The sequence below is a fragment of the Schistocerca serialis genome, chromosome 11 (genome assembly GCF_023864345.2).
Source record: "Schistocerca serialis cubense isolate TAMUIC-IGC-003099 chromosome 11, iqSchSeri2.2, whole genome shotgun sequence".
In the NCBI taxonomy this organism is placed as follows: Eukaryota; Metazoa; Arthropoda; class Insecta; order Orthoptera; family Acrididae; genus Schistocerca; species Schistocerca serialis.
The window spans coordinates 55,278,861-55,567,218 of NC_064648.1; the positions used below are offsets into that span (position 1 = coordinate 55,278,861).

General features: G+C 40.4%; 1 protein-coding gene and 1 long non-coding RNA gene across 9 annotated transcripts; one reads left to right on the forward strand and one right to left on the reverse strand.

The window, feature by feature from the left end:
• Positions 1 to 29,013: 29,013 nt before the first annotated feature.
• LOC126427088 (zinc finger protein 43-like) lies at positions 29,014 to 135,684 on the reverse strand. 6 transcript variants are annotated; one of them, XM_050089276.1, is made up of 8 exons: positions 135,554 to 135,684; positions 133,830 to 133,918; positions 118,070 to 118,132; positions 111,134 to 111,226; positions 110,130 to 110,210; positions 72,907 to 72,944; positions 31,101 to 31,741; positions 29,014 to 31,016 (listed from the first exon to the last, which is right to left on the reverse strand). In XM_050089276.1, exons 2-8 carry the CDS (start codon positions 133,899 to 133,901, stop codon positions 30,088 to 30,090), a joined length of 1,917 nt encoding a protein of 638 aa, XP_049945233.1. In that variant the 5' UTR covers positions 133,902 to 133,918; positions 135,554 to 135,684; the 3' UTR covers positions 29,014 to 30,087. The 6 variants fall into 6 exon arrangements, with proteins under 6 accessions (XP_049945233.1, XP_049945232.1, XP_049945234.1 ...); XM_050089275.1 differs by having other exon boundaries at positions 29,014 to 30,764; positions 30,849 to 31,741; XM_050089274.1 differs by having other exon boundaries at positions 29,015 to 30,512; positions 30,597 to 31,741.
• Positions 135,623 to 214,647, forward strand: LOC126427090 (uncharacterized). 3 transcript variants are annotated; one of them, XR_007576529.1, is made up of 6 exons: positions 135,623 to 135,719; positions 175,578 to 175,655; positions 178,486 to 178,550; positions 194,300 to 194,476; positions 213,462 to 213,541; positions 213,688 to 214,647. It is a non-coding gene; the product is annotated as an uncharacterized LOC126427090 (long non-coding RNA). The 3 variants fall into 3 exon arrangements; XR_007576527.1 differs by lacking the exon at positions 194,300 to 194,476; XR_007576528.1 differs by lacking the exons at positions 178,486 to 178,550; positions 194,300 to 194,476.
• The last annotated feature ends 73,711 nt before the right edge of the window (positions 214,648 to 288,358 follow it).

A 288,358-nucleotide genomic window follows, 5' to 3' on the forward strand; every position in this document is an offset into this window, starting at 1 on the left:
TTTGCTTACTAGTTGTTGGGCTCTCTTAATGAAGTTCTTAGCAACTGTCGTTTGATTCAGTTGGTCATCCGTAGTATGTTGTTCAGACGATGTACACATTTAATAGGTGATTCACCTGTACAGGGTTTACCTATTACTTCTAATGGTGTTAGTCCAGTTGATAGATACGTCAGCTGAACAAATTAATATACTTACCTGTCAGAAGTTAGTGTTACAGGCAAAGTGTGAAGAATTGGTGCAAAGGGATTAAACTGAGCACAAAGCTTGTCAGATAGCTGCAAGTTTTTCAGGAACCCCTCCAGCTAGTTCTGCAGCATCTGTAGCAATCATTCCAAACAGGTCCTCTGCCGTCTCTTTTATACCTACATTTTTGGGAAAGCCGAATGGAGGTGTTACCACTTTCTTACAGAATGTTCGCGATCTGGGGCATTTTTGGACTTGGCCAAATGGAATATTACTGAATATAGTGAGGTCAAAGTTGCCAGATGACAGACGTAAGTACGTTTAATATGTTGATGCATTATAAAACGCAATAAAATCTGAAGCAGTTCAGTTCAATTCAATTTAGTTTTTTACTACGAATCTTAGATCTGTTTTCTGGAAACTCCAAACAGGTCGTACATATTGGTTAATAATGGTGACACTTCCAGGCTCATAAATGTCTTTTATCACTAATATGCATTCTTGTGATCTCATACACATGATCATATGGCTCACACCCTAACCAAAACTGCGCTGCCCTGTAACATACCACGATATTCATCAGACATAGCTTGACTATCACCAATTAACCCTCTACAGGTGTAGTGCGAAAGTCACAGTGACCTGCAGAAGTATGCTCCACAGAGTTCGTCGCAGTATTGTTTTGTTGCTGACCAGTCTAGGATGATGTGTCAAGATGCTGGCAGTGAAGTCCATAATGGTATCGAAGTTAGCTTCGTGATATGACCACACCACATGAAATGGTAATTTATAGTCAGCACAGGCAATATTATGCATAATTTCGGCCAATTTATGATTAACAGATTTTTAGTGTTCTAGACAGTTTCTTTTCTCGCCTAGAATAAAGCCTAAATATATACTAGCAGAGCTGGATTTTGCAGGTATTCTGTCAAGCCTCAGGGAAGGCTTCAAAAGTATGTATGTGGTTTTATGAACAGATGTAGTCAGTTTGTTGCTCTTGCACCAACGCTGCAACTGAGCAAGCCCACCGCTCGCCTTTGCCTTAAGTCTCGCCCTGGAGTCTGCAGACACACCTACTAGGATGTCATCTGCGTATGCGACAACACTTTCAATAACATCTGCCCCAGATGTAACAGGGTCAATACTAAGATCCCAAACCAGTGGACCACTTACATAACTTTGACAACAGTCCTTGGCAATCTTATTAATTACTTTTCTCTGAAGCCCTGGCATACGATTTAGCAGAGCAATATTCCGACAAATTAGAAGTCAGCTACTACAGAGACCATTTATCCACGTTAAGGCACAAGGTGAATGAAGATTTTGTTGATCAAATACGAGCTGTGTCAGGCGGCACATATGTGTTAGGGTGGGATGCCACATGCAATGACATGTTAATTGAGCTAGCTAGAGCCTGAACAATTGACGTCTTCATACGTGGAATAGATCTGCAGATATGTAGTGAAGTAAAGGTGGCCTCACATACTTCACTGCATGAGGCAGTAAGACTGACACATTTTTGCAAGAAGGCTGCAAGGTTCGTCTCTACTCTGTCACAAAGCAATAAGCTGCGCCACGTTTTTGTAAACGACACGAATTCCAAACGCTGATATACACGTAGGGGGATCGGGCCCCACCACCCATCCTCAACGTAACGTGGGTAATGTATCCAGACCAAGACAGAAGTGTAAATGAGGTGACTTACATAATTTTAAAGGACAATATGAGAGGAAGAGTTGCCAAAGTGTCAGTAGATACAGGGGCTCAAATTAGAGCAGTATTTGTTTCTCTTAATGATAAGAGTGCACTTAAATCGTTTCGCTGTAACATTAGTGGATTAAGAGAAGAAGTAATACTGCCCACAGGAAAATGTTTTTTAAACCTGCAGATGGATGGTAAGAATTATGGTTTTGATAGGTAAGTTGGGAGAAGACGCAGAAGGGATTTCAGTGTCATTCTACAGAAAGATATCCTACATCAGTTGGTAGATTATGGAGCGCATATTGTTAGATTCAGTGAGGCAACTATTTCGGCGAAATTCGCGACCCTCAATCACTAGGAACTTGTGGAATGAGGCCTCTTCCACAACCTCCAACAGAATCACACACATGGGCATTTGAAACTTACACAACTGGTAACAATCAGCGGTGGCACAGGACCGACTTCACAATCCAAATGTTGCCTAGATTAGACTTTCTCGTTGATACACTCGGTCTAAACAACGTTCTCTACAGGTTGTTGATTCCTGTGAGAAGAAGTGCAAATAAAATAGAGACACTGGTACAGAAGTTTTGTGCTCCAGTATTTATTGATGATTTTCGGTAAGAAGATATAGAGATTACACCTGGAACAATACTTGATAGTGCTCAGGAAGTTGAAGAATTTCAGTGTGAAAATAAGTTAAAGTGCAAGAGCAAGAAGCAGCTGATAGAAGGAGAATTTGCACAGTAGCGACCTTACTTAAAAATCAGGCCTATGAGAAGTTAGCACAATTGCCAGTGTAAGTGAAATCTTTTGTACTCGGTAGTAAATGAATATGCTTGGTTGTGCGAGCAACAGCAGTATATGTCAGTCACTGACGTTGTACAACACGAAATTCAAACTTAAGACATTAGGCCAATTGCTTAGAAACTGGACAGGATCGGAACTGGGCAGATTCCTATTTTATCTACAATTCATTGTTCAGGATGTTACACAACAACAGCTGGCTGCAGGGATAGATCATTCCTCTGCGAACCCCTGCTTGGTCCCTATCGTTGTGGGACCAGAAAAAGGCAATCAGTAGAGAGAACGCCTATCGCCTATGCATTAACGTACAAGCAGTAAACAAGATAACTGCCACTGATACCTACCCTCTACCCCATATCGACGAAACATTGGAGAGATTGGGAAACTGTAGGTATTTTACTACATTTTACATCTATTCTAATTACCACCAAATTCTGATTGCACGAGAATACCTAAAATACCGCATTTGTGGTTCCATGAGGGTTGTATGAGTTTTACACATGCCTTTCAGCCTTAGAAATGCGCCTGTCACTTTCCAAAGACTCGATGACTTGTTAATAAGATGATTTAAGCCTACAACATCTTTTGTGTATTTGGATGACATGATGTTTTCAAGGAGTACTGAGGAACATTTGGTGAGATTGAGGTACGTTTTATCAAGATTACAGCATACACATTTGAATTTAGAAGTTTTTTTTCTGCACAATCAAAGGTTAAGTACCTGAGACATATTATCAGTTAAGATGAAGTTCAGACAGATCCACAGCTGACCAAAGCAGTTGAGACTCTTCCGGTCCCACTAACGATAAGGAAATGCAACTTTTCTTGCCTCCATTAATTATTATCGTCTTTGGTAAAGGATTTTGCTATGACAGCCAAACAATTAACTAAGTTGTTAAAGTAACGTGCAGTGCTTGAGCGGACAGAAGGATATGAATGGGCTATGAGGAAACTTAAATATGATTTGACAGGTTCGCATTATTAATATACTGATTCTGAAAATCTTTTTATCCTTTGAACAGACACCTCGAATATGCTATAAGTACCGTTCTTTGTCAGGAATAATTGCTAGCACTTAAATTCGGAGTCAACTATTGCAGACGTTATTTCTACAGAAGAAAATTCGCTGTGGTCTCCGATTATACTGCTCTTTTGTAGAGGCGCAGTTTAAAGGACCCCAGTAGTCATTTGACTCGTTGGGCATTAAAACTATCAAAATAGGATTATGACACATGCCACAAACCAGGCTGTTCATACCTGAATGTTGATGCACTGGGCCATAAGGTCAAAATGATTCATACTGACAATGTTTTAATAGAAGAATTGAGAGATGTACAATGTAACTGGTACAATTCTCTTCAACATTTTGTCACAGTTGATTATATCGTATACCACATAAATTCCCCTGAGCAACAGAGTCATAATTGCAGAAAGAGTTGCAGGAATGTATAATAGCTCAGTATCATGACAGTTTGCAGGCATGTCATAATGGACAAAAAGCCATGAATGCCAGAATAGACACACAGTATTGATGAGAAGGTAGACAGACTGATGTTCATAAGTATATACAAAACTACTTGCCTTCTGGTCAGAGTTCAGTCCCACAATGGACTTAAATTGCCTTGCAAAGACTTATAGACGCTACAAACCCATTTCAGAATGTTGCCTTAGACAGTGTCAGACCGTTCCCACAGACCCCACAGAATTATTAATATATCCTATCTACCACTGATCTAGATATCTAAGTCTAGTACAAGTTCCAGGTATGACTATAGGAATAGTAAGGAGTGCCTTTGTAAATACTTAATTTTTATCATTCGGAGGCCATGATGATATTTTGACTGAACAAAGGACTAATTTAATGTACACCCTGTTTCTACAAGTGTACAAATTACTATGAACCCAAAAATAGAGAAACACTCCTTATCATCCAAAAGCTAATAGCCACCTCCAATGTGTTCATCAAACAGCAGTTCGGATTTGGTCTTACTACATAAACCACTCAATGACTGGGACAGGTAGGTTGCCTATGTAACTTCTGCATGAAATAGTCATATACATGAATCAACTAGGTATACATCCTATGAGGAAGTATATAGATGGCCTATGAGCTCCCCATTTGAACATGATAAACACCCATCTGCCGTGGATCTGGCAGAAGTTGTCACCTAAAGGCTATCTGGAAGCAGATAAAGCAAAATAAATATAAGCTACCCAGAAACAAGATGAACGAAGTAACAAAGGGACTGTGCTTTCTCAGTGTAAACTTGGGGACCTACTGTTGATTTGTAACCCCATGATTAAGAAAGGGAAGACTAAGAAATTCATGTCTCAATACGAAATGCCTTATGCCATCACACGAGTGACTTCTGTTTATGCAGATATTCATTTTCTGACCATACAGTGGTAGTATATTCTGACTGGTTACAGCTGTACCATGGTCAAGCTCTGCCACCCTCTGCAGTATCACTTGCTTCAGTTCAAAATTATTTATGACAAGTCACAGGTACTATCATGCAGAAATGCAGGAAGAAAAGGACAAGTTGCTGTCAGCTCATCCTCTGTATGCCTTGAGAAATAAGCACCCTTATGCCTTGAGGTCATGGGATTGAGGTATCGTTTGTTCGAACGAGTTTTATGTGGTATTTTATTCTGTGTAGGAGTGATTTCACTATAGGAAGAAATTTATTTTATTGATGCTGTTTTGAGTAATAATTCTGCCATTCAGTCAGTCATTTTGACTGGCTAGTGCAAACGAATTGTGCTAGACTATAGAACCAGTCTCCAGTTGAGGCTAGTTGGCCATCTTTCTTTTGCAGTTTTTTATGCAAGATGCTGCCAAAATTGCTTTCTAAAGTAAGAGTGTGCCTTGCTGTGTTATAAGTTACTGTATATTAACAGCAAAGTAACGAGAGAAGTGATAATGTAAATGATTAAAGTGTGACCAGAAGTAATTGCTTATACAGTGGACACGAGTTTAGAGAGATCAGTTTTTTTTATAATAATCAAGTACCAGTAAAAGAGAATGTGAGGGGCTACAATTCAACATCATCAGGAGATTACTATGTTACTCAGTAAAGCTGTAAAACTTCCTATATGTGAGAACCGTACTGTGGTGATACATGAAATAACTGTTAGTTTTACATTATGTGCACTAGAGACTTTACATCATGTGAAATGGACTTTTTACGAACGCATTTATACTATTGAAAACGAGGTTTACTCAGTACTACATTGTTGTAAGATGAGAATTACAGTTTGGAGGTAGAACGATGTTTTACTTAACCAACTCATAAGCAGCATTGAAGTGAAATAGATAATTGGAGACGTTAAGTAACGAAGTCTCTTTCCAGTAGCTGATATTGATCGAATGGTTTCTTTACAGCAATACATATTTTTCTTTTGCCGAGTTTCTTACGAAAAACACATACAACAAATTTTCACTTATTATCAGATATCATGCTATTTCCACTTTACTATCAAAATTTACTTTAGAATTCACAGTTATATTGTGCACAATAGGCAAGTAAACTCCTTAATTTAATACATGAAGAGACAAGAGATAAGTGCATTCATTTATATAACAGTTAAGAACCAAATCTGCAACAGCCTGGCGACCTCTATATCAAGTGCTTTGAGTTAATACTAAAGACTCATGCATGCAATGAGTACGCTACAGAGATCATGTACTTACACTCGCCTAAAATCTGCAAACCACAGCTATGAAATTACCCAAGACTCTCAAAGTATACACTAGTGGGAAGTTATAATGTATAACACGGTATTATCTCAAAGTTGTGTTAGCGTTTTGTAAACAAAGAATAACTCACACTGCAAGATATTACTAGCAGTCAGGCCAACACATGAATATAGAGCAGCATAAGTTACTGTTTGGCAGGACTTTTGCATGTCAGATGATCTATATTCTTTGTATGTGAAGGATAACACAACAAAAATAAGTCCTGGCCTTCGTAATTTGTGGTAGAATGTATAGTACCTTGTTTTAAGCGCAGGAACAAGCCAAGTCTAATTGCAGTACCTTGAGAATAGTACGTAGGAAGAAGTTAAAGTTGTAGCGCTGGACGCCAGGCGTGGCCGAGGGGTCAGCCGAGGTGGCAGTCAAACTGCTGGGCAGTGGCGCTTGATAAGAAAGCAAACAGCCAGCACATACAAACTAAGGTCTGTGTAGGGACTCATGATAAGCCATCAATTAAGAAGTATTGTACAGGATGGCGGGTATGGGCAGGCGGTGGGCGTTATGGAATAATAGAGTAATTTTTAGAGAAAGGCCATTTATTGGCTAAAGCATGATGAAAAGGGGCTACAAAGGCCTAGGGAGGTGAGGGTGAGCCAGAGCTTACAATTTGGCGAACATTGTTCGCGAAGCTACCGAAAGTGGTTGTCTGCCAAAACTAAGTCCACAGTGCCGCAGCACCGGGAGAATCGGGAGATGTTCAATGCTACAGGGCGCGCATCCGACTCGCGGGTGAGCAAGAATACAAGAGAGCGGGCCCGGCGACGGGCAGCCGGGTATATTCGACGCACCACGCGGATTCCTCCATTCTGATTGGTCAGGACCGAGCAAACCGTGCGGGCGGCATGGAACTTTCCAGAGCGTTGCCTGCTAAGCGACGCCTGGGGCGGCGTTACCTCGTCAGCACATGAGAGAGGCGCGTGAACAAGGTGCCCTTCATCGGTGCTGACTTCCTGTTACTAAACCATGGGACGAAAGAATTTACAGGCAGCTAACCCTGCCGGCCGTGGCTTGGCCGCAATGGAAAAATGAAGTTACTGGTTGGAGGCTCATATAATAAAGTAAAATCTCCTACTGTCTGGCTCATCCTTTACATTCCTCCCCCTTCCGTGGGAGCGGAGAACGTACGTGAATTCGCTCAATGTAATTATTATTTGAATGTAAACAAATTTATCTTGCAAAAGAAAGTGAACTTCACTTGATTAAGAATGGCCCTCACGGAAGACGGCAGGGGTCTTAATCTATGGGAGGGTATAGAGACTCTAAAGACCTCCTAAGGCTCGCAGCCCGCATCTCGTGGTCGTGCGGTAGCGTTCTCGCTTCCCACGCCCGGGTTCCCGGGTTCGATTCCCGGCGGGGTCAGGGATTTTCTCTGCCTCGTGATGGCTGGGTGTTGTGTGATGTCCTTAGGTTAGTTAGGTTTAAGTAGTTCTAAGTTCTAGGGGACTGATGACCATAGATGTTAAGTCCCATAGTGCTCAGAGCCATTTGAACTACGGCTCGCAAGGGGACTTACATCAACAATATTGTGTGCATGCAAGAATCATCATAAGACATCAAATCATCATAGAATATCAAAACATCATAAAATATCAAAACAAAATTAGAACAAAACATAGCAGTGTGAATTAGACAAACATGTCAAGTGTTCTTGTTGCTAAGTTGAAGTAAAAATGTCTCTTTTTTTCTTCTTTTGTTGGAATAAGTTGAAAATATAAACATATCACCACTGATGAGTCACGCCGAGGGCGAGTGGCACGAGGCGGCGTGGGGTGTTGTCCTCAGCGGGCAGCGCACAGGCTGCCGGCAGGAAGGGGGCGTGGCCGTGGCCAGGTCCGTGCACTGGAACTCAGCGCAGGGGGAGTATGAGGGGAGATTCACACGTTTCAAAACACAGTTGAAAAGGGAGTTATTACTAAGGGGACACTTCACTACACTACACTAGTTTTTAGTTTTTCCACATTAGTTGACATCTCAGTTTCACTCTTAAAGCTAAGGGAGGGCACATGCCTGATAGGTTCTTGTTTTCTCTTTTTTGTTTGGTTTAATTTGCGACGGTTTGCCATTCATTTAAGTGTGCCAACAGGCGAAGGTAAGAAATTTGTCCTTTTTTCATATTTTAGCAAGTCATCAATTGACGATAGGAGGTGAACATTTGATATGTTAGACAAAGCTGGCAAGTTAGCTGACAAGGGATCACGAATAAGCTTCCAGGTATAAAAAAAACATAATTAAAGAGGTGTGAATACTAAGTACGTCGTAGTGGCATGAAAGATTATTAATGGTGGTCCAACAGGAACCGTTTGCTGAAGATCTGCGCGGAGGCTACGTGAGAGTGGCAGCTGACTGCAAGGCCAATCTCGCGCTACTTCAGAAAGGCGCGCGGCAGATAACTTCAAAAGCCAGCGCGTCGTCAGGGCTGCACGCGGCAGCTGAGGGGTTTACGACTGTCAAATGCCGACTGTCAAATGCAACAAAATAGGAGTGGGATTACGCGTGACATAAAGCTAGATGAGCTGTTACAGTGGGTTCTGTTTAAAATTACATAAACATACATAAATGTAGAAATGAGGCACACAAGTATCATATCAAATTGTTGCAAATGCCATATCAATAACAAACAAAAAAAGTTAAATGCTTCCTTGGGCTAACCATCCAAGTGTAATAACATTCACATTTTGAGAAGAATTTTCACGTAACTCAATATATTTGCTGAACAGCATAAATGGGGACTGACCAAGAAAAATGACACCAGTTTGGTGCAGGTGGGGCGTAGATTGTGTCGTTGGATGTCAAGGCTGTTGCTAACGAGAGGGGAGAAACAAAACTCGACAAGAATTTAGAGATTTCCATAGTGGAAACAGAAAGCGTAAGGAATTGAATTAGAAAAAGACTAAGTTGAGCGTAATTTCTGAAGGACTTTTCCTTCATGAGGGTATAGTGCGCGGCGCATCGTTGACACGACGTTATCGCCTTCTTAACTGTGTAAATGACAATTCTGCAACTCCACGATAGCTACTTCATACTTCTTCTTCTTCTTCAAACTCGACTTCTCTCACCTAAAACAAAACTTTACTGCGCGACAAAATTCACCGTCTTCATCCTCTCAACATCTTGCGACTAACTTTACTTTGCGACCAAATTCGCCGTCTTCATCCTCTCATCATTTTGCGACTAAACTCGCCGTCTCTGTAACTCCGTAGTACTGGCCTCCTCGGGCCCAGCTGGTTGCTTAAAACTCCGTCTATCCTTGCTTGTATCGCAGTGTCCTGGGACACGTCATACAGTTAAATGCTACTACTTCAATAGTCGGTATTCCTTCGGAAAATACAATGGGGAAACAAAGAAGGCTCAAGGTTTTGAACAGAGATTTCCGCTTACTGGCGTTTAGCTGCGGGCTAGACGCGGTTCGCGTCTGACGTTGCCTGATCAGCTGTCGTCAGAGAGCACGGAACACTTTTCTCCTGAACTCTTCTTCGAGATGGAAGATCAAAGTCTGGGCTGAATAGTTTTGTGTCTGTTGAAAGTTGACAGATCAAAGTGGGTGGAACGGACTATGCCGCGAAACGGAAAAGTGAAGGAACGACACAGACAGCTAAGGGACCGCGCGGGTGCCAGCCGCGTCACGTAAGATACGTGCCCTTGCGGGTGGTGCATGACTCTTCATGTGTTGTTCTGTTGATAGTAGAAAGTGGTTAGGATGGACTATGCCACGAAGATGAAAAGTGAAGAAACGGCATAGCCAGCTAGGGTTCCGCGCGATCGCCATTCGCGTCATGTCAGGTACGTGCCCCTGCGGGTGGTGCATGTGGTATGTCCCTCCAGATAAACATTCAAATACAAATCAAAATAAAGCATGGTTACATCCTAAACTACTCTTCTAAAACAGTTTATCACCTAAGACATCATTATTATTAACCAGATAATTGGCAGTACTCGGGAACTTACTCTAGCATGCTTGAAATCCTACAAAATTATTATCCTCATCAGTATAGTAACACAGCGACACATGGAAACACTAGGTTGATACAAATACTAAATTACTGGTGCTGGCAAAACTTCAGCAAAATTCTCTAAATAGTTAGTAATAAAACAGTCAAAATGAACAACAATAAGATAATACATGGACTTAAGTAATTGGACACAAGTAATTAGACATAAGTAATTGGACGTAATCAATTAGACACAAGCAATTTGACATAAGTAATTGGCAACTCGTCATAGTGATATAAGCGGTGGCAAAACCGTAACAAAAGCAAAAGTTTAAAATATTATTTCCTTCAAACAAAACTTCCTTATCCTCCAGTTACATTTCGTAGCAAAATGAATGTAAGCATCCCCTGGTATTCCATTAAGCTCTCGTTTGTATTTTCATTCCAACCGATCTTTGGTACTTCTACCCACAGGAAAACTGTCATTAAGTAATGGCAATGTTGTGTGTAATGCTGTGGAATAGTGTAATGTCACGTTAATACTTCCTTGAAGAAGATTCTGATGAAAAATGATTTTATGTCTCCTTCAATGGACAGACCAATAATTATTAAACGTGTGATAAACCGTTTCCTGTGTTGATTTGTTTTTGCAAATATTTGTGATTATCAGTCACCCAGTCAATCGTTCAGGGATAAGATTGTTGTTCCTTTTGTTAATTCCCTCACTTACCTGCTTCCATATAATCAATATTGGCGGCTCGACGAAGCTGGTTGCATCTCGAAGACGTCGATATGACTTACCTGTCGGTGCTTTGGTTTTTAATAAAATTAGAGTTCATTTGTCATATAAAGAGTGTGTAGGGAGCAAAGTATGTTCCTTACTATTGAAAATGTGCGCAAAGTTATTCAAAGGGTTCGTTATATCATGGTTAAGAATTTCTGTGTTGAGATTCAGTGCAGCTTGAGGTGCTAAGGTGCGACACGCGTCGCGCTCGTGAGATTGTAAGTTGCTGACAGCACAGCTGACACTACGGCTGCGTCCGGTTTCACTGGCTCGGCAGCATAACTGGCGTTCACGCTGGGTCCGTCCTCTTGCTACGCATGGAGTTTATCTCTCGGTACAGTCACAAAATTTCCTTCCAGAGTTATCTTATGTTGTTCACGACAGTTATGCATGGAGGATGTTCTTTTCTAAGGGACTCTAATAACTTCCATCGCTAGAGGTCCAAAACTATCGGGTTCCAATTATTTTACTTAAACACTCTGATCTTCTAAAATTTAGGTAACTGGCAGGTGTTAGGCTTCTAGATAAACTGTATTTTGCGATGGCATTCCAAACCCAACTCCTTAGCAAACGCGTTTCCCACACAGCGGTCGTTTACAGGACAGATATAGCGACAAGTGCCGGCTTTCTTGACGCCATATAGATCCGTTTATTAACCGTGGTGGTGATACAACATAGCCGGAGATCGATCTGAAATTCCAACATTTTCTAATCCTGATGGTTTAGACAATGCGTACCAGGGAAAAGTTCTCTCTCACGATTTTGTTCCTTACTGAGAACTCAAATAGACAATACACATAGATTCCCGTCTTTAGATAAGACTAATAAAATCTGTAGGCCAATATTAAGCTGGTAATTTTATTTCTATAACCATCCCTTTAGGTTTGCTGTTTGAACTGCAACGTACGAATGTACGAATGTGTAGCGAGGCTGAGGCACGTGGCCTGCAGGGCGGATGTTGGGTTGTGAGGAGGGGGAGGGGAGAGGTGCAGATGCTGCACGCACCAAAGGCAGAGGCGGTGTGTGGGGAAGGGGGAACTGCAATGGCCGCTCTCTCTCTGTGCCGGCTGTTGGGGGGGGGGGAGGGAAGGAAAGGGAAGAGAAGGGGACCGCATCGCCAGCTGACAGGGAGGGACGGGGCTCGGCGCATGTGAACAGCTGTAGACAACAGCGGCAGTATTTACGCGACTCCTTCCGTGGAATTTGATATACAGAAATACGTGGTACCAAAAAACTTACTTTGTTGTCTGTTCAAAATCACATCATGAAAACAATAAAATAGCACCTGAGGAAGACTCCTTTTACTTTAGAGTAACCTATTTGTTGTTTAACTTGGACATACTTATTCTTGTTATTATCGTTGTGTGATCATTTAGCAAAACATACATGTAATTGGGCGTATTCATAGGACAGGTAGACGGCAGCATGTAGTCACTGATCTACTGGCAGTTACGATGGCGTGTTACTCTCAAGTTTTTATGATAAAACTTTAATAGCTGTGTTCGTGCACTATTCACTAAATTAACAGGTGAAATGTGAATCCCTCTGATATATTCTAGAATAACTAATTCTTTCTCTAAGTGTTCTGTTGAAAAGGACAACTTTCCCCTTAATTCCATGATTAAAGAATGTTTGTGTTTTTAATTCTCGACTGCTACGATAACATTACTAGAGACGTTAAATGACAAGACAAAATGATTACATAACTTCAATCACTTCCATTAGCATGTGACATCATAAATTCTATTACCAGTTACCAATGGTTGCCAATTCTTATGTCTACTTAGAACTAACATGCACAATTTAATTAAATGTATAGTAACTACGGTGTTTTCCGTCAATTAATTCTCTTGCTGCATGCAGGACTTTTCCAACTGTTTACATACCATTCCAGACCTACTTTCAGGAACGCAAATCATAGGGGTTTGACCTTAGAGCATATCTACATTGCTGTCTAGGCGGTTGTATTACCTTTTTTCTTGCCTTTTTGGGTGGAACTACTGGCGTAATAGGCCCGGCTACTCCGGTCGGAATTTCGTGCTGAACCAAATCCGTAGCCGGTAGAAACTGCCTCTCTTCAAACAACCACGAAAATTCCTCTAATACTGGCTGCAACATCCTTTTCTCCTCACTGTTTAAATGACCTAACTTCTCTGCTAACTGACTCCTTATCGTCGACGCGACATATCGCACTTCTCTAACTGAACATTTCTTTCCTTTCCTTCCTTTCTTATCTTTATCTCGCTGCTTCTCAGCTCCTCTTATTTCCTCAAAAATTTCCTGACCACTGGCAACAATAGTACCCTTCGGTATCACAACATCTTCTACACCAAAATTATCTATACTTACTGGTATCGCAAAACCCTTCTGTCTCCTCTCCGGTCGGCAGATACTTCTCTTTATATGTACTGACTGACGATCTAAAACATCATTCTGGGTGAGCGGGTCAACCAGAATGTCTGTCTTGGGGCGTTCTTGATTTTTGACATCTATCCAGAGAATCTTTCCACTTCCGCCTTTTATCCTCACAGGGTCAGTGGTTTTTATCGCCCACATCTGCGGTTTTATGGGCGACTGTGAACGGCGCCTTTCGCAGCTCCCTCGCGTCTGACGGGGGTGCGCACTGCCAAATCGGTGAATTGCTTCGCCGAACTGCACAGTTCGCGTTCGATAATCCACTATCCCCTGATAACGGTGCAGGAAGTCATTCCCTAGTATGATGTCAAATTCACCCTTCTTTAGCCTTACTACCTCCATCCTCTGACTGTATTTACCACCGTCTATTTGCAGATTCACTACACACGAACCTGCAGGGACAATTACTTCCTCTCCAAGGCCACTGATATTGTACCGGGGTGGCTGTAACACCCTTTGATCATTTTTCTCCACAAACAATACACTAACTTGAGCGCCAGTATCAACTAAAATTCTAACTGCTTTGTTCCCGAGTACGCCAAATAGACTAACGTGTTCCACCTCTTTACATTTTTCGGTTCTAACCGGGTGTATTATTTTTTTGTCGGGGGCGCGGGTGGGTGGCGGAACCTGCCTCCCAAGCGTTTCCCTGATTCGACCCCGCGTTGCGGCGGTGGCCGCGCATCTGATTTGAAAATGGTGACTTTGTGGAGCAAACATTATTAGCATGACCTGCTGTCTGGCAAATAGTGCAATACGGCGAGCGACAGCGCATTGCCGTATGGTTGGGCTTCCCACAACGCTGACAAAATACTTCTTTTGCTGGGACCGGTACTGGGTTCGTTGTGCGCGGGGCGGCAGCGCAAAAACGCAACACCTCTTCGCGTAGCATTGCCAAACGAACAGCTTCAAACAGAGAAGTGGGGGAGGCAGCTTTGACTTCTCCTCCGATGCGGGGGTCAATACCGAGAACAAATGCATCAATTGCACGCGCTTCAGCTTCTGAGCGCAAAATTCTGTTTTCACTGGCATTTTCACCTAGCTTGTAGGTACAACAAGACACTGCTCGTATGCGATCTGCAAAGGCATCAAAATCCTCATTAGGCTTCTGCCTAAGGGTTGATAATTGATCTCTGTAATATGCGGTACCTCTGGTATCGGAATAACGCGTAGTCAATCCTCGGGCCAATACTTCAAATTCGTGCGTGTCACGCAATTCGTCCACCGTTTCTATGAACATTCGGGCTTCCCCTGACAACTTGAGTCTGGCTACATTGACCAATAGATCATCCGGCCAGGCACACGTGCGACCCACATCACGAATATTTTGTAAGAACATAGCTACATTTTCGTGGGACTTCCCAGAAAAGGTGGGAATGAAATCAGCCGCAGGAAAATTGCTTACAGTCGCCATGTTAGCAGAAATTGTGGCGTTTGTATTAGAGACAGAATTAGTGTTAGTTGCCTCTGTTTGAGCATTTGTTACAGGGGTGGAGCTAGCCACAGGTATGGAAGTTCGCGCACTAGCTTCCAGCGTCTGTTTCAAGACGCGGTTTTGCTCAAGTAGCTCCTGATTTTGTGCGAATAACTGGCGCATTTGTGCATTTATGGCCTCGAGTGGGTCTTGCGAGGCGGGTGCCTCTACGGGGGTATCCCGTTCCGTCGCTCGTGTTCCCATCGGCATGTTTACAATTTTATGGGACGCTAGTGACCAGAAAAAAGTAATGATCGTTACAAAAAAAGGACGGCCACAAAGATTCTCAATCCAGCGGCGGAAGATCGTCGAAGCTATAGTTGTAAGCATCGCGGCGACTTACATGGCGATGGAGGCGGTGCGACGCAGTGGTGGCGGCGACGGCGTGGTGCAGTGGCTGCGGCGGCGGCGGTCGGCGGGCGGCAACGGCAGCGACGGCGGCGGCGGCGTCCGGACCCTCGGGCGACGGCAAATGTGTTGGCGGCGGACGGCGCTGGCTCGGCCGGTCGGCGATGGCGGCAGGCCCCTGGCGCGTCGGTGACAGCGGCGGGCGGCGGTGGGCGGCGGCGGATGACGGCGGCCCGGCCGGTCGCGCAGCGCAGCGCAGGCCCCTCGAACTCAGGCAGCGGGCAGCGCGGCGGCGTCCGGCTCACGTGGCTGACTAGCGTGGGCTGCCTCGCTGAAGCGCGCGCCCTGTGCGTGTTCCCTGGCGCAGCCACGGCCCACGTGCAGCAAACGTGGCGGCCGGTTGGCGCATTCCATGCGCGAAGTGTACTGCGTCTTGCCGGGAAAAATTTAGTGTAGCGACAAAGTCACTATGGGAACGTATCCCACTTCTGACACCAGTTGTACAGGATGGCGTGTATGGGCAGGCGGTGGGCGTTATGGAATAATAGAGTAATTTTTAGAGAAAGGCCATTTATTGGCTAAAGCATGATGAAAAGGGGCTACAAAGGCCTAGGGAGGTGAGGGTGAGCCAGAGCTTACAATTTGGCGAACATTGTTCGTGAAGCTACCGAAAGTGGTTGTCTGCCAAAACTAAGTCCACAGTGCCGCAGCACCGGGAGAATCGGGAGATGTTCAATGCTACAGGGCGCGCATCCGACTCGCGGGTGAGCAAGAATACAAGAGAGCGGGCCCGGCGACGGGCAGCCGGGTATATTCGACGCACCACGCGGCTTCCTCCACCCTGATTGGTCAGGACCGAGCAAACCGTGCGGGCGGCATGGAACTTTCCAGAGCGTTGCCTGCTAAGCGACGCCTGGGGCGGCGTTACCTCGTCAGCACATGAGAGAGGCGCGTGAACAAGGTGCCCTTCATCGGTGCTGACTTCCTGTTACTAAACCGTGGGACGAAAGAATTTACAGGCAGCTAACCATGCCGGCCGTGGCTTGGCCGCAATGGAAAAATGAAGTTACTGGTTGGAGGCTCATATAATAAAGTAAAATCTCCTATTGTCTGGCTCAGCATTCCTGGCTAGAGAGAGAGGTCTGGGAGTGGAGAGAGAAAGAAAGAGGGGCCCTTGGTGGGGACAGCGCTACGTCATAAGGAGCCAATGAAGGGCTCAGGACGCAGTGCGTGACCATATAGGGAGAGGCGCCTCTATCCCTCCACTCAGCCTCTGAAGAACAATAGCAACAACAATGTTTTAACGATACCAAATAAGGACAAGTTGCCTTCGACGCTACGTCATGCCAAGCGCTGGCGGGGTCGAAGGGGAAACGCTAACAAAACCCGAGAGCACGCGGCTCTGGGGTCTTGTCGGGTCTTGTCTGGTCGGGTCGAGTAGTTAGAGAGTGATAGCAGCAGCCGACTTGGGCTGAGGAACGGGCTGTAGGCAGACAGCCGGAGATGGTCGCTGGAGAGCGTTAGGGCGTAGCCGCGGGACTCTAACGTAGGGTGCTAGAAATACTGCAGAACTTCTAGTAGGCAGTCGGAACGGTGGAGTCAGTCACCGTCTCTGTGTTAGACTTGGCCTTCCTGTGAATGTAACCACTGCACAGTTAGGCTGAGCTGTATTCATTCAGAATAAACTGCAATTTGTTAAAGTTATCAAGACTTTAATTCTACCCGCTTCCTAGCCTTGTACCTTCACACCAGGAATTTCTACATCTTAGCCAGATCAAAAAGTCTCCCTCTCACAAAGGTCAACCGGCTAAATCCCATCCACGAACCGTGTCGCTCAATCCCTCGCAATACCCACGCTTGGGACGCGACAACCCCATGTGGATTGATCTGGTGAAACAAGCGATTTATGGTTACGAATTTTGCCATATGCCATTATAGGAAATGTATTACGCTTTTAAAAACTATCCTTTCCTCCATTCTCCACCTAATTTACAATAGACTTCAGACGTGAAATCCTGAACATCACAGTTATGTGCATTGTCAGAAGACACTACTACATGTCGAGACCACAGATCCAGCATGACAAAAATATAGGATATCAAGTGTAGGTCAGGAGAACGAAAGCATAGATAAGTTGAATTATATACTACTTCTGTATCACAAATGACTTAACTTCATTACCAAACAATGATACCTGAAAGGCATTAAAGACACAGAAGGTGTCAAATGTAGTTTCACAGCAATGGTTTGTGAAAGGTAATGTGTAATTATGCCCCATTCTATATGAAGTTAAGAGACAAACAATTTTCAAACAACAGTAGCATCATGACTGTCATATGGACAAATAAGAATTACATACGGTTCTGCAAAGAAGGGTAAATGCATTGATTGTTGTAATTACATTGCGATGAACTAACTGCTCTTGTCACTGTGACAGTTACTCCAAAAACAGGCATGCCATTCAAAATGTTTCAAATGGCTCTGAGCACTATGGGAGCATCTGAGGTCATCAGTCCCCTAGAACTGCTGTGGACATCAGTCCCCTAGAACTTAGAACTACTTAAACCTAACTAACCTAAGGACATCACACACAGCCATGCCCGAGGCAAGATTCGAGCCTGCGACCATAGCAGTCGCGCGGTTCCATACTGAAGCGCCTAGAACCGCTCGGTCACATCGGCCAGCTGTTCTACATTACTCGTCACCATTGTGCAAAAGCGGACCTCAGATATTATCTACATCCTCCATTGAATAAAATGTGGCATTCATCAGTACAAAATCACATTTATCAAGCAGTTCCTGGCTGATGCACCTGGCACCACACCAATTTCAGCCTTGCTCACTCCTTCAAGAAAAAATATGAATAATGAAGTCCTTTCCCAATGTGGCTGCCACCAATGTTATCAGTTACAATCATTAATTAAATACTCACTAAGCCACTATTTTGTGCATCTGTCCCTCTAGTGATGTGTTTTACCTGCCAGTTAGGCTGTGTTATTTTGATGACGTGAATGCGAACGCATCTGATGCCTACCATTCCGTTTATGGGAAGATTTAGAATGCTTCATGCAATCTGTTCAAATTCTCTGTGCTTCCCCATCTCTCACTAACCAAGAGAGCAGTGGATATGCATACATTACTGATACAGGTTTCTTTTGCGACCCTTTCATACCCACTGATACGTACCACATTATGCATTCACATGTAGTACACTATAAGTAACTATACAATTGGATACACCACAGCGCCTTACACACCTACAAAGTTAACGTACTACCTGTCAGCACTGCATCCCTGAGAAAAACTTTAAATGCTTCGACTCTTTTAACTCATTCACTTAACTCACGTATCTACAGGCGTTTCTGCTCATTTCACATTCCTTTACCATATTTAGCTTTGACATGCTTTTATAGCAGCAAAATAAAATTCTATGGCTTCATGACACAAATCTTGTTGGAAGCAGCACACTCTTTTCGATTCCTACCACTTGTAAGTTCATTACACCTTGATAGCCTGATGAGATGACGAAAAACGTCTGATTCACCTAGAAACGAGCTCCTGCCATTCCTTTAGCTTCCCTTTATGATTAAGTTGCAATAACTGTAGTGCATGATGTCACCTCTTTTCCTGTTAATGTATTTCTGTTTCCCAGTTCATATTGTCATGTTCTGCGAACTGTTTTTATCACCTAATTTAACCAGTTAGGTCCCTCAACAGTCACAAGACTACAGTCCTAGCCATCATGAGTTTGGACAGTTAATCATGATTCCCTTCCTAGTTCACCTCCCACTCTCATTGCACCAACCATTATATTTTAATGCATTACAATTGTAAATGTAACCAATACTCTCAATTTTAATTTCGTTACAGATAACTGAAGCTGGTTTGGCCATTTTCCTAACAGCTAAGCCCTCTATTCTTTCTCATAGCTCACCAAGGAAGTTATCACTACAGGGTATGTCTACTGGCTCGCATTTTGACATCCTTGTCCTAAATCTAACATTTCCATATTCATGCCAGTTTACATAATGGACGCTTCGAAAATGTGGTTTCATTCTCATTAATTTTCAGAAAAGTGGTGATAGAAACTCACATTTATTTTCTCAACAAAGTATAGAATTAGCACACTACAGTGAATCATTCACATTAGCCAACTGTTGACCTAATTCTGCAACATGCCAGGCTATAACGTCTTCTGTTCTTTCTAAAAGCATGCCAAAAACAACTGGCTGTGAATTCAGTCCCCTCAAAATTCAGCCCTGCTCAACATACTTCATCAGTATTTTTTCAAAAGAATAATGATCTTTTAAACTTTTGCAAAGTTTCAAGACATCTAGCACCTGTGAACACTCTATAAGTACTGCCGCTCAATCATCTTGATTGCGAAGCCGTCGAACCTTGGTACCCTGTTGCTATTGCCTCTACACGAGTGCTATCTCTTGCAGCATGCAAGCAGAAACGACCAGACAATGTGTACTACCAACTCTGTCTTTTCACAGATTTAATTCTCCTTCACTGCATTACAAACACTGTTCATCCTGTGAACAAACAGTTACAGTACCACTCCGCATTGCTACGCAAGTTTGGTTTAATAGAAGTGCAGCTGTGCTGAAAACAAATTTGGTACCCCTGATCAGACTGATGATGATCGCTGTGATAAAGCTCCCCAGCGAGCTTCGTTCTTTGTTACGCAGTATCATGAAATCCTAGTATCCTGGGATGTGCAGCTCAATCACACTGAAGACAACTTTTGGTTACCAACTGACAAATCCATAATATAGCCGCTGTGCTAATACTGAAAAACGAAGAACTTAAAAACGCGATCCAGCGTGACTTAATAACTGCACACAGGGAACTGTGCAAACTGACTGCTACTTTGGAAGGGACCAAAGCCTTACAGATCTTGTTGTATAACACCCACGCAACACTTGCATGTTAACACTGTGCACACTACCATTCAGTCAAGACTGCAACAGAGCCTCAGCCCTAACTTAGTGGCAGCTGAAACCTTCCAGCAAACCATAACTAATAATTCATTTCATGCATCAGTACACATGCAAATGATCTACTCCATCTAGGAATCAACCTTGCTGTATTATTGCACTGCTGCTATTGTACAACTGTCATGATCTACAGATGTTTTAAATGTGCAGATATCCCTGCCCATAACTTGCACCAGTGGCAAATTTGAGTGTTATCACCTTCTCTTTCTCTGTCGCCTGTTTGGCTGCCTATGAACGCACTGTGTTGCAAACGGGCATCCTGATTGTTTCCAAGGGTTGTCCATCACACTGCCATGTAGTTCGAGTTTCAACTGTACATTCACACTAATTATTACAAGCCTCGTACCTTATTACTCTACATTAGTGCATTGTGAAATTGCATTGCTTTTAGGGAAAACTACAGAATTCCCTTGCTCTCACATTGTTGTTGCAGTGCACAAATCTTTATTTATGCCCACTGGGAACAGATTACTGTATTTGGTAGCACAGTAAACTATAGTAGCAGTTCTCTGCTGTGACCATGGATTTACACTCCAGACTTCTCGAGTTTCTCTAACGATAGACTTTTATTCAGTGTTCTTATTATGATGTATCACACCCACCATTAGGTTATTTGCTCATTTAACTTACACACAGAATAGCATTTAAATTTTTCTTCTAATTTTCCTCAAACACCTTTTGTGCTGGCACCCAATCGACAGCCTGCCTACACTATCAAAAAAATCAAAGACTCACCTTCTGCAAACCTTTGGGAAAATTGCAAGTTACCATTGACCACGGCATTGCACACATCACTGAGTGGAGTAAGCTGGAATTCCTACTCAGAGTGGTTGCCCAGGTGTCATGTATCTTCCAGCCACTGTAGTTATCCTCAGAATGGTTATATGGATCATATGTAATCCAGGATACTGTGAACTATTCAGATCACCAAACCAGTGGTGCACAAGCAGCAGCTGTTGGGTAATTTTATACGCAAGTGGATTTTGGATCCTGGCGCAATTCAGTCACGACTCTCGTTTATGACTAAGCATTAGGAGATGGGATGCTAATATGTATTAGATTGTTTCCATTGTATAATTTTGTTATTTTGCGTATTTTGCAACATGGGCGAGCATTAAATTCCACTTAGTTAAGGACCAAACCAATGATATAGGATTTAATAACCAATATCAATTAAGTTAGTTAGTTATGTGTTCCATTGATCAATAGCACGGAGAAACCATTATGATGTGGAACGTGTCAAATGCACAAGAAATGCACACAGGAAACAAGTTGTTTTTTTTTTGTTTACATTATAGTGTTTACATTACCTAAATATTTCTATTATCTACAACATTCCCTTAAATGGCACAAAATGCATATATTATATCTCCACATTTATTTCCTCATATTCATAAATTCATCTATGGTATAGAAGGAGTTATGATTTCAATTTGCTTTTGAAACTATTACTGCTGTCTGTCAGACATTTTATTTCATCTGGTAATTTATCGAAAACTTTTATAGCAGCATATTTTACCCCTTTCTGTGCCAAAAATAGGTTAAGTAAAGGATAGTGTAGGTCTTTCTTTTTTCTGGTATTGTAATCATGAATGTCACTGTTGATTTTAAACTGGTCCATATTGTTGAGAAGAAATTTCGTTACTGAGTAAATGTACTGTGAAGCAGTTGTAAGAATTCCTAACCTTCTAAACAGATGCCTACAAGCTGTGTGACTAGGAACCCCACACATTATTTTAACTACTTTCTTTTGACCAATAAATACCTTTTGCCTAAGTGTTGAGTTGCCCCAGAATATTATTCTGTATGACATAAGAGAGTGGAAGTATGCAAAGTATGTTAGCTTACTAATTTCTACATTCTCAAAATTGGCAACTATTCTGATTGCAAAAGTTGCTGAACCTAGTCGCTTTAGGAGATCCAAAACACGAATTTTCCAATTAAGATTATCATCTATATGTACACCCAAAAACTTAGTATGCTCTACCATGGCTACAGACTTCTTTTGATGTGTTATGTTTATTGAAGGAATTATACTTTTTGCAGCAGAAAATTGGATTATATTTTCATAGTTCAGGGGAAACCCATTCACAGAATACCAATTAATAACTTTTCAAAAGACCTTATTTGTATCATTTTCTATTGGACTTTCCTTTACAGGATTAATAATTATGCTTGTATCACCAGCAAACAGTGTCAGTTCAACATCTTGTTTCACATAAGAAGGGAGGTCATTCACATATATCAAGAACAGGAGGAGACCCATGATCAAACCTTGTGGAACACCTAATGTAATTTCATTCCACTTAGATGAAGTGGCAAACTCCTTCCTATCACCAGAAGCATACAGGGAGACTTTTTGCTTCCTGTTCTGTAGATATGACTCAAACCACTCATATGCTTTTCCATTTATACCATAGAATTGTAATTTCTCTAACATAATGTCATGGTTCACACAATCAAATGCTTTGGATAAGTCACAGAATATTCCTACTGGTGACATTTTACTATTTAAACACTCTATTATGTAGACAGTGAAATTGCATATTGCTGTCTCAGTGGAACAGCATTTCTGAAATCGAAACTGTGATTTACTAAGTATCCCATCACTGTTGACATAGCTAACCACTCTTGAGTACATTACTTTCTCAAACATTTTTGAAAATGCTGTAAGCTAGGATACTGGCCGTAATTATTGGCATCTGTGGTTTCCCCTTTATGTAGGGAGGCCTCACAATGGATATATTTTAACCTGTCTGGAAAAATTCCCTGAGTCAGTGATGCATTACATATGTGACTCAAAATATCAGCTGTAATTGCTCCAAATTGTTTTGATGTCGTCTACTCTTAAAGAACATTTATGTTTCAATGATTTCATAAGTATCCTTATTTCACAAGAGTTTGTTAGATGAAATCTAATCTGACTAAAATTTTTCAAAACTGACTCTTCCATGTGCTGCCTGGATTTTTCTTTTGAACTATTCTCACCAATTTTTTCTCTTACGCTTAAGAAGTGATTGTTAAATACATTGGCCAGCTGTGTAATGTTGGTTAAGATGGTCTCATTCTCTTTATCAGCAATACTACCTACCCCACTGGTTAGTTTTCCTGTCTCCCTTCTAACAACATTCCATATTGATTTGATTTTATTGCTGGAGTTGTTAATTTGTTCTCTAACATATATATTTCTTGATTTCCCTACAACTATTCTCAGTGTGTTACAATAATTGTTATAGCGTAAAACTACTTCTTGCTGTCTCATACAGTTTTCTTTTTCTTTCTGAAGACACATTAATACCTACAATAATCCAAGGTTTCTTTAAAAATATTGTGGTGTTACATTTAGTAATTTTCTTTGGAAAACAATGTTCAAAAAGGGATATAAATTTATTAGGAAATATGCTGCATTTATCATTAGCATTTGGATCATTATATATATCTTCCCAGTTTACATTTCCTAAACTTTCTCTGAAGTGATCTATAGATACCGGGTTGAGCACCCTCACAATTTTACTTAATGATTTCTGAAGTGTACACCCTGTTATGTTTTGTAAGTTAATCAGTTGTGCATCACGGTCAGATAATCCATTAACCACAGGGAAAGCATGTGTTTGTTCTACATCCTCTTGCTGTACAAATAGATTATCTATTAGAGTACTACTGTCTTGAGCTATACGTGTAGGGATACTGATTACTGATTCTAAGTTATATGTTGTTAACAACACTTCTAGTTCACTTTTCCTATCAGAATTGCTTAGAAAAGTTAACACTGAAATCACCCCAGATTAATAACTTCTTTTTGTCTGACAGACAGCATAATGGGGAGTCAAACTTTTTTATGAATAGCTCCCAATCTCCTAGTGGAAACCTGTACACTGTTGCTAATATCAACATTGTCTAGCTGAAGTTAACATGCACAAACCTCAAAGTGCTGATCAACACAAAATTTGCTCACTTCAACAGTTTTGTATTTATACCATTGTTTTATGAAAATGGGAACTCCTTCTTTATCCATACTAGATCTACAAGTGTAAGATGCTAAACGATACCCATTTATACTGACATTTTCCATCCCCACAGTTACATGGTGCTCAGACAGACAAAGTATATCAATCCCATTCTTATTTTCGAGATCATCTAAATACATTATCAGCTCATCTACTTTTTTTTATTCCTCTGATATTTTGGTGAAGTTGATATCATCCTTAGCTTTATCCTTATTTGCTGTGCATGAAGTTTCTTTTCTTCTATTTTCCTTGGTTGTTGTCTGTCTGGAAATTGACTTTAACCTAAAAACCCTGTCTGCCTTGGTCGCAATAACCACAGGGATCACCCCTTGTGTGACTGTGGCCCCCCTTACAGTATCTGCTAATAGAGAAGCTAATTTATCTTCCCCCTTCCTAATAAGGTGCAGGCCATGTGTAGTGTAGCCCCACCTGCCAATAGCATCAACTGGACCAACACTCATGTGAGACATTGCCGGTGTCTGGAGCATCCTGTTCAGTTCTGTGTTAACACGCGATACCCAGGGCTGATCATAGCGCTGAAATACCTCCAAAAACCCAACATTCGTGTGCCCAGTTTCTGTTCCTATTTCATCCAGATCACTCCTAATACTATACCCTGGATTCATAGCCAGGCTGCTTACTGCTCCCCCAACTATAATTACCTGATTTTCCTTCTCAAAGTCCTTGCATAGCTGACATAAGTTTTCTGTCACCTGGCTAAGACTAGCACTTGGTTTCAGAAAACTTGTGACCTGGTACTCAGTCCCTAATTTCTCCTGTAGCTGTTGGCCCACACCCCTCCCATGACTGCTACCTATAAGCATAATTTTTCTTTTCCTATTCTGGTTTGATCCCGACCGGTCTTTTTTCTTTAAGCTAATATTCTGCTTCAACCTACATTCAACTAAATCTGGATGAGGCCCTTCCTCCACTACTTCAGATAGCAAGCCAAACTGATTTCCTAACTGAATTTTATAAGTTTTATCAACTGTTTCCCTTCTTCGCCCTTTGCTTGCTACCTTTTACCAGCGCCCAGAGTCCTTTTCCTCCCTTAGCTTAAATAATTCCAAATTCGCGATTTCTAATTCAGCCTTAAGTGCACAAATCTTTGCCGCCAGTTCCGCAATTTTTCTATCCTTTCTATGTAACCTACACTGCAACGGAAGAGCCTCATTATCTATCCTTGTTTCCTCTCCGCTACACTCTCCCCCATGAAACCACAACCTACAGTCTATACAGAACACTCCCTCTTTCAAATTTCTACGGCGACCACCACACTTGTCACACATGGTTTGATAGTAAAACGTGACACAAAAGCAGAAAATAACTTCAACAGCACAATAGGTTTTAACCTGTTCTAGTATGTAACTAAACACTAATGTAAACAAACTTATAAACTTGGCTCAGAAACTTTTAATCAACCACACAAATTCTGGATGAGAGACACGAATTAATTTAACTTTGAAGAGTTAAGTCTAGTCAAAAACAAATATCTACACTCATACGAAATTTACGCCAAAATATGTAAACAACAACGCAACTGCCGGCCTTTACAAAATATTTCCTTTTCGATGTAATTACGTTTAGAAAAGCAAAACCTTCAATCCATAGATTAGATACGAAGTAAATGCACTAGTCTAAAATGTAATATTAACTAAATTAGCTCTTATTTCAATATTAATCGCTTAACTTAGTGAGAGCTTCATACACGCACATCTGCCTGGCTACAGGGTTGTCAACCTAAGTACATGAAATAAGATTTAATAAAACAATGAAAGTGTTACAGTTGTCTTAATGAGATTATTTTATTATGGATATATAATCAGTTTGTAATGTATCCTTCAATAACTTTGTAATTTCAACTTTTATACTACAAACTGCAGATATTATAGGAAAAGTAATAAATCTTATTAATATTATTGAGCTAGACCTCCTTTTGTATGGAAATAGCCAGCCAACCTTCGATGATGCACCCATCTGATGCAGTGTTACAGCCTTTCATGATCTGCGAGGCTAGACCTTCACAACTGGTAACAACATTTGCTGGCCCCAATGCTGTCATTCTGAACCACAATACTCCATCACTGTCCACTGGCATCACCATTGCACCAGCTTAGCCACTGCCCAGCTGATGTATCTTGGCAGCGCTCATGCTGTCCCTGCTGGCTCAGTACATGGTCAGCACACCTGTTGCCTCAGCACCACCACACCACTGTATCAGTGCATCATTTCAGTTGGCTGCGTATATTTCTACAATAGCCAAAATTATTTCTACAATAGCCAAAATTGGCCAATTCGAACTCTAAATTATTGTACTATTATTTGTCACTTCTTAAATACTTTTAGTTTTCTATTCATGTCCACTTTTTTTACTGCATTTTGGAAATTATTTGTTTCCCCTATTAGAACGTTGCATCCTTTAGCAAGAGCCACCGGTCCAAAGGAGCATTTTCAAACATCAAACTACTACTTTTGTAATTTTGAAATAATTAGCCTGCTGCTATGGAGGGGGAGTGAAGTGTGTGTGGTAGATTGATAGACCGAGTGGGGAACACTTTATAAATGTATCAGTTACCACTGTATATGCCTTGTTCACATTCATACAATTCTGACAGAGGATACTGATGAGGAGACACTTCCGAGAAGCATCCTTAGTGAGGAAAACCTAGAAAACCATCCAGCAACCAATGAGACCGCTGTTAATGGTCACATGGGGCCATAGGCCATAGCCGGGATAAATTTGGCTCACTATTGGCAACCAGCTTTCAGTCTGATCAGAGGTGTGCTTCTATTCCATTCTCCAGCACTATGCCCCTCAGTCTGTTAATGGCCTTAGAAGTAAAGTTCTGATGTAAATACCAGTTAGTTGTTTTAAAGTACTCCTCATTGTTGTTTATTTTAAACAATATGCTTGATTACCCTTACTCCTGGATCCACAACCTATAACTGACTTGTCCTTGACAATTCTCATACAACAGTTTATTCTGTAGTGATTAGCTTAGGTTATTATTTTAATAGGTGCAGTTACGCTCTTTAATTTATGGCTATGTACAGTGTTTATGTAGACTCAGTTCTTTGGATGGTTTTCCACACAACCACTGAATATGTTTATTTTCTGCTTACATCTCATGTACCAGAGAAACACCATATGACCCATCTTTAGCTGACGCCTATAGATATTCAGTCCATATTGTGTACCTTTTTTTAACATGTTACTACAAATTTTACTGTTTCTTAGAGATTCATATTATGTATAGTCGCCACACTTTGCAGTACATTTTCAGATTCATTGGAATATAAGGCTATTGTCCAGAAACCCAGTTTTTCTTTCCTATTATGAATAACCCATACAGCAGTTGTGGATATACTATCATGGGAAAGATGAAATACAATGTAATCATATCACTACAAAGTGTCACAGCTGAAGTGTAGCAACACAGAACAGTGCCAATCACTTAATTATAACTATCTCCCATTGTTACACATATGATGAAACATGCTAAACCACTTTCAACAATAACAAATAGGTAGGAAATCAAAATTAAAAACAATCATTCTGAAATTGAAACTGAAGCATAAGTACAATTTTCCAAAAACCTCATGTATATTTACCACAAATTAAGAAAAATACCCACAATGGAAACATCTTTGAATATAACACAAGAAATATTTAGTGCTCACGTTCTGAGATCTCCCAAGTGTTGTTCTTGTGTATAAAAAAAAACTGGAATCAAATCATAACACTTAATGTTTGTTTACCTATTTCTTTTTTTTTTTTTTGTAGAACTTTCGCAGTATTAGATGCTGAACAAGTAATTAAGAGCTTTGTTGGATAACACTTACCTATATTATCTCTGAATTATGTACACAGCTTGGTGAAACAAAAATATTTCACAAAAAATATAGCTATTGTGCACTAGTGTAAATGGCAACCAAGCACGATGAATTTCTTAGATTACACATTTCCGCATCTGACCCATTTACATGAAGATGCACTGATGGGCAAAAATGTCATGAACACTGTTCATGAGGAGAATGAATGCCACGTTGTATGCACATTATGCAGTAAGCAGATTACATGTATATAAGCAGACTAGAGATTTACACTTTTTGTTCTATCAGAAAGATGAGCTGCAAACATGTACATTTAATGATGTAAATGACTTTAGCAAAGGGCAAGTTAAAGTGGCATTGCAGTTGGGAACTAGAACCTCAAAAGTGGTGAAGTTGGTACAATGGATCTATGCTACTGTTGTGAACATCTGAGGAAAGTGGCTGAAAGGTAATAAGTCCATCACATTATGATAAGATGTAATACATCTATACTTCTTCACAAAGTATGGAGGTCAGAAGCTTGCCTGCTCTGTAAAGCTGGAGATGTGGCAATATGTGGCATATCTAATGACAGAAAACAACGCTGGGGCAGCCATACACGTTTTGGAACCCACAGTTCAATGTACATTGTTGAATGTGTGGCTCTGGAACATACGGTAACTGTATGTTTCCATAGCGATCCACCAAAATGTTCACTTGCAACTGCAGTGTGCAAGGGATCATTGAGGCTGGAGTGAAGGTCAACAATGTTAACTGTCAGGATGGGTGACATTTCCTGCTACACCAGGTCAGTTGCACATCCAGATATGCTATCATCTAAACGAATGGCACCAAATAGAGGGCCCATTATGCTCTGGGGGCAGTCACTTTGGCTCCTGTGGGACACCTGTTAGCAACAGAAGGCATCATGACAGTTGCAGACTATGTGACATTCATTGCAACTGCATGCATTCCTTCATTCCTGGTGTGCTCTCCCATAGTGGAGGCATCATTCAGCAGGATAATTGTCCATATCACATGTGCATGGTCTGAGTAGCATGGTAACTAACACTGATGTCTTGACCATACCATTTAGGTAATCTGAACGTGTGGAATACAACTGGTGCAACATACACCCAGAAGCATGTAAATGATGTGTCAAGTCCATATCACGTAGAATTGTCAAAGTACTGTATTCCAAAGGCGGCCAAACATGCTATTAAGCAGGTTATTATATTTGTTGTTATGTTTACTAATGCAGGATTAGTACCAACAGAACATAAATGTACACACTATTAATGACACACCATGTCTCTTGAGAAAACATATCTGAGTAAAATAATTGTTATAATCATGTTTCTCCAGTATTGAGTTTACTAGCCTCAATGAAGCTAGTGCCATCAATATATTTTTACTGTCACTGTTTCTAAAATACAGTTACAAGTACTACATGATGACTTTGTTTAGAATATCAAGCAGCAAGTCATCACATTTCCTTGGCCTTATACTGAATATTGCAAGATACTTATGATTACTGACAAATGTAAGGATTTATCACAATTCACAATCTTCTTGTCGCAAGATCAATAGGAAAAAGCAGCAGTGCTAATGACAAAAACACATTTGATTCATGTTTCTTGAGTATTTGGTAATACCATTTCTTGACATTTGAAGCTACAGATATGAATTATTTGTCACATCTGTTAGCACTCTATAGTACACATCATTACAAGTTTTTTCACAATTCTACCAGATTTAAAAGTTATTTCGCCGAAAGTACAATTTATTGTCCCCTGGTACATACATTATTTTATAGGCCTTGAGGGCACCAACCATGAAAACCTATTTGCATAAACTAACACATACTTACAATTTCTTTCTGACGTGAAGTAATGCATGTGTCTTGAGAGTATCCAAGTAAGTAAAACTTTTGTCACAGATACCACATTTGTGAGGTCCACTTCCAGTGTGTTGAAATGCATGTGTCTTGAGATCACCTGATGTAGCAAAAGATTCCCCACAGATTTCAAATTTGTGAAGTTTCTTTCCAGTGTGAATTAATGCATGTTTCTTGAGATCACCTAACATAGTAAAAGATTTCCCACAAATCTCACATTTGTGAGGTTTCTTTCCAGTGTGAAGTAATAAATGTTTCTTAAGATTGCCTAATATAGTAAAATATTTCCCACAAATCTCACATTTGTGAGGTTTCTTTCCAGTGTGAATTAATAAGTGTTGCTTGAGAGAGCCTGACGCAGCAAAAGATTTCCCACAAATCTCACATTTGTGAGGTTTCTTTCCAGTGTGAATTAACGAATGTTGCTTGAGATCACCTAACCTAGTAAAAGATTTCCCACAAATCTCACATTTGTGAGGTTTCTTTCCAGTGTGAATTAATGAGTGTTGCTTGAGATCACCTAACCTAGTAAAAGATTTCCCACAAATCTCACATTTGTGAGGTTTCTTTCCAGTGTGAATTAATGAGTGTTGCTTGAGATTATCTAACTTAGTAAAAGATTTCCCACAAATCTCACATTTGTGAGGTTCCTTTCCAGTGTGAATTAAAACATGATTCTTGAGATAGCTTGACGCAGCAAAAGATTTCCCACAAATCTCACATTTGTGAGGTTTATTTCCAGTGTGAATTAATGAATGTTTCTCGAGATCACCTAACATAGTAAAAGATTTCCCACAACTCTTGCACATGTAAGGTTTCTTCACAGTGTGAATTAATGTGTGAGCCTTTAGATAACGTGACTGGGCAAACCATTTGTCACAAATATCACATTTGTGAAGTCTTTTCCCAGTATGAATGGAAACATGTCTGTTGAGAACACCAACCCTAGCAAACAATTTGCCACAAATGCCACATCTGTGAGTTCTGTTTGCCGTAAGTAGATCAGCCTGGGCACTGACATTAACAGCTATAGACAAAGTTCCATAATTACTTGTTTTCTCTCTATCATTTGTCATATGTGTGTTACATATGTCATTAGAGGGCTTGTTTGAATCTTTCCAAGTTTCCTTACATGAAGACTGGTCATTGTGTTCTGTGACAGAAACTTCTGCCTCGCTATCCAACGAGGTAGTGGTTTGATGCTCATCACCATGTCCATATTTTTCATGACTGTCTGCAGTTAAAACTCGACAATTCTCACTCATTCTCATATGCTTTTTCAAGCCAACATTACTGTGAAATACCTCACCACACCACTTACAAACATACGAAGGTGGTTGCGTTCCACCAATGTGCATAAACACATGCATTATGAGTCTGTATTTTGAAGAAAAGCTCTGTTGGCAGAAATTACAGCTATATACATGTAATTCCTTTTCCCTCGTACTACAGTCATATTGGGTGGCAACTGAGCATTCCTTATCAACAGTCATATCTTCTGTATTGGTACTGAACCCATGTGTTGACTTCTCCATGTCTATCACCAATTCATCCTGGACCAGTCTATGGTGACAAGGTTCTTCACATGATATGCTGCACCTCCCACCAGTAGTCTGAGGAAATCTGAAGAGTGAGGAGGATAATGTTAAATATTGAGATATACAACAAAGAAAAAATATTTGAGTGACCATAAATCCAGTACTATAAGCCGCAAGTCATAAAAGTGCATACGAATTGACATATTCAGTAACTGTTACTGATTTAAAATTATAATATTCCACCAGAAGTAAAGAACTGGTGAGGTAAAAGTGGTTTAAAACGAAAATAACCAGAGGTAATTCAATAATGATTATTCTGAGTCACTGCCATTTGATCTGAAATTTTTAGATTAGAACTAAAATACTTCACTTTCACGTGTTACAATCTTTTTAAAATACAGTGCTACAAGTCAATAGTCTACAACAATTTATGAAATGTATCAAAAAATTAATCAGTTACATGTTTTCATTCAAAATTTTTAAGTTCAAGGTATTTCAGATTTATTTAAGAGAAATAATTTCTAAATGTTCCTCTTCGATTATGTTAGCTCTGTAAGTGCATTCTCCTTGTTTCGCCAACACTTTGACCTCTACGAATGGTAAATTTATTTCACCTGGTAAACAATTTTTTTTTGTTTGATTCCAAATAAATCAATTACTAGTGCAAGCATCAATATTTTCATTAGTTATCTTCAATGGTTGTTGATCAGCTGGACAATGACTGTTCATGAACAAGAATCAATGTGACATCAATCAAGGGAATTAATTTGCATACTGATGAATGAATGTGAATGACACACGTGCAGATGGTTTTAATCTAAAACTGTTTTTGGCACTGCAACTTATATGAAGCCTTCCAAAAATGGAAATATTGTCTGAACAGATGGAAATGGTTGCAAATTTTCCAGTACACTTGGAGTGAGCTTTCTTGAAAATTTTTACATCTTCCCAACATCTGGTCTCCTGGCATTGCACAACACCATTGACTGAAGGACACACACATAAATGGTCACATCATCACCCATTAAGTACTGAAGGATAACACTACATACTGAGTGGCAGTGATAACAGCTGATGCATGAGCTGCACCTGTAGTATCTGGGTTTCATTATTATACCTGCAGTTAAACCCTTTCCCACAGAAAAGAACTGTAATGCTTTTCAGGTCCCCAGTACGTACATAGGTGGATATGAAAGATTACAAACTACTGAAGGTGTGCAGGCTCCAGAGTTTTCTCTTGTTCTGACTGTACCTTTTGACTTTTTTCCATTGTGTTGAGTATATAGTTTTGTTAGGCATGGTATCTGGTAAATTTCGAGTGTTTTTGAACAATTAATTGGATCACACGACTTTTTTTAAATGTAACTGGTATCATGGTGTGTCAGATTCTAGAAGTTGACAACTAAATCACTAAATATTGTAACTTTTATAACTCAATAATTTACTACTTGTATTTTCATACACATGAAAGTGAAGTAACTGAACACCAATAATGATAAAACACATCAGAAACATATGCAAATAAGATTTCAAACAAATACCTTTCTGTTTGTCAAAGTACTAGAAACAAAACTTACAATTAAAATTTTACAATATGCCAGTCAACCATAAACCAACCAGAATAAGAAACAGAATTTCTGGAAAGCTTTAGCAATAAATAAATTTTGAGGTTTTTATTTATAAACTGTTTTAGAGACCACCATGTAAGCATTGTGTAGATACTGGGTGCTTCTGTCATATCCCTAACCTTCACTGCACAGCATTTCGTGTGGCACGTACATTGATAAACTATTCATCTACATCTACACGATTACTCTGCTATTCACAATAAAGTGCCTCGCAGATAGTTCAATGAAGCACTTTCAAACTCACTGTCTACCATTCCAATGTCGAACGGCGCACAGGAAAAACGAGCAATTAAATTTTTCTGTGCGAGCCCTGATTTCTCTTATTTTATCGTGATGATCATTTCTCAAAATTTAAGTGGGTGCCAACAGAATGTCTTCCCAATCGGAGGAGAAAACTGGTGATTGAAATTTCATGAGAATATCCTGTCACAACGAAAAACGCTTTTGTTTTCATGATTGCCACTCCAATTCAAATACCATGTCTCTGACACTATGTCCCCTATTTCGCGATAATACAGAACGAGCTGCCATTTGTTTTACTTTTTCAGTGTCATCCGTCAGTCCCACCTGACGCAGATCCCACACCACACAGCAACACTCCAGAAAAGGGTGGACAAGCGTGGTGTAAGCAGTCTCTTTAGTAGACCTGTTGCACCTTCTAAGTGTTTTGGCAATGAATTGCAGTCTTTGGTTTGCTCTGTTGTTGTTGTTATCTTCAGTCCTGAAACTGGTTTGATGCAGCTCTCCATGATACTCTATCCTGTGCAAGCTTCTTCATCTTCCAGTACCTACTGCAACCTACATCCTTCTGAATCAGCTAGTGTATTCATCTCTTGGTCTCCCTCTACGATTTTTACCCTCCACGCAGCACTCCAATGCTAAATTTGTGATCCCTTGATGCATCAAAACATGTCCTACCAACCGGTCCTTCTCCTTGTCAAGTTGTGCCACACCTCTTCTTCTCCCCAATTCTAGTCAATACCTCCTCATTAGTTATGTGATCTACCCATCTAATTTTCAGCATTCTTCTGTAGCACCACATTTCGAAAGCTTCTATTCTCTTTTTGTCCAAACTATTTATCCTCCATATTTCACTTCCATACATGGCTACATTCCATACAAATACTTTCAGAAACGACTTCCTGACAGTTAAATCTATACTCTATGTTCATACATTACTCTTCTTCAGAAACACTTTCCTTGCCATTGCCAGTCTACATTTTGTATCCTATCTACTTTGTCCATTGTTAGTTATTTTCCCCCCAAATAGCAAAACTCACCTACTACTTTAAATGGCTCATTAGCTAATCTAATTCCCTCAGCATCACCCAACTACATTCCATTATCCTAGTTTTGCTTTTGTTGACGTTCATCTTATATCCTCCTTTCAAGACACTGTCCATTCTGTTCAGCTGCTCTTGCCAGTCCTTTGCTGTCTCCGACAGAATTACAATGTCATCGGCGAACCTGAAAGTTTTTATTTCTTCTCCATGGATTTTAATACTTACTCCGAAGTTTTCTTTTGTTTCCTTTACTGCTCGCTCAATATACAAATTAAATAACATCGGGGAGAGGCTACCACAGTCGTGTGAAGTTAGCACCCCTTTTTCGAGAAATATACATTTTTTTCAGAGTTCTTGATAGATATGGCATAGTTCTAGAGTTCTTTGTACAAAATTTAAATAGTTCTGCAGAATTTAGCGAAGAAAACAACAATATTCGAAAAAATTTTCGTATCGAAAACGTTCTTTGGCAATTTCCGCAAAATGTAAATAAGTACAAGAGTTCTGAGCACAATTCTGAACAGAGCTCCAAGAGTTCTTTCGAAAATCCAAGTAACATTTTTTTGTGCAGCTAATAGTTTACGAGATAATTGCATTTTAATGAGAAAATCTTTTCACTTACTGTGAAGTTGGCACCCTTTTTTTTAGAAATATATATTTTTTTCAGAGTTCTTGATAGATATGGCATAGTTCTAGAGTTCTTTGTACAAAATTTCAATAGTTCTGCAGAATTTAGCGACGAAAACAATATTCGAAAAAATTTTCGTATCGAAAACATTCTTCGTCAATTTTCGCAAATTGTAAATACGTACAACAGTTCTGAGCACAGTTCTGAACAGAACTCCAAGAGTTCTATCGAAAACCCAAGTAACATTTTTTTGTGCAGCTAATAGTTTACGAGATAATTGCAATTTAAGGAGAAAATCTTTTCACTTACTGTGAAGTTAGCACCCTTTTTTTCAGAAATGTATATTATTTTCAGAGTTCTTGATAGATATGGCATAGTTCTAGAGTTCTTTGTACAAAATTTCAATAGTTCTGCACAATTTAACGAAGAAAACAACAATACTCGAAAAAAATTTCGTATAGCAAACATTCGTTATTAATTTTCGCAAAAAGTAAATTCGGACAACAGTTCTGAGGGCAGTTCTGAACTTAACCCCAATAGTTTTATAGAATATCATAATTACAGTTTTTTGTGCAGCTAACACATTACGATATAATTGCAATTTAATTAGGGAACCTCTTCACTTACTGTGATTTTGGAATCCTTTTCTTCAGAAATATATATATATTTTCAGAGTTCTTGATAGAAATGTCATAGTTCTAGAGTTATTTGTACAAAATTTGAATAGTCCTGCATAATTTAGCGAAAAAAACAACAATACTCGAAAAATTTTTCGTATCGAATACATTCTTTGTCAATTTTCGCAAAAAGTAAATTCGTACAACAGTTCTGAACAGAACACCAAGAGCTCTATCGAAAATCCTAATAACATCTTTTTGTGGTGATGATAGTTTATACGGTAACTGCTTTGATGTTAGACCCACTTTCTCCACAGAAAAAGTAAATTCGTTCAACAGTTTTGATGAACAGTTCTGGTTAACACGTCAAGACTTCTATCTATAATCATAATAACATTTTTTGTGGTTGTAATAGTTTGTATGGTAATTGATTAATTGTGGGGCACTCTTACTAAAAAAAAAAAAATTATGTCTGTTCGTATGCTCTGATGCCAGCTCTGGATAGCATTGTAAGAGTTCTATCGAAAAAACTAGTAACATATTCTGTGCAGCTAATTGTTTACGTAGTAACTGCCATTATTAAGGAATGCTTATGAGCATTTCCCGTGAAGTTTGAACCCCTTTTACGATAAATATAAATTTTTTTCACAGTTCTTGATATATATGTAATAGTTCTAGATTTCCCTGCTCAAAACACGAATAGTTCTACAGAATTTCGGGAAGAAAACAATAACACGGCAAAATTTTGGTATGGTAAAAAATTATTTGTCAGTTTGGAAAAAATAAATTTGTATAACAGTTCTGTTGGCAGTTCTGGATAGCACCGGAAGAGTTGCATTGAAAATGATAAGAACATTTTTGTGGCGATAATAGTTTATACAATAATTGTTTTAATCTGATACTCACTTTATCTAATATAGCAAAATTCGTAGAATAGTTCTGATGACAGTTCTGAATATCACCCACAGAGTTCTACCAAAAACTATAATAACATTATTTGTGACGATGACATTATATGAGATAATTAATGTGGGACTCACTTTTGTCATGTAAAAGTAATAAATTCGTACAAAAGATCTGACGGCATTTCTTAATACGACCCTAAGAGTTCTACCGACAACTGTAATAACATTTTTTGTGGGGATAACAGTTAATGAGATAATAGCATTTTCGAGAGACCCACTTGGTCTACATTATAATAAATTGGCACAACCCTTTTGCTGCCAGTTCTGGATAGCACCGAAAGAGTTCTTTTAAAAACCCTCATAACATTTTTATGGTGCCAGTAGATTATGAAATAGATTGTGTGTCCACTCTGCAGTGCGTGTGCGCCGATGTGAAACTTACTGGCAGATAGAAACTGTGTGCCGGACCGGGTCTCTAACCCCAGGCTGTGACCAAAGAATATCGTCACAATATCCTTTCGTCCAGGAGTGCTTCTTCTGCAATTTTCGTAGGACAACTTCTACGAAATTGGGAACGCAGGAGATGAAGTACTGCTGGAAGTACAGCTATGAGTACGATCGTAAATTCTCACTTTTATTTTGGAAAACCGAAAATCGAAAACCGGATGTATATTCTACTAAATACAAAAAGTCTAGATGTTCAGCACTATACAAATGCCAGTACACCTTCTTAAGACTGACTGTAGTAACTGTAGGTGGAAGCGTGGGATGTGCACGCTTAAATGATTCAAGGAGAGAAGGCTCGTCAGTGCAAAACAAACAGATGGCTGAGAGAGCAGATACATTCACACGCGCCACTAACCAGATGGTGTCACACCTGTCGAGAATCGCACCAGAGGTACAATGAGCTGTGGTGGAGTGCTGTTGGCGTGGTTACTATGCAACTTACTCGATGGGCATCAATACACCGTTATATTAATGTACAATACTTGAGAAACAATGTCATTCACACACTCCGAGTTCCTTATCACTCAGTACTAGACTAAATTACCGGCCTGGTGATAAGCAGCCAATGTACCTCACCGACTACACATCTTCGTGTTATAAGAAAAAAAAAAAAAGAGAAAAATACCAAGGGACACAAAATATGAATCCGGATAAACCGGAAATCCGGATTATTGAGAACCAAATAAACGAGGTTCTTATTTACAAATTTCGAACTTCTTATTAACTTTAATACTGTATCCCCTCAACATTATAACACCTCTATCAGTCATGTATTGAATTAGGATTTAAACATACTACTTAGTTCGTTTGTACGATATATTCAGTAAATATACTTACATTTCTATACATTGTAAAGACTTTTAACTCTCGCTGTAGTGTAACTCATCAAACTTCCACACTTCCTTTCTAACTAGAACAAATGTTTGCAACAATATTAACGACATCAATTTCAAATTTATTCGTTACACACAGCACATGTTTTTATGTATCCTAGCGGCTGGTGATGTTGCAATATAACTTTCATCCATGAGGGTCCTGGGCATATTTTTAGCTGTTAGTGGGTCCTGGATGTCATGAGAGTTCAAAACAATTACTGTTTTAAGTGATAAAATTCATCTGGTTCTTCCTGATTCTAAAAATATACACTTCATGTGTGCCTTTCATTGTTGTATGCATGATTCAGTATCGACGCTAATGCTCTCTTGATGAGATATGAGCCGATTGCTCGTTTTTATCCACTGTGCCCTTTCGTATTTCATTTCAGCCATTAGTTTATTTGTTTATCAACGTAGTAAGTAGTACAAAGCTAATCCAGAATGTAAACTGCACTTAAATTCTGTTTGAACTGTTTAATAGTCAGTGTCCGCTGTCTGAACGTCAAATATCAGATTAATACACTGCGCCTGGTTGCGTTATTTTATAGGAATTTTATTATTTTAAGTGGGAAGTACTAGATAATGTTGAAGAAATTCGAAGCATATTGTTCGAAGAGCATAATATTATTCGAAATTTACCTGTACCAATAGGTGCAGCCAAAGCAGCATTTGTGATGCTGTAATTACCTCATAGATAATGATATTTGTCTATTGTAGTTTTGTATTCCAATCAGAATTTTGAGAGCATCAAAGCCTCATTTCAGCGTGAGAGAGGGGTAAAATCAATAGATGATTTTGAATTGAAAGCCTTCATCAGTCTCTTGTTTTTAATTGTTGTTAACAAAAGTAACAGATAAAGCCTGGAAGATCTGTGTGGAACTGATGGTGATGGCATTGAAAAATTTCACCTCGCAAACGAACATAAAACGTTTCAAATTTATTCTGGAGAGACTTAGATTTTACAGTCGCGCTATTCGTGATGAAAGGAGACAATTAGACAAGCTAACAGCTATTCGGGAAATATTTACTGTGTTTGTACGCAACTACCACAAATCTTACACCCTTGGAGAAAATGTTAGAGTAGGCAAGAAGCTGGAAGGATTCTGTGGAAGGTACAGTTTTCGCCAATATGTATCAATCAAAACAAACGAGTATGGATTCTTAAGTGTGGATTCTTAAGTATTTTACCTGTACAATTTGGAAATATACGCTGTGTTGCAACCAGAAGGATTTACCAACTGAGCAATAAACAATTTGATGTTGTTCTGTGACTGTGTAAACCTATATATCAGTCAGGTCGAAATGTGAAAGCGGACAACTGGTTTACTAGTACTGGAATGATAATAGAGCTATGAAGGGAGAGTTTTTCTTTTGTTGGCATGATGAAGAAAAACAAGTGTGGAGATTTCTCTAGAGTTTGCTATCAGTAAAAGAAGGGCTGCCCACATTTCCTTTTTTGACTTCCACAAGACTGAACTCTAGTTTCCTCCGTACCTAAAAGGGGAAGTGAGTGATCCAGGCATCACGTTTGCATGAAGATAATTCGATAGATGCTGACATTGTAGATAAACGGAAGCCATCCACCGTAAATTTTAAAATAGCGTTAAGTGTGGTATTTTCACAGCGGATAAGCCGAATGCTTTGTACAACGCTGCAAGAAATGTGCGCCTCTGGTCAATGGTTGTATTTTTGTAATGATCAGTACAGTTGGAATCTATGCACAAGTGATTTATTGTGGCAACAGGAAGAATTGTATCAAAAGGAAAGGGTTCCTGAATCAGCTTTGTTATACAATGTTGTTTTCTTCGCTAAATTCTGCATAACTATTGAAATTTTGTACCGAGAACTCTATAACTATGACTTATCTATCAAGAACTCTGAAAAAAAAATATATTTCTGAAAAAAAGGGTGCCAGCTTTACAGTAGGAGCTCTTATGGGGTTCTTAATTAAGTTGCGATTACCTCTTAAACTATTACCTGCACTAAAAAATTCTACTAGGAATTTCGATAGAACTCTTCACGTGGTGTCCAGAACTGTCATCAGAACTGTTGTACGAATATATTTATATTTTCTGTAGAGAAAGTGTGTCCCACATTAAATCAATTTATCACAAACTACTATCGCCATAGAAAAATGTTATTAGGATTTTCGATAGAGCTCTTGGGGTTCTGTTCAGAACTGTCCTCACAACTGTTGTACCAGTTTAATTTTTGCGAAAATTGACAAAAAATGATTTCGATAGAAAAATTTTTTCGAGTATTGTTGTTTTCTTCCCTAAATTCTGCAGAACTATTGAAATTTTGTACAAAGAACTCTAGAACTATGGCATACCTGTCAAGAACTGTGAAAGAAATATACATTTCTGAAGAAAAGGGTGCCAACTTCACAGTAAATGAAAAGATTTTCTCCTTAAATTGCAATTATTACGTAAACTATTAGCTGCACAAAAAAATGTTAATTGGGTTTTCGATAGAACTCTTGGAGTTCTGTTCAGAACTGTGCTCAGAACTGTTGTACTTATTTACAATTTGCGAAAATTGACGAAGAATGTCTTCGATACGAAATTTTTTTCGAATATTGTTTTCGTCGCTAAATTTTGCAGAACTATTGAAATTTTGTACAAAGAACTCTAGAACTATGCCATATCTATCAAGAAATCTGAAAAAAGTACACATTTGTGAAAAAAAGGGTGCCAACTTCACAGTAAGTGAAAAGATTTTCTCATTAAAATGCAATTATCTCGTAAACTATTAGCCGCACAAAAAAATGTTACTTGGATTTTCGAAAGAACTCTTGGAGCTCTGTTCAGAACTGTGTTCTGAACTCTTGTACTTATTTACATTTTGCGGAAATTGCCAAAGAACGTTTTCGATACGAAAATTTTTTCGAGTATTGTTGTTTTCGTCGCTAAATTCTGCAGAACTATTGAAATTTTGTACAAAGAACTCTAGAACTATGCCATATCTATGAAGAACTCTGAAAAAAATATATATTTCTGAAAAAAAGGGTGCCAACTTCACAGTAAGTGAAAAGATTTTCTCATTAAAATGCAATTATCTCGTAAACTATTAGCTGCACAAAAAAACGTTACTTGGATTTTCGAAAGAACTCTGGGAGCTCTGTTCAGAACTGTGCTCAGAACTCTTGTTCTTATTTACATTTTGCGGAAATTGCCAAAGAACGTTTTCGATACGAAAATTTTTTCGAATATTGTTGTTTTCTTCGCTAAATTCTGCAGAACTATTGAAATTTTGTACAAAGAACTCTAGAACTATGCCATATCTATCAAGAACTCTGAAAAAAATGTATATTTCTCGAAAAAGGGGTGCTAACTTCACACGACTGGCTACCACCCTGTCTCAGTCCCTTCCCAACCACTGCTTACCTTTCATGCCCCTCTACTCTTAATTGCCATCTGATTTCTATACAAAATGTAAATAGCTTTCAACTCCCTGTATTTTACCCCTGCCACCTTTAGAATTTGAAAGAGAGTATTCCAGTCAACATTGTCAAAAGCTTTCTCTAAGTCTACAAATGCTAGAAACATAGGTTTGCCTTTTCTTAATCTTTCTTCTAAGATAAGTCGTACAGTCATTATTCCTCACGTGTTCCAATATTTCTACGGAATCCAAACTGATCTTCTCAGAGGCCGACCTGTACCAGTTTTTCCATTCATCTATAAAGAATTCGCGTTAGTATTTTGCAGCTGTGACTTTTTAAACTGAAAGTTCGGTAATTTTCACATCTGTCAACACCTGCTTTCTTTGGGCTTGGAATTATTATATTCTTCTTGAAGTCTGAAGGTATTTCGCCTGTTTCATACATCTTGCTCACCAGATGGTAGAGTTTTGTCAGGACTGGCTCTTCCAAGGCCATCAGTAGTTCTAATGGAATATTTTCCACTCCCGGGGCCTTGTTTGAACTCAGATCTTTCAGTGCTCTGTCAAACTGTATGCAGTATCGTATCTCCCATTTCATCTTCATCTAAATCCTCTTCCATTTCGATAATATTGTCCTCAAGCACATCACCCTTGTATAGACCCTCTATACAAGGTGTTACAAAAAGGTACGGCCAAACTTTCAGAAACATTTCTCTCACACAAATAAAGGAAAGGTGTTATGTGGACATGTGTCCGAAAACGCTTATTTTCCATGTTAGAGCTCATTTTAGTTTGGTCAGTATGTACTGTACTTCCTCGATTCACCACCAGTCGGCTCAATTGAAGGAAGATAATGTTGAATTTGGTGCTTGTGTTGACATGCGACTCATTGCTCCACAGTACTAGCATCGAGCACATCAGTACGTAGCATCAACAGGTTAGTGTTCATCACGAATGTGGTTTTGCAGTCAGTGCAATGTTCACAAATGTGGAGTTCGCAGATGCCCACTTGATGTATGGATTAGCATGGGGCAATAGCCGTGGCGTGGTACGTTTGTATTGATACAGATTTCCAGAACGAAGGTGTCCCGACAGGAAGACGTTCGAAGCAATGGATCGGCGTCTTAGGGAGCACGGAACATTCCAGCCTATGACTCGCGACTGGGGAAGACCTAGAATGACGAGGAGAATGGATGAGGCAATTCTTTGTGCGGTTGACGATAACTCTAATGTCAGCGTCAGAGACGTTGCTGCTGTACAAGGTAATGTTGACCACGTCACTGAATGGAGAGCGCTATGGTAGAACCAGTTGTTTTGGTACCACGTACAGCGTGTGCAGGCACCATGAGCAGCTGATTGGCCTCCACGGGTACACTTCTGCGAATGGTTCCTCCAACAATGTGTGAATCCTCATTTCAGTGCAAATGTTCTCTTTACGGATGAGGCTTCATTTCGACGTGATCAAATTGTAAATTTTCACAATCAACATGTGTGGGCTGACGAGAATCCGCACGCAATTGTGAAATCACTTCATCAACACAAATTTTCTGTGAACATTTGGGCAGGCATTGTTGGTGATGTCTTTATTAGGCCCCATGTTCTTCCACCTACGCTCAATGGAGCACGTTATCATGATTTCATACAGGATACTCTACCTGTGCTGCTAGAACATGTGCCTTTGCAAGTATGACACAACATGTGGTTCATGTACGATGGAGCTCTTGCACTTTTCAGTCGAAGTGTTTGTACACTTCTCAACAACAGATTTGGTGAGCGATGGATTGGTAGAGGCAGACCAATTCCATGGCTTCCACGCTCTCCTGGCCTCAACCCTCATGACTTTCATTTATGGGGGCATTTGAAAGCTCTTGTCTATGCAACCCTGGTACCAAATGTAGAGACTCTTCATGCTTGTATTGTGGACGGCTGTGTTACAATACGCCATTCTCCAGGGATGCATCTGCGCATCAGGGATTCCATGCGACGGAGGGTGGATGCATGTATCCTCGCTAACTGAGGACATTTTGAACATTTCCTGTAACAAAGTGGTTGAAGTCACGCTGGTATGTTCTGTTGCTGTGTGTTTCCATTCCATGATTAATGTGATTTGAAGAGAAGTAATAAAATGAGCTCTAACATGGCAAGTAAGCGTTTCCGGACATATGTCCACATAACATATTTTCTTTCTTTGTGTGTGAGGAATGTTTCTTGAAAGTTTGGCCGTATCTTTTTGTAACACCCTGTATACTCCTTCCACCTTTCTGCTTTCCCTTCTTTGCTTACGACTGGGTTTCCATCTGAGCTCTTTATATTCATGCAAGTGGCTCTCTTTTCTCCGAAGGTCTCTCTAATTTTCCTGTAGGCAGTATCTACCTTACCCCTCATGAGATGACCCTTTACAGCCTTACATTTGTCCCTGATTAGCTATTTTGCACTTCCTGTCAATCTCATTTTTGAGACGTTTGTATTCCTTTTTGCCTGCTTTATTTACTGCATTTTAATATTTTCCCCTTTCATCAATTACACTCAATATTTCTTCTGTTACCCAAGGATTTCTTCTGTTACCCAAGGATTTCTACTAGCCCTCGTCTTTTTACCTACTTGATCCTCAGCTGCCTTCACTATTTCATTCCTCAAAGCTACCTATTCTTCTTCTACTGTATTTCTTTCCCCCATTCGTGACAATTGTTCCCTTATCCTCTCCCTGAAACTCTGTACGACCTCCGTTTTAGTCTGTTTATCCAGGTCCCATCTCCTTAAATTCCCATTGCAGTTTCTTCAGTTTTAATATACAGTTCATAACCAATAGATTGTGGTCAGAGTCCACATCTGCCCCTGGAAATGTCTTACAATTTAAAACCTGGTTCATAAGTCTCTGTCTTACCATTATATAATCTATCTGATCCCTTCTAGTATCTCCAGGATTCTTCCATGTGAACAACATTCTTTTATGATTCTTTAACTAAGTGTTAGCTATGATTAAGTTATGTTCTGTGCAAAATTCTATCAGACGGCTTCCTCTTTCATTTCTTACCCCCTATCCATATTCACCTACTATGTTTCCTTCTCTCCCTTTTTCTCTACCCACAATATTATCTATGTGATCGTTCGAATTCAGGTTATTTGTAATCCATAAGTAATTAGTTGAATTTACAGCCTTCAGTTTTGTGTGACTATCGTGTAATCGTAATTTAGCACACTTCTTATAGGACTCATGTGAATAACTTCATACTTTCCCTTATTCAGGGTCAGTTGCCACTTTTTGCACCATACAGATATCTTATCTAAATCATTTTGTAAGTCGTTTTTATCATGTGATGACTTTACAAGACGGTAAATGACAATCATCTGCAAACAATTTAAGACGGCTACCCAGATTGTCTCTTATGTTGTTAATATAGATCAGGAACAATATGGTTCAAATGGCTCTGAGCACTATGGGACTCAACTGCTGTGGTCATAAGTCCCCTAGAACTTAGAACTACTTAAACCTAACTAACCTAAGGACATCACACACATCCATGCCCGAGGCAGGATTCGAACCTGCGACCGTAGCGGTCGCACGGTTCCGGACTGCGCGCCTAGAACCGCGAGACCACCGCGGCCGGCTCGAGGAACAACAGCGGGGAACGCCGGATAATACTTGTTTTACTCGATGACTTTCCGTCAATTAGTACGAACTGTGACCTTTATGACATGAAATCACGAATCCAGTCGCACAACTGAGGCGATACTCCGTAGGCACACAGTTTGGTTGGAAGACGCCTGTGAAAAACAGTGTCGAAAGCCTTTTGTAAATCTAAAAATATGGAATCAATTTGACATTCCTTGTCAATAACACTTATTACTTCAGAGTATAAAGAGTCAGTTGTGTCTCACAAGAACGATATTTTTCTGAAATTATGCTGACTGTGTCAATAAATCGTTTTGTTCGAGGTACTTCATAATGTTTGAATACAGTATATGTTCCAAAACCCTACTGCAAATCGACGTTAGTGATATAGGCCTTAAATTTTAGCGAATTACTCCTACTTCCCTTTTTGGGTATTTGTGTGACTTGAGCAATTTTCCAGTCTTTAGGTAAGGATCTTTCGGTGAGCGAGTTGTCCTATATTATTGCTAAATATGGAGCTATTTTATCAGCATACTCTGAGAGGAACCTGACTGGTATACAGTCCGGACCAGAGGCTTTGCCATTATTAAGTGATTTAAGCTGCTTTGTTACTCCGAGGGTATCTACTTCTATGTTTCTCATCTTGGCAGTTGTTCTTGATTGGAATTCAGGAATATTTACTTCGTCTTCTTTGGTGAAGGAGTTTCGGAAAACCGTGTTTAATAAATCTGCTTTAGTGGCACTATCTTCAGTGACTTCACCGTTGTTATCGCACAGTGAAGGTATTGCGTGTTGCCACTGGTGTGCCTTATGTATGACCAGAATCTCTTTTGGTTTTCTGCCAGATTTCGAGACAGAATTTCGTTGTGGAAATTATCGAAAGCATCTCGCATTGAAGTACGCGCCATATTTCGAACTTCTGTAAAACTTTGCCAATCTTGAGGATTTTGCGCTCTTTTAAATTTGGCATGCTTTTTTCGTTGCTTCTGCAACAACGATCTGACCCACCTAGTGTACCATGGCGGATGAGTCCCATCACATATTACTTTATGTGGTATTTATCTCTCAATTGCTGTCGATACTATCTCTTTGAAAACATACCACAACTTTTCTACACTTACATGATCAGATCGGAAGGAGTGAAGACTGTCTCTTAAGAGGGCGTTAAGAGCATTCTTATCAGCTTTTTAAAATAGATATACTTCTTTTTGATGGTTGCAGTGATGATGGAAGTGCACATGTATTTTATCAACACACATACTACAGCCTGGACAGTAACACTGCTGATGGTTTACACCACATTTGTTAAAAATTTTGGGATGATAGCTGTTACCTCTATTTTATTCCTTCCTTTGTTCTCTCAGTTTTCCAACCAAAGGGCTGTCATTATGAACAAAAACAGTTTCTTACATTCGATTTATCTACGCCAGTACTCCTCTATCCAACAAGTAGTTGGGTTGGCAGATCAATGGGACTTCGCAACCTTTACTCAGTCTTTTGGCCGAGGCTGGTTGCAAAGTGCCATTACATATTATACAGGCTAGTATTACGATGGGGTCGCCATTCCCAAAGTCCCTCCCCCTGTTCCGGGACATAATTAGTGAATTAGTGTTCCCCACCTGTTTCCATCCAGTGTAATCCATGGGAAAATGCGAATGTCTGCAAGCTGTGTAACTGAAGTAGAATGTGGGGACCAGCCTGCTATTCACCTAGCAGGGTGAAGAAAACCACCTAAAAACCACATCCAGGATGGCTGGCACACTGGCCCTTCGTCGTTAATCTGTCATGTGGATTCGATCCGGGGTTAGCACGCCTGCTGGAATCCAGGAAGCAGTGTGTTAGTGCTCTCGGCTACCCTGGTGGGTCGTTTCTTACATCACCGTAAAACTATTACATCTGGTTCCACCTACTAAGGAGGGAAGGAGGGAGGTAGGGAAGGAGGGAGGGAGGGAGGGAGGGAGGGAGGGAGGGAGAGAGGGAGAGAGAGAGAGAGAGAGAGAGAGAGAGAGAGAGAGAGAGAGAGAGAGAGAGAGAGAGAGAGAGAGATCCTGTGAGAATGCTAGCGTTTACTGCAGAATTTGAGGCATCTGCTGCATGATTAGCTGTAGCTAAAAGCAACTTCAACAACCACTATGGCAATCTGCTGCACCACCCAATTCACTTATTTCTTCAAATTCCTTGATTGTATTCTTCAACACATTTATTGACATGGGGCCTCTTCACAGCCATTTATTTCAATGATATTCCTGCAATGCAGTGCTGCTGTTCTGATAAAACAGCTGTACCACCTGTGCACGGCATTTCTTCTCAATAGGCACTTCATTTCATACGAAAGAGATACCTTCTTAACTGGGTGTATATACAAACAAGAAAAAATTTCCAGATTTCCCAGCTAGAAACGCGCTTCCTAAGGTGAAAAACTTTTTATTGGGTGGAAGTACATTTTTCCATGTTAAAAGATGGTATCGTTTCGATAGGAGCTATAAACCTTACCAATACATTGAATGGTTATGGATTTATAAGCCTGTATAGAATTTTCTGGCAGTTTAGGAATCTCAACCTACCTGGAGATACGGGCTGGGGAGATACATGGGAGACAGAGAGAGGAAGGGAGGGTGGGAGAGTTAGAGAGAAAACAGGAAAGGAACTAGTGCCTGAGGTGCACAGGATGGAAAGGGGATATGGGAGGGGAGGGGAGAAGGAGAGGGATGAGAGGACCCTTGTGCCTCCTCCCTGTGCTTCTGCTACTTGTAGATATAGCAGCTCCTGTTCGAAGTGCCCTCGGCTCTGCATGCACAGGACCAAGATTTCAGTACAGTTCAAATGCATATTCACTGTTATGAGCATAAGCATCCAGCCATGAACACCTCCACTCCCATGGCAAGTGCTCCATCAACTATCATGCAGCACACTTTGCCCCGTGCACCATACACCTCTGAGCCCATTATGTCGTATGACGTTACTGCAATTAACATGTATGAAGTGTTGCATATGTTCGAATTGTATAAAATGCCTGTCCATACAAGAAACGTTTAAAAACTGGTCTACCTGTAACTTGTAAGGGGTCCTAGGCCCTTACTATAAGTTTGCAATCGGCATAGGTCGATAGGGCGAACAATCGATTGTGTCATGTTGCGAGAGCGAGTGTGGAGTTGAGTCAGTCCCATGTTGTGGGCAGAGGTGTGTGGAGGCCAGTTGTTGTAATGCAAGGCTTTAACGACAAAGGGAGTTGCCATCGCCGCGGTTTAACCCCTTTGTGCTAGAATAATACCGGGAAAGTGAAGAAGTATTATTACGCAAGTGATTAGTGATATTCTAGTGCTGATATTTTGGTTTCGCGTCTACCGCGCCGGCATCTCTTTGGATTGCAGTGTTGGATTGCAGTGTTGGATTGCAGTGATGGATTAATGTGTGACGATAATGAGAAATGAAGAGGCCTGTGCTGAGATTAGCCATATTTAGATATGTATGACGAAGGCAGTGGCTGTCTCCTCCTTTTGTGTTTTTGAGACGAATATAGGTTCGTGATTAGTGAAACTGTGTTGGTGTTTTTCTTGTTACCAGACATTTCATTATTACAGCATTTGAGAAGGGCGAACTGGAAAGTAACAACTTCCGTAGCAGTCAATTCCGATTGCCAGCCCCATTAGGTACATGGTCACATTAATAATAATTACTGGGCTGCTATTCGATCAGATCAGGTCGGGTCGAAATAAATCGGACGTGTTACACCTTGGCGACCGTGACAGGACGTTGTTCAGTTTTCAGACGAATTGTAAAGAACAATAGGCAATTTTATCTTGCTTAACGCGAGAAAATATTTTTTCAATTTCGGATCGAGACAGAGTATAAACTTTAAAATCGCGCCAAGAAACAGTGCATTTTGAACAATACGAAGTAATAGCATCTTACGATTGTGAATAAACTGTTTTTTCGCCATATTAGATAAGAGTAATAGTGTCGATAAACTGTGTTATAATGTGCAAACGCGTAAATTCGCGCGAAAAACTGTGAAAAGTGAACACCAAAGAAAGACATGTGTGAACATTACAACAGCAAAACGAGTCAAGAATTCGTCACGAAAGCTTTAAAGAAGTGTTTAATAGTAATATTATGACTGAAATTGCTTTTTGAATGTGAAAATCGAGTAATTTCATGTGGACCCATAAACTGTTATGCAGGCGACAATATATGTGGCGAAGCAATTGTTGAGTGACGTCACGCAGACCCGTGTAGCAGCTGCGCCAAAGAGCTTCGATCCGCGAGGTGATTTCACACGTCATCCCAACTACCTGTGCAAGGAGTAGGTCAGGTTCAGACGCACTACACTGACAGCGATCAGCGAGACCTCGAGCCCCAACCCGGCATCTAGCGGCTGAACTACAAACTACGCCTGGCTGCAGCGCTACGGAGCGGCCACCTAAGAACTAAGACGACTCGCCACGGGTCTTCAGCGCGACTTCGAAACACCGAGCGCCGACCCGGCATCTAGCGGCCGAACTACAAACTAGGCCCGCCTGCAGCGCCACGGAGCAGCCGACTGAGAACTACGACGACTCGCCACAGATCTTCAGTGCGACTTCACGCGGCTCCGGCGGCAGTACAGCGCCATGCCCTCTTCAAACGTGAAAATATCGCGACTCGTGGTAACGTCAGCTGGTGAGTGAAGACGACTGGTTAGCATAACATTAAATTGCAGTGTACTGTCTTCATGATAAATAAACAGTTTTAAGCTGTGTTTCACCTTAGGAGAAGTGCCCAATTACAGTAATTTCCGAAAAGTTTGCGAAACAATCTCTGAAATATAGCATACTTATTGATGCATGCTGTGCTGTCTAAATGGTGATTATACAGATATGCTCATTGTTTTTGGGGATTTTACAGTTATAGATTTAATGAATGGTGTGATTTATCTTATTTAAAACATTTTACATAAATTGTGTATGTGAAAATTGATATTTGAAATTATTAGGTTTTGAGAGTCGTTATGTTCAGTATTCATACGTATTGCACCAATTTTGGGATTAACTGAAGATACCACAGTTACTGTTTGATTAGTTTCGTGGTAATTAGGAGTGTTTTGGGTTACTAGAGGTTATTTTATATTACTTGCCTGTGCATTAAAAATAAACCAAACATGTCTACCGAAGATAAACAGGTTTGTGAGGCAGCAGTTGAAAGGAAAGGGACAGGACAGGAAGACAAGAGATGATTCAGGAATCAGTGATTGTGGATTGTCATTAGAAAGCCCATTAGCACATTCAACTAGTTATCCCAAGACACCGGGACAAATGACGAGAGGTAAGCCAGTTTCAGAGGATGCAGATATACGGTCGATGTTAGCAGAGTTGTTAAAGGAGGCCAAGGCAACAAGAGAAATGGTAGAAGAATTCAGAGAATCATTAAAGGAAGATTTCCAAGAAACTAGAAAAAGTTTTGAAATATTCCGAAAATCATTTAAGGAAGAGTTACAAGAAACCAAAGAAAACTTAGAAAAGCCAATTAAGGAAACTCTAACACAAGAGCTCAAAACATCGCGAATGAAGATGGAATATAATCTGAAGAAGGAAATGCAGGAGTTACAAGAACAGCTGAAGATGGACATCAACGAGAGAGAGAGAGAGAGCGAGTAAGCTACAGAAGAGCATAGACCAAGTTCAGGGAGATGTGGAGAAGATGGAAGGAAAGTTAACAAAAAAGATAGAAGACGATATTGAAGAAACTAAAGCCGAATTGGGAGAAAGGACCACCGGAGTGGAAACAAATTGCAGTCACCGAATCACCGAGGTGATGCAGAGGCAGAAACAATGCAATCATGCGGTTAAGGGGATAGGAGATAGGCAAAACCAACTGGCTGTCAATCTGAGAAATGCTATAGCCGTGCAATGAGAAGAGGATAACCAGAGGGTTGCAATGGAAAGTGAGGCCTTCACTTGGGGAGTCAGGAAGAAGAAAGGGACTACTAGTTTTGATCAGTTTGAAGCGGAATTCTTGAAGAAATACTGGTCCAAAAGCCATCAGTGTGCAGCAATTGAGGACCTACTACACCGCAAGTCACTTAATACACTCCTGGAAATGGAAAAAAGAACACATTGACACCGGTGTGTCAGACCCACCATACTTGCTCCGGACACTGCGAGAGGGCTGTACAAGCAATGATCACACGCACGGCACAGCGGACACACCAGGAACCGCGGTGTTGGCCGTCGAATGGCGCTAGCTGCGCAGCATTTGTGCAAAGCCGCCGTCAGTGTCAGCCAGTTTGCCGTGGCATACGGAGCTCCATCGCAGTCTTTAACACTGGTAGCATGCCGCGACAGCGTGGACGTGAACCGTATGTGCAGTTGACGGACTTTGAGCGAGGGCGTACAGTGGGCATGCGGGAGGCCGGGTGCACGTACCGCCGAATTGCTCAACACGTGGGGCGTGAGGTCTCCACAGTACATCGATGTTGTCGCCAGTGGTCTGCGGAAGGTGCACGTGCCCGTCGACCTGGAACCGGACCGCAGCGACGCACAGATGCACGCCAAGACCGTAGGATCCTACGCAGTGCCGTAGGGGATCGCACCGCCACTTCCCAGCAAATTAGGGACACTGTTGCTCCTGGGGTATCGGCGAGGACCATTCGCAACCGTCTCCATGAAGCTGGGCTACGGTCTCACACACCGTTAGGCCGTCTTCCGCTCACGCCCCAACATCGTGCAGCCCGCCTCCAGTGGTGTCGCGACAGGCGTGAATGGAGGGACGAATGGAGACGTGTCGTCTTCAGCGATGAGAGTCGCTTCTGCCTTGGTGCCAATGATGGTCGTATGCGTGTTTGGCGCCGTGCAGGTGAGCGCCACAATCAGGACTGCATACGACCGAGGCACACAGGGCCAACACCCGGCATCATGGTGTGGGGAGCGATCTCCTACACTGGCCGTACACCACTGGTGATCGTAGAGGGGACACTGAATAGTGCACGGTACATCCAAACCGTCATCGAACCCATCGTTCTACCATTCCTAGACCGGCAAGGGAACTTGCTGTTCCAACAGGACAATGCACGTCCGCATGTATCCCGTGCCACCCAACGTGCTCTAGAAGGTGTAAGTCAACTACCCTGGCCAGCAAGATCTCCGGATCTGTCCACCATTGAGCATGTTTGGGACTGGATGAAGCGTCGTCTCACGCGGTCTGCACGTCCAGCACGAACGCTGGTCCAACTGAGGCGCCAGGTGGAAATGGCATGGCAAGCCGTTCCACAGGACCACATCCAGCATCTCTACGATAGTCTCCATGGGAGAATAGCAGCCTGCATTGCTGCGAAAGGTGGATATACACTGTACTAGTGCCGACATTGTGCATGCTCTGTTGCCTGTGTCTATGTGCCTGTGGTTCTGTCAGTGTGATCATGTGATGTATCTGACCCCAGGAATGTGTCAATAAAGTTTCCCCTTCCTGGGACAATGAATTCAAGGTGTTCTTATTTCAATTTCCAGGAGTGTATGTTAAATTAAATTTCCATGAACACACAAAGTTTACATCAAACAATGCATAAAAAATGTTATGCAAATTGACAAGGGTAAGTTCAAGCATGTACAGACTGCCTCTACCAGTGATACGAACATACATTAAAGATAGGGAGGCCTTGATGGAGATACTGGAACAGTTGGAATCTGTTCGATTACAGGAACACAATCAAGCTAATGATCAAAACCGAGAGGGAAGTAATGACCAAAGGAATCATTTTAATAATTCGTCTGATTATAGAGGAAGAGGTGGAGGCCACAGGTATAGGAACCATGGTGGTGAACGGCAATGGAGAAATGATTGGAGAAGGAGTGAAGAACCAAGAAATCATGAGAGAGGAAGGGATAGGCGAATGAATGATACAGTGCATATAGAAGAGGCGGAGAGACCGGAAAACTGAATGACACACTAGATGAGGTCTGGTCAAGAGTGAGAGCTAAAAGGACCAGAATAGACCTACTAAGACATGTTTAGAACATTTAGTTGTTAAACGGACATTTGAAAAAGGGGAATGTTTATTTGCATTGTATTTTATGATGTATTATAACTAGAACTTCATATTTCATATCGACGATTACCTGAGAATGGGTGTAAAACCTGTAACAACTAATTTGTAATATAATAATTCATATGTCATTTGTTTATGTAATAATTTTTGATTGTATGTTGTGTGTGGCATTCAATATGGGCTATAGAGGATTATTGCTGCTTGATAAAAAAATTGTGATTTGGACAATGCCATGTTTGTGAGATGTAATAACCTTTTGTAGAATATTATTGTGGAGGCAGCCCACTACCGGAGTAGAGGGATTATTTGGTGAATTGTAATTTCATTAATTATTTACACTGTGTGTTTTGTTCAGATGTAATGATATCTAATTTTCCTTGCCAATTCTTTTACGCCTGAGGCTCCAAAGAAGTTTTCGAGGGCAGGGATGTAAGGGGTCCGTAGGCCCTTACTATAAGTTTGCACTCGGCACCGGTCGATAGGGCGAACAATCGATTGTGTCGTATTGCGAGAGCGAGTGTGGAGTTGAGTCAGTCCCATATTGCGGGCAGAGGTGTGTGGAGGCCAGTTGTTGTAATGCAAGGCTTTAACGAGAAAGGGAGTTGCCATCGCCGCGGTTTAACCCCTTTGTGCTAAAATAATACCGGGAAAGTGAAGAAGTATCATTACTCAAGTGATTAGTGATATTCTAGTGCCGATATTTTGGTTTCGCGTCTACCGCGCCGGCATCTCTTTGGATTGCAATGTTGGATTGCAGTGATCGATTAACATGTGACGATAATGAGAAATGAAGAGGCCTGTGCTGAGATTAGCCGTATTTAGATATGTATGACGAAGGCAGTGGCTGTCTCCTCCTTTTGTGCTTTTGAGACGAATATAGGTTCGTGATTAGTGAAACTGTGTTGGTGTTTTTCTTGTTACCAGACATTTCATTATTACAGCATTTGAGAAGGACGAACTGGAAAGTTACAACTTCCGTAGCAGTCAATTCCGATTGCCAGCCCCATTAGGTACACGGTCACATTAATAATAATTATTGGGCTGCTATTCGATCAGATCAGGTCGGGTCGAAATAAATCGGAGGTGTTACAAACTCTCATTATGTTTTGTTACTATTGTATCAGTAGGAGGTTCTACTTTCTTTTTGAAACATCTATGCACAGCACTCTCTCAGCATTTGCATCTTGACAATGACTGATTAAGACGTCGACTGTACATAATAAAAACAAAAAAGAAATCTCACTGCTAAGCATCCGATTTTCTATATTCAGTTAATTAACTTTTTGTCCATGGTAAACTGTAACGTGAGTGCTGAAGATGAAGATATTGACACAATTTGCTGTTGTTGCTAAGGTATTCCAGAAAATGTAATGAGAACAGTGTCAGTAAATATGTGTAGAGCAAGTGGCTCTGAGACAATTATCAGCCACATCACCTAAATGTCCGAAGCCCACAAGCATATATGTAAGATGACGATGATGCCTCATGATCTATATCTACATGGTAACTCTGCAATTCACGATTAAGAGGCCTGGCGGATGGGCATCGAACCATAATTTTTTATTTACTTCTCTACCATTCCACTCTCATTGCGAGCAGGGTTACACTTTTCCATGTGAGCTCTGATTTCTCGTAATTTACTATGATGATAATTTCTCCCTACATAGATGGGCGCCAACAAAATATTATCAAACTCTGACGACAGAATTCGTGTTTGAAATTTCACGAAAATCTCTGGCTCTAGCGAAAAACGCCTTTGTTCTAATTACCGCCATCCCAGTTCATGTATCGTATCCATAGCACTCTCTCCCTGATTTCGTGATAATACAAAAACAGCTGCTATCCTTTAAATTTCTTTGATGTCCCACACCACACTGCAATACTCCACAAGAGGACAGACAAGCACAGTGTAAGCAGTTTCTTTAGTAGACTTGTTACATTTTCCAAGTTGTCTGCCAAAAAACCAATCTTTGGTTTGCTTCCTCCAGAGCATTATCTATATGAATGTTATGATTTAATTTACTCATAAGTGTAATCCCTATGTATTTCGTTGAGTTCACAGCTTTTAGGTTTGTATGCTTTATCGTGGTAACGAAATTTAGCACATTTATTTCAATACTCATGTGGTTTACTTCATACTTTCCACTATTTACAGTCAAATGTCATTTTTCACATCTTAAAGACATCTTTCTCACTTCACAATTCGTTTTGATCATCTGATGACTTTACAATAAGGTAAATGGCAGCATAATCTGCAAACAATCAAAGAGAGCTTCTCAGATTGTCTCTTAAATCGTGTACATAGATCAGGTACAAGAAAGGGCCTATAACACTTGCTTGGGAAACGTCAGATATTACTTCGATGACTTTCTGTCAGATATTACGAACTGTTACCTTCCTGGTACAAAATCACGAATAAGTGCAAACAACTAGGATGATACTCCAGGGGCACACAACGTAATCGGAAATCACTTGTGAGGAACAGAGTCAAAAGCTTTCTGTAAAACAAAAAATATGGAATCAATGTAACATCATCTGCCCAAATCAGTCATTATTTTGCGAGAATAAAGAGCTTGTTGTGTTTCACAAGAATTATGTTCTCCGAATATGTGTTGGTTATTTGTCCATAAATGATATCTTGAAGGTCATTCACAATGTTCAAACAGATTATATTTTCCAAAATCCTACTGCAAAGTGACGCTAGTGGTATGGGTGGGCATTTCATCGGATTACTCCCATTTCCTTTCTTGGGTTCCGGTCTAATTTGTGCTACTTTCCTGTCTTTGGGTACTGATCTTTCTACAATTGAAGAGTTGCATATGACTGCTAAGTATGGAGCTATTGTATCAGCAATTCTGAAAGGAACCTGGGTGGTGTATAGTCTGCCCCAGGGGCATTGCCTTTCTTAACGTGGGTGGTGTACAGTCTGCCCCAGAGGCATTGCCTTTCTTAACGTGGGTGGTGTACAGTCTGCCCCAGAGGCATTGCCTTTCTTAAGTGTTAAGCTACTCCAACACATTTAGGATACCCACTTCTAAGTTACTCATATAGGCAGTTATTCTTAATTAGAATTCTGGAATACTTTGCTTTTCCTGTGAAGGAATTGATAAAATCCGTCTTCAGTAACTCGCTTTAGTAGCACTGCCGTCAATAACTTTACCATTGTTATCGTGCAGTGAAGGTATTAATGCACCTTGTCAATTGTATACTTTACATACAACCAGAATTTCTTTGGGTTTTCTGCCAGATTTCGACACAGAGTGTCGTTCTGGAAACTATTAAAAGCCTCTCTCATTGAAGTTTGCACTAAATTTCGAGCTTCTGTAAAACTTCGCCAATCCTGTGGATTTTGCATTCTTTTAAATTTGGCATGTGTATTTCATTGCTTCTGAAACACTGGTCTGACCTGTTGTGTGTCAGTACCACTTATTAATTTATTTGATATGTATCTCTCAGTTATTACTTATTTTACTTTAAACCACATCTGGACTATGCTTAGAAAGACTTATCTGAAGGAGTGGAAACTCTCTCTTTGGGATGTGTCAAGTGAATTTTTATCTGCTTTTTCAAGGGCATGTATTATGCGTTTATTTTGGAGAGTTTTGATGTTACAGTATTCACTCTTGTGAACTTTTCATGGCTCAACAACATTGTGGTCACTAATCCCTGTACCTGTTACGCTCCCTGTTTGGCCATGGTTATTAAGATGTCAAAGATGTTTTCTCAACCATTTACACTTTCAGTGCGTTTCTGAACTCACTCTGCAAAATAATTTTCAGACACACCATTCAGTTGGGTTTTCGAGGACGTTTTATGCCTACCACTGACATTGTATTTTCGCCAATATATCGAGGGTAGACGAAAGTCCCCACCAACTCTAATTCTACGAGTGGCATACCTATTTCAAATGACAAGTTTTCGTTGAACTGTTCAGCATGTTTCATCGAAGTCAGAGCATTGGTGAAGGGAACTTATTAATTTATTCCAGTTCGTAGGTGTAAGCTCCACCCGTACTTATCACACTGTATAGGCTTTCACAGTCAGCATCCCCATTAGTTAAAACTTATGGCCTGAGAGGCCATGGTCAATCTGTAAAACTTCTACTTCCTGACGTTTCGTTACCAACTGCGGGTAGCAGTGAGTCAATGACTGGCTGCCAGGCTATGGAGGTCCCAACATTGCCTGTCCATGATTTATTTGGCGCTGAGCACTATGGGACTTAACATCTCAGGTCATCAGTCCGCTAGAACTTAGAACTACGTAAACCTAACTAACCTAAGGACATCATACACATCCATGCCCAAGGCAGGATTCGAACCTGCGACTGTAGCGGTCGCGCGGTTCCAGACTGAAGCACCTTCCAGTATGATAATGAGTTTCACGAACAAACAGACGGCGTGGCCATGGGCAGCCCTCTGAGTCCAGCTGTTGCTAATCTTTTCATGGAATTTTTTGAACAGTAAGCACTGCAGTCAGGCAGAAAAAGTCCTTGAAAGTGGTGTCGGTACGTGGATGGGACTTTTGTGATATGGAATCACAGTGGAGAGGAACTGTACGGTTTCTTGGTGTATCTGAATAGTATTAATCCAAAGATACAATTTACTATGGAGAAACAGAGAAATGGCAACTAAATTTTTTGGACGTATCAGCAATTAAACAGGCAATGGGATTCTAGGACATAAGGTGTATACAAAAGAAACACACATCGACTAATAACTCCATAAGCATTCGAACCATCATCCCAGGAAGAAGAGAGGTGTCATTAAAACATTGGTGGACAGAGCTAGTAAGTTTATTTTCAAGTTGATCTAAATCATTTACGAATGGCTGTTAAGAAAAATGGATACGCCGACAACGACATCGAGCGAGCACTTCATCCTAGAAGAAAAGTATGTGACAACATGCAGCAACAACTGTCAGCTGGAAAAGTTTTTCTTCCATTTATTCACAATATTACGGACTGTATTGAGAAAGTTTTGGCCAACTGAACACAAAAGGAACTGTAGACTGGGATATACCGACAATCAGCTGTACCGAAACATGTTTTTAAGGAAGGTGGTCATGAAATAAAATTTAGTGAGACAAGCGTGTAAGCCAGAACATCGATTATTATGCACGTATGTATAGGAAAGCTATAGAAATTCTGGAACACTACAACGATTTCATCACAAAAGAGGACGTCTTAAAGTTAGACAGGATATTGTGGTCGACTTTGTTCCAATGATGTGACGATCGATTACATTCATTCAAGAATAATGATGTTAGTCAGAGATAGACTTATAGTCTGCCCCACGTGACATATGTTGGTGCCCTCTATGCACACTATATAAATGGGAAATCCATGGCCTGGCAGCCATCGTTTACTCACCTCCGAAGATGTTGGCTGCAGTAGGCAACGAAACGTCAGGAAGAGGTAGTTTTACAGATAGACCATGACATCTGAGATCAGAACTTTTAATTGATCGCTACCGTTACTACCTCACAGGAGCTATCTACTTAAATTTCACTACAAGGTAAACTACTCCGAACAGCAATGAACACTACACCACCAAATGTATTTCATCTATTCTTTGCGAACATGCTTAGGCCTCTTCAAAAATTTCGGCTGAACTTATTTAAATACCTATAACGATTTGAGATTCAGTGCTTTCTGTTAGCACTTTGAGCCCTCGTTCTTTTCTAATGCAACTACGACAATTTACAGCTACGATACTTACTGTGTTGTATCTACCCTCTTTCGGTGTTCTACTTGCAGCCTTTGAAACTGAAGCACTTTCTGCACTTACTAAATACCCTCTAATTTAAAAAAAAAAACCAGTCCCCTCTACACATCCGCATACTCATGGAACTGCTTCCTTTGTGTAGTGGACTCCTGAACCATTTAGTTGAATCTGTAAATCCACCACCTTCTGACGCTAGTTGGGGAATCTGCAACCTACACAGCTGCAGAACTGTCTGGGACTCTGATTCAGACTTCACTCCACTCTGTATAGAAGAACCACCTTCAGTTCTGCCCATGATGCTTCAGATGGTGAGCTATGCCTTCATCTCGCACACAAGACTGGCAGTCTTTACTAGCCAGTCACCTGAAACCTGAGAGAACCTCTTCCAATCCAATGTGGCACATATTGTTAGCACCAACGTGAGCCACCACCTACTGCTGGCTATTCCATGTCTTTCATGGCATCCAGAATCACCCATTTCTTATCTGTAAAGACTCCTCCCAGTATGCACATTGGATTCCTTCCCCTCCTATACAGTCGTTTCTCTAAATGGTGCCATTACACACCTAACACCAGAGCTTCCAATCACCAGTAATACTACCCTCTGTCCTGCCTTGCACACTGAGAGGCTTTCTCTGGAACATGGCAAGCGACTTCATCTGGCTCATGGATTTCATCAGCCATAGACAGAAATCAAATTGTTCATCAGACGAACTGAGCAGGCTCTCCGATCAGCAACATGGAAATTCTTTCACTGCCACCCACACACTGGAATGACTTCCCACTCGACCACAAATGAGAGGTTCAAATGGCTCTGAGCACTATGGGACTTAACATCTATGGTCATCAGTCCCCTAGAACTTAGAACTACTTAAACCTAACTAACCTAAGGACAGCACACAACACCCAGTCATCACGAGGCAGAGAAAATCCCTGACCCCGCTGGGAATCGAACCCGGGAATCAGGGCGCAGGAAGCGAGAACGCTACTGCACGACCACGAGCTGCGGACCAAGTGAGAGGTCAATCTCAGTATAGGCAGTACCCAAGGTGACCGCAGCAGTGGACCAATTGGTGGACAACACTACCTGGAGCTGTGAGCGAAGAATCACCAACTTCATTCACATCTGAACACAGCAATTACTATATCTGTCCATACCAGAGTTGGCATAAATAAACAGACATATACGAAGTATAGGAGTTGAAGGTAAGGAACACAGACAACATTTAAAATAAGTCGCTTCTTATGAAAACATGTCAGCTCCCAGTACTCTGGTGTACTACTGCTGGTACTATGAGAGCTTCCACTGGATTGGGCGATCTAAGCGCTGCAAGTAACACAAAACAAAGGAGTGATGCAATTCAGCCAGTGGTTCTATGGACCACACAGTTTATAAAGCTTATAAATGTGCCTGATAAATACACACATGTGCACAAAATACGGGATTTTAAGCAAAATAACAATAATAACAATAACAATACCATTAAAACTATAATAGTAGTAGATGTCGCGAAAATATACTTACAGCAATTGATAAATAATTCGCTCACTTGTGACAAACATCGAAAGGATAAGGACGTCAAGTCATGCATCAAAAGTCCCCATTGTGAGCCAATTTAAGTATTAATGCTGACGAACAGAGAAAATGAGCAATTAAGCTTCTAACAAACACTATATGCTTTCCTTGAAGCAAAGGTGAAGTCGTTGCAGCAGCAGGCATCTGGTGTCAACATAATGCTGTTCAATCAAATCTACTGTTTGAATACCAGTGGGTGTAAGCATGTTACTGTCAGTGTAATATCGAATAGGGAGTTCTAGTATGTGGAATTTCTTGAAAACCATCGATTTAGTGATGAAAAAGTAATATTGGCTTTGCATCAATGACACTGACAATGCTATGTCTCAAAGCAGATGTCAGCCTTGTTCCACAGAAAAGTTTGTTCTCCCCTGATGTTACCAGGTGATCATACCATCTCTGTAGGGGATAGAGTTGGTACAGTTAAAATATTTAACAACAGAGGGAGCGCAGATCTACAGGAGCTGATTTTTAACATTTTAATGAAATGCGGTACAGCATGAGCTAGAGTGTTGGCAAAGATGGCAGTCACATATACTACAAGTAATTTACTGTCGATAGCTTGCCAAAATCTCCACTCATTGGAAACTACCATAGCTCGACTCCATGATGCATTCCGTGCATTGATGGAAGTGGAAATGTATGAATCATCATTACCAGATGTGGGCACTGAATTACGATCTAATTTAAGTTTGTTTATATACCCAGCTGAAAGCAAGAGTTTATAAAAACCCTCCATTTCAAAGTACATAAACAGTTACCACTATAACCAAGTGGACGAAACAGTCTCACCACAAGGGTTTTTAAATGACTGGTCCTGCAGTGATGAAGGTAGAAACCTGAAGAACGAGACGAATGGACCATTACTTCCTGATGTTAGAGGTGCTTTGGTTATTGGGGTTTCATGCTGCGGAAAATAATTACTTTTTACACTGTTGACATATCCTGTGGGAGTCCACTTAGAGCATGTATATATTTTTCAAAAATTCTGTTTCAATCAAAATATCAGCTACTGCTGGAGATTTTGCATGGAGTTAAGGTACTAACATACTAAACTGCCAACAAAAGCAGTGATATTCCACCACCTGAAAACGTAAAACCAAACAGCATATTCATTTTTGGCAACATCTCTGTGGAAAATCAGGATATCCGCCGACATTTCTCCTTAGCTCGGCACATGGAAGTGAATATAATTTATTTGAGTGAGACATACTTAAGCATACCAAAGCTGTTGGTCTGGGATACACCAACCTTATAACAATCGAACAGGACAATCTGAATTTAAAGCATATTTTCCAAGTACATGTAGGAACTGACATGCCACTCAATGAATTCGTTATATGCGAGGATTGCTGGAGTAACTCTCAGTATAGCTTGCTGGTTACAGATCAAACTACTAAACTGAATGAGAGTCAAAACTTCAAAATGATTCTTCAAAAAGGCAATGCACCAAAACGCACCTGTCAGTATATTGTACAATATGTACAAATTTACACATGTTGCACATTCATTCAGAGGATGCAAAGCACGTGCGTTCGACAAAAAATGGAGGTAATCAACACTAAAGTAATGGAACTGAATGCCTTGTCAAGGAAGGTGCTATGAATGGTGAGGTGTTGATTGCACAAATTCAACAATATGACCTGTGCATCAACGAGAAAATTGAAGGAGTCAATGTAAAACCAACACATATGTGGAACAAGAATGTGATAGCTAAGGCACTTCACGCCCATCACCACCGACTGTCTCAGAATATACGTAAGTTGTAAACTGTCTCAAAAATGGATGAGTATGCAGCAGCATGTTGTCAAAAGAGTGTAATGTTAAAAACTGGGGTGTGGAAGACAATTTGACAGAAGTTACTTTCGTGAAAGTTAGGTCAACTGCAACGAGACCAGTGTCCCTCAGCAACATTTCAGCCAGTAACTGACAGGCTGAAAGAGCTGTCATGGACTATGGATGAAACCAGAAACAGGAGGAGGAGGAGGAGGAGGAGGAGTGCCGAGTTAAGAAAGAACATATGAGGTCATCAGGGCAAAACCGTATTTGTTAGGTAAGCACTCAATATGTTTAAGCAAGAAGGCTATAAGAATTGGGAACAAGGAATCTGAAAGATTGCCTAAGCTGTTACAGTTAATACTTTTGAAAATGTCGACTGTTAAAAATATACCCTGAAACTAGAAAAACACGTGGTCCAATATCACATATGACCAACGCATGTAAAACCCCAAAAGGATGAATGGAAGTCTCATAGAGCGACAAATACAGGATTTTAACTGAACCAGCATTAGAAGCTCCACCTAGTGCAGGTAAAATAGTCGAAGTTCAGCCTGAAACACTAAACAGTCTACATCTAGAATATATAAATTATGGTAACTAAATGGAATCATAGATCGATTACGACTGTTTACAGCTTTAGCTGGTGAAGAGATTGCAGATCACATGAACAAAATATTATCGATCTTACCTGGGCTACGAAAATTATGCATCGTCGAGTAAGTGTGGAGAGAGTTGTTCATGAACTTTACAGACCTGCATGCAGAATATATCTGATAATACGAGGAATGGATTATGCATGGCAGACTGATCTCTTGGATATGCAAAACTACTTACAATCAAATAATGGCGTCAAGTACGTCTCGCAGTCACAGACATATTCCAATTTCGCTTGGGCCTTACCTTTGAGTGTAAAGACAGGGAAGGAGGTTTGAGAGGTTTCTGACAGTTGTTGCAGACAGGACTAAATCGACTGTCCATCAACCTTGAAGACAGATGATGGAAGTGAATTTTGCGATAGACATTTCAAAGCAGAATTCGAATTAAGTGGGATAAACCACTACTCAACATTCTCATATTTGGAAACTAGTATTGCCAAATGGTTGAACTGGACCATCAAAAATGGAATGTGGAAGCAATTTAATCTTCAATGTATGTGCAAATGGCTGAACATACAGCCAAAAATCATCGACGAGTATAATCGCATTATTCACCACAGAAATAAGAGCAAACCTATTGAAGTCACAAAGGAATTACAGGAAAGCTTTGAACCCATTATGTTCCTCATTGAGCAGGTCATATGATGTCAAAGGAACAGGGCATTGATGAAATGGCTTAGTTTCTCATCAAAGCTCAACAGCTGAGTGAACACCCACAATTTGCTATGTAATTCGAAAAGCAAAGCTGAAACCATGTAGTAGTGTGACATGAGTGCTATGAAACGTATCAACAAAGTCGGACGTGGTATTCTCGAGAATCTGCCATCAGAAGTGTATATCTCTGGATACAATTTCTGTGGAGCTGGAACAAAACTAAAATAGCACCTAGCTTATGGTGACAAGGGCTTTAATGCATTGGACAATGTATACAAAGTGCACATCATTGCCTACACTACAGACAAAGATCACCGTATTGCAGAGCAAATATTCATTGATAAGGCTACACAGGTATGTCAAGGAACAGATATTCATGCAGCACAAGCTATTTCTGAATATGTGGTTGATACGGCAATGTTTGCTCGAACTTAAATGGGGTACTGGACTAACCTTCAAGCATTACTGAATTCAGTTCACTGTATAATAAAGAAGAGGAAAAGCCTATGGGATATTTAAAAAATTGGTGAAAGCTGCAAACGGTGCCTTTCGGCAGAAAGAAGGAAGGAAATGATGTGGTAAAACGCCCACATTCCTACAAAAATCAAAGACAGCTTGTGGAATAATTCTGTTTCTGATACCTGCATTTGCTGGGCTGTCAGCTACTGGTTTCATTAGCTAGGAGAGCTGATATAATTCAAGCAGTACAGAACGCCCGAAAAAGCGAAAAGTAATTACAAGCAGCTGAAAGGCATAATATGACCATGGAGGCCATTGCTATAGGTAAAGGCCTATATTTACATGGCTTTGGTTGTACATAAAGGCCCACAGCAATGATACTGGAAAAAAGGATTAATAACACAGATCTGGTTAAACTCGTCAGCAAACTTAAAATCACGAGATTTTACAGCGTGTTTATAAAGGATACATTGCCTAAGACAATGTGGAAACCCAAGAAACATGGAACTGTCAATTTAGATGTTGTTTGGGGTATGGAGCTCTTGGTGATTTAAGGCCACCTGAAGAACTGTGTTGTCACTTGACCAATAGGAACCAGCTGATGTACAATGTTCGACGCTACCATGACTTCAGTTCATACCTCTGAGGATATTTCTGCATGATATTTTTCCTGAAAATTGCATAAAAACAAGCAGTATGCAAGTCTCCACGTCATTTGAATCTGCGATGAAATTATGTTCACTCTAATCCTAATTGGTTTAAATTGAAAGCAAACTACTTTCCTCCAATATATGTGCAGGGGGTAGCGATGTACAGCATTGACTGGCTGGAAACATACGAAAGCATAGCTAACGTCACTGAATTAATAATAAATTGCATCTAGAGAATTGGGAAGTTGTGTCAATGCCTCTTGGCACTTGCAACACTGACAATTCATATGTATACTTGAAACGTTTTGTTAAGGGATTTGAGGTATGAGGTGAAGGCAAACGTTAATATGTTTAAATCAAAGATAGACACAAAACACATTGCGGACTTCAGTCACAAATATTTAATAGGATGGCTACTAGGTTTCTCAGAGGGACAAGTGATGGTGCATAATACTGATAAAATTTTTGAGTTATGAACTGGTGAACCGACTGCCAGTCAGTACAATTCGTGTAGAGTGTAATATTGTAATGAATTTTGTACCTCGACAACAGATTAGTCCATATTATGTATGCGTTTTTTCCTATAGTGAGTCTTGCTTACAAAAGTGAAGAAAATGACGTCCACAATGAATATGGGCTGCTACATGAAGCCAAGGTGGCGAAGGGTTCACAACCATCAGGAATGTGGCAGGTACTGTGAAATTAAGCTGTAAAGCAGAAGCCAAAAGTGAACTCCACGAGGTAACTGGCATGACCCATACTAGAAGATAAGGGAGTCATGGAATAAGAGGGAATAAGATGAGTGGTCAGGCGTCAAAGAGAAACGGCATGCCTATCCACTGAGGAGGACATCATGCCAGTATGACTAGTTGTTCAGGATATTCTGCATAGACTCTCAACCGGGCTCGCGTAAAAGCCACCAGTGGTGAAACATATTCCATGATGATGGAGTGTGTTAAGACAGCAAATGATGAACAGAAGTGCAGAGGAATGAACTAAACACCCACAGTCTAGTTATGAATGGACATGGGATAAAAAAATGGAGGAGGGTGGTCTGATCCGCTCCCCTGGAAGCACCACTTATGAGATGTAGGACACTGAGGAACTGGGTACCATGTACAGCCAGGTAAGAATACATGGGAGGACCAAGTAAGTTTCCTATCAGATATTAGCTACAGGAATTTTCTAGTTTCAATGAATGGAAGAACGAAAGGTGCAAGATGTAAAGATGGTGTAAGAAACTCATTACGCAGACAAATATTCATACAAAAGGTTTTGGCAGTGGAAAAGTGAAAGCCACTGTCCATGCTTCACGAGAAAAGAAGATAGGAACGACGCTGAAGACGCCACACATGGAGACACGTTTGTGTGGAACTGTAACAGAGTGTAAAATCCTTGGCGAAAAGGGAGCTGAGACGCCTGTTGGGTGATTCCATAATATGGTTGCTTGGGATAGCAAAGACAATGATACCCAGGACGAGCATTCAGGCAACCCGTTTTCGTGGATAAATGTGTGTGACAAGTCAAACCATATAACCCTTGAGACAACTTTGTCTTTCAAAACTTCCTCTAGTAAATGGGGCAGACAGCTTCTAAAGCCCCACATGTATGGACTACAGAGGATACCAGCCCTCTAGCAGATGTATCAAGACGATGGTTCAAAATGTGGAGAGCAGATCTCCCCAAGCGAATCATATCGCTGAATGCCTCAGTCCACCAGGGACCAAGACACACTACAGTAAACTTGAAGTGCACGGTGGGGAACATTCTTCGGCGATAAGGATAACATTTGGAAGATACTTTACATGGTCTTCGCAGCTGTATAAAGGTCGTGAGGGAGGGGTATAGCCTCCAGTCGGCCTTAGGATGTCAAAGTTAGCGTAAGGAGGGCTATGCGTGAAGTGTTCAGTGAATTCGAAAGTAAAATTCTATGTACCGATTTGACAGAAAACCCTAGGAAGTTCTGGTCTTACGTTAAATCAGTAAGTGTATCGAAAAAGCATATCCTGACACTCTGGGATGACGATGGCATTGAAACAGAGGATGACACACGTAAAGCTGAAATACTAAACACCTTTTTCCAAAGCTGTTTCACAGACGAAGACCGCACTGCAGTTCCTTCTCTAAATCCTCGCACGAACGAAAGTATAGCTGACATCGAAATAAGTGTCCAAGGAATAGAAAAGCAACTGAAATCATTCAACACAGGAAAGTCCACTGGACCTGACAAGATACCAATTCGATTCTACACAGAGTACATGAAAGAACTTGCCCCCTTTCTAACAGCCCTGTACAGCAAGTCTCTAGAGGAATGGAAGGTTCCAAATGATAGGAAAAGAGCACAAGTAGCCCCAGTTTTCAAGAAGGGTCGTCGAGCAGAAGCGCAAAACTATAGGCCTATATCTATGACATCGATCTCTTGTAGAATTTTAGAATATGTTTTTTGCTCGTGTATCATGTCATTTCTGATAACCCAGAATCTACTCTAAAGGAATCAACATGGATTCCGGAAACAGCGATCGTGTGAGACCCAACTCGCTTTATTTGTTCATGAGACCCAGAAAATATTAGACACAGGCTCCCAGGTAGATGCCATTTTCCTTGACTTCCGGAAGGTGTTCGATACAGTTCCGCATTGTCGCCTGATAAAGTAAGAGCCTACGGAATATCAGACCAGCTGTGTGGCTGGATTGAAGAGTTTTTAGCAAACAGAACACAGCATGTTGTTCTCAATGGAGAGACGTCTACAGACCAAGTAGCCTCTGGCGTGCCACAGGGGAGTGTTATGGGACCATTGCATTTCACAATATGTATAAATGACCTAGTAGTGTCTGAAGTTCCTTGCAGATGATGCTGTAATATACAGAGAAGTTGCAGCATTAGAAAATTGCAGCGAAATGCAGGAAGATCTGCAGCAGATAGGCACATGGTGCAGGGAGTGGCAACTGACTAACATAGACACACATAATGTATTGCGAATACATAGAAAGAAGGATCCTTTATTGTATGATTATATGATGGCGGAACAAACACTGGTAGCAGTTACTTCTGTACAATGTCTGGGAGTATGTGTACGGAACGATTTGAAGTGGAATGATCATATAAAATTAATTGTTGGTAAGGCGGGTGCCAGGTTGAGATTCATTGGGAGAGTCCTTAGAAAATGTAGTCCATCAACAAAGGAGGTGGCTTACAAAACACTCGTTCGACCTATACTCGAGTATTGCTCATCAGTGTGGGATCCGTACCAGGTCAGGTAGACAGAGGAGATAGAGAACATCCAAAGAAGAGCGGCGCGTTTCATCACAGGGTTATTTGGTAAGCATGATAGCGTTATGGAGATGTTTAGCAAAATCAAGTGGCAGACTCTGCAAGAGAGGCGCTCTGCATCACGGTGTAGCTTGCTGTCCAGGTTTTGAGAGGGTGCGTTTCTGGATGAGGTATCGAATAAATTATTGCTTCCCCCTACTTATACCTCCCAAGGAGATCACGAATGTGAATGAGCGCGCACGGAGGCTTTCCGGCAGTCCTTCCTGCGAACCATACGTGACTGGAACAGGAAAGGGAGGTAATGACAGTGGCACGTAAAGTGCCCACCGCCACACACCGTTGGGTGGCTTGCGGAGTATAATGTAGATGTAGAAATTTGCCAATAGGATTTGCACTCAGGTGGGGTAGGAGTCGGCGCATGGATGCACACAGGAAGTGATCACTTGAATATGTGTCAGAGGGAATGGGTCATTCCAGGTTGATACAGCGCGCGCCGCTATCATGTGATCTTGTTTTGAGCGCGCACTATAATCGATTATAGTTCGCTGTTCTAGTGCTGGTGGGGTTCCGGTGGTGATTTGCTATTGTTCGTGGTGGCTGGCGGAAAGTGAGAGGGTAGTCGGTTTCTGGATATTGCACGGAACGTGAAGTTCGCTCTGCCTGACCTGCTGGTGACTAGCGCTAAGGTGGTTGTACCTCGCAATATGAGCAGAGTGGTCTGGGGCGGATCAACTCGCTGCTGTGCTGGCCATGCGGTAGTGATTAATTGGCGTCGGGGTACTTGTTCTGCCTGCCTGTCCGATGTGGAGGTCCGGTGGGGTCCTGTGATACTCTGGCCTGGAGACAACCAGTTGCTAAATTTTGGAGTCGTATGCCAGGTTAGGGTGTGAGCTCGGTTGGCTCGTCAGATTTTCCGCTGGAAGCTCCAGCTGCGGTTTCTGAACTTCATTCTGATGTGGGACGGCGTTATTGGAAGTTTATGCTGTGTGTGTGTGTGTGTGTGTGTGTGTGTGTGTGTGTGGCACATTACGATATTCATTCGTACTAATTTATTTGCTCAACTGGAGTATCTTTTGTTTATACCACTGAGTGGGTCGTTACCCACGCGGTCTGCTCAGCGTAACCTTTGGTGGTGCCTGTATGTTCCTTTTTGAAGGAATTCATGTAGGTGGATCCTGTTACCTGCCCGGAGTTGCGTTCATGTATGGTATATTTGGCATTTGACATGTTAGGTAAAGTCTGCCTAAGGAAGGCGGTTTTGGACAGTATACGCATAGTGAATTACTTCTGCTTAGTATATATGGTCTTCTGGGACCTGAACAACACGATCTCGTCAATTTTGTTTGTGTCACAGCATTTAGTGGTATGTTCCGTATTTTTATCTTACTGTGCTATTATTAACTTGGTGGAATAGTCGCGTTTGGTGTTGTTAAGGCACTTCTAAGACTGTGGTTTGACTATTTATGTGTGCTTGGCTTTTATTGTTTTGTTTATTAAGATTTGTGCGTGTTGGCTTCTGGCACCTGTTAAGAGCGCCTGAGTTAATGGCACTGTGGTTATCATGTGCTGTCGGGATGTTATATTGTTATTCCATTTTTGAAATTTATCTTGTGTTGATATTATCTGTCATGTGTTACAAAACATAACCAACATGCGTAAGTCATGGGCAGTTGTGGGAGGCATGTTGGGGAGCTCTCAGCATTTATTTCGGGGACCGTTTCTAGTGGGAAGGCTCTGAAGTGTGAGAGCTCGGCCATCTGTGATTGTGTTGGGAGTTGCCCTTGCCCTTTGGTTGTATCAAATTATTATTTTGTTATTATATTTATTGGTTGTGTGTTGCGCTTCTTTTATTTTATGGTGCCAAGTGCCATTATCTTTCTCAAAGTTCTTTTATATAAATGATTTTAAATTGTAATGCCAAGTTAACTTATTATTGGATCTTGGTCTGTGGTGTAAAATCTTTTGAAGCACCATTGTAATTTGTTCTTGCAGAATAAATTTCTCTTATTTTATGGTGCCAAGTTGCCATTATTATTAATGTTTTTTAGTTTATTGCTGCTCAGAATGTTTTCCATATTTAAGGTGCCAACTGTCATCATTCTTAAAGGTTTTTGTAAATGATCTTAAGTTGTATTGCCAAGTTAAATTATTATTGGATTTTGTCTCTCGGCTAAACTCTAAAAGCTGTTTGGGGATTATTGGGTGGAAATCCTTGGATAGTTGTCCTATAAGAACACACATTCCAAAGATGACAGGCGAGCTGGACAGTGCAGAACGAGAAGTCCAAATGGTAAGAAATGTGCATGGAATCTGAAAGGAACGTGGGTGCTCTAGTGGTAAGAGATGATTCAGAAGGTCAGCTAAGAGGGAACCTCTTGGACAGGTTCTCTAAGAGCCCCAAAGCAGATGGTGGGCAGTGAAGTTGCCAAGCAGCAAAAAGGAGTGAGGGAGGTGACCAAATGAGCTAGGGTAAGTCCGACTTGGTAACAGCAAATGATGGAGAGGTGCAGATGTTGCAAAGAGAAAAGGTGAAATGAGGAAGGGCAATGCTGACTGCAACAGCTAGCAGTCGCATGTTAAATGAGATGGATGGGCAGCATGGCTCCCACATGAGGTGGAATGCTGTCCTTGGAGGTAAAGGTCACAGAGGACCAGAAAGAAACATGAAACGTCAAATGGGTTGTGAGGATAAGTTTTTTTCTTGGAAGCAGAAAACAAGCGGACACTGCAATTCCAAGAGCAGCTGTAATCCCTCCTGGGATCTAATGCCATGAATTTTCCATTGCAGAAGTCATAATGGGGATTGGGGAAGAGGGAACAAATGAAGATTAGTCACCTTGGTGCCTGCTGAGTGCAAGCCTTCAAAAATCCACTGTTACAGGGGGAAGAGGCTGAAGAATCCTGTTCCACAAGATCTACAAACATGTTGGCACTCTCCCTGGGTCAGTCTGAATTCCACAGCAGAAAATCAGTAGGCAGTGGGCACCAGCAAAATGGAGGTCAGCCAGGTAAGGGTACATATGCCAACACCACTGAAGTGGATCTCCAAGTCAGGGAAGGAGAAGACCATTTGTTTTTGTTAAAGTTCTTAGAACTTTCTAGTTGACGGATGAAGAGTATGTTTTTAGCTGTAGAAAGTCTTTGCAGGAGTATTGCTTTTGTCCTTTCAGCCTGATAGTTGTGTAGCACGTGATTCCGCCACCAAATGTAAAGATCTGATTGCTTGTTGCGTAGCTGTAGTAGGAGACAGGGATGCTATTGTGACCTGTGTGATTTCACTACTGCAACACTGACTTGAAGTTGGAAGTCTTCGTGGGCATATCCTCCGTTATGCACGGCATAGCAAAAATGGTACTGTAAATGCCAGATGGAAAATGCACGGATTTTGACTAGCTAACAATTTCAAGTGACAGGGTGGGGTTTAATGGCCTTCAATCAGATCTCCTGGATGCTTGCTCATTAAGACACTTGGGACATTCACGGGATTACAAGCAGCAGAGGGGAGGCGAACAGCTGCCCTCCTGAGCATCTCTGCCAAAAGTAACACACTTGGCCATGTTTTGACTGGATAAACGTTTTATTATAATGTTGACACTTGTACGAACGCATCTGGTTTGGAATGTATGGTTGGACTGTGATTACTTCACAGCCTCCCTTAATCTTTGAGGCAAAAACTACTCGAGCAAATGGTAGAAAATGAGTGCATGTGGGTCCACGGCTCATGGTCGTGCAGTAGCATTCTCGCTTCCTGCGCCCGGGTTCGATTCCCGGCGGGGTCAGGGATTTTCTCTGCCTTGTGATGACTGGGTGTTGTGTGCTGCCCTTAGGTTAGTTACGTTTAAGTAGTTCTAAGTTCTAGGGGACTGATGACCATAGATGTTAAGTCCCATAGTGCTCAGAGACATTTGAACTATGTTTTTTTTTTTTTTTTAGTGCATGTGGGCATTAAGTTTGCATCCATCTTTATCATAAATGAGAGAAATTTCACAGAGTCTCCAACTGCAACACCTTCCAGAATAAGGCATGCATTAACTGTAGCAAAGAAATGACCCTCTTCAGTATGTGACACCATGAGGAACCAAGGTGCATTTGGGAGGGCCTTCAAATCTATAGCCTCATTTTGTTTATGTTTATGTTTAGTAGACACACGCTAAGATGGTGATTGATACATTGCAAAAGAATCCCCCATGATTGCCAACATTTCCAATGGCATGCTCTTTCCAACTGGGAACCCCCTCAGAGGGGGATTCACCCACCGTAAATAATTGTTTGCACCTCAGGTCACACCCCCCAAACTCCTGACAGAGGGACCAATTGGCATTTGGGAAGGTAACAGCTCAGTCACTCACCCTTCTGGGCCTGATCTGTATCAGAGGGTACGAGAACCCTACCCGTTGACCTGGAGCTGCCAATTATGCATTACCTTGTCACCTGTAATGTGTCTGACGAATGGGACAGCCTTCAGGGACACACCAGGACGAAGGAGAAACAAAGAGAATGCGGATTCACCAGTTAAGTCTCCACAGCCTTACTGAAAGTGGCACCAGCTACTTATGTTTCTTCTTGATGGTGGTCTGTAAACCACTACAAGCTTGTGCATTACCTGAGCACCACTGTGGCACCGAATTGAGAGAGGTGTTCAACACTATATTCATTAATCTGAAAGGCTGGGAATCAGCTCCAATATTTGGATATATAGCCATTCACCCTTTCTTCTAACTTGTTCTACTGCAGTATGATATTAGCTTGTGCCCATCAAGATGAATCTGTTGAATTTAAGTGATTTCATGTGACATTCTGCATTAAACACAATACAGCTGCTGATATGCCACCTGAACTTTTATTTTCCTGTATGGATATCAGACATTTGCTCTATTTATCTAGGAATAGTCACATAACGGTTGTTGCAAAGAATAGTATTAATGAATCATTACAGTAGTGCATTTTATAACTGAAGTACTCTCACAATTAATAAACAAAAATTTATATTTCTGAAAAAGTTCTGCAGTGAATTATGAAAACTTACCTTGCACTATCAGATGCACATCTTATTGAGGTTTCCACCTGAAATATTAGAAGAAATGGCCAGTGATTTACAACTGATGAGACAGTAAATACATAGAATTCTATTAACGCCCACCAACATGTGATTGGTCCACAAAATGCTGTAAGTTAGGCTTGAAAATATCATTTAAGAGGACGTGATAAACTGTTGCAGTTAATGAAACAGAATGTTAGTAAGAATTCATTCTCCATTTTCTCACTGTCTTCAGTACTGTAAATAACTACACAAGCCAGTAATTTGGTTGTAGCCATACTTCCTACTAGATACTTCACAAAGGAAAGTGACCAATAACATCTTTAATCTGTTATGCACTTACACTTTGTGTAAAGTTTTCTTTCACTTTTTTCCTGTTATGAAAACTGCCATGCACTGACAGATGAATCCATCATTGTAAGTGACACATTTGGACCTTTGTGCTCTGGGCAGCCCAGACCAACTTGCAGAGGTGAGGAGTGACTCCTAAACCCAACCTTAAGTTCACACCCAGAACTACATACAGGCTTGGACAATTAAATATACAAACATTAATAAATATTGGCAAACTCAAAATAGTTTCACACATTGTAAATGGACAAGTTAAAATTGGCATTACAAAATATCACATTCACAGATGAAGAAATACCACAATCAGAGAACTGTAGATTCTTCACAAAGAACACAGGGAAGAAATTCGCGAAACTACTACAGAACTAGGCTCTGCATTCATAAATGGCAATTATGTTGCAAACGGTGCCAAATTTTTTGGGAGGACAACGGTTCAATCCCACACCCGACCATCCGGATTTAGGTTTTCCATGATTTCCCTAAATCACTCCAGGCAAATGCTGGGATGGTTCCATTGAAAGGGCATGGCCGACTTCCTTCCCCATCCTTTCCTAATCCGATTAGACCAATGACCTCGCTGTTTGGCCTCTTCCCCCAAACAATCCAAAATCCAAATTTTTCATTACCTCCAGAAGTCTCTCTCCCTGGAATAATTCAATATTTAGGTGAGAGGTACAAAATAATTAATACACATGCACCAATAGATCAGGATAACAATGCAGAAGGTAAAACAGTCCTCAGAACAATGTTGAGAAGCATCTGATGAAGTTCCAGAGGAAAACATACAGATTTTATTTAACTTTTATCCTCAGACTGGCACAGAATGGAGATGAGAACATTATCAGCCCAAACTGCTATTAAATGAATTTATTCACAACTGGAATTTTGACTGTTATGCCATTCTCAAGTGACAGCTTACTATGAACTAAGTCAGTGTTATTAAATGTCATGCCTAGTGCTTGGGGAGTGGATATTAAGATGTGCAGTATGACATGACTTTGATAGAAATTAGTACATGAAGTACTACCAATTTCTAGGCATACAGATTACAAAGACTCCCATCTTGTAAAGAAAATGGAATTTGTAAACATGGTTAACACAAAAGTATTACCTCAAAAGGAATTATAAAGGATTCAGACATCACACTGAGCTACCACTTGAGAATTGTACAACTGCCAAATTAATTTTGAATAAGTACATTCCATATCAGCCCTGGTAGAAAATGTTTTCATTTATGAATGTCTGCCTGACTAGATGTAAGAAAAAAGGAAAACTGCAAAGAAAAAGACATTTAGCATACACCACTAAAAAGATACGAGGACAACAATAATATGATTTGAGAATATCAGACAGCTTGTGTGCCAGTAACAAAGCACAATTCCGAAAAGATGATGAATTCCAGAGTCAGACATAGATATCTGTTGAAATTGACCATTACCACTGAATAATAAAAGTAAGATTCCTGGCCTAGAATAACTGATAACCATGTTCACATAAGATTCAATGAAATTCCATGAAAAGTTCAAAGAGACAACAGCAGAATTCTAAAATACAAGATATATCAGAGATGGCTTAGGACAGGATGGTCCTGTGAAGGCCAAACTGATAGAGGACTAAAGGAGCAAAATACAATTGGAATACATCTGTAACATTTTAGAAGGCCTATGACTATAAAGCAAGACTGCTTTATTTAAAAATTCTTAAAGAATCTGAAATACAGAAGACAACACGGGTCTTCTTAAAAGAACTACAGCCTCATTTGAGATAAGAACAGACTATAGCCAAGGCAATGTACTAACTCCATTCTTCTTTCAGACTATACTACAAAAGTGAATATTGAACAGATGGAGCTGTTCTCAGAATCTACTACCAGAAGTTGAATACTACTTGGTTAGGAAATTGATAATTTCAAAATTGTTTGTTCAACTTTTGTAGATAATTTAGCAATGCTGACAATGTAGAGAAACCACACAACAGAGAGAAAGAAAAACAGTGGGAAAAGCATGACTAGTCGTCTCCTCTGATAAGCAGCAGTGAAGCAGTAATGGGTAACTACAGGACTGCAACATCCCTATCAAATACGAAGTGTGGGAGGGTCAGGGGAAGACAAATTTAAGGATCTATGAGAAGTCATGTAGCCAAATGGTGGGGAAAATGGAACCACAAGAGGAAGACTATAAAAGATGGACTCTGCATTTCAGTTAACAGAAGATGTTTATAGTAAAAATTCATTCTCCAAAATTGCAGAACCTCCAACTTGCAAAGTAGTCATTTGGCCAAAATACACATCTGTATCACACAGAATACACGTCTGTATCACAAATACTAATTTTAGAATCAACAAAAGATAGTGAAAATTACGAAAAAGATATTAGGAAACAGAATACCACCACAAACATTTAAATTCAGAAACAATACAGAAGTATAGATAAATATGTAGGAAAATAACTGGAGACAAAATTTGGCATACAAGGTTAATGAGTCTTAGCATACTGAAAAGAAAACTCTGTAGCAGTACTAAAACCATTAAAAAATCTCAATGCCTTACAAGAGTGCACAAAGACCTACAAGAAACTTGTATAAATTAGCAAGATATTTAAAACCAAACCAAATACAGAAACAGGATTGAGTTGGTAAATTCTCCACAGCATAACAGTTCCAAAAAGACAAGATAGAAACTGAACGTCAGGTGCGTGGAAAGAAAAATGTGTACAGAAGGAGGAGTAGCATAAATAAATGTAAAACCTTAGCTGGCCTGTAATTGATCAGGAAAAAAAATTGTTCCATATTTGTAGTACCTTCTCAGTAAAGCATAGCAATCGTATATGTACTGCAAACAAGTTGCAGCAAGCAGCTCAAAGAGTCTCTGCAAATATGCAGATAACAGTATTTGGAGTGTTTTGTTAGGCTACAGCAGTGATCAGAAATATTTTGCAGTGGTGTTGTTATGCTGTCAGTACTGCTTGCATGCAGTCAAAAAAGAGCAATGCATTCAAGTGTCACTCCATCAAGAGCTGCACACTGCTGTGGTTACATATCTAGTGAACAAATACGATCATACAACAACAATGTACGTATGTATTCCTTTAGCTCGAAAGTTTGTAACTTGCCTTGATGGTATGGTATCCAGTAACTACTATGACTGAGGTATTCACTTTTACTTGCAGAGAACTAAAAGTATAGCAAAACAGAACACTCGCTTGATGTGAGACAAGCTGTTTTGCATGTCTTCAAGATTGGGAGTACTTCTAGGGACTATGGCATATCACAACCACAAACAAGTGTGCACAGTCAATAGCAAAAACATGAAACAACAGTAACCAATAAGCCAAGGTCAGGTCATCCCTGAAGAGAGAGGAGGAAGGACAGAATGATTTGTACGCAATCAGCTGGTGTTCCAAGAGAAACATCTCAACAAAACTTGTGAATCCCTGTAACATGTTCATTGCACTGGTGCATGTCTTCTGCCAATTGAATCCAATGTTACTAGATAGAAATAGATTTCCTGCAGCACTGAATATATGGCCATTTTTAAGGCAACCGGGAATTTTGACTGGAACACTGGACTTGTTATATTAAATTTGAGTGTAACACACCTCAATTTTGGAGGCAGTTTTTTGAAGAAACAAATCAATTTTATAAACTGCAATATATGGTATCAAGTCTTTGTAAGCACCACTGGAAATTACTTTGAACAAATAATGAAGGTAACTGAAAATCTGTCATGCATTCAAACTTTCAAATATTATACGTGAGATAGTGATGTGAATCTACCATCAAATGCACAGGATTGATTGACACTGAACATTTCCCATTTAACACTGAAACATGAAAATCTATACATTTAATATTTTGCTCTGGTGAACTACGTTCCTTCTAAGTCAAGAGAAATGCCCTTAACCTACTATCCATTGGGGTTAATTTCCTGTGAGAAAAGGCCGACAACTGTGAGGCAGTATTTAAATTCACATTCATGTAACTTTTGCACTTGAATCTTTAAGCAATTTTAGGATTTTCCCAAGGTCAGTGCTATGATGGCAAGTAGAATTTTTGTCACACATTTAAACATAATCATAAACTCATTGACAAACAAAAGATGAATGCAGCCAAAATTAGTGAGGGACAGCAATAAACAAAGGATGCAACAAATCAAATATTCTAACTCTGCTGACTGATCTCTCAAAAAATCAGATGCATAGCCAACTGCTAATTTGTCACTTTCCTGCTATAAAATATTATTCACAAATATTATATAGAAAAACACTAAAATTGAATTCAACAGTACTATTTCAAACTGTGCAACCCAACTTCAGGAGTTAAATAGAGCCCTGTATAGTTTCTCATTAATTAATTTTATAAACACTGATTACAATAATGCTAAATAGTACTACATGTAAGCCAAAACTGCCACAAGCATAAACAATACATCAAACTGTACAGTGAATACATAGTTTGACTGGAACTCAACTGGATCCAGGGTATCTACAATTTGATTAGAACTACTCAATTAATTTGACCAGAGCTAAATGTACTCCACAATTCCATACACCAAAAGAGAGCATATTTTACACTACACCCTTATCCTTATCAAATGTGTATTAGATATGTTTTTGACAAATTAACTATTATGCAGTGTGATCAAGATGTGTCAAGTTCAATTGGTTGTAATTCAAACTTGGTAAGTGCTACGTAGTAACCTAAAGCACCATGTAAATGAGCAGGAAATTACAATCTTACCTGATATGACACGTTTGTTTGTATAGAAATATTTCCTTGTATTTAATTACTGTAACAGTTGCATATGATGGCAATTTATCATGATTTCACTGATAATTAATGTAATATTTATCTCAGAATGTTTCTTAAGGTTCTAAAGTGACCAGCATGGGAAGGTGCTTATCTCAAGCGAGGCTTCACAAAATCCTCACCAGAGTACCAACTAATCCAGGAGGTTAATTGAGGAAGAACGATGGGGAAAATACAGAGACAGCACATGAGACACTGGAACTGCTCCTCAAAACTCATTTTCCTCAATATGCTCTGGCAGATAACATAGAGCAGAATGCGACCCCTGGAAGACAATGGTTCTCAGGCACTCAAAGAGAGGACTGGGAATCAGCCAAGGAGTGTGTCAATTTCAGTAAAATCCAATGGGCGGTGGCAACATTCTAATTGGTCAAGTCACCTGGTCCAGATGGAATCTTTCCAGCTCTCTTAAAACAAATAGGAGACAATCTTATGAGAGTCCTCTGCTCGTTATTCCGGGTTAGCCTAGCAGTGGGAGTCATTCCCAATGCCTGGAGGGCAGTGAAGGTTGTCTTTATTCCAAAGCCAGGGAGAATTGATCATACGAAGGCCAAGGATATGAGACCAATCAGTCGAGTTAATGTACATGCTGGGGAGAGGAGGCTAACTAGGGCTCCTCTACATTCAAACTAACACACATAACCAGGTAAATCAAGTGAGACAGCTCTCCAACTATTTGTTGGGAGGGTGGAGAAAGCACTTTCCTTTCAAGAAACAGCCCTCTGCATCTTCCTGGGCGTCAGGGGGCTTTTAGTAACACATACTTTGATTCCATGGTTAGGTCAACAGAGGTGCATGACCTAGTGACCACTATATGTAGATGGACTAGGGCCATGCTTAGTGGAAGGAGGGTAGAGGCCACATGATGAATGAAAAAATAGTAATTAACACCACTAGAGGTTGTCCAGGAGTTTTGTCCACTTTATTGTGGAATCTACTGGAGAACGAACTTATTGAGGAACTAAATTACAGACAATGCTTTTGCCACGGATACGCAGATGACCTTGTCATAGTAATACCTGGCAAATTTGCTGACAAGGTTAGGAATATGGCACAAGGTGCACTGGACATTGTGCAAGACTGGTACATTACATAGGACCTAAACGTTAATCCTAACAAGACTGTTGTGGTACCAATCACGAAGAAGGACATCTAAAGCTTTTTGGTGAAACTCTATCTGTGAAGGGGATAGTGAAATATCTAGAGATAATCTTAGATGAGAAACTAACATGGACCCTTCACATTAAGAGCATCTGCTCCACGGCGAATTGTACTCTAGTGAGTACCAGAAGGCCTTGTGGCAAAAACTGGGGCCTAAGATCCTGATGTATGCACTGGACACACACAACAATGGTTAGACTTAGGATCTCCTATGGGGCCATAGTGTCGTGGAAGAATGTACAACAGCAGGCTGCAGCTAAGGAGCTTGCTAAGGTGCACAAACTGGCCTGCTTTGCCACAACAGGCAGAATTAGTAGCACACCAACCACTGGGATGTAAGTCATGCTGGACATGCCTCCACTACATCTTTGGGTTAAGATGAAGGCAGCAGCTGGTGCATACACACTCAAAACTGGTAAAAACTGGATCACATTGGATATCCAGACACACACACTAAAATATAGGAATGGCTTGAGAAATGCCGCCTGACTATGTAACAACTCCCAACTGCTTCAACAAGCCTTACAATACAATAATTGGAAGCAGGGAGCAGTGGGAAAACAGTTTGACACCATGCAGAGGACACTGTCTGGTTCACTGATGGGTCAAAATCAGACCAAGGCACTGGGGGCGGGGTGTACAGGGTTCAGCCAAAACTGGAGGGCATCATCTCTCTAGGAAAACTGGCCTTGGTATTCCAAGCTGAAATTACTGCAATCAAGGCGTGTGTGGAGGAGAATATATATAGGTGCTACAAGGATCATAGCATCTACATCTATTCAGATAGCAAGGTAGCCCTGAAATTATTGGGAGCTCCTGCAGCACAATATATTACTATTGCAGAATGTCACAGGGCTTTGGTGGAGTTAGCGGATTCAATAGAAAAAACTTAATATGGGTCCTTGGTCACTCAGGGATCAGTGGCAATAAAGAAGCTGACAGGTTGGCCAGGATGGGGGCAAAGACTCCATTCAGTGGACCGGTACCTGTTCTGATAATCACCAATGCTATGATCAAACGAACTATGGAACTGGCTTAGAAGAAGCACATAGAATACTAGACCAAGGTCTATAAGCAAAAGCATGGTAAGGTAACGATGCCCAAGTTGTGCTTTAAAAGATGCTCTGTAACCCTGGGCTCGAAGAGGAAAGAGATTGAACTCATGTTTGGACTGATGACCAGTCATGAGAATTTTAAACAAAAAAAAAACACCTACATACAATGGGTATAATGGAAGAAGACCATAAATGTAGCATCTGTGATGAGAGTGAAGAAACTGCATCACACCTAATGTTCCAATGCATGACATTGGAGAGCAAAGAGACAGAATTTTCAGAGCAACTAGAAGTGAAGAAATTGTGTCTAACAAATAATGGGCAGAGAGACTCCTTGCACTATCTAAGGGCACTAGTTGGCTTTACTAGATATACAGCGAGCAATACTGCACAATAAATTGTTTCAGTGCCAGGTTAGACCAAAGCTGTCTTAGCTTCTCTGCCAAAATCAAATTAAATCCATCATCCTTAGTGGATTTGTGTTCAGGTATTTTTGACAAATTAACTATTAAGCAGTGTGATCAAGATGGGTCCAGTTCAACTGGTTGTACTTCGAATTTGGTATGTGCTACATAGTACATTAAAGCACTATGTAAATGAGCAGGAAATCATGATCTCATCTGATATGACAAACTCGTTTCTATAGTAATATTTCCTTGTATTGACTTATTTTAACAGTTGCATATGATGGCTGTTTATCATGTTTTCACTGATATTTAATGTTAATATTTATCTTAGAATGTTTGGTAAGCTTCCAAAGTGACCAGTATGGGAAGGTGTTTATTTCAAGTTGATTAGTTTCAATAAGAACAATGTAATTTCAATCACTTATTTTAATTAAGTTTTGTAAGATGTTTTGAAAATGAGTAGCATGGTATGATTTCTTGAGGTTTTAAATAAACAGTGCTGCTGTGCCTCATAGTCTTTGGTAATGTATGTGTGTTTCTCACATAGTCTGGGCTGTTACTGTTAAGTCTGCATAGGTTTTGACAGTAGTTGAACCGAAGTCTCTGGGCAGCCAACCAGTTGTGTCATTTCAGCTCTCTAAAATTGTATGGATGATAAGATTTTGAGCAATACATGAGGATTTTGGCATTTTCTCATTACATTAAATTGTTGTATGTTTTTGTGACTCACAAACTATCACTTTGCGCAACTGATAGATCTGTTTTCTGAACTTTGATTGACACTGACACAGCATCACTGATGATTACACCCAGCTGGACTTAGTTCCGATTTCACATTAGCTTATGTAACTGGGGAATTTGTCAAATATTCACAATTATTCACATAATTGAACTGCATTATCTTCAATCTGAAGTGTTCACCCTTGCTATGTGATCCTATATAATTCAATTTAATGATTTTAAGGATGGCCATTTCTATTTTTGTGTCTTACATTGACAGTACACCATCCAACTTAACTTTGTCACTGTGTTTACATTTCCTTATTTAGTTGTCACTGCATTTAAATTCGTTTAAACAACTTGTTTAAGTATACATTAACTATTACAATATATGCCTAACTTCATACTTTTAGATGTTGCTTGACTGACAGGCAGCTGGTGGTTTTAACAGGGTAGATACTCAGTGGTAGATGGCCTTGACCCATGCAAGGGACTGTAGAGAGACATTCTGAAATCAGCTCTGTTCACTACCCTGAAACTCAGTACATCATAGGACCAATTTCAAAGCATTAACATTACACATCTTGATTGAATTTTCACAGTAAGCAATCAGCACACAGTGTCAGTAGCTGGACTGAAATCACTATCAGTTGCCCTATTGGCATACAAACTGAAGATAACAGACACAAGGCCAAATATTCAATTTTCTCTTTCCAATCTATTTCATTGTGGAATATCATAATGGAGTTCCTCCTTTCAGTACCGGCATAAACATCATAATGACAGATTCTGAGATGATCAATTTTTATTGATTTTATACTGTGTACTCACTTAATAGAGAAAAGGCACCCAGGCAATATGAGATGGCAGTACAATACCACTCATATTACACTAAACTTGTTCCTTCTCTAACAGCAGCATATCAAACATCTCTGAGCCCATGGAAGTTTCCTAGTGGTTGGAAGAAGGTACCAATCAATCATATTCTCAATTAGTGTCACCTGATAGATGCACATAATCACAGCAAAATGAAGCATGTGCATGAATAACGCTGTATGGTATATTTCCAATTTTTTAGGAAATCGACAAAAACTGTTAATAAAAATGTAATAGCAGATATTTATTGTTTGCAGATGCAGACTGTTGAAAATCGTTGGTTGTGCTTTTTAAAATTGCACTAAGGATAGGTTTTAGAAAATACATAACTATTAAAATGGAAAAACAGTGTATAGCAACTGATATACAGCATTGCTGTATATCACACTCTACTAGAACTATAAGGTTGCCTAGAGTCTCAAAGTTTTAAATAAAAAAATTATATCACGATACAAACTAATATTTATAGTAAACTGATTGCTTTGGTCTTAAATAAGTAATAGAACATGAATTTGTTATGAAGTTGAGCCCAAAGCTGGCACATTACACTCAGTTGGCACACTGAATGTTTTCATAAAATACCTGGATTTTGATTTTCCGTATTTCGTCACATCCAATAGATTGCCTTTCTTCTCCTTACAAGTTTCAGTACCCATTGTAGAGCAACCAAAAACCAAAATGCAACAGAATTTCTTTTACTTCGTGTTCAAAAACATGTTTCACAATACAATGTCTTTCACATGGATGAAACTGCTTATGCCTTGAGGATCATCACTGCATCGCTTCAACCAGAGCACAGCAGTAATTTTCAAAGTAGGTGGCATTTTGAGAACCAGATCAACAGATCCAATGCCCTTGTCTTCCATCATCTCCTGTATGGTCAACTTCGACGGTTCTACAGTGGCCTAAGCAATGGCATGCTTCCATTCTAAAGGAGCCATAACTTTTGACACTTTCTTTCCTCAATCACTGCAAAGTTTCTGTCACAAGGCAGGAAACTATCACTCTAACATAAAAACTTTTTATGTATTTCTACACAGTACTTGCAGTTGACCAGATAGAAATAAAGTGCTAAAATTCTCCAGTTATCGTTCTGCCCAACATGGTGGTCAGACCATATAATTAGTTTGTGTCCCATACCTTTTTCAAGCATCACAAATTTAATCAGACAGGAAACTATTTTGGCTGAATCACACCTTGCACCAGATCCATCCCCTAAATTTACCGTGTTAGTTAAGTACCAAAGTCATGAACCATGAAATTATATGACGGCAACTGTCTCTGGCAGAATACCATGGAATGTGCCAATTTATGACAAAGTACCACGTGTTGTACGTCCACGCATGTAACATATATATTGTTCCTTTGTAGCCATTTCTGTGTTATTTTTTAGCAGTTTGTATGCTCAGTCTGCTTTTGCATAACAACTGACTAAGTTCTATGTTGTGCATTTGTATCTCATCTGAAGCTCTGATCATAAAGAATCATTAATTTCTGCACAGATTGAGATTGTGGTACAGACATTCTTTCGAAGATTTATTCTTACTTCGAGAAACTCAAACTGAGTTCTTGAATCAGGGACCTGTCATCATAATAATCCCCTCGACATGTTGAGGATTTTATGGGGAGTGACAGAAACAGGATTATCACCCAGATGGTCACAAGTGAGTAATGCCCGGGATTGGGCTGGAGATGCTGTCTGAATCGAGACTGCACTGCTTCTCATCTTGGACAGTGCTGCCACTTCCTCAAACTTATCCTCAAGATATTAAAAATCTGAGGCTTCATGGCTAGAAAGAGTCCCTGTCCATTCTGCTACAGACTAAATACCGAGGCGAATATGGCTATCTTCTTTCTGTAGCCCTATGTTTCTCCCATGGTGTAGCAAGGGAGGGAAAAGATTTAGGATCATATCTGTCAGCTTTGTACTCGATCTTGCCTTCTTGGAGACAGCTGGTGTCTTAGTCACCAGCAAGGGATGACTTCATTCATTGTGGGTCATCTGCCCTGATGCCACCCATTCCGATCATGGGCTCTCCCCATGGGTGCCACCCAGCGACAGCAAAGGCCACATGACATGCTGGCCATTGCCAGGAGTGCTGATGCCCCAGGAAGACAGGCATCTACTCCTTGGCATACATGGGTAGTTTAAAGCTCAGGCATCAGCAGTGCGATCCCTGTGTTGTCAGGGGACTACCACCAAATGGGTACATGATTGCCCCACCACAACATACTGGCTACCGTGCTGGATATTGGGCGCAGAGAAATCCAAACTGCCATGAGGGTGAAAGAGTACAGGAGAAAATGGAAGAAGATGACATACCCCGCAAAGTGTGCTCATCCAAATAGTTGAATTGCAGGTGGAGATGCAAAGCCAAGACAATAGGCTCAGGACATCCAATCTAGGGGAACTATGGATAACTCATGCACCACATAAGGCATCCTTCCCCATATGGCCCGCACTTCTGTAGAATTTGGAAAGTGGCAGGTCAAACCATAAAATGGGACCTGAAGTTATAGGGTCGAAGAGTGAGAGACTCCTTTTAGTTATGTCTTATGACAGGCAGGTATACCTTAAGCCTATTCTAACACCCAGACCTGCAGTGGGAAGCAAAGTTGACATTTTCCATATTGCAGAGATGCTAAGTTGCAGATAGGAAAGAATCATTAATTTCTGCACAGATTCAGATTGTGGTACAGACATTCTTTCGAAGATTTATTCTTACTTCGAGAAACTCAAACTGAGTTCTTGAATCAGGGACCTGTCATCATTTGATATGACATGTGGCCTACACAAATATTTTCCTCAACCATCTTCAGGAGTGGTCACTCCACTTTCCAGTTTATGTTGAAGAGAGAGTTTTCATTGCTGGGTGATGCAAAATATGTCAAGCAATGTTTGTTGACACACTTCTTTTGACTGGACTTCATATTTGAAAGCAGCTTGTTTCAATGAAGTACTGTCTGTCTTACCTTCCTTTCGTCTGCCTGGCACACCTATTTATGTAGAGTTTATCGAGTAAATTGCCTTTTCATTGTGCATCAAGGCATGGTATTCTCTGTACAGCCTTAACTTAATTTACATATTTATGTCCTAGAATCCTTCTTTTGAACACACTACTGTGTTGCACACACGGTCCTGAATCATGCTGTCAATACTACTACCCAATATTCAACTGAATTATCATACTCCACATTCTCTTTCAATAATATAGCAGTGTGTTTTCTACCTTTTCATCACTGATAAAGACAGAACTGCAGTTAGTTTTATTCATGGTCTTAGAATTGTGGGACAAATTTCAATGTTGGATCAACAACAATGGAAAATCCGGGAAGGAATGTAACAATATTATAAAGAGCAAACTTGATTGGTTGGTTGGTTTTGAGTATAAAGGGACCAAAATACAGGGTCATCAGACTCTTTTTTCCTGACGGAAGCAAGGCTCAAGGTACAAAAACACTCAGCAGCACACCTAAAAAGAAAATGAATGGAATGAACAAAAAATGGGGAAAACATACGCCACAAAGAAAAGCAGAAGAAGGTATTAAAACCATAGAGCATATAGTCTGGGCTGGCTGATCACAATAATAAATGAGGATGAGCCAGCCACTCTGCAACACATTAAAACGCCCACCCCAAAAAGACAAGGCGAGAAGAGCACATGTAGGGAAAAGATGACAACGAAGACAAACAAATGCAAAGAAAGTGTGACAGAGTTACAATGGAGGGAGGGTGGCGACCTCAGAGAGAAGGCTAAATGCCCACCCTTGGATTGTATGACGAAACCCCCTCACAAATAAAACCTAAAATTAAATCTGCGGTTTGAAACATTGTTACTCAACACCGAAGGTGGGATTCTAGGAAGGTTAAAAGTCTGCCGTAGAGTGGTTAAAAGTCAGCAGTCCAGCAAGATGTGGATGACAGTGATATGTGAGCCACAGTGACACTGACGTGGGTCCTCACGACAGAGGAAGTAGCTATGTGTTAGCCATGTATGGCCGGCATTTGTTTGGTTTGGTTTGTTTTGGAGGAGGAGACCAGACAGCAAGGTCATCAGTCTCATAGGATTAGGGAAGGAAGTCGGCCGTGCCCTTTCAAAGGAACCATCCCGGCATTTGCCTGGAGCGATTTAGGGCATGTATGGCCAATGCGGAGCCAGCAGAGAACCACAGAGTCCCTGCGACAGGCTTGCATGGAGTCTTTTACACATTTGTAGTCTCCTTAAGGGCGCAGAGTTTGTTGTGCATACTGAGATTATGCCATTCGGTCTCCCAAACCTGAAAAACCTTGTGGTGTAATAATGATCACAGGTCAGTTACAGGGATGCCGACCTCCATAAGTGGTTTCCGTTTACCCCATTTGGCCAGCCTGTCAGAAAGTTCACTTCCTGGGGTTCCAATGTGGCCTGGGGTCCACACAAACAACACGGAATGACCGGACCATTCAAGGGCATAGATGGATTCTTGGATGGTCGCTACCAAACGATGGTGCAGGTAGCACTGGTCGATAGCTTGTAGGCGCTCAAGGAGTCAGCACAGAGACGAAACGACTTGCTATGGCACATTGGATGTGCTCAAGAGCACGAGAAATGGCTGCTAGCCTTGCAGTCCAAACACTGCAGCCATTTGACAAGGAGTGCTGTTCAGTATGCTCTCCATGAACATATGCAAAGACAATGTGACCATCACCCATGGAGCAGTCCGAGTAAACCACTTCACGGTCCGGTACTTGTCAAGAATCGAGAGGAAGTGACAGCCGAGAGCTGCAGAGTTAACTCATCCATTAGCAACCTGTGAATGGTCCAGGCAAAGCTTCAGCTTCGGTGTACACCATGGAGGTGTACATGAATGGACCTTGAGCATAGGTGGTAAAAGCAAGGACTCCAGACAGACAAGATCAGTTGCGAACTGCAGTCATAAGCCCTGACCTGGGCCTCCAATGCAGGAGATGAAATACCGTGCATGGGATAAGGAGATGGTAATGTGGATGCTCTGGAGAACTATGAATGTGTGCAACATACCTGGCGAGCAGTTGTGCATGTCTAACCTTCAATGGAGGGACTCCGACCTGGTCACTGGACTTGTCCTGAAACCTCCTGTTACCAGTCAACCGGGTAGAGTAAACATATCGCTGTGGGTGCCACCAAACAATAAACCAGTTTCCCATAGTCAAGACGAGATTGAACAAGGGCTCTATAGAGCTGCAGCAGCTTAGTGCGATCTGCACTCCAGTTGGTGTTGCTCAGGCACCAGAGGGCATTGAAGTGCTGCCAGCAGTTCCACTTCAGCTGACCAAGGTGAGAAAGCCACGTCAATCACGTGTTGAAATCCAGTCTAAGAATCGATATGTCTCCATTACAGTGAGTGGATCATCCTTAAGGTAAAGTTCTGGCTCCGGATGAATGGTACGACACCGACAGAAGGGCATGACACACAACTTCGCAGCTGAAAACCAGAACCTGTGGGCTAGACCACATGACTGCACCTTGCAAATGGTTCCCTGTAGGCACTGCTCAGCAACACCAGTACTGGAGGAGCTGCATGAAATGCGTAAGTCATCTGCGTACAGAGAAGGCGAGACTGATGGCCTGACAGTTGCTGCAAGGCAGTTAATGGCCACTAAAAATAGATATACACTCAATACAGAGTCCTGCAGGACCCCATTCTCCTGAATGTGGGGCAAACTACGGGAGGCAGCAACTTGGACACGGACAGTACAGATCGATAGGAGATTTTGCATAAAAATCTGGCATGGGCTCTGGAGACCCCACTCATATAATGTGGCAATGATATGATTTCGCCAGGTCGTGTCTTAAGCTTTTCGTAAATCAAAAAAGACAGCAACCAGATGTTAGCGTCTGGAAAAGGCTGTTCAGATGGCAGACTCAAGGGAAACTAGATTATCAATGGTAGTGACCCTGGCGGAAACTACCCTGGCATGGAGCCAGTAGGCCACATGACTCCAGGACCCAACACAACTGTCGACTTACCATACATTCTAACAGCTTAAAAAGAACGTTGGTGAGGCTGATGGGCCAATAGCTATCCACATCAAGTGGGTTTTTACCGGTTTGAGCACTGGAATAATGGTGCTCTCCCACCATTGCGATGGAAAGATGCCATCGCACCAGATCCAGTTGAAGATGATAACGAGATGGCACTTTTAGTCAAACAATAGATGTTTCATCATCTGACTGTGGATCTGATCTGGCCCAGGAGCTGTGTCAGGGCAATGTGCAAGGGCGCTGAGAAACTCCCACTCTGTAAATCGAGCATTATAGGGTTCAATGTGACATTCAGTGAACTAGAGTGCTTTCCTTTCCATCTGCCATTTGAGGGTGCAGAGGCTCAACCATAGTGCTCGGCAATTGCCTTTGTGTCGGTAGATAACAAACAACTGATGTTAGTGCCAGTAACACTTGTCGTGGTCTGGTACGCACATACATGTCCGATCTTCTTCCAGAGTTAGGAAGGTGACATATGGCACCAATGGTCGAGACGTACCTCTCCCAACATGCCTGTTTCCGTCTTTTTATAAGTTGGAGAATGCGAGCATGAGCCCTTCCAAAGCTATTAACTGTGCTAGAGAAGAGTGTCACTTACGTCACTGTAGAGCTTGTCGATGCTCTTTAATGGCCTTAACGATTTCTGGCGACCACCAAGGTTTTCGCTGGAGCACTATAAAGAACAAGGGATCGTTAATTCTGTCAAAGAAACGACCGTTCTAGTGACCTGCTCAACTACCACATTGATGGTACCATGTGATGGAGTTTCAATGGTGACAGCAGAGGTGAAAGCTTCCAGTCTGCATTGTTTAAAGACCATCTTGGTAGACATCTGGGGGGGAATGGTGCTGGGGGAGTGACAGGAAGATGGGGAAGTGGTCACTACCACACAAGGCATCACGGGCTCTCCAGTGGACAGATGGGAGAAGTCCTGGGATGCAGAGGGATAAAGCAATGGCCGAGTAAGTGCCATGAGCCACACTGAAACGTGTAGGGGCCCCTAGTATTTAAGAGGCAGAGGTCGAGTTTCGACATCTCTAACTTGACCAGTAAGCATAGTGCCACCCCACAACGGGTTATGGACGATAAAATCTCCCATAAGTAGGAAAGGTTTAGGGAGTTGATGAATCAGTGCAGCCAATGCTTTCAGGGGTACTGCACCATCTGGATGATGATATATGTTGCAGGCAGTTATTTCCTGCTTTGTCCTTATCCTGACAGCCACAGTTTCAAGAGTGGTTTGAAGGGGCACAGGTTAACTGCATACTGAGTTCAGGCCATAGACAAGAACTCCACCTGACGCACTATTATAGTTGCTACAGTTCTTGTAATACCCCCTATAGCCATGAAGGGCAGGGGTCCGCATTGCCAGGAACCAGATTTCCTGGAGGGCAATGCAGAAAGCAGGTGCAAACCTAAACATTTGCTGTAGATCAGTCGGGTGGTGGAAAAAGCCGCTGCTGTTCCACTGGAGGATGAGGTTATTGTGAGGCTGGGAAGGCATGAAGCATGCAAGGAGGCAGGTTACACATCAGCATCATCTGCTACCACCGATTGAGTATTTGTATCCATTCCTATTGTGGATGATGTTGACAGGCAACAAAAATATGCAGAAGTTAATGGTAGCATCACTGACGTAGTGTCAGAAATTTATAAGGAAATTTTATATTTAATATTTCACTGCTTCATAGAAAACTCACAATCTGCTGAATTGGGGATATGTGCAAAATGGATTTCTCAAATCTGGAAATCTACAGACTGACTTTGTAGATAGTGTGTCTATGATTAACGAAGACCAAAGTCAAAATGCTCATTCATAACATGAATAAGTACAGGCTTTGCAGGTTGTGCCTGGATGCTGCAGGAACATTTTATCATGCCATCATCACTAATGAGATCTAACACATGAAACAGTTTCTGTTGCTGTGTTCTCATATAAATAATACCTGATGTAAATAAGAAGATTTCACATGTAACAAAATTTGACAATTCGTTGAGATGGCTGTACTTCTTCTATATTTGAAAAAAAAAAGTACACATTATCCAGTTTGTGTTCAAAAGTATTTAAAGTGGAAATGGACTGTTATTCTTTGCTGCGTGACATGGTAAAGTCGTCATGGATGCTATTTGTGGTACAATGAGGAGAGGAGTGTGGAACCAGATGAAACACAGAAAATGGTATGCTGGCTGAGCTACAGATTTTTATAAATGGCACAAACTCAGATTCAAGTAAAAACCATATTTTATGGTACTGGAAGATGGTTTCTGGACAACTGAGTGAGTGTAACTCGCATTCAGGTCAAATGTTTTTGCTCATATTCAAAACTATTATTATTTTTTACCTTAAGGTATCACAATATTGTTGTCACAACAACCATGAAGCTTGAAAAAACCAAACATCTTCTTGTAACTAAGGATGCAACCCATCAAAGATGTGCTTGGTATTCAGAGATGGAAAATGATTCTTGCGGGGATCAAATGCTGCAGACGAAGACACTATAGCAACAGATGCTGTCAAGAATGTGCATATTGATCTGATAAATCCTGGACTATTTGTCATTGTAGAAATTTTAAATGAGAGAGGTATAAAACAATTTCTATGGCATCTCTGAAAATGCAGAACCTATGGTAATGTTTTTGAAACCCATTCCAAAGGCTACAATTTTTTCACAAAATGCAAAAGTGACAGCACTTTTTTTGAACTGAACAAATTTGAACATTAATAAATTAACCAATGATCATTTAAAAAGCATCAGATATTACTTATGTCTTTATAATTGGGACCTATGACTGTGTTGCAAGATGAATTTTTTTTATCTTTTTTTTTTCTAAGAAGAAAATGTAATGTAATGAAAAACCGAAAGACTCGTGTATTTAAATCGTATGATTTATGTATAGTTTTAGTTTTTTTGAATATCAAAAATTGCATTATGACTAATGCTATTTGTGTGAGCTATGTATAGAATCTATGGTGTCCCAAATGCAATTAGTTTTTGACTTTTATCTTCAAGATTTCAAGTTTTAGATTCAATTATTGCATGCCTAATTTAACATATTCCTTATGTATTTGAATTTTAAAGGAAGGGTGCAATTCAAATAATTTCTGATTTAAACATAATTTTAAGAAATTCTTTTAGAAGCTATCTTCAATTCCACACAGCCAATTGTGTGAACCCATTATCAATCATTTAGAAAAGGAACTGTTACTATGACAATGAATGAAACTCACTTTTCAAACATGTGATTGCCCAAGAGAAAGCTTGGAATCGCTCTTTCCTCAGCTGAATTGTACTTTTGATTCAACTACCATTTAATGAGTAACTATACTGTTGTATTCCATTAAGAAATAATTGCATCTCTATCCACTGCAACTACCAGGCCTACTGAACATACAACAAAATCAAATTATTTCCAACATCAATTGGTGGATATTTAGTAGTTCAGTCATTTCTACAATGAAGTAAACACATTTAGTTGATAACCTACAAAATACACTCCTGGAAATGGAAAAAAGAACACATTGACACCGGTGTGTCAGACCCACCATACTTGTTCCGGACACTGCGAGAGGGCTGTACAAGCAATGATCACACGCACGGCACAGCGGACACACCAGGAACCGCGGTGTTGGCCGTCGAATGGCGCTAGCTGCGCAGCATTTGTGCACCGCCGCCGTCAGTGTCAGCCAGTTTGCTGTGGCATACGGAGCTCCATCGCAGTCTTTAACACTGGTAGCATGCCGTGACAGCTTGGACGTGAACCGTATGTGCAGTTGACGGACTTTGAGCGAGGGCGTATAGTGGGCATGCGGGAGGCCGGGTGGACGTACCGCTGAATTGCTCAACACGTGGGGCGTGAGGTCTCCACAGTACATCGATGTTGTCGCCAGTGGTCTGCGGAAGGTGCACGTGCCCGTCGACCTGGAACCGGACCGCAGCGACGCACGGATGCACGCCAAGATCGTAGGATCCTACGCAGTGCCGTAGGGGACCGCACCGCCACTTCCCAGCAAATTAGGGACACTGTTGCTCCTGGGGTATCGGCGAGGACCATTCGCAACCGTCTCCATGAAGCTGGGCTACGGTCCCACACACCATTAGGCCGTCTTCCGCTCACGCCCCAACATCGTGCAGCCCGCCTCCAGTGGTGTCGCGACAGGCGTGAATGGAGGGACGAATGGAGACGTGTCGTCTTCAGCGATGAGAGTCGCTTCTGCCTTGGTGCCAATGATGGTCGTATGCGTGTTTGGCGCCGTGCAGGTGAGCGCCACAATCAGGACTGCATACGACCGAGGCACACAGGGCCAACACCCGGCATCATGGTGTGGGGAGCGATCTCCTACACTGGCCGTACACCACTGGTGATCGTCGAGGGGACACTGAATAGTGCACGGTACATCCAAACCGTCATCGAACCCATCGTTCTACCATTCCTAGACCGGCAAGGGAACTTGCTGTTCCAACAGGACAATGCACGTCCGCATGTATCCCGTGCCACCCAACGTGCTCTAGAAGGTGTAAGTCAACTACCCTGGCCAGCAAGATCTCCGGATCTGTCCCCCATTGAGCATGTTTGGGACTGGATGAAGCGTCGTCTCACGCGGTCTGCACGTCCAGCACGAGCGCTGGTCCAACTGAGGCGCCAGGTGGAAATGGCATGGCAAGCCATTCCACAGGACTACATCCAGCATCTCTACGATCGTCTCCATGGGAGAATAGCAGCCTGCATTGCTGCGAAAGGTGGATATACACTGTACTAGTGCCGACATTGTGCATGCTCTGTTGCCTGTGTCTATGTGCCTGTGGTTCTGTCAGTGTGATCATGTGATGTATCTGACCCCAGGAATGTGTCAATAAAGTTTCCCCTTCCTGGGACAATGAATTCACGGTGTTCTTATTTCAATTTCCAGGAGTGTATTTCAATGCACCCTATGGGTTGTTCATTAAAATTATTTTAACCGATACTTCACAACAAGAGTAATTAGCTTTTATGTTGGTGAACTGTAACAACACAGCTGACCCAAACACTACTCCTCAAATATTATGATAATCAATAGTGGAGAGATTACATTAACCTCTCAACAGAGCCACATCATTTTATGGCAAGAAATTAAGAATGTTCTGCCATTTACTCAGCCATAACCTTACTTGTAGATCAGAATCATTATGAGAAAACATTCAATTCTTTATAAACTTGAAAACTAAAGACAATATGATTCATCATTGAAGACTTAGCATAAATCCATTGAGTTAACTGTGTTGCAAAAGATATGTACAATACCAATCCGTGTTTGCAACATCTGTATTCAGACACTGGGCTTAACAGACCACGTATTGTTTTGAACATTATACATACTGGTTAGACAGTGATGAAAGGAAACACAGTTTACCAATAAAATGAAAAAAGGTAAGGCATATGTACCCATTTCCAGCAATTATTTGGTTGGTATATGGTTCATGGCATATTTACCTAATTGTAATATATAACAGATACAAATAAGAGACTTGAATAATCAACAAAATATTCTTCTTCACTATTTACAGCAGTCCCCCAATGCTGGGATGACTTTTTCATTCTGTAACTGTACAAGGCACATAGAAGTGGAGAAAACTTATTGGCATAACATTAAAGCCTTAATCTTCCTTTACTCAGGGAAACTACAAGTGTTGTCATGTTAAATGAATTACACTTACAAGAACTGAATCTTAGCTTAGCAACAATAAACTGGGTCATAGTGATAAATGATACCTTGGGAGGAAAACTGAATACAGAATCGGGAAACAATACATATGATGTCCCACAGGGCTGATCTACATAAATGTTGTGCTAAAGCCATTGGAGATGCCTTCAAAATCTGCAATGCTTGCCGATAATTAGTACACTGATAATGGCCAAACACATTCATACTAGAAACAGCCAGGAGAATAATGGAACATGCTTGCAACTGGTTTACAGGCAACAGCACAAAAGTTCAACCTTTATACTTACAAAAACATACATCATGCAATTCCAAACAAATTCAAATGACTTACAGATACAAGGAGATATCAATGACAGACACTGGATGAGGTTCCAAGAGTTAAGTTCTTAGGCATTCAGATCGATAATAAATTAAGGAGGCACCAGCATGAGAATGAGATAACCAAAAAGCTCATCTCTCTCTGCCCTGCAATTAATGAATGTTCCTCCAGAGTGTCTACATGCAGAAATGCTTCCCAGCACGCTTTCTCTCAGTCCTAGCCTATAGGATAATCTTATAGGACATGGCAGCAATGAACAAATTAGTATTTATCCTATACAAGCTTGTAGTAGGAATGTGATGTGAACACTTTGCATCTACATGTCACTATGGAACTCCCTATTGCCTTTCACAAATAACATTAATATTTTATTTATTTCTATTTGGCTTTCCCAGAACATAATTCCAAAAACAAGTGAAAACTCCAAAAGATGCCATTGAAATTGCCTGTAAGTGAGTAATGCTGAGGGGATCAATTTGACAATTTTACCAATTTGTGGACCCCATTTCAATTGAAACCCAAGCAGACACCAAGGAATTGGATGCCGTATGTTTCATTTAGTGTGTGACCAGTAGTGTCTACTTCTAGTAGCAGGCCATTTCTGATTGGCTTTCCATCTTATAAAACGAGTCTTCAAGGGATGACTTCAACTGGTAGCTGCAACATTAATAAGGGTAAAGTGCTGTGCAATATGGGGCAGGAAGTTTGTTGTTGGTAGTGATCAGGTGTTATTACTAAATGTAAGTAATTTGATGAACAGTTTGATGAGATTATCACTGAACTGAATCTGAAGAGGAGCAAATTGAAGAAAGTTGACAATGTTAGAAAACACATAGATGGTCAAAAAACCGAAGAGATGGGAAATTATCAGACATATAATTTTTCATACGGATGGTATACCACTGCATTGGAACCAGCATTGATGAGCTAAAGGGTCTGCAGACCTGACCATGAAATTTGCTTCATCTCACAGTATGGAATCTTTTTTATTGGTGGGTGTTTGTGGCAGGCTCCACCTATGTGTACCAATAACACTGGATGAACTATGATGCTACATGGGAACAGCATGAGTTTCCTAAACTGACATGCTTGCAAATGCATGGATCAAGTCTATTGTCTGGATGCTTAAATGTGTAGAAAAGGATTTTGATATTTGTGATCAGTAGATGACGAATCTGGTCCTAAACATAGCTGTGAAAAGTACCTTAATGTTTTATGTGCACACACACACAAAATGTGAGCAACATTAAAATCATATGGTTCCTTTGGAAAGAAAGGCTTTGCAGACATGTATAGAAATAAAAATTTGACCCCAATTCTGTACCTTTGTAATAAATAAAGTTATAGTCTTGTGAAATCTGATGATTTTAAACATCCTTGAGGAATTGCCTATACAGGTATAACTTCTTTCAGTGAAATATGTAGATCTTAATTTGTGTTGATGGGTTGCAACTATTATTGAATGTTTCACAATGTTTTTCAGAAAATTAAATTTGCTTTCAACACTGTAATCTCTGCCCTGGCTACAGATATGGTGTGAATGTTATTCATTTATTCATTCTTTAATTTACATATTGCATTCCATAAATGAAGACGTGCATGGATGTGGGATGAGCCACACTGCAAATCTTAAGGCAGAAGCTCTCACAGGGATTTATCTCTGTGAAGTGTAGTGACAACCAGCTGTTTGTGACTAGTGCTAATCTACTCGCACGGCTAATTAAGGGAACTAGTAATAGATTATTTTGTATGTATGTATATGTACATTTACTACTATGAAAAATATCATTGTTGCTCCTACTACATTGGTCAGCTACTTATTTTACCTAGAATTTCCACATACATCTATACTCCGCTATCCACTTAATGGCACATTGCAAAGGATACCCCATAACCCTGCTGGTGATTTCTGTTCCCATTCCACTCACAAATATGAGTGAAAAAGACTGTATATGTGCCTCTCAATCAGCCCTAACTTCTCAAATTTCACCTTCATAGTCTTTATGTGCTGTGTATGTTGGAAACAACAAAATCGTTCACCAGTCAGCTTCAAATGGCAGTTCTCTAAATTTTCTCAATAGTGTTTCTAGAAAGAACATCATCTTCCCTCTGGGAATTCTCATTTGAGTTCCTGAAGGATCTCTGTTACACTTGTGTGTTGTTTGAATCTTACCAGTAACAGATGTAGCAGCCTCGCACTGAACTGCTTCTCCAACAAAGTATTAATTTGCTATCTTGCTAGCTTGCTCTAGCTTCTCATGCAATTACCTAATAAAACTCCCAATTCCACAATTACTACAGAATCTTGCTGGCCATGTGCCAGTATCAAAATGGTCAGCCCTATTTTTCTGCATCATTATTAAGCTCTTGCATTTTATGCTCCCGAGACCACAAAGGTTGCATGTCCACTCTAGCTGACAGAGCTAAGATATTTACTGCACAACTGCATGTACTACTCAGCATCACTGTTATGGTCACACATCTTCTTCATAGATTTCTCAGGTGTCTACCACTGTTTAATCTAAGTTACGTATTTTCAAAGTTGGTTGGTTGGTTTGTGGGATTAAAGGGACAAGACTGCTACGGTCATCGGTCCCTTTTTCCAAATACTAAAAACACCCACAGAGAATAAAAACGATTAACAGAATAGATCACAGACGACACAGAACAAGAGAAACTTAGACAAAGACCAGACAAAAAGAAATAAAATCACATAGAGTGTGGCGGTGGATGGCCAACCATAGAAATAAAAAAGGAAAAGCCAACCACTTAGAAACACATTAAAAAATCAGTTTAAAATCATAGGCCAAAGGCAAGAATCAACACAAAACAATAAAATAAAACAAACACTTAGGTTAAATGGTAAAAAACCCCAGCCCGAATAAAACGTAAAACTAAGTCAGCCATAGCAGAGTCATCTGTTAAAAAGGCAGGGAGCGTGTCAGGCAGTGCGAACGACTGCCTGAGCACAGCTAAAAGTGGACAGTCCAATAAAATGTGGACCACTGTCAAAACGGAGCCGCAGCGACATAAAGGTGGGTCCTCACGTCGCAATAAGTGGCCGTGCGTCATCCATGTGTGCCCAATGCGCAGCCGGCAGAGGACAACAGACTCCTTGCGAGAGACCCGCAAGGAGGAGCTCCACACACCGGTAGCCTCCTTGATGGCCCGAAGTTTGTTTCGTGAAGGCAGGGCGCGCCATTCAGTGTCCAAAAGGTCCAGAATTTTGCTGCGTAGGAACGCTCGCAAATCTGTCTCCGGGAGGCCAATGTCCAGAGATGGTGTACTGGTGGCCTCTTTCGCCAGGCGGTCAACATTTTCATTTCCGGGTATCCCAACATGGCCCAGGGTCCAAACAAAGACCACAGAGCGGCCGCAATGCACAAGAGTATGCAGGGACTCCTGGATAGCCATCACCAGATGAGAATGAGGAAAACACTGGTCGAGAGCTCGTAAACTGCTCAGGGAATCGCTACAGATCACGAAGGACTCACCTGAGCAGGAGCAGATATACTCTAGGGTACGAAAGATGGCGACCAGCTCAGCAGTGTAAACGCTGCAGCCAGCCAGCAATGAACATTGTTTGGAATGGTCGCCTAGAGTAAGCGCATAACCGACACGACCAGCAACCATCGAGCCGTCAGTGTACACAATGCCAGAGCCCTGATACATTGCAAGGAGGGAAAGAAAGCAGCAGCGGAAGGCCTCCGAAGGGACTGAGTCCTTCGGGCCCTGGGCCAAGTCGAGCCGAAGGCAAGGGCGAGGAACACACTATGGGGGTGTATGCAAAGTGGTCCGAAAAGGAGGTGGAACAGTGAAAACCCTAAGCCTGGAGAGAAGCTCTTTGATGCGGACCGCGATCGTACAACCTGACCGGGGCCGACATTCTGGCAGATGGACAACCGATTGCGGGAACAGGAGACGGTAGTGCGGATGCCCGGGCATGCTAAAAACACGGGCAGCATAAGCGGCCAGCAAACGTTGGCGCCGTAACCACAGTGGAGGGACACCTGTCTCCACTATTATGCTGTCCACAGGGCTGGTACGGAAGGCACCAGTGGCAAGGCGTATAACGCTGTGTAGTATTGGGTCCAGCACCCCCAGCACAGATGGGGATGCTGAGCCATAAGCCAGGCTCCCATAATCCAGACGAGACTGGATTAACACTTGGTAGAGCCGTAACAGGGTAGATCAGTCGGCGCCCCAGCTGGTGTGGCTCAAGCATCTCAGAGCATTTAGATGCATCCAACACGCCTGTTTAAGCTGCCGAATATGAGACAGCCAAGTCAACCGAGCATCAAAAACTACCCCCAAAAACCTGTAGGTCTCCACCACAGCAAGGAGTTCGTCGGCAAGAGAAAGCCATGGCTCAGGATGGACTGTTCGGCGCCGGCAGAAATGCATAACATGGGTCTTGGCAGCCGAAAACTGAAAGCCATGTGCTACAGCCCAAGACTGCGCCTTGCGGATAGCGCCCTGTAGCTGACGTTCAACAGCTGCAATGCCAGTAGAGCTGTAGTAAAGGCAGAAGTCGTCAGCACATAGGGAAGTGGAGACAGAATTTCCCACCGCTGCAGCAAGCCCATTTATTGCGATTAAAAACAGGCAGACACTGAGGACAGATCCCTGTGGTACCTCATTCTCCTGGAATCGGAAGGAACTACGAGAGGCCGCGACTTGCACGCGGAAGGTACGATACGACAGAAAATTGCGGATAAAGATCGGCAGAGGGCCCCGAAGACCCCATACATGAAGAGTAGATAGGATGTGACGGCGCCATGTCGTATCGTACGCCTTCCGCATGTCGAAAAAGACAGCGACCAGGTGCTGACGGCGGGCAAAGGCAGTACGGATGGCCAACTCCAGGCTCACCAGCTTGTCGGCGGCGGAGCGGCCTTTACGGAACCCATCCTGAGATGGAGCCAGAAGGCCCCGTAACTCCAGTACCCAGTTCAACTGCCGGCTCACCATCCGTTCAAGCAACTTGCAAAGAACATTGGTGAGGCTAATGGGATGGTAGCTGTCCACTTCCAAAGGGTTCTTCGCAGGTTTCAGAATGGGGATAACAATACTTTCCCGCCATTGCGACGGAAACTCATCCTCGACCCAAATGCGGTTGTAAAGGTCGAGGAGGCATTGCGTGCAGTCCACTGAAAGGTGTCTCAGCTTCTGACAGTGGATGCGATCTGGCCCAGGAGCAGTATCAGGGCAAGCGGCAAGGGCACTGCGAAATTCCCACTCACTGAATAAAGCACTGTAGGATTCAGAATGGTGGATACGAAAAGAAAGGCTCCGACGTTCCATCCACTCTTTAATGGAGCGGAAGGCCAGTGGGTAATTGGAAGAAGCGGAACTAAGAGCAAAATGTTCTGCCAAGCTGTTGGCAATTTCGTCAAAGTCTGTACAAACTGTTCCATTCAGTGAGAGCGCAGGGATTCTGACAGGGGTCCGATAGCCGTAGAGGCGGCGGATCTTGGCCCAGACCCGCGATGGAGAGACATGGAGGCCAATGGTGGACACATACCGCTCCCAGCACTCCTGCTTGCTCTGGCGGATAAGGCGGCGGGCCCACGCATGCAGCTGTTTGAAGGTGATGCGTTGTTCAATGCAGGAATGTAGGGATGTCGCTTGTGACACTGTAGCACCCGACGGCTAATCGCCTCAGCGATCTCAGGCGACCACCAAGGCACAGTCTGCCGCCGAGGGGTCCCAGAAGAATTGGGAATGGCTGATTCGGCGGCAGTAACGATGCTGTTGGTGACTGAGTGAACCACCGCATCAATGTCGTCACTAGAGAAAGGCTCAATAGCGGCAGTGGAGGAGAACAAGTCCCAGTCAACCTTATTCATAGCCCACCTGCAAGGGCGCAGAGAACACTGACGCTGTGGCAGTGAGAGAAAGATTGGAAAGTGGTCACTACCACACAGGTCGTCATGCACTCTCCATTGGACAGACGGTAAGAGGCTAGGGCTGCAGATCGAAAGGTCGATGGCGGAGTATGTGCCATTCGCCACGCTAAAGTGTGTGGAGGAACCATAATTTAAAAGAGAAAGATCGAGCTGTGCTAATAAATGCTCAATGGTGGCGCCTCGACCTGTCGCCACTGACCACCCCACAGAGGGTTATGGGCGTTGAAGTCGCCCAGTAACAAGAAAGGTGGCGGCAATTGGGCTATCAGAGCAGCCAGGACATGCTGCGCGACAGCACCATCCGGTGGAAGGTAAAGACTGCAGACGGTAACAGCCTGTGGCATCCACGCCCGAACAGCGACAGCCTCTAAAGCTGTTTGTATAGGTACAAACTCGCTGTGAAGACAGTTAAGGACATATATGCAGACGCCACCAGACACCCTTTCATAAGCTGCCCGGTTCTTATAATAACCCCAATAGCCATGGAGGGTGGGGGTTTGCATTGCTGGAAACCAAGTTTCCTGAATAGCAATGCAGAAGAAAGGGTGAAGGCTGATAAGTTGTCTGAGCTCAGCTAGATGGTGGAAGAAACCGCTGCAGTTCCACTGGAGAATGATATTGTCCATAGCTGAGAAAGGCGTGAAGGGACTGGGGAGGCAGATTACGCATCCTGGGCCCCTGCTGCTACTGAGTCACCACCTGTACAACAGCCGTCCATTGCGTCCGAGTGACTGGCGAGATCCAGGTCCTCAGCGGACGCCAGAATCTCCACCTCATCTTCGCACACACAGTTAGAAGGTGGCGGTGGGACAGGTGCCACCGCAATGTCAGGATGCTTGGGAGCCTTTTTCTTGGACTGCTTTGCGCGATGTGCCTTCGGTGGTTCTGGCTGGGAGGGCCTCACTGAGTCAGTCTCAGGGACTGAAGACGACCATGACGCCCTACGACCAGCGACCGTTGGTTGTTTGAGATACTTGCTGGTGTCTGCTTTGGCACTGGGCAAAGCCTGGGATGGGAGGGCCCCAAGGGACCCCTTCCGGGCAAGAGGCGCCGAAAAAGGCTCACGCTTCTCTAGCTGGGATGGGGAAACAGATGTCCCCGATGGTTGGGGTGGTGTTGCTCCTGAAGTAGATGGATCAGGAGCAACAGGGAGTGAAGTGCCCCCCACAACCAAGGGGGCCGATGAATTCTGACAGAGCTGAGGTCGAACTGTAGGTGACGACACGGTAGAGGTTCGAACTGGTGTTGCAGCAGCGGCATAGGTGGATGTCATGGTCACAGGATGGTTTTTTTTTTTTTGGTGGGGTTTAAGGGCGCTCAACTACGGAGGTCATTAGCGCCCAGTCACAAGTGTTAGAGCACATGGAATCTAGTAAAACTCAAGGGGAGGGGGGACACCAGGAAGTCCGTACAAAGATGCAGATAAAATAAGTAAAAAAGTTAGATGTCTTTGGACAAGCCAGTCAAAGGTATAAAACGCAGAACACGAGCAGCTGCTCGAGCGTCATCAGCTAAAATATCCGGTAAAGTAGATGGCAGGGACAGGACAACACGAGATTGACTAAAGCGGGGACATGACAATAAAACATGGCGCACTGTTAATGCTTGACCACAAGGGCACTGCAGGGCTGGGTCACCGGAGAGCAGGTAGCGATGGCTAAACCGGCAATGCTCAATCCGCAACCTGGTCAGAAGGACCTCTTCTCGCCCAGACGGTCGGGAGGAGGTCGTCCAAGCAGTTGGGAGTGGTTTTACTGCCCGGAGCTTGTTTCCTTGGAGGGATGACCAAGCATCCCACCACAACGACAGAAGCCTCTTACAAACAACCCCACGAACGTCAGATGACGGGACACAATGGGAGGCTGGCTGAGGCAGGAGGACTGCAGCCTTGGCTGCAGCATCAGCAGCCTCATTCCCAGGCACTCCTACATGTCCGGGAACCCACAGAAAGCTGACAAGAGAACCATTATCAGCGAAAGAATGGAGGGACTGCTGGATCCGTTGTACCAAGGGATGGACCGGATAGGGAGCTCCAAGGCTCTGAAGAGCACTGAGTGAATCAGAGCAGAGTACATACGATGAATGGCGGTGGCGGCGGGCATACTGAACGGTCTGATGGAGAGCAAAAAGCTCGGCCGTAAAGCTGGAACATTGGTCGAGGAGCCGGTATTTAAAGGTGACGGCCCCGACGACAAAGGCACAGCCGACACCATCGTCAGTTTTGGAGCCATTGGTGTAAATAAAGGTGTGACCGGCAAGTTGAGCACGAAGTTCGACAAACCGTGAGCAATACACTGCAGCCGGAGTACCCTCCTTCGGGAGTGAGCTGAGGTCGAGATAAATATGAACCGGAGCCTCGAGCCCAGGTGGTGTCGGGCTCTCACCCTCTCTGAAAGTGGTAGGGAGGGCAAAATCCAATTGTCGAAGCAGGCGACAGAAGCGGACTCCAGGGGCAGCAGGGCAGACACATACAACCCGTACTGACGGTCGAGAGAATCGGCGAAGAAGGACTGATAAGAGGGGTGGTCGGGCATTGACAACAGCCAGCAGGCATACCGACACAGCAGTACGTCGCGTCGGTAGGTCAATGGTAATTCAGCAGCTTCAGCATAAAGACTCTCGACGGGACTAGTGTAGAAGGCTCCGGTCGCAAGACGTAACCCCGATGGTGGATGGAGTTGAGATGGCGTAAGAGGGATGGCCGAGCAGACGAGTAGACGAAGCTCCCATAATCCAGCTTCGATCGGACTATGGACCGATACAAGCGAAGCAGGACAGTGCGATCCGCTCCCCAAGATGAACCACTAAGAACTCGGAGGACATTAAGGGAACGTGTACAACGGGCCGCCAAATAAGAGACGTGCGGAGACCAACAAAGTTTCCTGTCCAATGTGAGCCCTAGAAACCTAGTTGTTTCCACGAATGGGAGAACAACAGGACTGAGATGTAAGGATGGCGGAAGGAACGCTTTATATCGCCAAAAGTTGATACAAACTGTCTTCTCTTCAGAGAACCGGAAGCCATTTGCCACGCTCCATGAGTATAGGCTGTCTAGACAACGCTGAAGGCAGCGCTCCAGGAGGCATGTTCTCCAGGCACAGCAGTAGGCGACCGCGTAGGCCCCACCTGTGCATAGTGCGGAGGATACCTAGTCTTCAACAGGTATCATAAGCCTTCTCCAAATCGAAGAACACGGATACCGTTTGGCGCCTTTGCAAAACGTTGTTCATGATGAATGTCGACAAGGCCACAAGGGGGTCAACAGCGGAGCGGCGGCGACGAAAGCCGCATTGAACATTGGTAAGTAGCCGTCGAGATTCAAGAATCCAAACTAACCGAGCGTTAACCGTACGCTCCATCACCTTACATACACAGCTTGTAAGAGAAATGGGGCGGTAACTAGAAGGAAGGTGTCTATCCTTCCCGGGTTTGGGCATAGGAACAACGACGGCGTCACGCCAACGCATGGGGACCTGACCTTCGATCCAGACGTGATTGTAGGTACGAAGAAGGAAGCTTTTGCCCGCCGGAGAAAGGTGTGCCAGCATCTGAACGTGAATTGAATCTGGCCCAAGAGCAGAGGACTCGGACAGTGCAAGCGCACGTTCGAGTTCCCGCATAGTAAAGGGGGCATTATAAGTTTCCAGATTCAGCGAGTGGAAGGAAGGTCGCCGAGCCTCTTCTGCCTCTTCTGCCTCTTTCCTGGGAAGGAAGGCTGGGTGGTAATGGGTGGAGCTTGAAACCTCCGCGAAAAAGCGGCCGAAGGCGTTGGAGACAGCCACAGGATCAACAAGGACCTCATTACCTGAGGTAGGATGGCGGCGAATGGTGCGTAAAGAACGTCATCGAGAACGGATAGCGTCTCTACAAGCCTCATTCCACCAGGGGACGGAAACGCGACATGAAGAAGAGGTAGTATGAGGAATGGAAAGTTCGGCAGCATTGATGATAACAGCCGTGAGGTATTCGACCTGATTGTCACAACTGAGAAAATCATGGTCCGGAAAGGTCGCCAGGGAGGAGTAAAGTCCCCAGTCAGCTTTCAGTATGTTCCAGCTCGAAGGATGTGGGGATGGGGTGTGGTGCAGGAGACGAACGACACAGGGGAAGTGGTCGCTCGAATAGGTGTCAGAAAGGACATACCACTCAAACCGACGGGCAAGAGTGGTACAACAGATCGAAAGGTCCAAGTGGGAGTAGGTATGAGTAGAGTCCGAGGGGAAAGTCAGGGCGCCAGTATTGAGGCAGACGAGACTGAGATGGTTGAAGACATCCGCCAAGAGGAAGCCTCGTTGACAGGATGCAGGAGAGCCCCAAAGGGGATGATGGGCATTGAAGTCGCCAAACAATAAAAACGGCGGAGGAAGCTGAACAATCAGGTGCATCATGTCAGCCAGACTAACTGCGGATGACGATGGAGTGTAGATGGTACAAACTGAAGAAGTAAAAGCAGAAAGAGTTAATACGGACAGCTATTGCTTGGAGTGGGGTGGTCAATGGGATGGGATGGTGATAGACATCATCCCGAACGAGCAACATGACCCCACCATGAGCTGGGATACCGTCCACAGGGGTGAGGTCATACCGCTCCGAGGTATAGTGGGTAAAGGCAATACGGTCAGTTGGGCGCAACTTGGTTTCCTGGAGACCAAGGACAAGCGGACAGTGCAGGCAGAGGAGCAGTTGTAATTCCACCCGATTAGATCGAATACCTCTTATGTTCCAATGTAACAAGGCCATCGCTAGTAAAAGAAAAAAAAAAAAAAAAAAAAAGGGGAACGAGACGGGGGAAGAGCTGGTCACCTCGACGGCCGCGGAGGGCCAGGTTTCGAGGGAACAACGCTACAACCGGTGGGAGGCGGATCCTGTTCCATCGAGTCGTCGCCAGCTGCGGCCGCTGTCCCGGGTTGCGAAGGAGGGGCAGCATCAGTTGCCGACGAGAGGCCAGGTGAGCGCCTGGTAGCAGAGCGTCCCGGCGAAACCGAGGACAGCTGGGAGCAGCGACTCACGGATGGAGCATCTGACGAAACGCGCCGGGGTGGAGAGGGGGATAGAGACTTCTTCTTGGAGGCCTTCTTGGAAGTCCGAGGAGGCACAGGGATGGTGGGCTGGACCCGAAGAAGGTTCTCACGCGCGGGGTCCGTTTTGGAACGGCGGACCTCGGAAGCCGGGGTCCGGAACGTTTCGCCGATGGACGCCTGAGAAGAGGATCCCTTCTCAGGTGGTGGGGGGGGGGGAGGAGGAGGTAGGGTGGCCCTGGGGCAGAGGGGGCGGGGGCCGCGGGGGAGGAGGATTTGGAAGGGAGGGATTTGGGAGGCGGAGGCATAGACCCTGGATTGGGGGAGGAGGTGGAGGGGGACAGGATAGGGGTGAGGATACTGTAGAAGGAGTGGACACGACTGAGGCAAACGAAGTGGTCAACGTCACGGGATGGAGGCGGTCATACTTCTTCCTGGCCTCAGAATAAGAGAGACGATCCAAAGTTTTGAGTTCTTGAATCTTCTTCTCCTTCTGATACGCGGGGCAGTCTAAGGATCTAGGCGAGTGCATGCCAGGACAATTAACGCACCGAGGTGGTGGGGTGCATGTATGTTCCTCATGAAGAGGATGTCCACAATCGCCACAAAGGGGCTCAGCCTCACACCGTGACGACATGTGCCCAAAGCGCAAACACCGAAAACAGTGCATAGGAGGCGGGACGTAAGGTCACACGTCGCACCAGTAGCACATCACTTTTACCTTCTCTGGGAGAACGTCCCCCTTGAAGGCAAGGATAAAGGCCCCGGTGTCGATGCGATGGTCTTTGGGGCCGCGCTGGACCCAGCGGACGAAATGCACGCCTCGGCGGTCCAGGTTGGCCCTGAGCTCCTCATCAGATTGCAGCAGGAGGTCCCGATGAAAAATAACACCCTGTGTCCTATTCAGTGCCAGATGTGGGACAATGGACACTGGGATGTCCCCTAGTCGGTCGCACGTCTGGAGCGCCGCCGACTGTGTGGCGGAGGTGATCTTTATAAGAACGGACCCCGAACGCATTTTGCTGAGAGCCTCGATTTCCCCGAAGATGTCCTCGATGTGCTGAAAAACGAACATGGGCTTGGAGGTGGCGAACGTCCCCCCATTGGTCCGAAAACAGACCAAATAGCGGGGGAAGTACTTCGCTCCAAGCCGGCGGGCCTGTCCTTCCTCCCAGGGAGTGGCCAAGGGGGAAAGGGCAGGAGAACCAGAACCAGAGACAGTACTTTTCTTTTTGAAAGACTCGGCCGCAGAGCGACCTGATACATGTTGACGTTTCATCTGCGCCGCCCCGATACCACCCACTCCGACCAGGGGCTCTCCCCACGGGCACCACCCAGCCTCAGCAAGGGCCACCTGGCAGGATGACCGTTGCTGGGAGTCCTGATGCCCCAAGGAGACGGGCATCTACTCCTTGGCCGACGTGGGGAGGGTGCAGCTCAGGTATTGGCAGTATGATCCCTGTGTTGTCAGGGGGCTACAACCTAGAGGGTACATGACGACCCCACCACAATGGGCTGGCTACCGTGCTGGATTTCGGGTGCCATGGAAAGTCCATCATGATAGTAGGTGCAGATGGGGACGCACTATGGGCGTAACTTTTACAACCCATCAGGCGTTTAGGCCCAATTTGTTGAATTGTGGGTATGGTTACAACGCCGTTACAATGCTGAGTGCCAAGGTCTTAGTGCACGGAGGACCAGTGATACACCACGTAAGGTGTCCCCCAAAAGGCTCGTACTTCTGTAGCATTTGGAAAAATGGAGGTCAAACCCCGAGGGGGACCATTACATGGAAGGCCTTAACGGTTGAAACTCCTTTTAGTCGCCTCTTACGACAGGCAGGAATACCTCGGGCCTATTCTTACCCCGGACCCACAGGGAGAGGGCACAGGATGTAGCCGCTCATATTTCCGCCTTGCCTCGGTGTAGGTCAGGCGGTCCAGGGTCTTATATTCCATTATCTTCCTTTCCTTCTGGAAGATTCTACAGTCCGGTGAGCAGGGGGAATGGGGTTCTGCGCAGTTAACACAGATGGGAGGCGGAGCACATGGAGTATTGGGATGCGAAGGACGTCCACAATCTTGACATGTGATGCCGGAAGTACAGCGAGATGACATGTGCCCGAACTTCCAGCATTTAAAACACCGCACCGGAGGGGGGATATATGCTAACACATCACAACGGTAAACCATCACCTTGACCTTTTCGGGTAAAACATCACCTTCGAAGGCCAAGATGAAGGCACCGGTGGCTACCTGATTATCCCTCGGACCCCGATGCATGCGCCAGACAAAGTGAACACCTTGTCGTTTCAGGTTGGCACGTAGTTCATCATCGGACTGCAGAAGAAGATCCCTGTGGAATATAATACCCTGGACCATGTTGAGACTCTTATGCGGCGTGATGCTAACAGAAACATCCCCCAACTTGTCACGATTGAGCAACCTCCGTGACTGGGCAGAGGATGCTGTTTTGATGAGTACTGAACCATTGCGCATTTTGGACAAGCCCTCCACCTCCCCGAACTAGTCCTCTAAATGCTCCACAAAAAACTGGGACTTGGTTGACATAAACGATTCCCCATCAACTCGCATACACACGAGGTACCGGGCTGAATATTCTCCACTGCCTTCTTTAGCCATACGTTCCTCCTATGGAGTGGCCAGGGAGGGAAATGATCTTGGTTCGTATTCCTTGCCGTTGAGGTTAGACCTCGATCGCTTAGAGACTGCTGGTGGAGGCCCACCAGCGAGAGATGATGTACCACGCTTCATTGTGGGTCATCCGACCTGATGCCACTCACTCCAAAAAGGGGCTCTCCCCACGGGCACCACCCAGCCACAGCAAAGACCACCTGGCAGGATGGCCTTTGCCGGGAGTCCCGATGCCCCAGAGGGATAGGCATCTACTCCTCGGCATACGTGGGGAAATAGCAGCTCAGGCATCAGCAGTGCGATCCCTGTGTAGTCAGGGGGCTACCACCAAGAGGGTACATGACGACCCCACCACAACGGACTGGCTACCGTGCTCGATGTCGGGTGTCGAAATATACATGCACATCACGAGGGCAAAGATGGAAGTGCACAATGGAGGGAATGTATGCTATCCGGAACACACTCCAGCGGATGTGGCCGGAAGCTCAATTGAAATCCAACTCCATCACAACATCGGGTGTGCCAGATCTTAGGGCAAGATGGATTGAAGATGCATCACGTAAGGTGTCCTTCCCCAAATGGTACGCACTAACGGAAAAATTTGGAAAGGAAGTGGTCAAACCCCTTTGGGGACCATCATATTAAAGGCCGAAACAGATGAGACTCCTTTTAGTCGCCTCTCACGACAGGCAGGAATACCGCGGGCCTATTCTAACCCCCGAACCCGCAGGGGGAATTTTCAAAGTAACAAGTGGGGTACAACATCAGTGATTTCAGTGCCAACCACATGACATGGTATTCCAGACCACACAATCAGCAACACACTGTTCTTCACACTTGCTATGGGAGCAGCACTCCATGCAGTGGACACTATTCCTGAACCTCTGGCCCTGGTGCCATGGAGACATCTTGTTTGACCTGTGATCTCTTGGGCTGCATATGAAGGCCAGTATGGCCTTTTGTATTTTCATGGTAAGTGGTCACCAACTACAATCCAGCCACTTTGACAACTACAGCTATGCCCTAGGACACCCTACAGATCACTGTTTTAACCAAACTCCTCATATGCAGATCCCTGACTACTATGTGCAGCATTCTCATTTCTGTAAAACCCTTCTTGTGGAACAACACTACTACTGTTTCACTTACTGTCCTTTCTACTTGTGATGCCAATGCATCCCTTTCATTTGTTTAAAATGGCATAACATGAGTCCCTGTGACATTTAAGTCTTGGCCTGTTAGCTGTGAATGAGCTACACTCCTTTATATACTCTCTGAGCTGTCCCTAGCATGATAGTTTGGATCCTAGACCTGTATGCTTGTATAATCACCACACATTACAGTGTCTGAAGAAGCTAACATTTCAGTGCCTGAAAAATCCTTTTAAACTTCAGGAAGTTTGTTTATGAACAATCAGATCAAGAGTGAGCCAGTACCTAACCTTCGCAAATGTGTGTTGAATGTTCCCCAATATTTGTCTAATTTCATTCTTGTGACGTGTTTATCAATGTGAGCTTCTCCTTCCCGTAGCAAGGTCATAAAGCATATTTAAAAAAATAATCTTTCTTCTTCAGATCTGCCAGGACTCGCATGGTGAGCCCATACATGGCTTCAGCTATGTACAATCATTCACTAAAAGCTATATGAGTTTTTCTATTAATGAAAATTTTATAAGTAATAGAACAGGTACCACAGAAGCTGCCACAATATGTACAGGTTGTGGCCAACATATCGGGGCTGATCTAGAACCCACAAATTTCATCTCTGTTTTTCAAATCCCAAAAAAATTTAGGGCAAACTCAAGAATAACTATGATTCACACAAAAGATAAGAACAGCCAGTGTTATTTTGAATTCTATTATCAGAAGTTGTTGAAAGTAGGAATATTTCTCAAATTATCTACACTATTAGAACTTACACTTCATCTAAATGTGAATTTCGCGACCATCACAGACAACCATTATACAATGTAGTTGATAACAACAAGGGCTACTGAGAACAGGATTATACCAGCCACTAGTCCCCTTCCACTACTATTTAAAACAGTCAGAATGTAAGAGGTGATATGAAAGTCAAGTGCAGGAGTACAAGAATACTCTACAATTACGAACATCAACAAATTCCAGAGAACTGACAATCTGTGACAATTCCACTGCAATGCATCTTTTACTCTACACACTTAACAAAAGACTTGAATACATGCAATACATCAGAGATGTAAATACTTACAGTATTCTCAGTTATATTTAATTCAGGATCCTCCTTGATAAAATCAGTGGACAAAGATATTCCCAATGGATCTTCAACAGACTGAAAGAAGAACACAATCTGTGAATTATAACTGCTTGCTATCTTCTGTGTGTATATGACAGCTCTCAATATTCTTTTCTCATTAGTATCATCCAACTTTGAAGAGATTCTTATCAATTGGGAAGAGAGTGTGTCAGAATGCATTCATATCAGTTCTATTGCCCCTGATTTTGCTATCAGCCATTGTGCAGTACTTATTTGGCATACTTTCACTTTCTATTCCTGTCACATAATCCACTCTGATTTCAGAGGCACTATGGCCTACTCTATCGGATGGTTGTACTCCCATATACAAATTTGATATATGTGTGTGGCAACATTTCAAAATTAAACTCAGATAATATAAAGATGCAAATAATCTTCCAACAGTAAACCCATAAACAAGAGGAATTTTTGGTCATTAATCAAATGAATGTGGCATTCCACACATTATCATCAAAATTACCCAAATTTAATGTTATTTACACAGCTTCTTGCCATATCACCATGTATTTTCAGTGCCTGCTCTTTAGGGAACAATGCAAATTTATGTCATGTGTACCGGAGGAAAATCATAAGGAATTCCACAGCACAATTTCAGTAATGATGTAAATACTACAGTGAATAGTGACTGGGAACTCTAGAATATACACCCATCACATGTCATAGTTCCACATATGTTACAGCACTGACACAGAGGTGTAACAAGATTAACAATTACTTCCAAGAGGAAGTCTTCCTTGCTCCGTTTACACCAAATATGTACTTAAGGCATTCATTACATAGAATCACAATAAAAAATTAATGCAACAGTAATGGTTCATAAAGATATGCTTGTTACAAGTGCTGTTAAAATACTATTGGTAATACCCTACAAATAACACATCTAACTAGAGTTTCTTACTACACTTCCTGCACAATACAGTGCTTGTGTGAAAACTTACATTATGCTCAGATCCAGAAGCATGGCGTTTCAGTTCAGGGTCTTGCTTTACGCAAACACTAGGGTCGCCAGCCTTTAATGGGTCTTCAAGAAACTGAAAAACAAAGAAAGTGACGTATCAGGGCATCTGTCTCTTGTTCCTACATGGCACTGTCATACAGGGGGAGAGAGGAGGACGAGACCGGGCGGTGGTGGTGGGGAGGGCGGAACAGGAGACAGGGCCTGGGGGCGGGGAGTGGGGGTGGGAAACAGGGTGTGGAGGGGGTGGGAGACAGGGTGTGGGGGTGGGGGAGGGGTAGTGGGGAGGGTAGTGGGAGATAGGGCGTGAGGGGGGGTAGTGGGAGATGGGGCGTGGGACGGGGGGGGCTTATGTGAGACGGGGTGGGGGGCGGGGGGGTAGTGGTAGACGGGACGGGGAGACGGGGCGTGTAGGGGAGGGCGAGGCGGGGCGTGGTGGCGGGGGCGGGGAGGCGGGGCGTGGTGGCGGGGTCGGGGAGGCGGGGCGTGGTGGCGGGGAGGCGGGTCATGGGGGCGGGAGGCGTGGCGGGGGGGCAGGGAGGGGGGCAGTGGGGCAGGGCTGGGGGTGCAGCGAGACAGGGCAGGATCAAAATGCTGTCTGTCCCCTTGGACATGTCCAAAAGAACAGACAACACATGCATATTTGACATTCTGAGATTAGATATGAATAAAAATTTATTTTGCAGCGATAGTGATTCCTTCCATTTATGTTTAACCAAAAATATGTAACTTTACCTCGGGCTAACTTTCATGACCTTCTTTAGTCAACAATCCCTGCTCCTTGAATGTAGCATTATTGAGCAGCCAAATTCTGCCTGAAATAACACCCATAGCCCTCAAAATCAATTAGCATGTATGCATTAGGCTACCGTTACTTGAAACAAAGGTGAAGCCCGTACATTATTTGACTGCTAACAATACCCTGATTTAATCAGGGTTGTTTCAGAATCAAGTTACATATGAAGGGCTTATTTCAATAGTGGTACAAGTCCATTTTTGTTCATCTTGAGATACAGAGTCCTAAAGTTAAATGAGTGCTGCAAAATCTGCAGTTGAGATATCACTAATCAAGCATATGGGTTCTTGCTACACACGAACCTTTCTTTCTCTTTGTTTGGATCATTAATTTCAGAAGCATTATAAGCAGATAAGTGGAGGTAATGGACTTGTACCACTATTGAAATAAGCCCTTCATATGTAGCTCTCTCTCTCTCTCTCTCTCTCTCTCTCTCTCTCTCTCTCTCTCTCTCTCTCGTTTTATGATTACATTCCTTCCATGCTTTTGTAGTAAAGAGGTGCAATCCCATATTTTAGTAACTTTAAAGTGTATTCATGGTCTGTTGCACAGATCTTAATTCTTTTGAATGAAAAGCTACACAGTGCAATAATGCATTAGCCTCCACTGGTGAAACATCAGAACAATAGCAAGCTACATATATAGCTTTCTCTGTGTGTTTTACTGTTAATTCTTGAATAGTAGTACTGGAATGGATATAATGTGTGCACACTATGTGCAGATGGAGGAGCTGGCCTCAGTTCACCAACAGCTGAAGATGCGTTTTGCCATATTCAGCAGCATTCAGGCTGCTGCCTATTGTAGTAGTGGGGGCCGAGAATCTGGCTCATCACATAGGATGCCTAAGGTGTCACCTATTTTGCCCACTGGCTCTGTTGTCAAGACACCTTGTGGTGTACCCAATGTGGCTGAGTTGTGCTCCCCAAATGGTGAGGGATGGGTCGTAACAGTTTGCACTGTTTGAGGCAGAGAGTGATGTGGAGGCTGCCTCACCCATTGACCCTGTGAGTGGACTGGCAGGTGTTCATTCATCAGGGTCCAGACAGGCCCAAGAGGAGAGAAGTTTTCTAGTTTATCAGGACCTCCAACGTCAAACGCATTATGGAGCTCCTTAGGGAAATGGCATCCAGACTGGAAATGAATCCTATGTGTACTGAATATGTCTGCCATGGAGCCTCATCTGAGATGTGGAAAATGTCCTGCCTGTGGCTACGAAACACACAGGGTGTGGCTGTCTACAAGTTGTGGCTGATGTTGGTGCCAATGATACCCATCGTTTGGGTTCTGAGGCCACCTTCAGTTTATATTGAGAGGTAGCAGAAATGGCGAAGAGCCCTTGTGTCACACATGAGTGCATGCAGCGCACACAGTTTGTATCAGCATTCCCAGAATTGATTCAAGTCCTTTGGTTTGGCGTGAGTGGAGGGTCTCAACCAAAGGCTTCATCGATTCTCTGACTGCCCAAACTGCAGACTGCTGTAAATGCGTTATGAGGTGGAGAATTGTAGAAATACTTGATGGGTCAGTGGTGCACTACACAAAGCAAGCGTTTTTTGGGCTAGGCAGTTGTTTGAGGTCCTCTGATGAATGCACGCTAGTCAGACTGCATACAAAGTAAAGACCATACTACCATCAACATGTTAACAGTAAATTCTTGATGTATTTGTAGTTCCAGAATGTAATGCCCTCCAAGAAAGCTGTTATGTTCAAAATACGTTTGGACCAAAGCTGGCTGAAACATTGAGCAGAAACCCTTGAAATATTTAGCAAGCCATGGAATGTACACTGAAGAGACAGATGACACACCTGTGGGATGGTAGCATCAGAAGAGCGGAGGGGAGACGAAGGGCAAGAATGAATATGGGTGAAATTTGTACAATTAATGAAAGCGCATGCTATTGGTGGTAACCCCCAAACAGTAGTGAAAGTAGGATTCTCAGACTAAATAATATTCTTATATTGCCAACATATATAACTATTCTTAAAATACTTTTTGCCACAAATAAGTAGGCAGTTATGCAAACATTCATTTTCATTCCATATGTTTTGTGGATTAGCTATGACTGTTGCACACCATCACAAGAGAAGGTACTTGTATGTTTAAAATGTGGTAATGGCAGGTACATCACACCTATCCATTTGTACCATTCAGTTCTAATGTATCTTACTGTTTTCACGTAATTTAAGGCATAAAGTAATGACTAACTGCATAGCAGAAGTACTAAGTCATTGAAAGGCACATCAACTTTGCTAGCTTTCCCACAGATACTGCTTCAGAACTATGGTCTCACTTTACAGGCTGACTACATTGTGGCAGCACTGTGGAGAAGCAGACTAAACAGTTTCACATGACCAGAAATAATGGGATCCATTTCCATTCTTGCAGATGAATTGATTTTTTTTTCAAGAGCCGTCATACAGGATCACAAAATCATTCAAGAAGATTTTTGCACCAACTAGGTATGTCTGTAGTTTTGCACGTATTTCCTGTGACTTTTCTTAAAAGCTGGAATGACCTTTGCCTGTTTGTATACATGTGCAAACCACTGTTCCATAAATGAACAATTCGAATGGCAGAAAGGTGTCAGTTCAGCACCGTTTTTTGTGTAACTGAATCTGCTAACTACACTTTATGGTCATGTGACCTCTGGTGTGTTCATCATCTACTTTTGGAGTGCATTCCATATGGAGTTATAAGGATTATAGCTCTGGACTTTACTGCAAAGTGCTTCTGCCTTTTTCTAGTACTTGGTGGCTCAATGGGTAATTGTGACACTGCAAATCCAAAGGTCCTTGATCATTGAACAGCAGGTACTTTGTAACTAGTTAGGTAAATCAGTTCAGATGTGGAAAGAGGGTAACAGCACATGGTAGTCAGTAGGACTGTGTGTAGTAGAGAACTCCGGTGTTTAAAACCTCCAGGCTGATGACAGCTTTACCTCTAGTTTATATTTATGTTTAGCTTTCAGTCATGTATTCTCTTCATGACACAAGCAGATGACTGATCCTTGGCCCTGTCACATACGCCAGTTAACAACTTATTAGCCTTACAAACGGGCTTACCAAACTTATAAAGCTTGAGAATGCATTTCACATGGAATCTGCAGCTTGATTATCTTCTTTCTGGCTGCTGTCCATGTACATTTGCATTAAAACTGTGCAAGCCACCAAGCGGTGCATCGTGGATGGCATCTATTACCACAGCAACAACAATTACTACTACTACGCACTTCTATGGTGTTCTATACGTAGTGTCCCTTACAAATGAACCACAGTTTTCAAAATACAAAAAAAGTTGATTATTCCCCATCCTACTACCATCCTTACGTGCTTGTTCCACTTTATATCACTTCGCAATGTTATGGTTGAAATGGCTCTGAGCACTATGGGACTTAACTTCTGAGGTCATCAGTCCCCTAGAACTTAGAACTACTTAAACCTAACTAACCCAAGGACATCACACACATCCATGCCCACGGCAGTATTCGAACCTGCAACTGTAGCAGTCACACGGCTCCAGACTGTAGCGCCTAGAACTGCTCGGCCATTCCGGCCGGCCCCTGCAATGTTATACCTAAACATTTTATTGACCAGACTGTCAAGCTGTAGAGTACTGATGTTGTATACAACATTATGGGATTGTTTTTCTTACTCATCTGCAGTTACTTGAATATTTCTGCATCTGCCATTCATCACACCACATAAAAAGTTTGTCCAAGTCATTTTGTATCCTTGTAGTCGCTTAGTGATGATCCTTCCCCACACACAATGCCATTAGCAAACAGGCACAGAATGCTGCTCATCGGATCATTTCATATACAGATATGGCACCATTCTCTGTGGCACTATTGATGATACTCTTGTCTCAGAAAAAAACAGTTGCTGTTGAGATCAAAGTACTGACCTCTGTTACTTGAGAGGTCTTTGCACCATTCATATATCGGGGAACCTATTCCATATGCTCATACCTCTATTTACAGTATGCAGTGGTGCACTGTTCAAATGCTTTCTGGAAATATAGGAATGTGGAATCTTGCCTGTTGCCCATCATCCATGGTTCACAGTATGTAATTTGATAGAAGACCAAGATGAGTATTGCACAAAATCAATGCTGATTTGTGGATAAAAACTTTTCTGTCTTCAAGAAATTAATTATATTTGAACTGAGGATATGTTCAGGAACTCTGGAGCAAATAATCATTATGATATTGCTCTGTAATTTTGCAGGTACATTCTTTTACCATTCTTATATACAGAAGCCACCTGAACTTTTTCCCAGCTGCCCGAGTCTTTGCACTAGGCGAGAGATTTCAAATAAATGCAAGCTAAGTATGAGGAAAATGCTGTAGAGTACTCTCTGGACAAATTATTTGTGATTCGGTTGGGACATGGCAACTATTATGTTTTCAACTCTTCCAGTTGCTTCTCTACTCCAGGGATCCTATTACTATGTTCCTAATACAGGAGTCTGTGTGACAGTGAAACAACAATATGTTGGTATGATCCTCCTGCACAAACTTGATAACTAAATACAGAGAGGGGTTAGTGACCACCTTCTGCTTTCCTCCAAAGCCACACCAGACTGGTCAATGACTGCCTGGATAGAAGTCTTTGACCAGAAATGTCTCGTGTTCTCTGTAAAATCTGTTGCGCATGTATGATGGTGGTAGTTGTATGCTTCACGCATAGATCTTTTTACGGACAGAAGAATTTCCATTAGCACTTGGCTGTCACCACTGTGCATACTTTTTTGAACTGAGAGTACAACAGTCTGCTTCTTCAGTGTTTTCCCATAGTGGGTCTTTCCTGTCTGTAATCCAGTTACTCACCACATACTTATTCAGCGTGTGATTTACAGTCCATTTAGTGTTTGTCCATCTTCTTCTATGTAGATCATATTGGAAGTAAATGACATTCTCATTGTTTAAATGGGATGTTAACAACTACTTACCTGCTCTTTCTAGCAAATCTATTCACCTAGCCCTCTTAAAGGATTCATTAACTTCATTTACCATCCAGAAAGAGATTTTCACTCTGCAGCGGAGTGTGCGCTGATATAAAACTTCCTGGCAGATTAAAACTGTGTGCCGGACCGAGACTCGAACTCAGGACCTTTGCCTTTCGCGGGCAAGTGCTCTGCCATCTGAACTACCCAAGCACCACTCACGCCCCGTCCTCACAGCTTTACTTCTGCCAGTACTTCGTCTCCTACCTTCCAAGCTTTACAGAAGCTCTCCTCCGAACCTTGCAGAAGTAAAGCTGTGAGGATGGGGCGTGAGTCGTGCTTGGGTAGCTCAGATGGTAGAGTACTTGCCCGTGAAAGGCAAAGGTCCCGAGTTCAAGTCTCAGTCCGGCACACAGTTTTAATCTGCCAGGAAGTTTCATTTACCACTGTCGCTGTGCTGGCATCATGATCACTAGCCCCTTTCTGTACTAATACTATCTGTAAGGACAAGCCTGTTTATAGTTGCAGTATTTCAACTATTTCAATTTTGTGTGGGCTGTTAAACCAGCAGCTTAAGATAGCTTTCAGAAAACGGTTCTAAAGTACTTCACAAGACTGCCTGTCCATACCACTTGCAATGTATGCTCAGACATCAGACAGTAGGTTAGGATCACCTACTTTTTCTGCACTACTTTGTGTAGATATTCCTTCAATGATTCTGTAACTGTCACAGCAGTATCACATGGCGAATAAAAACATCCAATGCTGGAGTTCACATACATGGAACCATTAAGGGAACTACTCATTAAAACAGGAAATCATAGCTTGAGTCTTGGGACTTGGTACCAATTTTCATATAACTTCATCAATGCTATCTCATTTAATTTTTATTTGCACTTATATTGTAAAGAAGCAATTCTACAAACTCACAAACTACTTCACCTGCTCAAAGATAATGTTTAAATCCATATGGGTAAAGTGTAACAAAATATTCTATTTTACCGGTTTCCTCGTTTCCAACCTGGAGCATACTGTAATACTGTAACCCTTGTTATCTTTACCCTAAAGTAAAAACAGGACTGCTAAAGTGAATACACACATAATTGATTACCATCTCATTATTTTCACCACAACTAAACAAGATTACTTCCACGTAGTCATATAAATTCTAAAATTACCTCTTTATTCACACCCTCCTCCAACTCTTCTTTTACATTCAAGCTGCATGGATAATCTTGGCCCTGTGGCAAAAATAACAAACTGTAATAAGTACTTTTAAGCAGTCACAGTCCTCCCATATTATATAAAATATATCACACAGATAAACCCCAACCATCACACTACTTTATAACTAAATAGTAGTTATTGTTAAGTGTTCTCTTTTGAGTTCAAAATTCTGAGTGGCGATTTCACTATGGTATACTTCAATGGGAGGCAGCAAAAAATTGTAAGACTGATTAATGACAATGCCTTTGAAAATTCATTATGATCTTTCATTTCAGCCTTCTCCCTATGCTATTGTTTTCAATCATATTTTCTAGCTTCATTATCTACATATGCATATAATGGTAGTGTAATGAAGTAAAATAACACAGCTACTACCTGAAACAATGACTTCAATGTTGTTCATAAAATCAATGTTGTTCATATCAAATTACAATACAGTTTAAACCAACTGTGTGGGGGAGCAGAAACTGGACTGTCAAGTGCCACATCACTCATACTACTTTTATGATCAGAATAATAAAATGTCTAGAACAGTTACATCAAAACCTTGTTGCACTGAATGCTTATTTATGATAAAATTATTAAACACACACACCCTACGTTGGCACACTACTTAATACTATTCTAACTTCATGAATTCCTTTTGGTGGGACAAGCACGTTTCTAAGAGAACAAAAAGAGAGAGTAGGCTACAGGCTACACCAGTCCTATTCTGTGGATCTGAACTATGGGTTTTACTTGCTAATCTCAAAAGAAGACAAAGTTCTGGAAAGATTATTTATGGAACAGCACCAGCATATCATGACTGAAATGAGAACAAATGAAACAGTGATAGCATAGGAAGAAAATCATTAAACTGATATTGGGATCTGTTGAGGATGTTAGATAATTAGCAGCCAAAGAATAATTTTTTATTGGAAATCGTCTTACTGATAGAAACAAAGTATACCACTTAACTTTCAGAAAGAGTATATCGACAAAATAATGAAGCAAAATGGTGTACGCAAAGAAGATGCCTTGAAGAGAGATGCTGGGCAAAAGATAGAAAGACATCTTATTAATTGATTTTTGTATTAATTAACTGCCTACAATAATACTAATATACTAGTACAAATAATGATCATTATGATTTTATTATTATTACTATCTGAGGCATGGCGGGGTACCTCTTTGAATTCCCATCCTGCACCTGGTGATGTCACTTCTTTGGATTGGAGCTCGGGGCGCCACGGGGCACGATAAGAGCCACGTAGGGTACGTCAACAGTATTTGCCATTCAGCCACAATTGACAGAATGGATGACTAATAGCCCTTCAAAAGTTCTGTCAAGTTAATAATTGCAGGCACATGTGTTAATGAAAGACAGTACATTGGTGTGGTCTTGGCTATCTGTATTTGCTATTTGTTCTTCTCTGTGGAAGTCACAATATGCAACAAGCGTTCTCATCTGAAAAACTGCGCGATTTCAGTTGTGTTGCATGACTTAATACCTTGTGGCATTGCCTTGGAAGGGGTTAGGGCAGTGTCTAGCAACTAGACAAGCTTGTTATTGCTATTCAATTCCCCATGTTTAGCAGTAGATTCGATGATTTGGTAATCCTGAATACTGTTTTAAGCGTGACCATGTTTAGCCTTAGACCAAGTTTATGATGAGAATCATCTGACGAGTCCATTGATCTACCCAACTATCCTGGCCGTGCAGTTGTATTAAGTGAGAATGACAGTGGAATTTAGATGCTCCTTAGTCTGCTCCAGTTTTCTACTGTTGTGGCACACTTTGATTGTTTTGGACTTGGACTCAGGGCATGCTTATCATGCTGTGGCTGTTAACATTGCCTCCGTATATCGGCCTCAGGGAATTCACCACTGCCAGCTACCGATAGGCTGCCTTCACTCAAGTTGCGTAAATCACTATTCGAAATTTGTACTAAAATTTTGTACATTTTGATTTTTGGGGGTTTGTTGGGTCGAGTGCCTTTGCTGTACATACTGTCGAGCACTGTTAGAATGGTCACATGGAGATCATCTCTATGTCAATCACACGTCACTTCAGATGTCATCCAGACTTGTGAAAATATAGCCTGTTGGTAAGTAACAGGCACATTTGACGCTCAGAGACTGGAAAAAGCAAAAGTGTGTAAAACCATCAAGTGTTACTGAGCTCTGAATGTTTTTCGTGTTCGTTCACTGGCCATTTGTGAGGTGGAGAGTGAAAGAAATTTATTCCATCTCTGGGTGAGTTACTGCTTACCAGATTTAATTGTTCAAGTGTTTGTTATTTTAAAGTTGTCATGAAGTGAGCTTTTCTCACCTGTTATTTATTTACTGTTACAAGTAGGTTCTGACTACTAATTACTAGTTCTCCTTTTTAAAGGGTGTTCTTGAGCTGCTATGCATGCACATTCACATACTGAATCACTTAGGGATTTTCTACAGTATGTCTTAATAGAATTTTCACTGTGTCTGAAGCCAGTTATATCGATCGGTGCACGCTCATTCTCTTTTTAATTACTTAACTGCTCACTGGTGCAAGATTTAGAAACTTGCTCTGTCTGTCTGCCTGAAGGTAGCTCTAGAAATCAGTGCACCTGTTTACTTTATTAAATTATCTAGATCCAATTGGAGGTGTATTTTAAGAATTTCCTTTTTCTAGGGGTCCCGAGGCAGCTATAAACTGCTCTGTCTTCCAGTATAGCTATTCAGTTTTAACCTTTGAGATGAGTTATGCTTCTGTGTTGTCTTAAAGAGCCATCTGTTTCCATATAATTATTTGTTGAAGCATTTTCTCATTTGCGGTTTGTGAAGATGGAAATTTTGAATCTAAAATCTAAGAACTGGTGTCAGACACAGCTTTAGTCGTTAACTATTGCTTTATTTAAATTGTCACTAAACTAAGGTGTGTAATGTCTTAAATTTGAAAGTTCGGAGTGGTGTTTGTAATCCTGCTAATGTATCTGACTTTAGTTATTATTCTTAAATAAAAACATTTTAATAAACAATGGAGACTCATGTGAACCCCAATCCATCTAGTCGTTCCACTTAATTTCCCCTTTTCCTGCTGGATGTTTGGTTGGTAACAGGCAATGGTTATTTTCCTGGAAGTAAAGGGGGAAGGTGTCATACTGTCATTCACCATGAGGTGTGTGTTTGCAGGTATCCACTGCGGAACATGGGGTCCCACAACTGTCCCAGTTTGTCCTCATTGAAAAATCAACAGTTTATCTACGAATTAAAAGTTTGTCAGCTTCCATGTAAGGGCGGTGTGCCCAACTTGTGGACGACCCCTTGGTGATTAGTACCAACTGCACCATGGAGGTACATGTTGCACTAGCTGCTTGAGCTCTGGCCATGACAATCTTGTGTCAGAATGTAGTGTGTTTAGAAAGTAGTCAGCCCCATCATAAGCAAATACATATAATTCAGGCACAATTGATCCATTGGGATAATCACTTGTGCGGTATTGCACAATGTAATCTCTATTCTGAGCATATTACATTAGCTCTGCAGTTACAGGGACAGCTGCCTTTATTTAGACAAATTAGGAGCAATAGGTGGTGAACAAGATTCTCCCACCGACATAACTGCTGGAAGTAGTAGGAATGCTACGGACACCTATAAGGACCTCAGGAGAATTAATTTGGGAAATTACCATACCAAATAATGTTACTGCTGCAAGCTATAATGGAACTTTCAATGTAGAATTTAAAGACAGGTAAAATCCATCATATGGATCATGGTCAAATTTATGTTTCATGCTGACACTTTGGCCATCACTGACAATGTTGTTGTTCAGATGCTGTACCCCCTGTGTTAAGCCATGTTTTCAATCGAATTTTACATGAAAGTGCAACATCAAGGGAGTTGTAAAAATCAATTATTGGCCTGAAATTGTCACCTCATATTAAGAGGCTACTCAGGCATAAACATTTTTGGCTATTGCAGTTTCCTCATGAACCTTTTCCTAGGTTCATAGATGAATGCATATGACCATTCCATACCTGGAATTGCAAGTCACAGAGATACAAATACTCAATAACATATTACAGAAAATGTGGCCACAGGACTGTTCATGGATTACCTTCGCTAATAAATGCACATCTTTTACTGAATTAGAGGCTTTGGTGTCTGCTATTGAAGTCTGAGTTTTGCAGACCAGCAGTGATGGGGGTTTAAGTGCCATTATCAGGATGGGGATTGAGATTCCAAGTAATTTAAAAGGGGACCACCCATAAGGAAAAAGTGTAGGATGTGTTCCCAGTGTAACAAAGATTGGCATTTTGTATGGCGATGTCTGGTGACATGGAAGGAGAATCAAACAGCCGACATCACACAGAATGGAAGAGGCACGGTAGTGTTCTACTGCCTAAGGGCTGGATCTGTGCCAAGTCCGAGGTACGGGAACCCCTGCCTTATTTTTGGGTACAACTTAACCAGGAACGAATGTGCACCCCCCTCAACTCTGGTAGTTCAGTTTCTCGTTTAGATTATCTGTGGCATTTGAAGTTCCGCCATACCTGTCAATTGCCTTGTTTGCATCCGTCCTCCCAATGTTGAGCTCTCACTGGGCACACGTTGCCTCTGGTTGGCAAAACTGAGTATTGGAAAATTTTCTTGGCCTGTAAAGTGGATAGTAAGTAAAAATCTTTCAGTGAACTTAATTTTGCAGTGTGTTTTTGTAAGTGGTAGTGGGTTTGTGCTAGTTTGTCAAGGCAGGGTTGTTTATTTTAAATTTAACCCAGCTGAAACATTCACATTGTGCTCCTGTCAGGTTGCCACAGGAATTCATAGTGTGTTACTGCAATGTTTGCCATTTCAGCTCAGTCACCTTCATCCAGTAGAGGTGATGCTGGTACTGGAAGTTTTTGATCGGTTACCACAGATGTTAACTAACAGATTGGACATCACTGATAAAATCCAGTACAAGATTTGCCTTACAAATGACATTCCAGAGAGGTTTTCTCCATCCCTCAACTTCAGCCTATGCTTCTACCATATTCTCAGTATCTATGGGCAGCAGTGGGGTGTTTCATCCTGTTGTGGGTTATTGTGCAGTTAATGAGAACGCAGTTTTGGAATCTGTGCCACTTCCCAATCTGCATAATCGTTTACTTGGTGCAGTCAGGCTCAGTATTTTGCTGTCCTGGATCTCAATCTCGCATATTATCAGATCATGTTAACAGAGGATTTCAAGTATATTACTGCCTGCTGTACAGATTGGAACCTCCACAATTTTAACAGGGTGCCCTTTGGTTTTCCAATGGGAGTTACCATTATGTCTTGCCTTCTAGATTGTGTTTTTGGTGATTTCACATTCAAGTGTGTCTCTAATTGCCTAGATGGCATGGTTGTTTACTGTTCTAGTCTGTCTGAAAACCTGCAACATCTTGAGGCAGTTCTGGTTTACCAGAGGGAGGTGGGACTTACTGTAAAGCCATCTAAAATGACACTGGCACATAGGTTTCATCCTTGGGACATCTTAGTTTCACTGATTGGATTGAAATTGACCAGGAGTGTACTAGGATTTGCGAAAATTTCCAGCTCCTAGAAATAAGAAAGCTGTGGCACGGTTCATAGGCATGACAAATTTTTTCGAAAGTCTGTGCCGAATTTTATTAAATTAGTGGGGTGCCTTAGCGATTTAAGAAATTTCACATGGGATGAAAGTCATCCAGAATCTTCTGAAGCCATTAAGGTGGTGCTTAGTAACCCACTAGTATTAGACATATCAAATTTTGAGGTCATGTTCTTCTTGCAGACAGACACCTAATTCTTCTGGAGTAGAAAGTGGTAGCTGTCCTCCTACAGGAACAGAATGGCAGGGGAGGTGTTGCATGTTGATGCCCTATAGCAATGCACCTTGGGAACTTTCACCTGCGGAGATGAAATATTCCATGTATGAATGGGAAGCCTTGGTGGTTATGTTTGCCCTTAAGAAATTCAGATTTTATTTTGAAGACCAGGAATTTTGTTTAGAGACTGACAATCAAGCTCTTAGTTAGGTTTTGGCTTATTATTTCCATAATAACCTCTTAGGCATTTATAAAACTGTTGTCAAGATCAGACGACACATCACCTGGTCCTCCCTGTATAAGCAAGCCTGGAGGTTGGTGGGGTCAAGATCACTCAACATGTCACCTGGTCCTCCCTGAATAACGCTGTCCAGAGGTTGGTGGAAGAGTGTGAGAGCCGTAAGGGAGCTGAGCTGAACTTGAATTCCCTCAAGTGGCTCTTAGAGCCTACCTGTTAGGAATGCCTGATGGATTAACTTTGTATGGATTATATAGGTCCACTTCATCAAGTGTGTGTGTGTGTATTAGGCACCTACTAGTTATCATGGCTGACTTTTCTCGTTTTTTTGACACATTCCGAGCAGAGAAATGACATTCCTGGCAGCTGGCCAGCATTTGTTATGAATTTTTTCTGTTTCCAGGCCACCGAGGATGCTTGATAGCTTCTGTTTCCCAGCTATTTGTGAGGTTCTGCTTTGACAATGGAATTAAAGATGTGACCACAAATCCTTTTACCAGCATACTTTGCTGACCAGGTGAACTGCAAGTTGAAGGCTGTGCTTATCTTTCACAACAAGGCTCAGACAACGTGGCTCAATTTTATCTTTAACACTGCACAACCCAAGTCCCTGGAGGCTGCTCCAGTATCCCTTATGTTAGCACATCCAGTCAATTTTCCTCTTGTCAACCTGTAGTCAATCAATGATTTGCTTCAAGAACAAGTCACCCTAGCAGTAACACAGCACAACTGGAGCCAGGCTAGACATAATACCAAAATTGCCTGTCACAGGTTATCCATCTGTTAGTAAGGGGCTAAACGGTTCATTGGAAACGCTGGGGACACAGTGTTAGTCCGAAACCCTAATATTGCTGAAAAGGGGGAGTTAGGGTTCGATAGCAAGCTAGCTCCTCAGTTGTTGGGACCCTGTTAGATTGTCAGGGTGGTGAGTTCGGAAAACCTCCTGGTTCTGAATTTATGGACGAGTAAAGCCTCACACATGCACATTACTCATATCAAGGAGAGGCATATGTAAAGGGCTCCTTAATGGTGGGGACGGGGGATTTCGGTTTGGTGGAGGAGGCTGAACCACGGTGGGCTCCCTCTTCGAATTCTCACAGCTCAGAGCTCGTGGCACCAGTGGGCATTGTGGAGCAACAATGGGTGTAGAGGAACAGCAGTGGATCTCACGGGCAGTCGGTGTCTTAAAGTTGGACTGGAGGGTGAGTCATGCAGGGCTCGTGGGCAGCATGTACTGTTTAGCCGAACTTTATGTGGCAGTATCATTATACCATCACAATCATTACAATAATACAACCTTCTTTCAATAATGGTAACTGCCATAGGCTGATCAGCCCAAGATTATCATCACTCATCTAAAAGCTGGTATGTACACCTCTGGCACAGACAACAGTAGGGAGACATAGTGGCACAGAAGCAATGAGGCCTTCATAGATCACTGGAGGAAGTTGGAACCATATTTATACAATCAGGCCACTTCATTCCCATAAATTCTGGAAGGGGGGATGATCTCTGACGTTATGTTAAATCACATCCCAGATCTGTTCAACCAGGTTCAGGGCTGGCGAGTTGGGTGGCCAACACATCAATTGGAACTCACCACTGTGTTCCTGAAACCACTCAATCACACTCCTGGCCTTGTGAAATGGTGCATTGTTTTCATGAAAAATGCCACACTCAATGCAAATACTTTCAGAAAAGACTTCCTGACACTTAAACGTTTACTCAATGGGAAACATGATCGTCACAAAGGAGTGGACCTAACATGAACCATGGACCGTGGCACTGGTAGCGAGGCTTGTGTGCCTCAGCAATACAGATAGTCGTTCCGTAGGTGCAACCCCAACGGAGGGGTATCTGTTGTGGGGCCAGACAAACATGTGGTCCCTTAAGAGGGGCAGCAGTCTTTTCAGTAGTTGCAGGGGCGACAGTCAGGATGAATGACTGATCTGGTCTTGTAACATTAACCAAAACAGCCTTGCTGTGCTGGTACTGTAAACGGATGAAAGCAAGGGGAAACTATAGCCGTAATTTTTCACGAGGGGATGCAACTTTACTGTCCATTAAATGATGATGGTGTCCTCTTTGGGTAAAATATTCCGGAAGTCAAATAGTCCCCCATTCAGATCTCCAGGATGACATCGTTATCAGGGGACAGAAAACTTATGTTCTACAAATTGGAACATGGAATGTCAGACCCTTTAATCAGGCAGGCAGGTTAGAAAATTTAAAAAGGGAAATGGATAGGGTAAAGATAAATACGGTGGGAATTGGTTAAGTTTGATGGCATGAGGAATAAGACTTCTGGTCAGATGAATACAGGATTATAAATACAAAATCATATAGGGGTAATGGAGGAGTAGGTTTAAAAATGAATAAAAAACAGGAGTGTGGGTAAGCTACTATGAACAGCATAGTGAATGCAGTATTGTAGCCAAGATAGACACAAAGCCCACACTTACCACAGTAGTACAAGTTCATATGCCAACTAGGTCCCCAGATGATGAAGAGATTAAAGAAATGTATGATGAGATAAAAGAAATTATTCAGATAACGAAGGGAGACGAAAATTTAATAGACATAGGGGATTGGAATTCAATAGTAGGAAAAGGAAGAGAAGGAAAAGGAGGAGGTGAATATGGAATGTGGGTAAGGAATGAAAGAGGAAGCCGTCTGGTAGAATTTTGCATAGAGCACAACTTCATCATACACTATGTGCTGAAAAGCTTCGGGCCACTCCCAAAAACTTACTTTTTCATATTTGGTGCATTGTGCTGCCACCTACTCCATATCAGAGACCTCAGTAGTCATTATACATCGTGAGAGAGCAAAATGGGGCACTCCGCGGAGCTCATTGACTTTGAATGTGGTCAGATGATAGGGTGTCATTGGTGTCACATGTCTGTATGCGAGCTTTCCACACTCCTGAACATTCCTACGTCCACTGTTTCTGATGAGATAGTGAAGTGGAAGCATGAAGGGACACATGCAGCATAAAAGCATACAGGCCAATCTTGTCTGCTGACTGAAAGATACCGCCGACATTTGGAGAAGGTTGCAATGTGTAATAAGCAGATATCTATCCAGACCTGAAAGAACTGCAAAAAGGTAGGAATTGTAAGAGATGGGATCTGGATAAAGTGAAAGGATCAGAGATCGTAGAGTGTTTCAGAAAGCACTAGGGAACCATTGACAAGGACATGGGTAAGAGATACAGCAGAAGAAGAAGGGTAGCTTTGAGAGATATCTAGTGAAAGTAGCAGAGGATCAAGTAGGTAAAAAGATGAGGCTAGTAGAAATCCTTGGGTAACAGAGGAGATACTGAATTTAATAGATGAATGGTGAAAATATAAAAATGCAGTAAATGAAGCAGGCTGAAAGGAATAGAAACGTCTCAAAAATGAGATCGACAGGAAGTGCAGAATGGCTCAGCAGGGATGGTAACAGGACAAATTTTAGGATGTAGAGGCATATATGACTAGGGGCAAGACAAACACTGCCTACTGGAATACTGAAGAGACCTATAGAGGGTCTATACAAGGGCGATGCACTTGCGGGCAATATTTTGAAAATGGAAGAGAACGTAGATGAGGATGAAATGGGAGATACGATGCTGCATGAAGAATTTGACAGTACTGAAAGACATAAGTTGAAACAAGGCCCTGGGAGGAGACAACATCCATTAAAACTACTGATAGCCTTGGGACAGCCAGCCTTGAAAAAAACTCTGCCATCTGGTCAGAAAAATGTATGAGACAGGCAAAATACCCCCAAACTACAAGAAGAATATAATAATTGCAATTCCAAAGAAAGCAAATGTTGACAGGCATGAAAATTACCGATGTATCAGTTTAATAAGTCATAGCTGTAGAATACTAACATGAATTTTGTACAGTCGAATGGAAAAACTGGTAGGTGCTGACCTCAGGGAAGATTAGTTTCGATTCCGTAGAAACGTTGGAACATGTGAGGCAATACCGACCCTATGATTTATCTTAGATGATAGATGAAGGAAAGGCAAACCTACATTTCTAGTATTTGTAAACTTAAAGAAGCTTTCGACAATGTTGACTGGCATACTCTCTTTCAATTCTGAAGGTGGCAGTCGTCAAATGCAGGGAGTGAAAGGCTGTTTACAATTTGTACAGAAACCAGATGGCAGTTATAAAAGGGGAGGAGCGAAAGGGAAGCAGTGGTTGGGAAGGGAGTGAGACAGGGTTTTAGCCTATCCCTGGTGTCGCTTAGTCTGCATATTGAGCAAGCAATAAAGGGAACAAATGAAAAATTTTGAGTAGGAATTAAAATCCAGGGAGGAGAAATAAAAACTTTGAGGTTAGTCAATGACATTGTAATTCTGTCAGAGACAGTAAAGGGCCTGGAAGATCAGTTGAACAGAATGGACAGCACATTCAAAGAGGGATATAAGACGAACATCAACAAAAGCAAAACAAGAATAATGGAATGTAGTCAAATTAAATTGGGTGATGATGACAGAATTACATTATGAAATAAGACAATTAAGGTAATAGATAAGTTTTGCTATTTGGGGAGCAAAGTAACTGACGAAGGTTGAAGTGGAGAGAATATAAAATGTAGTCTGGCAGTGCCAAGGACAGCATTTCTGAAGAAGAGAAATTTGTTCACATTGAGTATACATTTAAGTGTCAGGAAGTCTTTTCAGAAAGTATTTGTTTTGAGTGTATACATGTATGGAAGTGAAACATGGACGATAAATAGTTTAGACAAGAAGAGAACAGAAGCTTTCAAAATGTGATGCTACAGAAGAATGCTGAAGATTAGATGGGTAGATTATGTGACTAATGAGGAGATACTGAATAGAATTGGGGAGAAGAGGAATTTGTGGCACAACTTAACTATAGGGTGGCGTACAAAATGTGTTACCAATTGTTTCTTTTACAATTTACACCACACATTAGATACTCCGCTGGGATCTCTACAGCAGTACCAGCAGAGCTTGGATAAACAAATGAGTTACGAAATGACATGTAATTCACGATACTGCCACTAGGAGACTAGTAACCAGCAATGGCTGACAATGGAAGACTGACAACACAGCAACGATCGGCAATTGTGTTACTTTTTCATGAAACGAAAAGCCTTGTTGTGACTCACAGGCGTTTTCGACAACAGTTTAACACACGATGGGTCCCTTGAAAGAAGACCATTCACGGGTTGTACGATAAATTTGTACAGGACGGAACAGTATTGGAATCGAAGCGACCTCGGCCTAAGCCTGTTTGTTCGCCAGAGAATATTTAAGCAGTACGAGTTGCTGTACAGAGAAGTCCCAGGAAATTGTGTAGAAAGGCAGCAGTGCAACTGGGAATACCCAGTCGCTCCATTCAATGCATTCTTAAAAGTGGCCTCCACATGTACCCATACAAGATGACCAGTGCACAGAAGCTCACTGAAGAACACAAGCAGCAGAGACTACTGTTTGCTCAGTGGGTGGAGGATAGGGAAGAAACTCTCAACAACGTTTGGTTTTCAGATGAGGCGCATTTTCATTTAGATGGTGTGGTTAACAAACAAAATGTACATTTTTGGGCCACTGAAAACCCACAAGTGCTTCATGAATGACATTATGCTCCGAGGATTACAGCGTGGGCAGCAATTTCCAGTCACGGACTTACTGGACCCTTTTTCTTTGAAGAAACTGAACAGCGAACGTTATTTGAGCATGCTTCGCAATAGATTCATTCCACAGCTTCTTGCTACTGCCTTGCCCTTCAACACACAGTGATTCATGCAAGATGGAGCAAGGCCACATACTGCAAACACTGTGTTGGAGTTTTTACACAAGCATTTCGACATGTGGATCATTTCACTCAGGTTTCCAGGTTGCTTCAATGATGGACAAAATTGGCCCCCCAATAGTCCAGACCTCAATCCATGTGACTCTTTTCTTTGGGGGTACCTAAAGGGAAAAAAATTCCTGAACTGTCCACGTGATTTAATGGAGCTCACAAGACTTATTCTTTAAATTTTCAGTGAAATTAGGGAAGACATGTGCTGTAGGGTACTCACTAACTTCAGCGTTCCTTTGAAGAAAGTTGGGAAACAAAATGGTGGGCATATTGAGCATGTACTGAGTTAGAACAAATCTCCATGGATGACTCTTCATTGTAGCATATGTTCCTTTCGGATTGTATTGACAATAAAGTTTATATTAAAAAACAAAATGGTAACACATTTCGTGCGACACCCTATAGAAGAAGGGACTGGTTGGTAGGACAGGTTCTGAGCCATCAAGGGATCATCGATTTAGTATTGGAGGGAAGGGTGGAGGGTGAAAATCAGAGGGAGACCAAGACATGAATACACTAAACAGATTCAGGAGGATGTGGGTTGCAGTGGTTACTCGGGGATGAAGAAGCTTGCACAGGATAGAGTGGCATGGAGAGCTGCATCAATCCAGTCTTGCCACTGAAGAGCACAACAACAACACAAGGGGTGGATGTGCTTTGCAACCAGTTTACAATACTTCTTTTGTGACACAGTGCCACACACAAGCTCCACTGGACCCATGGGTGCCCACATAGTTGTTTCCCAGAGTATAATGGAGGCCCCTACAGTACAGGAGTCAAGAGGCTCTTCCCCTTGTGGGTGACGGAAATGCACCCTCCCAAAGGCACGATGAAGGTATCAGGATTCATCAGACCACGCAGTGCTCGGCCATTGTGCTAACATCCAGCGCCAATAGTTACATACCTATTTCAGTTGTTGTCGATGTCATGGCGTGGGTCATCAGCGGCACAGACTCATCATTAGGAGTGTTTGGAGCATTGTGCATTCAGACACAATTGTACTCTGCCCAGCATTAATGTCTGATGTTAGTTACACCACAGTTTGTTGCCTGTCTTGTTTTACCAGTCTGCCTAGCCTATGATGTCTACCATCTGTGATGAGGATTACTTGCCCAACCCCATAACGTCTGGCCATGGTCTCACCTTTGTTTTGCCATGTGTTGAAGACAACTGCCATAGTACTACTTCAACACCCGGCAAGCTGTGCAGCTTCCATAACGTTCATACCAAGCCTTCAGGCCATCAAAATCTGCTCTTGGTCAAACTCAGATTGTGCGCATTTCCTATTTTACAACAAGACAAGATGCTCACTGATACTCCATGCAACGTGTGTGTGTCTGACTAGAAGACAAGGTGAGATGCTATTGCCTGGATGAGTTTATACTGACAGTAGATCAGTGATCATAATGTTTTGGCTGCTGTGTATATGGATTTAGTATTATGACTTCCAAGTGGATGCTGGGCAATGCCAAGGGAACCATTCTGCAACATTTGAGGCAACTGTAAAATGCATCAATTTATTACAAGGGTGTGCCAGAAAATAATGCCTCCAAAATTTTGATTCTGTTCTTAATATCAGTTGTCATGCATATGACACTGTTGATGTTACCACTTTGCTGACAGAGTATGCAGCACCCTCCTGATGAACAGGTGTGTGTGTGTGTGTGTGTGTGTGTGTGTGTGTGTGTGTGTGTGTGTGTGTGTTATTTAACTGTGTCAGGATGTGAGAAAACCCTCAGACAACAGAGCACCAATTCAAATAGTTCATACACATGTGGAGCACCCTCTCCTTCAGCATGACAATGCCAGACCATACACAACTTTTTTTTTTTTTGCACCTGCAACAGACTGACGCCTTTGATTCATTATTATTGATCATCCTCCATACTGACCCGGTTTGAGCCAATGAATTTTCAACTGTTTGCAAAACTTAGAGAACACCTTCAGGGACTTAACTTTGATAGTGATGAATTAGTGTAAGCGTAGGTGAGGCTGTGGGTCTGCCAACGAAGTCAAGCATTCTACAGTGACGACACCAACAACCTGGTGTCTCACTGGGAGAAAGGTGTTCAGTGCCAAGGTGACTATGTTTGAAATAAATATACAAGCACGAAGAATAAATATGTTAAATATTAAGTTTGTTTTAATTAAAATGCTTCAATAATTTCCGAATAGAAATTTTGTGTCGTTACTTTCCAGCATGAGCTCATGCCCAAAATATACACCAATTAAAAATTAACATTTAATTAATTTGGCAAATAAGGTGGCTTTCAACTGATACAATGTTAAGGTCATAGGGAAGTTCAGTTCATCGACTAACACAGCACACAGAGTATGAGAAGACTTCTTGTAGGTAAAAAGTTACGTTATGGGCACCATTTGGATGTTTTGGTTAACATTAGGCTGTGCTACTGATCAATTTGTTACCATATCCTTTACTTGGCTTTCACATTTCTAGACTTTGTCAGCTCACAGCCACACTGCCACTTTTGAACATAGGCTAAGCTTTGAGATGCACTATGAATCAGACTCCCACTACAACCAATGTTACAAGGGGGGAGTGGGTCTAGAACCACATTTTAACCTTGTAGCCTTTGAATAGTTCTCCAGTTTAGGTCCAAAGTCAATGGATCTTCAAACTGCTTTTCATTTACATGATGTGTGTTGTGCATACATATCATCCTGAATGCCAAACCATCTTTACATCAGGGTTCAAAGCCAAAGCCTGAACTGTGTTGGGTCTGACCACTCTTTTACTGTATTTAATAAAATTTAGTATATTTATTTTCCTATCATTTCCTCACAGTGATTGTTTAGGATTACTGTTGTGATAATGCTTGTCAAATGAATTGCAAACTGTTCACATAGTTTGTATAATATATATTAAAGTACTCACATATATTCAAATGCAAATGCTGCATTAATGCTATCCCAGGACTTCTGCAGTTGCACTCAAGATGTATGTTGAAACAGATTTTTTCAGCACAGATAGTTCACAAGTAGTTTGCGTGATTGTGTCACTGCGCTCAATTCTCATTTGCAGGATAAAAATACTAGTGGCACCAAGTGAATTTGTTTGCTGCTGATAGGTGAATACCCTACAACTGGTTGCACTACATCAGATTTCAAGTGACATGTATATGTAAGATTATTTACACCAGTAACTGTATCATTGTGACAGTTTCACAAACAATATGAGTAACAATGTGCAGCAAATGCAGAAAGTGGTTATGGACAAACCTGTCAATATTTAATGTGTAGCCCCATGGATTCATAAAAACTTTGCTGTCAACATACAAATTCATTCTGCCGTGTAACAATTTATGCTTCCATGTGATATTTGTCTGAAACATAACTTTACTGCTGAGAGTTCTACTTACATATGGTTCACATACTCAAAGTAAACAATTCTCATTCCATACCACGATACACTGCAATAATGCATTAACTGCAGCCATACTATTTATAAATTTAATGGCACAGCTAAGGTTCACTACAGTCATAATCATTCTTAAGTTGCACATTAAGGTTGTCATTCAAAAGAAGTGTATCAGAGCAGAATATACCCACTTTATGGCAACCAGTTTATCAGTATAATTGGGTTGTGCATTAAAAAAGTTTTGCATGTTTACTAAACATTAAATTGAAACTCTTGCTCAATTCTATGTGAGGTTTAATACAAGGCTTATTTCAATGCACTGTGCAAAATGTCATATTTAAGACAGTAAGTTCATCAGTTTAGTAAACCGAATTATTCATGTTTCCAGCTGTATGGCATCAATTGTATGTATTCACGCATCACACTGCACACAGAAATTAATGAAACCCTGTTAAGAAATACAAGTAAGCCACTTACTATGAAGTGTAACTCAGTTTGTACTTCATCAGTTTCATCTTTTTTTATCCACTTAGTTGGCTCCTGGTCCATCGCTTCAGTTCTACATTCTGAAAAGAAAAAGCAATCAGATAAGAAAAGTTTTTGGCCCACTCAGTTTCTGTTTTTACCATGAGGTATAGCTCAAAGGCAGTATTGTCACTCATATTTTGCGTGCAGTAAATGGGTGATTACACAGGAAACAGATGCAAAGTGGCTGAGGAAAAGTGTGTTCATTGATATAAACTCATTCACATTTTGCAGGTCATGAAGAGTGAGAACAATCATAAAATAACATGTAATGGAAACTGAGCATTTAAAGTTGCTACTACTTCTTTGTAACACTGGCTCATGGATACCATCTTGTTGTGACAATTATGGAAGATGTGTAATTTTGTGTGCATGCATTAACTTCAGCATTACAAACAATCACAGCAGTAAATAGATTGCAGCGATATTACTTAACAACATCAAATATTTCATTCTATACTTGGTTCATTGTGTTAATTTCAGTGTGATAGGGACATGAAGAAAATCCGGATATACGGATTGTTTATCAGTGAATATGCATTTTCAACGTAGGCATTACCTTGAAACTTACTTCATCTGTATTCATTCACGGATGTATGCTCAATTTACAGGAAGCGTCATCATTTTAGAATCTTTACCTGCTATTAAAGGAAACCAATACCTGCTGTAGACTGCACATTGCAATGCGGAAGTTCTCATTCTTGATTACCATCAAGATTAAACATTGGTTAGCATTTTCTAACAAAACTGATTTACTGAAACGACTTCATACTAACTGTAAATATGATGAATGATCTATTGAGTTCTGATGACATGTAATGCTTTACGTTAGGCAGATTATAGTTAATCTGTACCTTGCATCTCGCCAGTTCGTAAATGATGTTGCAGTACTCTTATACAGAACTCCATTAAAACCCACACACTACAACAAACTGGTATTTACATATGATTACACGAATACTAACGACACGAATAATCAAAGCACAGTGAAAACTAACAAAATGCAACAGAATTGCAGCATTTCCTTTCATGCGAACATACTCAAACCATGAAATGATGTAGTAACTGTGGGCACTTTAAAAAATGCTTACGTTAGCCCTAAGATCTGGAGCCGCTTTATGTCTACATCACATCACAGAAAATTATCATCACAATCATTATTACTGCTAAGTACGTCAAAATAAGAGCACTAACATGGGCAACCTTTGAATTTCACTGTCAGCCTTTTCTCGTTAGCCACGAAGTATATGAGGAGATTACTTCGTAGACAAACTGCTCCTGACAGCACGTCACACACTCAGCCGTTTCTTTTACGAAGATACACGTAGCGATTTTAACGGTCAGGCCAAAAACAAGCACTAACAACTCAGGTATTTAGTGGTTACGAACATAACCTTAAAAATTACAACATTCACACACCGTCACCAAGCACACTATAGGTGATGTGATCACAATTAAATACAGAATAAAATCTCATCCTTATGCACCCATTAAAAATTAAAACATAAAAAAGACGGCAGCCTCAAACAGCAGAGTCATCACAAGATATTCGCGAACTAGTACACTCATCAAACTCAACTGTTACTGTGATAGAAATTAAGTACCATGTTAATTTACTTCCGAAACACATTTCTTCACTTATTCTTGTTTGCAGTTTATAAACGCTTATAAATTACCTGGAGAATATCACACACACATTTCCACAACACCACGAGGTTGCTGCTGACTACACAGTACTGAGTACACGAAGGGTGACAGTATCGCAGAACCAGCAGATGCATTCAAAACCAGTGTGAATCTTGTCGCTCGTGTGGCCAACAGCAGAATTTTACGTCTTTTTCAGTGAGTGTTACGAGATATGTAATTAACAGTTTTTTCTGTATTTTCTATAGTATTTGCGTGTATTAGTGTGAATTAGACTTGATACATTGAAGGTTTCAGTTTTTATTTGCGTTTGAATAGGAAAAGCGAAGGACAGCTTCGCCTGTACGCAAACGTTTGTTTACATTCTTAAATTACATTGTTAAATGCGCGGGAACATCAATTAAGTAGTGCACAATACTCAGTATTTACGTTTATTAGTGTCATTTAGACTCGATACATTGAACATACCAGTTTTTATACATTTTATTAGGTCATTTTTCGCGTGTACTTGAACGTTTGTTTACATTATAAATACGAGGGTTAATCAGTTTAAGTTAGTGTTGGATGCTTAGTATTCACGCTTATTAATGTCATTTAGGCTCGTTACATTGAAGGTAGCAGTTTTTATAAGTTTTATTAGGAAAAGTGATACTGACGGTGAACTCTTAACGCCACTTGCATACGTTTGACTAGCGCAACCTGTGAGCGTTAACAGTTAAAGTAGACGTAAAATACGTGGTAAATTAGTGTTACACTAAAATGTCTGAGTAAATCAATGTTACAATAAAACTTCTGAGCCATTCTTACATACGGTTTAGTTAGCAGAAATCTAATACTCTCCTCGCGTCTGCTTATTTTCCTTAGCTTGTTGTGGGCATTAGTGATCGTGTACTGTGAGCCTATGGGTTCCTATAAAGTAGAACTCGTATTTGTGCTTTTCATTCTGAACTCTTATTGTTAGCTAAAGGTTTTGTTTTGTACCTGCATCTGTCAGTGTACAATACTCAGTATTTACGTTTATTTGTGTCATTTCGACTCGATACATTGAATGTAGCCGTTTTTATAGTTTTATTAGGCCATTTTCGCTTGTACGTAAACGTTTGTTTACACTGTAAATGCGAGGGATTACCAGTAGGTGTAGTTTACCGCTGGTTACTGTTTAACATTTATAAATAACATTCACTATATAGCCCCTAGCAGTATACTGTAGGTCACTGTTTTTTCCTGTAGTATCCATTTGATAGCCCTAGCAGCAAAATAAGCACCAGATCTAGCTTCTACCATAAATTTTTATTGTTTTTCATTGTTGAGTGTCCTTTCTGCCACCTAGAGTGTAGTTGTTAACCTAGTGTGGCAGTAGGTTTCCTTAAGTTTCTTATAGTAAATCACATATTAGGTAGATGGATAGGGACTGTGTCTGTTGTGTGCGGATGCAGGAGGAGTTAGCCACAGTCCAAATGCAGCTGGAAGCTTTGTTGGCCACAGTCAACTGGCTCCAGAGTGCCACCTTGAGGTGTGGTGAGGATGGGGTACCTGGGGCAGCCTTTTCTGTACTAGATGTGCGGGCAGGGGGGCGGGGGAGAGATGTCACAGCTCTCTGTCACTGAGCCGACCTACACTAGTAACATAAAACTGTTTATTTGCTGCCATTAATCACTGAGGAAAGAAGTCAACAAACCTAACTCAAAAACTTCATAAAAAGACTGAAAGCATTACAAAAACACACACATCGAAAAATATCCTAAATGTAAAACTAAAATGAACTCCCAACACTGCCAACACTGAAAAGATAGTCAACAAAAATGTAATAAAGGAGAAAATCTGAAACTAAATATAATATGTCATTTCTTATTAATGTGCTCTATTTGTATGTATACAGTCAATTGAATAAAGTTGAAAAAAGGTTCAAGTCATGGCTGTGATACAAATTTTAATTAATTTCTTCAGCTTCTACAATTGTTAAAGATAAAGCTGAGACTCGTACACCTCAAGGAAACTTTAAAACCATCAGTTCATGAAATGAAAGAAAATGATCTGTTTTATGCCGAATTGTGCAATAAAATCTTCAAAGAAATGTAAATCCAAGTGTATGAAATATCTTTATTGATTTATGAATATTTCAATACATAAACAGAGGATCATTTATAATTTTTGTCTGTCTGATGCAGTGTATGCGGTACTTTCACTCCTGTGCACTTCACACATGTGAAAGAGACATCAAGGGACTCCAAACCTCCTGTTTGTGTATTAGTCAGTACAGTATCTTCTCTGAAAAATAACATGAAGAATGACAGAGAGCTTGGATCATTTCCTGGCTGATTGCTGTGTCCTAAGGACAAGTCTTCAAATGCGTGATTAAGTGGACTAAAATTATTTTTTTTCTAGTCAAATTTGTCACCACCCTTTCTTCCTCGGACAGACTATCAATTACATCTTGTTGACACAAGACTACATGTTACACTTGTTGAGGTACATGACTTCAAGACTGTCATGGTCAGAATCTGTGGAGGAGTTACCACTTGTATCAACTTCGAATAATTCATCCCCACTGTCATGCTTCATATCTTCATAATTTCTTCCTCAATAAGAAGGGAACAACAACAACAACATATTCAATAGAAGGGCTGAAGATAAAAACATTTGGATCAACAGAGGCGTCCAATCCCACCCATCGGCTTTGATCCGTGATGTAAGCATGTTGTGGTGTGTGACGTCATGACGGTGCGGAGTTTAGTTTATGAGTGTGTTGTGTTTGTAGCTGTCGTCTTGTTGCAGTTGGAGGTGTCCTCAAGTGGTGTGTGTATGGTCCGTGTATTATGTGGTGTATTGGGTTCATTTGGTTATCACTGCTTGAAGTGTGCATTTATCGGTCATGACTGTTATAGAAGAACAGAAACTGGTTTCACTGAGTTAAGAATCAAGTTTGTGTTGTGTTTATGTTATTGTGGTGTCATTGGCTGTTTGTTGAGTGGTAAGTCATTTAATTTAATTTGTGGCTTCTTTTGTTTGGTATGGATATGTCTTCTAACTTTAATTGGGTTAAGGTTGAGGGGGGGGGGGGCTGGTTTGTTTTAGATGTGTTTTTGTTTGTTTGTTTGGCAGAGGTGGGGGGATTTGGGTTGCTGACCTAGTATGTAGTGCTGGAACTTTTTTGTGGTAAGTAGCCATTTTTTTGGATCTATTGTTTGCATGTTATGATGATTGGTGGGGTATTTGTGTGTTGTTGGGTCAGTGTTATTTACTGCATGTGTTGATGGTTGGTGTTTTGTTATCAGCACTTGTGGTTGATTTATGTATCTTAGGGGAAGAACTTTATTTCAATTTTTTTGGTATTGTCAGTTGTATTTGTGTTATATAGGTCAAGGGAAGTGTCCAATTCCAATGACTCATTGTAGCTACGTGTTTTGGTATTGTGAGCTGCCGTTGACCTATATAGGTCAAGTGAAGTGTCCGATTCCCATTTTTGATGGTATGTGTAGTCGCAGTGTTGCAATTTTTCTAGATATCAATTTTCATTTTGTGGTATCGGTAATTGTGGTTGAGCTATGTAGATGAAGGGAAGTGACAGATTCCTGTGAATATTGTGAATGTAGTGGAATTGGGGAAATTTTGATTGGTTTTATGTTGTCATGTGTGTGTGTGTGTGTGTGTGTGTGTGTGTGTGTGTGTGTGTGTGTGTGTGTGTGTGTGTTTAGTTTGTCCCCACCCAAAAACCCCCAATTTCCCGCACTGGTCCCGTGAGTTTGATTATATTTATGGATTTTGTAATCGTGTTTACATAACGACCTCACAGGCGCCATATTGGAGACATTGTGAATGGTCGTGTCCGCCATATTGGTGACGTCATTGGTCAAAGCATACGGGTGGAATCGGACATTTCTGTAATCCCAAACATTGATGAACAGTAAGATCAAGTAAAATTGAATGCAGTGAAATAATATCGTAGTAGACACAGTACTACTACTACTACTACTACCAACTTAGTTGCCAGAACTGTGAGAAACTACTAAAAAATAGGTTCAAAGCTCTATTGTGCACTTAAATTCATGAACAGTACACAGCTGCCTGTGAAGTTGCGCATTTATACTTGTCATTAGTGGTCAGGGGGCAGCAGGATGGCTTAAGTTAACTCATCAATAGCGCTCAAGGAAAACCCACAAGCTGTGCTTAAACTCGTCAAAAGTACCTGGTGACTGGAAGAACATGAAGACAGTACTCAACAACAATAGTTAAAGGACTAAGGACAGATGAGACAGTGGTTGGCCAAGAAATTTATTTGGAGGGTAGGCCCTGAAATTGTCATTTTGTATATAGCTCAGTTGGTCAGTTTCATACTGCATCATGCCCAAAAACAAGTGTGTCCATTCATAGTAGTGAATCATATTAAAAAAAAAAAACTGTGTTATTAAAAACCAAGTTAAGGAAAAACGGTAGTGTCCTACGATTTCGAACCGAGCATCACAAGAAGTGAACCAAGTATGGCATATCCCTGGACAATAAGAATAACAATAAAGATGATGATGATGTAGTATTCCATATTAATATTAAAGGAAATAATTTTCAACAGACAAAACATCATGCTGCGTTAACTGAAGCCTGTGTCATTCAAAGGAATTAATTAATGCATTGTATATGTGCTATGCCAATCAACGATATCAATTCATTTTGAAATGTGAATTGACCACCTAATATCTGTTAATGAGCAACTTAGGTGGCAACCACTGATCAATGCAACTAGCTGATAGTAATAATTTGAATCTAAGCTTGCTTGCTAAAGAGACTTGACTTTGTAACCCCAAATACAGACTCACATAAGTGCCAAGAGCAGACATTATCAACAAATATTGACTGCAATATCAGACAGTTCTGTGTCGCCTCGCTTTCACGCTAATGGAGGACATTTTGAACATTTCCTGTAACACAGTGTTTGAAGTCACGCTGGTACATTCTGTTGCTGTGTGTTTCCATTCCATGATTAATGTGATTTGAAGAGAAGTAATAAAATGAGCTCTAACATGGAAATTAAGCGTTTCCGGACACATGTCCACATAACATATTTTCTTCCTTTGTGTGTGAGGAATATTTCCTGAAAGTTTGGCCGTACCTTTTTGTAACACCCTGTATAATAACCATTTTGATTTTTCTAGCATAATTATTCATAGTTTTCTTATCAGGTTGCCTACTAGACTGAAAAACCATCATGACAATGTATCTAATTGACTGCCATTTCATATGAGATGCTATTTCTCAATAATGACATGCCTCACTACTTATTTTCATCACTGGCACCACAGCACGCACACAATGCATTAGGGGCAGCATTAATGTGCCTGGTACATATGTCACTCCATATTTTGATCTACATAATATTGATATCGCCAAAAAACAGTATCAATCAATAGCTCACAGAGTAAATTTTATACATGAGATATTTCATCTACCTTTTTTCAATTACTGTAGAAGTAACATGGGGTCAAATTTCTGACACAACTCTGTTTGTTTTAATGTAACTCAAACCATGTACACAAAATATGAATCATTCTGTATAGAAAGTGAACATTTCAGAAGTAATTTTCTGTTAATCAGTAATGTAACAAAACAAATCTGTAAGCATGCAAGACTCTGAAACCCTTAACATGGGATTATAAAAGAAAGAAGTTATTTTGAAATAACAAATGAATGGAGAGGTGAAACAATTAGTAATAGGGTAAAAGGAACTACTACTATCAATAAGTAAGATATTGTAACAGACTACTGCACACAATGAAGTAGAGGAGTATATATGTAAAATAAGTTACAAATGTAAGACAGGACACAAGATAAGATAAAAAATACAACATTATAACAAGGTTTATGGTACATTAATAAATAATCTAGAGAAAATTTATAACTGGTAGAAAATAAACTTTTTCTCGCTTGCATTGAAATTTCAACACAAAACTTTCCAAGAAGAGACTTAACTCTGTCAAAATTTTAGGTCTGGTACTAATTTTATATTAACCACAACAGAGCAGAAAGTAAAAAAGAAGTCCATAAATGGAAAAAAAGTCGTTAAGATTTGAGCGTGATGCTATGTCACCGCTAAAAGCATGCACAGTATAAGTGCTATCTTACGTCAATTTCGCCTCAACTTTCCAAAGTATCTAAAGAATCAAGAGTTGTACTCTTATACAGAATGGGTAATGCTGAATATATAAAATTGTACTTAGGAAACTTGGGCAATAGCCTCAGACCACAGGGCACATACAGCTACTTCTGCATTTGATCACTTGGGCCTTAGAAACACAAATGTTTCTACAACTTCTTAAACAGTGACAATAAACTGCAGAACTCTGGGATCACGATCTAGGTTAGTGGAGTTGCAAGAGGAGTTAATTAAGACCAAATAATATGTAGAAAGGTTATCAGAAGCGTTGAAAAAAATCCAGACCAAATGGAATTAAAATCAGGCCGTATGTTTTATTACAGATGAAAAGAGTGGAAGTAAATACAAGTGTAGCCTTTGTAGCAAATAAGAAAATTAAAAATACTACAGGTATTAAAGGAAACTCAAATATTATATTAAAACTGGTTTTATAAATAAGAAAGAGATATACTGTGGCAATCGCTTGAACCTATGGACCAACACTCAGATGCTGTTGAGGTATGACACCTCTACAAATATTTACAGTTATTTCAAGCAGAATGACCTCCTCCAAACCAACAAGCACGAATTCTGAAAACCTCCATCACACAACACCCCCCTACACTTTTTTTGTATTTATTTATTTGTTTTACTCCACATACCATCCTCAAAGACAAAGATTGAGGGAATAAGGTAGATGGAATATTTCCTGATTTATAAAAACAATTCGACTTAATACTGCACCAATGTTTATTATCAAAAGTATGGTGATATGGGTATCAGACAACATATGTGACTGGGTTGATGTTTTCTATGTAAACAGGGTACAGCATAATCCCTAGACTGTAAATTGATGGGGTAACAGAATGTAAATTATACCAAAATCTGTTTTAAACATTTCTGAGATTTGCTGGATCCACTACAGTAGATGCTATATATCTTTATACTTGGTCAAGCGATCAAACTGAGCTATAATCTTCTGATTTGTAATTAAACGTTGACGGGCAATGTGAAATACAGCATCTATAATGGTCTAGTGCAGAGTCATGTAAATTTCTTAGTTCTGCCCAATTTCATGGCAGTTTGTCATAACATCCCATGATCTCCTAATGGGTATATCAGCATCGTAGCATCCTTTCAACTATGGAGCTGTCTCCATGTTCAGCCGCATTGTTCTGCTGAATTCTCTTCAAAATAAATGTTAATCTTTTAGCCATGTACTTCACTTTGCTGGAATTCATTTCAGGTGACAGCTTATAAGTCTTGAAACATGAATGGATTTTTTGGTGATAAAGAACCTCAAAGGGAATCAACACTGTGGTTTCATGTATCCTGGTGTTGTATGACGAAATCACATATGGTAATAGACAATCCCAGTCTGAGGGGAAGCTAATCATGTTATAAGATAAGATTCTAGGTACTGTTTTATGAATGTGTTCAACCCTGTCATTACTCTTAGAATGAAATGACGTAGCTCTGAACTTCTTTATTTTAAACAGTCAAGATAACTGTATGATAAGATTGCCCATAACGTTTGTCCCTCAGTCTGCTATAATGGCCTCTGGACTTCTAGATTGTAGTGCAAAATAAGTTACCAGTGCTCTCACAACCATCTCAGCGGCCATATCTGCAGTGGGTCACACAATAAGATGATGAGAGAAACGGTCAGCGACAGATAAAATGTATGTTACTTTTTACTGTTAAGGCAAATGGTCCAGCAATATAGAGTGCTAAGACTTTGAAAGGTCCAGCTACCTCAGATATAGTTTGAAGAGGTACATTTGGGTTTTGTTCTTGCACTCTCTGCAAAAAGACAATTTTGAACATAATATCCTAATTTATTTGTGGCACTTTCCCCATTACGATGTGTCTGTATACACTCATGACTTTGTCGCAGTATATACTTGCCAGTAGTCTCGGGATTCTTGTGCCTTCTTTAATTCCTCAGTAAGCACATCATCTACTTACAGGATCTTAATTTTTGTACTCAAGGCACCTGGATTCTGATTTAACTTTCCAGGCTTAAGTCTGGTTATGTACTCATATTCACAGAGTTTTAAGGCCAATCTAACAAGTCCACTGCTGGGATCCTTTAAACTCAAAAGGCACTGTAAAGCAACACGATCTGCAATTACTGTGAACTGTCATGCCTGTAGGTAACACTGACAGTAATGGGTGCCAAAAACAAGAATCAGAAGTTCATTTTGTGTGGTGGTGTAATTTTGCACAGCTGCTACACCTGACGTGAAGCATAACCAATTGGTTTTTCTTCACCATTTTGTATCTGACTCAAAATACAACCAGCTGAGACATTGCTAGCATCACACAACAAGATTAAAGGTAGAGCAAAATGCCGATAACCCAAGACAGGTGCACTTGTTAAGAATGTCTTTCAGTTTTAACATGGCCCTCGTGCTATCCATTGTCCAGACAGGAGCAACTCCCTTCGTTAGTAATTTTGCAAGCCATTTTGTGGTGACCAGATAGTTCTCCACAAAATGGCGATAGTAATTTATTAACCTGAGAAATCAGTTGCAATTCTTTAATGTTCCTCGATGCTGGAAAATCATTCACTGCATTTTTTAATTGTGGTTCTGGTCTTAACCATATGCTAAAATTATATGGCCTGCATAGTGCAATCATGATAGTGCAAAATCGCAGTTTTTGAATTTCAAATTTAGATTAGCATCACTAAAATGGGTTAGTATGTTTTTTAGTTACTTTGCATGTTCTCTCACTGAATTTGAAAAGACAACTGTGTTATCCAGGTATACTAGTCACATGATTGGTTTTAAACCTTCTAAAAGTAAATCATCAAAATGTTAAAATGTTGTGCAGGGGGAGAGGCGGGTGTTTGGGGGGGAGGGGGGGGGGGCGAAGGGATTTCTTTGATATTCATAATGCCCACAGGGTACAACAAAAGCTGTCTTTTTCTCCATCTTTAATAGCTACATGAATCTGATAGTAGCTGGAGCATGGTGAAGAATTTGCATTTGACAAGATGATTGAAAATATCATCAATCCTTGCAAAAAATGCTGCAAGCTTTTCCTCTGTAACTGGTTTTGTTGGGGATTACCACTGTAACGAGCGTACATAAACAAGGTGTATACGACCCTGGACAACCGTTTTTTTTTTATAATTCTAGGTATTTTTGATTGTTTTCAGTTAATTTTTTGTAATTTTGGCTGGTAAGAACCGATACTCTAACAAAGGATATTACTGTACCCCACTACTGCAGAATAATACTTCGACAATATAAGATAAACGAGAGAAAAAGAACGAAAATTACTTAAATTGCAAAGGAAATGCGCCATATACAACGACGACACACAGTGCTCGTGCAAGTGTCTGCCAAATGCAAAATGTGTCAAAGGCTTTAGGAAGACTATGCAATGCTTCATAACAACAAATTGCCTCCGATGAGCGTGAAGTCACAACTGTTTACATTAGATTTCTTTTAGCAGTTACGAGCGGGCTCATGCGCATGCGCAGTTGAGTTGCTTTTGAGTAGTAGATTCTCTTAATTCTGGCTACAGGAATGTGGATGTTGGCTGTGCAAGCAGTCGCATCAAGCAGCTAGATGCTACCGGTAAAAGGGGGCGCCAAATTCATATTCTTGAGGAAAAAAACTTGTATCACAAAGTGCCTAGCATGCAGCGCATGTTTGTCTATTGATTATTCATATGATTTTGAAACGCATCCCTATTGCATTTTGAACATTTTTGAACACATTTTAAGTTGATTTCTGACTGAATCATAAGTAGATTTTTGAATGCATGCATAGTGTATGTGATGTCTCATCGCATCTAGAAATAAACTTCCCGTAGATGGGACAGGGCTATACGATCTGAGCAGACTAAAGCCAAACGGATGAATGCCAATTGCTGTCTGATTATGTGGTTGATTGGATTTGTGAAAGATTAGTGTTGTTATAATTACTAGCGAAATCCATAGATTCAGACTACCAGAGTGGAAATAAACAACTGTCAGGAATAACAGGTGAGAAAGATTATGTATTATCTTCTCTGTGTATCAAAGGAAATGAAATTTTGGCAGAAAATTTTTGGCCATATCGCTACACTAGTAAGGACCAGTAGCACAGTTCTTGTCTAGCAGCCACTTAAGTTCCATTCTGGAAGTAACATGGAAAACGTGTTGCACAAAAACGTAAAACGCCTAACTGGAAAACAATTGCGGGATAACCTAACATGTGATTCTGGCAGGGTTAGTGAAGCTAATCAGCGAACAAATTTTGACAATGGCACGAATAGCTACAGAATTGGTGGTGACAAGATTGTTTGTGGAACGAGGAAGGAGAAGAAACGGGGACAAATTATGGGAGAATAAGACAATCCCAAATTTATATAAAAATTTCGTAATACTACTTTTCGGTCTCATGCTTGAGAAACTGGTGCATATGAATGAAAGTGAAACTATTTCCTAACATTAAGTTTTTTTGTTTGTAGTAGGCCTAATAGGCATTTGATATTGGTACTTTGTGAACTATATTCTGTAGTGTTATAAAAATGGCCATTGGTGCCAAAACAGTCTTGTTTATTTGGTGTGTGTTACAAAACTGCTGACATATTAGAAAGGCCTATTATGTTTTACCTAGCAGACAGCGACAAAATAGATGTAATCAGATCGAGAAACCATACCAGTCTTGGGTATTATTTCTGTTAACAGCTTTTTCAGTTGTAGATAATGACATTTTGATTTTTCATGTAGCAAAAGTTTCACGAACTTTGATGAGGTAATACCGTAGATCCTTTCCCAGAAAGGAAAGCACACCATGTAAAGCTGTAGTGAGATTAGAGAGAAAAAAATGCTAGGAGCTAAGGATTGAAGAAATGCATAATTTCTTGATTATCTCTTGTCTTTATTGGTTTTATGTATCCTATATTTAATTTTATGTCACACAAAACAGCAAGTTATTAGCCAATAGGCAATAAAGAGTTCAGATTTTCTGAAGAGTTCTTGTTCTCCTGATTACAAAAAATCCCATCCGCTATTAATTGTGAGATTTTGTTTTTTGAAAAGGGGCCGGCTGTCAAACTGGTTGACTGGGAACAGGTGAGGCCCCACAGGACATTTCAATTTCCACTGTCCTGAATATAGTTTGATGGCATCCATTACAAAATATACACGTTTCAATTCCACAGAGCGAAATACAGTGATATGCGTTAGAAGAATGATTTGTCAAGAGGCATGGCACTGCACTTTGGCGTACTTAAGACCAAATAATATGTCTTACATTTCCTCGAACACACATGTTTTATGCTTCAGACTTTTCATAAAGATGTGCGCTACAAGATGAACATATTTTTGAAAATTCGATTTTTTTAGTATTGATCCGGTGCGCAAATATCGTAGATCTGGGACTGATGCGCAGAGCAGTCGGAGTAGAGTTGTAGTGGGTAGTCTCCACGTGATCCGTGTCTACATTTAGTGATTTTGCTGTTTCGCCTTCATGTACTCTCACGTCAAATCAAAACAAAACGGATGTCTGTGGCCGGGAGCTATCAAGTGAATTAAAATACATTCACATAATTATGGAAGGCTAAAATATGGCATTAGTTTCAGATTTTATTTTATTTCTACCTTTCTGACAGTCAAGCATTAATTGCCTTGTGGAACAATGAAGTTATTTTTGTCTGTTTGCTAAAGAAATTTGGCTTTTATTAATCTTTTCTGTAGTGGCAGTCAATGTATTTGAAACGAAATGTTTAATTCCACAGTGCTGGCTAGTTTCAACTGTTCGCTGCATTTCACGTGCATGGTTTTTTTTTCCCCCCTAGCACATATGACATTATGCCATAATTAAGAACCAAATATGATATAATACAATACTGGTGCTCCAAGAAAATTTACATCGCAAAGCCACACTGAAAAGCTTAATATCAAGTTGAGGTCTACTTCATTGGAAATCTGGACATACGAGTGTGCACTTTAAATGTGCACATTTTAATATGGTTCACGAAATTCCGATGCTCATGGAGTATCTTCTAATGTCTTGTTTCTTTTATGACATAATGTATGATCTTTCAGTGTTTAACACGTACGCACATACGGGCTTCCTATGTTATGATAGCTGTGTCGCCTGTTATTTGCGCTGTCTGGCAACTGGTGAAACAAACCTATTTCTGACAGGTCACGGGAAAATATTGCGACTAGTGGTTTCAAAAGCATTACTTTCAAAGTAAATATCCTTCTACGTAAGTTGAACTATGTGCCATGAATTTATTAAATTAAAGAGCGTTTGATTCATTTAAAAATCAACTCTTTGATGATGAGTCATTTAGAAGAATTTTGAACCCTGAAGATCAGACATTTATCTCATTATTGTAAATTTTACTGGCACATTTGTGTGATGTATCTCAAAGTGCAACACACACAAAAAAGATCAACATTATATGCGAAAGCTTAACTTCTCTTGCAGCATATTAACCTTAGAGACCAATATTATATGTGACAGCTTTGCTTTTCTTGTAGCAACACCATATATATTAATTTAAACTATTAACTTTCCCTGTTTGTGTGTTCGTGCTACTTAGCAGTGATGTTGCTGCTGGCTGACTACATCACGTGTCCTATGCTCTGAATATCGGCTGGCGAGATCACGTGACATGAGCTATGACTGGCTTACAAAAGCGCATCGCAATCTTGATTTCAGTGATTTGGAAAGTAACATGTGGTGTTTGGTGGAATTCCAATGTATACTTTTGTAATACGAAAATACGCAGCATGCATGTTGCTGCACATGAAAGATATTTCCAAATCTTGTCTTTTTCCCTGAGTTTCGTTTTCTATTGTGCCAGGAAATTCTACGCCCATGTATAAAACCATAACCATTCAAAGGATTGATAAGGGAAAATATACTGTCACTTAACATGGAGAAAGCTTGTTTTCACCTGGGAGAAAGTGTATTTTTATCCGTGAAAAATCCGGGAATTTTTTTTCCTTGTCCGCGTATACACCCTGCACAAGAACAAAACATTGTACAGATATCATACGTATGTCATTTTGAAGAGAAACCCTGAAAGTTCTTTTTTCATGTGTACCGTGCAACGGTTCTTTCGCGTTCTCGTCAATACGGTACCAGAACGTTTAAGTTCTACCACTGTAAAGATGGAAGATCCGCGATTCGGAGTGTCAGAACTGTGTAGTAAGTAGTGACAGGCACACTCCAAACCATCGACTCTCGGAGACTGATTTTAGCCGTGTTCAACCTAATGGTAAATTATTGAACTATTTTTCTCTGAATCATACAGTTTGTGGTAAAAGCAGTGAGAATAATTACTTTTGGAAACCTTTTATCAGACAAAGCCTGTTATAACAATAAACTGTTTCGCTTAATAAAACGGCCACCAGCCCAAATCGGGCACAGTGTCCACACAGAAAGAAGAAGTCAATTTTCGACACTGAATAAATAACTGCTTTCACTTACTATGTAACAGACACAACCACTTAATTTCCATTTACTTGGGTCATTTGGCAGTAAGTACTATTAATCCCACTTTCTGTTACTAATGGAATTTACCACTATACTTCAGTAATTATTTAAAGAAAACACACACGTGTTTCAACAAGGATACAAAAAAATATTAAACTTATAGCTATTATTCATATGACCAAAACTATTATTTAACACGACTAGATTTCATTTCTTTAGGACTTTTATTTGTTAACATTTAACTAACACCAATATTTGTCTGGCTTTCTTTGACATAGAGAAGTAACACGAACAAATACTGTTAAGATTGTTGCAGTTAAACAATTATGTTATCTTACTTTCAAAAATGCTATTGAAAACTTATCCTCATGGTCACGCAAAGCGGTGGTTCTTAAACCGATATGTGCAAACTTTAGTATTTAACAATGATTTTCAGAATTTACTACCAAAACAATACTATTGCCAGTAATTTACTATTATTCAAACTTCAATAAAAATCAGAATACTCGGAATAAATTCGTTTAGGTAAGGACCCTACTGAGGTAAATGAAATTGGAAAATTATGGTTAAACACAAAGGTACATTTAACACTTATATTCCACTGATTGAAGAAGGATGGTTCTTACTGTGATACACTTCTAAGTAAAGTACTTTGCCTGTTACTGATGTCGAAGGTGGCGTGAGGCGGTGCTGCGTAGTAACATTGCACAGGTACGGCTCTTGATGTACATAGCTCTATCTTCCTCTTGTTGGCGACGATAAAATGGCAAATTTCTGAGCTATTAATTTATTGCTGTACTGCGCCAATCATGTAGAACATGTCTGAGCACGTTCACCACTTGCAGGGCAGCTACCGACTGTGTGTGTCACTTGCGCACCAATTCTCACTCGCATGCCCCACCACCTTTCCCATTCCACCACAGAACGGAGTTCCGTTCTACCTATGATCCCTACACATTTTCATTTTACACTTCTGCTTACAAAAACCCTAAGTATGAACCATCTACAATTGCATGACAGCACATACATACAAAATTGACATAATTAATTACAGTTGTACTTGAAATATTACATAATTATTTACAAAATATGTTTTAATACATTTATTCCACCTACATCAAAGAGGTTATTTTTAACAGATAAACTACACTTAACAAAAGCTTACTCTCGTTATAGTATTTACTTAATTTTTCAAAATTATTACGGAACAAAAAATTTAAAATATACAGATTAATGGCCGTATTATATTTACAGCATTACAACTGCCACAGCGTATTTTGGTAATTTGCCGATAGTTGGTGCTAGTCACAAGCATGGTGAGTTGAGGTATGTTGTAGTTTGACAAATGGGAAAGTGAACAGTCATAAATGGCGAATATGGGATACAAAGCATCCAAACAAATGCATTGAATTTGAGCGTGATTCCACAAAGGTAAATATTTTTTGTGCCTTGTCACGTCGAAAACTGTACAGGCCATTCTTCTTTGTCGAAAGCACTGTCACTGGGTATTCCTACTTGGACATGTTTCAGCAGAATGGGGCTCCACCCCATTTCCATCTTGAAGTTTGTGGGTACCTGAACACGGAGCTACTGCATTGGTGGATTGGCCGTGCTACAAAAGGGGACAGCTGTTTCATGAAATGGCCTTCCTGATCACCAGACCTCACTCCATGTGAGTCTTTTCTGTGGGAACACATTAAAGATCTGATGTATGTACCACCTCTACCACGTGATACAGCAGAGGTCCGGGAGAGAATACGGGAAGCGACTGCCACAGTCGACGATGCCATGCTAGGATGGGTATGGCAAGGTATCAATTACCATACTGACATGTGCTGGGTCTCTCATGGTTCGCATATCAAATGTTTGTAAAAAACAAAAACTTTCACAGTCTCTCTTCAAAGTGTAATATGTATGAGACCTGTACAATGTTTAGTTCTTTTGCAATAAATAATGATTGAAAGTGTTCCCGGACTTTATGTGCACCCTGTATGTGCCAACCAGGAACTGAAAGAAGGTTTAATTACTCCAGCTTTTAGTAAATCTGAGGCATTTTTGTCTACTGCAGGCTGCAAGTGATAGGGTATGCAATAAGGTTTCCAGGCTATTGGCTTGGTATCATATGTAGGAATCTTGTGGTACATTAAGAAGTTTGACAGAAGTTGTTTCTTTTCTTCAGATGAAGTTGCAAAGTCAGCTAGAATGGGGTACAGTTGACAGTGAGTATATCTAACAAACAAAACATTTATTTGTATGCCTGTATTGATGAGAAAGGTAGAAGTTCTGCTGTTCATTTATCTTGCAAACTTACGTTTACCACTTGAGCAATTCCTATCTCTCTTACCGGATTGGCTTTGCAGAAGGGGAGCAAGGTGCAATGGCAGAACTGCTCCCATTCACATTTCACGTATTCACATTCCTTCAAGCACCTCATTGACCTACTTGGTTAGCTGACCAGTGCTGTAGAGATGGACAGTTTTCTCTCTCGTGTCTGATTTCTCTAAAACAAGCACATGCTGGTGCCAAACACTAAGGAGCCGTGTAACTTTTTGTCATTTGCAACGAGTGTAGCACACTTCACAATGAATGCACATCAAGTGGGCTTTATCCCGGTGGATGATTAGACGAATTGTTGCACCTCCTTTGTGAGTTGTGTAGCCTATCTTAGTGTACTCGGTGTACTTCACCTTGTCACGTACCTGTGGGGTCAATCCTGCAAATGAGTGAATCTGCAAGCAAGTTTCTGATTTACTGAGTGGTATCTCATTCCTTTCATTACTTTCTGTTAGTACATATGTACGACAACACACAACTCTTATTCGGTCAGAAAATCACTCGAAATCCTCTCCAGAATTTTGATATTTGATGGAAAGATTGTCCTTATAGTAGCTGACTGTATTTATCTCTGTACATATCCTCAACGCATTCTGCAAGGATGTCAAATGCCTTGGTATTTCTCAGCCCTTCCTTGAATCTACATAAGCATGAGGCACTCCTTGCAATTTTGTGCTGGTACTCCTATAAACTTTTCGTCAATCGATGGGGACAGTTTCCGTGTATCCATTACATTTTGTACTACTGTGTCAACGTTTACACCTAGTTTAGAACCGCCTATGGGAACACAGAAATAGGGAAGTTAGGCTAGCTCCAGGCACAATGCTGTTTTGCAGCATCACATTTACTAATGCCTCACTAAGGTGCCTTTGCAGATCATCATTTTTCACACGGAGTTGCTCCACCCATGTTTGCAATATGTTGGATCCATCTCTAGTTGCCTCTGTGACGTGGGTGAGGGAATTGCTTTAAACTAGACACACACACACACACACACACACACACACACACACACACACACACACACACAAAAAAAAATTGATCACGGACCTCGATGATGTCAGTGGCAGCATTGGTCCAGAGGAATTTCCCCCTACAAGTGAAGCTTGCACATTTAATATGTAGTAATTGGATAGATAAAAAAATCCAGTCACCAAGTGATGGCAGGAGAAAGGTTTTACTTATGCAAGCATTTGAAGCCAGTGGCCCCTCCTTCCAGCATAAAGATTGAATGGGTAGGGAGAGGGGTGAAGGGAAGGGAACTTGAGACGTCTAGGGAAAGGGGTGGGGTTCTGAAAAGTCACCCAGAATGCAAGGTCAGGGGAGACTTAACAGATGGGATGATAAAGGAAAACACCAACCGTTGCTTGGTGAATGGATTTTTTAGCTATACAATTACAGTATATTGTCAGAAATCGATTATTTTGATTGTTACAATTAAATTGTTCATTGACCATTGATTGGGCAGCAATGCAGTGGCGATGCCTGGTGTCGAGGTGGCATCGGGACATCATAATCATGATGTGGCCTCGTGCGACCATGATAGAGGAGGCAGACGAGGTTGAATTTCCTTGCCTAATGGCAGTGATGGCAGCGTGGCATTAGGCCTGGGTAGACTGTGGTGGGCAGCTTGGGCTGACTGTGCTAAGCACTTGTCTGTTGCACCGCAGCATGGAGCCGGACTGTCCTGCACGATGGATTCTTACATCTGTTCATGGCTTAGTACTTTGTATGGGGCACCTCAAAGCTGAAAGTGGGTCAAATTTGGCATCTCACTTCAGATGCCAGTTCTTACACCCACTTGGGGGTGTCGTCAGGATTGGATAGTGATGTGGACTTGTAATTAATATACGTAGTCATGTTGGGAAAAGGAAACTGTATCAGTTTATTTGCTCATAGGGATTACATTGTGAGAATTGTCAGGAAGACAACAGAAGGTAGTTCCAGAACCATCTCGGAGCAGAAGGGAAAATGCCAAGGTACAGAAACTGAGCCATTTAGTGTTTGCTATAGGTGGCGGTTTGGAACATAAGAGAGAGATGTTCTTCAGCTCTGATAGCAGTCAGTGTCTAAAGTCAAGTGATCCTGTGGCAATATTTGGTTGGTAGGTAGGTCTTTACGGTGATGATTTATCCTAGTCCATCATGAACTGGCCCATTGTTGTATCAGCAGCAAGGCAACAGACTGAATGGGAGCCCATTTGTAAAATGAAGTAATAGTAATATCTTGCTTATGGAGACTGGAGTAGCACCTTGCAAACAAACTACTTTTCAATAACAGTTTTAGTCACGGATGTGACATTTCCTGAGCCTTTTACAGAACTATTGTGTAAAAATGGATGTTTGCGAGACTTTAATATGGTGCATCATTTAAACTATATATTTTCAGAATGAGATATTCACTCTGCAGCAGAGTGTACGCTGATATGAAACTTCCTGACAGATTAAAACTGTGTGCCCGACCGAGACTCGAACTCGGGACCTTTGCCTTTCGCGGGCAAGTGCTCTACCATCTGAGCTACCGAAGCATGACTCACGCCCGGTACTCACAGCTTTACTTCTGCCAGTATCTCGTCTCCTACCTTCCAAACTTTTATATATTTTCAAATTACAAAAGTATAAATATGAAAAACACTGAATGTGACGCTTACGTTTTGTGAACATGTAAATTAACATGGCATCTGGTATCTTTTAACATAACATAGATCCCAGCCTACTTCAGCAAGACATGTTATTTGTCCATAAAAACATGTCAAATCTCTTCCTCATGATCAGATAAAGATGTTCATTTAAAAATATTATTTAGCTAGTTAATATATAAAGAACTCCCCACTGTGTAATATTTTCAGAAATGACGAAAGAATTGTTGGCTTAGGACATCATCAAAGTGTGACAGATATGGAACATCTTCTCCTGCTGCGAAGGGGTTATTTACTTATTGGGGTTGTGGCTTGGCAGTGTTTTGGAAGGCAGAGAGGAAGAGGCACCGTCTGCAGTATCAACACCCAGAATAAGCTTAACAAGGCTAAGGAGCAATGTCACTCTCTTCTGTGGTGTTATGAGATTCAGTTTGAAAATGTTGTTCTCGTTAATGAGATCTGTTTACTCAATGTATATGAATGTCACATAAGAGTAACAAAATACAAAAGAGTGTTTAAAAGGCAGTTATGTTATTTTGTGGCTTGAAGACTAGAGAGCTGTCTTACAGCCCTCAATCCTCTGCAAATGGAAACAAAGTCACATGACAAGACATGGTGGCAGTGCATAGCAGGTTTGTTAACATGGAGAAACTACAAGAAGGTAACTGACTTGAAGTAAATGTTTATGAGTAGCATCAGGGTGACAGATCATTGAAATGTAATGTGTCTTCTCAGCTCAGTACAGCCATCCCTCTCTTTTTCACTGTTAAATTTCACTACCAACAATTCGTGCTTTGCCCACAAGCTTCATTCACAAAGTAGTAAAAATAATATGGAATAACTATTAAAATAAATGTGAGGGTTACCCAAAAAGTGAGGCACTACATTTGTTTTCCTTCAGTAATTATTTATTGAACACAACGATAAATATACAAAAGAAAGAATGTTGTTTATTCTATATTCCCTATACTTCCACACAATTGCTGCCCTGTTCTATGGCCTTCCTCCATCGAGACACAAGGGTGTGTGTACCCTGTCAGTGCCACTCCTTGTTCTGGTATTGAAGCCATTTCTCCACTGTAAGAATCACATCTTTGTCATCCTCAAAATGTCATCTACAAATGTGATGCTTTAATGAGAAGAGCAAATGGAAGTTGGAGGTGCACTAGGTCAGGGCTTTAGGATGGATGAGATTATACTGTCCAACCCTGTTTAATGATGGTTCTGAAGTCCTCAAACTTATGTGAGGCCGAGCGTTATCATATAGAATCAGTCAATCACCTGGGTTATTATGGCGACAAAATCATTGGAAGCCCCTTTTGGGTTTGGTTACTGTGTTCACATCTGCTTCAGAAATATTGGTACTGTGTCTTGGCATCACATCAAAGAGTGAGAAGATTTAGTTTCCTCATGAGATAGTGCGTAACCCATTGTGCACAAACTTCTGAGTAATTAAGACTATGGACAATTGCATCCACACTTTTCTTCCTGAGTGACAGCTTCATTGCCAAGTGCCAAGTTGTTGTGCATTGGTCTTTGTGAATGAACACATCAGCAAGCTGTGCCTGGTCAAGTTTGAAAGCCACGAATGGGCTCCCTGAATGAAGCAAATCTTGGAGCTCTGACGAACCAATGTCTCGTAATGGCCTCACTCTCTTTGCCCAGTGACTAACAGAACTTCTGTCTATTGCAGATGCTCCATAAACAGGATGCAAACAATTGGGAATATTCTTGAAGGTTCTATTCTTTGCTGTGAGAAGTTCAATGACGACACGCTGCTTGTAGCTTACATCATATAGAGACACCATTTCAAAACATTGCTATAGGTATGATACCTGTCAGAATAAATGGGATATTTGTGTGTGCAATTTGGAAGCTTCAAATAATGTATATCTTAACTGTCACATTCATACAATTTTTGCTGATTGAGAAAATATGTAGTACATTATTTTCCAGGCAATCTTCGTACTTTCAGTTAGCATGACACCCTCTGTTCGCTGCTGTGTATGGTGGCGAGAACCTGACCAATTGGGTGCAAATTTGATTTACGTGCTAGCTAAAGTGCTATGTGCTATATTTCATGTTGTGTTTGTGTCCTGCAAAAAAATCCTATTTAACCGATGCTCCACTTTACAGATCTCACCAAACTGTCATTGTTGGTACAGTTTGTCACGCAAAAATATTGAGAACTGTGATGTCAGTGGATGAAACAGTACCTATATTCCGAGTTACAATTGAAGACTGCTTCATTATTATGAGAAATACAAATTTTTGATGCTAAAACTAGCCAGCTTTTGTTAAATATGAATGGAACGAATGCTTCAGGGCGAGGTGAAGAAAACCGAGAAAGGCACTATGTTGCACCTTCATATTAGGCTAACAACTCTTATGGTGACAGATCTGTATATTTAGTCTTATTCACAGTCCTGGGCTCTTATTTATAGTCTGATGATGATGAATTATGTTCATGCTGACACAGCAAATAGTTTGTGTGTGCATAGGATGGCAGGTCTCAGTTGTGAAATATTCTGAAGGGGTAGCAATACCTTTATAATTTGATGGGAAGCAACTTCCCATGCAAGCAGGATATGTGGACATTGTCAGATGTCTGGTGTTGTGCTGAAGACATTTGGTCCTCACAAGGGGAAGGTCTCGGAATGTCCAACCAATTTGAGTCATATTTGGCAGGGTGCTTGTATAAACCTAAAACAGAGGACTGAGATATTTTGGCTCAAAAAGCTCCCCCATCCTTATATTTCAGGAAACCACTCCTAAAGTTCATGACATGCAATAGATTCAAATTTGACGAAATCAATAGGTAATTGAAAATTGGGTGTTTTCATCATGTGGGGGGGGGGGGGGGGGGGGTGCATATGCCCATTTCGTAGAATCGAAGAAAGAAACTGAGTATGCCTATGGTAAACACTGTTCAAAAGAACTGCCACTGACGTAGCGATCAAGGCATGTGGCTGAGGAGAAGAGAACATATGTTTAATTTCCAAATGCATTCTGCAGTTTTTTCATTAGTATTTTTGCTGTATTGAATCTAGTAGGAATAGGAAAGTCAAAAGGTAATCAGTGAAAAATAATAACAAGGTAGGGAAATAAATTTCTTTAATGTACTTGGATTAGAAAGAATTATAATTTTAATCCTGGTTGCCCTACAAAGGCTCTTTCACTCACTGTTACATGTCTTCACTTACCTTTGAACATCTACATGGGTGGTACTTGTCATATAAACATTTGAAGCAAATATGCTTGTGGCACCAAGAACATGTAATGAAAGCAGCTTTCACACAACTACATCATTCATTCTGAAGATTTGGCAGAAAACTGACTTGGGTTACATTTAAAAATATTTCGTTTTTGGGAATTACACTGAAGTGCCAAGGAAACTGGTGTAGGGATGTGTATTAAAGTACAGAGAGATGTAAACAGACAGAATATGGCACTGCGGTCATCAATGCCTGTATAAGATAACAAGTGTCTGCCACAGTTGTTAGCTCGGTTACTGCTGCGGCAATGGCAGATTATCAAGATTTAAATGAGTTGGAACGTGTTGCTATAGTCGGTGCATGAGCGATGGGACACAGTATCTCTGAGGTAGTGATGGAGCGAGGTTTTTCCATTTGACCATTCCACAAGTGTACCTTGAATATCAGGAATCTGGTAAAACATCAGATCTCTGACATCGCTGTGGCTGGAAAAAGATTCTGCAAGAAAATGACCAATGACGACTGAAGAGAATTGTTCAATGTGACAGAAGTGCAACCTTTCCTCAGATTGCCATACGTTTCAGTACTGGGCTATCAACAAGTATCAGCATGCAAATCTTTCAACGATACATCATCAATATGGACTTTTGGAGCTGAGGCCCACTCGTGTACCCTTGATGACTGCATGACACAAAGCTTTATGCCTTGTCTGGATCCGTCAACACCGACATTGGACTGTTGATGACTGGAAACATGTTGCCTGGTCGGATGAGTCTCATTTCAAATTGTATCAAGTGTATAGATTTGTATGGGTATGGAACTGACCTCATGAGTCCATGGACACTGCTTGTCAGCAGGGGACTTGTTCAAGCTGGTGGGGGCTCTGTAATGGTGTGGGATGTGTGCAGTTGGACTGATACAGGACCCATGATATGTCTATATACGACTCTGATAGGTAACTCTTATGTAACCATCCTTTCTAGATTACCTGTATCCATTCATGGCCAGTGTGCATTCTGAAGAACTTGGGCAATTCCAGCAGGACAATGTGACACCCCACACATACAGAATTTCTACAGAGTGGCTCCAGAAACACTCTTCAGAGTTTAAACTCTTCACTGGTCACCAAACTCACCAGACGTGAACATTATTGAGTGTATCTGGGATGCCTTGCAATGTGCTGTTCAGATGATGTCTCCACACCCTTGTGTTCTTACTGATTTATGGACAGCCCTGCAGGATTCGTGGTGTCAGTTCCCTCTAGCACTATTTCAGACATCAGTCAAGTCCATGCCATGTCATGTTGCAGCACTTCTGCGTGCTTGTGGGCCCCTACATGATATTAGGCAGGTGTACCAGTTTCTTTGGATCTCCAGTGTAATTCTAATGCATACCACGCATGCAACATCACCTAAAAAATTGGTGCTGAAAATTGATCATGAATTATGCTATGAATTGTTGTGGAATGTGGATAGTTGTGAAATTCCTGCTGGATTTCCAGATGTACATTGCAGTTTTGAAACCTCCAAATAAAGTTCTGTACCATGGCTCATTGTAAACTAGCATAGCATATTCAGCTGTCTGTGGTCCCTCGTGACATTTGTTTTCATATGAGGCTTCAAATTTTAATTTTTCACCAATCCAAGTTGTTTGAAAAATTTATTTACCTCCTTGTTATTATTCCGTAATAACTGCCATATTAACCCTCCTATTGTTACTAATTTCAATAAGGAAAAGAAAGATGACAAAAAATCCAGCAGAATGCATTTCAGAATTGAACACAGGTTCTCTGCTCCCCAGCCAGATGCCTTGATTGTTGCATCAGCAGTACTTTCATTGAATAGCATTTACTTTACAGGTACATAAGTGACAGTTGTAATAGTTTCTTTCGCAAATCCCTAGGAAAAAAGTTTGCTTCTGGACACCACCTATGATGATTAAAAGTGTTCCATTTTCAATTGTATATCGATCTGGTCAGTTTTGAATCAAATTCACATCATGAACTGTTGGGATGGTGTTCTCAAAACTGATCTTCATTTTATGTTGTATGGAAGCAGGCTGCCAAATATGAGCTGAATTGGTTAACTGCATTTGTGGCCTTCTCCTTGTCCATGTTAAAAATTTACACACTACGCTGCTATTTTTGCATTGTTGCGAAGTACTGATCATTTGGTGGTAAAAGGTTTCAAAGAAACCATTGAAGCTATAATAGTACTTTAATTTGAAAACCTTTTGACAGTGTATGGTTTCTTTAATTGATTACATTTAATGGGTTTCATATAAATGATTTCCTTTTTCTTCTGTGATGCCATATGTAATGTAGTTAAGAGGTATATTTTCGTTTTCATAGTGCTGGAACAGTGATATAAGCCATTTGACACTTCAAAAATAAGCTACTGGAAAGTGATACCAAACTCCTCAAAAATACCATCAAAATTGGCAGTAAGTAACACCAGAGTTGACAGAAAACAGCAACAAATAGGCAAAAATAGCTCTGAAATTGACCATAAAATAAAATGGATTTTTCCTGTCTCTGCTTACTGTTTGTTAGACAGACAGACGTTATTTCCACGACATAATACTTATTTCTTTGAGATTGTGTTCTTCGCAGTTGTATACCATTATTTACACCTGATTCTCTTATCTTGAATGTGCTGCCATACAGTGTATGTTCAAGTACAGCGTGTACATAAAATCAAGGAACACATTCAATTATTTATTTAAACATTGTACAGATGCCATACATACTGCATTTCGAAGAGAAACTTTTTGAAAGTTTATTTTTTTCTATTAACATTTGATATGCGAACCATGAGTGATCAGGTAGATGACAATATGCTAATCGAATTCTTGCCTTGCCTAACCCATCCCAGCATGGCATCGTCGACTGTGGCAGTCACTTCCCGTATTCACTCCCGGAGCTCTGCTACATCATATGGTAGAGGTAGTACATACACAAAAGAGTCACACAGAGTGAGATCTGGTGATCGGGAGGGCCATTTCATGAAACAGATTTCCCCTTCTATAGCATGGCCGAGCCATCGATGTGACTGCTCCGTTTTCAGTTTCCCAGGAACTTCACGATGAAAATGGGGTGAAGCCCCATCCTGCTGAAAGATGAACAGAGAGTCCAATCTCATTTGAGGCATCAGCCATTGCTGCAACATGTACAAGTAGGAATTTCCAGTGACAGTGCTCTTGGCGAAGAAGAATGGCCCATACAATTTTTGACGTGACAAGACACAAAAAACATTTACCTTTGCAGTACAGATTCAGATTCTTTGTTCACCATTGACCACCTGAGGTGGAATAGGCAATTTAAATGGATATCATATAACATTTTCCTTGAATAGTACCCTAAAGCTAAATGAGCTTTGCAAATAGTGCCCATAGATGATAACATACACCATAACATAAGATAAATACATTCAGTGACATCACATAATGAAATCCTTAAAAATTAATGTTGATTGATTTTATATTCATAAATTCTGTTACATTGTAAAAAGGATTGATTAGTAACCAATTTAGTAGCTGGCTCTTGAAGCTACTTATGTGATCCGACCGAGAAGAAAATGGAAGTTTATTAAATATTTATAGACTATTGATTCGATGGGAATTCCCTGTTCTCGTCAGCCTGTGCCTAGGTATGTCTAATTTTGTTTTGCCTCTGGTATTATGGTGGTGCATGTTTTCCCCCATTTCAAAATCTGCTATATTTTTTTTTGCATACAATTCTGCGGCGTATATATAAAAATTAATAACGGTTAATATTTTCAGCTGAATGAACAGTGGTCGGCAGTGCTCTGATCTACCAGAATTGCTCATTGGCCTTATCACTTTCTTCTGAATTTTTAGAACTTCAGTGATGTGAAGAGAGAGTCCCCATATCAGCAGTCCATACTCTATCTGTTGTAATCTCCCCACGGAAAATTACCCTCTACCACGCAATAATTAATAATGGTCAACCAAATCATCCACATTTATTTACGTTTGAAAAGTATCTGATCAGATTTTCTAGTAATATATGCGCCGACAGCTCGTCGACGCCAAGGTATTTTTCTAGCACGTTTATTCTTTGGAACAACAGAGGTACAGATATGTATGCTCCATGGTTATTATAGAGAGAGAGAGGAACAGCTTCGGAAGTATCGGTTGGAAGATTGTCGGATTGCTAAAGGAGATTTATTTACTCTTCTTCGCGCTAAAGCGAGCTAGGAAAGTTTGTGCCGCTAGCGTGATAGATAAAGAGAAAGAAAAACCTGTAAAAGAAAATTACATGAGACTTGGAACCAACAGAAAACGGAACATGTACGGAAATGGATTCAATATACAATTTTCCTCAGAAATAAGGTTTGTGACCATTTTATTCTAGAGTGAATGACGAATGAGTTCTCTGTCTGAACCATTGATGATTGTCTGGGCCTTGTAATTAATTGGTAAGTTTCAGCTGTGACGAAGAGAGTCTGCAGTCTCTGAGTTTTTTGAAATCGTCCAAAAAGGCTTCTTCCACATCTGAAATTTTAGATCTGTCGTAAACTGAACGAATTGTTCAAACGATCGATTTTCCCAACTGAATGCAGCACTTAATAATAATAACAAATGTAAAGATCTTTTCTAGCAAGCCAGCCACTGAATATTAAGACGAAGGGCTCCACCAGAGATTCTACTAGGCTGATTTCACGTAAATAATATATTTAAACTGTACACAGATAAAGGACAGAGAGAGAAAGAGAGAGAGAGAGAGAGAGAGAGTGAGAGTGAGAGTGAGAGAATCCTCCATTAGCATAATTGTTTCTCTGTCTTTTCACGGATCAGCCTAACTAGAAAACACGAAGCCCTGACTTTATTGTACCGATTTATGTGTGAGAGGGAAAGAGCGATAAAGGCGACAGATACACTTCCGTACAGACAAAACATTACACCAAGTTAGCGGCAAGCTGCATTCACATAGACTTTCATCATTTACAAAAGCAGAGTAGAATTCATTATAATGGCCAATCCGTGACAGGACACGTTTTTGGACGTTGTTAAAATAATTTTGTCTCTGTTTCATGTGAACTACGACGAGACAACTTAACTTGGAAAAGAGAAGAAATACTCGCAGGCAAATTAAGTGGATCTACAAATAAAAGCAGCACGCTGGGCGCAGAAAAAGGGCCAGATCTATAATTTTTTATTAAAGCTTGCTAGTATTGAGGAAGTAGACGTAGATTTGAACATTTACTAATTGTGTTCATGCCAGACGTAGTTTGATTGACCTACCCTAGTTGCATTTACCTGTATAAGTACTATAAGAAAGTAGCCACAGAAGTATTCTTGTGTGAAGGGAGATATATACATATTGACTGTAGAACATTTATATGGTTTTAACTAGGGCAATGTTTAAGATGAGTCAAGCAGAGCAGAGCAACACGCAACAGCCTTCAGCTGTGAGCACGGATAATAGTGATGTAGTAAGAAGTGTTGTAGAACCGATCGCTACAGATAGTGCAATAGAACGCCCGGTAGGCACGGCTGGAGATGTAACAGCAAGTATGTAACATGGATTAGATCCATTAGTAATTATCATGAGACAGATGCAGATGATAACCGAGAGCATGAATAATATGAAAACCGACATTAATGCGAAGTTAGCCTCAGTTACCGAGGGGCAAAATGATTTGAATGCGAAATTAGCCTCAGTTACTGAGGAGCAGGAAAATCTGAAAGCTGAGATTAAGCAGCAGTTACATGACAGTTTTTCCGAATTAGAGCAGCGGATAGAGGCGAAGACAAAGGAGCTTAAAGATCAGGCCGAAGAGACGGAACGAAAATTAACTGCACAAATAGAATTGGTTAAAGCTCAATGTGAGGAATCTACTCAACGCGTACGTGTAGAAATGAAGGAGTATGTGGCTATTAAGATAGATACCGTACGGGAACAGGTGGAAATGGTTCCGCAATTAGTACAAAAGCAAGATGCCATGTCATGTGCAATTGCGCAACTTCCTGAATTGGCACGTACCCAGACGAACCTAAAGGAAAGTGTTGAACATCTGACCGAACGTCAAGACGTTATAGACCACCAAATTAATGTATTAACGGGTAAATTATCCGAAATCGCATTAGAAAACAAAAGGCTAATGTGTGAAAACGTTGAGCAAAATGTTAAAGAAGCATTCCAGAGTCTATGCGGCAAACAGGAAGAGAATTTGTTTGGGAAAGGACTTGAGGAAGTGCGACAGCAGTTAGGTGCTGATTTCGAGCATTGGAAACAAACGATAGAAGAGTCGATACGCGTTTCACAACAAGGCTCAGAACAAATGAATACCGGCCAGCAGCAGAAGTTGGCAGTGTCTGTAGAGCCAGTTACTGCACATTCGCACACGATACCGACTTGTGTGAGTAACTCGAATATTAAATTGCCACGAGCTAGTTATTCGCGTGAAGTTTTATCTGACGGAGATTACGAAAGCCTTTGCCATGCCGAAGAAAAAATGATAAAGCATCGGCAATTCCAGATTTTTAACACTGACAAAACGGGGGTCCATCCGATTGTTTTTATCCGAAGTTTTAGAGGAGTGTTACCCAGAAATTGGTCGGAGTGGCAGAAAATCAGTTTCGTGACTGGGTATATACAAGGTTCGGGGGCGATCTGGGCCTCGGACATGACTTCTGTTTGCTCGACATATGACGATTTTGAAAAAAGCATTTTTAGCAAAATTCTGGTCAGAAGGGGTAGAGGAACGCCTAAGGCAGGAGGTGCTCTACCCAGAGCCTTTCTCTTTTTCAAAAGGAAGCCTTAGGAAGTATTTTGAAAAATATATAAACAAAACTAGATATTGGGACAGACCTATGCCTTTGCCAGACATAATAAACATACTTAAGGCAAGATTACCAACTAACATCCGGAATCAATTAATTTACGGGAACGATAAAGACTTGGAGTCGTTCCTCACGATGTTAGATCATATAGACATTATAGAAGAGAGCAACCAGAAAGCCCGTAACAACAGATTCCAATATAGGGAGATAGAACCTCCGTCAAATGGTAGGCAAGGGAACGCACAGAGATCGATAAATAGTGGAGAAACCCCTCAAAATCTCAATAATAATACCGGCAATAGTCTTGCGAGGGGCTATCCAAGGAACAACAGGAATGGGAAACGATACAATCCCGTATGGGGGAACGAAAGGAATTTCAGACCGCAAGCCTGGAACAATAACAGTAATAGAAAGTGGAATCAACCGGGGGGAATAGATTCAAATAACCAACATCAGTGGGGACGGACATCTACGAATCAACCGGTAATTACCGAAGTGACGGACGATGTCTACCACCAGGCGAATCAAAATCCAACAAACTTGTAAGGACCCACTCGTGCCTCGGAGGAGCGGTCAACAATTGGTTGAGGGGCAACAGGATATGTGTACCCATGCTAACGTATAATGATGGACGATTACTGGCAGATGAATTGACCAAGGACTTAGAACTCCAAGATGAGGATAAGGAACAGGTGGCAGTAGCCGAAGTGCAAGTCATTTTAGAGACTGTACCGATAGTGGCGGTTTTAGACACAGCTGCAACCACAAATGTTATTTCGGAGGCTCTATTCAACAAGATCAGAAATATAAGACGAGTACCAATTTTTCCAGTTCAAAATTGCAGAATAATAGGCGCCGTTGGGGCTAGATCGGCTAATGTAAAAGTGCAGTCACTACTTAGTGTAGAAGTCGGAAATGTAGCAATATTAAGCACATTCCTTGTTGTAAAAAATTTGGTGGTAGACTGCATTATAGGAGTCGACAGCCTACGTCAATACGGATGCAGAATAGATTTTAAAACAGGAAAAATTTGGTTAAATGTAAATCAACAAGAAATTGAGTTGGACTTGTTGAAAAAGGAAAGCCTTACCAGAAAATATAATAGTGGGATCAGTGTGCAAGTAATCAGGACTTCACAAAATTCTAAACAGCACGTAAATAATGAGTTCCAAGTCAAAGGAGACTTCGGTCAATTAGTGTATGAGAAGTTAAAGGAATCCGACTGCATTATTTAAGAGCAGAAGAAGCAGCTCAAAGAATTATTATTAGTGTATGAAAACGTGTTTGACGAAAGGCCAGGAGTTATTAAGGGATACATATGCCATCTCTACGTTAAGCCACACGAAACGTATTGTAGAACTTTCTATCCTGTTCCCTGGAGGTTAAAGGCTCAAGTTCAAAAAGAAATAGATCGCATGTTGAAATGGGGTTTGATCGAACCCTCTACAAGCCCATACTGCTCCCCATTGTTGGTCGTGCCAAAAGCAAATGGAACTGTGAGACTGGTACTTGAAGCCAGGGAAATAAATAAAATCATAATTCCAGTGAGAACACATCCGGAAAACATAGACGAACTGATACAACGGTTCCAGGATGTCCAATATTTGACGAGCATCGATTTGCGGAGTTCGTATTGGCAGGTCAAGCTGGATGAGTTATCAAGGAAATATACAGCTTTCATTTATGCCGGAAGAAGTTACCAATTTACTGTAGTTCCTTTCGGACTCAACATTAGTGCTGGAATCTTTATAGCAGCTCTAGATTATGCTCTAGGCCCAGAACTAAGAAGCAGGATAACAGTATTTGTTGATGATATGCTTATTGCATCGAAGACCTGGGAGGAGCATATTACCTTACTGAGTCGGGTGTTGAACGTGTTCAAAACCATGGGAATAACTGCTAACCTACAGAAATCCCATTTTGCACTAAACAGAATCAAGTTCCTGGGGCATATAGTTGACGCAAAGGGAATTTTACCGACCAAGGAGAAGCTAATTGCGATTAGTAAGTTTCCAACACCGAGAAATAGGAGGCAATTAAAAGGGTTTATGGGTCTTGCCTCATTTTTTAGAAGATTTATAACGAATCAGGCCATGAATGCAGCAGCTCTAAATAGTTTGCTGAAGAAGGATGTGCCCTGGCTCTGGACATTAGAGTGTCAAGAAGCATTTGAAGAGATAAAGAAGCAATTAGTAAATGCACCACTTTTGTACCATCCGGACATGCAAGAGGAATTCTACTTGTCAACAGATTCGTCAAATGTGGGTCTTGGAGTGTGCCTTTTCCAAGTACGCAAGATAAATGGACAGCTTACCTTTTGTCCTATTGCGTTTGCTAGTCGTGTTTTGTCCAACTGTGAACGAACGTACACGACGACAGAATTAGAGGCTCTTGCGGTCGTCTGGGGATTTAAAAAATTTCATTATTATTTATATGGGTCGAAGACTATCGTATATTGCGATCACCAATCATTAACGTTTTTACAAACGTGTAAACTGTTACACCCCAGGCTGGCTAGATGGACGCTCGCTCTGCAACAATACCAGTTTAAGATCGTACATGTCTCAGGGCAGCAAAACATTATTGCTGACGCTCTATCAAGGTCACCGCAGGGTTTAACAAAAGAGATTGAAGTAAATAATTCCTCAGAATTCCCTGTATTGCTGCTGCAGGAAAATCCATTTAAGACGTACTACGTCAATTTGTGTGTGCATATGGCCCAGTTACAGAAAAAGGATGCTCAATGGGGAAGTGTCATTCAAAGGTTACAACAGCAACCTTCGGATCAGATGGCAAACTATTACAAGCTGGTAAATGGCGTATTATTTTTCCGCTGTGGAAGGCCAAACAAAGTCCGTTGGTGTGTTTGTATACCTGAGGCACAAATAGAGAAACTTGTATGGTTCACTCATTTAACCTGGGGACATTTCGGTGCAACAAAATGTGCAGACAAAATAAGTGGGTACTGTTATTTTCCCAACATAAAGCGCAGAGTGCATGAGGTCTTAAAGAGATGCATAATATGTCAAAAAACAAAGCCGGATTCAAAAGGGACTTATCACCCATTATGCTCAATATTAGTACAAGAACCAAAAGAATTAATTTCATGCGATCTGTGTGGACCGTTACCTACTTCAAGAGGTGGTGTTAAATATGTGTTGGCATTTCTCGATGTGTGTACGAAATACGTAAAGCTATACCCGATAAAGGCGGCTACAGCCAAAGTAATTGTATTAAGATTGATAAGGGATTATCTTCCACATGTTGGTACACCTAAGGCGATCATAACAGACAATGCTATATATATTCACGGGACTCCGATGGAAGCAGACTTTGTCTCAAGTCGGTGTGAAACATATACTAACATCATTTTACCACCCACAAGGCAATTTGGTTGAGAGGATTTTTAGAGAATTCAATCGATTTATGAGGACGTATTGCCATAATAAGCAAACTGCATGGGCAAATTATGTGGAAGAGTTTGAGCAGATATACAATAACATGCCCCACTCCTCAACTGGATATACACCTTGTGAATTGATGTTCGGAGCAAAAGAGGAAAACTTCTGGACTGACCATATCCCCAAAACTCAGGAAACTGAGATGCCTTGGGAAGAAAAAATAAGACAAGCTATCATAAATATGACGAAAAAGGCTGATCAAAGAAAACAACGATATGACAAATTAATCAAAAGGGTACAGACATACCATGTCGGAGAGAAGGTACTAGTTAAACGACATACCAAATCATCCGTAATAAAGAAAAGTATAAAGAAATAGGAGTTACTATATACTGGACCATACATTATCCTACAAATTCTGAATCCGGGGGCTTATCTGTTAGCATACCCGGGATTGAACAAAATAAAAGGGTTATTTTCTCATAACGACTTAAAAAAGTATAATGAAGATTAGAAGATAGGGAGGAATGGTGTTCCGAGTGACAGAAATGAACGCTCGTAAAAAACATAACAATAAACTGTGTGTGTAGTGATAGAAACCTTTAAATTGAAATAGTTAATCAGTGACAGAGTATAGAAATAGTGACTAACTATTATTATCGAGTGTTGTAAAGAAGATAGTGGAGATAGGCTTCACCTGTGGTTTGGGTGAACATAGAACTTTAGCATTGCTAATGCCATCAAGAATGATTAAGGATCTAACTGACCTTCAAGAAGAATGAAATGTTTCCCGCAAATGATGCGGAATAATCAAAAGAGGTTCCGAGTGAATATTCATATATAATCTCATGTGAACGCTTACATGTGTAAACGTGTGAAGGGATGTGTTGTGGTAGTGAATCGTGAGTGACGGTTAACGCCGCAAAGATAATTTCCCGCGCAAAACAGTTGACGTCGGCGCGAGAATTAAAATCGATATAGACGACACAGATATGCTTTGTAAGAGACTCGCACCAAACGCGAGGATAAACTGATTCATGTTGAACTCTAAAAGGAATAGGTGTTATAATTAGAAGTTAAGAGTTTTTAGTTTATTAATGAATGATTAAAGAAAGTAATATTCATAGATTCAGTAGTAATTTAATGGTTCGTGTTCATTTGGGAATTTTGTGTGAAAAATCCATTTCCATATATGAGCATGGATGAACACCGTATGAATCAGAGAGTAATTGAAAGAAGCGAATCCGCATTCCTCAATGCTAATAACTTTTACATTTCAGCACTCAAGCGAAGAAATATATGTATTTAGAATAAAAAGTTTTGAGTATAGCTAAATTATATGACTTGTCAAGGAAATATGGATGATGTCTTGGTATAAAATGAACTACACTTTCCATTATTCGATGATTTGAATCCAAAATCTATAGTAAGTTACATGAATCCTTTAAATTTACGAAGAACAAATCAGTGATAGAAAATGTGTTAGAACTTTTGGACTTATAAGCACAAGTGGGGAGGCAAAGTCAAAAGGAGTATTCAAAAGGGAGTAAATCGGATGATGCTTTTGGCAACATCATTAGTTAATGGTTGAGTTCCTTGAAGTACGTCGTAACAAAAAGGATCCATGAAGCCATAAGGATTTTGCTTTCAAAAAGGAGAATCTTGGACGGTGCAACCTAATTAATTCTCTTACAGGAAGAGTTTTCCTTTTGGTCATTGCTAATTCTTTTGGAATGAATGTTGCATGTGAATTCGAGTATCCCTGTTCCTTCTACTCTTCCCATTGTGGGCCGCGTAGAAGATCAATTACAAAGGGGGCCGCATAGAAGACCGACTACAAATGTGGACGTCGGGGACATGCAAGACTCAGGGGAGTTTAGCACCGCAAGATATTGTACCAGGAGCAAGATTGTAAAACGAGAATTCACGTTATTGATTGTAAAACGTTTTTTTTGCTAGAGGCACAAACCACTCTTCTCCAAATCGTGATACAAATTGATCCCTGTCTTTCCTTTAGAGATCTATTTCAAAATTATATATTTTTTTCTTCTATAGGCTTTCCTATCTTCTATGTACCGTAGGCTGGGGGTCTAGGCTTAAGAGGTTTTCCAAGGTTTCCCTGCTTAAGAAAGTTCCCGAATGGGTAGACCCTGACATCAGTTCATGAAAGATCATCTTCCTTGGTTGTGCACAGCAAATATATCACCTAGATGCACGTAAAAGCAATACAGCCGCGGTACCGGTCTCTTCATTTCTTCTGTCTTCAACATTTCTTTTCTTCGTCTGTCTCAAATATAATATTTTTTTTCAGTCGGAGGACTGACAATCATCACTTCCAGGTTATCCACGCTAATAGATGGCTCGCGAAGTGTGTTCGGTGAATCAAAATTGAGCTCACAAACTTCGCTCGCTGCGAGGGGCATTGTAATCTCCCCACGGAAAATTACCCTCTACCACGCAATAATTAATAATGGTCAACCAAATCATCCACATGTATTTACGTTTGAAAAGTATCTGATCAGATTTTCTAGTAATATATGCGCCGACAGCTCGTCAACGCCAAGGTATTTTTCTAGTACGTTTATTCTTTGGAACAACAGAGGTACAGATATGTATGCTCCATGGTTATTATAGAGAGAGAGAGGAACAGCTTCGGAAGTATCGGTTGGAAGATTGTCGGATTGCTAAAGGAGATTTATTTACTCTTCTTCGCGCTAAAGCGAGCTAGGAAAGTTTGTGCCGCTAGCGTGATAGATAAAGAGAAAGAAAAACCTGTAAAAGAAAATTACATGAGACTTGGAACCAACAGAAAACGGAACATGTACGGAAATGGATTCAATATACAATTTTCCTCAGAAATAAGGTTTGTGACCATTTTATTCTAGAGTGAATGACGAATGAGTTCTCTGTCTGAACCATTGATGATTGTCTGGGCCTTGTAATTAATTGGGAAGTTTCAGCTGTGACGAAGAGAGCCTGCAATCTCTGAGTTTTTTGAAATCGTCCAAAAAGGCTTCGTCCACATCTGAAATTTTAGATCTGTCGTAAACTGAACGAATTGTTCAAACGATCGATTTTCCCAACTGAATGCAGCGCTTAATAATAATAACAAATGTAAAGATCTTTTCTAGCAAGCCAGCCACTGAATATTAAGACGAAGGGCTCCACCAGAGATTCTACTAGGCTGATTTCACGTAAATAATATATTTAAACTGTACACAGATAAAGGAGAGAGAGAGAGAGAGAGAGAGAGAGAGAGAGAGAGGGTGAGAGTGAGAAAATCCTCCATTAGCATAATTGTTTCTCTGTCTTTTCACGGATCAGCCTAACTAGAAAACACGAAGCCCTGACTTTATTGTACCGATTTATGTGTGAGAGGGAAAGAGCGATAAAGGCGACAGATACACTTCCGTACAGACAAAACATTACACCAATTTAGCGGCAAGCTGCATTCACATAGACTTTCATCATTTACAAAAGCAGAGTAGAATTCATTATACTGTGACTGAAAGAGTCCAAAATAAATAACTCTTAAATATTCTTTTGTGACCAGGCTCCTCTGTTTCCACATTAAATACATAACTCGAGACAATTTTGTGCAGGTATGGTTGATGTGTGTTTCCCACATTAACTTAGTCTACATGAATTCCTAGAATTTTAACTGCTTTCACCTATACCTCTTTTGACAATCCCTGTGTAATCTGTTGGTTTTTATAAGGATTGCAAAGCAGTGTATTTGGTGAGAACCAATTTAGTGCTGCTTCCATGTCATCTTGCATCATATCTTGCAGAACTGATATGTTCTCATGCCGAGCAAGCAAAGTTGTGGCGTCAGCATAACCAAATAACAAAAGTGAGGATACAATGAGGTAAATCATTGACTGCAGTTATAAAAAATAAGGGCTTAAGGACAGAACCTTGTGGGACTCCTGTCTTAACTTCTAGCAACTGTGAGTCTCTGTTTCTGACATAGGCAAACTGCTTCCAATTTTTAGGTATGATTCAATTACTGCCAATGCAGAATCTTGTATTCCATAGAATTTGAGTTTAGCACTTAAGATATCATGAGAAATCCAGTCTAATGCCTTACTTAAATCACATAAAAGAAGTGAGGCTTTATTTTTATTCTCAAAGGTTGTTATTACTTCATTCACAATTGAAAGAACAGCAGTGGTGGTATTTTTTCCCTTGCGGAAGCCAAATTGACTATTAGAGAGTAAGTTATGCGACTCAAAGTAGTGGTTCAGTTGGTTATAAATAAGAGATTCAAGTATTTTCAAGAAAATGGGAACTATTGAAACTGGTCGGTAATTTTTGAGATCATGTTTGTCCCCTTTTTTATACACTGGGATAACTTTCGATATTTTTAGAGTTGTAGGATGGACTCCAAACTTTCGACACCTATTAAACAGAAAGGCCAATGGTTCACTAATTATATGCACTGTTTTTTTAATTATGTAATTGGACAACCAAGAGCAGTCCATGCTCTTGGAGTTTGAGAACTTTGCCACTACCTTTGTAATCTCAGTGGGTGCGATTGTCCTCCATGTAAATGTATTGTTTGCAGGTTGTTGTTGCTTAAGTAGATGACTTGCATTGGTGGTTGTTGTTTCAATTTTGTTCCTAATATAACTTACAGAGTCCATGAAAATATGATTAACTTTATCCGGGTCAAGAGCTATGCGATGTTCATCATTCCTGCAATGCTCTTGTGCAACAGCATTCCATGCAGCTTTGCACTTATTAGGAGCCCCTTCAATGTATCTTTTGTATGGTGTTCTTTTTGCCATTCTAAGCTTAGTTCTATAGGTTCTCTTACATTCAAGATATGCTTTGTACAAATCCTCTTTCTGCTCCGTTCCATCTTTATGAGAATTTTTATACAAGTGGTACAATGATAACATATTTTCCCTCATATTGGTAAGTTTATCTGTGTACCACTTAATGTTTTTCTTTATAGGTTGGCTTTTAAGATTGATTTTTATAAGAGGAGAACAAGAATACCACAAATCTAAATAATTTTTAATTAAGTTCTTAAAAGCAGTTTCAGTTTTATTTATTCCCACTTGACAGTTATATATACAGTCCCACTTAATATATCCGAGTTTCTGAATGAACTGGTTTACTACTTCTTCCTTCTGCCCTCTAACCCACATTACCTTTTCCTTAGCATTGGCACCTGTGTTTGGGGAATACGTTCAAATTCACTGCATTTGTGTTGATGCTTCGTACCGTAGATTCGACAGTTGTGCCTGTTCACTTTCACAGTACTGTGAAAAGTTACTTGGTTGCTAAAAATGAAGTGTTCAACAATGCCATACCCACCCCATTCACTTGTTACAACTGTGAATAAATCTCAGAATGCTTGTCTTTGTCGTTGCCATTGAGGTTCTGCACTAGCTCCAATTTCAATGGTTTCATAGACAGCTTCTGTAGCAGGACTTTCCACACTGTCATTGGAGTCATTTCCAGTTCACAGGGTGCACGATGCGCTGATTTCCTAGGATTCCTTATGAATATCTCTTGTAAGTGCTCCACATTCACTGCACTCACACTAGGATGTCCACTTCTCTTCGCCAGGCACAAGCTACCTGCCATAACGAATCTGTTGTGGCAGTGGTACATGGCCTTTCTTGTTGTTGGCTTCTTACCGTACTTGGTTCTAAACATAGGGGAAAAAAAAAAACTTTCAGTGTTTCTCTTCGAAATGACATATGTGTGATATCTGTACAGTGTTTGGTTTCTGTGCAATAAATAATTGAAACTGTTCCTAGACTTTATGTACACCCTGTATTTTGAAATCTCCTATGTTGGCAAACATATAAGTGTTATATCAAATATTGATAGAAACTGCTTACCAAGCATCAAGGAAGACATTAACACAGACGAGGAAAACCTAGTCAAGGAAAACATAATTTTTTTTTTGAAACTGGAGTTATATTAATCTGCCAAAAGAGAAGAAAGTAGCAATATTATGAAAAGGAAAGTTACCACTCACTACAAAGCAGAGATGCTCAGTCATAGATAGGCACAACTAAAAGCCTGTCACAAACAAGAAGGTTTGGCCAGTAAGGCCTTACTGGCCGGAAGCTTCTTATTTGTGACAGTCTTTCTGTTGTGCCTATCTGTGACTCAGCATCTCTACCATACGGCGAGTGGTGACTTTTATTTCCATAATATTGTTATATTCCATCCTGGATTTTCCTTATTTGAAAAGAGAAGAGAGGTTGGATGAAACAATGCATACTGAGATTAAATAGAAAAAGTTCTCAAGAGTTCCTGGAGCAAGGAGGAGGTGAACAACTCAGTAAGAGCACTTGTTTTTCCTTTCATTCTTTCCATTTAATGTCAGTTACTATTCCTACTTCTGTACTTTCTTCATTGGAAAGAACCTGAAAAATGGCGCTGTTATACTTCACTGAATATGCCAGTATCTACAGCTGCTTGGTAAACAAAAATTATATCTAATGCTATTTGCCTGCAATTCTGTATGGGGTGTAATTTTTGCTAGCAGAAAAATATATAATTCCAGTGATACACTATGGCCGACCGCTACTTATATTTAGGAGGTGAAATTGTCAGTGCTGCTGATTGTCACACACAAAATGAGAGGGAATGAGGAAGGGAGATATCTCATAACTTTGTTAATTCCCCAAGGAGGAAAGATTGATAGCTTGGGGATGATTGGAAGAGGTCCCTCAGACATCAGGAAACTAATTAATTCGATTTTTTTTTCACCCCATACACTTAAAAGTGTCCATTAGCAGTACTTGAAATTCCACCTTCTAAAGGTAAGTACTGCCCACCCCATCTGTCTCTTTGTAATTTTATACACAGTTCAGTCACATTAATGTGAGCACTGCCTATGTTTTATATCAACATGCAGTAACCGCTCACAGACGGCAGATGCCAGCATTAGCATTGGAGTATATATAAAGTGGGTCGAGGATGGTGCAGAAAAGAGTGCAGATGTAGTCGTAATGCTGAAACAAAGCTATTTGTCGGTCATCATTGGTTTTTGGGCCAAGTGTAGAAGCATTTCCAAAAAGGCTAAGATTGTAAACTGTTTACATGCCATCATGGTGAAAGTATACCGTGCATGGCGAATTATTGCCATCCAAAACCGGCATGCAGTCAACTGTAGTGCAAAGATATGTGTGGGTGAATGAATATGCAACTGTTGAGCAACTGACCGGCCAGATGAACCAAGGGGTTACGAACCGTGTCTCCTCAATGACCGTTCAACAAATGTTGATGCATATGGGCCTCTGCAGCAATGGTTTGGTTCATGCACGTATTCTGGTTGCTGTCCATCATCGAGAAAGGCAGGAATTTGCATGCCACTGAGTGGCAAAAGATGGCCTTTTCAAATTAATCATGTTTTATGCTCCATCAGACAGACGGCTTTTGGTATGTATGGCACTGCAACAATTGTTGAAGGGTTCAGGCCGGTGGAGGGGGTTTATGGTGTTGTGAATATTTTTGTGGTCTTCCCTGGGTGATTTCATCATTCTGGAAAGCACAGTGGTTCAACACAAGTAAGCATCAATCCTTGGGGACCACATCCACTCATACGTGCAATTTATTTTCCCTTGGCAAGATAGCATCTACCAGCAGAACAATGGAGTATGTCACACACTTCGTAGTGTAAGTGTGTGGTACCACTAGCACCAGAGGGAATTCACTGTGCTCATGCTCCCCTGCCTCCCCCTACCCCCCCTACCCCCTCCCTGCCCCCTCCTCTACCCTAAGGCTGAATTCAAAACCCGGTTGAGAATATCCGGTGACTACTTTGATACTGTTTTTGCCACGAATATTTGGCCCTCGGCTGTGAAACATAGCACACTTGGCCATGATAGTGGAACTGGAGTGGTTCCACATCCCTGTTGGTACCTTCTGGAGCCTCACTGACACTCTCCATGCATGTCCTTACTGTGAAAGATGGCTATTTGGGCTTTTGACAGGTGGTTACAAGTAGTTTTGGATCAAGCAACTTCCTCAAGTTAATTTTACTGTAGATAGAATACTTGGGCAAATTCCTGTGGTTTTGTTCACAACAATTTTCTTTCTTATTTTGTTCTAGTGGCAGATTGAAGGATTTGTTGAGAAGTACAAGAAAATGAAAGACAGGGCAGCCCTTTTGAAAGGCAGTTTACATAAGGTAAGGTGGCATAAACCATCTTTTTAAACACAAGAACATGATAATGAAAACCTATCACCATTATGCATTACAGTGTGCTATTATACTCTGAAATATACAAGGTGCATCCAATAAGTTCGATGAATGGTGTCAGAAAATAAAGAAAATGAGAGTAACAAAGTAATCACCATTAGCTACAACACATTTGTGACACTAATTGTAAAGCTATTGAAAACTGTTCATAAACACTTCTTGTGGAATAGTTTTAAGTAACGTGTTCATTCGTTGTTGGATTTATCGCATCATTACAGGAGGTGAGACCGGGTGCTACCAGTACGATCCAGAGACTGAACGACAGACATTTCCCTCACCTCCCTCAGATAGAAATTCATGATAGATCAAGACTTTGCTTTTGAAAAAAGCAATCGACATCCTTTAATCTTGGATTTTGACGGAAGACTCGTTTTGGGAGGTGGGGAAGACAACAAACATTGTGCCACGGACTGTCACTCGGTCTCAGGATCTTATTGGTAGCACCAGGCCTCATCACCTGCTATGCCACAGATATGCAACGGTGTGTGACCACAGTGCTTTGAGCGATTGCACAAGAAAATTTGTTGACAGTTTCCAACAGCTCTACAACTGATGTCAGAAGTGTGTTGTAGCTAACAGTGGTTACTTTGAAGGCCAAGACTTATTTGGTGCACCTCTTCTTGTTTGTCTTTTCTGTACAGATCTTTTTGTTTTCGTATAACTGCTGCAATCTACATCCATTTGGCTCTGCATGCTGTTGTCAAAAATTGTTCTTCCTTTATAATGTTACCCCTGCCCCCTCCCCTCCAACTTCCCTCCATTACAAAATTGAAATGTTTTTCTGGTGACCTCCTCCTCAGTATTCACCAACTGAGAAATCCAAAAGGGAAAGAATTTCTCCTCCAGAATATTATCCCCAAGGGGATGCCATTATAAAGCTGTATAGTATAGGTGGATAATAGTGATGTGTTGTGTTGATTGTAGCAAAATTGGGAGTTGCACATGCTCCTAATTTAGAAAATTAAAAGTATGTGCTCTGAAACACTTGCCATCAGAATAATTCCTAATATGAATGAAATATTTTCATTTACTTGTGGATTTGTGAATGTTTCTAAGGCAGTTAATGGGCAATGAAAAATGTCTACACCCAAAATGAGATTATTAAAGAGTTACATGTGTCTCGTCACCCGAAAAATCTCCTGTCTTACCCTTTTTAAGAAAGTGGGGACATTGACCACAACCAAACATTCTCTCTCTCCAATCATAACTTTCTCACAATCAAATGTACCTCAACCATAATATAAGAAGAAAATGTGACCCACATTATGATCTGATGAATTTTTCTGTAGTACAGAAGTGTGTGAAATAGAACTAGCACTGAAATCTTTTAACTTGCTCGGAAGTAATAAAGATTCCTAAGAGATAATAACATGTTATTTGAAAGTAAGAAGAAGAAAATTTTTTGTAATAATTGTATTATTGTCTTACTTAATTTTTAAGGCAGAAAAATTTGGAATGTAGTCTGATTTGTTCAAGTTATGTCTTCCTGGTTTTGTTTTTACATGATTAATAATGCATTCTATGTTATATAATTCATAGAAAAGTTCTTTAAATTTGAGAAATCCAATACAATGTTTATGTAATCAGTGAACAGTGTTATATGATTTGTAATAAAGTCTAATTTTATATTTATTTTTGATTGACATTTATGTAATGCTAAATTAAATTTTTTGAGAGGGTCCACCTCCGGATACACAAAAGAGATCATGCTAAGACTGATATGTTTATTTCTGGATCTTCAAACTAATCTCACCACTTCTCTTCACCATCATTGTATTTTCCTGCTCCTGCCTGCACCAGACATATAGTCTCACATATTCAGTGGCATAAGTTGCAAGATCCCTTGCCTTTTGATATGCTGAACTGTAAAGTGTCACACAGCATAACAGGAAAGGAGAGACGTACTATATGTTTACAACTATATGTCTACACCATAAAACAAGGAAGGAAAAGAGCAATTCACAAGAATCACAGCCAGTAAAAACATTGCTCCTGATGTGCACATTTTTGTATGACATGATGTGGAGTTGTAAATGGATTTAGTAACTGATCTGCAATTTTATTTGTCCCTCCTACAGCATTTTAAGCTTTTCACAACTGACACTTGCATTTCTACACGCGTGTCAAAGTAGTATTAGTGAATGGAGATAATACAAACAAGAGTTGAGATGCCACAGTTCGAATGTATTAGACTTTTCTGAGGGATGTTCAGTGAGTCACTAAGGAGCTGAAAATTGCATCTCCAGACAGGGATAAGACAAAAACTGAAAGCATATTTGTTTCTCAGTATTAACATGATTTTATGTCTATATGGGAAATAAGTTGTGTATTAAGGTAGTCTTTCTAGCTGCACTAAGATCCATATAATTTTTCCTATTGTTTCCAACTGTCAAACATTTAAGTAAAACAAAAACCACTAACCATTTGGTCTAGTAATAACAGCGTTTCTGTGTTGATGGGCTGGACTAGTGTGATCCTGTTTTACACCCTTTATTACGAAGTACTAGATGCCACTGAGGCCAACCATTCTCGTACCGGCTGTGTGACAGAGTTCACCCCTTGGCCCTGCCAGGTGCCAGGAGAGTGACTACTGTTTGGTGGGCGTAACACTGATCGTTTTCTTGAGAGGTGAAGATTTCATTCTTTTTGTCACCTCTTCTAGTTTCAAAACTGTGGTAGACATAACAATTAAAATGTTATTTTAAATGTAAGATGAATATAAGCTAGCTGTCACGTCATTCCTGCTTTCTGTTTATAGTCCCCGTACATTAATACCAACAACTAAAAATGTTGACAGTGAATAGTGAACCTTTACTGCTGCAGGTAAGTGATAAAAAAATTAAAGTTTTTATCAAAATAATTAATGATTATTATATGATAGAATGTTCAGATGTAATACAAACACGTATCATGATCTGAAGCAACAACTCATAGCACAGTTTGTGAACAGTTAACAATATAGATCAACAAAGGCAAAAGTCAGTTGTTCATGTCCTGTCCTTATCATTCTTATGTTACATTTCCACATATTGCTCACTGTGTGTATGCTACTATAAAGAAAAATGCATTTATGACCTTAATGTGCTGAATTGAAAGCAAATACTACAAAGATATTATTGTGATCATGTATTATTTAGAATCTTGAAAAAATCTGATTAGAAAGAAAAGAAACAGAACTGTGTAGCACAAAAAGAATTGCTTGAAGCCATCTACTCACAAATGGCTAGAGACTTTCATTTCCTATTTTTTGATAATGACACAGAAACTAAATTTTGTTTGTGACACAGTTTCCAGTTGTTGTGACAACCATCCGTGGACATTGCCTAGCAGCAACTTTGTATTCTGCATTTGCTCTCTCATTGACAGAAGATCGCACTATTAGTGAACACCAATTCTGTGGAAAGTTGTCCTGTAATGTATGCCAAAATAAATACTATAATTGATTTTGAGTATTTATTCCTTGAAGTCAAATTGATGACCACTCTCAGATCTTTGATAAATGTTTATTACTGGTAAAAATAACCCACAGTCCGAAACGGTAGTGTGACAGTGTTGATGTAAACACAGAGCATTTCATCAGATGAAGAGTGACATATTAACATAACCACAGTATTCCTGGTGCTTACAGTTTGATACATCCAGTTTCCAGGAATGTAACCCATGTACACTGTCTTTCATAATGTTGACACAATTACACAACCCATATGCTGCCTACTGAATGTTTCCAAAAAGTTAAAGATAATGCATGTCACTGCAAAGACTGTAGAAAAAGAAAAGAAAGATGTTAATGAAGATGTTAGGTGGACTGACTTTTGATAATATGAATGCAGATAGGTTAATCATGTGAGAGATTGCCACTGACTGACTACGTTGGATAGGATTGGTCTTATAAAGGGTGGTGTAAGGATTTCTGCTGCTTTCGGAATCTTGTAATTATTTGAAAATGACTAGGTTAAGTTTTACTACTTTGGATGGGCTATATACTCAGACCAAAATTGGGTTTATGAAATATGTTGTGGATTATTACATTAGAAAAATGCATGCAACCACTTTATTCATCCATGTTAGGAACACCCCAGCTAAAAGTTTGACAGTCATATTTAAATGTATAATGCCTTATGTTAATTTTATTAAGTTTTTAATTACTTACTTTACATATTAATAAAGGATGCCATTCAGTCCACAAAAATAATGTCTATGATAATACACAGGTGAACTTCAGAAGTAAACAGATATTATGACACAAAAGATAATAATGTGCCTGGTTCCAAACTTTAAGTACGTATATATTTTAATTGAATTATTTTCCAGTGAATCAAAATATCTTCTCACAGATAATGGAATGAGTGCTTTCCGGTGAGTGGTGTCACTGCTTCAGATTATTCCGCTCAGCTCATTCTAAATTTCCTATCTCGTATAATAGTGAAGTTTTCAGTTGATAACTTATAATTAGTACAGTACCATGCACTACAGCATCATCAGCAAACAACCCCAGATTTCTGCCCATCCTGTCCTCTAAATCATTTATCTGTATATAGAGAACAACAGTGATCTTATCACATGTACCTGGAGCACTCCTGATGATACCATTGTCCCTGATACTGGGTTCTATTACTTAAGAAGTCTTCGAGCGATTCACATATCTGTCAACTTATTCCATATGCTTGTACCTTCATTCAGAGCCTGCAGTGGGGCACCGTGGCAAATGTGTTCTAGAAATCTATGGACTCTGCCTGTTGCCCTTCATATGTAGTTCACAGTATATCATGTGAGAAACGGTTGATCTGAGTTTCACACGAGCAATGCTCTCTCAATCTGATTTGTGGACATTATCTTCGCAGTGTCAAGAAAATTTATTATATTCAGACTGGGAATATGTTCAAGGATTCTGCAACAAACTGAAGTTACTGATATTCGTCTGTAATTTTGCAGGCGTGTTCATTTACCCTTCTGCCACTTGGGACTTTGTGCTGGACGAGAGATTCGCAATAAATGCAAGCTAAATAAGGGATAATGCTGTGGAGTATTCTTTGTAAAACCAAATTGGGAGTACATCCGGACCTAGTGCCTTATTTGCTTTTAAATCTTTCAGTTGTTTCTCTGTGCCAGGAGCCTGTCCGATGGTCATATGACTGTATATTTGTATGATTTTGCTGCGTGAATGATTTCTTGGATATGAAATTTAAAACTTCAGCTTTCATTTTGCTGTCTTCAACTGCCACACCTGACTGTTCAACAAGGGACTGAGCAGAAGCGTAAGACGCACTTAGGGATTTTACAGATGACCAGAATTTTCTCAGGTTCTCTGCAAGATCTTTTGCTAAGGTATCACGGTGGTAGTTGTTGTATGCTTTGCGCATAGATCTTTTCGCAAACATACGAATCTCTATTAACCTTTTGTTGTTGTCATTTTTGCGGTCTCTTTCGAACTGAGGGTGCAATAACCTCTGCTTCCACAGTATCTTCCAAATTTCATTATTAAACCATGGAGAGGCTTTTCCATCCTTTATCCACTTACAAGGTGCATAACTCTCCAGACCATGATTTACAATCTGTTTAAACTTTACCTGTAACTCCTCTACTTGCATCTTACTGGAACTAAGTGACGTTAATTCACTGGCTAAGTGAGATGCTAACAACTGCTTATCTACTCTTATCTACAAGAAACACTCTCCTAGCCTTCTTACTTGATGTAATATCTTTCATAACTATGGTTAATTGCTAGTTATGATTGCTAATCCCCATTTCGATACTGATATTGTCAGTAAGATCTGGCATGTTTGTAGCTACAAGATCTAAGATATTTCCATTGCGTATGGGCTGCCAAGCTAACTGCTCAAAAGAGTTTTCAGAAAATGTTTTCAAAATTATTTTGGCCATCTGTCTGTCAGTATCCTCAGCAATGAATCCATAGATATACCAGTCTATACTCAATAGGTGAAAGTCACCTCCAACTAGTATTGCATGGTCTGGGAATTTATGCGCAACTGACTGTGGTCTTTCTTTGAAGTTTTAAGAACTGTCACAGTGGAATCGGGTCACCACTAAAAACATCTGTCTGTTACACGGGACCAGATAACTTCACTGTCGCATTCCACTTCAACCTCAATAGAGGTAATATTTTTGTCAGCTGCAGTGAACGCTCCCCCTGCCTTGGAGTCTAATCTGTCTTTCTGACATATGTTCCCTGACTTTCTAAATCTCTCAGATCTTTCCACTTTAGGTTGCAGTGAGCTGTTGGTCTCAAGAATACTTTGAGCATGAGAGCTTTCCTGTTGGGCAGGAAATTCAAGAAATTTTGTTATGAATTCTTTGACGGTTTACTGATAAAATTTTGACAGTCAAAGTTTCTTTAGACCTAAAGTGGTCTGACATCCTTTGCTGCATATTGACTAGGAAGTGTTCTTCAGAGTACTTCAAACTACTGTCTAGTCAAAAAAAACCTCATGTGCACTTCATAAGCACTCTGCTACCTGAGTAGCTGCTTCCTTCATGTAGACCACCCCCTGACCTGACAAAGGGAGTCTTACAAATCCCCACCAGATAATGCAAGTCTAGAAATCTGCAGTCAAGACAATCACAGAATCAACGAAGCCTTTGGTTGAGACCCTCCACTTGGCTCCAAACCAAAGGACCCAATCACCCCTGGGAACAATGCTGCAAATTGCGAGCTCTGCCTGCACCCCACACCAAGGCTAGCAGTCTTCACCACCACCACTTCTTCCTCCTCCTCCACCTCCTCCTCCTCCTCCTCCTCCTCCTCCCCCCCTTCCTCCCCCCCTCCCCCCCGTCACTTATATGAACTGAGGATGGCGGCAGAAATCATTGGTGCCGATGTGAGCCACAACTTGCAGACTACTGCACCCTGCATGCTCGATAGCTGCAGGCAGAGCTGCCTCCACATCTTGGATGAGGCTCACCGAGACACTACCGAATGCACATTGTCTTTCTTTCCAGCCCTGAACAGTGTCTGTCTAAGGGGCTCCACAACGCACCTAATTTTGGGGTTCCCAATAACTAGTAAACCCCTCCTCCTCTAGGCCTGCCCATATCCTACTGAAGCAGCAGCCGCATATTTACTTAAAGGGCGAATGGGTGAGGCCAAGCGACCAGTCTCCTCATTGGCTCTCCGCCTTGACTGATGCTAATGCATTACCTCTCTATACTCACCCTGCGGTGAGGCTGAATCCACCGCATCATGTACACTAGGAGGTGCCTGGTTAGCAGAGCCCATGGGCAGAACAATTGACACCTGAAGTGTCCCATACAACACGCCAGATTCTCCACTACCACTGTACCCTGAGGCAGCAGTCTGAAGGTGACCGATTGTAGCCAGAAGCGCCTCAAGCTGTTCGCGGACCACAGCCAACTCCTCGTGCATCCACATACAGGATGCACACACCCTAATCATCCTAGTAAGACCAACTGAGAAGCAAACTATAAAAGCAGATAGAATCCCAGGTACACAACTTGTTACCCTCCTGATGTGTCACAAATGGGTATTAATGCATTAATTAGCTAGCTGTTCAGTGAGCAATTCTGCGCTACAGGCTGAAGGACTTTTTTTTCTTACAAAAATGTGAAATTAAACCTTTTAAATAGAGCAGCATATCCTAAATTCAGTAAATGTACTACAAGGAAAAGAAGGAAATTCGTGAAGACTTAACTTATTGCTCTGTACGATGACTGGTATGTTGTTGTATTAATAATAAATGAAAAAAGGAAATGAGATGACAACTGGCTTTTATTCATCTTATATTGAAATTAAGATTTTACTTGTTAAAAATCAGATAGTGTTGAAACTAGCGAGGGCAAAAATAACAATGAAACCTTCACTTTCAAGGAAACGTCAGTGTTCTGCCACAGCAACAGTTGTGACCTTCATAGCACCCAACAGACCTGGTGGGCAGAGACTGGTATGCAACCAGTCCAAAAATTATTGGCGTCAGTGGCCTCCAGTGCATTAAAATGCTCTGGGAAAAATAAAACTTCAAATCAGTTACTAAATCAGTTTGTGAATTCCACATTATGTCACACATAAATACATCCATACTGAGGAATATTTTTACTGCCATGATGCTTGTAGATGACTATTTTCATTCTTTGTTTTATGGTAGAAGAAAATGAACCTTTCTGTTAAGCCACTGATTTTAATTGAAATTAGTCTTATGTTAACTCCTAATTCAGGTCAGTTGGTATCTCACTTTTTGTTTGCTATAGGGTACAGTATGGACCCGTGTGAATTGGTCGTACATTGGCAGCACTGTCTCTTCTTACCTTTTCAGCTGTGTGACAGGCTTTACAGTGCATCATAACAAAAAGGCAAGATACTGACCATGCCCAACCCATTTACAACTGCTGCCTGCTTCACTCATACCTACATACCAACATGCATTTCACACTGTTATTGTATTATTATTTATTTCTATTCCTGTCTTCATTTTAATCTCATCCAGTTTTCTTATTGGTCTTATTTACATCTTGATGTCTTATTACTGTGCTTCATGTAGCTTTATCCTTCCTTCGCTATACTTAATCTGGTTTTGTCTTTTTCCAGTTTTCAGAATATTCCCATATGTTTTAATGCTCTGTTACTATTTTTTTTCTCCACAATCGATTTTAGTTCCTTCCATCTGTGTAAATACAGAAAAGTTTCCCTACCCCTATACCGAATCCACTCCCACATAACTTGTTACTGTGTTGCTGCTTAGTTTGTGGAATTGGTCCCAAACAGCTTTCCACAGTGATTCTATGTTATAATTCTGTCATTCCACAGCCCTCACCAACTCAGCCCTACACAATATATAACTGAGTCCTAAACATTTTGCCACTACCTCATCACTGCCTGTAAAATATTTCCACTCTGCTGTACCAATTACCACATCACATTGCCAAATTTGAAACCCACGTACTGCAGGAACAAGAGCAGCATGCACAGTGCCACCTTAAAAACTGTAAAGTCTATTCACTTTGTCACTTTGTACACTTATATTGGACTACCACAACCCAGCACCACTACAAAAACCTCTGTCAAACCTCCTTTACATCAGTTAATAGATGCCTGACCCCATCTTGCAGAACTACATATGCTACAATCTCACAAGCTCCCACCCACCATCCTACCGAACCCAGCACCTAAACAGTCCTGTAACATAGTAGTGAACCTCTCCTCCAAAAGCCTCATTTCAAAGGGGCTTATCTTTTGCCACATTCACAAATTCAGTCATTCTGAGCTTGTTAAAGACCTGCTCTCCTTCCTAAAGTGGAAACACTTTTTTGTTACCAACTCAAAACTAGTACTGAACCCAGCCTTACTTGGTATACTCTTCCATCTAACTGTGATCCTACAATACATCCCTCCCCTCCACCTTCACTCCCCCCACCCCACTTCCTGGATCATCCTGTAACCTCAATTCTTGTCTCACCATCATTCCTCCGAATTCACGTACGCAGAGAGAAGCACAGTCTGGTGCTTAAAAACTGATTTCCACCTTAAAATCACTTCTAATGGAATACATTTCTGAATAAATAAAGAATATTGTTTGTGATTGCAGCGCACTTTCTGCTCCACCTGTACAGTCCTTGTTAGGGTGTGGAGTACATGGACAGTTTGAAAATTGGCTCATTCCACTCATTCCATTTCAAGTGTAACGGGAGTCTCTGCTGGACCATTTGTGGATGTAATGAAATTTTATCAGAAGGTTCCACAATGTCTTGAATGAATATGTACTAATATTCAGCTCCATATCTCCTTTGGTTCATTTCTAAAGCCTCTCGTGAATAGGGTTCCCAAGTTTGCACCACCTACACACGTGCCAAAGTGTGAACTTTGGATAACTTTTGTGAAAGGTACTTTCAGTTTACAAGTCCTTGCTTATGTGCACTTAAACAACTTTTTGTGCTGAATTAGAAGATATTATCGTTGACATTTTTAAATGCAAACTGTAAGAGCCGTAAGACTACAAAAATGACAGAAAATTCATTGTGTGACTTTGAGAGCCCATCTTTAACCAGTCACAATTCACAATTTAATCAACAGATTTGGCCGACAACTGTGCTGTCTTCTTGTGCTTTTTGTTTGATAGCCTTGGGCCTTTTCTGTCAAATTATATGCTCCTACCAATTTGGTGTAAATGTTTTGGGTGTCAAATTTGTGTAGTTTTTGGAGTCCGTATCTCAACTGTATGTTCTTTAATCTTTATAATCTTTCTGTATCTAAAAAGAGAAGCCTTTCAACTTCAGAGGCACTGTAGTTTAATTTTTGACTCTTGCCTGCTTATGACTGAAAAAAAAAATTTTGCTCACAGTTATTACTTTTCATACACATTTTTATGCTCAAACGTGATATTAATGAATAAACAGAAAGAAAAATCAGTGAAACCTTTTTTCTGTCCATAAAAATACTAGTGTAGTTATGTACGAATCAACTTCAAGCAATAAGCAGCAATAAAACAAATGAAAATTCAGAATGTTAGAACTCTAAACACAGCTGGAATAATTCTTTTTCACATCAGAATGAATAAATTGCTATTACTGTCTTGTTCATATTCTGAGTAAATATATTGGATTCCTGATGTTTTGGTGTGTTTATGACTTTTAGACACGTATTGTTCCGGAATTGGTCTTCTCAAAATTTTGTGAACTCAGGCCAAAGTAGTGCTGCTGGTACCAGAGTTGTTGTAATTTAACCTTACCCAAAATGATTGCGTTTTTAAACCCATTGTAAAAAAATCAATAAAACCCAACCATATCTAATATGAAAATTCAATTAACATACAAAATGTTACATAGTTACCCTTACGCGAACTAAAGAGAGCCATCATATTTACTGAAGGCAAATATGTAGTGTCACAAGAATTTATTTTATTAATATTGTGTTTTAACTTTTCTTGCAATTTAAGAAATGCAACTAAAATAACATTTACACTCCCAGCAAAAAGAAACTAACTTGATGTAGAATTGTCATGAGAGTAAAGTACTATTAACTACTTTTTGGAAGCATGCAGAAATTTGTAGATCTTCACTAATTTCTCAGTTCTTTTGTCTCCTAAATTTTTTATTAATTTTGCCCAAATGAACTGGCAGATGGACAAGATTCTTTCAGGTGCATTGCTGGCAGGGCATGAAAAGAGGCACTAATAAAATAGTTGTAAGAATGGGTTATTGTTTTCAATAGAGTAATAATAGGAATTTATATTGAATTGTTTAATCATCAATCTGAAAAGAAAGCAATAAAATCCAATTTCAACTACTTTTCTTTCATTTTTAAACCCATTTTTATTTTCTCCCTAATCCTGGCTGGTACACTCAGTTCATGTATGTGTAATACATCAAAATGGCCAACTGGTGTTGGCTGCGGCAGCTATCAAGGATGGTAACTATGAGGAATTAATGAAAAAAACTGTGTGCCATTTGGAATCAAAGAATGCATGCTGCAATATTGTGGAACCATGTCCCTGTATAACCTGACCTAGAATCTTATACAGTTCATGTTTTTAAAAAAAATATGACCCAGAAGAAATTATACAGTACAAACAGGGTTTATACTAATAAGAATGTTGTAGAGATGCATCAATCAACTGTAAGAAGAGTTAATAGAGAAACTGGTTCTTAAAAAAGAAAATAAATAAAAAAAAGTCATGGTCCTGACAAGCTACCATTCTCTCTCTCTCTCTCTCTCTCTCTCTCTCTCTCTCTCTCTCTCTCTCTCTCTCTCTCTCTCTACCACTCCCCCTGCTGTCCCCCTCCCCCCCCTCTCTCTCCTCTCTCTCTCTTCTCTCTCTCTCTCTCTCTCTCTCTCGTCCTCTCTCTCTCTCTCTCTCTCTCTCTCTCTCTCTCTCTCTCTCTACCGCTCCCCCTGCTGTCCCCCTCCCCCCCCCTTTCCAAATTGACATCTGGGTATACCGTGTATGCTTCATATCACTGCCTTTTCATTTTTGCTGAGTGCTGGAAACTCTACAGCAGGCTGCTTCTGTGCACCCTACTAAATGAGAGAAATTTCTTCTTTTGTAAACGACAAAACATTGTAGTGCTTTTTACACACAAACAAAGACTTCAAATAATTCTGTCTGCTCGATAAGCACATTTGACAACATTTGCAATGAGCAGAGTTACAGATTAGAACACACCCTACTATCATGTTTCTTTGTTCCATGACTTTTTTAAGCACTGTCAAGAATGTCTTCTTCCAAGGAGCCTGTCACAACTCTGAGGTGGGAATCTGCTGCACAGGGAAAACATAAAGTACAGCAAGTGGCCTAATGATCTTCATACCAATTAGTAATCTATTTGAGACCAGTAAATGCTACTCGAGCTACTGTTTGTACGAAATCTGAAGATACTTGCAATATCTGTAGGGTATATAAGAATCCCAGAATGTGACAAGCAGTTGTTCGTCTAGCCTAGTACTTCGTTTTTATGTAATATTCTTCTTTACAGTGTCGATATTGTAGAGGCTCCTTTTCCGTTCAAGAGGGTCTTGATTATTATTGGTGCAATCTCTTCCTTGCATAGTTTGTTAATCTGTCTCCAGTATTCTGAGTTCCACTTTTCTTGTCACCTGGTATTTTTAAATAACAGATAAATAAATAAGTAGTGTGGCTATAATTAATACCAGTGTAAATAAAATGCTTGTATACTCTTATTAACTAAATAATACTACACCAGGCCATGTGAGAGACATTGTGTCAGTAGTGTTTTATGATGCCCTCCAGATGAAATACTAGCAACACCTCCTAGGTTGAGAGTGTAAATAAATCTTAAATCTTCTCCATCTAAATTTAATTCTTCTGATAGTTCTGGTGAAAGGCGATTGCTTTCATAAAATTTCCATTTACTTAATTTATCTCTGGTTTTATTAAGTCCATCCCAGAGCTTACCTAGTTCCTCTTCTGTTTTTCCTAAATCAACTGTGAACCATAGTGTACTGACTGATAAATCTGTTATTTCTTGTATCTTTTGAGTAATTAATTCACTTACTCATGCCTCCAAAGTTCAGAAAGTGGAGCTGGTAAAGCTATGTCCAAATTTTTACCCTGCTCTAACACATGTAACCACATATGCATGTCTTAAGAATTGTTCTTTTACTTTTGTAAACATTTGTTTAGTTAATTCTTTCATATATGTTTTACATTCTGACCTACCTCCTTTAATTGTTCAAAACCAACATTTCTTACAAGATCACATAGTTCGTTTATCTTAGTACTTAACTACTCTTGTAAAGTGGGTAAAATGTTAGCAAGTTAGTTATTTTTGTATTTATCTCCTTTTTTTTTTTTCCTCTTCGTGAGATTTCTGAATATGCTGTAGGAGGCTACCATTTGTGATATTTGTGATATCTACTTTTGCACTTAAATCCTCAGTCGTCTTCCACCATTTGTTGCCTATAATTTATTAATGTAAAAACGCTAATGAGTTGTCTGTTGACTCAGTATTCTAAGCCCAATAACACTCAACTTTTTGGCCAGCCACTGACTTCAAATTTCTCACAACACATAGTACCACTTGAAGGCACGTTATTTTGATTCAAATACAGCTCACTTACGACTTTCAGTGGCTCTAGGCATGGCGAACTGCCAGTGCGAAGTGGGACTGTCATGGTGGGAAGGCTACAATAGAAATTGCTGCAGCAGTGGCCAACTCTGGTGTTTGATATGCCACCAATGTAACTGCAGTTAACTGGCATGTGATGACAAGGAACTGAAGACTAGAAAACAGCCACCGGCTCGAATTCTCGATCTTCTGGATTGTAGACATGTATTTTATTCTGTGTTGTAATTATTGTTGAGTAACTTAATATTCTTGTATTGACAACTAAATTCCTTCTGTTCTTTCTGTATCACTGAGAAGTCTATAAAGTTTTCTCATCAACAGCTCAATTCTTCATAAACTTTTCTTGAATAAAGTATTATTAATGATTGCTGCATTGAGTAACCTTCACAGTTGACCACATTTTCATGGACAGTGTCCTTTTCTACTGGAACTCATTATGACAAAAATACTAATTTCTTTCAAGTATCTTAACAAATTTTTGCAGATTCGCCATTCTGTGAGGCATTCAGCACAAATGCAATTTTTCCTGGTTACTTACATGACAATTTTCTCTGATGAGGGCAGTACATTAGCTACTGTTGTCAAAACACCTTTTGCTCATTACCTGCATAAACTGCCCCCCCCCCCCCCCGCATCTCCCCCCCCCCCCCCCCCCATCTCACCACCCATCTCCAAATCAGTGTCCAGCTGTACCCTGTATGCCTTGTATTACTGACTGTGTCTCCTTTTTGGCATGCTGCTGAGTGCTGAAGACTCAACAACAGACTACTACTGTGCACACTACTACATGAGAGAATTTTCTTCTTCTGTAAACCACATATATTATTATACCTTTTTACACACAGGAAAGATATCAAGCTGTTCTGTTTGCTTGGCTAGTATGTTTCAACATCATTTGCAACAAACCACGTTACAGTCCATAGCATTTCTTGGTTCTGTGTATGTCTGATGCATTGTCACATGTGTCTTCATCCTAGGAGCCTGGCACATATCTGAAGCAGGGATCTGCTCCACAGAGAAAACATTGAGAACAGCAAGTGTGGCCAAATGGAAGCCACTTCCAGTGTTGCTCTGTCCAGTAGCAACATAGTCTACCTCACCATTCAGTCAATATACACATGCAGAAAAACCCAGTGGTCAACATGAATGTCCCACTATCCAAACTACTTTAAATAAATGTGCTCCAGTAGTTGATGGTCATCATTCATCAGTCCTAAATACCCTGTACAATACATTACTTTAACAAAGTGATAGATTACACTGTAGTCTTGATCTATTTAAATTCAAGGAAAACATTTCAAGCATCATCTTGTCTTACGTTACAGAGAAAGAAATTAAAGAAATTGAATTTGATCAAGAAAGGTTTGTTGAAGTCCACAGAGTTGCTAGGATAAGAGAAAATCAACAGTTCAAGCCCATTGTTGTAAACAATATTAGGGGAAACAGAGGTTAGAATGATTTTGTAGTATTCAAAGTCAAAGTGTTTAAAGTCAGTGAAGAAATTCCAGCACTTATCAGCTTTTTGCATCCCAGTGGCTACGTCCATTCCTTCCATTGTCCATCTACTTAAGGTACTTAATGGATTCCGGATCATCACATATTTAAAATCAAAAGCACCATCAATAGCATCAGGAAGGCAATATACTTGTTCAGAATCTAAATGAGACGGAATTTGCAATTTATTTAGTCTGAAGTGCAAAGACATTATTCCAGTCATACAGTGTGTTTAAAGTTCTGTCTCTCTCTGGATTTTCATTTGTTTTACTGCTGCTTATTGCTTGAAGTTGATTGTACATAACTACACTTGTATTTTTGTGGCTTAAAAGCTGTTTTCTCTCATTTTACTTTCTATTTACTCATTAATTAATGCTGCATTTGAGCATATACACTCTTTATGAAAACCTACAACTTTGAACAAGGTTTTACAGCTGTAAGCAGACAAGGGTCAGCTGCTGAAGCTGAAAGACTGCTGAACAAGTCCAGAAAAACAGGGACACTTCATTGAAAATATATTTATTGAAATATAAGTTTCAAAACTGGGCAAATTAAAGCTGAAAGTACATATTTTATACTGTAATTAGCCCTTTACAAAACATTCATTGTAGAACACACAAATTTGACCATCCGTTATTTCCTTTTCTCTGCTGAACAAAACACTAGAACAGTGTATTATTGCAACCCCGTTTGTAGTCCAGTGGGCCATTCTTGAGAGCACAAGACAGATTCTTAAAAACCAAGTCAAAAAGAAGTATATTTCTGCATTACAAGTTCATTTGATATGATTTTTGTTTCAAAATTAATTAATTTTAATTTCAATATGAATTGTCCCACCCGTAACACTGAACATCATTAATTTTTACAAGAGAACACTGTGTAAGCAAGCTAGTTTGCATGTAGGATTCAGCTGGTAAAATTAAAGTATGTTAAGAATAACATTTGCATTTTATGGGTGGGACTTTACGCACTGTATTCTCTCCAATGTTTGAAGCTTTGTCAGAAAATGGGTTAAGAAGAATATTGTTTTAGAATGAAGGTACATGTTTTGGGCACTTATTTTGCCAAATAAAATAATAATAGATATTTTTAACTAAATTTCAAATTACAATACATAGCAGTAATGGCATCAAAGACTAGAGTCCAAAAGTTCAGAGAAAAGTTGAAGAACAATGAGGACGCATGTCAGCTACATCTAGCAAACAAAAAGAAGCGTGATAAGAAAAGAAACCAAATGATAAGAAAAACAGTGAATGGCAATCTAGCACTTCATAAATTAAAGAAAGCAAAAGAGAGAACAAAAACAAAGCTTTAGAATGAGGAAGAAAGAACAGTCCGGTAACTCATTAGTTCAACCGTACAAGCCAGCAAGTTCACTAGGAAAGGCAGTCAGTGGACAAAGAAGCATTGCCTAAGAGCCCCAATAAAAGAAGTGCTGTGGTGAAGAAGCTGTTATCACAGTAACCAGAAACTGAAGGTGCTTCTTCTTCTTCCAGAATGGAAATACCACTGCATGGGCGTAAAATTTATACTAAAGGACTTATTTCAAAAGTCCAAACTTTTTTCTCAAGAAATCTTTCAGGAAAGAGAGATTGTTTGGTTCCTAGAGATATAATTACCAAAAAAGTATAAGGTGCAGCAATGAATAATGTTGACAACAGTAATGGAAGCATATGAACTTTTTAAATCTGAATTTCCACATTTAACAGCTGTGGTGAAAAAACATAAGTTTTGTATCCTATACCCACTAATGGTTTACTGACATCTAAAATGCCACATAATATCTGTACCTGAAGGTACCTTGCAAATATGTAGTTTCTTATTAAATGTTTAAGTGATGAATTTCCAAATTTCCCAAATACTATCAAAGCATTGGTTTGTAGTACAGGCAAAGAAAAGAGAGTGGCACAAAATTCTATTAATTGTAAGTTAAAGCCAGTGATCCCAGGCTAATTAATCTTATAGATTACAGTGACATGTATGAGGAAGTATGTTGGAAGCAATAGAAAGAACGAGAGGTGTGTGTTTTAGTTGTTAGTGAAAGTGGTAGCGTACGAGATGTACTGCAGGAAGAGTTTCAGTGTACAAACTACAGGGAACCTTGCTCATTATGCCAGACACTGCATGAAGTCAACTAGAATGATTTATGTTCCCAAGGAAAGAATTGCAGAAAATGTTGAAATGCATTAGTTTTATTTATTATTTTGCAGACAATTTAGTATGTATATCTGAAAACTGTATTTGTTAGAATTAAAAGAGTTATTTTATTGCTTAAAACAGTAACGTGACTTCAAAAACTTAAGATTCCTAAATGTAAAACACAAAAATGCTAGTACAAACTAGGACAAATGTCCAACCTGAAATGTTGGAATTGTTCTGCACTTTGCAGGGACAGCAAGACAAAAAAGATCAAAGAAAGCTGAGATATAGACCTCCATAATTATCCAAAATTTGGCACCCAAAATATTTTCATTAAACTGTCAAGTGCATATATTTTCTTTGAGAGGAACTGAGGCTATTGCAGAAAGGCACAAGAAGACAGCATGGTTGTGCATAATATTACCAATTCTTGGCTGAATCCGCCCATTAAATTTTGAATTATGGCTGATTAAAGTGGGACTCTCATAGATGCAAAGTGAATTTTCTACTATTTTTGAAGTTTTACAGCTGTCAACACATGTACAGAGTCTGCCAGAAAAATCTGTACACTCTTTTGTCAGGCTCTATCGTGACATCAATATTGTTGTTCCATTTGAGTTATGAGTGTGTTGTAGTATATTCTTTGGCTCAACAGATGTTAGCACATTCATCTCAGTATTGATAAAACACACATGACATTCGAGCAATGAAGATTTATTGTGAAATTGTTTTCAAGTTTGAAGTGCGACATCAGTGGAGGCGGTAGTTGGAAACAGAACCACCAACCCACTTAGCAATTAAAAGCATCATTGTCAAGTTTTAATTGCATGGAACAAATTGTGATATTGACAAAGGAAGATCAGGAAGACAGCATACAGCTACAAGTCCTGCTTTGTTGGCGTTTGTTAATTCTCCACAGAAGTCTGCTACGCAATGTGCACGTGAAGTGGGGGTTAGCAGTACAAGTGTACATTGAATTCTGAAAGTTGCAAAATGGAAAGTTGACACTCCACAATTACTGCACATGATTAATGATGATCCTGATCACTGAATGCAATTTTTTGAAACCTATCAGCAATTGGTAACTGATGACAAACAATTTGTGATGAAGGTAGTGTGGAGTGGTGGCACAAATTAAACTTAAGGGAACCATGAATCGGCATAACAGTGTGTACTGGGCACCAGAAAGTCTGCATGTTTAAGTGGATAAAGCAGTCAATCTACTAGGGGTTCATGTGCGGTGTGGACTATCATCTAGGATCTTTGTAGGACCCTTTTTCTTTGATGCTACTGTCACTGGTGAAGTGTACATGGAAATGTTATGCACATCAATTTTGCCAGATATACCTGCATTTTATAAAGCTGATGAAGAGGTCTTCTACCAACAGGATGGTGCACCACCTAGCCGCATGAGCTTTCCTGGATGACAATTTTCCGGGGCATTGTATTGGATGAAGAGGCCCATGAAGTTCCCTCCACGGTCATCAGATCTAACATCTATGGACTTTTACTTGTGGGGAAGTGTGAAAGATAACGTCTATCAAAGGAAGCCACACATGCTGAAGGTACTTTTCCAGGAGATTACAGCAACATGTGCAGCGATCTCCACTGCAACATTGGCTGATGTAGTTGCGGCGACTGCTCGTCATTCTGTTATGTGCATAGCCGCCAACGGTGAACATTTTGAACATGTACAGTAACCATAGTTCCTTAAAGTGTGTATACATTTTTCCGGCCAACTCTGTATTTAAAGATGTAATTAGTTGTTGTTGTTGTTGTTGTGGTCTTCAGTCCTGAGACTGGTTTGGTGCAGCTCTCCATGTAATTAGTAATGTATTCTTATTGAGCACAAAATATTGTTTAGTATAGAAGAGCAGGATCTTATAAGCTAAGAGCACCTTTCATGAATGTTATCCAGTTAATGTTCTGGCATGCATGTAGGTTGTGGAAACTGAGACCCCTGTCTATGAGAAGCTGAAGAACTGGAACGAAAAGAAATACCAAGCTGAAACTGTGTACATGTTCATCCAAGACATCGTTGAACCTACTCCAAAAAAGCCATTGGATTCAGAAATGGTCAAGTGAGGACCATCTTTAAATCTGATACATTTGAAATGGAATGACCCTAGTTCTTGATTAATGTCCTGTCACAGGACCCAACACCATCTCTTCAAATTCTACTCTGTAAACAAATCTTTGTTGAGAACATTTGCCGACTGTCTGTGGCATGAATAATCCAATTTCTTGTAATTTTCTGTCTGTGATGATAATTTTTTTCCAGTTGACAAGATATGTACTATGAATCTTTTCTCGCTACATTTGTATGTCTTTCTGGGCACTGCATGCTGCAACATCATACATTAAATGCACGTCTTTAGTTTGTTGTAATAAGAAATGTTATACCTTTTACAATTAGTCAACTCCTCTGTGAAGAGAGTGTAGGCAATAGTGTATTATTTTTCAAGATAGTGTTACGGTTGTCAGTTTGAAGGCAGTTGCTTTACTACTAAGCATAAGCAGTTTACACACATTTACTTCAAAAATGTTGTACATTCAAGACCTTATACTACCTGAAATACACACTTCCAACCATTTGTTTCTTTTCTCAAAATACTCATTTTAGTGTCCTTTACTGTTGGTATTGTTTTGACCTGAAGGGATTATGACATCCTGTATTAAAGAATCACATATTATACCAAATACATGACAAAATAGTAAAACCAAATAAATGTCATTGGTGCCAACATATATATGTGAAACATTGTCATCTTTCTTGTGTGTTGAACTAATATAAAGTTCTCGGGTTTCCAGATGCGACAGTTCGATGAGTGTCGCTACCATCGTCTTATGGTAAAGTGTTGAAATGTCATCTTGCTTGATCTTATACAGGTACTGCAGCGAGTTGAGTTGTCCTTGCCTTTGACCCAGCACAGATTGGAGCAGATGAGGGAGTGTACTTGAATCCCAGCATGTTCAGTCAGATACCAACTAGCACATTGTACAGATATCTCTCAGCTCTGAGTGCTCACAGTGTGTTATGGCCAGTAACAGGTCCAAAGCAGAACTTTGTTAATAGCCACCATCTCTGTTTCTGAGGCCGTTATTAGCCCTAAATTTGATGGATTCCTTTATCATGCTGTCCCAAACTACAATGCATTACAAAGCACTCTTGCTCATTCAGAATACAACATGCAGCTTTCTTCCAAACTGTGCTCAGTGACTGCCAATTTGTCTCTCTGCCCCAGAGCTGATGTGCTCCAGGCAGTACTGCTGAATACGACATTGTGTCTGCTCCGTGTAACATGGCCTACGCTCACACTGAATGCTTTAGATGTCATATGGGCACATCCCCAGATGAAGAAGATGGTGATTATCTTTGAAAACTTGAGTTTTAACTCTTGTTTGTCCTGCTCTGGAAACCTAGAAGATTTTATTAGTATATCCCAGTTGTTCTGGAACACATTTCACACACATATATATAACTAGTACTGATAATAACAAACAGCTGGTACATAAAGGGCAGGCTCTATTAAAGGGATCCAGTAGGCTACAAAGCGTGGTGGTACTTTTGGAGTGGTATTCTAAGTGAATTTCTAATCAATCATGGGCTGGTTTGAAAATTGTTTTTCCTTGTTTCTTTGTGTTCTGACATACTTTACATCCATTAGGACCTCTTCACTATTGATCTATACATTGAACAGTGTATCTAAGGCAATCTAATCTAGTGAAATGAAGAACAAGCATATTTTTTTGAATGGGTTTGTACCAGCAGGAAATGAATGTGTCAGCTTGCGACGTTTGCCTACTGTCTTCACTGATGGTCCTCAGTGTTGACGTACTGTGTTGTGATACTGGCTGAAAAATGGGCGGTGGAATTTCAACACTGACTACTGTAAATAATGTAGCCGACAGGCGCACAGTTGCGTTCCCAGTTCTTTACTTTCACTGTTCACAACCCCACAATATACACAGTTAATATAGCCAGTGCGCTATTGTTTAACTTTCGATAAGCCTCGTTAATAGCTCTCAGGCAAACATCAGCATACTGCTACCATAGTTTACTGTCGAACATCTATTAGCAGTAGAAAACTGGTCACAGCAGAATAATATGCTACATATTGAAGATGAAATGGGAGATATGATACTGCATGAAGAGTTTGACAGAGCACTGAAAGACCTGAGTCGAAACAAGGCCCCCGGAGTAGACAATATTCCATTGGAACTACTGACGGCCGTGGGAGAGCCAGTCCTGACAAAACTCTACCATCTGGTGAGCAAGATGTATGAAACAGGCGAAATACCCTCAGACTTCAAGAAGAATATAATAATTCCAATCCCAAAGAAAGCAGGTGTTGACAGATGTGAAAATTACCGAACTATCAGCTTAATAAGTCACAGCTGCAAAATACTAACACGAATTCTTTACAGACGAATGGAAAAACTAGTAGAAGCCAACCTCGGGGAAGATCAGTTTGGATTCCGTAGAAACACTGGAACACGTGAGGCAATACTGACCTTACGACTTATCTTAGAAGAAAGATTAAGGAAAGGCAAACCCACATTTCTAGCATTTGTAGACTTAGAGAAAGCTTTTGACAATGTTGACTGGAATACTCTCTTTCAAATTCTAAAGGTGGCAGGGGTAAAATACAGGGAGCGAAAGGCTATTTACAATTTGTACAGAAACCAGATGGCAGTTATAAGAGTCGAGGGACTTGAAAGGGAAGCAGTGGTTGGGAAGGGAGTAAGACAGGGTTGTAGCCTCTCCCCGATGTTGTTCAATCTGTATATTGAGCAAGCAGTAAAGGAAACAAAAGAAAAATTCGGAGTAGGTATTAAAATTCATGGAGAAGAAATAAAAACTTTGAGGTTCGCCGATGACATTGTAATTCTGTCAGAGACAGCAAAGGACTTGGAAGAGCAGTTGAATGGAATGGACAGTGTCTTGAAAGGAGGATATAAGATGAACATCAACAAAAGCAAAACAAGGATAATGGAATGTAGTCTAATTAAGTCGGGTGATGCTGAGGGAATTAGATTAGGAAATGAGGCACTTAAAGTAGTAAAGGAGTTTTGCTATTTGGGTAGCAAAATAACTGATGATGGTCGAAGTAGAGAGGATATAAAATGTAGGCTGGCAATGGCAAGGAAAGCGTTTCTGAAGAAGAGAAATTTGTTAACATCCAGTATTGATTTAAGTGTCAGGAAGTCATTTCTGAATGTATTCATATGGAGTGTAGCCATGTATGGAAGTGAAACATGGACGGTAAATAGTTTGGACAAGAAGAGAATAGAAGCTTTCGAAATGTGGTGCTACAGAAGAATGCTGAAGATTAGATGGGTAGATCACATAACTAATGAGGAAGTATTGAATAGGATTGGGGAGAAGAGAAGTTTGTGGCACAACTTGACCAGAAGAAGGGATCGGTTGGTAGGACATGTTCTGAGGCATCAAGGGATCACCAATTTAGTATTGGAGGGCAGCGTGGAGGGTAAAAATCGTAGAGGGAGACCAAGAGATGAATACACTAAGCAGATTCAGAAGGATGTAGGTTGCAGTAGGTACTGGGAGATGAAGAAGCTTGCACAGGATAGAGTAGCATGGAGAGCTGCATCAAACCAGTCTCAGGACTGAAGACCACAACAACAACAACAACATTGAATAACCACTGTCATTGTTTTAACATATGACCTATTACACATATTTCACAGTTAATAATACCTCTTGTTTAGCACACTTTGGTAGCTTACCAGTAGCACCAATAATTCTTATTCCATAAACATGCATCACCACTATACCCTCTGTGTTCTTAATAGCTTCAAAAAATGCCTGTGAGATGCCTTTCAAATCGCTACCATTGTCCAGTAAACACTTACCATCACTTGCTTTTGTTACAGGGTGCCACACTTCCTTTTTACTTACCATTTGATCTTCTTCATACAACAAATCCTCTTTAATCCTTTGCCTGGAAAGACTATAATCCAGATTACCAAATTAATTACCAGACACAGTCAAATGACAAATAGCATGGTTTCTTCCTCATTACCACTCTCAAACTCCAACTCTTCATTACACCTAACATTATCTTCCTTTATTCTTTCTTTATGTAACACATTGTCATCATTATCAATTATAAATTTAAATACCTCATCCTTGTCACTACTGAATTCGTCACTGCTATCATCATTACAGCTGCTGTCAGAATCAGACCCACTGTCACTTTGATTGTCATCAAATACTTGGCTTATTAGTTGATTATTGTTTCCAGTATTAGACCATAAAGCAATACACCTGAATTCCTTATGTTCTCTTAAAAATTTACCATCTGTCTGGACACTTTGGACATCCTGGGCAATAGCAACACACTGTGTTTCATCCCTTATTTTATTATAGTACATTCCTCCTCTACTTTTATGGGATAAACATTGCTACCCACACCATCATTCAACATCTCACTAGAATTAGAAATTACACTTATCTTACTACTATCATTTACATTACCCTTACCTGTGATTACAGAACATTTATATACACATGGTTCTTCATCACTACCTGCTCTAGTGCGAGCCAAAACTGGAGCATTATATAGTTTAAATGGTTTGATCCAGAATTAAAATAATCTGCTCCATTTCTTTTACCTGAATTTCTCCTACTATTTCTGTGTCCATTCTGGCTATCTTCCACCCAACGATTCCTTAAATTTCTACTGTAATTAGGCCTGTTCATCCAATTTACCTGAAATTCTCTCCCTAATTGATTATTGTCATCATAATTCCTCCTACGATCTTCCACTGAGGGCTTCACCCTCTCCACTTTATCAATATGACTCAGATATCACTAATACTACCTGTAGGGGCAGGTACGAGCAATTCTCTAACTTTCTGAGGCAACTTAGTTTCTAAACCCAAACATTTCAGTTTTTTTTATCCAAAGCTGACAGAATCCTTTCATAGTACCCTTCCTAGAGGCAAATCTCTCTCCTCCACAAAATTCACTCAAAATTCTCTGCTGCTTCTCTTTGGACCAATATTCGTATAGAATTGGTTTTTCAAAGCTGTGCCATGAAGGCATGATCTGTATCGCTTCATAGGCTCAGATGTTATTGAATTTAGCATCTGTTAAAATTCAGGAGTAAGTAAAAAACCTATAATTTTTTGTTTTCTCCAAAAAAAAATTCCTGCCCCGAGATACAGGCCTCCGAAGATGAGACTGCGAACACCATTTTGAAGATGCGAATTTAGGAAAAATTTTTGAAATGCTTTATCTCTGTAACTGTTCTAGATATTTTAAGAGTTTTTTTTAATTTAAAAGATAATTGCTTTATGATTACAATGATGTCCTCCATTTGGACATATCTGCCAAAGTTCTTTTACTGTCGCCTTTTGAATTTTATTTTTTTTAATAATTTTCGGATTTTTTTTTTTTCAAAAATGCTAATCCAGAAAAGTTAGATTTCTTTGGTTGATTAGTACTATGTAGTACTCTCTGTAAAGGATAGCTTCCACTTTTAAGTTGGACAGGTTTTATTTAAAAAAATCTTTTTTTTTTCAACTTTCATGGGTAATATATGACTCCACTGAAGTTGTTTCTTACTAATTTCTTTGTTACAATGTTTATTTCTATTGTCTTTGTTGCAGTTATTTTTTGTCACTTTCTTTTTTGCATTTACTTCTTTTCACTTTCATTGTTGAAGATATTTCTTACACTTGGTGGTAGTTTTTTGTCAGTTTCTTTGTTGTGGGTGTTCATTGCAGGTTTCTGTATTGTAGTTGCTCAGTGCTAATTTGTTTACTGAAGAGGCTTCTAAAAAATCTGAGGCCATCCAGTGCATTCTGTGTTTTCATGAGGAATTTGCCAGTCGATACAGTTGCAGCGTGTTTTTTGAAATTGACTGTTTGAAATGTCTTCTGACTGGGGCCACAGGAGAGTGAAGTGTGCTGACTATTTGGATATTCATAAAAGAGTTAAATATAAGACAAACAGAAAAAGTAGACTTTGTTCAGGTTGGGAATAAGTGTTCTCATTTGAAGACTCTGTTTCAAAGTAAATATGTTTCCAGCGATAACTTTTTGTGTTATATATGTTTTGACAGAATAACAACAATGATAGTATCAGAACAATGTGAAGCCTCCCATGGTGCAGATGATGCAAATTTTGCATCAGTAAAGGAGAAATTAAATACCCTGAATCAGTCAACTACAGAGGTAGATGTTTGTCCTGTTAAGAAACCGTGGTCAGTGAAGTCGAATCAGCAGCTCTATGCATCAAGAAAGTGCAGAAAAATTACTAAAGCTATGGATGAATACACTACAGCAAAACTGACCATACTCTCGAAAGTAGAAATTCAGAAGAAAATGAATCAAAGCCCTCTTGCACCTCTAGCCAGGAATTTTTCACAAATATCAATTCAGCTGTTGTATACTGTGCATCCTACAGTGAAAAGGCGCAAGTTTTAACTATTATTCCATAGACATTTTTAAAGAAAACAAATTTGAACCACTTTCCATCAGTATCAAAGTACATGGTAGACAAATCAAGAAATGTGAAGTCTGTAAAAGGAATCTTAGGAAGACCAGATCCCTATTATTGTCATCCTGTAGAAGCAGCTCAGGTTCTTATAGTGCAGTCATTTTATGTGGAAGATAAATGGGACTCATCTTGTCAGAGTGCCAACAAAAAAGACACTATAACACTAACAGGTGAAGGTCAAAAAGTTGTGAAAGTGTAGTGGTACATGACTTACAGTATTAAAGAAACTTTTGCAATTTATAAGATCAATAATACAACTTCACATATCGGAAGATCAAAATTTTATGCACTATGACTTAAGTGGGTAGTTCCAACCCACCTAGAGATGTCTATTTATGTGTGTACGGCATGAATTTTGAACTTTGTGTGGTAACTTTGAAGAACTTACTGGAGCACATGACATATGACACCTCTGTTAGGCGTGTGAACTCATTAGTAGTCTGTAACATAAAACAAGGGTACCATTGGTGTAATGACCAGATTTCAATTTTTACAGGAGGGACATATTTTCAAAACAAGACCACAAGTGTTGCAGCTATAAGTGATGACACACGACATGACTCAGCACATGCTTTGCTAGCAGTGCAGAAAATTCTTCAACTGCAAACAGGGGCAGACAAGATCGTTATTATTTCTGATGGTACTCCTAATCATTTTAAAAATTGTTACCAGCTGTTTGAATTGAGTAAGTCACTATTGCCAACTGATTGGGTACACAGTGCTACTGGTCATGGGAAGGGGCCTTGTGATGTTGTAGGAGGCCTGACGAAGCACCATGCTCCAAAATATAATCTTTACATTCCAAACATAGCTGCGATACAGAATGCTTAGGATTTTATGAGAGTTGTGAAATCTTACACATCCGCAGCCCTCATTCTTTTGTCCAAAGAGGAAATCGAAGAATTCTGTGAGCAGAAAAAAGAAGAATTGGCCAAAAAAATTACTCCTGTCAAAGAAATTCAGAAGAGACATTTTTGGACTCACTTTAAAGAGCAAGAAAGAAGACATTTCATTCATTCAGCCAACACCTCAGAAACAGTAGGATAATATTCAGATTCACAACCTGAGAAGGGGGATGTTTGTGGCATGTGTGTGTGACTGGGATTGCAGAGATTTATTGACACTAGTTATGAGTTAAACGAAATTGTAGTGAAATTTATGCTACCACATGGACCAGTTGCTGGATGTAAGTGTCCAGCTGAAGGACAGCAACAATGCCATCAGTGCTCACCTTCTGTTCACAATGTTCTCAAGTGCTCCAGTTCCTATTGGTTCAACAGGAAGGCATCACTCTATATTAAAGGAAGATACTAAAGTACTGGAACACATTTTTAGTTCATTAACTGGCTAATTTCGGTACAAAACAGAGTACACATAAGTTATATAAATTGAAACTTTTTAGTCTTTGGACCTTTCACATACATTTTGGAATAATTTAAAATGCTTGAAAAATGTGTCTCTTACTCATCTTTCAAACTACTAAAATTTTGTTAAATAAGGGTAGTTTTTGATTTTTATGAGCCTGTTATGTGATAATGTGATGGTAAAACATGCTTTATATATGGCAAAAATTTCAATTGTTTGTGAAACCTGTTCAACTGAAAAGTGGAGGCTCCCCTTTTCAGGGAATGTAAAATAATATGGTACTAATCAACAGAAAAAAAATCAAAATTTTACAGATTGGAATTTCTGAAAAAAAAAATTCCATAAATTAAATAAAAAAGTTCAGAATGCTATAGTAAAATTACTTTGTCAGATAAGTCCAAATGGAGGATTTCTTTGTAATCATAAAGCAATTAGCTTTCAATTAAAAAAATCAATAAAATATCTAGAGATGTTCCAGAGATACAGCATTTTAAAATTTTATCAAAAAGTCACATCTTCAAAATGGTATGCACAGTGTCATTTTTGGAGGGCTGTATCTTGGAGCAGAAATATAAACTAAATTCAATAACATCTGAGACTATGAAGGTAACATTTTTTCCTACCCTGCCTGAATTGTTATGGACTATGCCTGAAGTACAACTATCAGCTACCTGAGCTGCCCACCCGTGAGCTACCCCTTTTAAAAGATCTTTCACAAATGACATTTTCTCCTTGTGATTGCATGCTTCAAGCAAATTATTAAATTTTCTAATGAGATCCTATGGATGCACTTGAACATATGGTTCAAAACTATTAAATTTGTTACAACTAACAAATGAAGTTCTGTTTGGGACACTACATATTCTATACTTTAGATTTTGTATTTCTTCCATCTTTTTTTCCATATCAGCCAATTTGGAATCTACATTATGATTTACTTTTACCAGTTTTTCCTCTACCTCTACTGCACACTTGGTTTCCACTTCTGTTTCTAAATCATTTTTAATCTGATTGATTTGGTTCAAGTTTAACCCTGTTTTCAGCACAAAATTTCCTGGCTGCTTTGATTTCATCTTTAAGCTGTTTTTTGGAAACCTGCAGCCTCCTAATATAGTCATCACAAAGCTTCTTTCTGTCTTCTACACATTTACTACTCATTAATGTTAATTTATCATTAGTGTTATGTGCTACTTTCTTTATCTTTTCATCACAATCGTTAGCTACTGCCTCAACCTTCTTATTTAATTCTGAAAGATTAGAGTTGACTACCTTAATCTCCTTTTTAATTTATTTCTCCAATTCATCCTTGAAGCTGACCATGTCAGTTCTAATGCTATGAGTTTTCTTTTCCACCTTAATAATGTCTTCTTTCGTACACATACTACTCATAATTTCTTTTAACATTCATTCCAATTTTTTGTCTGCCCTAACCTGTTGCCATCGCTGACTTTCACTACTCTCCCTTAACCTTAATGATTTCATCCACTTCAGTACTGTTTTCATCCATTTCACTTCCATCATCATACAGTGTACATGACGCTTTTATCGTTTCATCTACAATAGGGCTTTCGTCCCCATCATTCAAAGTTACTTGCATGTCATTTACAGAACCAGTTCCCCATTGTCTCTTCTCTCTCATCACACTGTCTTGTTCGTTAAGGCCACCCATTATGCATAATTTAATATAAAATGACTTTTTTATGAAATTACCTTATTCTTATTCACTCGTCTTCTGCGGCTGCTGCTGCTGCAGTTGCAGCAGCAGTAATCATCATCTCGATTCATCGTCTGCACAGCTGCGTCTATGTGCGTGCTGATTTGCTGCTCCTGTACTCAATGGCTGCTTCCATAGAACCCACTAGCTGATTGGCTGCTCTCATACTGTGGCCATGAAACCCATTCGCTGATTTGCTGTTGCACTTCCTTTGTTATAATCACTGTATTGTAAACTGTTCTTGAGATAGTGTTCATAGTTCGTGAGTCCTAGTTTATTGTGCCCAATTACAATTATCATCACCCAGAAGGGAACCATACATGATGTTCACCTGCTTTATTTGTGTGTTGATGGTCCTTGGTGTCAACATATTGCGTTGTGTTACTGACTGAAAAGTGGGGATTGGAATTTCAACACTGACTACTGTAAATAATGTAGCCAACAGGTGCACAGTTGCATTCCTAGTTCTTTACTTTCACTGTTCACGACCTGCCAATAAACACAGTTAATATGGCCAGTGCACTATTGTTTAACTTTCGATGAACCTCATTAATAGTATTCAGGCAAACATCAGCATACTGCTACCGTAGTTTACTGTTGAACACCTATGAGCAGTAAAAACCTGATCACACGGTTATTGCAGAATAATATGCTACATATTGAATAAACACTGTCATTGTTTCAACACATAACCTATTACACGTATTTCACAGTTACGTTGATGCATTGTTGTTGACCTAACCAGCACAGGTTTCTCGTCTGAAAATCGCCCATGGACTGATTGTCTTGGGACCAAAAATTGGCCCTTTATACATCATCTCAGTAATAGGCACTGAAACTACACATTGTTCAGTGTTTAAGTTGCAGAAGTTACAATTAAAACATAAATCATTAAATTAACTGAATACATTGAAAAATTGGTTCTTTTTAACAGTTTGTTCTGCACAGGGGTTAAGCCGAATTATTTGTTTAAATGATGAAATTAACAGATATAGATATAGAAACAATACTTTTTACAAACCTGTTAATTACTTTGGAATTAATGAAGAGCTGGATTTGTTAATATATTTTCAAATAGAGCCAAATAAATACTTCAAGAATCCTAGTGATTCTTTTTCCAAATGTGTATAATTAGTACAGAACTTATATTTGTTTGTAAGTCAGCAATAGAATCTAAGCCACAAAACAATTACTGATTTCATCCTATAACAAAAGATATTAACAATAAATTGTCAAAATAAATTAGAAAATCAATTACATACACAAAACGGAGCACAAATTTAGATCTTGTGCTATATTCTTTAAAACTGAGGCCCAACCTTCCTCTTTTATGAAATTTCAGATTATACTTACATATTTTGATGGTAATTAGTCAAAAATTAAAAAACAAAAATGAATTTAAGGAGGCAGATAACAAAACAAGAGGAAGTAAGAAGATCCCAGCTTGCTTTGTCATAAGCTTACATTTTGACATTGTAAGAAGACTACTGCATCTCACAGGATGATTAAATAAATTTCAGACGTTGTTTGTAATACCTTAAAGCTGTTTGTATACTTTTCATTTGATACACAGCAATTAATGTTCCTTTGAATACTCCTCATTGAAGCATTGAGCCTAGATTGAAATGCTTATTTCTTACATGTGTATATGCTGAAGCTTATGTATGATTTATATCCTCAACAGATAGTTTGTTCAAATATTTACACTATGTGATCAAATCACATGTTGAAAACTGCATTCTTCCCTTAGGTGAGAATGGTCTCTTCTACATTTCACAATGATCTTGGTACTTCCTTAAGCAGGAAAGTGTATGAAATTGGTCCATAATTTGAAGAGTCACCCTTATGGTGGTTTTGAAGGTACTGAAGGTTCATTGGATAAACAAGTCAGTCACCTTTGTTCTAATAGCTTACAATACTTCCTGAAGTCTTGCTCAGTGCACACAAAATAACCTAGACCATAGCTGCTGTGCAGATGGCGTGGTTGGGGAGGACAACAATAGTTATGGAGACTTTGTTGTGGACAACCACAGCATGTTGGGGGAGGTGCAGATCAACAGCTGAAGCATCTGCACAAATGTATTTCTTCCATAGCTTGTCAGCTACAACTACTAAGCCTGTGAATGGTAATATCAACTGGTTATGCAAGTATGACCAATGGTTTGACAAATGTAGATGTTAAGATTAAGTACTGTCTCACTAGAATACTGAAGAAGAACAAACCACATAAACAGAAGATCATTCAAAGTGAAACCAGGTGGACTGTGTGCCACCAGAAGGAAATCTCCTAAAACAAAAAATATGTCATAATGGCCAACACCACTTAATATGGTACTGTCAGTGTAAAATAAAGAAAATGTCACACATGGGGATTGTGTGTCATCCCCCTGATAACCATTTCAGCAGGCATTACCTAAAAATATAACATTCATTTTCTTCTTCTTCTGGTTTTTCCGAAGTAGTGAAGCCTGAGGAAGTACTTTCAGTTATTATATGAGTATGGTGTCTATTGTTTTGGACATTTCTGGAATCCGCAGCTATGACAGCAATTGTAGTTGGAGGGAGAGGAAGGCAGAGAAAGGGAAGGGACTAATGATATTAGCTGCATCGAGACTTTACACAGAGTCAGCAGCGGTGAGTGAAAATGCATGCTGTAGAGGGACTCAAACCCATGATATTCTGGTTACTAGGCAGTCACATTAACCACAATGCCACCTGGAGACAGTGTTTATTGCAAAAACGCAGACTATCTCATCGTGCTCCCCAGCAGACTCTCACAGCCACCCAGTGGCACCTGTCAGCAGTCCCTGTCCATGTCGTACTTTCTCACTGATTTTATATTCACACTGGAGGTTGAATGTAAGTGTACATCCACACTGAAGGTAGGGAATTAATTACCTATTGAGGTGAATCAATAGTATGAATGCATGGTAAAACTTGCTCACAATTAACTCACCATGTAAAAAGGAATTGGTCAAATCTAGAAATAGAACTATTCACACAAATTTAATTCAGCATAACTAAAACAAACTTTTCTTCATATCATTGTCAACTCTCTGCCAGGACAAGAACTTTTTTTTCTTTCCTTCATTATGGGATACTTAACCAGCCACAGTTTGTATTTCAAGATGGCTTTCATACTGAGGTAGTTTTCAGTCAGCAGTTGGTTCCCACTCCTTGTTGCACATATCCTGCAGAGGCGTGCTGTTTCATTTAGTTTCAACACAATAGACAACTAAATTTTTACCCAGTGAACTCAGTTGTGTAACAGTCCATCCCACAGAAATCAGCTGAAGACAGCAACATTCTCTGTTGCCAAAATAACTGGTGATCTGAGGCATCTCAACACCTTGGAAAATTACTAACATTATCAGACATATTGGGATTTTAAATTGTTGTCTATATCTTGCTTACATCTTTCATTTTTACAGTCTGTAAATATGATACTGAATACTTTTTCTATAATACTGTATTGTATAAGTTGGGCAAGCCCAGATAAACCTATTGTTTACATTTGACTGCACAAAAATTAGTTGTCCTCTAAGAATTCTAAGTCTGGCTGTCTACACAATTTGGCAACACTATAGTATGTGTATGTGTCTGGAGGAAATGTTGTCTTCCACTCGAGCTGTTACAGTGTTGTGTCTGGTAGTAAATGTCGCGCAATGTAGATGCATAGTTGAGAGTTTAAATCCTCTCATTCTTTTATTTTTTAACCACATTTCGGCTGTGTACTTAATGTATCAGTCTGATAGAAACTCAGGGATAATTTGCTTCACTTTCTAATCTTCTGTGCAAGAGCTCATGGCTGCATCAAGATCGGAATAGATTATAGTCGAGAGTTTTCTTTCCATAGAGCAGCAACCAGCCATCTGCCACTGGTCTCTTGATGCCAGCCACCATCTGACCAGTTGAGCTCATTGCGACATATTTTTGGCACCTTGCTGCTCTCGCATTTAAATTGTTTCTTTGTGTAGTTTGATTCTCCGCATGAAATAACTTTGATAAATGGGGTGGACACCATGCAGTTACACATGTGTAGGTTATTGTGAATATATTTATCAGTTGCCATTTTCGTATTTGAACTTCCAGTATTTGATGTGTAGTTTTGAACTGGATTGTGTGTAGTTGAATCTTATAAATATTGTTTAAGTGTTATGAAATAGATGCAAGAGGAAAGGGTCTAACACTTCAGACATATTTTTCATTTTGGGGTTAACTGACAGGTGAATGAGCCTCCATATTTGCCATGTCTTTTATAACAGCATCTTCTCAATGTTGATAGCTGTGGCATAGGGAAGCTCTATGAGTGAACTGATGACACTGAAACCAAAATGCGGTAATAGACACCAGTTTGATTTTTGTTGCTGTTAATTGTGGCATGTTGTACTTCTGCTATTGACTTCTTAACTTTGGCAGTTCAATGCAAATGTTGCACGAAAGTTAAATGGTAATAGTTCACCACGTATGTCAATTATTGAAACTTCATGAATGTGGAAATTCATTCATGCCAGAATGAAAGAAACAAGAAAATGCTTTTCTGATGTGGTTTTCCTAATATCGTTCCACACTTCACACAAATGCTTCAAGGTGCATTCACCCCTCTGTTAAACCCACAGCAAACAGTACGTCACATATATTAGATATCTTCCTCGTGCTGCTTAGTTTATAATGCATAAACAATGTTTATGAAAAATCCAATTCATAACTGCAAGTCAAATACTAGAATTTTAAATTAGAAAATTACAGTTGATAAATACACTCATACCTTTTGTGTAGCTCCATGTTCACTTGGTTTACTAAAGTTATTTACTGCAGAAAATCCAACTATGCTAATAAATAATTTCATGCTTATCAGTGTGAGAGCATAAATGTACTCCAAACGCAGATGCACCACATTCATCAGTTCGGACTACAACCATTGTCAGATGCCTGGTGGTCAGCAGCTGGGTTGCAGTGGTTATGTAGGGTGAGGAAACATTTAAGCATAAACTGTTGTGATCTTGATGCAGCCAAAGGCTCTTTTGTTATTACTGTGTGGTTAGAAAGTGAAGCAGATTACCTTTGTGGTTTCATCAGGTTCACACTTTTAGCAGGCAGTCAAACTGCAGTTAAAAAATAAAGGAATGAATAGACTGGAGCGTACAACTTTGCATCTACATTGCATGACATTTACCACTAGACCACGAGTGGTACAACACTCTAACAACTCAAGTGAAAGACAACGTCTACATCTTACAGTGTCTGCATCCTGTGTTGTCAAATCATGCATATGACAAGGCTTAGAATTCTGAGGGGTGGGGAACTTTCTGTGCTGTCAAGTGTATGTGTTCAGTTGTTTCATTTAATGTGGTCTGGTAGTTGCTTCACATACTCATTTGATATAACTTTTTGTTAATGGTAATTACATTACCTGAGAGCTTGTATAGTTACAAATATTATTGATTGATCAATGGAAGGTCCAGGATGTAAGAACAATAATATAGAGGATAGATTTCTACTCGTAACGTAGAAGAGTCATCGAGTTGTGGGCCGGCACAATGAAAAGGACACTGGAAGTATGCACAATCTCTGACAAAGTCCTTCCTCAGAAGTAGAACTCTGTCTCTCTCTCTCTCTCTCTCTCTCTCTCTCTCTCTCTCTCTCTCCCTCACACACACACACACACACACACACACACACACACACACACACACACACACACACACACACACACACACACACACACGCGGCTACTGTCTGTGGCTATTAAGGCCTGACTGTGACTGTTTGACATGAGCAACAACTGCTGAAGTGAGTGACAGGTAAAAGGAGGCGGCACAGGTTGAGGAGTGGGAGGGATAGTAGGGTAGGGGTTGGGGAAGAAGTGAACCAACTGTGAGCTATTACCTGAATTCTGATCTAACTTCTGTATCAATATTTTGTGATCAACACAACTGAACACCTTAGTTGATTAAAAAAAGATGGCTAGTGCTCGAAACCATTTGTTTAATCCATCCAGTACCTCACAGAGAAAAGAGAATATAGCATTTTCAGTTGTTAAACCGCTTCTAAAACTGATCTGGACATTTGATAGCAAATTATGTGAAATAAAATGATCAATTATCCTTACATACACAGCCTTTTCAGTAACTTAAGCAAACACTGTTGGCATAGAAATAGGTGTAAAATTGGTCACATTATCCCTTTCTCCCCTTTTACAAAGTAGCTTTTTCACGCAAACAGATAGCTTGTTAGTGGTCGTGCCCACATAGAATGTGCCACAGATGTTACCGCTTATTTGGTAGATCGTATGGTTGTTTTCACAGGTGGCGCTGTCTTTGATCAAATAGGGAATGCCAGTGATAGGACTGGAGTAGATATGGCTTCTGGGTCTGTTGCAGGGATATAAGCCTTGAGGCAAGGGGCTAGGAGCAAGAGAGGAGTAGTGATGGATAAGAGTATTGTCTAGGACTGGTGGGCAACAAGATATCATTATGGGATGGTTGGGGAAGACAGTAGTGAGGATATTTTAGGACAGGTCGGGAAACAGTCAAAACTGAAATGACAAATATCCTCCCCATCCCTCCCACAGTGATATTCCACCACCCACCCAACATATGAAATATACTTGTCCATCCCTAGCCTGCCACAGTTCCCAACTCCTTGGTACATGCCTCATATCTATGCAATAGACTCAGATGCAAGACCTGTCCCATACATCCTTCTGTTACCACCTACTACAATCATATCACTGGCCTCTCTTACCCCATCCAAGGCAGGACCACCTGTGTAAGCAGCTGTGAGATCTACAAACTTAGTTACAACCACTGTGCCGCATTCTACATGGGCATGACTACTAACAGGCTAACAAGCAGAGAAATCTTCCTACAATATATCCATTGTTCATAAATCCCCCCTCGCCTCCACCTTCCATTCTTCCACCTGCCTACCCCCTTCCCAGCTCCCACTGCAATACTTATCTTGCCAATGCACCTGGAAGTTCTTTCCCTCTTCTGTACCCTCCCTTTCCTCCTCCCCATTTCCACACTCTTCCAGCACAGTCTCTTGATGCTGCTCCTAGCAACCCACTTGGATAGTCTCACAGGCAGCACCAGCACCACCCCACCCGTAACCTGATACTCCAACCTCTCCCTTCCACAATCTACGTCTTCATACACCGCCCCATCCGAGCAGATTGCTGTTTCATCAGATGCAGATGCAGTCACAGTCGCAGTTGAACTCTAGTGCTCTGAGGCAGTGGTCATGTGTGTGCGAGCTATGCTAGGGTGAATATGTGTGTGTGTGTGTTGTAATGCAGAAGGACTTTGTCTGGAAGCTTTAATATTTTAGCAGGCTTCTCATTTTGCCTCTCTGTGGCTCAACACAGCCTCTATGTGATGAATAGCAATATATTCTTCCCATATTAATGTTATTCATTGTTTGTAAAAAATGTAACTCAATGCTGCCTCTATATGATGAATAGCAATATAGCCTTCCCATGTTATTCATTGTTCATGTAAAATGTAACTAAGTCTGACACATTATCCTGAAGCATTTGGAAGTTACATCTTAGGCCTTAGATGTTATTTTCTTCCATTTTGTCAAGCAGTTTCCTGCCTCTTGACCCACTCCCGAATCTTGTAAGATGGCACCAAGACAAAATTTACCCCATTGCATTTGTGGTTGCAATTGTGGTGTTTTCAGTAAAAAGAGGTACACAGTTTCTGTAGGAGCTGATATTCCACATACCAAATTGTTTGATCACAAATACCAGATTATTTTATCACTACTTTCAAAAACCATCCTATGCTGATTGCCACAAGGAAAATCGCTTTTATTGAGATAGCGCGTTGTTAATGGTTTCCAAAACAGGACAGCTGCTAGGATAGTAATTTTGTTGCTTTATGTGGCTATTCATACATCAATGTGTGTGCCATTGTGATTGATTTAGACTAAGTTTGCTTAAAAGGCAAACAATTTGCCATAAAAGATACTTACTTATTTTGCAATTTAATTGTAGCTATGTTTTTTTGACACATTCCCCACAGTTGTAGCAGAAAGCCTTCATGCTTCATACTATCACCTGCTCAGCAGTTTCGTAACTGGCGGGAACTAGGAAGAACGCCATCTGTTTTTTATGAAGCTCTCAGTCCTATGCAGGTTACAGTCAATATCTGAGGGATGTCATAGTTAAAAAAAGAGTTCGGTAAATAGCATGTTTATGTAGCCACCCTGAGTGTACAAGATAAAAGTAAAGGAGTGTGTTAGTAAATAGACCATTTTTTTGTTTGAATGTTTTAAGAAGAAGAAATAACACTTTTTTTTTCAATTTGTTGTATTCCGGTAAGAAAATTCATTTATACAAAATATTGTGTGTTAGTGAAAAAGTGTGTGTGTGGGGGGGGGGGGGGGGGTTCTAGTGAAAAAGTGTGTGTGGGGGGGGGGGGGGGGGTGGAGCACTGCACTGAAAACATTGTAAAATAATGCTCCAATTTTGTTTATTCATATGTGTTATCTACAGTGCTATTTCAAAAACATTTTCCCACGCAAGTGGCATAACATTTAGCACCCCCCTCCCCTCCTCACCTTGTATCACCCCTCTTCCTTTCACTCCTTGCCTCGTACATTACTTACCATAGCTTGGTAAGACCTTTAAAAATAAATCTAAATCTAGTGAGCATAGAAACTGATTATTTTTGCTACTTATTATGAGACACCTTGTTTACAAATTTTGCATGACCAGCACCAACAGTGCTGCAAATGGTCACTTGAGTCACTTTGGCCTTAAACCAACTCTGATTATCTCAGTACAATTATTCCATCCATTTAGTGCAGCAAAGAAAAGAGACCTGGTTGTGCAACTAATTGCACGAGTAAGAAATGATCACTGTATAAATAAAACTTAGATCAATGATATACTTTATGCAATAATTAAGACTTATCTTTCCTCTAATTCCAGAAAGTGATGACCTTTGAAAGATGGTGGTGTGTTTTAACAGATGAACTTGATCTCTGCATTCAGAGATCTGTGGAGAACAAGTAAGCATGTTTGAAATTTCTCTTGTTTCTTACATGTTGCTTACAATGACTGCCTTTTGTCACGTTCAAAATGTAGATTACATTGATATTTAACTGATTTCATATTTCTCTCTTTTGTGATTAAGTAGTATATGACTTGTCATCAGGTCCTTTGAAGCTGAAAACTCACCTTAGAACATATAGGCCGCCCGCTGTGGCCGAGCGGTTCTAGGCGCTTCAGTCCGGAACCACGCAGCTGCTATGGTCGCAGGTTCGAATCCTGCCTCAGGCGTGGATGTGTGTGATGTCCTTAGGTTAGTTAGGCTTAAGTAGTTCTAAGTCTAGGGGTCTGATGACCTCAGATGTCAAGTTCCATAATGCTTAGAGCCATTTGAACCATTTTTGAACATGCAGTTAGCAATTCATTGTGAAGTAAATTTGCAGATTTGTTCCACAAACTTGAACCATTTAGTTACGTAAAAGGCTTCAGTAAGGTCACAAAATATACCAGCAGGATTATTTTGGTTGTTTTTAGTTCTGCTAGGTTTTCAGTCATAAGGGTATATGGTGGCTCCTACATGTGAAACTCAAAAGTATTTAGCAAATTTTGTTTGAGTTAAGGACTGATTATGAATACGGCTCAAGGTTAATTGTATCAACCTTTCACAAGATTTTACTAATCTGCTAGAAACACTGTCATGGAAAAATATTGCTGCTTTTAGCAACTTGATGGTATTTTTAATTCCCTTTGGTCTTGCATATTTGATATTAACGATGTTTGGTGATGTAAAAAGTATTGAATTATCAATTTCATGGCTGAAATGCCACAATTATTAAAATATTTCTGGCTATTATTCTGTGGTTTTTCCTGATTGCTTTGATGACTTGTGGCATATAAGTTCTTGTATTCCATTTGGAACTAATTAAAGAATGGAAACTCCAGGTAGGAATATCAACAATTCAGAAAAAGGTAGATTGCTACTCACTGTAAAGGAGACACGTTAAGTTGCAGACAGGCATAATTAATATGCAAGTTAATGTTTCTTCTTTATGGTAAGTAGCAATTTGTTTTTTTCTGCAGCATTAATTGTTTGTAGAATGCAAAGGTTACAATATTTACACTGTAACCAAAGGAGTAAGCGACCGTTTTCTTCAAAGTGAAACTGCTTTGTAAACAAACAACTTCTGTTTCTTTGGGTTCTTCTTGGAACACTCAAACAGCTTATAGTTGTTCAGTTTTCAACACTTGTACCAAAGTTATAATAAAGTTTTAAAATGATGACACTGCCACCATCTGCCTGTGTGTTGTTTCATTTTTTCCCAAATTTAGGCTTTTGAGCCATTACCAAATGCAACTGGCAAAAATATTAGTACATGTTAGCCATTTCGTGCTGCCTGGTTTATCTTTACAGGTCTCAATGAAATATTTTGTTAGTGATATGTTTGTCAGACATGCTTGACATGTACTGATCTCTTTCCCAGTGGCAATTAATAATGGCACGAAAAAAGAAAAAATAAAAAAGAACATGTAGGCAAATGGAGATAGTGCTACTGTTAGTGTTACGTGTCATTTAGAATGGAAAATGCCAATGTACATCTCTTAGGCTCTGCAAGAGATGAAAATATCCATGTGAATAAAGAGAAAAGTTTTAAATTAAGGGAGAATGATTGAGAGCTGTAGACTGCCGCTAGGCTTTCTGTTTGTACAGGGCTGCCCGTCTGGTGGAAGTGGATTGCTGTAGTGGGTGTATGTTGTTCTGTGCAGCCACAAGTGGAAAGTGTCATGATAAATGTTCATGGAGAAAACATAAGACGTGAATTAAAAACGTAAAAATGTATCTTTGATATCTTCTCCAGTTGTTCTTGTTCTTCTTGCTGTTGATCTTGCTATGGAACAAGTACTTGAGGTGGAGGCAAATATTTAAATTGAGGTCTGCAAGACTGGATGATGTAATATGACCAAGTTGTATTCTTAACAGATGAGAGAATATAAGTTTTAACTGGAAAGAGGTGTTTGAGGTGCTAGATCAGAATTGACCTCTGTTTCAGTGTATTTCTTAAATTGTCGAAGTAGGGGTCCCCATCAAGGCACAAAGAAGAAGAGAAGCTGGAAGTGAATAGCAGGACCAGCTGTGAATCCTGTAATAAATAATATAGGTGACTGTATATTCAGAGAAGTTTTGTTGTGTGAGCATATATGGAATTCAAGGAGTAAAGAAACTTCTATAGCCCTTGTGTGTGAACCTCCCTGTGTGTCAACATGATACTCACACATCCAGTCTGAGGACAAACTAAGACCCAAACCAAGTTGCATATGTTGACAATATAGGCCAGGAGAAAGGAAATATGGTAGTGGGAGAGTGGAAAATCAAAAAAGAACATCAATTTAAAAAGATTTTCCTTTTATATTCAAGGAGAAGTACAGTTGCCAAGGGCAACTGCCATCAACAATGGAACATCTAGCTGTAGACACGTGGTATAAACAGATAAGAAGAATTGGTAAAGAAATAGGGGAGAACAAATTGCCAAGAATTTGGGAAGTAAAAGAAGGGTGCTAATAAAGGTTAAACAGAAGAGCACAGTTGATCATAGTAACAAAAGTCCATCGCTAAGGATTGTAAATGTGTGACAGAAGAAAAAGGTCTACAATCCTTATACAGTTTGTGTTACGATAAGGAAGATGTTGTGGTGAGTTCCGTGAAGAAGAATGGTGACAGGATGGCAGTCTACAAACATTGTGTCCGCCTCTCGACTCGGCATGCAGCCTATGGCACCACACAGTTTTAGGTTGCCAGCCACGCTACAACAGCAGCTTGATGTGATGTGTCTGCAGCACACCAGCACGCAACTCATCACCAGCACACAGTTCTTATCTTAGGGTGGGCTGTGGTTAATATATTTTAAGGTAAATTTGTTTGTTTTGGTGAATAGAGTAAAGAAATTAAATGTTGATGTTTGCTACATTAAATGAAGTGACTTTGTGCAGGGAGTACTATAATGGAAAAGTGATATTAAATTTGGTAAATAGAAGATACAGTGTGTCTGTAAAGTCATAGTGCAGTTTTAATTGGTCACAGAAATGTAGTGAAATGAGGTAGAAGTGTGATACGAGATGAAAGTGAAAGACGAACTTTCCAAGTGTGGATACATGTTTGGTGCAGTTCTATGTGGCTTCCATTTGTTGCACCACATACATCTAAATGATATATACTAGCTCTTACCACACGTGTATGGGCATCTGGTGTAACAGAGCGAATAGCATCTGCGATTCTGTGATTAATGTTGTTGATACATTCACTGTACACACGTTGCCTCACATAACCCCAAAAGTAAAATTCTAATGATATTAGCTCCAGGATCATGGTGGTCATGAGTTACAACCACCCCTTCTTATTCATTGTGGGGGAAAATTCTGTATCCAAAAATTTGCGAACATTGTTGATGTAGTGTGGAGGAGCGCCATTATGTTCAAACACGATACCTTCTGGAAATTGTGGCACTGCCACTGCATTCAATGCAACATGTCAAGGTACTTGTTGACATCATAGTCTGCTCCACGTAGAAAAATTGGCCTAAAACATACGCATCAGGGCACACCGTGTGTTGACCTTGTGTTCAGCCTAGGAACAAGGATTTTCTGAAGCCCATATTCTGATGAACAGTGATGAATATGACAGACATGGAATGTGCCTCATTGCTGTACACAATTTCCTTCATAAATTGTTCATCATAACCGATCTCATCAAGCATTCTGTAATTAACTTCAATCATTTGGACCTATCAGTCAGTTTGATACTGTGCAACAACCACAATTTGTAACCCTAAAAAGTTGATCTTTTTTTTCAGACCTTATGAACTGATCTTTTTTTTAGGTCTAATTATCAATGCTAGACACACCAGATTTTTGGTTCTCAATAGTTAGCTAACTTGTACAGCTTCTACGGACTCAGGGCGTAGTGAATGCCTACCAGAACATGGTCCATCAACAAACTGCCAGTCTCCTTTAACTGGGTATCCCACCAACTAATGGTTTTTTATAAGTGGTTGCTCTTTGTTCTACATGTGGTGATATTCAAGTTGAACATTGTTCATGGATTCGGATTAAGCAAGCTACGAAGTACACTAAACTTTTCTTTGTATCATCAACATCTCGACTGACATGGCCTGATCAGCTGCTACTGGTAACCAGTTTGTTGGGTTGCTTCATGACTTACATACACACACTTCATTGAACATCATACTACAGAAACTCTTTGCTATACTGTCCAGTGTAGTGCAATTTCCTATCTTTCATTTGGCTTCTGTTAGCCACAACAAGCGTTCATAACTGCACCATGACTTTACAGACCCACAGGAAGTGAAAGACTAGAAAAATAACCTCTGATGGGCAGGGAATGAAGATAGCAGTTTTTCTTGTGAAGTTGTAATAGTAAAACATAATATTATGGCTCAAGGCAATCACCTTAATAGTAAAATGCTTCAAAAACAAGGGAGTACAACTAAGCCAGAAAATAGTAATGCAAAATTAGTAGAAGAGCTAAAGAAATAGATTCGGGAAACTTGTGAGATTCTGAAATCATACCTTGAGATGAGGCTAGGTAATCAATTAGATGAAAAACTGTCAGCATTAACAGAGGAGATACACACTGAAATTTTATGGCAGTGTGATTTGGTGAGGTTTGAAATATATGGTCATATTAAAGAATTAAACATCATTGGAGAGCATTTATGTGATTTGACTGAGAAGGTTTGCAAATATGTAAAGGATCCAATCTCAAAAGCACAAGGCGACATCAAACTATTAGAACAGTGGTGTGAAAATGGTGAACCAATTTGTTCACGAGATACACTTACCAGTTTGGAGGAAAAAGGTGAAGAATTACTAGAACAGAAATTTTGAGAAAAGGCAAAGAACTTGGATAATATCAAACTTTCTGGGGAATGAGGCTACTCAACACAACATGGAATTCAAATGATTGTGGGATGAGTTAGCAAAAACCACAATAGAAAGAAAATCAGTGCCTGAGAAAATCCTGTGCCACTAGCACATTATTGGAAGTATTTCAATTAGGTAGTATTTTATCCACTTTTGGCTAGAGAACACCACATCTGGTTTCATAAATTACACTTTGGGAGAAATACCTCAACCAGCCACAAGATTTTTTTAAAATTGTGCCAGCACTAATTTCAGGCCTTAGCCCATCATCAGGTGTGTAGCATTGACTTCTTTAGAAGTTTTACATTTGTGTCCTAAAATAGAACATAGTTTTAGTGATTGCTTAATTTATGAAAGGTTGTACATTTGTGTTCTAAAATATTTCAAAGTTTTTATGATTGCATAAATTTACATGTATATATGTTCTATATATTGTGTTTACTTCATGAAGAGCTCTCTGTTACATATTATAAGGCAGAGGTTTGATTTTCTTTTACATTTCATGTTGGTCAATGAACTAAATATAAGATGGTGGATACATTTGTTTACATTAGCATTGTTCAACGTGGATTGTAAAAGAGTGATCAGACCTTCATCTTATAATATGTAAAGTACAATTAATAAAACTATAAACAGCCGACCAGTTGCAATGGATAAAGAATTCTTTACCTAGGTTTCGACAAATATAAATTTGTCTTCTTCAGAAGGTGGCCTAAGGACAATGAACATCATAGCTTACATTAGAAAAGTATGAAACTTAAGTCAAGTATAGATTTTAACATAAATTAGAGAGCTCTTGCATTACAGAAATATGAGAACGACAACTGGTACTTACAATTTTACATTAGTAAGGACTAATGTACCATCACCGTTTTTACAAATGTCGACATAGATTCATTTGTCAAAATTGAAATATGGCCCTAGAATTAGGGTTTGTCATGCAAATATAAATTAGTATATGGATCTTGCAGAGCTCCCAACCGACTGAGTGTAATAGGCGAGCGTAGGTGCTCTGCGACCAGGGCAGGTGGCGCTCATGGCGCAAACCATGTGCCAATTGACGTACAAAGGCAACTTGTTAATTATCAGTATTAATAACGTCCTTAGATAAAATAACAATGAAAGGAAGGAAGGCATTTAACACTCCTGTTATAACAGTATGGGATCATTGGTACAATTAATGTAGTTATACATCAAAAAGGCATGTGGTGCTTACGCCAAGAGAATTATGCACAGTGGCATATACAGCCAAAATATAAAAATTACATTACTATATTAGTGAAGCCCACAAACAGTATATGTGTCAGAACTTTAAAATTGACAATAATGGCTCTTAAGACAGAATTAGGAATCCTGGTATACAATACAGTTAATACACATTTGCAGGGAACCAACATTTTAAAGCCAGACAAAATCACATAAGGGCCGATGTAGTGGCAACCATACATTGTGAGAAAACCACATTACATAAAGGGTAGTGAGCTTAAAGCATTGAAGGTGCATCATAGCTTCCTGAGGAGATAGACCACTAAGGTTACCAGCATTAATGTTATACCATAAACAGTACAGGTTTAAAGCCTTCAAAAAATTGTCTACAAGCAAGGTTCAACTGGTCGTTCAGTATATTACCGTCCTTGAGCTCTAGATGTTTGAAAATTTGTAACTCTTCCCACAGATCTAATCTATGCCCTTTGACTTCTCTGTGTAGGATAACAGTGTCTTCTAACTGTTTAGGCGTATGACCGGCTATCAAGAGGCGTTCAGCAAAAGTAGAGCTATGTATATTCGCTCCTTTCTCACCTAATAGGTGTTCTTTATATCTTGTTTTCACAGTTATGCCTGTTTGACCAATATAATATGAAGGACAGTTATTACAGGTTAGTTTGTAAACACCTGAATTGGAAAACCAATCGCTGGCAATCTCTACTGAATGTACAAGATTTCTTTTTAAACTGTTATCTGTAGAGGAGGAGACGTTACAGTTATATTTTTTCCTTAGAAGATGTTTTATCCTATACAGTATATTACCCAAGAAAAGAATGGAAATAAAGTTTTTAGCTTCTTTGTTATCAGTGGGAAGGTTGAACAGTTTTGGAAAGTTTTCTTACTGAACAAGTAATCGATCATATTCTGATTGTACCCATTATTAGCCACAATCACTTTGTTTATAATACTAAAGTACAATTTATGGAACATATCTAAGTAATCACAATAATCACAATAACTAGGTTATCTTTAAGATGCATATGTAAAACCTTTTGTAAAGTATGCAATCACAGAAACATTGTTATACTTCAGGTCACAAATGTAAAACTTCCAAAAAAGTCAATGCTACTCCCACAGTATAATTTACGAAAACAGCTGCGGTGTTCTCTCACCAAGGTGGATAAAATAATTTTGTTACTATGCCACCAGGTAAGGAGAACTGTGCATGATTTGTGAAAAGTGCAAGCTTCAGCTAATGAAAGTAATACTTACTGTAGCATTTAGCAAAAGTGTCTTGCTGAAAGAGTCATTCCAAAATATATCAAAGTGAACGTCAAGAACATCAGTAAAACTGCGTATCTAGCAAATGTAAAGTGTGAACTGTGAACTGTGTTGGCTACATAGTGAAATGAGAGCTCAGTACAAACAGAAAGAGCTTCTGAACAGACAGATATATGTGCTTCGTTTAGAAAGAAATAACTTGCTGTTTCCTGTGCATTTCATATGCATTGTAGATGAAACTGATGTTTTCGTTAGGACAAAACATCATATCATACCGCAAAGACATAAGAGAAAATTAAAAGCCCTAATTTCAAGCAAGAAGTCATACAAAAACCCATCATCTGATGAAGATTGTTTCTTTGATAGAGTTATCAACTTCAGAACTATTAGTTTCATTAATTTTGAAAAAAATGTGCTAAGCAAGGCCCCAAAACATAACATTACAACTAAAACAAGTAAAAATTAGCATTAAAGAAGCAATTGTTGAAACCAAAATTGCATGTGAGATAGCTAAGGTAAATAATTGCAGTAAAAATGCAGTAGGTAATGAAATAAACAAGTTAATCCAGGAACACACAGACACAAACAAGACGCAATGCAAATTTTCACAAGACTCAACTGATCTCAGAAAAATAAATAAAAAAACTCAGTGAGACAAAGCTCTGCAATGATAACGTATGAAGACGATTACCTAAACAAACACTAGATTTTTTCAGAAACGTAACATAAAAGAAATTAATACTGAGCAAAACCTAAAATTATTGAAAAATCTGAATGCACAATAGTGTACCCTCCAGCCTCAGGACTTTGATCACAATCATAGATTCACAAAGAACATTGTCCTATATGTCTGATTGTGACCTCAAGAGCCCTTACTACAACAAAAAAAAAAAAAAAAAAAAAAAAAAAAAAAAAAAAAAAAAAAAAAAAAAAACTTAATGAGATCACCAAGGCCTCTACATTTGAAGATAATTTTTAGTGAAAACGATAGCCATGAGATTTCAGGAAACGTCAAAGACATCCCCATACCACACATAGCCACATTCACATTCTTTGATATAGTTGACTTGTTTACAAAAGTACCGGCAAAAGAAACAATCTCAGTAATTAAAAATAACATGATTAAACATAAAAAAGATCAGTATACCAGAAATTTATGATCTAGTCAAACTTATAATCTTAGTGCTGTCTCAAAACTAGTTCAGCTTTAATAACAATTTCTATGAACAAGAAAATGGCCTTGCAATAGGCAGGTGCCTAGCTAGTCTGCTAGCCAATATTTGCATAAATCATTTAGAAACATCTATTTCAATGCCAATATGACAATAAAGAAAAAAGTCGTATATTACAGACACTATGTGGATGACACACTTATCTTATTTGTAAAATGGTAGATGAAATTAATCAGTTTTCAAAAGAGGTTAACAAATCCCACCGAAACCTAAAATTTACTGTTGAGCATGAAACTGATAATGGCATAAATTTCTTGGATAAAAAAAAATATTAAATACAATGGTAAATATAAGTTTAAAGTATATAGAAAACCCACTACATTGGATACCACAACAGCAGCTAATCATGTCACCCTGAGCAACATAAAATGGTGTATTATAGGGTAACACTTAACAGAATGGGGAAAAAAATCCATTTGGACACTGAAGATAAACTACAAGAACTAAAAACGATCAAACTAATCACCCATAATGATGGTTACAGCTCTGACATTATCACTAAACTTCACAACAGAATTAAAAAGAAATACAGGGACAAAAATAGCTCTAAGTCCAAATAAAACAGCAATTTAGCTCAAATACCTCCTGAGAATTCTGTGAAATATATCTGCTTTCCATTCATTGGTAAAGCATCATATCATATTGCGAACTTATTCCATGCAATAAAATATCAAAATTAGTTTTTCCACAAACAATAAAATGAAAGACAAAATTGTTCACAACTTAAATTTAAAAACTGAAGTACAGCATAGGTCTGGCATTTATAAACTAAATTGTTCTCTGTGCCCCAACTTTAACATTAGCCAAACTGGTAAGAGGTTTAATGTACACTCCTGGAAATTGAAATAAGAACACCGTGAATTCATTGTCCCAGGAAGGGGAAACTTTATTGACACATTCCTGGGGTCAGATACATCACATGATCACACTGACAGAACCACAGGCACATAGACACAGGCAACAGAGCATGCACAATGTCGGCACTAGTACAGTGTATATCCACCTTTCGCAGCAATGCAGGCTGCTATTCTCCCATGGAGACGATCGTAGAGATGCTGGATGTAGTCCTGTGGAACGGCTTGCCATGTCATTTCCACCTGGCGCCTCAGTTGGACCAGCGTTCGTGCTGGACGTGCAGACCGCGTGAGACGACGCTTCATCCAGTCCCAAACATGCTCAATGGGGGGCAGATCCGGAGATCTTGCTGGCCAGGGTAGTTGACTTACACCTTCTAGAGCACGTTGGGTGGCACGGGATACATGCGGACGTGCATTGTCCTGTTGGAACAGCAAATTCCCTTGCCGGTCTAGGAATGGTAGAACGATGGGTTCGATGACGGTTTGGATCTACCGTGCACTATTCAGTGTCCCCTCGACGATCACCAGTGGCGTACGGCCAGTGTAGGAGATCGCTCCCCACACCATGATGCCGGGTGTTGGCCCTGTGTGCCTCGGTCGTATGCAGTCCTGATTGTGGCGCTCACCTGCACGGCGCCAAACACGCATACGACCATCATTGGCACCAAGGCAGAAGCGACTCTCATCGCTGAAGACGACACGTCTCCATTCGTCCCTCCATTCACGCCTGTCGCGACACCACCGGAGGCGGGCTGCACGATGTTGGGGCGTGAGCGGAAGACGGCCTAACGGTGTGCGGTACCGTAGCCCAGCTTCATGGAGACGGTTGCGAATGGTCCTCGCCGATACCCCAGGAGCAACAGTGTCCCTAATTTGCTGGGAAGTGGCGGTGCGGTCCCCTACGGCACTGCGTAGGATCCTACGGTCTTGGCGTGCATCCGTGCGTCGCTGCGGTCCGGTCCCAGGTCGACGGGCACGTGCACCTTCCGCCGACCACTGGCGACAACATCGATGTACTGTGGAGACCTCACGCCCCACGTGTTGAGCAATTCGGCGGTACGTCCACCCGGCCTCCCGCATGCCCACTATACACCCTCGCTCAAAGTCCGTCAACTGCACATACGGTTCACGTCCACGCTGTCGCGGCATGCTACCAGTGTTAAAGACTGCGATGGAGCTCCGTATGCCACGGCAAACTGGCTGACACTGACGGCGGCGGTGCACAAATGCTGCGCAGCTAGCGCCATTCGACGGCCAACACCGCGGTTCCTGGTGTGTCCGCTGTGCCGTGCGTGTGATCATTGCTTGTACAGCCCTCTCGCAGTGTCCGGAGCAAGTATGGTGGGTCTGACACACCGGTGTCAATGTGTTCTTTTTTCCATTTCCAGGAGTGTATAATACTGTGAACACATAGATGCTCTTAGGCTCAACAACGTAAATAAGTCAACTTTTGCTAGTCACATGGCCCAATGTGGAAACAGAAAAAAAAGCATCAAAGACAACTTAGTGATATTTCCTTTACTGGAACGGAATAGAAAGAAATCCAGTATATCTCTAAAATTTCATACAGCTCCTATAATTTGAAATGATAGCAATAATAATTAATTGGCAGAGAGAAAATTCTTCATTGGCCATTACCAGCATCTTTGAAACCTTAATAATTAAATGTATTACTGTATGGAATTATCTGTACCATTAAAAGTACCTTTGCAGTAGCTCTAAAAGTGTACCATATCTGTTCACATATCTCAGTATTTTGCACACTATATCAGCTGCCGATGTAAACAAATGTGTTTGCCATCATGTATTTAGCTCACTTCATTGGTCAACATTGACTGTAAAAGAAAATCAAACCACTGTCTTATAGTATGTAAAGGAGGGCTTTTTGTGAAGTAAGTGCTATGTATAGAGCATATATGAGCATAAAACTGTTTAATCATAAAAACTTTGATATATTTTAGGAAACAAATGTAAAGCCTTTTGTAAACAGTGCAACACAAATACCTTGTTATAATTTAGGACACAAATGTAAAACTTGCAAAGAAGTCAGTGCTGCCATCTGATGATAGGCTTAGCTCTGTAACTAGTAATGGTTTAATAAAATCATTTAAAAATATTTGAGGCTGGCTGCAGTATTTCCTACAGTGTAATTAGGAAGTAACTTGAATATGTAGAAACATTTTGCGAAATTTAAACGTGGTGGCAGTGTAAACTCGTGTTCAGAAAAAAAAAAACAGAACACCTTGAATGACTAGAGATAGGACATTCATATTCACAGGACATGTATATTAGTATGTTCTGCAGACATGATTAGCATTTGTATCATGTCAGCCCGCGGGTTGAAGGTCAACATCAATATCATGGCACACCACCACCTGCCGATAAAATGTGCATGCGGCTTAAACATGCTAGACCTCAGTGGTGTATGGAATGATGTCGCTAGGTACAGGAATAGCATCAGATAGTGTTTTCGGATGAATCCAAGTTCTGTTTGTTTGAAAATGATGGCCACATTTTTGTTCACTGCAGACAGGGAGCGGCATCACAGTGACTACATTTGCAAAAGACACAGCACCAAATTTAGGCAAGCATCAAATGATGGAAAAGCACAATGTGGGGTGCTATTGGGTACAACTACAAATCACATTTGCTCCTAGTCCACGGCACTGTGACCAGTGTGACCCATGCAAATGGCTTCCTGTCACTCATAGCTTTGCCCTTTCTAAATAACACCCCAGATTCCATTTTTCAGCAAGATCTTGCTGCACGAACTTGTACCTTCTTGGTGTCAGCCTTTTGCCGTGGCCCACAAGATCTCGAGACTTTGCCACCAATCGAAAGTGTGTGGGATGTGGTGAAATGACGGGTGCAGTGCTGTGACCCAATGTCGACCACCACAGATGAACTTTGGAACCGTGTCAATGGAGCATGGATGGCTATACAATAAGACTCCATTCACAGTGTATATGCATCGATGCCATCATGCGTGGAACGCATTATCAGTGCCCATGGCAGACCCTGTGCCTGCTAGGGAACAGGAGACATGCTGAAACGAGCTGACTGAAGTGCTAACCATTTCTGCAGAACATACTAATGTACATGCCTGTGAATATCAATGTCCTCTCTCTAGTCGTTCAAGCTGTTCTGCTTTTTTCTGACACGAGTGTACATTCTACTTATTTCTTGATAGTGTTTTCTAGGACCTTACAACAAAAGTAGGAGGATTGTAAGAACATTGATTCTGCATTGACTTACTTGGTAGGGGATGCAACAGAGTGAGGAAATGGGCACTCAGAAGAGTTTACATCTCAGATTTTTTTTTTTTTTTTTCAGGAAATGTTGAAACGAAAATATACAGGAAAAACTAACATTAGAATTTTAAACATGGCTGCAGCAGCAACTGTTAAAAGGATGGCAGCCAAAAGCAGTTGCAGGATAGAATTTTTTTATTAAAATTCTTGACCAAGGTTTCGGTACATATAAATATACCTTCATCAGAAGTAAAACTTCTAAAATTACATCATGCACTGGAGAATAATAAAACAATTATGCCAAAAGGCGTCGTCAGTAATTAAAATATCATCTCCATTTGTACAACATTTGAGACACTCGTGTCTCAACAGTTCATAGGCGAAGTAACATTGTTAAACTGTTCGCTTTGATCCTGTGCCCATTACACATGTTGTACAAATGGAGATGATATTTTAATTACTGACGACGCCTTTTGGCATAATTGTTTTATTATTCTCCAGTGCATGATGTAATTTTAGAAGTTTTACTTCTGATGAAGGTATATTTATATGTACCGAAACCTTGGTCAAGAATTTTAATAAAAAAATTCTATCCTGCAACTGTTTATGGCTGCCATCCTTTATTGTGATGTAACATTAGAATTACTGGACCTAAAATATTATAACAGTTCATGGGGCAATTTTAAAAAGTATGCAGTGTGTCACCTTATCCGATCAAAGTCTGTAGACTACCCACTCGAGAATGTAGTGAAGATACTACTTACATGTTTGATTTACTATGTACCTAAAGAAATTTTGTTTACAGGTGGTTAATGGTAAATGAATTACTCTCTTTTATAGGAGGTTTAGATACCATGAACAATGAAAAAAGAAACCAAAATCCAGAAGAGACAAATCACGGCAATAGTAGACCTAAATCAGAATTTCAGGTAAAGAAAAACGCAAACTTTTGTCAGGTTACAAATTATCTTGGGGTAAACATTAACAACTGAATAACAGGCTGAGAAATGCAAATACAAAAACACTTAGTAAAACTAAAAGGGATGATGATAAAACAATATTTCGATGATATACACAGTCACAAGCTGCATTATTTGAGGAAGATTGGCAGTGTCCTGGTCAAAAAGCCAAAAACCAGGATGTACGAGGATTGGAACTTTAATAACGGCAACTATTTATTTACAGCTTATACAAAATAGATATGTGTTTCAAAGTTTTACTGACCTTCAAAGTAGTCACGAGCATTGTGTATAACCCGTTGCCAGTGATGTGGAAGTTGTAGAATACTCTTAGCAGTGCCAGTTGTGATGACAGTTTGAGCAGAGTGGTCTGCTGCCCAACGAATTTGTGGCAGTTCTGAAGCGAATTCCGTGAAGTGTTTCTTTCAGTTTAGAAATCGAGTTGAACTCACGAGGGCTTAAGTCAGAGGAGTGCAGTAGGTGGTATAGTCCTTACCAGCCCCAATAGTCAAACAAATCAGTAACAGCTTGCACTGTACATGCTTGAGCATTGTCCTACAAAATGATGGTCAGGTCCTGCAGAAAGTGTCATCACTTCTATCTCTAAGCTGGTTGTAGGTTGTGTTCAAAAAATGAACAGCATAGAGACAGAAGTGATGACACTTTCTGCAGGACGAGACCATCATTTTGTAGGACAATGCTCAAGCACTTTCATTGTAACCTGTTACTGATTTGTTTGACTGATGGGTCTGTTAAGGGCTATACCATCTCTGACCTAAGCCCTCGTGAATTCAACTCGATTTCTAAACTGAAGGAAACACTTCACAATATTCGCTTCAGAACTGCTACAAATTTGTCGGGCAATAGACCATGGTGCTCAAACTGTCATCACAACTGGCACTGCTAAGAGTATGCTACAACTTCCACATCGCTGGCAGTGGGTTATACACAATGCTGGTGACTACTTTGAAGGTCAGTAAAACTTTGAAACACATATCTGTTTTGTACGAGCTGTAAATAAATAGTTGCCACTATTAAAGTTCCAACCCACATATCTATGTAATATCAGGCACGTACATAGAAAAATTAGTTGTGTTTACCACAACTTACTAGTAAAGAAATGGTTACTGGAGGAGGAACAGAAAGATCATGGCGAAATTAATAAACCCTTGTTGAAGGATTATTCATTAATAATTTGAGCTATTGAAACATAGAATAGTATATCCTATACTTGCAGTAACTGGAGTATATGTTATTGGTGTTACAGGGGCTAAAGCCAAACAAATCAAACAAGAAGTAGGACTGCCTCTAAGAATACTGGTAAACAAGTTTCCATTTATGCAAACATGTTTATTAGTACCTAATGTTATTAACATGCAAATGTTGTTTGGGATCAACTGGGTAGATACATATAATGTAAGCTTAGAATCTGCAACTAAGAAATTGACATGTAGCTATAACAACATGGTTTATGAAATACCGTTTAAAAATAGGAACATAGTAGACATGGGAGATAATGCAATATGCTTCATTTCTACAAGAAAAACAGTAAGTTTGGAGGATCCAATCAGTCCTAAAGGTGTGATAAAGGCACAGATTAAGATTAAAGCTTGTGAGTGATGTATTGAACCAGTCACAATAGGAAGATCTGTACAATATATTATTAAAATATGAGAAGATATTTTGAGATAAACCAGGCGTACTTGGAGATTACATTTGTAGTTTCAAGATAAAGGATGAAACGCCTTCTTCTTCTTCTTTTTCAACTGTGTCCAATACCTTTAAGCATACGTCCCACTGTACAAGAGGAGATTGACAAAAGGATTAATGATGGTATTATAGAACCACTACTTTTGGTTCCCAAGGCCACTGGTGGAGTACGTTTGTGGCTCTGTGCTTGCATTTTAAATATGCATATATAAACCAAGAGAGAGAGACCTATTAGTATAAATGAAATCTTAGCTAAGTTTGAGCAAGCCAAAGACTTTAGCTCAATGAATCTGACTGCTGGATTGTGGCAGGTGAAATTGGATGAGGAATCTAAGAAATTGCATCTTTTTTATGTGGAGGTAAGTCATTTCAGTTTAAAGTACTGCCATTTGGATTGAACATCTCAGTATTTGAGCTTTAGCTGCTGACTTGGGAAAGGAGTAACTACATCACTTAATCATTTATGTAAATGATGTACTTTTAGTATCCGAAATGTGAGAAGATATTGTGATTTATTAACAAAAACTTTGGAAATATTTTTTGTGAAAGGTATTACATTCAAGCTTTCAGAATCGTACTTTGATAGGGAAGAGGTAAAATTTTTAGGACATGAGCAATTAAAGATTGCTCAGAATGTAAGAACGCAAAGCAACTGAAGTCCTTTTTTGGGTTAGCAGGGTTCTACTTTTATTTTTTTATTTTCTATTTGTTGTATTTTTTTGCATGGAGACACCAACTGGTGTCTTTTGCAAACGTCATAGCATTTTTTTTTACAAGTTTAGTACAGTCATATATACATATGTGATTTCATATACATGATACAAATGGACCATTGTAATTGTACCTAATAAGGCACAATATTGGGTGTTAAATTGTACCTATTACAAATATTCAGATTTTACACAACTATATAATATTCAATTAAAGAATATAAACACTTGTCAATCAAGAAATATTTCAGTTTCACTTTGAATAAGTTCCCTTTGTGGCACCTTATAGAGGTCGGTAATCTGTTGTACCATATTTGACCACTAATGCATGGACTATGGTCTGTTGTTTTTAATTTTGTTCTTTGTCTATAGTAGCAGTCTTTATTTCTTCTATTATAGGCATGCATATCAGAGCACTTTGTTGCTTTGTTTTGATGTGTCACAAAAAATATAATTAATTTGTAAAGATATAGTGAGTAGACTGTGAGGTATTTATGATGAACAAAGATTTCCCTGCATGAATCTCTATACCCTAATCCATGGATAATTCTGATTGCTCTTTTCTGTTGGGTTAATATTCTGTTGATATGTATGTCAGCAGCACAACCCCATATCTGTATGCCGTAATTAATCTATGCAAAAATGGTTCCATAATAAATTGTTTTTAATGTCTGATGTGGGACTACTTTTGATAACTGGCTGATTAGATGTAATGAACTGCTGATTTTATTGCATAAAAATTTGATATGGTTTACCCATCTTAGATTTTCATCTAGGTGAATACCTAGAAATCTGCAGCCTTCTGTGTCCACTACTTCAATTCCACCTATGTTACTGATAGAGGTTTGGTGTGAGTTTATAAGTTTAAATGGCAATAACTGAGATTTACTGATATTAACTTTCAAACCTTAATCTTGGAAATAAGTAGTTATTTGACATAGTCCCTCAGTTGCTACCAACGTTAACTCATCATTTTGTTTACCAAGAAATAACAGTGAGGTATCGTCTCCATAGGTTACCAATTGGGAGTTGCTCTATATCATTTATGTACACTAGGAAAAGGAAAGGGCCCAAAATTGAGCCCTGGGGTACACCTTGTGTGACTGTCTCATATTTGAACTGGAAATTAATGATCCGATTATTGATTTTGTAAGCCAGCTTTGTACACTGTTGTTGTTGTTGTTGTCTTCAGTCCTGAGACTGGTTTGATGCAGCTCTCCATGCTACTCTATCCTGTGCAAGCTTCTTCATCTCCCAGTACTTACTGCAACCTGCATCCTTCTGAATCTGCTTAGTGTAGTCATCTCTTGGTCTCCCTCTACGATTTTTACCCTCCACACTGCCCTACAATGCTAAATTTGTGATCCTTTGATGCCTCAGAACATGTCCTACCAACCGGTCCCTTCTTCTTGTCAAGTTGTGCCACAAACTCCTCTTCTCCCCAATTCTATTCAATACCTCCTCATTAGTTATGTGATCTACCCATCTAATCTTCAGCATTCTTCTGTAGCACCACATTTCAAAAACTTCTATTCTCTTCTTGTCCAAACTATTTATTGTCCATGTTTCACTTCCATACATGGCTACACTCCATGCAAATACTTTCAGAAATGACTTCCTGACACTTAAATCTATACTCGATGCTAACAAATTTCTCTTCTTCAGAAACGCTTTCCTTGCCATTGCCAGTCTACATTTTCTATCCTCTCTACTTAAACCATTATCAGTTATTTTGCTCCCCAAATAGCAAAACTCCTTTATATCTTTAAGTGTCTCATTTCCCAATCTAATTCCCTCAGCATCACCCGACTTAATTCAACTACATTCCATTATCGTCATTTTGCTTTTGTTGATGTTCATCTTATATCCTCCTTTCAAGACACTGTCCATTCTGTTCAACAGCTCCTCCAACACCTTTGCTGTCTCTGACAGAATTACAGTGTCATCGGCAAACCTCAACGTTTTTATTGCTTCACCATTGACTTTAATACCTACTCCGAATTTTGCTGCTTGCGGTTAAATAAATATGTAGCCAGCAATTGCATGGATGCAGCATTTAAATTGTATGACTCAAGTTTACTTAAAAGTAACTCATGGTTTACCGAGTCAAAGGCTTTAGTAAGGTCTAGAAATATGCCAGCTGTTTGCATTCCTTGATCAAGGGCACCATACCTTTTGTGAAGAAATTTCGTAATTGCTGTGATAGTACTATGATCTTTTCAGAATCCATGTTGTCTCTGTTAGGAATTTATTTTTCAAGAAATAGTCACTAAGTTGTGTCAGCAGCACAACTTCAAATACTTTGCTGAAGACAGGTATTAATGAAATGGGCCTGAAATTTGAAACCTCTTCCTTTGATCCTTTTTTATGCACTGGTTTAAGTGTGCTCCATTTCAATACATTTGGAAATGTATGTTCTCTAATACTGTAGTTCACCAGGTGGATGATTATTTTAACTAATTCCTTATTACATTTTTTAATCACGATACTACTCAAATCATCCCATCCAGATGAGAACTTATTCTTTAGGTTATTTATTATCCTGCCTGTTTCTTTTTCACTGACTTCTTTGAATTCAAAAGGTGGCTCTTCAAAGGGGCAGAGCTTTACGTCACTACTCACAATTGTGTTATTAAGTGGACTAACAGCTGCAGATATAAAGTATTTATTGAAAACATTGCAGACTTCATTAGGATCTTTAATTGTGTTTCCTTCATGTCTTATATTTACAATTTCAGTTTCTGGCTTCGGTGTGGCTTTGTGAAATTGATTTACAATTCTCCATGAGGTCTTGGCTATATTGTCTGATTGAGCTATTTCACTGCTGTATATCTGTTTTCTTAGATTTGAAAGCTCTTTCTTAAAGATTTTCTTGGCTTCGTTGTACTTGGCCTTAAAAACCTGCAGGTTTGTTGACTTGTGTAACACATCCAGGTCCTGGATGTTTTGCCTGAGTTTTATCATATTTGCTGGAAGCATCAGTCTGTTGGTTTTTGCACTTTGGTTATGGGTGAACACACTTTGTATTTTCGTAACAGGGCAGCATCTGTCAAAGTGTCTTAGCATAGTATCATAGAATTTGGCCCATTTGTTTTCAGATCCTTCAGTCTGGTAAACCAGATGCCTGTCCTCTATAGCTAATTTATTTCTTAGGGCAAGGATGTTACCCTCTTTTAGGATTCTTTTATTTTCGATAACTTTTGTCATTTTTGGGATACTTGTGTTTACATACTCTACAAGCTGGCATTTGTGGTCAGAGTAGTGAAAATCCATATTCCAGCACCTAACACTGTCTTTAAAATGTTTACATAGTACAACGTAATCAATTCTGCTAGATGTGGACTTTGTTACCCTGATATCACTATTTACTACATTTATGAGATTATATGGGTTAAGAGTATCTATTAACCTCATATTACACAAACTGGAAGATTGTGCCTCAATATTCAGATCACCAAGTATAGTTAGGTCACTGGGACCACAACATCCCACTACTCTACTAAATATGTCTAAGAAGCTAACTACATCAGCCTTTGGTGGATGATAAATCCCAATAACTTCATGTTTTCTCATAATCTCTCTACACTCTTTAGTGTGGACTTCAATGCCTGTCACTTCAATCAAGCCTTCTTTGTTGTACTGGTCTAGATAGTTTATTTTCTTGTACTCGAGATTCTCACTAATGTAAACTGCCACACCACCATCCTTATGTTGCTGTCTACAATAACTATTTGCTAAGGAGTAGCCCTCTAGTTTACAGTAAATAATTTCATCAGATTTTAATCCATGCTCAGTTAGCATTACTATATTAGGTGACTGTTCATTTACAAAAACCTGTAATATATTAAGCTTATTTCTAAGGTACTGTATGTTTAGGTGCATGAGCCTTAGTGGTATTTTTAACTGGTCGTGTTCGTGATTGATCTAAGAATGATCCATGCCTATTGAAACTTGAAAAATAAAAATTAAAATGGATTTGGGGAGAGGCAGAATCAGATGTTTTTAACAACATTAAGTTAGCGTTGGTGAGAGTACCCATTATTTTAAAACATCTATGTATGGATAAACCATTTAAACCAAGTTCTGAAACTTTGGAGCATGGGATGGCTTGTAAACTATTTCAGGGCAAATAGGACCCTAGTATAGGAGAGCATATCACATTAGTGCGTGCCACTAGAGCTTTAAGCAAACACAAATTAAACTATACAGCCACAGGAAAAGAATTATTACCTACAGAATGGAGTGTACAGAAGTTTCAGGCTTCGATCTAGGGTTTTAAAGTATTTATTCACACAGATAATCAGGCACTAGCATACCTGATGGAAAATAATTGTTACACAGTAGATAGATTCATTGAGTAGTATTCTAGCAGGAGTATCATATTCATATTAATTACATGTAAGGTCCTCAAAAAATGTGGTTCCTGATGCACTATCATGTCTTCTGTGAGGAATGAATCATATGGTATGTACAGAAGGTCCTAGAGTTACTTTTAGTGTAAATTTCTTAGCACTAAGCTACACCAATAACAAATTATGGAACCTTGCCCACGTCCTAGACAAGACCTAATAGATAAGCTGTAGTAACACTATTCACGTTTTACGTCGCACTTCACTTAGCGTAGACCGGGACTGTGTCCTAGGCATGCCCGATCTTAAATGACTGGGCACGGCCCGTACTGCCTCAATTGTTGTTGTTGTTCCACCGGCAGAGGTCGCATCCGAATTCTCGCGTGCCCTCTGGTGGACGGGACTCTACTTGCGGCAACTACCGTCGGTGACGCGCCGTGCCGATGTGCGCCTCCCACGATCTTTCTGGTGGCTACTGCACTCCTCCTCCTTCGGGGGGTGAAGCCACTGTGAACCACTGCATCGGAAGGTGGAGCATCGGGCAGGAGTGATGACCTCCACATCCATTGGAAGGCTGGAGTCGAGGGGATCTGCCAGCCCTCAAGCCGGAACCTTCGAATACGGCTGGAAGTGACTCACACGAAGAGGCCCTTGTCGTCCCACCACCGGAGCCCGGGACAGAACGGGTGACAAGCTGTCGAACTCCGGATCCTGTTCCACCTTGGGAGGGGGCAAGACCCAGTGGCGGGGATGATGGGGAAGGGACAACCACAGGTGAACCAGCCTCCTGAGAAACCGGGCCTGTGAGGGGGGCTGGCTCTCGCTGGGGCATCTCTAACAATGGCGATGCTGGTGCTGGAGCTACTGGAGGCTGCCAAGGCTGAGGACCATCGCAGTGCGGCGGAGTCACAGCAGGGAGAGGCGGTAACGCCCCCTGAGAAACCAACACGGGTGCCGGCAATGGGGAAGCTGGTGTCCGAGAGGTTGGAGGGTGGGTGCCCAAATGTGGACGTAGCTGATTTTAGTGACGACGTACCACCCAGTGCCCTGCCTTCAAGGTATAGAGCCGGCGGCCATTTCGGCACAGGACCACCGCTGTTATCCAATGTGGATTGCGACCAAACCCACATGCCCAGACCGACATACCCAGCGGAAAGCCAGGTACTCCGTTTTGCAAAGACTGGCGAGGACCAGGCCGGAGGAGGTGCAGCAGAGTCATGGGTGGGCGCCCGTGGAGGAGCTCTGTGGGGCTGCATTCTCCCATTGGTGTGATCCGGTATGCTGTCAGGAGAAACGTCAATGCCTCCTCCGTAGGAAATTTGTGCACATACTTTTTCATCTGCATCTTAAATGTGCGCACCATGCGCTCAGCTTCTCCATTCGATTGTGGATGAAAGGGGGGAGAGCAAACGTGCCGAATACCGAAGCGCCTACAAAAATCCTGGAAGGTCTGTGAAATAAACTGCGGTCCATTGTCCGAGACCAGGGTGACTGGCAGACCTTCCACAGAAAAGGCTTTTGCTAGTGTCTGGATTGCAACTTCTGAAACGGTTGAGGAGCAGCGAACCACATATGGAAATCGGGAATAAGCATCAATGACAATGAGCCAAAAGCCATTGAGAAACGGGCCCACAAAATCGATGTGAACACGTTCCCATGCTTGGGTTGCCGGCGGCCATGAAGAGAACGCTGCCCTGGGAGGTGCCTGTTGGCTCGCACACTGGGAACAGGCAGCCACCAAGTACTCAATTTCTCTGTCAATACTGGGCCAGTACACATGTCTGCGAGCCAAGGTTTTAGTACGGGAAACACCCCAGTGCCCCTCATGTAATAACGTGAGGACCTCCCTCCGCAAACTTGCAGGAACAACCACGTGAGGAGCTGTATCATCGGTATCCAGAAGGAGAACTCTGTCCAAGGCTGAGAGTCAGTCTCGTAGAATAAAATAATTACAAAGAGGGTCCGAGGCCTCGCCTGGAGGGCGGGATGACCACCCCTGCTGAATGAGGCGAACTACTTGCTGGAGAACTGGGTCAGCTGCCGTTTCCCTGGCGACTCGAGAACTAGTGGTCAGGAAGCCATCAACTGCTTGGCAGGACGCCCCATCCAAATGAAAACACATAATCTCCTCTTGATCGAACTTAGGATCCGGGCCCACCGGAAGACAGGAAAGAGCGTCGGCATTGGCATGCTGTTCGGTAGGGCGAAAATGAATGTCGTAATGGTACTTAGAGAGGAACTAGGCCCAGTGCTGTAGTCTGTGGGCCTCCCTATCCGGAATCTGAGAGGCGGGGCCAAATAACAATATTAACAGCTTATGGTCAGTGATTAACTGAAACTTCGTGCCATACAAGAAAAGGTGAAACTTGGTAACAGCGTATACAATGGCCAAAGCCTCTTTTTCCACCTGGGAGTAATGGGCCTGCGCGGGACTAAAAGTTTTAGACGCAAACGCAAGTGGTTGCTCAGAACCATCTGCGTTGCGATGGGCCAGGACCACCCCCACTCCTTACTGTGAAGCATCTGTAGCCAGGACCAACAGCTTATGGGGGTCAAAAGTAGCCAAACAAGGCGTTGACGTGAGGAGGCCCTTCAACAAGGTGAACGCTCGCTCGCATGCAGGTGACCAATCAAAAGGAACACCCTTGCACAGAAGGCAGTACAGGGGGCGGGCTATGATGGAAGCCCTGGGAATGAACCAGTGGTAACAGGCTATCTTGCCTAAAAAAGCTTGTGACTCTTTCAGCGAAGCGGGCTGAGGAAGGTCGACGATAGCTTGGTCCAAACTTCCTAGTGGCTGTACGCCATGCCGAGAGATGGTGTAGCCCACATAGTCAATGGACGGTTGGAAGAAGTTTGACTTACGCAGGTTGCAATGGAAGCCCACAGACCTGAATTTGAGAAAGAGGGTGCGAAGGTTATGCAAGTGTTCCTTAGTGCTGCGGCCTGTGACAATTATGTCATCCAGGTAATTAATACAATGAGGGATTGTCGACGTGATGTGCTCAAGATAACGCTGGAATATCTCTGGGGCACTGGATATTCTGAAGGCCAACTGCTGGTATTGGTAAAGGCCAAACGGGGTGTTGACGACCGCCAGTCGTTTGAAGTCCTCATCAAGTGGTATCTGATGACAAGCCTTCGAAAGATCGATTTTCGAAAAATATTGGCCTCCTGCCATGGCGGAGAACAATTCATCAGCACGAGGCAAAGGATAGGTGTCCACCACCAATTGGGAATTAATCGTGGCCTTGAAATCGCCACAAAGACATTATTTTCCTGAGGGCTTCCTGACAATAACGAGGGGCGAATCCCACTCACTAGAAGAAATTGGAATAACGACCCTTAGGGCTGTCAGTCGGTCTAGCTCTTCCTTCACGTGAGGGTGGAGAGCCAAGGGGATCTCCCGTGCGCGTTGAAAACGCGGGTGAGCCGATGCCTTCAACGTTAAGTGAGCTTCAAAATCTGAAACACGCCCCAGGCCCTCCTCAAAGATATCTGGAAAGTCTGAGATCAAAGATTCCAATGATTGATAGGGAACGTCTTCGGAGACCAACTGTATGGTGTCAGCGATAGAAAAACCGAAAGCTTGAAAGGCATCCAGGCCAAAAAGGTTAGCGAAGCTCGCATCACTGACAACAATAAAAGTAATAGACCGAGTGACTGATTTGTAAGTCACGTCGGTAGTGAATTGACCCAGCAGGGGAATGAACTGTTTACCATAACCGCATAGACGCCGGTAAACTGGCGCCAACGGGGGCGATCCAAGGTCGGAATAAGTTTGTGCATTCAAACTGCCGTGCCCGTATCTACTTGCAGTTGTAACCGGCGTGACTGAACTGACACCTCGATAAAGAGTTTGCGTGCCGATGCGTCTGGAGCCTGGCCCGATGAAACTTCCTGAATGTCAACGTCCATGTCCTCTGTACCTGCTTCCTTCGATTCTTTTGAGGCTGAGTGGCAAACTTCAGCAATGTGACCTTTTTTATTACATTTGTGACATACAGCCCAACGCCGGGGGCACTCTGACCGATCATGATATATATAGCACGATGCACAGGACGGCAACAGGGGCCGGCGGCCGGAATTCTGTTTACGCGCCGTGCGGGAGCGGCCGTAACGGCCGGATTGTACCACTCGCGCGTCGTCCACCCCGGACACAGTGGACGCCGACGCGCCACCCTGAACCGCCGCGACATCACACCACGCTTCCAACTGTTGACCGGCGGCGTGAGAGACTTAATACGATTGAGCAATGGACAGGACTTCCTCAAGGGAAGTTAGAACTGCAGTGCCCGTTGCCAGACCTCACTATCAGGGGCTGAACGAACAATGACGTCGCGTACATAATGTCGGCATACGACTCTCGCGACAGCTTCATGACAAAATGACACTTGCGACTAAGACCGTGCAGGGTAGCGGCCCACGCCCGGTAAGACTGATGGGGCTGTTTCTTGCATTGATAGAACTCGACCCTAGCCGCCACAACATGCATGCGTCGGCGATAAAATGAAGACAGCAATGAACACAATGCGTCAAAAGACAAGGACGAGGGTTCCTGCAACGGCACTAGCTGCCGCAAAAGTTGATACAGCGAGGGAGATATCCAAGACAAGAAGAAAGCACGACATACCTCCGCATCGGCAACATGAAACGCCTGGAAATGCTGCCGAAGGCGATGTTCATATACGTCCCAATCCTCCGCTGTCTCGTCATATGGGGGAAAGGGAGGAGGGAACGGCGCTGGAGCAGACTGCGTAGAGAGCAACGCCAGAAGCACTTGTTTCATGGTGGCCATGAGCTCCGTCTGCTGCTCAACCAAAACCCGCACTAAATCCTCCATGACGTGGATATGCTGCGAAACCGGAACAACGACGCAACTCGCGAAAGAATGACCCTACTCGTCGCCAATTGTGTAGTAACACTGTTCACGTTTTACGTCGCACTTCACTTAGCGTAGACTGGGACTGTGTCCTAGCCATGCCCGATGTTAAACGACTGGGCACGGCCCGTGCTGCCTCAGTTGTTGTTGTTGTTCCGCCGGCAGAGGTCGCGTCCGAATTCTCGCGTGCCCTCTGGTGGACGGGACTCTACTTGCGGCAACTACCGTCCGTGACGCGCCGTGCCGATGTGCGCCTCCCGCGATCTTTCTGATGGCTACTGCATAAGCCAACTTAAAAGATACACGCTTAATGCTCAAACAGGGATTAGCCCTGGATGATAATATATCTGAACAGACTAATCACAAACATGCACTGTTCGGAAAGTGGAGATTGTGTATATCTCGCACAGTTGAATTAGTTCTTATGAAGTTTGTTCACCATAGTTATGGACATTTTGGCATGAGGAAGTGTATAAAGTATATTCTCAAATTTTGTTACTTTAAAGGGACATGCACATGAACGTACTGCATTATCTTCACCCTCATAGTGCAAATGATCGATAAATGGGAAATAGCTCAAAATTCTTATACACAATTAGGGTCATTAGTCAAAAAATTTCCCAAAACATCATTGCGATATTTATTATATTTTATTACTGACAACAGTATTTATAATAGTATAAAACATGGAGCACTATTTCACTGTGGCACGGTTTTCTTTGGAATCACTGATTGGCACAGCTTGGAAAAAAGAGTCGGAGTTCAAGACAACATTCACATAATTGTTTTATGCCGTCAATTTCCTTCCCTGATGCTGATCTGTGAAAAAAACAATTTATTCTACTACAGCAAAAATATTTAAAAATATAGCTTAAATATCACCACCACCATCATCATCATCATCATCATCATGTCAAAATTTTTTCAGGAAATAGTAGGCAAGGGAGGTAGAGGAGGTCATTCTAAATAGCTGTACTAATTTTTGTGATTTTAACTTCAGTCATTTAGGAGAAAAGTGTACCTGAATGATGAAAATTCAAGTTTTCGGTAAAATGCAAGAGAAGATTTACAGATTTATTAACTTACCACTATGCTCATTTAGAACATTTCAGCTGCATACTCCAGTTGTTCTCCTTTTCCTTATCCTCCATACTCTTTCGCTTCATTCTTTTCTTTATCCTTGACTCCTTGGTCTCAGTTTCTGCAGCTGTTCTGCTTCAGTTACAGACATGAAGAGGAACAAATAGCATTAAGAGTAAATGATACATTGGTGACAGATGTGTATAATGTTGCAGAACTTTTTAACAAACATTTTATAGCTGTTACTGAAAAGATGGGGTTGTCAGGTTCGGTAGATGCTGCAATGGAATACCTCAGACCAGACATTTCAAGTAACTTCCATAATATGAATTTGACCCTCACTACCCCAGCAGAAATAATGTCCTTCATAAAATCTTTAAAATCAAAAACATCTAGTGGGCATGATGAAATATCAACATAGTTAATTAAAGAATTTGATTCTGAGCTCAGTAACATATTAAGCTATCTGTGTAACCAGTCGTTTATCAGTGGAATATTTTCTGAATGGTTGAAATATGCTCAAGTTAAGCCACAGTTTAAGAAGGGAGATAAAGAAATAGCATCAAATTTCCGTCCAATTTCACTGTTGCCAGCATTCTCAAAAATTTTAGAAAAAGTAGTGTACAATCAGCTTTATAACCATCTTATCTCAAATAATATACTGTCAAAGTCACAGTTTGGATTTCTAAAGGGTTCTGATATTGAGAAGGCTATCTACACTTAGAGTGAAAATGTGCTTAATTCATTAGACAAAAAATTGCAGGCAACTGGTATATTTTGTGATCTGTGAAAGGCATTTGACTGTGTAAATCACAATATCCTTTTAAGTAAATTAGAATATTGCAGTGTAACAGGAAATGCTGCAAAATGGTTCAAATTTTATATCTCTGGCATGAAACAAAGGGTGTTATTAGGAAAGAGACATGTATCAAGCTATCAGGCATCATCCAGCTGGGAACTAATTACATGTGGGGTCCCACAATGTTCCATTTTGCCAAGTTCATTTTGTTTGCCGATGATACAAACATTGCAATGAATAGCAAGTCAAGTGTAGTCTTAGATAGATCAGCTAATAAAATATTTGTGGACATTAATCACTGGTTCCTAGCCAATTCTTTGTCACTAAACTTTGAAAAAACACACTACATACATTTGAGAACCTGTAAGGGGTGTCCCGCAAGTATATGCCTAACATACGATGACAAGCAGATAGAAGAAGTGGACAGTGTTAAATTCTTGGGATTACAGCTTGATAAATTCAATTGGGAGGAGCACACCACAGAACTACTGAAGCGTCTTAACAAATCTCTATTTGCTGCAATGCGAATTGTGTCAGACATAGGGGATATAAAAATGAAAAATCTGGCATACTATGCTTATTTTCATTCCATAATGTCATATGGGATTATTTTTTGGGGTAATTCATCAAGCCAAGCTAAAGTTTTCCAGGCACAAAAACATGCAGTAAGAGTTATATGTGGTGTGAACTCAAGAACATCCTGCAGAAGCCTGTTTAGGGAATTAGGGCTACTAACTACTGTTTCCCAATATATTTATTCATTAATGAAATTTGTCATTAAAATATATCACTTTTTCAAACCAACACCTCAATTCATGGAATCAATACCAAAAATAAGAATAATCTTCACAAGTCACTTAGTCTTGTACAAAAAGGAGTGCATTATTCAGGAACACACATTTTCAATAACATGGCTTAGCCACAGCCGGAGGCTCCGCAGTATCCTTTCTTTCAGGCGTGCTAGTTCTGCAAGGTTCGCAGGAGAGCTTCTGTAAGGTTTGGAAGGTAGGAGACGAGATACTGGCAGAAGTAAAGCTGTGATGACTGGGCGTGAGTCGTGCTTTGGTAGCTCAGATGGTAGAGCACTTGCCCGCGAAAGGCAAAGGTCCCGAGTTTGAGTCTCGGTCGGGTACACAGTTTTAATCTGCCAGGAAGTTTCAAGTTGAATATTTACTCTGTAATGTTGACTATCAGTTACTGGCAATGTCATAGTATCACTGTGCATCTTATACGAGTTACAGGCAATCACTAACAATTTGAAAGACCCTTCCTCGCTGAAATGTCCTCAGAAACGTCAGTACTCTCTTCACAATTGCAGTACTTACATTTCACAGCACTCTTCAAAAGTCTTGGCAGGTTATTTGGGTTCACAATAGCATTTCCGTCGTTATTGCTGCTTACAATACTACTAGGCTTGTTCTTATTACTTTCAGAAAGCGAAAGTTTACGTCTAGAAGCACTGCCTGTAGACACAGCTTCCGTGGGTGACTTTTGAAGCAACTGATGTGTATTGCCATTTGTAGCACACACGCGCACACACACACACACACACACACACACACACACACACACACACACACACACACAGAGAGAGAGAGAGAGAGAGAGAGAGAGAGAGAGAGAGAGAGAGAGAGAAACAAAACTACACACAATAACTATAAAACCACTAATGTAAATATTCGAACCATAGCCTTCTAGACATGCCTGTACTTTGGTTCTGGGAGTCAGTGCCTTCTAGAATACACGTGTGTTAACGATCCCTAACTAATGATGCAAAAAAATGGAACAAAATAATACATCACGTATTCTGATGCACTTCAAACTGGCAGATGGGGATGACCACTGTGCAGCATTACGTTCAACCGCAATTTAAGAACGAACATAAAATGATAATGCCCATAAACTACGCATTTTTGAAACCAGCATGAAATGCTCTTTTCTATAGACCACGAATCTTTTTTTAAAATTTTTGGTCATTTTCATGAGCACTGAGCACGTCCCCTTAAGAACATAAGTAAGAAAGTCTTAACAGTTATCAGAACTTGTGAACTGTGCCAGATAATGAAGGATGACAATCAAGTGGTGAAGTGTAACTTGTATCTTAGGTGGGGAGGCTTGCATGCCTCAGTGATACATATAGTCGTACCGTAGGTGCAACCACAATGGAGGGGTATCTGTTGAGAGGCTAGACAAGCATGTGGTTCCTGAAGAGGGACAGCGGCCTTTTCAGTAGTTGCAGGGGCAACAGTCTGGATGATTGACTGATCTGGCTTTGTGATATTAACCAAAACGGCCTTGCTGTGCTGGTATTGCAAAAGGCTGAAAGCAAGGGGAAACTACAGCCGTAATTTTTCCCGAGGGTATGCAGCTTTATTGTATGGTTAAATGATGATGGCGTCCTCTTGGGTAAAATATTCTGGAGGTGAAATAGTCTCCCATTTGGATCTCCGGGCTGGGACTACTCAGGAGGACGTCGTTATCAGGTGAAACAAAACTGGTGTTCTATGGATCAGAGTGTGGAAAGTCAGATCCCTTAATCGGATAGGTAGGTTATAAAATTTAAAAAGGAAAATGGATAAGTTAAAGTTAGAAATAAAGGGTATTCATGAAGTACAGTGGCAGGAGGAACAAGACTTCTGGTCAAGTGAATACACGGTTATAAACACAAAATCAAATAGGGGTAATGCTGGAGCCGGTTAAATAATGAGTAAAAAAAATAGGAACATGGGTAAGCTACTACAAACAGCATAGTGAATGCATTATTGTAACCAAGACAGACACGAAGCCCACACCTACCATACTCTAGTACAAGTTTATATGCCCACTAGCTCCGCAGATGACGAAGAGATTGAAGAAATGTATGACGAGAAAAAAGAGATTATTCAGATAGTGAAGGGAGATAAAAATTTAATAGTCATGAGGAACTGGAATTCGATAGTTGGTAAAGAAAGAAAAGGAAAAGTAGTAGGTGAATATGGGGCTAAGGAATGGAATGAAAGAGGAAACTGCCTGGTAGAGTTATGCACAGAGCGTAACTTAATCATAGCTAACACTTGGTTTAAGAATCATAAAAGAAGGTTATATACATGGAAGAGGCGTGGAGACACTGGAAGGTTTCAGATAGATTATATAATGGTAAGACAGAGATATAGGAACCAGGTTTTAAATTGTAAGACATTTCCAGGTGCAGATATGGACTCTGACCACAATCTATTGGTTATGAACTGTAGATTAAAACTGAAGAAACTGCAAAAGGCGGGAATTTAAGGAGATGGAACCTGGATAAATTGAAAGAACCAGGAGTTGTTGAGATTTTTGGAGAGAGTATTAGGGAATGAATGACAAGAACGGGGGAAATAAATACAGTGGAAGAAGAATGGGTAGCTCTGAGGGATGAAGTAGTGAAGGCAGCAGAGGATTAAGTAGGTAAAAATATGAGGGCTAATAGAAATCCTATTGTAACAGAAGAGATATTGAATTTAATTGATGAAAGGAGAAAACAAAAATGCAGTAAATGAAGGAAGCAAAAAGGAATAAAAATATCTCCAAAATGAGATTGACAGGAAGTTCAAAATCGCTAAGCAGGGATGGCTAAAGGACAGATGTAAGGATGTAGAGGCATACATCACTAGGAGTAACATAGATAATGCCTACAAGGAAATTAAAGAGACCTTTGGAGAAAAGAGTACCACCTGTATGAATATCAAGAGCTCAGATGGAAAATCAGTTCTAAGCAAAGGAGGGAAACAGAAAGGTGGAAGGAGTATATAGAGGGTCTATACAAGGGCGATTCACTTGATGACAATATTATGGAAATGGAAGAGGATGTAAATGAAGATGAAATGGGAGATATGACACTGCGTGAATAGTTTGATAGAGCACTGAAAGACCTAAGTCGAAACAAGGCCCCGGGGGTAGACAACATTCGATCAGAACTACTGATGGCCTTGGGAGAGCCAGCCCTGACAAAACTGTACCAGCTGGAGAGCAAGATGTATGAGATAGGTGAAATAACCTCAGACTTCAAGAAGAATATAATAATTCAAATCCCAAAGAAAGCAGGTGTTTGCAGGTCTGAAAATTTCTGAACTATCAGTTTAATAAGTCACAGCTGCAAAATAATAACACGAATTCCTTACAGACGAATGTAAAAACTGGTAGAAGCAGATCTTGGGAAAGATCAATTTGGATTCTGTAGAAATGTTGGAACACGTGAGGCAATATTGACCCTACCAGTTACCCTAGAGACGGTTGTAGCCTATCCCCAATGTTATTCAATCTGTATATTGAGCAAGCAGTAAAGGAAACAAAAGAAAATTTTGGCGTAGGAATTAAAATCCATGGAGAAGAAATAAAAACTTTGAGGTTAGCCGATGACATTATAATTCTGCCCAGAAACAGCAAAGGACCTGGAAGAGCAGTTGAACGCAACAGGCATTGTCTTCAAAGGAGGATATAAAGATTAACATCAACAAAAGCAAAATGACGATAATGGAATGTAGTCGAATTAAATCAGGTAATGCTGAGGGAATTAGATTGGGAGATGATTAGCTTAAAGTAGTAAATGAGTTTTGCTATTTGGGGAGAAAAATAACTGACGATGCTCGAAGTAGATAGGATATAAAATGTAGACAGGCAATGGCAAGCAAAACGTTTCTGAAGAAGAGAAATTTCTTAACATCTAGTATCGATTTAAGTGTCCGGTAGTCTTTTTTGAATGTATGTGCATGGAGGGTAGCCATGTATGCAAGTGAAATCTGGATGATAAATAGTTTAGACAAAAAGAGAATAGAAGCTTCTAAATGTGGTGCTACAGAAGAATACTGAAGATTAGATGGGTAGATCATGTAACTAATGAGGAGGCTTTGAATAGAACATCTACATCTACATCTACATTTATACTCTGCAATTCACCCAACAGTGTGTGGCGGAGGGCACTTTACGTGCCACTGTCATTACCTCCCTTTCCTGTTCCAGTCGCATATGGTTCGCGGGAAGAATGACTGTCTGAAAGCCTCTGTGCGCGCTCTAATCTCTCTAATTTTACATTCGTGATCTCCTCGGGAGGTATAAATAGGGGGAAGCAATATATTCGATACCTCATCCAGAAACGCACCCTCTCGAAACCTGGCGAGCAAGCTACACCGCGATGCAGAGCGCCTCTCTTGCACAGTCTGCCACTTGAGTTTGTTAAACATCTCCGTAATGCCATCATGCTTACCAAATAACCCTGTGACGAAACGCGCCACTCTTCTTTGGATCTTCTCTATCTCCTCCGTCAACCCCATCTGGTACAGATCCCACACTGATGAGCAATACTCAAGTATAGGTCGAACGAGTGTTTTGTAAGCCACCTCCTTTGTTGATGGACTACATTTTCTAAGGACTCTCCCAATGAATCTCAACCTGGTACCCGCCTTACCAACAATTAATTTTATATGATCATTCCACTTCAAATCGTTCCGCACGCATATTCCCAGATATTTTACAGAAGTAACTGCTACCAGTGTTTGTTCCGCTATCATATAATCATACAATAAAGGATCCTTCTTTCTATGTATTCGCAATACATTACATTTGTCTATGTTAAGGGTCAGTTGCCACTCCCTGCACCAAGTGCCTATCCGCTGCAGATCTTCCTGCATTTCACTACAATTTTCTAATGCTGCAACTTCTCTGTATACTACAGCATCATCCGCGAAAAGCCGCATGGAACTTCCGACACTATCTACTAGGTCATTTATATATATTGTGAAAAGCAATGGTCCCATAACACTCCCCTGTGGCACGCCAGAGGTTACTTTAACGTCCGTAGACGTCTCTCCGTTGATAACAACATGCTGTGTTCTGTTTGCTAAAAACTCTTCAATCGAGCCACACAGCTGGTCTGATATTCCGTAGGCTCTTACTTTGTTTATCAGGCGACAGTGCGGAACTGTATCGAATGCCTTCCGAAAGTCAAGAAAAATAGCATCTACCTGGGAGCCTGTATCTAATATTTTCTGGGTCTCATGAACAAATAAAGCGAGTTGGGTCTCACACGATCACTGTTTCTGGAATCCATGTTGATTCCTACATAGTAGATTCTGAATTTCCAAAAACGACATGATACTCAAGCAAAAACCATGTTCTAAAATTCTACAACAGATTGACGCCAGAGATATAGGTCTTTAGTTTTGCGCATCTGCTCGACGACCCTTCTTGAAGACTGGGACTACCTGTGCTCTTTTCCAATCATTTGGAACCTTCCCTTCCTCTAGAGACTTGCGGTACACGGCTGTTAGAAGGGGAGAAGAGGAATTTGTGGCGTAAGTTGACTAGAAGGAGGGATCAGTTGGTAGGGCATGTTCTGAGCCATCAAGGGATCACCAATTTAATTTAGTACTGGGGTGCAATGTGGAGGGTAAAAATTGTAGAGGGAGACCACAAGATTAATACATTAAACAGATTCAGAAGGATGTAGGTTGCATTATATACTTAGAGATGAAGCAGCTTGCATAGGATAGAGTAGCATGGAAAGCTGCAGTCTCTGGACTGAAGACCACAAAACAACAACAACAACAACAACAACAACAACATATACAGATTCTCCAGATCTCTTAGGTCTTCATTATGTGTAGGAAACTTCCATCTGTGTAAGCCATGTTAGCAAAACGTCTGCTACTGCAGTTTGCAACCACGAGAGGAAATTAAGAAATGTGAAGGTGTGACTTCATTGAGCTATACGTGACACCACATATACACCTAGTGGAAATGACATATAAATTGTATTTCGACCCATGACAGTGCTGCCATCCCATGTGGTGCTGGAGGATTATCAGCTGTTTCTGTAATTCTGTCCATTCCCACTTCTGTTTAAATATCTTTATTCTGCATCATGCAAGAGGAAAGAGACATTCAACATTGGTTGATTCGTTTTCAAGGCAACAAAACAGGTTGTCGTGAGGTATAGTACAAACAGTGCCAGCTCAGTCACAAGTTTCTTCTGGAAGGAATTTAAATGGTAGTGACAAATTACAATCACTTGCTCTTACTACAATATCTAGAACTTCAGTTGAAGAGGATTCCAAAACAAACTCATTGAAACATTTTTTAGTTATTGATGAGATAGTAAAATCTGAGATTATATGGCCTATGAATTAAGTCATGTCTCATTCTTCAGTGAGAAGTTCTGGAAATACAACAGACATATTCCAAATTATGTTTTCTGGCAGCATGATTACAAAAAAATTACAGTTACGCAACTGTAGGTTGTCACATATAATTACTCGTGTACTTGGCCCTCATTTCCTGAAACTCCTACCTAACAAAGTCAGGGTAGTTTGATTCATTTGTGTGTCAAATGACGAGAGTTTAAGCGAAGTTGTGCAAAAGGCACAGACGGATTTGGTGGTTTGTTTCAGGGATGAACAATATTGGTCTATATCCACAAGATATGTAACATCTGTGTTTTTAAATTTTGCCACATCTTCTGATTTACAGTCAGGTTTCCTGGAGGATCTGAATGGTTTGAATTTATCACCTAAGAATATAATCCAAATTTCTGTGGATGGACCAGATGTGAACTTAAATATGTTGCATGATTTTCAAGCATTTCTGTTAAATGAAGAAGATAATCGAACACAAATGTTTCAGTGTTGCAATTGATCACCTCATGTAGTGAATGAAGCTTTGAAAACTGCTCATAATGAAAGTGGCTGGAATGTTCTTGAATTTCTTAGGCTGGTTCTGTACTTTATGAAGTATTTTCCTTCAAGGAGGACAACCTTCTCAAATATTACATGGTTTTCCAAGCTCCCTTTCAAATTTTGTTCTATAAGATGGGTTGGAAATGTTGTAAGTCATGAAGAGAGCACTTAAACAACATATTCCACATTTGAAGAAGTAAGTTGCTGAGCTACATAAAAGACCACCTGAAAGGGGAAAGTATAGCATTGCTTCTTGGTTCATAAAGAAAACTACACTCCTGGAAATTGAAATAAGAACACCGTGAATTCATTGTCCCAGGAAGGGGAAACTTTATTGACACATTCCTGGGGTCAGATACATCACATGATCACACTGACAGAACCACAGGCACATAGACACAGGCAACAGAGCATGCACAATGTCGGCACTAGTACAGTGTATATCCACCTTTCGCAGCAATGCAGGCTGCTATTCTCCCATGGAGACGATCGTAGAGATGCTGGATGTAGTCCTGTGGAACGGCTTGCCATGCCATTTCCACCTGGCGCCTCAGTTGGACCAGCGTTCGTGCTGGACGTGCAGACCGCATGAGACGACGCTTCATCCAGTCCCAAACATGCTCAATGGGGGACAGATCCGGAGATCTTGCTGGCCAGGGTAGTTGACTTACACCTTCTAGAGCACGTTGGGTGGCACGGGATACATGCGGACGTGCATTGTCCTGTTGGAACAGCAAGTTCCCTTGCCGGTCTAGGAATGGTAGAACGATGGGTTCGATGACGGTTTGGATGTACCGTGCACTATTCAGTGTCCCCTCGACGATCACCAGTGGTGTACGGCCAGTGTAGGAGATCGCTCCCCACACCATGATGCCGGGTGTTGGCCCTGTGTGCCTCGGTCGTATGCAGTCCTGATTGTGGCGCTCACCTGCACGGCGCCAAACACGCATACGACCATCATTGGCACCAAGGCAGAAGCGACTCTCATCGCTGAAGACGACACGTCTCCATTCGTCCCTCCATTCACACCTGTCGCGACACCACTGGAGGCGGGCTGCACGATGTTGGGGCGTGAGCGGAAGACGGCCTAACGGTGTGCGGGACCGTAGCCCAGCTTCATGGAGACGGTTGCGAATGGTCCTCGCCGATACCCCAGGAGCAACAGTGTCCCTAATTTGCTGGGAAATGGCGGTGCGGTCCCCTACGGCACTGTGTAGGATCCTACGGTCTTGGCGTGCATCCGTGCGTCGCTGCGGTCCGGACCCAGGTCGACGTGCACGTGCACCTTCCGCCGACCACTGGCGACAACATCGATGTACTGTGGAGACCTCACGCCCCACGTGTTGAGCAATTCGGCGGTACGTCCACCCGGCCTCCCGCATGCCCACTATACGCCCTTGCTCAAAGTCCGTCAACTGCACATACGGTTCACGTCCACGCTGTCGCGGCATGCTACCAGTGTTAAAGACTGCGATGGAGCTCCGTATGCCACGGCAAACTGGCTGACACTGACGGCGGCGGTGCACAAATGCTGCGCAGCTAGCGCCATTCGACGGCCAACACCGCGGTTCCTGGTGTGTCCGCTGTGCCGTGCGTGTGATCATTGCTTGTACAGCCCTCTCGCAGTGTCCGGAGCAAGTATGGTGGGTCTGACACACCGGTGTCAATGTGTTCTTTTTTCCATTTCCAGGAGTGTATTATGGAAATGGTGATATTGACAAAAGTCTTATATCCTCTTTTCGCATGCGCATTCTTTGTGCAAAGAGGACCTAAAAAATTAGAAGAAATGTGAATAAGAAAAGAAAGAATGATTACCGAACAAGTGAAAGCAAGATGAAATCAAAGAATTAGAAACGAAAGGAGCAATTATGTTTAGCAAAGCACCAGAGATTTTGGCAGAAATACAAAATGTAATGAAGTGTTATATTCATTTTATTATGATGTATTTTTAGAGTTTGTTCCCTTTAATCAGTTTTAATCAGTAACTAATAATGTATCTGTATTTGTAAAAACAGAATTTGTAATTTTTATTTGATATTTTCTGTTGCCTTTAAATCAAAATACAGTATTTAATATTTTAAAAATGTTTTATTTCTAATCTGTTAATTTTTGATGTGATCTGTCCCCAATTCCTCTCTGATTTATACTTCTAAAAATAATTAATTATAGATATTCTAAGAAATGTCAATATATACCTCTGTAAAAAAAGGACACTCTGGAGCCAAATGTACTGAAAAAGTAAACTTGAGAAAGATTTGACTTGAAAAATCTGGAAAATACCTTAATTTTGAAAATGACTAATTATTAGTTTTGGTTTAACAGATAATGTTTTCTAATTTTGCTATCACTTCAAATTCTGTGATATTTTTATCCTGTGTTACTCTATCTACTGGGTCATATGTTTTGTAAGTCAACAAATTAAGGTATATAGTTTTGTGCATAAAATGCTGTGAGAAATTATTGATCTTATATCTAGAGTAGATTTCTGATTTAATCTTCCCTTTCTGAAGTCACCCTTGTATTCTGGGAATTGTTTAGATAAATGTTCTCTTAATTTTGTTTCAAAAGTTTATTTACAGTTTCATAATAGAATAGATGAAATCAATATTTCTCTGTAGTTATCAACACCTTGTTTATTTATATTTTTTTTAAATGAAGGGTTTGGATTAGAGCTATTTGCCATTTTTCTACATGTTTGCCAGTTTCCAGATCTTCTCAGAGAACAACTGTTAAAATTTTATAATATTTGATTTTGATAATTTCAGTGTTTCTGCTGTTATTGAGTATTCAGAACATACTTTGTTTTAATATGTTTAAGGATTTCTTGAATCCACTTCTGTTGATATGGAATTTTCAACCTTCTTTTGTGTTGTTGAAATTTCTAATTCAGGTACAACAACTGAACAGTTCAAAAGTTAATCAACTAAATTTGCTAAGATCACAGAAATGGCCTGAATTTTTGCATAAAGTGTCATGCTCTCCTTTTCTGTACTTAAATGGTCCATCTTGCAATGAATTACATTTTTTCGTGCATCAGTAATGAATCGAAATGCTGTTAGTGTCTGGGTGATGAGGTTAAGATACAGTGTAGTTCTGTCTTTGATTGTTACTTCAAAAGAAGTGTTATTCTGTACCTCAAATGCAGTAAGTGATAACTTTTGAGTGATACTTAACGACTGTGTGGATACAAGCTAGACATACAGTATCTGCCCAGAAGTACCAGAACACTTCTATGTAACGTGGAATTGACCACTAGATATCACAAGAGGCGGAACAACGAGTATGAAAGGAGGCAAGGAGTATCTCGTTGTCAGTAGAGAAGGATTGACAGTCAGGAGAGCTTAAAGTCGCAACTTTGACATGCACTACTGATTGGTTGTCACTTGAGTAACAAATCCATCAGCAACATTTCAACCCTTCTAAAGCTCTGCCCAAGTCAGCTGTTGGTGATGTGATTGCGAAATGTAAATGTAAAGGAACAATCACAGTAAACCGATCCAGGTAGACCTCATGTTGAGATAGATAGGGACAATTGACCATTGCGGGAGGGAGACTGTAAAAAATTACATGAAGTCTGTGAAGGGAATCACTTGGGGATTTCAAATTGTTAGCAGGGGAGCTATCACAGTGACTGTTTGTATGGAGCTCAAAAGAAATGGTGTGCCATGGTTGAACAGCTCCTCACAAGCATCAAATTTCTATGGTCAGTGTTAAGCGACACCTGAGGTGGTGTGAAGGCCAAAATCACTGGACACTAGATGATTGGGAATAAGTGATTTGGAATGATGAATCACACGATACCCTGTGGCAGTTTGATGGAAAGGTTTGGGTTTGGTATTTGGTGAATTCCGGAGAACTTTAGGTGCCATCCTGTGTAGTCCCGACAGTGAGGTACGAAGGCAGTGGTGTTACATTATGGAGGTATTTCTTGTGGTTTGGGTATGGTTACCTTATTGTGCTTACAAAATGCTAATTGTGGATGGTTATAAACACATTCTACTGCACTGTATACTGCGTACAGTAGAGGAACAGTTTGCAGATAATGATCCCCCCTCCTCTCCCCCCCCCCCCCTCTCTCTCTTTTTAAATCCATATTTTATTCTACATGTTTGAAAGTTTTACAGTGTGTAGATACATCCTTTAGGAACAATATTTTCATTTCTCCGCATAATTTCCATCCCTCTTGACTGCCTTACGCTGTTTTGGAACCAGTGCCTGTATACCCGCACAGTAAAATTATGGACCAACCTATTGGAGCTACTGTTTGGCAGCATGCACAAGGCAGTCATCATCTTCAAACCTTGTTCCATGAAGAGAGTCTTTCAGTTTCCCAAAGAGATGATAGTCACATGGAGCCAAGTCAGGACTGTAAGGCAGGTGTTTCAGTGTTGTCCGTCCGAGTTTTGTGATCATGGAGTGTGTGCAGTACGAGGCCTGCCGCTGCGAGGACAATCCTCAATATTGCCGTGCCCGCTTTCATCACGTAACCTGCTTGCCCACCGACTAACTGTGATCAACAGCAGAATCTCCATACACCTTTTTCAACCTCTTGTGGATGTTTCCCACTGTCTCGTTTTCACAGCACAGGAATTCTATGACAGCATGTCGCTTCTGACAAACGTCAAGTGTAGCAGCCACCTTGAAGACGTGCTGTGAGGGCGCCACTCACGGGAACAGGTTGAACTAACTTTGAAAACAAGTGGGAAGGATGTATCTACACACTGTAAAACTTTCACACATGCAGAATGAAAACTATTTTTACAAAAATAGTGTACATTTATTTTGGAGTGATCCTCATAGAATGAGGAGGGATGGTTTTGTTGACTCTGGGAAAAATACTTGGGCAAACATGACAATGTCTAACAGCACATCCCATGTTAAATGTTGTGATGAAAATAGATGCAGAAAGCTACATTTCATTGCTGACACCAATGTAATCTCTGGTCCTAGTGGGCACCACTAAACTTGTTATATTTGTGCAATCCTGTTACTTCTTTGACAGTCAGTCGCTTTCTTGATGAAGATAATGATGATTATTGTCTAAAGCTTTGATGTTCAGAGAATTACAGTGATAAGAACAGTTTGCACAACAAATCTCATGGCAGAAATACGTACTGTTTGCCACTTTTATAGGCCCCACATATAGTGTGAGGTCCTGCAGATATGTTTGCAAATATGTTTTGTGAAATAATGAAAGTGGAGTACTTTTTGACTGGTAAAATTACTATTCATTAATGCAACATCCCTGCTCTTGTGACATTTAACAAGCAGAAAATACGGTTAACTTTGTTTGGATAAAATACCGCTGCTAACTAGATCAGTGATTTGCAAAATATGAGGAATTTTAAAAATAACTTTCATGTAGTGGTGCATTAATTGTTGGTTTTGTAATCGATATCTATACACAGTTAATTTTATACTTGTTGCAATATGCATGCAACCATTTTTTTGTTTATCTTCTTTATCTTTATAGGAGTGGTATTGTTCAGACTGAACCAATAATAAAATGAATGGATTCCCATACTGTGGCCAGTCGAAATTCTTTATGCAAATTGAAAAATTTCATTGATGAAGACTGTGGTATGTCCTACCATATTTTTATTACACTGTTATGGAGAAAATAGTTTATTTTCTAAATATTTGGTACAAACTGAATCTGTTTGAATTGTTCCAAGGGGCACATTTTCTACTATTTAGAATGTGAATGGCTTATAAATGCAGTTGGTACATTTTATCTCAATCTGTGTGTATAAAAGGCAACGTCATTGCTGACTCCTCATTGCCCCAAACCGCTAAGGATAATTATCTGAAATTTGAAAAAAGTATGGATCTTATACTGTAGGAATTGTTTAAGAAGGGATTTTTCGATATTCCAACTGTAAAAGGGGTGAAATGGGGGATGAAGAGTTTTCTTTTTGAAATGTCACTATAAGTCAGTTTTGAAGCTAGGCCTACAAAAATTGGTATTTCGTTTCATGGTCAGAAACAAAGAAATGTTTCATCATTTTTGGAAAATTAATCCTGTGGGGGTGAAATAGTATGTGAAACTTTCATTGAAAGTGTATCATTACTAAGAAACTATTGAAGTATTTTTAAAGCTACATCTATGAACATTGGCATTTTGACTTCTCGGGTACAAATAAAAGAAATATTTGTTTCAGTGTTTTCGGAAATTGAACCTCTATGGGGTGAAAAAGCAGATGATATTTTTTATGGACATATTTGATTATGAAAGAATTTTCAAAGCTAGATCTGTGAATATTTAAATTTGGCTTCTTAGTTGAAAATTTTAAAATAGTGTTTAGCTGTATTTGGAAATTCAACCCCTATAGGGTGAAACAGGGGATGAAAGTTTTTCTGGAAATATTTCACTGTACAAGTGTTTTTGAAGCTAAATGCACGAAAATTTTTATTAAGTTTCTCTGTTAGAAATAAAAGATATGCAAATCACTGTGTTTGGAAATTCAGCCCCTAAGGCGGTGAAATACGGGGGGAAGGGGGGGGGGGGGACATTTATGAAAATATTTCATTGCAATAGCATTTTTAAAGGTAAATCTTTGAAATTTGTTGTTTGGTTTTTTGGTTAGGGATTAAAAATACATGTTTCACGTTTTTGGAAATTAAGCCCATAAGGGGATGAAATAAGGTCAGACAGATTCACCGATTTATCATTGCCTACCCAAACTGCTAAGGACAGAAACTTGAAGTTTGGAGAGGGTGTGGATTTTACACTGTAGGCATCATTTAAGAAGGGATTGTTTGAAATTCCACTCCTAAGGGGGTGAAACTGGGGATAAAAGGCTTTTTGAAAATATGTTGCTGTGAAGGTAATTTTGAAGCTAGAACTGCGAAAAGTGGTATTTGGTTTCTTTCAGGAAATAAAAATATATGTTTCAGCATTTTTGTAAATTCAACAACTAAGGAGGTATAATAGTGGGTGAAAAGTTTTTGAAAATTAAATAATTACTGAAGAACTGCTAAAGGATTTTTAAGGCTTTATCTATAACAATTGGTATTTGACTTCTCAGTTAGAAATAATAATAATAGTAATAATAATAATAATAATAATAATAATAATAATAATAATAATAATATAGGTTTCAGTGTTTCTGAAAATTCAGACAATTGGGGCAAAAATTTTTAAGAAAATATTTCATTACATTAAAAAGATATTAAAGCTAAATTTACGAAAATTGGTATTTCACTTTTTGGTTAGATATAAAGAAATATTTGTTAGGGAATGAAAGTTGCTATAGAAATAGAAATAAATGCTATAGAAATATAAATAAATGAAAACTTTGGACTCTAGCTACCAGAATTGCTTTTTGGGCAGAAATACATTCAGAAAAGGCCACGCTTATGAGGCCTTAATTAGTGTGAAAAGTGTACAAGCTGTTGCAATTTGTGAACAACATAAAAATTTGATCTCTGCAGGCCATACAGTCTACACGAGTGAAGCAGTGGGCACTAACTGGAACAGGAAAGGAATGATGTACAGATGCAGGAGTTAATACAAAGTTTCACAATTTTCGACAGAACAGCCATTGGAGGATGTACATTTCATTAAACAAAGGAGAGTCCAAGTTGCGATATCAGCAGTTATGAAAAGGACAGATTGCTACTCAATATGTTATCTTTATGGTGAGTAGCACTCTTATCCTTTTCATTAAATTGAGTGTTTCATTTGTAAAACCGAATTACCATTTGCTATGGATGTCATGATGTGAGTGTGATGATCTTGGTTTGTTGCCATGCTACTATATACCAAGTCCTACATGTATTGTATAATGCACTGTTCTATAAAGGATATTATGGGTGGCAAGTTCTGTGTTGCATTTATTTTCTTAGAAAACTTTTGTCATGAATGAACAATCTTTCTGTAGATGTTCCCTGACCAACTAAATAACCAGTAGATTTCTGTTGTTGGTGATGTGTGATATTGCTTGTAATGCTGTTTAGTCATAGTACAAGTTGATAGTGTAGCATCACAGTCCATGGGGGCATGGGGTTTAAACAAATAGTTGTAATGTTTGCATTTACGATGTTAGTGTTTGCCTACATATGTGGAAAGAAATGATATGTAATAATAAATGTGAGCAGTATTTCTGCAGTCACTCTCTTAACTTTTGGCAGCTGTGTAATGTGAATTTTAAGTTCAATGACAACAAGGAATTTCTTGTAATGGTGATAAATGGGTATTTGCTCACAAAATCAATGGAGCATGTTTTAAATCTTGAAATGGTCACCACCAGAGTGCAAGTAATTTACTAGTATGTGGAAAAGATGTGGAGAGAAAATTTTGCTTTATAATTGCAGTGAAAGCCATTTGTCCTTTCCTTTTTTGTGCATGTTAAGTAGGATTTCATGAATTGTTATTCATGAAATCCTACTTAGAATATCAATGGCTGGTATTGCAACAGTGACAGCAATATTTCATTTTTCTTTCTGCATTTTTTCCACCTACTAGCAATTTACTTGCATTATGTTTGTGACTATTTCAAGATTTGAAACACACTCTATTAGTCTTATAAGCAAATACCTATTGATGACCATTATCAGAAATTTCTTACAGTAGTCACTGAACTAAAAATTCACATTACAGTGGCTGCCAAAAGTTAATAGAGTGTTCGCTGAAACATGGCTTGGGTTTATTATTATGTCTCATTTCTTTTTTCATGTGTAGGCCAAGTCTTAACATTGTAAATGCAAACATTACAACTGTTTGTTTATCCCCTCCACCCATCTGGACTGTGATGCCACACTATCAACTTGTACTACGACTTGACAGGACTACAAGCAGTATTATACATTGGCAACAATAGAGATATGTTGGCTATGTAATGAGTCAGAAAACATCTGCAGGAAGATTATTTCCTCCACGACAAAAGTTTTCTAAGAGAATGATTGCAACACAAAACTTGCCAGCTGTCATATACATTACAGAACAATACATGCTGGACTCAGTATATAGTAGTATGCCAACAAAGCATCCACAGTAAATGGTAATTCACTTTTACAACTTAAACACTGATTTTAATGAAAGGTGTAAGAGTGTTACTCACCATAAAGATGACACATTGAGTAGCAATGTATCCTTTTCATTGTTGTTGGTATTCTCACCTGGACTCGCCATTGTTAAATTTAATGAAAATCACACCCTCCAATGTTCTTTTCAGTGAAAAATGTGAATTTCTTCTACTAAGCAGTCCTGAAAGATTTAAAATACAAAAAATTCTGGATAAATTGGAATTTTTAATGTGTGACAAAGAAAGAGCACCACCCATATTTCTCAAAATGAAGAGCACCAATGGATGCACCTAACAGTTAGCCACACTCAAGGAATTTGCATCACTTTGATTTAATGAAGTGTTTAAGTTGTCAAATTATCACCATTAAATGTACATGTTTCATTGCGTGTAGAGTCCTGACATTGCCCCCCAGTCCTACAGGGCTGAGGTGGCAGAACTCCACACCACGGTCTAATTCACAAATGTCAGTTTGTTACCAATTCTCATCACGATTCCTATGCCGGTTCTATGGATAATGGCACAATCATTTGGTTGCCTCATGAAAAGGAGGTGCGTCAGTGCGCACTACAACCTGAAATCCCATCTTTGAGTGAAGTATTAAATATTGTTCAATCTTTCAAAGTACAAGGGTTGGAACTTAAATGGTGGCAACTATTTATTCACAACCGATACAAAAGAGTTACATGTTAGCACCTGTTACTGTCCTTCAAACAGTCACCAGCATTGTGTAGAACCCGTTGCCAGGGATGTGGAAGGCATAGTATACCATTAGCAGAGCATGTTCTGCTGATGGTGTGAATGGTGTGGTCTACTGCCTGTCATACTCTGGAACAGTTCTGAAGTGAATGCCACAAAGTGGTTCCTTCATCTTTGGAATCAAATCAAAGTCACAAGTTTTTTGTCAGCTCCCAAACCCAAGGTCCTCAGCGGTACTTTTGGGGCAGCCACCACAAATTGTATAAAGGGTGACTAGTGACCAGGATGTAGCTATGTCTGGTGGCCAAAAAATAATTAATGACAAGAATTACGCCAGCTAGAATGAAGAGATAACTCATCTTTATTTCTGACGGAATGTGCACCAGCAATACAAGTCCAAGTAATATTCAAGAGTAATCTGTGTACTGAGCCTAGTCGAATACAATAGCAAATATCACACTGCAATGGCTCCGCTATAAACTCCACGAAAGGCTATCAATAGACAATCAACACTATACTGTCCGTCTCGGGGCCAGTGCTCCTCCTTATATGCAAAAGGCAGAGGGCGCTGTGGACCCGAGCTCAGCCATGGCGCGACCTCTTCCGCCGGCGGTAACGCCATGAGATGTTGACGGCTGAGACAGGAAATGTGGCCAGTGATGTCACGGTCAGGACGCACGTGCACGAGTTGGTTGGTTGGGTCCGTGGATACAACAACAAAGCCTTAAGTCCAGGAAGTATGGTGGATCGTACAGTACTTCCCAGTCCCATCGACCGAACAGAGCAGCCACAGCTTTTGCCGTATGTTCCCATACATTGTCTTGCAAAATGATGGGTGGGTTGGCCAGAAAGTGTCGCCGCTTCTTCCACAAAGCTAGTCACAGGAGATGCTTCAAAAATGAACAGTAATGCTGTGCATTGACGGTCTGCCATGGAATAACATAATGCATTACGCTAACACCATCACAGTTGTACACAAGAATCACTATAACTTTCACCATACTGGGCTCTGATGCACGTTCAACTTTCGATGTGACCTATAATGATACCATTCACTGGATTGTTGTTTCATTTTCGGCTCATACGATGTGGCCCATGTCTCATCCAGTGTTATGATATGGTGTAAAAAAGCCTCTCCTTCACACTCATAGTGCTCCAAGTGCATCTGAGCTGTGTCTCAATGCATCCATTTCTGCATTTCCATCAAGTCATGTTGAACCCATCATGCTGCAATTTTTCACATGCAAAGGCGTTCCTTCAGGATGCAAAGCACAGTCGTATGTGCTAATCCGGTTTCATGGGCGAGCTCATGAATCGTATGGCACCAATCACTGTCCACTAACATTGCAACAGCATGCACTTCTTCTTCAGAGATGCTAGGACGACCTGCCCGATGCATGTCTGCCACAGTTTACCGACCTGCATTGAAGGCTTGTACCCAATGTTCCACTGTTCTCTATGGAAATGCCAATTCCCCACATGCCTCTTGAGGACCTTGATGACACTTTCGTACTGTACAACCTCTGGCACATTCAATCTTGAGCCAACTCCATTGTTCCTGTTTCAAAAACATAGTGGCACCGTTACATTAGACTGCTCACTCAGAAGTGACTGTGTTTCTCTTGATTGTGCGCATGCCGGTGACGTGGTACAGGCGAGTCCGTTTGGTTGGTGGTAAGGTAGGTATGTCAACAACGTGTGCTATCGGTGACAATAATAGATTCCATTGCATAGTGATTCCACAGCAGTGTTGCCACTGTTTAAGTTCCAACCTACGTATCGTGTGCTGCTAGTTATCAGATTGAGACTCGGTGTGACATTGCTGTGGTGGCTCCTGTTCCTGGTTGTTGGGTGCTGGTCAGTTCTCAGGGAGGATGATGTGACAGCTGTACAAATGCAGCCTCCATGCCACACTGCACAGTGACATGCCAAACGACCACCACAGCAACAGCAGCACCTCGTGCTCCTATCTTGCACATTTTCTTTTGTGCAACATGGTAAGGCCATTTTCCTTAAGCACTTGCTGACTTGACAACAAGTGAAGGAAAAAAGGGCATCTAGTGTCTGTGTATGATTCCTAGCCCCCTCCTGTGGAGATGAAGGTGGACGTTAATTGTGTCTCCAGTTACTTGACATTTGGCAACCTAAAATGAGCAGTACATTCCACTTTTGGGCTATTTATGGTTCCCACTATGTATTGTCTGTGATTTGTTCCTCGATTTTTGGTAGTGGGTGCTGGTACTGCACATTTGTTTGGTCTAGATGCTTTCAGTACCTTTGATTTTTCCATTTCACGTAAGGTGTACCTTGTTCCCCAACATGTTCCGTACTGGCAGTTAGACTCTGTGTGTTCTGAATTCTTGTCTCTCTTCACAAGAACCTTTATTATCAGTGGACACCGACGTGGGAGCGTGTGTTCAAGCTTTTGAAACCTACATTACAGTTGGAATCTCTGTTTCGAGAGCCAACTGAATGATGGTGCCAAGGACCATAGAATTGACAAAGGAATTGTGATGATAATTGGTAACAAACTGACATTTGTGACCTAGACCGTGGCATGGAGTTGAGGTGCAGTGGCAGAACACAATATGTGCTATGATGACATTTTGGCTATGGACACCTCCATCACAGACTTCTTACACTTCAAGGTGAGGATGGTTCCGAATGTCCGATAGCTAATTTGCCATAAATATTCAACTTCTCTCAGCAGTGCAACTCCTGAGTTGAGAAGGAAGCGCTTGCACTCTATGCACTCAAAAAGTTTCATATTGTGTTGTATGGGTCTAAGTTCTTCCTCTTCACTGACAACAAGTCCTCGGTTTGATTGTTTAACCCTTCTGCTTTGTTGCCCAACAAAGCAGCACATTGCCTCCAATGGTGGGTCTCGTTTCTGAGTCACTAAGAGTATGAAATTCATTTTTGGCCTACTGTGCAACAAACTGACACCGATGCGCTGTTTTGCCTTCTACGGGGTCTAGATCCTATTTTTTACTAGGGTGAACTCCTTTGTTTTCACTTTCATGTTGAGGTGCAATGTACAGTGAAAGGATGTCCTATTACAGGCTCCTGGATTGCAGCTGTTGGCACTGCTGATACGGTCTTGCATCAAGTTGTTCACCTCATTCAGCACAGTTGGCTGGACAGGCCTCTGGGTACGACTTCTGATTCTTTACGTAACTCTTTTGCCTTATGTCACAACCTTTCAGTGTTTGATGATTGTGTCTTAGTTATAGATGAGTTGTTGTCTACGGTTGTGATTCTGGCTGCCTTACAGCAGAATGTGCTTCAGCTCCTACATTGGGGACATTGAGGGTTCTTGGGTACCAGGTTATTGTGTTTTGATGGGGAATCAATGCTGACATTGTACGTCTTGATGCTACACAATAGACAGCACTGTGAGTGACACTCTCTTTGTTGTCTGTGCTGCAGAGTATGTGAGAATGTGTCCATATTGATTTCATGAGACCCATCCTAAATTTTTCCAGGTTTTTGATTGTCCATGCTTTTTATAAATTTCCATATGTTATTCACTGCCCTCAGACATCAGCCGCAGCTATGATTCAGGCTGTCTCGAAAGTACTTGACAGGTGATAGTCCACAGTGTGGTGTAATGGTGAGATGGGATGTCTTGTCCACACATTTCAATGTACAAATGAAAAAGTACCTCAGGGTGGCCTCCTACATAGACAAGACCTTGCGATGCTTGTCAAGTTCCTACAGGGATTGGATTCCAACCGAGATGGTCCGTGGTTGCCAGGAATGCACCCTATTGCATCTGCTCATGCCACTCAGCCAAAGCCCGAAGGCACAGCTCTCTCTGTGCTATACTACTGGCTCCACGGACTGGGCTTTGGTGTTTGGCCACAGACCAAAAAGGATTCTGGCCACGGTCCACAGCTGCCGAAGCCACTGCCACTATATTGTGCACACCAGTGGCAGGCTGACGGTGTGGCACCACTACCAGTACTGCTTAACAGTACCTGCTGCCTCTGCCATCAGCATCTGTCCTAGCCTCATAGAGCATCCCTGGTGTAGGGGTGAACCCACCCTCCATGTGGAGGTTGATACCTCCTGCTTTTTCTCCACGGTCCAGCTGCCCTGATGCCTGCTGCGGGGCCTTTCCACAGTGCTTTACTGCCATTGGTGCCAGCAGGACCTGTGCCTTCAGGCCCTTTGACACTGGTGCCCCCAAATGAGATGCCAGCACCTTCACTGTAGGCACAGTTCCATCGTGTCGAGAACTGGACATTGAGATGCTACCGATACCTGTGTTACCGTTCCTCTCTTATGGGACTTCACAGGGGAGCAGACGCCACACGTGTCCGCAGCCGTACCATTTCGGCACCTGTACTCACTGATTCCAGCCCTTAATCTCCTTCCATGCCACACTCATCGTTTATGGTGTCTGTCACAGAGGCCGTGGATATTTTGAGAGTTGCCCTCATGTCCACATCATTGGAATGCTCTCTCCCCATGGAGGAGGGCTGCTAGAACTCTGGATATGGTACTTGGGCACATGCTGTGGCACCAGGCCCCTGGCACGCTATACTTTGTATATTCCATCAATGGCATCTGCGTGGACTGGCCACCAGAGGCCATCTGCAGTGGACCGTGTGACTTGCGCACATGCTGTGACATCTGCCGCATAATATACTGGAGCCTTTCTCTTTATAAGCAAATTGCAGCAGACACTTGATTTCATATTGTGTTCATACTTGCCATCAGCAGCTGCTTATATCAGTATGTTGGTTGTTTCTATGTTTGTGTCTATGTTATAAGCTGTTGTTCACTTCTAGGCAGAAGGATAATGAACTTTGGTTAATGATGTTGTTTGCCTCTTCCAGTATGATACAAGAATAGTAGTAGTAGTAGTAGTAGTAGTAGTAGTAGCAGCAGCAGCGGGCTATGGAATGTCTGTTACACTTTGAGGAAGGCTGTTGCATGGTGTTACTTGTATTGGATATTTGGATGCAAGTCATAATACTGATAAGCAGGTCTGTGTTACTATATCACCAGTTTAAATGTACACCTGTTCCTACACCTGCAAAGACTGGTCTAAAAGTAGTGTCTTTCATGGCATTTTGTGTGTGTGTAAGGTGATCACTGCAAGCAAGTGCCATAAACAGTAGCCACCTGTCCCACACAAACTGACTGCCGCTGCGAAACTTGGCTACCACTGTTCGTAGAGACTACTCTGTTTGCGGGGCACATGCATGGGCATTGTGCAATACCTCCACTGGTGACGGACTGGCCATCACTTGGTAATAGTATGCCCTTAAGCAATATCATCACATTACACCTTGTAAGAGCAATAACTAAAATACAGGGAAAATGACTCTGGGATTTTCATTACTGTAATGGGCATATTATTGTTTCCTTATTTGAATTGTAGTGATGGAAATATGTTGTTTTGTAATAGTGTTTCATAAATGACTAGTACAGTTAGTAAACTGTGGGCCATAATGAAACACTTTACAAAAACGAAAGAGTGTAATATACTCTGTTTACATTTCCACAGCTGATGCAGCAAATCTCTTAATTTATTATTAAGTACAAATGCTTTGACAAAGTTGCATCATTTTATAATTAATAACTGTGATCAGCTTTAATCAACTTCAGATGTGGAATGTTGATAAAAATTTAACATTATATTGTTTAACACTTTCTGGGTGACAGCTGGACATGATTTGAGCAGTTTGTGTGCCTGCATTTCTGCTTTGCAGAATTTTACGACAACACCCCATATGTATGTAAAAAAATATCGAAAACCCAGTCGGCTGGAATTTTATCTCCAATTTATTTTATAGGCTACTGGTTTCAGCGATATGACATGATTGTCAGGCCCCTCTGTACTAGATATTGGGTGGGATTTGCCAATGACAAACATGTATGTGACACCTGAAAATAACCAGTCTTCAAACCAGATTATGCACACGTGACATTAGCATATGATTATGTGTCAAACACAAATTGTTTGTGTAATTCTGAAGGAGATTGGCTTTCTGTGGTTTCTCCAACCTATGCAACGCATTCTTAGGTTCATGGATAAAACTGCAACACAAAGCTCTTTTAATGAAATCAAATCACAGATTCCACTTTACAAATGTGTAAATTCTCTGTGTGTCTCTCGTTCCTCCTCCCCCCACCCTCTCTATCGTCCTGACTCACAAAAGATGTAAACTGGGACTCAACAATAACATTTGAATTAATAGCTCTGTTGATGGTGGGACCAGTACTTCATGATAGGAGTCTCTGAATATCATAAGAATAAACCTGATGTAAACATTACATTATATATACTTCCATACGTGCTAGAATCTCGTGGGATTGCATTTCACATGCAGTGGAAGCCAAGCTGTCTCGAGTACAGCGAAGTACAATAAGAAGTATGTGTTTTATGCTCATTCATTCATTGCCATGTCCGGTCAGCATTTCCAAAAAACCACAGCTGTGATAGCTTTGTCATTTCCTTCCTAAATATCCTGTACTGTGCACAGTTTGCCCAGGAGGAGGCTTGGATCTTCTTCAGCACTGCAGTTTCAAGAGGTGTCTGCGCTCACTGGAAGGGTTCCCCATTTCTTCAGGTTGGTCTTGCATCAGAGGAGGCCTACTCTTAGTTGGTTGAGGGACCTCCATACAGGATATTGTAGGTTTGCACCAGGAGCTAGTTCTTCTTTTGATGATACCACTACAGGCAGTGAGCTCTTCCATGTTGCAAGATGAATTGCCTCTGGTGCTTCCTCCAGTGGCACAGTCCTAGGAATGAAACTCTTGCAAAATTTAAAGCATGATCTTGCTGCCTGATGACCATACATAGGATGTCGGTGGTCATTTCCTGCTGTGTTCTCTCATTGTCTGCAGCAGCGGCCCTCCAGATGTTGGGTGGGGCTATTCCAACAATCGGATACAATTTAAGCACTGCTGTTGGCTTCAAGCATCCTGAGATGATCCTTGCAGTATCATTGACCGCAATATCGACTTGCTCAGCATGAGCTGAAGCCTTCCACACAGGAGCAACATACTCGACAGCTGATACACAGAGCACAAGTGCAGAAGCCCTTAGGAGGTGCAGGCAGGTTGGTTCACCAGCTGCTGCCAATCAGCTTCTTAAGTATCCCATTGCGAGCAAAGACTTCTTGTTGCACATTTAGACACTGCTGTCTGTACGTTAGAGCCCTTTCCAGTGTGACAGCTAAATAGACTGGTGTTGGGCAATGTTTCAGTTGCTCCTCATAATGTGATGTTTACCTTTTGCTGCGCTTTGCTGTTTCATAAGTGGAAGATACTCACTTGAGTTTTACTGGGATTGGGCTTCAGGTGGTTGTCATCATAGTACTTGGAGAGTTCATCCATTGTTAAAGACAGTTTTCCCTCTACTTATTTAAAGGTTATCCACTGAACAGCTACTGCTGGTTTATAATCATAGATGAAGAGCCTAGTACTCGCTGGTAGTGGCTGAGCATTTGTGTAGATATTGTACAGTGCTGGAGCATGCACACTGCCTTGGGGGAGACCTTTAACAGTTTCCTATGGTTCACAGTGTGATATGCAGCTGTTAGATCAACAAAAGCAACTTCAATAATCTCACAACTCTCAAAACCATCCTCGATGTGCTGGGTTAGATTCGAGATTTGACTGCTGCATGATTTGCCAGCATGAAAGCCTGCTTGTTGTGAGATAGACTTCACTTTGAGGGTGGCACTGATTTGGTTAAGTACCAGCCATTCTAATATCTTGAAGGTGTGTTTTATGATGTATCACTCGCACACTGACTCAACGATAATACAGGACAACAGTTTTACCAGCACATTAAACTTGGACAGCACTGGCCAGTTAGCTGGCCCAACTAAACAGTAGTGATGTGAACATTGGCAGTTATGATGTAAAAACAGATGAGCAGACAAAAAATATGGCTTTGAGTGTCATTTAATTTTTGAATAGAATGAAATAATACACGGCAAAACTCTGACAGTATGCTTCTTACAAGACAATATGGAAAACATAACATAATGTTGACAGTAGCTAACATAGTGATGTACAACTTAAACACAGGGCAATTTTTCTGCACCAGCTATGTGTAATGTAATAGTGTATTGCAGGGATTTCACCATATAGTTAAAATAGTGTACAGTTTAGGAACTGTTATTAGCTATGTTGATAACAAGGCATTCAACAAGAGAAACCATGAAGCCATTCAAGCATCACTATTTTCCTCCATTTTTTGTGCATGCTTTTCTGCATCCTGCCAGCATTCAACATTGACATATGACAAAGCTTCGTACATTCATTCCAGTACATCTGGGAGCTTAAATTTCATGTTATTTCTCAAAAAATAAGCTTTAACTCAATTCTGTTTAGATTGCAGTGGTATGGTGGCAGCTATAATAATGCAGCAGTTGTATGATATGCACAGTGTCATGGAAACTATTGTTTTCCATATTTCTAACAAAGCTTATCACTCTGGCTTGTTGAGATCACATGTGTAATGTAAAATGGTGGATTTAGTCCCAATAAAGAGAATTTGATTTTTCATTTTTGTCCCAAAAATTTATTTTTAGTGTGTTCTTAATTTAAACACTCTTTAATAGCAAGTTTTACGCAAAATATCGATAATTACAGTTTTATATTTGCAATGAAAACTGGAATATGTATGGTTAGAAACAAGAAGAAAAGAAGGGAAATGATGATTAGATGAGTGTTAAATAGCATACATTTGATGAATTTTATATTTAAATGATCTAGGAGAATTCTATATTTAATTAATCTATGTAATCAAATTGAATTGGGGGGGGGGGGGGGGTGTCAGTGAAAAGAGAAAGACTAGAGCAAGCTTCAAACCAGTGATGAATACAACATCCAGCCACAATTCTTTAAGGCTAGCGATTCAGCCATGCAGTTCATTCACAAATATGCCTTAACTTCTCTAAATAAAATCCCTCAGAAAACTTCAAAGCCAATTTCCTCTCTGAACTTGTGAAAAGTGTTAAGAACGACCAGTCTTTGGCCACTTTTTAAAGGTGTTCTGTTTGTCTAGTTTAGTATGGAGCAGGAAATTGCATGAGCAATTTTCACTGTATATACAAACATCAAAAAAAGTTTTGCATCACCCCGGTTGCCAGAACTCCTGAAGATAGATGTTGACTGTGGATATTGTACTACAGACACAGTCCCTTCACTATTCAGAGATGTCACTAAATCTGCTCAAAGATGTAAACAACTGTGCACGAGCAGCGCCTATTAAATGGAGGGGGTCCGACAGCCCATCAGTTCCAATCATTCCACCAGGAATGACGTACACGACTCGTGTTGTTTGTAGTTCAGCCATACCTAGACAGTCAATAACACGGTTCGATCACATCCAAATTGTTACTGTGTGGCAAGAAGGGCTCTGAACAAGGGAAGTGTCCAGGCATCTTGGAATGAACCACAGTGATGTTGATCGAACGTGGAGAAGATACAGAGATAATTGTCAATGACATGCCTCGCTCAGGCCACCCAGGGGCTACTCCTGCAGTGGATGACCGCTACCTACGGTTTATGGCTTGGAGGAACCCTGACAGCAACACCACCATGTCGAATAATGCCTTTCTTGCACCCACAGGATGTCATGTTACGACTAAAACTGTGCGCCATAGGCTGCATGATGCGCAACTTCAGTCTCAACGTCCATTGCAAGGTCCATTTTTGCAACCATGACACCATGCATCGCGGTACAGCATGCCGAATGGACCTCTCAGGATTGTCATTACATTCTTTTCACTATTGAGTGTTGCATATGCTTTCAGTGAGACAACTATTGAAGGCCTGTTTTGAGGCAATCCGATCAGGTTGAATGCCTTAGACATACTGTCCAGCAAGGTGGAGGTCCCTGAACTTTTGGGGTGGCATTATGTGTGGCCGACGTACTCCGCTGGTGGTCATGGAAGACGCCATAATGACTGTATGATACGTGAATGCCATCCTCCGACCCACAGTGCAACCATATTAGCAGCTTATTGGCAAGGAATTCATCTTCATGGATGACAATTTACGCCCCTATTGTGCACATCTTGTGAATGACTTCCTTCAGGATAATGACACTGCTTGACTAGAGTGGTCAGCATGTTCTTCAGACATGAACCCTATTGAACAAGACACGGGATTTATGGACAACATGACCCACCAACTACTCTGAGGGATCTGTGCCGAATTGCTGTTGAGGAGAGGTACAATATGGACCAACAGTGCCTTGATGAACGTGTGGATAGTATGCAATGACGAATACAGGCATGCATCAATGCAGGAGGACATTCTACTGGGTGTTAGAGGTACCAATGTGTACAGCAGTCAGGACCACCACCTCTGAAGGTCTCGCTGTATGATGATACAACAAGCAACGTGTGGTTTTCATGAGCAATAAAAAGGGCGGAAATGATGTTTATGTTGGTCTCTATTCCAATTTTCGGTGCTGGTTCCATAACTCTCAGAACCAAGGTGATGCAAAACTTTTTTTGATGTGTGTATTAACAGCACAACAATTAGAGTACAACTAGTGTGTACAGAGACTGTGGTGGTACACAATTTTTGCAATAAAAACTACAGAGCTGAGTTGTATTTAAGAAATATGAGGGTGGCATGCATGCAAATTTCTCAGAATCATTACGAGAGGTCACCGCTAGCCCGAGTTGTTTACATGATATTCATTGTTCTGTTGCATGTAAACACATGCCACATCAGTGCTTTTGGAAGAGAGCTGTGGCAGTGATGTGGCTTTGTTGTTGTTTCCACGTAGTGATTTGTGAAGATAGAAAAAAATCAAGATTTAAGTAGTGATTAAGTATTTCATAAAGAAAGGTATGAAAGGAAACAACATTCATGGTGATTTCCAGAATACATGGTGGGGGGCAGGAAGGTGGGTGGGGGGCAGCCTCTGCTCCTTTATATTAAACTGTGGACAAATGAATTTAAATTTTGTCAGGAGAGCTTAGATGATGATCTGCGCAGTGGTCATCCAAGATGTGTCACTACTCCAGAAATCATTCCAAAAGTGCACAAAATGGTCATCGAATATCGCCGATTGAAAGTGTGTGAAATTGCTCGTCCTTGCCAAATGTCATCTGAAAGGGTGTATCACATTTTAATTGAATAATTAGAAATGAAAAAATTATCTGCAAGATGTGTGCTGCGACTCTTGATGCTGGTTCAAAAATGCATGAGAATGGACATATTGGAAGAATGTTTGGCCTGTTTTAGCAGAAATGAAAAAGATTTCTTGCACCGGTTTGTGACCACAGATGGAACTCTGGTGCACTACTATACCCCAGAGACAAAACAGCAGTCAAAGCAGTGAAAACACGTTGATTCTCCACCAGCAAAGAAAGCAAAGACTATCGCTTCAACGGGAAGGGGAATTCTGTTTGTAGATTATCTACCCACTGGGCAAACAATTACTGGAGAATACTATGCTAACCTCCTGGGCAAACTGCAATAAAAGTTTTGCAAAAAAGGCTAGGTTTAGTAAGGGAAAGTCATCTTCCATCAATACAATGCGCGCCCGCACACGTGCCGTTGACAGGGCAAAATCACATGAACTGAGGTATGAATTGTTGCCACACCTGCCTTATTCACCTGATATTGCTTCATCAGACTTCCATGTCTTCCCAAAAGTGAAAATTTTTCTTGGAGCATGAAGTTTCACTTCAAATGAAGAACTGATAGCCAGAGTTGACATCTATTTTGCAGGCCTGAGGAAACTCATTTTTGAGAGGGGATCAAGGCACTGGAACATTGTTGGACCAAGTGCATTAATCTACAAGGAGAGTACATTGAAAAATAAAAATAGTTTTGGTGATATAAGTACTTTTTTCTGTTCCGTTCCAAGAACTTTTCAAGCCATCCTTGTATGTTGATGGCAGTTAATACAACAGAAGATTTTGAAGTTTCATTTACAGTAACCTAGCAATAGGATATCTAATACATAAGTAGGACCTGCTTCCAAGAGAGTAAGAACACCAGTGTACATGTTCTATGGCTGCAGACTAATCATCGCGTTTGTATTTGTTTGCATCAAGTTTGGTCGTATGATGAACAAAGTGTAGCACAAAGTAAATATGTACGCTGTGGTCCATGTTTTCTTTGCCTTCTCCTATTTTATCTTCATAATTGAGCAAACACTGTAGATACATAATCTATTTGTGTGAATTTGTCAATCCGATTGTTCCTGTTTCAGCAGTTGGCAAAGGAAAAGAAATTGAAATAGTCTGCCGTGTATACTTTTCTAGAATAGAGTATACAGTAGTAAGTCACCACTGTCAGTGCAGTATCAGCTGAAGAGTTTCAGAAAAGTACTTTTGTCTTGTATTTTCTAATCCTGCACAAACGTGGAATTTCTCATACTATGACCATTGAAAATTCCAGCTGAACATTTATGTCAGAGCCTCAAATGTAGGCACTGAGCATAGCCCCCCACCCAACATTCTTTTCATATCATAACAGCTAGAAATAATCATGTATACATTAAACAGTGTTGTATGGAGTTTATAAAATGGGAATGTATAGAGATAACTCTGTCCTCAAGAACCTATCAGAATAGAAACTTGATGGCTTGTAGGGTCATACCTTTTGCAGATCTCTGGAAGATTTACTTAAGATATTATTGAAAATGAAGCAGGTATGTATTTCTCTGGTAACAACATCAACGACTTAACATTCAGTTAATTTTGTCTGCCATTAGTTCTGGATTGAGCAGTTACAGAAACTTAAGGGGCCACTCCGAAGATTATAACAATGGGGAGGTCATTATTCAGTGGATTGAAACAAACCACTTACAACGTATTGACAGTGTCAAACTCCCTGTGTCATTTAAAAATCTGAGATGTTGAAGAGATTACAACTTGGAGCATAAAATATGTTGCACATCTATATCAAACAACCAAAACAGGAAAAATATTTTTCAAGTAATGTACATGTTCATCTGCAAATGTCAGATTTTCACGCAGGTATAAAATCCAGAAAGCAAACCAGAAGATGTTCCATAGCATAATAGATAAAATAGTACTGAAATAACACCAGCAACAAAGTTCTAAGACAGTCCATTCCAAGAGGCTGTAGGTGCAATTAGCTCAAGGGTTTATCATGAGAAATGGAACACAAGCTATAAAGATATGTATAACTATTTAAAGCTAACCACTTTGTGCATACAGCTAACTAACTGTTAATCAACTCAGTACAGATTGCCAAAACAGCAAGTTGTATTAGAAAGGCAATGGAAGAACTGTAAATGGGAAGAGCAATTGAATCTTTGAGATATCTCAACTGCAACACTTCATACTCTACAGGAGGATGTTCCTACCACTGCCAGCCAAATAGCCAGGCTCTCCTGGAAAACAGCACACCTAGACTGAAATCCTCCAAATTATACTTCAAAATATATAGGAACAATGAAGAAGAAGAAGAAGAAGAAATACTAATACTTGGAACTCCTTCAGTACAGAAGAGCCAAACAGGGCGCTTAACAGGAGCAAAGTGAAGAAGGCTCAAAGACTTATATGATATTCTGGTACAACAAATTAAGTGTTTTGGAGCTAAAATATAACAATGGGTGCTTGAACTCGTTGTAAATTGCTTCATCTTCAACCAACACATTAACATCTGGAAGCAGACATGGGTAATAGCAATCTTAAAACAAGGAAAGCCAGTTAATAATCCTGGAAGCTCCTGACTCCACCTCACCCCCCCCCCCCCCCCCCTTCAGCCCCACTCCCTCTGCTGCCTCACATCTGTAAAATCTATGAGAGAATTCTTCAGGCACAAAAGCACCATGTAACCCTTGAAATTGTGATGAAATCCAACCAACCAACTAATGTGAGTATTCCTGCCCTGACTGCCCCAAGCCTCAAGAGCCCCTTGTTAGCAACTTTTAATCAAACTGATGGTACCTAGCTCTGAACTAAACTAGTCTAACTGGTAAGCTCTTTTTGTGATATTCTTATTTGCCTTTTTTCTGTTTGCTTTAAGCTTTTAATGCGGAAGTGTTGTATTCCCACAACTTATACTGTTTTTAATTTGTAATAACCCGATATGTTTGATTTCAGTGAAAGAAATAGAATTTTTGCCATTAGTACATTAATCAGGTTTTTTATATAAAAATATCTGAAAAACATTCATTGACATTTCCATTTTGGCTTCTATTCCAGATTTACCACACTTCATTAAAACAGATTTGCTTGTGGATTCCCTAAAGACTGGGTACTGTTAAGAAGAAAGTGGATCATGTTTTTAAAAGCAGGTATGTTAAGCCTCTTTGTGAATCAAGTACTAACCTGTGCTTGAAAGAAACATGATCTCTTTTTGTAATTATTTGATGAAGAAAAGAGAGGTGCTATCTCCAGTAAAGACAGATAACATGTACAGACTTATCATAGCAAAGAAACATGCTTCATCTGTTTCTACCATATTTTACAAATACAATGTATGGTTAAAAGGCTCTGACAGTGGGAGGAGGATGGGGGGGGGGGGGGTGGAGGAGAAGACTTTGTAGTTTCATCTTTTTTCATTGAAAACTAGTTGTATCTTGTAACTAATACAGTCACTTATTCAAACTGAAATTTTATCCTGCATTAGTCTAGGATTCTTTTTGTTTCTTTGTTGTGCTGTATTATTTGTGTTTATGCCTTGCATTATCATGGATGAGTCTGAAAATGAAGGAAGATGGTAAAATCTGGTAATGGCACATTGCCTATTCCTCTCAAATAACACTAAGGGGACTACTATATTTTGTATTTTGGGGGTGGGTGGATGGGTGAGGGGGAAATCAACATAAGCTATATCAAAGGACCTCACAATGTTAATCTATTAATTGTAAAATGTAAATATGTTTAAACAGTTCATTTATATACATAAAATTAATGATTAATGACGTACATCCAACCCAAGATACTTCAAACCTCATTGAAAGTAGTGTTCCATCACACACCCAACCTCCTCAGCATTATAGTCCATTACTGTACCACTCTCAATCCCAATCACATCCCTGTGGGAGGCTCAGGTGCAAGAGCTGCCCAGTCCCTCACCCAGCACTTCCTATTGTAGTCCTGTCACAGGCTTATCATATCCCTTCAGAGGCTGCCTTGCTGTGACAGCAGCCACCATCATATATGAGCTCTGCTGTGATTGTTGCAGAGCTTTTTATATTGTTGTAGTTGCCAGCTGTCCGCCAGGATGAATGGCCACCGCCAAATTGTGGCCGAGAGCAAAGTAGAGCTCTCTGTGGCGCAACACGCAGCTGAACATTACGTGCTTGAGTTTCATGGCTGCTTCTCAACCCAAGCTATCTGGACCCTCCCCTCCACCACCACCTTTTCTGAAGAGCACAGAACCTTACAACACATTCTCTGCACCTGAAGTTATTCCGACCTAACCCTGTGGCAACATACCGTTCCCACACCCTCCATCTAACAGTTTTCACCTCCTCTATTCTGTCACCTCATCCCTATTCTTGTCTCCCAACCTCTTTGTTTGGCACCCTCTGCCAACACACCCACCCATCTTTCCCATCCCCCACTTCTCTCCCTTTTTGCTCCATGTTTCCACCCAACTCCCTGCCTCACAGCCTCCCAAAGCAACACTTGCCACTAGCCTAGTCCCCTGCATGGCCTGCCAGACAGGCTTATCTCTCCTCCCACATGTACACTGCTATCTCTTTCACTTCCCTTTCCCTGCCCCCTCCAGACTGCTGCTTCTCTCTTCTACGTGACAGTTGCATTCTGGCAGGAGCTGCCACGGATGGCAGTCAAGATGTGGGCATCAGGTGTGCCTACTTGTGTGAATGAATGTGTGTGTGTGTGTGTGTGTGTGTGTGTGTGTGTGTGTGTGTGTGTGTGTGTGTGTGTGTGTGTGTGTGTGTTTACTTTTCAGACAAAGACTGTTGTTGAAAGCTAATGTGTAAATGTCATGTAGTTATGCCTGTTTGCAACTTAACGCATCATCTTTACAGTAAATAGCATTCTGTCCTTTCGTTATATTGTTGATATTCCAGCGTGGAGTTTTCATTGTTTAAAATTAATGCTTTAAATGTAACAGTATACTTGCACTATACTTTCACCTATACCCTTCATCTTTTTCTGATGAAGATGGTGTCTGAAAGCTTATGTGTAAGTGTCTTTTAATTGTACCTGTCTGCAACACAATGTTTCACCTTTACAATAAGTAGCAATCCATCTTTTCCTACATTGTTGATATTCTGACCTGAAGTTTCCTTGTTTGATATATTAAATTTAGTTATTATTACTTTAATTAATTAATATATTTAAAGAATAATTATTTTAAATGATACATTTCTGATGGTTTGTGATTTCAACTGTCCTTCAGTAGCAATATTCTGTTGTCATATCCTCACTTTACCCTTCCTGTTTGTTTCTTTTCTATGGGTCAGAGCACATGGCTCTGGCAGCTGTTTCAAATCCCGTATAGTTTGTCGTTGCTGTATCTGTTGCCTGACATTTTTGTAATGGTCTCTACAGTTATGAATGCTGTCTTGCGTTGTGTTTGCAGTGATTTTCATAAAAAGTTATTATTTTAATGGAAAATGGAAACCCAACAAGAATCTTCTACCAGTGATGTTATGGGTGGAAACATCAAAACTACAACTTTTCATGACACTTTCTCAATTTATGAAGAAAAAGGTGTGATCACCAACAATCTTTCTGTCTATGTGAGTCCTGTAGAAATAGCTAGGGGTCAAGCAATTGCAGAGCAGGTTACTGAAATTATGAATGATAATTTCATAGTAAATAACGGAGATATGACATTATACACTGAACCTAACAAACAAGGTCATTATGAAGAGGTATGTGGTTGGTCTCTCTCTCTCTCTCTCTCTCTCTCTCTCTCTCTCTCTCTCTCTCTCTGGTTTGATTCCCACTGTTAAATTTTTTCCCTCTCCTTGCATTGCTATTGCCCATTGTTGTAATGTTCTCTTCATCAGCTGTTCATAGCAGCCCATTGCACCCTGAAACCCTTCGTATGTTTCATAGCTGTTGAATGCAACTATGTTATTTTTAATAACAGGAATTTCCATTTTGGACGAGCATCAGCAAAATCATTGACTTTCTTCATATTGATCAAGGGCATGACAGTATGAGAGGAATATCCTTTTATATTTTAGGCACCTGTAAGGGACATCCACATGCTACTACTCAAAAAACTTCAGCCAAATCAGTGAACCCTATCCTGCACCTTCTCCTTTGCAAGATTGAGTACAGACACTAGATTCCCTCTGTTGATCAAGAACTGTTCAGTCACTTCTCCTCACCTTGTATGCCAAATATTATTGCTGAAAAGTTCATTCACAATCAACATTCACATTTCATGTATGAGAATGGTCTACTGCAGTTAGGGTAAGTTAGCAGAGATACAGAACAAACCTTTTAAAAATGATCTGTATCAGAGTTAACACAAGCACTTTTTCAAGGCCAGTGATCATTTCTGGAATGCAGTATTTGTTATAGTCTACATTTCACCATAATAGTTTCACTTCATCTTCTTTCCGCTTTTCAAGTTGTCTGTTTTCCACTGCAATGTTCTCTTTGTCTGCAGGATTGTAGTGCCACATCCATTGAAGCATTCAGACTAGTTTGTAACTAAAAAAATATACACAAGATAGTACAGAATCACTGTTAATGTGTAGTGCAGGTAGAGTTCAATAACTAATGAAAAAACCTAATACAGTAAGTTTAGAAGTAGACCTACAAAACATGTAATAGAAAATGGTGCAAGTTGACAGCTGAGCCGTAGAACAGTTTAGTTTTCCTATTCAGATCACTTCTTGACTACAGCTGGATGGAGAGCTGAAGACAAACAGAAAGGACTGAGTCCCTGTTTTGTGTTTTGCTCCTAAATACATTAAAAATTGTGCCATGTTTGAAATTAAAGTTTACAATCAGTGTTTGTTACCAGTTTTGTCATAAAGCAGTGGCACATGGCCATTAAATTAAAAAACCTTTCAAACACTTGAGGGTTGTCCATCGAGCAATAAGGAGATACACATTGGGAATTACTATAAGATAAGAAGAAACATACCAATGGCTTAGGGAACAGACTTCAGTGGAAGATTAATTTGATAATGCTAACAAAAATGAAATTGAGTTGGACAGGACTAGTAGCCACACAATTTGATTGCAGATGGCCTGAGCAAGCTACTTGCTGGACTCCGCTAGACTAAGAACAGAGATGCTGAACTTGTAGATAATGGATAGGTAACATTAAAAGACTTGCAACAACACCATGGAAGCATATGGCTGAAATGGTGGTGTGTTAAGTCATAAATATCTTAGGATTTTCACCAAATTGATATTTGGAATTTTATTTTTGAATTCATTTTCTCTCTTTACTCTTGTTTTGGTTGTGTTCAACTTTTATTGTCAACAAGGCTTCGGTATTTGTTTAAATCTAGTGATTTCATGACAATTGACCAAACATCAATAGTGAAACACATTGGGTCTGTGCCACTTCTCACTATTTTGTCACCTCTCAGCACAGTGTTTGGCACATAAATCACTAAAATTATTTCTAACACTCTCCAATACCGGAAAATAGTGGAATAATGGAAGGAATAAAGAAACTACACTGCTGAGGTAGGAATATGGAGCTGCCCAGGACAGTGTAGCTGTGCATGTATACATGTTGCTTTGGGTCGCTTGAACATACTGTATCAGGTGTTGGCTTTGACTTGCGATGTAATGATGTTATCAAGTGCAATGTCATACAAGCATGAACAGAGAGAGAGAACAGAACATTGGATATATTTATTTAGGAATTCGTTCAGTTTTATTTTTTATAATTTAATTTAGGAATTACAAACATCAAACATTTTTGCATCACTTCGGTTCCGAGAGTTCTGGAACCTGTACAGAAAATTGGAATAGAGATCAAGATAAACATCATTTCTGCCCTTTTTATTGCTTAAGAAAACTACACATTGCATGTTATACCACCATACAGCAATTTGTTGTCCTGGAAGATGAATGCCTTACCAATATGCTGCCAATATGGTTGCGCTATCAGTCGGAGGATGCCATTCATGTGTCGTACAGTCATTACAGTGCCTTCCATGACCACCAGCAGCGTTCATCAGCCCCACATAATGCCACCCAAACTCAGCAGGGAACCTCCACCTTGCTGCACTTGCTGGACAGTGTGTCTAAGGTGTTCAGACTGACTGGGCTGCCTCCAAACACGTCTCCGGTGATTGACTGGTTAAAGGCATATGCAACACTCGTCGGTGAGGAGAAGGTGATGCCAATCCTGAGCGGTCCATTCAGCATGTTGTTGGGCCCATCTGTACTGTTCTGCATGGTGTTGTGGTTGCAATGATGGACTTCGCCATAGATGTTGGGGGTGAATGCTGCACATCATGCAGCCTATTGCACAGTGTTTGAGTCGTAACATGACGTCCTGTGGCTGCCTGAAAAGCATTATTCAACATGGTGGCATTGCTGTCAGGGTTCCTCAGAGCCATAATCATTTGGTAGCAGTCACCCACTGCAGTAATAGCCCTTGGGCAGCCTGAGCGAGGAATGTCATCCACAGTTCCTGTCTCTCTGTATCTCCTCCATGTCCGAACAACATCACTTTGGTTCACTCCAAGACCCCTGGACATTTCCCTTGTTGAGAGCCCTTCCTGGCACAAAGTAACAATGCAAACATGATCAAACTGTGGTATTGACTGTCTAGGCATGGTTGAACTACAGACAGCACGAGCCATGTACCTCCTTCCTGGTGGAATGTCTGGAACTGATCGGCTGTCGGGCCTCCTCCATCTAATAGGCACTGCTCATGCATGGTTGTTTACATCTTTGGGTGGGTTTAGTGACATCTCTGAACAGTCAAAGGGACTGTGTCTGTGCTACAATATCAACAGTCAACGTCAATGTTCATGAGTTTGAGGAACTGGGATGATGGCTGTATTTTAACTTATTGAATTTTGTCCAAGTGTTAGCCCCAGAACTATTTATGGTGACCATACAGATAATAATTCCATAGTGTCCCACATTTTCTTTTACCTCTTTGCTGGAATTGGTTTTATTATCTTTGCGTTAGATACAAAAGAAACAACTGATCAGTTTGCCACATAAATCTGTAATATTCTGTGTGATGCGAGCATGTAGTGTTGTTCACATGAACAAATGGTTGTTGAAAGAAAATAAATACTTAATGCCCTCAACTTACTACTTAATCAGTCACACACACACACACACACACACACACACACACACACACACACACACACACACACACACACACTTCATGAAGCCAAGTGATCAAATACGTGGACTGAGATGTGTTACTCCATTTTTAATGATATTGCATTATCCCTTCAAACATTTATGAAATCATTCTTCCCCCCCCCCCCCCCCCCCCCCCCCCCCGCCCCCCACAACAAACATTCTAATGTCCAGTAAATGATAACACCTGAATCATATTGCACATAGGACCTGGAGATGATAGTGCTGGCCAGGATCGACTAGGAAAACTCTGCTGCAAGATACGACATAATTTATTTAACCATGAGCTGCAATGTCAAAGTGCTGTGATGCTCCCAGATTTACCCTCTTTGGGTGTGTGGTCTACTGGCATTTCCATTGATGTCGGAGGGTTGCAGGGGTAAGATGGCTGTTTGATATCCTTGTCTCATGTTGCTGACACTGTTTACCTCACTTGGCAGTGCATGGCTAAGTTAGTATTATGTGACCCTTAGTGAGCAGTGCCAGTGTTGCATAAACCACTGAATTCTCATAGGCAACCACTGCTACTGGTTTAGAAACTCACCCTAATGTGTAATGATCGCTGCTATACCTCCGTGGTTGTGAACTGCTGCCCTACAAGGCAGAAGTCTGGTGATGCATTGGAGCTCAGAGCCTAGGGGTGGCTCATCTGTTGTGTCATTCCGAGTCTACAGGTGCAGACATAAAACTGTGAGTTGGTCTGGTGGAGGTGGCTGCCCAGATTGGTATCGGCTGCTGGCTGGCCTGTAATATGATGGATAATTGCACCGAACTGATGTCGTTGAAGGTGCTGCCAGACTGTGCATAATTGTGTTAGAAAGATTGAGTATTTATGGCAATTAATAACACTCTCATTGTGCCGTTGCCTTGTTCCCAGGCACGTACATATCGACATCTCAGTGTCTCAGTGCTGTGGAAATACTGTGTAGGCTGGTTTGTTGTTGTGTGGCCTTACACTACAGTGTACAGACAGGCTCACTTGTGGAATTACATGTCACCCCCTCTGTGCTTGACCACTTGCCTTGCATACGGCTATAGTGGAGCTGCTTTTAATTCAGTGATGCACAAAATTTACTGAGGGCATTACAGTATTGTTGTGTTATGTACTGATACTTATAATTATACATAATATAAATGGATAGATAAAAAATCTTGTTACTGCAGGCAGCAGGGGAACACATGTAAGAAAGGTATTATGTAGGCAAGCTTGAGGCAGAGGGCTGAAGGAAAAAGACCTGGTGAGGTTTAGGAAAAGAGATAGAGTTCAGAAAAATCAGCCAGAACCCCAGGTCAGGGAAGACTTACCGGCCGGGATGAGAAGGAAAGACTACAATATATTTTCAAAAAATTATTATTTTCATTATTATAGTTTTACATCCCCCCCCATGAACAATAGACCTTGCCGTTGGTGGGGAGGCTTGCGTGCCTCAGCGATACAGATGGCCGTACCGTAGGTGCAACCACAACGGAGGGTTATCTGTTGAGAGGCCAGACAAACGTGTGGTTCCTGAAGAGGGGCAGCAGCCTTTTCAGTAGTTGCAGGGGCAACAGTCTGGATGATTGACTGATCTGGCCTTGTAACAATAACCAAAACGGCCTTGCTGTGCTGGTACTGCGAACGGCTGAAAGCAAGGAGAAACTACAGCCATAATTTTTCCCGAGGGCATACAGCTTTACTGTATGGTTAAATGATGATGGCGTCCTCTTGGGTAAAATATTCCAGAGGTAAAATAGTCCCCCATTCGGATCACCGGGCGGGGACTACTCAAGAGGACGTTGTTATCAGGAGAAAGAAAACTGGCATTGTACAGATCGAATCGTGGAATGTCAGATCCCTTAATCGAGCAGGTAGGTTAGAAATTTTAAAAAGGGAAATGGATACGTTAAGGTTAGATATAGTAGGAATTAGTGAAGTTCGCTGGCAGGAGGAACAAGACTTTTGGTCAGGTGAATACAGGGTTATAAATACAAAATCGAATAGAGGTAATGCAGGAGTAGGTTTAATAATGAATAAAAAAATAGGCGTGCGGGTAAGCTGCTACAGACAGCATAGTGAATGCATTATTGTGGCCAAGATAAACACAAAGCCCATACCTACTACAGTAGTACAAGTTTATATGCCAACTAGCTCTGCAGATGATGTAGAAATTTATGAAATGTATGATGAGATAAAAGAAATTATACAGGTAGTGAAGGGAGACGAAAATTTAATAGTCATGGGTGACTGGAATTCGAGAGTAGGAAAAGGGAGAGAAGGAAACATAGTAGGTGAATATGGATTGGGGGGAAGAAATGAAAGAGGAAGCCGTCTGATAGAATTTTGCACAGAGCATAACATAATCATAGCTAACACTTGGTTCAAGAATCATAAAAGGAGATTGTATACATGGAAGAATCCCGGAGATATTGAAAGGTATCAGATAGATTATATAATGGTAAGACAGAGATTTAGGAACCAGGTTTTAAATTGTAAGACATTTCCAGGCATAGATGTGGACTCTGACCACAATCTGTTGCTTATGAACTGTAGATTAAAACTGAAGAAACTGCTAAAATGTGGGAATTTAAGGAGATGGGACCTGGATAAACTGAAAGAACCAGAGGTTGTACAGAGTTTCAGGGAGAGCATAAGAGAACAATTGACAGGAATGGGGGGGAAGAAATACAGTAGAAGAAGAATGGGTAGCTGTGAGGGATGAAATAGTGAAGGCAGCAGAGGATCAAATAGGTAAAAAGATGAGGGCTAGCAGAAACCCTTGGGTAACAAAAGAAATATTGAATTTAATTGATGAAAGGAGAAAATATAAAAATGCAGTAAATAAAGCAGGCAAAAAGGAATACAAACGTCTCAAAAATGAGATCGACAGGAAGTGCAAAATGGCGAAGCAGGGATGGCCAGAGGATAAATGTAAGGATGTAGAGGCTTATCTCACTAGGGGTAAGATAGATACTGCCTACAGGAAAATTAAAGAGACCTTTGGAGAAAAGAGAACCACTTGTCTGAATATCAAGAGCTCAGATGGAAACCCAGTTCTAACCAAAGAAGGAGAAGCAGAAAGATGGAAGAAGTATATAGAGGGTCTATACAAGGGCGATGTACTTGAGGGCAATATTATAGAAATGGAAGAGAATGTAGATGAACATGAAATGGGAGATACCACACTGCATGAAGAGTTTGTCAGAGCACTGAAAGACCTGAGACAAACAAGGCCCCGGGAGTAGACAACATTCCATTAGATCTACTGACGGTCTTGGGAGAGCCAGTGCTGACAAAACTCTATCATCTAGTGAGGAAGATGTATGAGACAGGCGAAGTACCCTCAGACTTCAAGAAGAATATAATAATTCCAATCCCAAAGAAAGCAGGTGTTGACAGATGTGAAAATTACCGAACTATCAGTTTAATAAGTCACAGCTGCAAAATACTAACACGAATTCTTTACAGACGAATGGAAAAACTGGTAGAAGCCAACATCGGGGAAGATCAGTATGGATTCTGTAGAAATATTGGAACACGTGAGGCAATACTGACCTTATGACGTATCTTAGAAGAAAGATTAAGGAAAGGAAAACCTACGTTTCTAGCATTTTTAGACTTAGAGAAAGCTTTTGACAATGTTGACTGGAATACTCTCTTTCAAATTCTAAAGGTGGCAGAGGTAAAATACAGGAAGCAAAAGGCTATATACAATTTGTACAGAAACCAGATGGCAGTTATAAGAGTCGAGGGGCATGAAAGGGAAGCAGTGGTTGGGAAGGGAGTGAGACAGGGTTGTAGCCTCTCCCCAATGTTATTCAATCTGTATATTGAGCAAGCAGTAAAGGAAACAAAAGAAAAGTCTGGAGTAGGTATTAAAATCCATGGAGAAGTAATAAAAACTTTGAGGTTCGCCGATGACAGAGACAGCAAAGGACTTGGAAGAGCAGTTGAATGTAATGGACAATGTCTTGAAAGGAGGATACAAGATGAATATCAACAAAAGCAAAACAAGGATAATGGAATGTAGTCGAATTAAGTCGGGTGATGCTGAGGGAATCAGATTAGGAAATGAGACACTTAAAGTAGTAAAGGAGTTTTGCTATTTGGGGAGCAAAATAACTGATGATGGTCGAAGTAGAGAAAACATAAAATGTAGACTGGCAATGGCAAGGAAAGCATTTCTGAAGAAGAGAAATTTGTTAACATCGAGTATAGATTTAAGTGTCAGGAAGTCGTTTCTGAAAGTATTCGTATGGAGTGTAGCCATGTATGGAAGTGAAACATGGATGATAAATAGTTTGGACAGGAAGAGAATAGAAGCTTTCGAAATGTGGTGCTACAGAAGAATGCTGAAGATTAGATGGTTAGATCACATAACTAATGAGGAAGTATTGAATAGAATTGGGGAGAAGAGGAGTTTGTAGCACAACTTGACAAGAAGAAGGGACCGGTTGGTAGGACATGTTCTGAGGCACCAAGGGATCACAAATTTAGCATTGGAGGGTAGTGTGGAGGGTAAAAATCATAGAGGGAGACCAAGAGATGAATACACTAAGCAGATTCAGAAGGATGTAGGTTGCAGTAGGTACTGGGAGATGAAGAAACTTGGCACAGGATAGTGTAGCTTGGAGAGCTGCATCAAACCAGTCTCAGGACTGAAGACCACAACAACAACATAGTTTTACATGATATTTTGTTGTATGTATGAGTCTTTACTTGTTCCTCTGTTTGTTTCTTTGGTTGTTGTTGCTGCATGTGATGCAACTGACTCAGAAAACAATATTTCAAAAGTTCTACATGTTTGTCAGTAAAAGCTTGATTTTACTTGCAAAGTAATGAAAATTAGTGGTTATGAAATGTTTTCTGGATTGCGTAAATTTTCACTTTCCCTATAGTAATACCCTGAATGCCCTATTTCTGTTGTAATAGTTATTTCTTGACATACGTTAAAGTTGTAATTTTATTCAGTGAGTTTGCTGTTCTCTCATGTGATGCATGGTTTTATCTTGTTTGATAACATTATTCACCATTTCACAGTATTTTGTGCACTGGAATTGCTGAATGAGGTGGTGCAAATCACCGTCCAGCCACCCAGATTTTTCTGTTCTGTGTTTTCTTGAGATTGGCTGGTTTTCCCCCAATCGACTCTGTCCTGTATCCCAAATACCCTCATTAATTGAACATTAAACAATTGGTTGATTGAGTGAAATTCTGCATCTTGCCCTTGACGGTTCTTTGCATAAAACTGTGTTACAACTCACATTTCCTTTTATATTATATACTGATTATATTAATGAAACAGGTTGTCTGTTAATACTACGATTTTACTTATAAATATTTTTAAGTCTATGAATATTGTAAGGGCAGCTATAGGAAAATGAATATTTCTAGAAAAGCTTTCCACCTTTCAGTCATGTGACTCGAGTTACAAACTACTCAGCAAGTGTTCTTTCAAGATATTTAACAAGTGTCCAGACTGCAATTGGACCTGTATCTCTAGATATTTTGTTTGTTACCTAAGGATGTGGTTTTACCTTGACTCTTCATTGTCTTAGTATTTTTGCATATTGGTATGACAAAACATTTCTCATTTTTCTCACAGTGTGCCCAACAGATATAAAAAAATCTTTGAAGATGTTTTCGTGTGATAGCATTACCATATATATGACGGAAAGTATTCTGTTTGAATCAGATTGAAAGATTAACATAATCAAAGCATGGCTAAAAGTGTTGTCTCATTCATTGCCCCCTAGTCACTTCAGAGTCCTTTACTCAGCTGTCCAAAGATCAATTATGAGAAAGGATGGTAATTCTTTCAACTCTTCTTCCTTAATGTTTCAGGATGATTGTTAAACAGGCATACCAAATTGTGGATGAATATTGCTGATCATATTATGTAGAATTATGGAACACCATAGGGACTGACGACCTAAGCAATTTGGTCGCATAAGATAAAAATGGAACACCATTTAAATGCTTCCCCATATGCAGAGATCGGACAAAGATTAATTAAAGTCTGTTTAGAGCACAGCATGTATGATGGAAAATCAGAAAAAAATATTACAGCCTGTAAATTTTGGTGTTACAAGGGAGTTTATTGAAAATCAGGAGACTAATTGAATAAGGAACTAAGTCCAGCAGTGAGTCAGCAAGAAATATGACTAGTGAAGAACTTTATAACTAGAAAAGAGAAAATGGTTGGGTGCATATTACTTTATGCCTTGTTTATGAAACTTGTTGTTGAAGGGATTGTGTAAATAAAGAGTTGTAGGATGGAAGATTAGGGTGAACAGAAACTGCACAATAACCAAAATACACTGAGGTGACAAAAGACTTAGGAGACCTTCTAATGTTGTGCCAGACCTCCTTTTGCCTGGTGTAATGCAGTAGCTCAATGTGGCACAGACTTGAGAAGTCATTGGAAGTCCTCTGCAGAAATATTGAAGTATTCTGCTGCTATAGCCATCCATAATTGTGAACATTTTGCCGGTGCAGGATTTTGTGCATGAACTGACTTCTCCATTATGTCTCATAAATGTTCAATGGGATTCATGTTGGGTGCCCTGTGTGGCCAGATTGTTTACTCGAATTGTACAGAATGATTGTGGCCCATTGACATGGTGAATTGTCATCCATAAAATTTCCATTGTTGTTTGAGAACATGAAGTCCATTAATGGCTGCAAATGTTCTCCAAATAGCCGAACATAACCGTTTCCAGCCAATGATCAATTCAGTTGGGCCAGAGGGCCCAGTCCATTCCATGTAAACACAGCCCACACCATTATGGAGCCACTACCAGCTTGCACAGTGCCTCGTTGATGACTCAGGTCCACAACTTCATGGGGTCTGCACCACACTCGAATCCTGCCACCAGTTTGTACCAACTGAAATTGGGCCTCGTCTGATTATGCCACAGTTTTCCAGTCATTTAGGGTCTAACCACTGTCTTCACAAGCCACATTTTGTGACATTAGCAAAGGCACTCATGTTGGTCATCGGCTGTGAGAGTCCATTAATGCCAAATTTTGCTATACCGTCCTAATGCGTATGTTTATCGTACATCCCACATTCATTTCTGTGCTAATTTCTCGCAGTGTCACTAGTCTGTTGGCACTGACAGCTCTGTTCAAGCATCACTGCTCTCAATTGTTAAGTGAAGGCAGTTGGACAGTGCATTGTGCTCATTGAGAGGTAATGCCTGAAATTCTGTATTCTCAGCACAGTCTCAACACTTTGGATTTCAGAAAATTGAATTATGTAATTATTTCCAAAATGGAGTATCCCGTGTGTCTAGCTCCAACTACCACTCCACATCTAAAGTCTGTTAATTCATCTCCTGTAGCCCTGATCTCATTGGACACCTTTTGACATAAATCATCTGAGTTCAAGTGGCAGCTTCACCAGTGCACTGTCCGTTTATACCTTTTGTACACAACACTACTGCCATCTGTATTTGTGCATATTGCTATCCCATTACTTTTGTCACTTCAGTGTAAAGCCCCTTTGTTCAAAAGCACATACCTGTGAAATCAAAATCTGCCACTCGGTAACACTCGATACTGTGTTACTTATAAAACGCTCAGATCATCGTTGACATGCTTTGACATGCAGTACTTTTGGTAGTTGAGAAGCTGCCGCTGAAGCATGTACCACTCTATGACAGCACCCCTTAATGTGTTCAGTCAGTGTAATTTAAGGAAACCACAGAAAAGATAAAATGCTACCAGTCTAAAACATACCAGTCTGTTTATGGGTCATTAAAGGAAGCCTTACTAGCCATCCAAAAATCCTATGCCCTTTCCATGTTTGTGTTTGTTGATGATGTCATTATGATCTGATCTGTATCTGGGCCAAGACACTATATCCTCATTCTTCCACAGCATCCAGACTTTCTCTCCTCTTCTGTTCACATGGTCCTCATTAACTTGGCGTGCCACTGTACTGGACAACAATCTCCATCTCTCCGATGGCTCTATGAGAACCTCTGTCATTGAGACTACAAACCATCAACAGTACTTTATTCTGTTAGCAGCCATCCTTTACCATAGAACATGACCACATGTTGATATCATACCTGGAGTGACAGGCAATGCGCCCCTATGGTATGCTGGCAGAACCTTCACAGTCACTCCATTGCAAACCTAGTCTACAAGTATATCTCCTGTTGCATATCCACATATGGCCCTAATCCTTGAACCACTCCACTGAACCAGTTGCTGTGGAATGCTCCCATTGTTACTCTAGACTAAAACCACTTAACCACATTTTTAGCTCAGCATCTGCCTTCGTTTAATAGTGCTCTGAAATGATGAATATCACCGCTGATTCTGCTTAATGTTTCACTGCAGCTAACAGCAGTGATACCCCTTTAATTTACATATCTTTTAATTGTGACTGTCTGCAACTTAACATGTCATTTTTACGATACGTAGCAATCTATCTTTTCCTATATGTTCAGTAGACAGAGAGGCAGTAGTATCATATCTCAGTGAGGAACTGGAACCTTTCAGCATAGTACAGGGACATGTAGAGGAATTATGACTCAAGTTTAAAAGAATAGTTGACTGTACATTGGAAAGTTATATACCCAGTATAACAGTTCATGATGTAAGAGATCCTCTATGGTATACAGTCACTGTAAAGAATCTTTTAAAGAAACAGACTACTGGATAATACGTGTAAAAGAAGCCATAGGGCTGCAGATAGAAATGCTAAATGAAATATGGAATATACTCATAGGTAAGGGCTTTTAGTATCACAAAAGTTAGCATCCAGTCACTTGCAGACTAGATGAGAACTGGAACTGAGAGTAGTAATGCAAAAGCAAAAATTCTTAACTCTGTTTTCAAATGTTCATTTACAAAAGCAAATGCAGGAGTATTGCACCAATTAAATCTTTATACCACAGAAGAGATGAGTGAAATGGTATTAGTTTCAGTGACATTGAGAAACAGCTGAAATCATTAAATTTGAACAAAGCTCCAGGGCTCGGTTGAGTACCTTTCAAATTCTGCCCAATTTTCATCTGAGGTAGTCCCTCTGTTACTACAACCTATAGTAGTTCTCTCAGACAAAAAACCATACCCAGTAGCTGGAAGAAAGCATAGGTTACACTTGTCTATAAGAAAGTTAGCAGAAGTGATCCACAAAATTACTGTCCAGTATCCTGAACATTGATTTGTAGCAGAAACTTACAACATATTCTGAACCCACGTATAAGAGCTGTTGAACAGAACAACCTCCTCCATGCTAATTAGAATGAATTTAGAAAACATAATCATGTGAAAATCATCACATGCTTTTCTCATGCAACGTTCTAAAAGCCATCAAAGGTACAGTATTTCTTGATTTCCAAAAAGCATTTGATTCAATATCACACGTACATTTCTTGACAAAAGTACTATCGAGTGGTGTACCGGGCAAAATTTGTGACTGGATTGAAGATTTCTTAGTAAGAAGGATGCAGCATGTTATCTTGGATAGAGAACTATTGACATATATAGAACTGAAGTAACTTTGGATGTACCCCAGGGAAGTGTGTTGGGTCCCTTGCTGCCCGTGTTGCATATTTATGACCTTGCAGACAATATTAATAGAAACTAAACTTTTTTCAATGATGCAGTTATCTACAATGAAATACAGTTTGAAGGAAACTGCAAAAATATTCACTGAGGCCATGATAAGATTTCAGAGTGGTGCAATGATTGACAACTTTCTTCAAATGTTCGGAAATGTAAAATTGTGCACTTCACAAAATAAAAAATAAAAAAGTAATATAGTATAAGATGAAAATAATATCAGTGAATCATAGTTGAAATTGGTAAACTCACACAAATACCCAAGTGTAACACTTCGTAGGACATGAAAGGGAAAATGACATAAGGTCGGTCGTAGGTAAAGCAGGTAGCAAACTTCAGTTTTTTGATAGAAT

Coding starts and splice junctions, on each gene's coding strand:
- LOC126427088 (XM_050089272.1), bottom strand. CDS start 133,901: ATGGACCAGGAGCCAACTAAGTGGATAAAAAAAGATGAAACTGATGAA. Junction 110,211..111,133: donor CTTCTGGATCTGAGCATAAT/GTAAGTTTTCAC, acceptor TTCTTCTTTCAG/TCTGTTGAAGATCCATTGGG. Junction 72,945..110,129: donor TAAATATAACTGAGAATACT/GTAAGTATTTAC, acceptor CTAATATTTCAG/GTGGAAACCTCAATAAGATG.